Source organism: Hirundo rustica, chromosome 10, assembly GCF_015227805.2.
Source record: "Hirundo rustica isolate bHirRus1 chromosome 10, bHirRus1.pri.v3, whole genome shotgun sequence".
Lineage (NCBI taxonomy): Eukaryota > Metazoa > Chordata > Aves > Passeriformes > Hirundinidae > Hirundo > Hirundo rustica.
In genome coordinates, this window is record NC_053459.1 from 1,051,582 (window position 1) to 1,318,559 (window position 266,978).

Consider the following 266,978-nt stretch of genomic DNA (forward strand, 5'->3'; position numbering starts at 1 on the left):
AAGGACACTTTTTTCCCACCCCCCATTTCTAAGTAATAGGAGAGTATATTGTACTGTAAAACCACTACATCTGGGCAAATCAATCCCTTCCTACACCACCTGTACTAGGAGATGGTTTTCAGCCTATGACATCTCCAGGCTCTTACGGTTTTTGACAAGGACAGCCATCACAGTTTTATACATTCTGCTTGTCAAGGCAGGGCACGTGCAAGGTAGAACAATAATAAATCAGCTCAGGCAGAAGTTTTTGCCACTCCTTCTTTCCCTCTGTAATGAATTTCAGTGTAAACCTGCCATGTTGCACGTGTTGTTTTACGTATGCACACCGTCCTACCTCATATTTTTCTTTTAGCACATTGGTAAATGCTCAAGCAGAACAATATTAGAGCAAGGAATGCAATAATTGGTTTCTAAGAGATATCCCCAAATGAAAAGGATAAAGCAGCAACTCCACTTTCAGAGGCTTGGCTGTTTGAACAAAAGTTAGTATTAGCTATCTCTAAATTCTTGTTGGGGAGAGGGGAGAGTGGCCAAGTCATGCTGATGATTTTCACTTTTACACAGCACCAATTGCTCTGATTATTTTTTCCTTTACACAGCACCAAGGTAATAATTAAGAGCAGTAGCCTGACAGAATGAACCCACACACATAAAGGGAATGATTTTCAGGGGAGTGAGTGATAAAACGGCAGAATAGAAATGAAAAATTAAGTCTATTCAGCAGTAGAGGATGGCTCCCAGCAGCTGGACAGGGGGAGTAGAAAGGTGGCTGCCAAATAGAACTGAGCTCTTCTTTCCATTGTTTTGATGTAAATATACATATATGTATGTGAGTGCATATGGAAAGTATGGAAGTTAAATTTCCCGTGACAACTCCAAACCAGTGTGGGTGCTGGACACGGGGCAGGACCAGCTCCCTGTGCTCCTGTGGGATTTGCACTGTGTGCTGCCAGTGCTCCCCTGCTGCTGTCCTTTAGCAGGTGCACGGGCACTGCCCGGCCATGGGGCTCTGCCCAGCTGCAGCTCTCCTGCTGAAATGGTCAGAATTGGGTTTGAGTCAAAGAGCTGTGTCTCCTTGTTGAGACATGGGATGCCAGCTCTCTGGTAATAATACAGCTCGGTTTTGAAGTTATTTTTTATTTATTTTTTTAATTTAAATTAATTTTGAATTTTTTTCCTTGCCAGCAAGGGGAAAAAAAAAAAAAAAAAACCAACCCACTGCATCCAGTTCATGGGTATATGAAGGGTATCTTTTCCTTCCATGGATGCTTTTTGGTATCCTATTTTCAGAATAATTAGTGGTATTTTGGTAAATGGGAGGTGAGGTCTGTAAACTTCCCAAATGCACTGTGATTGTCCTTACCTGGTTTCTGTGGGTTTCCTTACAAATCAGAGCAAGGTCTGGGAAAACCAAAGAGAATTTCCAGGAAAGGGAACAGCAGTGCAAAGTCGCACCTTTTCAGCAGAGCTTCCAGAGGCAGATCCAGCTGGGGCTGTGCCCCTGAGTGTCGGATCCTGGCTCCTGCAGGAGCCCAGCTCTGTGGTGCTGCTCCAGTGTTGTGTTCCTCTGAGGAATGGTTTTTCCCCTCAGAGTCCCCCTGAAGCCTGTGCTATGAAGTTCAACCCTTCTTCCCTATCATACCTACTCCTGACCCTATTGGCTCAGGGCCAATATCTTTCCTTGGCCCAAAACTAGATGTACCCCTGTTTCTTCCTGTTCACTCTCTCCTCGCTCTCTTGGAACATCACATCAAGAATAAAGCTTGGACTGAAGCTGGGGGTGAGCCACTCTTTTGAAATCTTTATTCTGTCTCTATGAAATATATTTCCCTAAAACCCCTGAACAACTGAGATAGCGAGAGCTGGGGGGTGGCTACAGGGAAGTACGCTTCTCTCCAGCGGCGCCCTGCCTGTGCTCTTAATGACATTTAAAGTCCATGTCGCTGCCAAGACCTTCCAAATACATTGATGTGGGCAAGCTGGCAGGCTCTGGGGTTTGTACCCCTGGCACATGGGTGCCACGTGTTCTGTCACAGCCTGTGCCTCTGCAGAGGGGTTCCCCGACTGCGCTGAAATGTCACGGATCGGCCCTGCCACAGGAGTTCAGGCACAGGCCTCCACCTCCTCTCCAGTGTAGGCTCTGGTATGTTGGTATTCCCTAATAAGCCAAACATTGGCATCTAGAATTGAAGTTTTTCTTACCCCCACACTGCTGAGAGCTGGTGTAATGAGAAGGAACAGAAATGACCTCTGCAGCTTGTGCAGCCCGATGAGCTTTCACGAGGCTTTCGAATGCCATGAGTTCCACACAAATGGCTATAAATAATTGCCTAGGTTGGCCTGACCTCGGGTTGTCTGAGAAGATGATCTGATAATGGCACGAGTCACTCTGGTTCTGTTCTAAAGTTGAGATCCCGTTTTGGATTATACTTATTTGAACTCTGTAACTTAAGAAGAAAGCTTTCTGCATGTGCCAGTACTGGAAACACATTCTGAGCACAGAGGTCACTGATGTGGCAGTTGAAATCATCATGAAATAAGTCACTTGGGGCACGAGTTTAAGCAGAACTGAGAAGTTACCTCCTGTTTGACAGTGCAGTTTTCTTTCCCTGGTCTCTCAGGCCTGGTCAGAGCTGCCAAGTTTTGTATTAACTCCTCAGTTCTGCAGTGAATGGAGCAGATCCGGCTCTGCAGGACCCCAGCAGGGAGCTCTGCACACTTTGGGTCTCATCAGGCTGAGAGCAGCCTGCAGAGGGGCAAGCTGGGCACCACCTCTTTCCCTGGGGGCATTCTTACCTCCTTTCCTGTCAGTGGCAAGTGGTGTATGTTCCTCTCCAAGAATTAGTAACCCATTTTGTGCAATGTGGCTCAAGAAGGAAGAACTTATTAACAAAAACAGCCTTTATTACAACCTTGCTTAGTCATGCCTTTCTTTTTTTCCTGACAAAAACATTATGAAGAACGAAGCTGACTCAATGATCTTTAATGTCTTTTCCAGCCCTAATGATTCTGTTTTCCCAGTAATTTCTCTTTTGCAGAACACATAGTGCGAGGAGTGGTTGCATTACTTGCTGTCAGTCCACCCCAAGGTGCTCAGAACTCACAGCTCTTCACAAGACACGATCCTGATATGTAATAAAACAATTCTTTTGGTTTCGAGGTGTTACGATGTCCCCGGTCCCAAAAAGAAAGATGAGGAACTTGGTTTTGACAAAGTTGTCAAAATTTCCAAGTTGAGATATCCTAAAAAATCCTGTCAAAGGAGATGAAAAGTGCTGTTAAAACACTGGATTTAGTACCGGTTTATCAAATAAACCACTTCAAAATGGCCCAGAGCCCAGCAAATAAACAGGACTGATGCTGCCAGTGGAGGTGTTTGCTGTTATTGATGGTTGTACATGCAGCAGAAAAAGGTTTGGGAACTCCCTGGCTTGAAATAAAGACTTCCCTGAAGGTAGATGGTCTGTACAGATTAACTGTGGCCTTAGCAGGTTGTTAAATTATTTTCCTACTGGTGCCATCTGAAAGTCCTTAAACCTCCTACAAATCTGGGAGAAAGCTCCAGAGAGATCTGCATATTATTTATGTATTTTAAATTCTTCCCAAATGATTGTAAAAATAATTTAATACTACTGTTTTGAGTAAACTCCTTAGAAGCCTATGAAAACTTTAATTCTTCCATTTTGCTGCCTTTTCTGAAAGGCAGAGTTCTGCTTTTCCTTTCTTTGCTTAGCCAAGAGTAATCTGTTGAGGGACATAACTGTATTTGGGGAGCCTTGGGGCTCATTTCCTTGTGGCTGTAGTAATAACATGGATGATAAATAGTGCAGACTGATTTATCATAAGCAGAGGCACTTGGGGAGGGGGGCAGATTAATCAGATTTAATTTTTAATCATGAGGGGACTGCAAAGGCTTTATAGGTATGAAAGGGTGACAGAAGAGGACAATCACAGTGCAGATTTCAGCTCTGCATCAACTGTTTGTACGTTTTAGCTGAGATTTTTCAAAATAGTTGCAGGATTTAGTCACAGGTTCCACTGGGATGTGAGGGGCGATGAGTTTAAATACCGTGCGTTCAGAAAAAGGAAAAAATGATTGAAAATATTTTCAGTCCTTACTGAAGCGTCCCACGGTACATTGGTGTGAGGAGAAGGAAAAGACAGGTGAGATCTACTGTATGGCTGGGCAAGCTTCCAAGAGCATTAACATTTTATTTTAAGAGATGAACAAAACCCTTCAAATTGCTGTAGACTTGGCAGGTAAGGGTTGTTATGCTTCATCTTGCCTCTTGGCCAGAAAGCTCAGGGAGTGGGAGCTTGCCAGATACGGCAGTCTTCCCCACTACCTGAATTTAATTTAAACCATTCTGTGCAGCCCTGATTTTAATCCTTTCATTTTGGTTTTGAGTTACCACATATATGGCACAATGGAAATATTTTTTCAAACTTAAATTAGAAACAGATTTTAGGAGACAAAAAAAAAGTGCCTGTCTTTTATGCAGAATGAAACATCTTTAACTGTTAGATGAAGTAGAGCCATTGGACCATTTTACTTGAAAACTTTGATTATTAATAGTAAAGCGTGGCTTTCTCATTTTGTTTCCCTTTTCTTCTTCCAGTTGCACACATTTCTTCAGGGTGGACAACAAATATGCTTTTAAAATAACTAGAAATAGAAGTGGGATGTGTCAAAGGTAAAAAAAATCAGTGTGTGCATCTTCATTTTTACACTCTGCATGTAAGAGTAATGGTGAGGTGCTTAAAATTCTGCTGAGATCTTTTTGTTTGCCATAAATTATGGCAATGTTTTCATCACCTCCAAGAGTACGTATTTCCAGGATATACCATCAACTTTTGCTCTAAATGCAGTGCAGAACAGGTAGTATAAGTGGTCAATCCAAGTAAAAGTGGTGGGAAGGGGATGGGTTGCAACTAGACCTTCAGTTTTGCTGCCCAGGTTGGCCTTGTTTCTTCCACAAGAAAGAGACCAACTCAACAGGGGAAAAAAGGTAAAAAATTTTCCCATATTTTTAAATATACTCATGGTGGTTTTTGAGGCTGGAAAGTGTAGAAAATTCAGATCTTTATGGAACTGCCAAAGTACACGTGTGAGAAGCACAGGGGAAATGTTGGAGCAGCTATCAGCAATTCCCCTTCAAACGGATTGATGGATATATTGGGTGGGATTTCAGAGATCCTTGGCTATGGCTCATCCATCAAAAGCACAGCTGGAAGATGGAGGAGAGTGGTTTAAATGTGCAGATGACAGGATTCTGGTCCAGGAGTATGAGGTAGCACCCCGACCATGACTTGGCATTTCACAGAGCATGAGTACCAATGAGGCTGATTCAGTGTTAGGGACGTTTGGAGGTCTGGAAATGTCACTCAAGGCCTAAGTCACTGCAATGATGCTCATTGACTTGTTGCAAGTAATTCCTAGAATTTGATAAAAGTGGGGGGGGGGGGTTAATGCAGATTTATTAGTGAATCTGGCGTGTGTTAATGTGATTTACGCACTTTTAAATGCTTGCATGTTTGCAGTAGTACTTGGAAATAAAAAGGAATATTTCCTGTGCAGTTGTGGTCAAAGGACTGTCCTTAATTCTTTGAAGGATCACTCAGGGCCATCTCCTGAAAAAATGAGCCTGAGCATCAAGGCTGTAAGGGCATACCCTGATGCACAGCACCAGCTTCTCTGTGGTCTAGATGCCAAACTGTTGGTCTGTGGGGTTGTCTTACCAAACTGCTCGTGGTACTTGTTTCAGCACAAATACAGAAACACTTGACATAGTTTTAGAAAGATCACTTTGAGAAGCGTGCCTTTTGAGAAGTCCACATTAGGTGATCCTGAGCGCTGGTATGCAGAGAAGGTTGGGAAGTCACCCGTGGGTGTTGGCCAGGATCGCATCTGATGCGGTCACGTTTAAAGGCAAAGCAAAGTGAAGGAGGGGAAGGCACTGGTGGGGCATCACTGGTGGAGAAAGCTTATCTCCAACGTGCTGGCTGCCCTGGCAAAGTGTAAAAAGGCCAATTAGCTCAGCTTATCCTTCCCTTCCTGTTGATCCCAGTCTGGGTGTGAGCCACTCACAACTTCTTAAGGCTTTGAGCAATGAGCTGCTTTTTCTAAGGACTGACAGGAAATCATTTAATAAGCTGGGGGGAGGGAGAAGTTTCCTGTTCTGGTTAGTCCCTATGTAATTCCTAAACTAAAAAGAGAAGCCAGTTCAGTGGGCCAGACCACCAGCCCCAGTGTCCTTCCATGGGCTCCTCTGACAGTGGAGATCTACCCAAACTGATCACATGCCCATGAATCTCACCTTCCTCTCAGCCAGACCCCTAAAAGCTGTCAATTCTTTTAAAGGATGAGTAAGTTGTGTGTTTTCTGGCAGTTGCCTGTAATGGAAGTGCATTCAAGGCCGTGACTGTGGATTAGCTCTGTGCAGAGGGGCTGCATCAGAACCTCAGGGCCATTTGGAGCCTCACAGACACTCGATGACAAACTAAGCTCGAGTCAAGACTATTTTGTAGTGTACAGGAAAAAATATAATGGAGATTGATGTAACCTTGTCTTGTCTTACACCATTTAGTATCAATACTTCATTACTTTGGTCTGTGAATACAAGGCCTTTATTCCTTTTAATCCTCAGGACACCGGGGATGAATGCCAAGAAATTCACCCATGTGTGGGTGCCAGGGGCTGAGCAGGGCATGCCCGAGTTCCGTTTCAGGCCGTGAAAATATGCATAACTCCCTCGTGCTGCCTGCCAGCAGCTGGGCAGCCCTTCCAGCTACCTGCCCCGTGCTTCACTCTGGCACTGACTGCAGCAAAGTGTCTGCACCCACACACCTGAGAATGGGGCCAAATCGTCCACATCCTGCTCGGGAGGAGCATAAGGCATCTTACATTTGCTGATGATTTTGGTTCATTTATCTTCAGATTTGTTTTTCAGGTCTTATTCTCTACCAGTAAATTTGAAATACACTTCTGAATTCACTAAAGAATGCATGTGCTTGTTTAAAGTCGTGTAAAAACATCATTTTATTGATTTGAATGGGTGAATGGGAAACATAAATTTTGTCAAAAGCCCATGGAAAATTTAAAGCTTTTAATACTTTAACAATCCTGCTGAAGAGTTGCACAAAAAGTGTAGTGTATTAAAAAAAAATACTCGCTAGATAGGATTTCATATTAAAAGTGGAACTGACTAATCTTGCACTGCTAACGGAAAGAAATATAAACTCTGCCGTGATTCCAAGTGCATAAATAGTAGTATTCAATAACTGAAGACAAATCCTTTGCTAAAGACCTGGCATTTGTTTTCTGACAGAACTGTGTGTTTGTTTCTGGGGCAGACCATCCTCTGCACTGCCGAGGGACATCTCGGAAAGCACAACATTTCAAAGGGGTCCTGAGGAAGGATGTGACAGAGTCCTGCAAGATGTGACATCTGGTGGATGGCCTGATTCCAGTGACTCAGGGGCCCTGTCAGGTACAATGATGAGTTCGCTTTTATTGAGGTCTTTAACAAATTTCAGATGACTTGATTAAAATCATGAGTGTACGACTCTGTCTCTACTAGGAGTTCACTCCTTTGTGCTGCAGTGGGCAGCACAGAACATTTAGGTGCTATTTGAATTTTGCTATCTGCTTAGTTGACAGCATTGAAGGATTACAAACTTGTGTTCTTTAAAATCTGAAAGAGGAGTTTGGTAGGCCAGAGGTGTAGCATATATTGTTACAATTTGGTCTCTTTCTGCTTTCCAGGACAGGTGTGCTTATTGCTGTAGGCTTGTACATCTGCATTTCTTTTCTGTAATTACCAGTTTTTTAAAAGACCCTAAAATCATGACAGTCATCTAAAATGCATCTCAGTGCAATATATTTTACTGCCTTTTTTTTTTTTTTGCCTTTTTTTTTTTTTCTTTTTTGCATTTTTTATTTCTAACAAAACCAAGAGCCTCACTTTTTAAGTGAAATAATGGATTGCTTGCAACATAGAAATTATAGTCCTCTGTGGCTCCAAGAATGGAGACTTTCTGGAAAGCACCAGAAATTGCAAAAACAAAGAAACAATTAGTGTTTGGAAGAGTTCAGCCTGATATTCCTTAGTAAGACTGGAACTGTGAGAATATCCTTCAAGTGGTAGCTGCAGTGAGCTGGCAGTAGGAGCTGGAAAAGAGGGCACAGGGAAAGCAGCTGAAAAATCAACATTTGCCCATTGATTGAAATGTCTGACCTGAGCTTTCGTATCCAGGAAAAAGTTGTTGATTTTATCCCATGACAGTGTCAAAATACCTCCACCGCAGATTTGTATAACCTGTGTTTTTTCACCACACTTTCCTTATTTTTTCCTGAACTAAATTCTTGTTAGATATTCTCTTCTCAATATAAACCCACTGGTCTGCCTTCCCCCTTAACCTCCAAGGATTTAGTTTGCGAGGGGGAAGTGTTTAAAAATAATTCCAGATATGGCAGAAAAGACTGTATCCTTTCTATAGAGTAACTGACATCATACTTCTGAGTTCAAAAAATGGTCAACAAAAGATCAGTAAAAATATCTAAGGATTGTGAAGGGCAAACATTTTTTTTCCTCTTTCCTTTAAAGGGAAAATGTGACATTTTTAGCAGGAGTAGATTTTCAGACAGTGGAAGGCTGAGTGGCACACACTTTTAACTAAAACTATTGTGATTTTATAGCCTAAAGTACTCCCCAACCTCTTAAAAACTTCACCTCTGAGGACATGCATGGCTCTGCTGTAATACCAAGTTAATAAACTGATTAAGGGCCCTGTACATGAGTAGGGCTAAAGAGAAAAAGGGAAATCTCTCCTGTTTCCCTTGCACCTGAGTTAGTGACACACATTAGAGCTGGGGGATGTGAGGAGATGCAGCCTGAGGCTGCAGGTGGAGAACTTCTTCAGAGCAGGGAATACAGAATACGTGCCTGCAGGGCAGCCCCAGTGGCTGCTGTGGCTCTTGTGTGGCTTTTCAATGTAGAGGGCATGAAGGAGGAGCCAAACTGGGGCACCAAAGACAAAAGCTGAGGAGGAGGTGGGGTGTGAGCAGGAATTGCTTTAGCAGAGAAGGAGTTCCGTGGTTTGCTCCTGTTCCAGTACCAGGTGCTGTTGCTGAGGTGCCATTGCCACTCAGCCAGAAGCAGCAGCAGCAGTTTGGGGGTCACTTGGTGCTGTTCTGCTCAAAGTTACCTTGCACAATGTTCTCATTGAATTTTCTTATTTGAAGGAAGCACCTGAAGTGCTTGAGGAGAGGGCAGGCAGCAGAGGAGAGTTTCCTAGTGCCCAGATGTGATGTACTCCGAAATTCCAAAACAAGGGCAAGGACATGGTCAGTACTTCCTGGCCAGGCCATGATGCCCAGCAGGGTCTGAGGGTGGGAGGACAACAAATGCTTGCAGACACTCAGCTGAAAACATTCCCTTACTGCAGTGCTCCACGCCAAGAGCTGGAAATGGACCAGTAGGGTAGATTTTCCCTGACTTAGTGTTTTCCCCAAATTAGTGTTTCCCCTGCTATGTTTAAGAAATGTTGAGAGTGGCTTTGGGGACATTGAAGTGACTCATTTGAAAGCACCACTGGATTGCTTGTAAGGATGTTATTTTTAATGTGTGTACATCAGTGGACAAAGGTCTGTTGTGTTTTCTCACTCTCTCCTATCTAACAAAGCCGGAACTTCTTGCTAGGATCAATATTTTACACCTCCCCAATTTCTTGGTTTGCCTTTGAAAGACTAAATCTTGAAATAATAATTTCTTTTTTAACTCGAAATTCAAATTACTTTTTTTTCCTGGCATGTAAGATCAGACGGGGAGAATAACACATCTTTTTCCCAAATCACTGGCTATATTCACATGTGAATATATACAGCCATGCCAAATCTTTCTAAACATTACGAGCATATTTTTTCCTTCTGCTGCATGCTAACAGATTTTTCTAGATCCTTGTCCTGCTCAGGAGATAAACTACTATACTTCTGTTAAGCATTTTCTAGGCTCTTACTCCTTTTTTCACGAACTGGAAGCGCCGGGGATGCTCGGGCTCCTGCAGGAGCCCCTCGTTCACACCCCGCCCGGCGCTGGGCTCAGCCCTCTCCTCTCCCTCTCCTCTCCCTCTCCCTCTCCTCTCCCTCTCCCTCTCCCTCTCCCTCTCCCTCTCCCTCTCCTCTCCTCTCCTCTCCTCTCCTCTCCTCTCCTCTCCTCTCCTCTCCTCTCCTCTCCTCTCCTCTCCTCTCCTCTCCTCTCCTCTCCTCTCCTCTCCTCTCCTCTCCTCTCCTCTCCTCTCCTCTCCTCTCCCCTCTCCTCTCCCTCTCCTCTCCTCTCCCTCCTCTCCCTCCTCTCCTCTCCTCTCCTCTCCTCTCCTCTCCTCTCCTCTCTCCTCTCCTCTCCTCTTCCTCTCCTCTCCTCTCCTCTCCTCTCCTCTCCTCTCCTCTCCCTCTCCTCTCCTCTCCTCTCCTCTCCTCTCCTCTCCTCTCCTCTCCTCTCCTCTCCTCTCCTCTCCCTCTCCCTCTCCCTCTCCTCGTCTCTCCCTCTCCCTCTCCCTCTCCTCTCTCCCTCTCCTCGTCCTCTCCTCTCCTCTCCTCATCCTCTCCTCTCCTCTCCTCTCCTCTCCTCTCCATCCCTCTCCTCTCCTCTCCTCTCCTCTCCTCTCCTCTCCTCTCCCCGTTTCACTGATGCCCCCTTCTGCCCTCCTCGCCTCACATCACGGGAAATCCTCCTTGGGCACAGGACACCGAGCGGGGTTTGCGTGTGCCGGGGATCGCGCCCGCCTCCCCTGGCGTTGGCCCGTTCATCATCAGCCTTTTGCCTTTTCTGCGAGTCAGACATGCATCCCGTGAATGCACGAGGAATACACTGAAGGAAGGAGGTGGGAATGATTTCATCCATTAGAAATCTTTGTGTGTGCGTGTCTGTGTGCCCAAAAAGCTCTAAAAAGCACATTTGGCTTTCAGTTTTCAGTTGTGTGGTCGCCCGTGCATTTTCAGCTGGCTGAGCAGCACTTCTCTGCGGCAGCCAGTGAAGTGTCCCAGCCCCGGGATGCACTTGTGCATTCTTGCCAGAGAGGTCCCATTACAGAGCTCAGAACACCACCCAGATCCTCGTTCTTTGCTGCTGCTGCCCCTGGGGGCTCAGTTCCAGTTGGGTGCATTTCTGCAGCCCGCCCTTTGCTGGGAAAGAGAGGGAAACCAGCTCCTGTCACAACTTTAATTGGTGTGGGGATGTGACCTTGGCACCGAGCAACTTCACACCTGAAGGTCTGTCTGCCCCTACAACCCTGTGCAGGAATGGATCGCCGGCTGAAAGCCCTCCTGAAGGTGCTGATTGCAGGTGGCATACCAGGGATCCTTCTGGAAAAAACCTGCACACAGACTGGTCCTTATCCTGTCCTTATCCCCTTACCAAGGGAAGAGGCCTCTCCTTATCATGGTATTCCAGGGAGCTCCTGTTGCACAGAAAACAGAGTTCCCAAAAAGATGAATACCTCTGTAACACAGATCACAAGTGCAAAGAGTGCAGGTGCTTGGGCAATTTAAAAAAAAAAAACAAACAGAAACTCTTGTCAATTCAAAATATGGATGAGAATACATAGGCTGCTATGGCTCTTAGAGACATAGAGACAGGACACAAAATGTTTCTCAATTTTAGGGACTTTCAGGGGAAAAAAAAGATGTCTGTGGAAATGTTTCTGGATTCTATCAAATGCAATGCAAAGATTATATCATTGTTTCTCAACATCAGCTGCAGTGATACAGAACCACTGTGGAAGAAGGTTTTAGTCACTGCACTATCTTTGTTTTTACAATATTAAGTGCAGTTACCAATTGCATGGCATGGAATGATCTCTCTTCTAGGTCAAACTTTTCTTTGTGTTGCAATGACAGCTTGACATAAAATGATTTAATGACTAAAATGAAAAATGGTGCAATATTGCAATCCTTACATCATGAACAATTTGGGAATTTAAAAAGAATAACATAGAATTAATGCATTTTTCAAAAATTCATTAAAACAACCATCTCAGGTCCAGTTAACACTGATGCTTAAATTGACCTTAGGTTTTAACGAAACACCAGTGTTTTTTAAGGAAAAAAATACCAGCCTAATTGAAGTAAAGCCTTTGTATCTGAAGTTTTCTCCTGTGTCCCGATATAGCTGTCCCTGAGATGGAAACTCCTGCTTCTCCCAGTAAACAGCAGTGAGAACTGGCAGAGGCAGCTCCTTCCCACCACCCTGCGCTCATGAGATGTTGACACACAGGAGTGGCAGAGAGGAAGGTGCAAACAGACAAAAATCCCAGCTGAATGAGTGGGTTTTTAATCTTCTTGCACCTGTTTCCAGGAGGGAGTGTGACACTGATAGGGTGCAGAAAGGAATGTTACAACCTGGGCAGCAGGATGTGGGTGGAGGCTCGAGTCCCAAGGGGGGAGTGGGATGGGGGAGGAAGAAGCAAGAGCTTGCATCATATTTCAGACCTTGAATTTAGAAGAACTTGGTATATTGAAGACAATAATTTAAGAGAGTTTTTGGATATGGTGTTTACTGGGGAGGAGAGGTATTGACCTGCACAATGTGAACGCAGCAACTTTTGAAATAACTTAATTTCCAAAAGCAATTGCTGTGACACCATAGCACTGACTCTGCTGCAAGGATTTCATGCCCAGCAGAATATGATCTTATCTCCCAAGCTAATTGCCTGAGCACAGAGTGGGGATCTAAATGGTCAGAAGTAGGACATTGAGAGTAAAAACCGTCCCAAGCAGGATTTGCTGTGAGGCTGGAGAGCAGTGCAGCCTCTGCAGAGAGCTCTGCCATGGAGGTGTTGATATCCCCTTGGGGAGAGGGAGAATGCACGGAAGGGGCTGCTACTTTGTCCATCTCTAGTACCAGGTCCCTGTACAGGGGCTGAACCCAGGCCTCAGGAGAGCCTGCCTGGAGGACAAGAAGGCACCCTCATTTTCCAGCCCTTTGTTCCTCAGTGGCCTTTACCATCACAGTGATAGAATTGTGAGCAATGGTTAAAATATTCTGCTCTGCAATGTTTCTGGAGATTTGTGAACCTGCTCCTTTCCAGCACACCCCTACATCCTGTGCTGGCTATTCCCTGGCCAGTGGTGGCACCTCCAGCTGCTGGAGTGTTGCACTCAGAGTCCTTTGAAATGATGCAGAACAGAGATGGATTTCAAATGGTGGATAAAATCCCGTGTTATTGCTATAAAACCTTGGGTTTTTTCTCTTTCGGTCTCTTTTGGGTGGACTCCTAGCAAGTTTGACAGGAGCACAGGATATTTTTGATATATGGCATCAGGTCTGTTAGTTCAGAAACCCCACACAGAAGCTTGTTTTCAGAAAGAGAGAAAATAAGATTAAACAGGACAGGGAATGCTGTTATGAAGGAATGAAAATATTTTCATTACGAGAGTATTTGTATGTCAACAGCTGATAGGGAATGATGTGAGACATTCCCAGAAGGACTCGCAAAGATTTTTTCCTCATGTAATAGACCAATTAGCAGAGCCCAGATTAAATGAGCAATGTCACATTGCTTCTTGCATTAAAAAAGTGTGACATTCAGTCTCTTTATCTAGTAAATATTGCATTTTTTATCCTTGGGACTTCAGTTATACTGCTTTCAACAGCTCTATGTTCCCAAGTAATACAGGGAAAACGGTAGCTTGTCCAACATAACTTTCAGACATATCGATATATTTCTTTTATGTAGGTTATATAAATTTTAAACTATTTATTAATGAGAAGCTTTGTAAACTCCTGGAACACATACACACCACGTGAAAAGGAGGAGATATTAAACTCTGCTAACACAGAACTCGTAATATTTTTAAGCTGACTTCATCAGTTAATAAAGGAGGAAATGAGCAAATTCAGCTTCAGACTCTGGTGCCCAGCTCTCCTAGAGCAGCCCTTGAACTGACCCAAAAGAAATTATTTGATTTACAGTTGTTTTCCAGTATTAAATTGGTCAGGAGAAATTTTAGTATTTTCCTAGAGAAAACAGCTGAATATGTAGATAAAAAATTTGTGCTAATAGAAAAAAAAAAATTGATTTGCAGTGTTGCTTTGGTTTCTTAGCAGCTTTTAGATTCCACTGCAGAAGACACTGGTTTTTTGGTGACATTAATTCATTTTATGAATTAATTTTATGAATTAATGTTTGTTTGCAGTAGGTAGAAGAAATTGATATAGATTTAAAGAGCTTTAACATTTAATTGAATTTAACTTCCATATACCTTTTCTATTTCCACGTGTCTGGAAATTTGCATGAGTTAATTTTCAGTTAATGATTCTGCTCTTTCTCAGATGAGTAATTGAAGCATGTTATAATTCAGAATCAGAAGGCTCCTTTGGAAGTGATGTGATCTACATCTCCTGCCAGTTATGTGACTTTCATTGAAAAAAGGCAGAAAAAATGGAATATTATTCCATTTCAGCAAAGGACTTGCATTTCACATGACAGTCTCGTCCATCCAATTCTTCACTCTGTGTTCATCCACTGATGTGTTTTTACCTCATCTTTACCTTCTTCCTCAAATCTGTTACTTTGGCTGATTGCTCTTTCTGAATACAGAACGCAAAACCTGTTCCTCAGGTCAGAGGAACACTTGAGAGAAAAACAGTTCTCTCCATAATATTCATTATTTTATGTAATAAAATTAATTATTAATATGTAGGACTGATATTGTAACATGTAATTATTAATTATGTGGTTTAATTATTATTAATATGTAACTTATAATATATTTCAATGTTATTAATAAATATCTGTCTCCATAAGAGATATTTATTAATAACATTGCAATGTGCTCCAGAGAAGGCTCAGGATCCTGCTGTCTGTTACATTTACCTATTGTCATCCTTCCCTTAAGAACTTCCAATATTGCCTCAGGTGGGAGTTTCAGAAGGGCCCAAGTAACTGCATTTTTCATCTTCGTCCAGGTTCCAGGGGGCTTTCTTTCAGGGATATCCAAAAGGTGATTTAGGACTAAATATAAGTTGTCTTTCTAATGGTTTTTCATATTTTCTTCTGAGGTTCTTTGGTTTCTTCTCTTCTGCTGGTTCTGAGTTTGAGGATTCCAGCTGACACCATTTCCAGAAGCTGAATTCTGGTTTGTTACATCAGCAGCTCTGAAATAAGGGAGATGATGGGAACCTGCCTTCTATGTACAAAAGTCATAAAATGTGCATGCCATAAAGGAAGGTTGAATTGTGTCAGAAAACACCAGTTTTCTCCTTTTTCAACTGATTTTTAGCTGCTTAAGGTGTTTACAGCATTTGTTGCATTTTTTAACCTATTTGGAAGTGCAGATTTCGGTGCCCCTCTATGCTTCTTAGAGAGGTGTGTGTGTGCATGTAAATGTGTGCAGGATAGACCATTTCTCTTCTACTCTTCTTAAAGTGTTTTTATTTGCTATTTATAGAGAGGACTCTCTAGAGCAAAGCTGAAATAATACAAATACAAGCATTATTCCTCCCCCTCCCTCACGCTCTCAAAAAAATCCCAGAATGTGAAGGTTCTTCCCTGGAAATGAGTCCAGCCCCATGGATATTCCTTCCTGCAAGAAAAAAAGGAGCAGGTGCCAAGTTAAATGGGGTCCTGCTTTCCATCCAGAGGGATGAATGTGAGTATAAAGAAGTTAAAACAGTGCCTAATGTTGATTAGCTAATAGTCGCGTTTGAAATGCGTTCTTCCCACCCCTCGGGTCACTTGGAAGAGGAATGACTGCAGGGATTTCACTCAGGGTGGGGATCCACAGGCAAAAATGCAGTGAGTAACTTGTGCACTATGCTACCCGCTGCAAAGAAGCCTTCACCTCTTGCTGGAGTTTTTTGGCATCTAGAAGAGCTTATCTTCGAGCAACATGTAGAGTGTAAGGTGAATTGCAAAAGAGGAATGCAGACAGCTTCTCCTATCAGCACATTGTTTTGGTTAAAACTCCACTGGAGTTTTGTAAAAATGCGCTTGGGGAAAGAGAAACTGGACAAAGTCAGCCTGTCCTCTGGATTTGCTTAGTTAATCAAACAAGCTTATTGGGAAATTAGCACTTCTGGGCTTAGAAAAGAATTGTTATTTTATTTTTCAGATGCCTTCAAACACTATATCCAGCTGTTTGAATAACAATCAGGCACAAAAATAAGCTCTTGCACCTCTGGCTGTAAATGCAAAGGTGGGGGGCCAGGAGCCCGCATTGTCTGCACCGGTATGGCAGTTTACTTTGAGAAAGGAATATTTTTAGGCCTGACTTCTTGTGAGTGACTGTGGATCTTGTAGTACTCTGAATGTTGGCAAGAGCAAAATTCTCAGCAAATCACCTTTTCTATGATATTTTCTACTTTATTTTAGAGTTATTTGATAACTCCCACCAATATTGACTGTTCTTTTGTGACTTCTATAAAATCACCCTTTAAGAAGTGCCTGCTTGCAAGGCTGGATGTCCTGTACTTCCCTCTCCTGAGCACATCAGTGTTACTCTTACAGAACTCTCGATGCAAAGATCCTCCTGGAAATTTCAGATGCATTTTTCAGCAGTTGATTAAAAGGCGCTCTTGCATTTTCTAACTCACTTTTGCAGGAAATTAAGCCCCCCCCCCCCAAAGTATGAATCTGCCTTGGTGCGTTGGCTGTTTCACAGCGCCAGCACTGAGAATCACCCCTGGCCCTGTTGTTGCTCGGTCTCTTGCCCTGGAGCTCTCTCCCCAGATGATGGTGGTGGTCTCTGCCCAGAGCAGCTCTTGTGCAGACACCTGGAATTCCATGTCACCAGCCTTGCCACCATTCTATCTAATTCCCTCCTCTTCCTTGCCCTTGGAACTTCCCTCTTCTGCGATATTTCCTGGCCAGCTTTAGGAGCACAGGAGTTTCAGCGTTTGCTGCCTGTGTCCTCAGCTGGTTTTACAGCCTTTACATTCTGTGGGTTTGCATTTTATCCTTCAGCTGGTTTTACAGCCTTTACATTCTGTGGGTTTGCATTTTATCCCTGTAGGACTATATTGCGCTTCTCAGTGAACTGAAGCCCGGGAAGTACAGCTTCTAATTTCCAAATAATTTAAAGCTGTGTTAAAATCATTTTAGTGATAAACTCCTCAGCTAGGCAGCTAAAGTGTCTTGTGAGCTCACACAGGTGAGCAAAGGATTCACTCAAAGAGAGTGAATTGGGGGAGGTATGTGAGGTTTGGGGGATTTTTAAAGAATTTTAATGTAAAATAAGCACCATGGCAGAAGTCAGCCAGCTGGGGAGCAGGGGCTGCAGATCTTTGCGCTGGTTTTGTGGTGTAGACACAGACGAACACTCGTAGTGAGGGGTGCGGTGCAGAAGCAGGCTCTTTCCCCTGCCGAGCCCTGTCCCTCACCCGCGGAGGATCCCGGTGCTGCTGCACCAGGCTCCCGGAGCAGCAGAGGCCATGTGCCGCGCTCCGAGCCTTTAACGGGCAGGGAACGAGGGATGTGTGTGGGTTTGAGCCAGCCTGGAACTCCGCGTTCTCCCCGGGACAGCCTTCGGCAGGAGGGGGCGGCGGCATCTGCGAGGGTTCTGGGGAGAAGGTCGCGGCGGGAGAAGGCGGACATTTGATCCGCTGACAGAGAGGGAGGGCCGCCCTCAGCCCCGCGGCCTGGCCGAGCTCCTTTGGACAGGTACGCGGGCGATCATATCGCCGTAATACCGAGCGCTACTACGGCCGTGAACAAGACAAGATTTGCAAATTCCTTGTCAGCAAATGCCTTTAGGAAGCGTGCGGCAGGAAATAAAGAAAGGAGTCCCTGTCTCCAGCTGCACAGGCATTTCTCTGCTGCCTGAAGACCTTTCTTTTACCCTGTGCAGTTGAGAGACATTTCCTGAGTGCGAAGGCTGCTCAGGGCCCGATGCACTTGTACCAGAAAATAGAGCTCACTGCGGCACGCTGTAGGAGATATTTAATGTGCAACTGTGAAATTCGGGCAGTGGAAAAAGCTGAGGATGTAAGTAAATAATAGAAAGAAAACTCATAGATGCTGTACATTTCATCAGTGTACTATTCCAGTGTTAAATCTGCTTTAGACAAAAGTGAAACGATCAGCAATGAAGTAGCTATTTCTTAGGAGCTGATTTTTGTGTCATTTCAGACATGCAAATACATATAACTCTCTCCTATCCCATAATGTATTTTTTCCTGAAAAGATATTGTGCGCCAGATGAATGTTAATTCAGTTATTGCTCTTTATTGTAGGCAAAGTAAATATATTCAGCTTACCAAAGCACTTGAAAAAAGCAAATGTTGAATAGTGGCAAGATTTGATTAGTCATTTGCACTCTAATTATTCAGAGTTTCAGAGTTTGGTTCTGCACTTACTCTAATAACTCCCAGGAAAATCTCTTTGGTCAGATATATCCCTGTGGAAATCTATCATGCTGGATTTAGTTTCTTAGTTCTTGTTCTTTTTTTTTTTTTTCTTTCATATTTTTTTAGGAGGTTAAGTGGATTTTTCTTTTAAGGATGAGAATTAAGAGAAGTTTCACTGCATAAATTCAGGGGGAATCAATAAGGTTTCACTTCCCTTTTGTAGGGCTGTTAGCCAAAAAGGAAGATACCTCTAGTGTTTCACTCCAAGAAAAAAAAGTGTCTGTTCAGCCCTGGTTTGAGCAATCTGATAAGGAGCTGGAATTTATCATTAAAAAAGTCTTGAACTTCAGCTCTTCACAATGGACTAATCTTGGAGTGTCTCTATCAGAGACAGCTTCCTTCATGTCAGTGATCATCAGCAAATAATTTGGGGAGTTAACTGGCAAAAGAAAACTCTGAGATGAGCAATCACTTTGTTCAAACTTTCTCTGATTTCCCTACTTTTGTGTCCCTGGTTTTGTGCTTTTTCTCACATTAAAGGATCTAATTAAGTGAACCTGTTAATTACCTGGACAGCTGTGCTGGTTTTGCATTAATTGATTTTCTGTGCCTTTTAGTGTTTTAGCCAACATTAGACCCACTACAACAGCTCTCATGATTTTTTTTGTTCAGTCCATGTGAAGCTTCTCTCTGTTTAGGAGGTAAATGTGTTCAGTACAGGCAAGAGGAAGAGTACATTGTCCCTCTTGGTAATAAACTCTCCTGATGAATGCCCTGCCTGGTGGTTGTGCTGCTCCAGAAGACACCCTCTTTCCATGAACATGAAAATCCTGAGATAGCCTCTGTGTTCGTTGTCTTTCCAGGCTGTGTCAATGAAAAGTCATAATTCATGTAAAAATGCGGACAGTCTAAAAAAGAATAACTGGATCAACACAATAGTGGCAAATCCTTCTTATTTAACTACTTTGACAAGGGGAAGCTTCCTAAAATACTAAAATAAAAGACTTAGCTGTGCTATTCATGTCAAATAAATCCAGCATCCCTCCAGCAAATCTCCTTTCTTCATCATCTTGTGAATAACCTGAGTTAGAACAGCTGGATAAGGAACAACTCTGAATTGCAGATGCTGCAATGCAGATTATATTTTATTAAGCTGAAATGAGAGACACAGCAAACTCTCCCAGGGAGTTCAGGAGTTTCCACCCTCCTAGTAATTGCATACTGTACAGGAAATGGAGGTTAAAAAAAATTACAAAAGTCATTCAGGGTATCTCTAATAGCGTCAATGCCGTGAAACAAGTTTTCATCTCAGAAATCCTCTGGAAGAAAGAATCAGGAAATCTTTTTGGTAGTTCTTGTCAGGAAAAAAGCTCCTGAGCTGTAGTGCAGCCCCCCAGCCCTGTGCAGACTCTGTACTCACATCTGCATTTCACACTGAGCTCTCCAGGCCTCTCCCTGCCCAAAGTACCTGCACAGATGTGTTGCTTTCTTCTCTTGTCACCACTGCTTTCCCCTAAAGGCACCACCTCCTAAAAAGGGTGATATTTGCCACTCCTGCAAAGCAGAACTGAAAGTATTTCGTGTTGTTAATCCCACACAAAGGCAGACAAGAGCATTATCAGCGTGCAGCTTTCATCTCACCAAGGTGATGTGAGATAAAAACTCAGCACTCGGCTGGAACTGGAGCTCCAGATTGCTCTTGCCCACAGCACATCCCCCTTTCTGGGAGTACAGCTGTGCTCCAAGCTTCTCTCCAGCCACCTGGGCTCAAACTGCATCTAAAAGGAGAGCAGTGCTTTCCCTTGTCCTTCCCCTCCTTTCCTAATGAATACTATTGAAAAAAAAAATAAAAAATCCAAGTCTGTGCTGTTAGCTCTTGAGAATAAGGTTGTTTTGGCAGTTGCAAGTCATGACAGTCGCTATAAAAGGGAAGCTTTATACTCAGATTATGCTTTGTGAGGTAATTCTCTAAAAAACTTGGAGTACTGGGAGTGTTTCATCCACAGCAGTGCCAGAATGACCAGTTTCCTCTCTTGAGTAGAGAGAGAGAGGATTGTCTGTGAAGCAGAACACTTAATTTTTTGTTTTCTTCAGTGTCTGAGTCATTAACAGGTGTATGGTCGAGGACCAGGAGGTTCTGTACCATGTTCTTATTTCTTCTAACTGCCTATAATCTACTTTCAATTGGCCATTAGTTTAATGTACTTTAAAAGAGGCATTGCGTACCCCTCAAAAGGAAGGAAATATTTCCTTGCAATTTATAGAAAAGATGCTTTAAATACAGGCTTGGCTTTGTCCAAGCTCAGAAAGCTGAGGCTCTTTGAGGTCTGATATATGGGATGAACCTTATGGATTGTGCTGGAATTGCTTCATGATTCTGTAGGAAATTAAACCCTTCATTCAGCAGTTACCTGGATTTCTTTATGTGTGTCAGAACCTTCACAATCTGTCAGTGAAAAAAGGGTGTGGGGGCTTTTATGCATTTCATTTGCTCTATTTTCCAGAATAAACACAAGGTTCCATGTGTTCCATTAAAATTGCAATATTTGAGTTTAAACCATCACAAGTGCAAAAATCTTGGGGGAGAGGAAAAGAAAGCTCTAAGTTGTGTCATGGACCTCATTGCACTTCCTTTGAGGCTCCATCAGAATAGTAAATTAGTAAACTAGTTACACTGAAACCACTGTGCTCCGCAAAATATTGGGTTTAGTTCTGTTTTCGTTACGTACCAGCCAGAACTGGTGCAAGATAGAGGCTCTTAGGAAAACTGACAATGCAAAATACATCAATTAAGCAATTTAGAGTACTGGTGGGATTATATTACTATAAAAATACAGTTATATTAGCTCTTGCAAGATTGGAGACACGTTGGATGTCCAGGAAAACTTAATTTATAAAAGATGTAGGTAAATTTCAAATTGACATCCTTGAATGTCCTTAAATTGATGTGAATCTCTGACTTAGCACTCTGTCAGTAATATTAATATGCTTCAATAATGATGAGAATAATTATCAACACTTATTTGATTTCTTCTTTTCTGAAAATGTCTGGACAGTTAACAGCATTGCCATATACTTAATCTAGAGGGGAAATTGATTCTATGTTCGAGGTAACACAACTAGTCAGAAAATTTGTGTTCATTAGGTTTTAATAAAAGATCACATTTGGAGTTTGGCTGTATGATAGAAGGTGTCAAATCAGGAAATACACATGGCTATCCAAGCTAGATAAATGGGCAAGACGGAAAAACAGCAGCTCTGTGCTAATACATGCAAATCTGTGCAGACTAAAAGTGAAAAAGAAGGTGTTTGAAAGGCACCAGATTTGCTCAGTTTACATCATGGGATCTCAAGGGATAAACTTGTATAAAAGGTGACATAACAAGTGCTCAGATTTGTAATTTTATGCTTCAAGAAAATAACTGAGGTACTTCTGTTGTCACATTTGAAGCAAGATGCATAAGAAATAAAAATCCTACAATATGCACTGTATTTCCATCTTACTTTTAATGAATTAATTCTAAATTACAGGTAATTATTAGATACTAAAATGTGGTTTTACATAGTTTCTCAGAACTATGCTTTTCTTGCTGCTATTTCAGTTGTAAATATTGAACAAACACTAAAAGGGCATTAAATTCATATCACTGCTTCAGTGAAGGCTTTCTGTCAGTAAGTATCAACTGGCTCATTTAAGAACTTGGCGTTTTTATGCTTCTTTGACATGCAGCCAAAAACCAAATTCCCTGGCTCTTGTGTCCTCTTGGAGTGCTACAAAAGGCTAAGAGCACATTAAGTGGAAAAGAACTTGCAGAATGCTACAAGGACAGGCCACTGTCACATCTGACAAATCCTGCTTCCACACAATGAGTCACATCTGATGGAGAAACGGGCTGAATTCATCAAAATCTTTTCTTGCACTGATACATTTCACGTATTTAAAATCACATAAAAGTAAAACCACAAAGCTGTGGGCTGGGACCTGCTAATTCTCGTGTCAGCCAGATGTTTGCTGGCCCTGTCTGTCTGGGCTGAATGCATCAGCCTGGCGTGTGTGGAGAAGAGGAAATGGCTGACATCAGTGAAAACCTTGCCTGTAGTGGGCTGCTCTCTATCTTTCCCATCTGAGGCTGCTCATCCTTTCAGAAGAGCTGGTGGGAGCTGATGGTTTGTCCTGAGAGCAGGATCTGGAACAGGCCCAAGCTGTGTGAGGAGCAGTTGTCCTTTTCTTCCTCCTGAGCCAGCGGAAGATTACAGCCTGTGTAGACCATGACCCCAAGACCATGGCCCTTGGCTATCCCCCATCCCTCCCTGTGCAGGATGCTCCTGCTGACAGATGATTTACAGGACAGGGGGTGCTGCAGGCAGGGAGAGCAGTGATGCAGTTCCCTGCCCGGTGGGAAGAGCTCAGCGCTGCATGGAGGGGAAGGGGAATGTCCCCTCCAGCAGCCAAGGCATGCAGAGCTGTCACTGCAGACGGTTGTGGTGGTATCTGTGAGCATTGTGGATGTCACCAGATTCCAGAGTGTCCTCACCTCTGAGAGTTTCCATGTATTCCTGGGGGAGGGCTGGTTACCCTGCACAGGCTGACTGCAGGTGTGGGTGCAGGGTTATATCCAATTTCGGGGCACTCTCACCCTCAGAGGCATCCTTTCCACCGTGGGAGCTTTAGGAGCAGAGAAGGACTTTTCTACACCCAGGCAGCACAGAGAAGTTAACCTGTGTTGAATTCAGAAAGGTTGTCAGCTGTGCTAGAAGACAAGACAGATTTGGGCACAGTTTCTGAGGAAGAGCAAATGTTTGGATGGACAAGGAGATCAGAAATAATAATGAGATGGCAGCTTAGGCTGGGTGTTCAAGGCAAGGTGTGCTGCAACCAGTGATATGCACAGAGATGTGAAGATCAAGGGGAATAAGGAAGGAGAAAATTTAGAATTCTTAGCCCTCCTAGTCCAAAACCAGGAGTAGCTGAGCAAAGAGACTAACAGGGGCTTGAGGAAGACAGATGTTGGCGCAAGGATCTTGATTCACACCTTTTTCACCATCTCTGTGCTGCTCGGTTTTATCTGCTCTGTGTTGCGTTCTGCTCGGTGAAGTCTTTTTTTCTGCCTGAAAATCTTGGTCTATTTTGTGATTTTTTCTGTGAAAGATGCTCCATGCCTTGGATGGTTCTCTCTGCCCTGACTGTGCCTGCTCCAGGCTGTCCTGTCTGAGGTGGGCCCCAGCAACACGTATATTCAGGATATGAATCAGCCATGGGTGTACACTGGGGCATGGGGAGGTTTTCAGGTAAGTTTCTTACTCTTCATAAAATTCCACCTGCTGTTGTGTCTGTGGCTGCTCCATGAGCTGGTCGCTTTTATGGAACCCATTATTTCAAGGTACTGCTATTGCTTAGTGATAGCCAGACTCCCTCACTGCGTGGATAACATCAGGACATTTTTTCACTTTGCAGATCACTTCACACTTTTAAATACCTGAGTTTCACATGCCATTTTATGACAGATTATAGTGTTGTCATGTAATTCTCCACAGCTGACTGTAGTTTTTACTTCACTGAAAACTGCATATCATGAGGAAACCTCATCTCACTCTCCAATTCTCTAAGACACTAATGAACACATTGGACACCACAAGCTCCAGTGTAGATTATTGTGGAACTTCACAGTTTCCTGTGGCAAAGGACTCCTACCTTTATTAGGAAATTATTTATGAATGTGAACACCTACTATGTTTTTATCCCATTTAAACTTAAAGCACAGAGAGAGAAAAAATCATCATGATCTCTTTGGGAATATAAGTAAGGTATATGAGTAAGATGCCTATATCTGTGCTCATTTATCTTTTCAGAGAAAATCTGCATTTCTATCATTCTGGCAGTCCATTAGCCATCCCAGTCTCCTTGGTCTTGCTTGAGGTTATTTTGATAAATGTGATTTTCTGTCCCCTTGACATGATGTATTTAGTATTTAGATATTCCTGTAGTCTTCACATACAGAATTTCCGTTTTACTTTTTGATTTTAATTTTCTTTAAACAAGAATTAACTCTGTAATTAAAGCACTGCTGTGATGGATGTTCTCCTCCTACAAGCAGCAACATGGTATGGGTGTTAGTGTTCCTGCTAGGAACATTTTGACCCAGGTGCTCAGAAACAACTAAAGAATTTTTTCTGCTCTTGTGTATTTTCTGGTCAACTGCTATGTGAATTTTGGGGGGAAGGGATGTTTGAGGTTTTTTTTATAATATTATTTACAGAAAAACTTGGAAATGTAACTGGACTTTTAAGATGATGATGGACATGGGTCCTGAAAAACTGGGTCAGGTCTCGATTTTTTAAAATTTTGTTTTTATTTAGGAAAATCTTGAAATGGATTTGTCAAAATCCCAACACACTGATCTTATGTGAAACAAAATTATTAACTTTCGTGTCAAGAAGTTGCTTCTTGAAGATAAAATGGAAGGAGATCCTCGTATGAGCAGACAATTTGAACATAAACCTTTCATTAAAAATTTGTGAGATGTAATACTTTGTTAAGAATTTATTTGCTTGAGAGAGGATCAGCTGAGCCACCCCATGTGCAGGCTGGTGGCTTTGTCTGACTGTCCCAGCAGTGTCACTGAGCAGCCCCTGGGTTGATGTGTGCCTTGGGTTCATCCCATTCAGGGTGATTTGCTTTCCCCTTTGTTAAATTCATTGCTCTGTTTGAGCTATAACCTGTGCTGCCTTGATTTGTACAAATATGCTGTTCCTGAGTGAAACAGAGATTACAATTAATGTACCTCACTTGGATTTTTTTCTTCACATTTCTTTCCTAAGGTTCTGCAGTCACATTTTCCAGTTCCTGGCTGAACTGGTGCTCTGCTGGTTTGAAGTTGGCCAGGTGGCTCCTGTCCTTTTGATGGTGTTTGAGGACAAAGGTTGATTAGTTCTTCCCTCATCTACCACCTTTTGAATGTGGTCTGAAAGAAAAGTGGTTGAGTCAATGTAAAATCCTCTCTGCAAAGTGCCTCAGGTTGTGTGGACAGGAACACGTTCCTCAGGAGTGACAGAGTGCTGTGACAGACATCACCGTGACACAGAGTCTGTCCTGGTGCAAGAGTTGCTTCTCCCTTCCTAGTGAATCAATCAAGTGATGGATGTGATCAAAAGATTTGAAATTTATCAGCTTGCCTATAAATCACAGTCCTGACAAAAGCATCCTAGGAAAGAGCAGAAATTCCTCCTTCTCCCTGGTAGTTCTATTTTACATAACCCTAAAAATGTCCAGAAAGCCTTACAGTAAAACCACTCTAGAAATAAGGGTTTCTTTTACAAAAATGATTTCCAGAATTATTTTTAATCACAGGAGAATTCAAACCCATGAATGGAGCCATGATCAGCAGCAGTGCCTGTCCTGGGCACTGCACAACTCGTGTGAGTGCTCAGTTGAGTCTCTCCACACAAACTAATCCTACGTAACAACGTTTCAAAAGATTTTGGGGACGAATCCCTTTTCAGATAATTAATTCAAAGTAGTTTAAAACAAAAAATTCTTTTTCTTCACAAGTGCCATCCCATCCCCCTCCAGAAAGGCACAGTCTGACATCTGCTACTGCTGCTGCTCTGCCTGTTATTATTTGTTTTAGAGCCTCTGCCCATTCTTTTGCTTCTACAGCTGCTGCTGGTGTTTCCTCTTGGTGCTTCCTGCCTGCCTGGCCTGAATTCCATCTGACACCCTCTTGGCCCTCTGGCTTTCTGCCCAGCTGGTTAAGAGCTGGCATCCAGTTGACTGCAGCGCTTATTTCTGCAGTAGGAACATGAAATAATATTTGGGTTTCATTTTCTTTTGAGAAGCTCTTCAAGACCCTTTCATGAAGGTAATCCATTATTTTTTCATGTTGACCCTTTGATCTGCAGAGGATCTTGTACCTGTGTGAGAATTGCCAGTGCCTGTAAGGTCTGCAGGGAAACTTGGGGCCAATTTCCTGCTGCAAAAACTTTGAGGAGCTGGTTTGGGCGGGGAAGGGGGTGGCACTGGCACTTTTGTCTTTCTGTTCAGCAAGACAAGATGACTGTACAGCCTCGCCCTGTCAGCATCCCTGATATCTCTGTTTTCTGTAGACACTTCCCAGTAGAGGGGAGAAAAATACAAGGAGGAATTCAGGCTGTGCCTTCTCTCTTGTTCTTTCACCTGGGTGTCTCAGAAAGCCCAGAGAAGGAAGCAGTGGTTCATGGTGAGTCCTCCCTCCCAGTGCCCTGGGAGATGCTTCCTTCAGCCTTCAGGAGAAGAGGGAGTGCCTGCCTGTCCGGGCCCTTTCATCAACAAAGATAAGAGCTAAGAACTGGAGAAGAGGCAAGTAACTGAAATTGCAGAATCTTCTCCTTTGTCAGCTTAAATTTCTCACATTTAATGAACTTCATAACATAGTGCTGAATTTAACCATATTCAGGATGACATGCCCAAGGTATTTTGGCTTTTGAGAGCTGAAAGATGAGAACCTGGCCCCGGAAAGATGAGACATTTGAAAGAGTCCACAGCTTATATCAATAGCTTATAATATCCCCATATGGCTTATTGATATGAGGTTTTCCTGGTTTTATTAGATCAGCTAGGAAATATTCCTGTCTTCTGTACTAGCACTGGTCCCTGCCAACATCCTGATGGGTGGGGACCTGCTGACCTGATTATTTGGAAAAGACAACTTTTTTTCCTGTCCTGAAGTTACCAGCTGTATTCTATTAATGGCCAAAATAGAATTCTGATTTAATTTTATCTTTTCAGCTGTGAAATAGCACCTATGCCATGTAGATTTTTTAAATCTGGAACCAAAATAAATCCTTACTTAGCTACACTGTGAGTAGCCTGGTGCTGGCCTGTGCACAGGGTGGCTGAAGTGAAGCATTACAGCTACAATCTGATGTTCCCACTTGTCTGTCATCTAGATGTGGAGCATTTTTTTGCATTGGGTAAGTGTAAGATGCTATCCTAGGAGATATTATTGTGCAGGCTAGTAATCACTTTTTTATGGGTGAAAGTATTTCCAGAACAACACCATGTTCAGTACAGAGAATACCAGGGAAAGGTTCATCTGCAATGAGCACAGGGAGTGACATGATAATGGATGCATGGAGCTGTGCTCCACCAAGTGATGGCCAAGGACATATCTTCTAACCCAGAAAGGGGAGACTCAGGAATTACATGGAAGTACCGGTAAATTAAAAGGAAAAGTTGTTACCACCTCCCTTTCTTCTGAAGTTAGTTTGCTAGCTCTGTTGAAGGAGCTGAATGCAAGAAGAGACACAGATCTGAAATCCCAGGTTCTGTAAAGAAACACTTTCCAGGTGGAGGGATCAGCCTGTTCAGAGGCACAAGGTTTGTTTCTTGCAGCTGGCCTTGAATGATTATTTCTCAGTGTTTTGCTGTCATGCTGCCCACACCGCAGTTAAGCAGCACCTAAAACATTCTCAGGGCAAGGAAACTAATAAATGTGGAAAAACAAGTTTGAATTTATGAGACACACATTTTTAACCTGTAAAGCATTTCATCTTCATGGAATTTTGTGTCAGTACAATGTAGTGGGGAAGAGCAAGAATAATTTTTTGCCAAAAAAGCTATTTTTTAAGAGAACCAAGCTGCTGAGCACTGTCATTTCTCATATTCCTTAAATCTGTATTTGCCATACTCAGATTTCTATCAAAATATAAGACAAATACTACAAAGAAAACCTCCAGCTTTTAAAAATGTTGAGTTAAAACCTGAAAACATAGGATATGGGTAACAGGGCACTGCAGTCCTGCAGAGAGTCTGGTGGTGAACTTCCAGCAGAGCATTCCTTGGTGACTCCTGCTCTTCCATTTGGAGTGTTCTGGGCACTGCCGGCAGCTTCAGAGCTGGATGCTACACGGGAAATTCTATTCCCTCCCCCAGAAAGCAAGAACGACTACAGGAGGGGTTAATTTTGAGTTCTTAATTCATTCTTAGATGGTATCTTGGGAGTGTGCTTGACAATCTTAATTTGACACCTGTATATATATATATATATATATATATTTATTTTTATTGGAACATAGAATTACAGTGGATTTTAAGTGATTCCGTTTGGTTTGTAAAATGATATTTTGTTTACATTGGTTCTTCTGGTTTGTTTTCAAAATGTTGTTACAGTGAGTTCTTAAATATTTTAATTAGCAGCACATTAAGAAATACTGTTTTCAGGGAATTAAGTCATTTAGAACTAGTTAAGGCCCTTCTGTATCACTTTAACCTGAATCTAGGCTGCTAATCCTGTTCAATAACAAAAACACTGAATTTCCCTCCCTGGTTGCAGACTCAGGCAGATGCTCACGACTAAAGTGAATCTTGAATGTCACTCAAGGGAAGAAAATTCGAAATTTGAATTTTATATATATATTTTTTTATATATATATATATATATATATATATATAAAACATAAATTAATTCCACTGGTGTTGGTTATGTAGTCTAGCAGAATGTCTGAAATTCCTGGAGTATCTGCTTCTGTTTCATACAATATTTCTAGTGATGTCCAATAAAACACCCTCAAAATGTTCCTTCAAGCTGAAAAATGCTTTTGGTTTTCCCATACTTGTAAACATTTGAGTCCATTGATATTACTTCATGGTTTTTAATATAATGGATTAAAAAAAAAAAAAAATCCCAAAGCCAGTGGGTCTCTTCTCATTGCTTTTATTGAACATTTGTCAGATCTTTGGGGACAACACAAGTACCTTAAGGTGTAAAGTGCATCATTTACAGCAATGTCTGTACGTGTGGCCATTAAGAAACCCAAGCACATAAAACAAATATGAACATTGCCCATACAGTGGGGCTTTGGTCTGGCCACATCAGTGCTGCCTTCCCTTGGATGGGGCTGGGGTCTTCCTCCCATTTTCCCTTCTCCATGGTTCCCCCTCATTTCGTTCTCCTTGATGTCAGTGCAGGTTTTGACACTCCATCCAAACCTGTGCTGTTTTTCCTTGGGTTTTGGGGTTTTTTGCTGTGTGTGCTGAAAGCCAAGGCATTGAGCATCAGCTGCTGGTCCCTCCCAGCCCAGATCTGCACTTCTCTCGTGCCTGTCACGTTTCAGTTCTGTGCTGCTGCTGCTGCTCCCTCTGCAGTCCCAGTGCGAGCAGGATTTTCCCACTTGGATAAAAAGCACAGCATCAGAACTTCAAACAGCTCCATTATCCCCTGATGCAATTCCAGACTGCCCTGCTTATTTTTAGGCCTCTCCCCAGGATTTCGTGGGAGAGCTGCAGCCTTGCTAAATAACCTCCCCTCTCTGCTCTGCTCAGCCACAAGTGGCCTTCTCTCTGACCCTGTTGCTTCTGCCACCTGGAGCAGCCTTCCTGTGTCTTGCTGCCTTTTCTGACTCACCACCTACATTTCAAATGCCATGTGAAAGCCTAGAGTTTCAACCTTGCCTTGGAACAATCTGCAGCAGCTTAAGGAAAACAACCTCTGGCTGTTACCCAAAGAGGGTTCAATAATTATTTCTCTAACCCTCCTAAAGTAAAAAGGTTGGCCACCAAAAACAAATAGGAGGAAGACCCCACACACATTATCCATATTGGCTGGCTTTTTATCCAAGAGGTAACAGGAACAAAATAAAAGCTTGACAATTACCTCTGCTACATGGAAAATACAAAATAAAAAATGTTTATCTATGCAAATAAAACAGATTGGTACACTGATTTTTTTTTTGTGTGTGTGTGTGTGTGTGTGTTTTTCTGTAATATTCCCATCAACTCTGGTTTTTAAGAATTGTTTCAGAATATCTGTATGTTAAGCATACTTCCTTACTACAGAGTGTACTGTTCAAGTAGAAATAACTTTAAATACCCATCAAGAACAGGATAATTGGAAGAACTGATTTAAAGAAAGTTCACAATTCTGTGTTGCTGAGACTACCCCTGCTTTAAAGCCTCTGTTCTGTGCTGGTGAAACTCTCTCCAGGGCATCCCCACAGGTGATGGATGCACTTTGGTTCTTACAGGAGGTATTTTCCATCCAGTGCTCTCTGTAGCAGGGCCAGGGACAAGGCAGCAACAGACAGATTTTTTCCAGGCCTCAGCAGAGTAAAAGAAGGTTTGATTAAAATTAATGTGGCAGGCAAAAAAGCATTTGGGAACCACTTTTTACCAAAGTCCTTGCTAATGCTCTGAGGAGCAGAGCAGGGAGGAAGATCACAAAGTCATCCTCAGTGTTTGCTTCCAGCATTATTTTTACTGACTGCTCACTGTTTTTTGCGCTCTTTCTAGAGTTCTTAAGGGCCCATTTGCCTGGTAACCTCATATGTTTATCTCACTGCTGCTTGTGGCTTTGCTTGTGAATGCTCATGCCAGCCAGCCTCCAGCACCTTCTTCCTTGTGCCTGGGGAAGGCAGCACCCTGCTTCCAATTAGCAAGGCAAGGAAGTCGGCTGCAGGAGCCTCTTCCTAACGAGAAACACCTCTGGTGCTCGGTTATTTGTGTTTGGTGCCTACTGTCCCCAGTCAAGCTAAGAGATTGCTGTGCTTGGAACCAGATACACAGATCTTGTCTTCATTAGGGAAAAGGTGGTTTAGATGTCTCGCTAAAGGGATTCAAAAGACTTGGGCTTAATACAAATCAGTTGCTGTTTTTAAAAGGGGGTTGTTAACTTTGAATAGCTAAAATAGATTAAAACAGCTGCTGTCTTTGGTAAGGCCATAGCAATGGCTAAAATCAGGAAATACCCATGGTGTGGCTCAGCTAGAAACTGCCAGACTCTCTAGGCAAGTCAGGTGAGCTCTTGTTTCTGCTGCTGGAACCAGTCAGGATTTCCTTTCCACGCTCGGGCAACTGCTTTGTGTGAGCACCCAGGGGTGCCTGCCTCACCTGGCAGGGTACCTTGTTGTATAAAGCACAACAAATTGGTGAAATAGGACTCGTACCTTTGAGCAGGTTCCTTATTTCTCTACAACTCTTTGTTGCTCTTTACCCTGTGTGAGTACACAACGAGTAGGAAATTCCTTCCTGAGGGTTGACACAGCCCCTGTTTTTTCCTTAGGCCCTGAAAACTGTGTTGGACTAAAAATTTTACATGACAAGGAAAAATTGTCAACTGTAAGGGGACAGAAGAAAGTCACTGTCAATCCAAGTGATAAAATGATGTTTTCCTGGAGTAATGAAGTTTTTTCTGTTACAGACTGGGCAGCTTTGTCCAGATTACATTTCAGTAAGTGTCATTCAAAGTCTGATTCTCTTCTCTTTCAGTACTGTGAGCATTGCAACTGCTGATGTGACTTGTTCCTACACCTGTTTCTGTTATTAACCCTAATATATGCCAATCTAACCTTCTGGCTAACCTTAACGGGGATAAAAATCCTTAACATATCCTTAGTGTTTTCTTCAGATACTTCAGTTACTTCTTCTCTGAATTAGAATTACTTACATACTGCTATGGTATTTAAATACAGCATTTGCACCTCTGTGGGTAAATGCTAGTTTGGTGCTGATTATTGCATTGGAAGCTTGAGGCTAGAGTGAGGTTATTGCTTAAATAATATATTCAAGGAAGGAGGCTATTTGGCTGGTTTTATTAAAAATCCTGGGGCAATCATTTGTGCAAAATGACTGAAGGCTCATACAAATGACACCTGTATAAGCTCCAGGGAGAATGTTCATCTCAGTTCATTCTAGAAAAACCCCAGCTTGAGAGTCACTAATGAGGCAGAACTGAAGAAAAATTCCTTCCTGCATCTCTAGTAAGAGATTCAGGAATTGCTGAAGCAGCTAAGAAATATCACTCATCACTGCTCCAAAATCTAAGGAGAGTGGGGTTGGGGGGTGCAGCTAAGAGGCTCTTGGAAACTTTTGAAATTGTTCTCATGCTTTAATGGTTATATTTAACCTTCACTAAATGTTCAAGTAAGTGAATATTTTGGTTCATTAAGTGGGGTTCAGGTTGCAGTACAGACCACCACTCATTTCTGCTTTAATCTTTACACTTATGGGAAATATTCGCCAAGTTTAGACACTATTTAATCTCTTTCTTTCCAGTCTCTTGAATTAAAACCAGCAACAAAACAAAAAAAAACTTTAAAAAGTCCTACTTACATCTGATATAAACCAAATCTGTGTTAATATTGGCTTTTCATAATATCTAGGAGCTCATCACGTTCTGTTTCGTTAGCTTGGGCACTGTGGGCTGGGAATATTCCCAACGTGCTCCGGGATGGCGGTGACGGCTGGCACAGGCAGCAGGCACCTGCAAACCCATCCAGTGCTGTGTGACACCGCTCCTGGCATTCCCCTAGAGCAGAACCTGGGGTGCAGCTGCTCCCACGCCTACCTCCCAGGGCTTTCCTGGGCCGAAGGCTCTCACCAGGCTGTCCAGCCAGGATTTGGGAAAGCTGCATGTTGAGGTTTGATTCCCCAGCATTTCATTTTTCAGGTCAGCTCTTCCCGCTGGAGTACGATTTGGTGGTGTGAACTTGCGAAGTCAGCCAGATGAAAGGAGCACTGAAATCCTTTCAAACCGGCCAGACCCGCTCCAGATAACTTGCTGGTGTTTTCATCCTGCGGGAGACTGAGAGCCGTGGGGCTGTCCGTCTCACAGGCACATGACAAAGCCGTGGTTCCTGGCCTGGAGCAGCTGCAATGCGGGACTCCGGTGCTGTGATCAGGCCGCCGGCAAGGCCACAGCTCCCCGAGGGCTCTGTGCTCGTCCTGCCCTCGGAGCGCTCTCCTTGTGAGCCCGGGCCTGCGGGATGCGGCAGGCAGGGCTGCTCCAGGCGGGAGCTGGCACTGGCCCGCCACGGCCCGGGGACACTCCACGGCTCTAGACCCCAGCTGTGAGTGCCTGAGACTCACCTCAGAGCCTGATTCCAGAGTAACACGACACTCTGCAGAGTTTCCTTTCGGGAGCGGGGCTGGGATCTGCCCTCAGCGCGCACGAGGGCTGGGCTGGCTTCAGCGGGCGCCGGCAGGCCTTGGCAAAGGCCCCGTGCTGGAAACAGCGTTCTGCTCGTTCTTCTCCCGCTCTCATTCCTGCTGCGTTCCAAGGTGAAGACAGTCCGTGCGAATGGAGAGGGAAAAGAGCGGGTGAGGTTATTTTGGCCCGTGTTATTTAGGAAGTCAGGTTACATGTTACGTGATCACCTTACAATCTGTAAAAGTGCTGGAGCCAGTCCTGGTCACACCTCTGAAGGGGCTGTGCAAGTGTGAGAGCCCTAGCAGAGAGCTGGCACCCGCCCGAGTGTCCCTTTGCTGTGCCCCCGGCAGGCGCAGGGCTCTGTTAATTGTTAATTCCTGTTAATTGATGGCAGGGAGGGGAGGGGACCCTGGCCTGGGACTGCCGCCAGCGTCACATTCAGATTCGGTGTCAGCGCTGGAGGATGCGCGACACAGGGCAGGCAGGGGACACGGGGACAGCGTGGGGACAACCTCTGGGAAGCTCCTGGCAGGGACACCAGGACTTTGCTTTTATTTCCAAACATTTGCTTTCTGAGCTGTCCCTGCAGCTGGCTGATGTTTCATTCAGAAGAACAAAACCTAATACATTAAAATAACAGGGGGACAAAAAAAAAAAAAAAAAAAAAAAAAAAAAAAAAAAAAAAACAACAACAAAAAAACCCCACTTCTAATATGGCAAATTATCCCCCATACAAACTCAACATTCGGTCTCACTTCACTTTCAGTGTTTTTGCTGCACTTCTGGAGATGTCTGGGATTTCTTCCCTGTCTACGGGCAGTGCTATAACTAGAGCTCAGTGATGCTTTACATCTCTCTGTTGTTATTCACCAGAAACACAAGTTCTAAAATTCAAAGCTTCCAAGGAATAAGTGAATCCATTAAAAAAAAAAAAAAAAAGGCAAACACAAAAACAACTTTTGTGATATTTAAATAAAGTTTACATTTCTTATTTCAAATTATATTTTTATTTAGAAATCCAAAATGTTGCTTTAGATAATTCTATGGACTGAGGAAACCAACAAAGTTTAATCAAGATTTCATTTTGGGTCCAAAAGGATTTATTTAAGTTGGGGGGGGGCGGGAGGGGGAGAGAAATTAAAAAGACCTCTAAAAATAGAAATTAATTTCTAAGAGCTGAAAAAAGGTAAAAAATCCATTCTTCAGCTTCTGGTTTAGTCAGTGAACAAAACTTCTTTTGTTCTAGACATTGATTTCTGGAGCTAGTGAGGTGATAAATCTTTGTCCAGCCTCTGCTCAAATAATTAAGACATTTTCTGTTTGTTACATTTCCTGATAATATGATAGCTCCACTTTTACATAATGCTATTTCAGGACTTATAAGACTGGTGGTAATTAATTCTAATATAATTATTAGATCTCCAATTGGAGATTGTGATGAATAGCACAGAATAAAAAGGAAAGTTCTTTAGAAAGCAAGGATAGAAGGAGTACACAAAGTAGATTTTTGAGTTTTGTTTTTTCCGAGTGCTTTCATTAGTAAATTTTACTAAAATAGAAATTCAGACAGGAACTGCAGTATAAACTCTGTCTTGGCAGCAGTGGGCACTGGCTGCAGCCAGGGTCCACTGACTGACACCACCTGACCAGCCAGGGAGGTTTTGGGAGATCTCTGCTGCAGCAGCAGGGACTCGAGCTGCTGCCTGGTACAAATTTCAAGCAAATAAATTGTGTGCATGGATAAATCATAACAGCACCAGCATCATGCAGAGCCCTCAGCTCTGCCCACAGCCTTGCTAAGATCCGTGCAATCACTGAGCAGCTCATTGCCTAATAACTACTCTACCTCCCCTCACATAATGCCTGTTTTTTGCATGAATTGCTAAGTTCACAAAAGCCTCAAAACTATCTGCAGCGATCAAGTCCTGATTATAGTCTGCAGATGAATCGAGAGGTCCTGTTCCATAACCTCTGTGTGACTTTGAAATGCGCATTCCACTCCAGGCAGAGTCTAACGCAATCTGTTTCCACTGAAGGCGAGCACCACTGGAAATATGATTACAATAATTGTATTATGAACATGGCATTGTCGTGATCAAGTGAAGGGCTCCAAAATGTAACTGATAAAATTGTAACTTTGACCTCCATCTTTAGCTCAAAAACTCAATCCAGTTCAAATATCCCAGTGCATTAGGCTCGTTAGCACAAAGGCCGGCCCAGCAGTTCAATCCCTGCTCCCAGGAGCCGCTTCACAGACAATATTCGGGTAAACAAGAGCTTGTGGGAGGGGAGAAACAGGATCCAGCTTTTGATGTCGGTTTAGAACGTAAAAAACTGAATCTTCTGCTGTAACAGTTCCATCAATTCCCCGGAGCCAGAGCAACAGAGAATTCGATTTGAAATTCCAATGTAAACACGCTGGGGCAAATTCACGGTTGATGTAAATGGTTGTAACTTCCTTGGCTGTATTGATATCACTGAAACCAATGAATCTGGGGCTGTTTGCACCATATGAGGATTCATCCCCTTCGTAAATATTTATGCAAAAAATGAGAAAATTATAGTAATTTAAAAATATTTTAATGTGGTGTTCCAAATCATGCAGAACATAGTAGACCCCTTCTGCTTTGTTTTTTTATCCTCTGGCTTCATTCAGGTCCTAGTTTGAACTTCTCAGCTAAATATGGAAAGAAAAGTGTAAATTGTACCAGTCCTACCATTAGTTTCAGTTTGCAGAAGTGCCATTGATACAGACTCCTGCATTTATTTGGGGTGGAAAGTGTCTATTTAAATTGTGAGATCAATCGTCAAATTAGATGTGTGACTGCACACATCGTTCCAGTGTTTATTTTCTTTTCTGGCACACTTGTGGCTCTTTGGGTTTGAAGAATGTAACTCGATTGGAATGAACCTCAGTGATAAAATGGCCATCACATAAGATGTCTTTGTGTTGTTTTGAAATGTACTATTACAAGGCATTTTAATAAACTTTGTTTTTATTTTCCTTGATTAATAACACATTTGCTCGTGAATTTTTTGGGATGTTTGATTCATGCTCTTTCCTTTCTTTTCCTTAGAACTCCTTGGTGGCAGCAGCCTCCAGGAGGCCTTGTGGGACTATCCCATGGCGATCTGACCTGGTCCTGCCTTTGTCCACGTAATTTTAGTCGCACTAACACTTTTGACCCCTGGTGTCATTGATAAGCTCCAGAGAACCAAGTGCTGGGTCAAAAAAAGTTTTGAAAGATTTGCAGAAAACGAAATGCTTAAAGCCCTGTGATTGATATTTATTTGTTTTAATTATGAATATAGAAAATAATACTCTATCACTTTCTCTTCTCTGCCCATTCACTCTGACAGAGAAGCTGGTTTATGGACAGTAGATCCATTACATGTATTAAAACCTGCCAGTGGTGTAAGGGAGACTATTCTGGTTTTATCTTCTCTGCTCAATAGCTGATATGATTTGTACCCATTCTTCAGCTGTGTGGTTAAAAAGGAAAGATGTTGAGCATTGTGCAAGGTATTAAACAACAGCAGTTGATCAGTTCTGCTAATGTGGTTTCACTATAGGATACTGTCATCTTCTTCTGATTGGCATTTGCCTCTCAGAGAATTGTTTGGCTAATGCACTGCTTAATACTTTCATTTTCTCTCTCTCTCTCTCTCTTTTTTTTTTAACTGGCTTTTATCTTTAAACTGTTTTTTGTAAAGCAGAAAACCATGTCCCTTTGAACCATCCTCTGATGTCATAAGAGCTGGGAGCTGACATGAATTACGCTGTGAAATACTGACATTTAGAGCTAGGTACCAGCATGTGCTAAAACCCAGTAACGCATGATGCGCTCCAGAATATTTTTTTTTTACCATAGTGTTATTAGTGGCAGGCTCTTTGGTCTGAACGCCTTTGATAAGTGAAATTAGCACGCTGTTTTTCCAGCCTAAGTATGGTAAATTCTTTCCCCTTTTGGGGTAAAAAAATATAAATATTAAAGAAAACTCCAAGTGTCGCTATTTGCAAGGTTACAATGTTTGTTATTAGAACGGCGGAATACGTTCAGTCCTTTAGAGAAGACAGTGTGAGGGAGCCCTGAAGGGACAGGAAACATCTATATTTGCTGGCAGTGGGCCTGTATTAAACATATTGCTCCCAGTGCCATCCTGATGGCACGGTGGGGAGAGCCAGCTCAGCTATGCAGAATGAAAACACGCCAGCGTATCGATATTTCATAACACAGCACGCGCCGGCCGCTCCGGAGGGGAAGGGAATTAGATGAGGCTCTTTGCAGGAAGCCAGTTCTGTGGACAGCTAAAAAAACCGAGGATGTTCACTGGAATTAGGATCCTAATCTCGATCCCCTCCCAGGGGGAGCAGCCGAACGCAGGAAGCACTTTGCACAGGGCTTCCTCTGGGTCCCCCAGAGGTGTCCCACAGAGAAGCCTGGTTTTAATGCTGCATTCCTCAGCACAAATAAAGCACAGCTTTACAGCCTTACTTGTGCAAGGCTTGAAACGAGGCTCTTGTGGAACCCTCCAGCGTATGAATAGTGAGGCAAGAGGGAAAAGTTCTGTTTCCCTTACACTTTTTTTTTTTTTTTTTTTTTTAAATACAACAGGGTTATGCCTTACATGAAGACAAAGTGATTTTAAATCTTAAGTAATATCAGAAAATTATACAGTGCTTTGCATCTTCTAAAGAAGGCTGAATTTAGCACCACTTATTTCCACCTATATCCACCCTCTAACTGAGCCTTGTATAAAGAGTTTTGATTCCATCAGGCAATTTTCCTCGTTGTGTTAATGGATATATTATCCTTCCTATGAGCATATAGAAAGCTTGGAGATGCTTTTAATCTCCCCTTTTGTCTTACCCAAATAAAGAGATCCAACCAATCAAAAAACCTCCTCCTGCTCCCCCCCCCCGCCTTTTATTTTTTTAAACCTAGTCCTTAGCTCCTGCAACTAACTAAAACAAGAGAACAAGAAATCCAGTGCATTTGTAAACACTCCCAATGAAGAATAGCAGCTCTGGCAGGGCTGAGGATGGAAGTGATTGGGCTGGCTCCAGCCACTTGTGTGTGCCCCAGGACCTGCAGGGCAGAGAGAGGGAGGAGAGCTGGTTCCCTGGGGACAATCCTGCTGGTCCCATCATGCAGAGCAAGGACAACTGCTTCACCAGCCTTGGGAGCCCTGCGGAGCACTGCCGCCCCTCCAGAGCGCAGGGATGTGCACACACGGGTTCCAGCCCTGTTTTCCCTGGGAGAGCAGGGCAGCCTCATTGATGCCTAATTCGGGTTTACCTGGAAACAGAGGCCAGATAAAGCTAAATATATATATATATATATATATATATATATATATATATATGTATGTATGTATGTATGTATGTATGTATGTATATGTATATAAAATTAATATATTAAAAAATAAAAGTGGATATATTTTCTGAGGGGCCTTCAGGTCCATTAAGGGCAGACGAAGCCTCCCAGAGGTTACACCCAAGGTGGACGATGGTCATGAGTTTTTCAGAGAGTTTTAAGTTTGGTCCATTTACATCTCAGGGGTGAATGCTCCATTACAGCTTCAGGTAATGAAGTCATTTACTCCCAGTTTGCTTCCCCCAAATTCACTTTTGTTTATACTTTTCAGGGCCTGAGTTTGTGAGGTGTCCTTGGATCTCAGGCCTAGAGGGATATTTTTGTCTGACCAAAATGTGAAGACATTTAACTAGCACTTCATACAGAGTTTAGAGCTATGCACTAATGCAATATAGGATTTGAAAAATACAAAAGCTAAAATCCTAAGGCATCGTGATGATGATGTGCTCATCCCCCGCAGCAGTGCCGAGCCCCTGAGCAGCACTGAGGGGCTGTGAGGAATGCAGATGTGGCCAGCAAAGGGCAGGGGCAGCAGCAGGAGGCAGCTGGGGCTGAGCCTCAGCTGTGGTGGCACCATGGGTGGGCTGCACACCCTCTGCACCCCACGGGAGCATTGGCAAAAGTGATGCCGCTAAATCGAGCGAATAAGCAGGTAAGAAGTGATACAGGTGGAGGGATGTGTGCTGTGTAGAAATTATCATTTCAGTAGTAATTGCACAGCCATTATCAGTCATCTTTACCAACTGCTCTAGCCACAAGGAGTTCTCTCTGATAAAGATTTCTGCCGTTTGGAGGCAGAACTACAAGGTAAAGTGACACATTCAAAATTGCTCCTGAAGGAGCCCTCAGAAGGAGGATTGGTGCAGAATTCTGCTCTGGTTTCTTGCCCTGTGTTGCTGCTTTACCGTGCAGAGTGGCCCTGTCCCTTGAGCTGCACTCAGAGGGAGGACACAAGGGTGCAGGGTTTGCTCAAGAGGGTGTCCCCATCTCCATCCCCAACCTCCCTCCCACACCACTTCATCAGACTCTTGGCCCCTCTTGTTTCCTCCAGCAGATGAACTCAGGCTGCTCGAAAGAAAATGCTAATAAACTTTTATTTGGGTCGAAAATGGTGTTCTGTTAAACATACTTCATTTTCTTCAGAGTCTTTAACTTTTGCCTTTATTTTTGGAGTATTCTTTTTTGGGGGGAAAAAAAAAAAAAAAAAGTGAACAATACAAGAATTTTTTCCTCTTTTTATTTCCAAAAGAGAGAGGGAAAAAAAAAAAAAAAAGGGGGGGTGGAATAAAACACCCTAAAAATAACCAAATCCAGGCAGATATACTTTAGCTTTGAGCAGGGAAAGGCAATAGGTTTTTCCAGCTATGGACTATTAGGAGGAAGGATAGTTACTTGGTTAAGTAAAAAGAAAAAAGAAGGATGGGAACTATTAGGAGAGAAGAAGCAGTGATAGAATAAAGCAGGGAAAAGGAAGAGAATGAGAAGTGTAGCCAGGGTGGACAGAGGCACTCTGGGGGACCCAAGGGTACTTTATGTGGCTCATGAGTTGAGTTGTTGTCTTCTACTGCCCCAAGTTCCCTAACGAAGTTACTCCAATGGGAGGAAAAATTTTCATCCTCTCCAAACCACTCACAAAATTTGGAACAAGAATGACACAAAAAGAAGAGTGGAGGTGGGAAAAAAAAAAAAAAAAAAAAAAAAAAAAAAAAAAAAAAAAAAAAAAAAAAAGGAGGTTGGCAGAACTCTCAAAGGGGCCAATCACAGGTTGAACAGCAAGCCTGAATATACTGCTGATAAAAGACTCGTCAGGACAAACTCCTGAGAAAGATGTCAAAGTTAGGAAAATGAGAGGGCTGTTAAGAGCTTTGAAAGTTAGAATTTCAAGGGAAGTGGAGCTGTCCTGTAGGAGAAGCCTGTGTGTCTGCTACCCTATCTTTTTCACTGCTTTTCTCCAGAGAATTAGGAAAAAATGTGGAACTTTGTATGGGAGCTGAATTTGTGTTTAGGTGGACTTTGGGGAGTTTATAACATAATGAGAAGGATTCTTGGACAACCCCTCCAAAAGCCTGAAGCTGGCAGTGGCAACAGGGGTGCCACAGGCTCTGTGGGTGTTGGGTTGGGGGTCTCCTGAGCTTTGCAGCTCCTGCTCTGCTGGGATCAAACCTTATCTCCTAACTCCTCAGGCACTGATTGCTGCCGGAACAGCCAGAGGATTTCTGTGAAACATCCCACCATGGTTCAGCACCCCACTCACCCAGAGGTGCATTTTGGCTCAGCAGAGGCCTTTTACAGGGGACACAAGGCTGGGAGGTGCAACCTCCTGAGAGACACAAGCAAAAAGCTCATGTCAGAACCATGCCCTCTCTTGCAGTGGGTGGCTGTGCTACAGGAACACATCCCTTGTGCGTGGGGACGCATCTGGGACATCTGTGGGGAGGAAAAAGCTGTCAAGAACACTGTTCTGAATCTTCTGGATCCCGGCAGGGAGAACTGGCTGCAGCCTTGGCTCATGGAGTGGTGCCTCTAGGGACTGGAAGCTTTTTCTTTGCAGTTGGAAAACCCGTGTTGTGTAAAATTGTTTAATACTCATTATTCAATTGATTTCAAAGTGGATAATCATCACTGAGATTTAAATACACAGAGCTTGTTGTTGGAGCTACAGCTTTTCTTTGTTAATACTAACATTAAATATTTGTTCTGGATAAGGATAATCTAGTAATATGGGGAAACACCTGTGATTGAACTGCTGTGATAAGGATCTCTACTGTACACTTCTCCTGCCAATATTTTCACAAGCCTCACTATATTCAGGGGTAAATAAATTTAATTCATTTTCCACTCCTGTTGTCTCACAAATTTGAATGTATTTGATGCAAGAGGTCGTAAAGCCTAGTCCAAAACCTGTGCTAATTTGTTTAAGGAGTTCTCTTTGACAGAAGCCCCTTTTTTCCCTCCAGCACTAATTGGATGATGATGATTGGGTCGTTTGGGGAAACACCGGAGCAGAAGAAGGCAGCTGGAGACAGTGTGTGAGGAAACCCAAAACCGTGCACAGATTTAAGATTTTATGAAGCTGCAGCAATTCTCTGTCTCACTTCAGTGGAACTGTTCCTCCCTGTTTGCTCGCATGGCCCCTTCTGTGTGGCTTTCTAAAACGTGTAAGAGGGTAAATTTTTCACTTGAAAAGCGGAAAATGGAGTGATTAGTTTCTCCCTCTGACAATAATGTAGTCAAGAAAAACTGATGCTGAACACCTCTGTTATATGCATCTGAATGTCAGATATGCCTTCATTTAGTGTTATGTATTATATTTTTCAATAGGAAATATCTGATAATTTTGGCTTTTAAATGTCTTACTCATTTACTATGCATAAATTTAATTACTCCAAATAGTATTTTGCTCCAATTTTACTTTTTTTTTTTAATACCCTCTTCAGACGGAAACAGTATTGTGACATTGATATTTATTAAAATTAAACAAAAACTAAAAATCCAGCCTTTCACAGCAGCTGTCATATATCCTTGTAAGTATTTAATTGGGCTCTTGCATGCATGAAACTCTTGCACTTCAGAACATTATTCTGGGCTGTGATTTTTGTAGATAATTTCTTTTAATATTAGTTGCTGCTAAGACCTCTGTAAACCCAGACCTTGTGAAGCCAACAGCAAATTTCTACTTGATTTTGTGAATCTGAGATTTCTTTTTCTTGGCAAAAAGAGAATTTTCTCTTTCAGCCATGTAAAAAGCCAGAGGGAGCCAAGTGATGTGCCAGGGTTTAATGCAAGTGCAGGGGAGCTGTGGTCTCTTGGCGTGTGAGGGACTGGAGGAGCTGGGTGATGGAGAGAAACTCATTCTTAACATCTGCCCTTATCTGAAAACCCCTGTCATCAGAAGCTACCCACGTCAGGAGCTGTGTCAATCCTTACAAAGCAATTTCTGTTCCCACAATGAGTGACATTTCAGCACTTAGTGCTGCCCAGTCCTGGTGCCGGCATGCCTGGGCAAGAGCTGTGTGCTTCACAGAGCTCCAATCCCACTTTACAGAGAGCTGTGTGCTTCACAGAGCTCCAATCCCACTTTACAGAGCTCCAGTCCCACCTTACAGAGAGCTGTGTGCTTCACAGAGCTCCAAACCCAGCTTACAGAGAGCTGTGTGCTTCACAGAGCTCCAATCCCACCTTACAGAGAGCTGTGTGCTTCACAGAGCTCCAAACCCAGCTTACAGAGAGCTGTGTGCTTCACAGAGCTCCAATCCCACCTTACAGAGAGCTGTGTGCTTCACAGAGCTCCAATCCCACCTTACAGAGAGCTGTGTGCTTCACAGAGATCCAGACCCACCTTACAGAGCTCCAATCCCACCTCACTGAAAGCTGTGTGCTTCACAGAGCTCCAAACCCAGCTTACAGAGAGCTGTGTGCTTCACAGAGCTCCAATCCCACCTTACAGGGCTCCAAACCCATCATGCAGAGATCTGTGCCCTGCAGAGCTCCAATCCCACTGTACTGAGAGCCCCCAGATCTCAGACTCAGAGGGTTTGGGGGTACAGAGGGTCTCCAGCCTTTGCCCACCTTGAGCTGTTCCATGCTGCACTCTGAGTGTCACACAAGCAGGAATATTTGCTTGCTTCTCTTCACACAGTTTAATGCCCACTGAACACAGCTTTGTAATAATGAATCCCTGGTTTGAGTTGGAGTACAGTTGGCAGCAAAGAAATTCAGCGCTTCTGTTTTCCATATTCCTCGTCCCAGGTTGTATACATAGGTTGTATACTGAAAGGCAGCAAATACCATTTTTGGTATAATAAAGGCAACAAATAACATTTCCATAATAATTTCCTTTGCTTTTTGAAGGGCTTTTTTGACCAGGTTAAATTTATTTGAGATAAATTGAATGTTATATTGATGTTTAACCCACAGAAACTCTTGTTCTCTTTTTGTTTGTCCTAATACCGCTTTAAAGGCTGCAGTGAAATCTTTCTATAGAGTACTGAATATCAAGGAAATGTGGCACACCTTTTCTTCTGGCTTCTAGTTCTGCTTATGTTGGTTTTTTTTTTTTAAAAAAAAAGCTTATCCAGCTGGAAAACACAGCCAGTTAAAGGTGACTTTCCTTGTGTCAAATTCCTCCTTCATGTACTAAACTGGGTAATAACTACAACTCTTCTAATTGATAAGTGCAGGCTCTGGGACAAACCTTTTCCATTGTCATTATTTATTCCAGGGCTGGGGGTTCTGTGTGTAGTCCTGTTCTCAAACGAGGAACAGGCAGAGGAAACCTAATATGTAGATGAAATCTAATAATAGTGTGGAGGTTCTTCTTTTTCAGCTGCCTGAGTTGTGCTGTAAATGCAGGGGAATGCAGTGGCAGCAGGGTATCACTAATGGGCTGGCTGCCTTTTTCCTGTGCCTCTTCCCACAGAACATATATCTGGATTATCTCCTCTTTTAACCGTTGAAAAGTAATAAACTATGAAGATAGAAACTCACAGAAAAAATGTGCATCTTTTTGAGGATTTTTTTTTTCCCAGTGGGAGTAGGGGGTTAAATCCTCTTTTGGATCAGGCTGTGACCAGGTGTGCCAGAGGAAGGATGTCCCCGAGCACTCAGGTCAGCAGTGACAGCAGAGGAAGGGCACTGCATCTTCACTCTGGGGGGGAAAGTGGGAAATGAGCTCAGTCAGGGACCAACTCCTACACCGTTGTTTTCTCTAGGTGGTTTTCTGTAGACGTGGATAAAAGCTCCACAGAAAGTAAAATAAAATTAAAATCACATCTTGAGGGTGCTCCTGTTAGGGTGAGGTGTTACAAGCCACCTAAAATTGAAGCCGGCTGACAAGTAGCCGACCTTAATCGACACAAATCATTGCTTTTTAAGCAGCTGAGAGAAGAAGCCACGAGAGATGTGTTTTTGTAGAAAATAAAGATTTCAGCCACAACAAAACTAGCTGATAACAGTGAATTTAGTACACTTTGGTAGCTGCTGAAGGATCCATACCAACAAGGTTGTTTTTCTGTAAAATTGGTTGCAGACAGCCAGGAGGAAAATGTCCATGTCATGGCAGGGCTGAGCTGCCCTTCTCCCCTTGCCCCCCTTGGGCTGCCTGGCCAGGGCTCACCTTACTTTACCCTCATTATTTTTATCTTTTATTGTTTTATTATTACTTTTATTCTTTGGGAGACTTCATTCAGTTTCACTTAAACTACTGAAAAGCCTGGAATACCCGCAAACAGTTTCAGGTGTTAAACTGGGGGCCAAATACCTGCAGAGAACACTGATGTCAGAAGTTTATTGCTGCTGTACTGACATTTGCTTCAAAAAGCAGCATATTCTCAGAGACTGCTCGTAGAACCCTCATGAAATGATCCTGGAACATGTGCTGAGATTAAACGTTTTCTTTGTTTACTTTAAAAATGACAAATTTACTTATGCAAACCCCTTTTTTTTCTGTGTTGCTGTAGCACCCATTTACATAGAAAGGCTTAAAAAATCTCAACAAATTAAGTGAAGATGTGAATTTAAAACAAATTACTTTAGCAGGATTAAAATCCTGTGTAAAAATTCCTTTCAGAATTTGAGTACTCTAAACAGCTTTTAACTTAGTTGACCCAAAAGCTCTTGGTTGTGAATAAGTTGGGGGCTGAGGCCAATTAATTAATCCACTTTGAACACTAATTCAGTATAATTTCCTGAGTGTGTGTCTGTAGGCAGTTGTGAGGAATACGTGCTTCAGAGATGGAAACCAGTGAGGATTTTACTCTCCTCCAAAGGACTTTGGTGCCTATCTAGGTCTGGTAACTATTCCTCAAAATCTAAAATTTTTGCAGTGACTGTGTTGTTGGAGACCTGGGCTTGCTACCAACCTCTTGCATAGTCTCAGTATCCTCTTCATTTAATTTTCATTAAGCATTTCCCTAAGAAATGACAGTTGCTTAGAGATGTTCCTGACAGCCTTCCCAACTATTTCAGACCCTTTTTTTAGGACTTTAGAGGGATACTGTGAGCTTTGTAGTAAATCTTCAGGGGAAAATTCTGTTGGCAGAATGGAAGGCATTAGATGCTGGTTCAGTATGATCTGTGCTGACCTTACTAACACCTAGAGTACATCCTAGCAGGGTTTGGGATTGTATATGCTGCAAATTGTGCATTGTGATGCAGCAGCCTTGTGTGCACAGTTCCTTGTCCAATGAGCGATTACAGCCTTTGAAAATCTAATTTATCCTTTTCAAGTATAGAATCTAATAACATCACTGTCCAAAAAAAAAAAAAAAAAAAAAAAAAAAAAAAAAAAAAAAAAAAAAACCTCTTGATTTGATACCAAGTATTTAATGGCAAAATCACAAATTTTTTTTATTCCACTTAGCCGTTTGGCAGTGGAAGGGCCCTACTGTGTTCTTTCTTTGAAGTCTGAAAATAATCTGGCCTAGGTTTGTTATTTGGGGAAAAGAGATTTGCCTTGTGTAACAATGATTTCTCCTAATGCCATGAGACACTCCGGGTGCGTCGTGTCTTCCTGACATAAACATTTAGCTCATCTTTTGTTTTTGTACCAATGGCTGCTTACATGAGCCCCGTAGAATTTGGAAAGAAAAGTGCCTTCTAAGAAGGGATTGTCTTTTCATTAGCCCCGCTGATCTTCCAAAAGATTTTGCTTCGTGTCATGCATTATAATTATATGACAGGAGAACAGTGGAGAATGTGGCGTTAGCATTTCCCATAGGTTTCCTATCCGAGATAAGAAAGATAAACATTCTGCTTTACTCCTCCGAGAACAAAACCAGCTCTGGGCAGTTTCCTGCGCGGTGGGATGCGCGCTGCCCGCCGGAGCCGCGGCGCTCCGCGGCCGCACGATGCTGCGCGTCCCGCGGGCAGCCGGGCGCACAAAGCGAGGAAACCCCCGGGCTGCGGGTGTGTGCTGGGCTTCCTGAGCACGTCCTTATCGCCCGAGGCTCCCTCCGCGCTCCTGCGGCTCTCTCTGGGGGCCGGGGGAGCCGCTGTTTATTTTTCCAGGGCGCTCTCCGCGCTGGGGGAAGCAGGGGAGGTCTTTAATTGGATCTCTCTTTGTTCCTGGATTGCTGCGGCTCCGGCCGAACCGGGAGGACCGGGGTCTGCTTGGGGGTATGCGTGCCTTGACTCTCAATGACCCACCTCTGGTTCAGTCGTGACACCCCGGCCAGGGAAGTATTTTGCTTAGGGATGGCTTTCCTAAAGCAGGGAGAGATCTCTGGTTACAGGAGCGGCGAGCAGCAGAGGTGCTTTCAGTTCGTTCCCCTCTCTCTTGCACTTCCACGGGCTGGATTGTGCAAAAGGGGAAAGAATACCCAGGCATCACTTTCCCCAACCAGATGGAAAGCTTCTGCTGCAGTTCCCAGGAAACCTGGCCGGGTGGGAGATTCAAGAGCTTTAGAAGGGCTCGACAGGAGAGGCTGGAAATCTGCAGTAATGCTGCCGGTGTTCGTGGTTAGCGAGACGTGTCAAACACGGAGCGGTGACCTCCTCCACGGCTCCGGAGCTTTGCCGTTGCCTGCACTTTTGCTTTCCCCTTTAACTTTCTTATTTGTAACTTCTTTTTTTTTTATTCTCGGACCAAGTTTTGTAACGCACTGACATCTGCTGTGTGTTTGACTAAAGCAGCCACTAAAGAGCTGAAATAGGCCTTGCAGCCTGGGCAGAACAGGGCTTGAGAAATCAAATTGGAGAGAAAGGGGCAGGAGGGTGGGAGAACCTGGTGACTTGTTGTTGATTCAAGGAAGTAAGAGGGAACAAACCACCCCTCCCCTAAGAATCTTCTATTACAATTGTTTTATGGAGGAGATGCACAATGTAAGCTGATTTCAGTCATACAAACAGCATTTCTACTGATGGACTATAGTTATCACCATTTAGAAAAAAACTACATGAGCTCCATTTTTCCCTTTTTTTTTTTTTTTAATCTAATCTAATCTAATCTAATCTAATCTAATCTAATCTAATCTAATGGTTGTGGTGATGTGGTGGCCATCATGTGGTGGGCATATAATCCCAATAAATTACTTTTGTGCCAGTTTTCAGACACACTGAGATTGAGAGGAAGCAGTGTAGCTGAATAATGCCAGTACGTGCCCCCCAATCATCTACATTTACAAATTCTGTGAGACAGGAGCAGCCTCCACCCCTCCAGCAAGTAATTGTAGGTGCCACAGCAGGAGCTGCTGCACAGCAGCATCACTTTAAAAGCACTAAACCAACTTCTGAAAAGACTTTCTCTGTTTGATGGCAGCAAAACTTGCTGCTGATTGAAAGCTTCCCTGCAACATTTCCAGTGGAGGTGGGTTTCTGGCAGGGATGTGAAGCAGCAGAGCTGCTCCCTGGCAGTGTGGGATAACCAAAGCTCCTTTGACTCTGCCTCGCTCCAGCCCAGCTCCCATCCCCAGGTCCTGCTCCAGGCACATTTCAGATGGGCATTTCAGTGACCCAGTGCAGCACTAATCAGAAATCTTTTACTAAGACAGTTTTAAACAAGAAACCTGTGCCCAAATGAATAGTTAGGCAGTTTTGATTTCTGCCAAAGAAATTGACAGCATTTCTAATGAAAAACTGAAGCCAGGCTGGGATTTTTTGATACATTATGCAGCAGAAAAGAACAGTTTGTAAAACCACACCTTTTTTTTTTTCTTTGGAAAAAAGGTTCTTTGCTGGTTTCAGGAAAATCTAACAGTCTCTCTGAAAAGGGGGGAGCCTCCTAACAAATGCTTTTTCAAAATATATATTTACACCAGCTTCATGAATCAATGTGTTACGGGGTTATCCTCCACATGGTCCCTCCATATAGGTATTTTTAATGTAATAAGTGTCTGAGGCAAGCAAGACTCTATGCATAGACACTTGAACAAGAAAGGAGAGATGGCTTTTTTTTATTCCATTTTCTATCTCAAAAGCAGCTGTAAAATCTTGGTTTGTAAATGTATGTTTTACTAAAAAACTGGGCTTTAAATACGTCATAAACTGTCGTTTCTCCTTTTCTTCATTCCCAGCAAATGTACAAAGTAGCTGCAAGGCCATGACAGTGCTGGTTTAACACCTCACCAACAGCAAGAAGTGAAACAGAAAAGTACCTTTTCATTATGAGTTTTAAACAGTAGGGGAAATCCTGCTCCCCTCGAGATCAGGAGGGAAATTCCTTTTCAGCTTCAAAAGAACCAAAATGTAGCTCTGCATTACTCTGAAAGCCTGTTTAAAAGCCCTAGCATTCGTATGCCTCTGCAGTCATCCCACAATCAGTAAAGGGGATGCAGCCCTTTCCAGCCTTATATCGGGGTTACAGGGCAGGGGGAGCCTGCTCCTGGGCTGGTGCTCAGGAACATTTCTGCACGGCTTGTAGCATTAAATGATTGCTGCCTCTCTCTTTAGGTTGGTTTGTTTGTGTCTCCCTTGAAAATCTGTGCTGTGAAGTGCCCTTCACTCATTGTTTTTAATGCTTCTTATTGCCAAGCCCCATCGCATTTTCAAAGTGAAGTGTCTGACATCAGCAATCACAGTCGGGATTTAGAACATGAGGTCCCAGATGTGTTTAAAGATCCTGTGTATTACCTAATTCTGAGAAGCCACACGTACAAAAATGTGACATGAAATGACTGATGGAGCATCCAATAGCAAGTAAAGCTTTGTTTTATGCCTTCCAGCAATGGTGCTGTTTGTAAAATGCTTGAATTGCCCCGAAGGTGGGTGACATGCTGCTTAAACGCTGGATAATATTCCAGTCATAGCATCAACTGTAAGAAGAGTTGTAACTGTTGGTTAATTAACTTATCAGGTGAAGCTGAGCCCGCCTCTCCTGCCCGGAGTGTAAGCCATGCATCTGACCCTTGGTACACAGTGCACATCCTCGGAGCTCTCTCTGGAAGGGTGCAGGGATACACAAAGCTCTGAAAGCTGACACGTCACTCAAGGCAAAAGCCTTCTGAAAACAAAACAGCCAAACCCCTTCATTTCCTCTGCCATTGATTTAAGTCAGCTAAAATCAGAGCTTTAAAACATCCAACCGTTACACCCTGGCCATTAAAAATGAACCATGGGAGAATAATAAATTTTAATTTTTTTGAACTCTTTGTCCATATATCTGGTGGAGACTTTAACATTCATTCAGTGCAATACCTGCTTCCATATTCAGTGGGCAGCACCAGAGCTGAGCCCCACATGAAGCTATCGAACAGAACTGGCCCAATACAATATTCAGCACATGCTTTTCTGTGCAAATAACGTTCTTTCATGCTTTGTATGAAACACCTATGGCACCAGGCAGATGAAGACTGATACAGAGCTTAACTTATCCTGACAGCTATTCTCATAATGGGTCTCTCTTTTTTTAGTTGCAAAAGATAGCTACAAACTGGATGAAGCAAGGAAAACAACTTGAAATTAAATTATATGTAAGTAAACAAACTGTAATAATATGAGCAGGCTGAACTTTCATCTACATTTCAACTGGATTTGAACCAAGTCCCTTCTGAGAGTCTAAGAAAGTTTGGTGGGTTTTTTTTGTTTTGGTTTTTTTGTTTGTTTGTTTGTTTGTTTGTTTGGGTTTTTTTGTGGGTTTTTTTTTTTGTTTGTTTGTTTGTGGGGGGGTTTTTTGTTGTTTGTTTTGGTTTTTTTCTTTTTTTTTTTTTTTTGGTTGGTTGGTTGGTTGGTTTGGTTTGGTTTGGTTTGGTCTGCTCTGCATTTCCTTGCCGTTATTGTGACCAAAAGGAGAAATGCTGGAAAACTGTGAGTGACTCTGATCTGCTGTTTCTGGCCAGGTCAAAAGTAGAACAAGCTGGAAATGTCATGCAAATTCCCATGTTTGGTAGATTCCCAGTTCAGGTTTGCATACTCAGAAGGTCGGAACAAAATGGACATAAACTAAAAGACCCCAATGTGATTGTACAGACTAAAATCAACTAAAATTTTGGTGGCCAAGCTTAAACTGAAATATTCAGCTTCTTCAACATTTCTGTTCTTGCCGTGAAGGGAAATGTAGTCTTTTGGGTTTTCATTGTGCTTCCAAGCCCACTGGGTGGCTGCCAGGGACCTAAGAGGTGTCTGAGGATCATATCCACCTTCCACTGGCACCATCATCTCTATCTCCAGTGGGTGTGTGCTTTCAGGTTATGCGTTTTTGGGGGCAAGACTGTATGTGATCTGAAGGTGACTTTGACTAAAGCTTAGCTCCTTTCCTCCAGAAAGAAGAGAACTGCTTCCATCACATCACTTTTAACCTGATTCTCTAGAGATGGCACGTGGTTTGATCCAACAAAACAGATTTATTGTTAGATCAAACCTAGTTATTCATCTTGGAATCTTATAATCTTTGTGGAAGCAGTTACATTTAAAAGGAAATAAACTTGTGCTTCTAATTGTTTTAAAGTGCAGCATGTACTTGGGAGAGACACAGCTAGAGTTAGGGGGGAATAGTTTGCCAAGTGCACCACTCTGACTGGGCAGCTTGGGAAAGAGAATGGCTTTACAGGTGCAGTTCATGCCACGTACACCTCCGGAAGCCTCCAGGGGTTTAAGAGGAGGAAAGTGTTCTTTGCAGGGCGTGGCAGCCCTCCCTCACCATAACGCTGCCCTCTGGATCTGGCAGCGTGTTCTCTGGATGCTGCAGCCAGGGCTTCTGTTCAGTGAGCAGATGGGAAGAAGCTTGTGTGTACAGAGAGTTATTCACAAATTGTTTAGGTAGGTAATATATACACACATTCCAGATGTGGACAGACTATTTAAAACAAAAGCACCCTGTTCCTTCCCTTCTGTAAGTTCTGGAAGACCCTGGGACATGACTGCTTAATTTTAGCCAAGTTCAACTGCTCCTGCACTGCTCAGAGATGGAAGAGGAGCATGACTTACATGGTCATAATGTAGATTGCAAAGTCTGAGTGTACACACGGATTTTACAGCACGTGGCTGTGTCTGGCTGGCTTTCTCCCAGGGCAGCACCTCCTCTGCAGGAGCCTGCAGAGAATGGTCAGAGAGCACTGGCCGTGCCTCGCACAAACTCTCAAGGAGCTGCTAGAGACAGAACTTGAATTCTCAGTCCACAGACGCGCTGCCCAAATTCATTGGTGTGGGTGAGTCAGCACGAGCCGCTGGCTCAGACTGAAATCGGCAGAGCTGCAAACATGTGCAAGCATGTCCCCAGCTGGGCAGCTCTGCTGTGGGACTGGGAGCCTCCAACACGAGCCCCAAAACCTCCCCCAGAGAAGTGCTTCCAGTCTGGACACAGCTTAGCAAAGCCCGATCTGAGCTCGCTGCAGCCCCGAGCCTGTGGGGCAGGCTCTGCAGGCTGACACAGCTCTGCCAGTAGGACTGTCTCTCGAAAAGGGCTTTTGTCACCAAAGCTGCATCACGTGAAGAATTGCTCTTCTCCCCATCACTTACAGTCCAGTCACATTGTTATACCCTGTTGGTGGGTCTTTGTCTCCTAAATTTAGGCATGTCAACTTCTAACCTGAATGAACTTTTCAAACACTGTTCCTTCGATGCAGGAGCAGACGCTTTATGAAAATAGACTTGGGTATATTAATTAAATTCAGAGAGATTATATAAATTCATCATGGCTACAGTTTGGAACCCACATTCTCAGAGAAGTAATAGAAAACAAATTTTTGTTGATGTCTGTAGGTTGGTGGAAGAATTTTTCTGGAAGTTTCTTTTTTTCAAAAAATTGGAAATTCGCACATTTTTCTTTGCTTCAATATTTAGCTAAGCAATTTTCAAATGGTCTAAGCAAGGATGCAGAATTTTTCATTACCTAAACATGATCTGTTAAGCCATGTATCTCTGCGGCAGCAATGGGAGGTGCCTGCTTTGGCTCTAATTTTGTTGTACAATGCTATTAATTTGCAACTTCGGGGTGATCTGGACATGAGTGGACTTGTATGGTTTGGGTTTTTTATGCCTCTTCTTCCTTCCCCCTCCCCATGCTTTGTAGAAAAATAAGCATCAATTTTGAAGTGCTAGAAAGAGCAGCTTGCTTTTGAGGCTGTCAGGCTGACACAAATGATCTTTGCTTCGAGCTTCCTAAAAAGACATAATTTCTACTCTGTCTAAAAAGCAGAGGCTGCCTTGTTTGTTTTTATTTGCAGCGTTCGGCAGCGTTGCTGTAGGCCACGAGCTGCAGGATGGCAGCAACACAGGATTATCCTGCAGAGCCCTAACTGGTGAATCCATAACAGCCAACCTGAACTCTGCTGCGGGCTGCCATTTAATACCACAAGAAGCTGTTTGCATTTTATCATGTAACCGGTTGTGTGAATTCAAGAACCTTCCCTGGATCAGGCTGTGTTTTCAGATGAAAGAAAGGAACTACCAAATGGTGGGGTGAAATACAGAGTTTGTTTTCCTGTAGGCTTGTTCTCTAAGCACAAACAAATATACTGTAGTGAAGATTCGGGTTAAGGCTACAGAAGTGAAGCTGAGAAAAGGAGAGATGGGAAGCAGGAGAGGGGAAAAGGGCTGGGGCTGTCTTTTCTCGTGAGATAGATTTCTTTGAGATCAAGGCAACAGGAACAGGCTCAGAATTAAATAGGATCACGAAATACCTTCAGAGTATCAGCTGAAGGGGGAAATCTACTCTCCGGATCCTAAAACCTTTCAGTCCCGTTGGATTTGGTAGAGAATTGAGCCCATTTGTGACTCTTCCCCTCAGGCTCTGTTAGACGGGCTTTTATTCAATGTGATTTCAGTCCAGATCATAATAAAGTTGCTCTGTTCCCCATGAAGCTCACATTATGGATGTACAGCCATCACAGTCTACGGATTGCTTAGTTTTTCCTGTAAAAACAGAAATCCTTGTACAGCTGGGAGCTTGTAAAAACAAGCCCGAAGCTACCAAAATTTTTAGCTGTACAGTATAAATGAGAAACTAAGTTCTCCTCTGCAAAACATACAGGCACCTATATATGCTCAAGATTTTGACAATGAGACTCATTCATGCAGAAGAAGACACTTTCCAGGTGAATATTTCTTTGTTCTGGCGTCACACGCTGAGTAATTAAGGAGCGTTTATGAAATGTTCGGGACTGTGCTGCCGGGAATCCTGAACAGAAGGGAAAGTGGACTTGTGTGTGTTTGCGGTGTCCCTAGATGAGCGAGACGATTTGCAGGCCAAGTGAGAGGTGAGGTTTTGAAAATGCAAGCTTTTCCAAGCCAGAGTTTAAGGTCTAAAGGCAGTGACACGCACGCAGTTTATCTCACATAATGGCTGCGTTGAGGCTGCAAAGTTTTTATTCCTGGTAGTCGGTGCTGTGCCGACAAAAGCACCTCCAGTTTCGAACCCTGCCTCTAGCTGTCATTTAGAAAGGGAGCGAAACGGGCTCCGGGAAAGGACTGCGGCCACGGCCCGCTCCGGTCCGAGCTGCCTGCGGGCGCTGGGGCAGCCGCGTCCCGGGCACCTCCGCTCCCTCCGCCCGAGGGGACACGGAGCTCCCGCGCGTCCGCAACGCAGGAAAACGCCCCCGGCTCAGCCTTTTAATAGATTAAATCTGATGAATTTTCATTGAGGCCAGAATATTTTATTTCCCGAGGTACATTTCGTTAATTCTTAGGAGCGCCGTGGTGCGAGACAGAGCCGCGCATGCCGCGTTTAACAGGTACCCTACTTTTTCTGGGTTTGTTGTGGGGAAAAATACTGCACGATCTTAAAGGCCAATACTACCTGGGAAAAAAAATTAAGGAAAAAAAAAAAAAATTGAGAGAGGGAGAGGGGGGGCAAAAAAAAGGAATAAGCTAGGAATACTTGAAACTGTAGCATGGTGACTGCCTTGTCCCGGCCTCTTTGCGGGCTGCGCCGAGGGAAGGAGAGCTTCTGGGGGGGACAGAGCGGGGGCCGAGAGCGCCCGGCCCTCGCCGGAGCCCCGCACCGCCGCGGATCCCGTTCCTCAGGGAAACGGGGCTCGGAACAAGGCGCGCCTGAGGCCGCTTTTACATCCGTGCCCGTGTGGCTGCTACGTGAAGCGAACGAGTGCGGGTAAATGTCGGCGCGGCCCCGGTGCGCTGCGGGCTCGAGTCCCGAAAGGTGCGTCCTTCCGAGGCACCGGCCGTGTGTCTGTCCCGAGCCGGGGCGCGGCGGGGCAGCAGAACGGAGCAGGAGCCGCAGGACCGACAACGGGGCTGCGTCCCCTGTCGCCGTCCGGTCTCGGGGCGGGAGGAGAGAGCCCTGCCCGGTGCCTGCAGACGGGCTGCGCTGGCCGAACGGGAGCGGGGCTCTCCGAGCCGGCGCCGGACCCGCGCTCCGCGCCCGGGACGTGTTTTCTCGCCAAGAGGAAAGGAAATAAACACAGCCTTCGGGAGAAGAAGGCTGCCGCATTTTCGAACAGCCCGACCCCAGACCTTCCAGGTTCTGCTGCCTGAAGAGGGTGAGTAGAAAAGAAAACCCAAAGCACTCGCGCTACTCGAGTCTTATCAGCGCTTCCAGTTGAAGGCACGGCTTTCGTGGGAATCCTCGTCCGGGCTGCCAAGGCCAGACGTGGGGGTGGCACCGTGCCCGTGTCCCCGCGGCGGAGATCCCGCTGCCGGCCGTGCCCCGCTCCGCCCGGCGCTCCCAGCCACGAGCGGCCTCGGCGCAGCGCGGCGGGAATACCGCACCCGCGCTGCGCAGCGGGAATACCGCACCGGGGCCGCGCCAGGGGCTCTCGTGCTCTGGTCGGGACGGGAAACCCTTTTCGGCTCGGTAGCGGCGAAACCCCGGGTTGCAGCGTCTCTCGGGTCGCCTCCCTTAGCGGGGTTGCGCGGCCGGGATTGAGGCTCTGCCCGCCTCCCTGCCGGCTTCCCAGCACAGGGGCCGGGCTGTGGCCGGGGCCGCTCTGCCCTCGCGTGAAAAGCGAGAGCCCTTTTCCGAACACGGGCACGGCGCGGCGAGCCCCCTCCATCGCTAATTCCCCTACTGCTTCCCCTGCCCCGGCGAGCGGCTGCAGGACCGGGCGGGAGCGGCTCCGCCGGCTCTTTCTGCTCTCGCCTTGTCCGGGTTTGTCCGGCTGCTGCCCGGCCCCGGGAGAGGCGGCGGGCGGGGCGCGGGCTCAGCCGGGGGCACCGGCGGATCGGGCCGCTCCCCGGGGCCGGGATCCCCCTCCTTCTCCCGAAAGGGCTCCCCGCGTTCCTCTGCTCGCTGCTCGTCCCCGCTACTTGCATCGCCCTCGCGGCGGCGTTTCTGCGGGCGCCGATAAGCCCTCAGCTCTCCGCTTAACCGTACAGCGTACAGCTGCCAGGGGCGTGTTCCTGAGTTTTCAGGTAGTTGTTTCATGTCCCAAAAAGGCCCTAATTAGGAGAGGGGAAAGGGGAGAGCCCCACAGCCCCTGCCTGCCCTTGTGTCAAACTTTTAAGTAGCCGCACGCGGGGCTGCGCGCTCACCTTTGCTGCTCGGCCCGACCGCCGCTCCCAGCGCTGGGCTGAGCTTCTGCCCCGGTGTTCATCCGAAATCCCCCTCGGTGGGGCTGTCAAAAAACCCCAAACAAGACCCCGGGCTGTCAAACGCTCTTTGCGAGCGAGCGGGCCCTGCCGAGGAGCTGCGCGCCCGGCTCAGGAGTGAGAAGGGAGGAATGTGCCATTTGGCGGAGGTGATGACACACGCGGCAGCGCTGCTACACCTGCACCGGCCCTGGCCGCGGAAATGCCTGCGAGGGGGAGCGCCGGGAGCAGCATGGGTGGCCAGCAGCAAGAAGCTCGCCCCGGCCCTGGGGAGCCCGGCAGCGCCGGCCCCGACGGCGGGGCACAGCTGGCTCCGGCTGCTGCTCGCCGAGCGAGCCGCGGGGGCTGCCCGGGGAGGGGAACCCTGGAGAGGGTCTCTCCTGTGGGCCTCATCCCTTCGCCGTTTCGTTTGTGCGCGTTAGGGGGGTGCTCGGGGGCGGCGTGCGCTGCTCCGCGGCTGGGTGCGGAAATAGACGGGCCTCCTTTCTGTCATCGAAATCACGCGGCCCGGGATGTGGGGCACGCGTTCCTCCGCCAAAGGGGGACAAGGAATTGGTTACATGGCTCTAGGGGAAGACGCAGAAACGTGTTCTGAGACATATAGAAATACATAATTACATATCTATATATACATCTAATAGGTCCTCGAAGACTAATTTATTTCTCGGTTAAAATACGTTTCTACGTATTCTACTGCCTTTACCCGCAATCAGTCTGTCCCGGGTAGGGGAGCAGGGATCGGTGGCCGGGCACAGGAACTAGAAATCCGCTCACGGGCCACCGAAGCCCTGGGCGCCCCGAAGGGAGAGGCCGGCTGCCCCGGGCATGCACGTTCGGGAGCTGTCAGCCCCCCCCGGGCTCACGCTTGTTTACGAAAATTGATGTCGCACTTCAAATCATCGGGACAGGGCACATGGCGAGACGGGATTCACGTGCAAGAAAGGCAGGAGCGAGTCTGAGGGCCATGGGCTGCCGGCGGGCAGAGCTGCGGGCGCCGACAAAAGCGTGCAGCTGCTCCCGGGGCCGCTTTGGGCAGCTCGACCTGTGCTCGGGGAGGCCGGGTCGTGCGGAGCCGTGCCGGCAGCAGCGGGCTCGCTGCAGCGCCGCGCCCCGGGCTCCGAGCGAGGCCGCGGCCGGCGAGCGCAGGTGATCCCGGCTCTGCGGAGCTTGGCCCGACTCTTGCGGCTGCCGATGGAGAGGCTCGGGGGATCAAACGGGGCCGGTGTGCCCCGCTCCCGGGACAGGACTGAAAGCAGTGTAAAGTGTCCCGCCGCGCCCTGCCTCAGCAGCCCCCGACACTGGTTTGTTCCAGCGCGACATCTCCTGCGCTCGGGCCAGATGACGCTGCCTGTCTGCTGCTCGGAGAGGCTCTGCCTGAAGGCAGGAAAGGGGAAGGAGAGGGGAATGTCGGTGCCACAAAACGCTGCTCCAGGAACCGTGTGAAGTAAAGCCGAAGCCCTCCAGGGGAAGGAGCAGGAAAGCTGCCCAGCGTGTCATCCGTCCCCCGTCTCACCACCCTGCCCCGGCCCTCGAGGCTCCTGTCAGCCCGGCAGCCGCGCCGGGGGCCTGCGTGTACTCTGCGGGGAGGGAGAAGGGGCGACCCGACACCTTTTGCTTTCCGTCTCCCGCAAATAAGAGCTGCAAGAATCGACTTGCAGGGAGCGGCAACGGCCTCCTTGTGCTCCCCGGGCGCGACCGGTTGGCGGGGCCCGCGGCCAAGACATATAAACGCGACCGCGTGTGCGGCTGGACGCGTGACAAGCCGCCGTGGAAGGGCGAGCGCCGCGGGCACACCCCTTCGCACCCACGGCCTCCAGCGCGACCCAGCGCCGGGCGGGAGGGGAGCGCGGCGCCGCGGGCCCCGGCGGGCTCCGGGGGGGGCGACGGAGGCTCGCCCAGCGCCCCCCGGACGCCGCCCCCCGCCTCCCCCCGCCCCCGGCGGCGCGGCCGGGCCGGGGCGGTTCCGCTCCGCTCCGCGGGGCCACGTCGGGCCGCGTGTGCGCGGGGCCGAGCGCGGCGCCGTGACTGCGCGGTGAACTCGGCCGTGCCCAGCGGCTCGGCGGCGATAGGGGAGCGGGCTCCTGACGAAAGCGGAACTCGGCCGGGCCCATACAAATCAGAAAAGAGCCCGGCCGCCGCGGCAGAGGGGAGCGGAGTCCGCGGGGGCAGGGACGCCGCCGCCGCCGCGCTGCACGGACCAGCGGCGCCGCGAGAGGCGCCTCCCGATCTCCGTCCGGGACCCGGCTTCGACTTCGGCTTGGGCTCCGGTCCCGTCCCGGCGAGCGCGGAGCGGGACGGCCGCCGGCGGCGGGCTCCGTGCGGCGGGCAGCGCTCCGCACCGCGCGGCGCTGCGCTGGGCGCCCCGGGCGGCGGGGCACCATGATGAGCAACTACCCGGACGGCGAGGAGGACGCGGTGGCGCTGCTGGCTCATGACACCGGCGGCAGCAAGGAGCCGGATCGGGGCAAGGAGGAGCTGAGCGCGGACAAGGGCCCCGAGAAGCCGGACCCGTCGCAGAAGCCCCCCTATTCCTACGTGGCCCTGATCGCCATGGCCATTCGGGAGAGCGCAGAGAAGAGGCTCACGCTGTCCGGGATCTACCAGTACATCATCAGCAAGTTCCCTTTCTACGAGAAGAACAAGAAAGGCTGGCAGAACAGCATCCGCCACAACCTCAGCCTCAACGAGTGCTTCATCAAGGTGCCCCGGGAGGGCGGCGGCGAGCGCAAGGGCAACTACTGGACCCTGGACCCCGCCTGCGAGGACATGTTCGAGAAGGGCAACTACCGCAGGAGGCGAAGGATGAAACGGCCTTTCCGGCCGCCTCCGACCCACTTCCAGCCCGGCAAGACCCTCTTCGGCCCCGACAGCTACGGCTACCTGTCCCCGCCCAAATACTTGCAGTCCACCTTCATGAACAACTCGTGGCCGCTGGCGCAGCCCCCCGCGCCCATGCCCTACACGTCCTGCCAGATGTCTGGTGGGAACGTCAGCCCCGTCAATGTGAAAGGACTCTCGGGCCCGGCGTCCTACAGCCCCTACTCGCGGGTGCAGAGCATGGCGCTGCCCAGCATGGTGAACTCCTACAACGGCATGGGCCACCACCACCACCACCCGCACGCCCACCATCCCCAGCAGCTCAGCCCGGCCAGCCCCGCGCCGCCCGCGGCCCCGGCGGCCAACGGGGCCGGCCTCCAGTTTGCCTGCGCCCGCCAGCCCGCCGAGCTGTCCATGATGCACTGTTCTTACTGGGAGCACGACAGCAAACACAGCGCCCTGCACTCCCGCATAGACATCTAGGGAGGCTCCGGCCAGCCGCCGTCACAGAAATGCACCGGCCCTGCTGCCCCTGTCCTACCCCGCCGCGTTCCCCTGCGCTCCGTGTCTCTGCTCCTCGTCTCTAGCCACGGACTTCCCTCTGTCTTGTGCCCAAACTCCCGCAGCCTTTCCCCGCGTGTAGTGTCAGTGTAGGAGCCGTCCCTCCCCAAGAAGAAGGCGGTATAAGTGTGGGGGCTCCGCTCGGGGCTGCGCCGGCAGCGGCGGCCGGGCCGCCTGTCTCCGGGCCAGCGGGGACTCACCGGGAGTTTTCTCTGCTCGTCTTGTGTGTTTGTGAGTTGTTGGCTTTGGTGGGCGGTTTTTTTGTTGTTGGTGGGGTTTTTTTGTTTGTTTGTTTGGTTGGTTGGTTGGTTGGGTTTTTGTTTGTTTGTTTGTGTTCTCTGGGGATTGTTTGCTTTGGGTTTTTTATATTTTTTTAGGTGGTTGGGGTTTTTTGTGGGGCTTTTTTTTTTTTGCGGGGGGAGCGGGGGGGAGAACATCTAATTAGAAATTGGCTGTTCAGCCCTCAAAATTATGCTCCTTTGTAATTCGGCCGTAATCTTTTCGGGCTCAGCCATGGGGAGAGTAAAGTGGAGTTTGTAAATAGCGGAGGCATTTTCACGCGTGCGGTGCGGGGCTTGCGGGGCCTAGACACGACCGTGTGCCCGCGGTGCTCGTCCTTCTCCTTCTCTTCATCCCCTCTGTCTTCCTCCTCGCTCTGCAAAGCACTGCGCTTCTTCCGAGCTGTGGCTTTTTCGTTAAAATAGTACTTAACGTGGGGACTGCTGTAACAGCAGATGTGCGATATTGCTGGTTAATAGAAACCAACAAACAAAACACGCCAGGGTCACTCGTGAAACGTTTCGGCAGCGGTAAATATATTTTTAAAAGAGAAAATGTCCTCTGAGGTCTTGAAAGTAATTTTATGCAGGTCTAAAAAAATATTTTGATGTTATTAAAAAAAAAAAAGAGACGCTTTCCTGTAAATTGGGATATTTTTCCATGTGCATATTATATTAATAATGAAAGTTTAAACTATCTTCATTTTTTTTTTTTTTTTTTGCCCTCAAACCTGGCCCAAAATGGATTTTCCGGTAGGTTCTGCTTTTGAATGCTTCCCCTTTTTCTTAAAAAGGTTTTTAATCCTTCAATTTTACATAGATTAATGGGGAAAAAAGATAGCGATTTAAAACAGGGGCCAGTTGATAGCGATTTTGTAAATGTTTGTGTAAACTGATAGATGCTGTGGCATAGTACCGTTTTGGGACCAACTTTTCTAGAATGAACTAGCACTTTCATTGTACTTTCTAGCATTGTAAAGTCTCCAATAAAATGCCTTTCCTTCTTCCCATATCGTTTTATTTTCACTCCGCTTCTCCGCGCTCGGGATCGGGAAACAGCAGCGGAAAGGGGGGCGGGCGCTGTGTGCAGGGCACTGCTCCGGGCTGCGGGCACCGCTCGGGCTGCGAGCACCGCTCCGGGCTGCGAGCACCGCTCCGGACTGAGGCTGCAGCGCTCCAGACTGCGGGCATCGCTCCGGGCTGCGGCGGCACCGCTCCGGACTGCGGACACCGCTCCGGACTGCGGGCATCGCTCCGGGCTGCGGACACCGCTCCGGACTGCGAGCATCGCTCCGGGCTGCGGGCATCGCTCCGGACTGCGAGCATCGCTCCGGGCTGTGGGCACCGCTCCGGGCTGCGGCTGCACCGCTCCGGGCTGCGAGCACCGCTCCGGGCTGCGGCATAGCTCCGGGCTGCGGCTGCACCGCTCCGGGCTGCGGCATAGCTCCGGGCTGCGGACACCGCTCCGGGCTGCGGCATAGCTCCGGGCTGCGGCTGCAGCGCTCCCCGGTGCGGCGCACAGGCTCGGCTGCGGGAACCACTCTGGGCGCCCCATCGGCTCCGCCAGGCACAGGCGGAGACCTCCGGGGGCCCGGGGCTGTCTCGGCGGTGGCCAAGGAGGTACCGGGACCGTTGCGTTGGTTCCGCGGGCGTGCGGGGCCGGGAGCGCCTCCGCTCCGGGGCGCGGGCAGCTGCCAGCGCTTGGCCCGTGTGCCCGTCCCGGGGCGCCGGCCGCAGAGTCCTCGGGGCAGTGCCTGGGGCTGTGCCGGACCCCGGCTCCGCTTTCGTTTCTTCCCCGCTTGCTCGGAGCCATAGTCCTGGAAGGAAAAGGAAGGTCCCGTGTCGCCTCGAGCCGGGCCCAGCCAGGCTGCGACGGGGCCTGAGCCTCCTGCGGGCCCAGGCCGCTGACGGAGCTGGGAGGCGAAGGCGGGTCTCTCTTTCCTCGCCGGGCCAGTGGCTGCGGCAGCGGCCTGGGCCTCGCTCCTAACCCTGCCCGGCCTCGTAGGCAGCGCTCCCTGCTCGGGGCCTGGGGGTCAGGAGAGCACGGGGCAGGCGGGGCGGCCCCCGCCCGGTGCCGGCCCGGCCCGCAGCAGGTCCCGCTCAGACTCCGGCCTGGGCTGGGCCTGCGGCTCCGCGGCAGCAGCGGGGACGCGGTGTTCGCCTCCCGGGCCGCTCGGGCAGCTCGCTGCCCCGGACGGGGCTGCCAGAGGTGAAACCCGGTAACGGGGCCGAGCGCTCCGCTCCGCAGCCAGGGCCCTGGCACTCGCCTTTGCCCGGCTGCCTGACTCTCTCCCTTTCTGTCAGGGCCTGCTCCCTGCGCGGCAGGAAGCGGCAGCCTCCAGCCCGGTCTCAGCAGTGCGAGACGGTGGGGACCGGTCCCCTCTCTGCCGCTCGGCGGGCTTGGCCAGGGCAGAGGGACTCTGGGGAACCCGCCGGGCCATCCCGGAGCCCTGCTGCGCCCCTGGCCCCGTTCCCCAGGCGGGGAGGGGCCCCGCTTCGGGCGGACAAAGACGCACAAGGGGTGCACAAAGTCGAGTCACTGAGAGGCGGAGGTGCCGCCGCCGCTCCGCGCTGTGAACGGGAGCCCATGTAACCGGGAGACCGAAGGCCGAAGCGGGGATGCCGGCGCACACGGGAAGCGGCCGGCACCCACGGGAAGCGGCCGGCACCCACGCCGTTGCCAGCGGTGGCTCTGCGGGAGCGGCGCGCTCCTCTGAGCCTCTGACCTGCCCGGGGCCCTCGCGTGGGAGCGGGCGGCGGAGGGGAGAGGTAGCAGCGCTCCCACGCACCGAGGATCGTAGCTTTGCACTGGAGGGCTCAGGGCCTCGGCTGCTTGTTCCTTACTAGATAGGAACTGCCAGTCCCGCTGCTTTCCTCCGGGGTATGTTATAGCCGAAAGGGAAAGCCCCGCCACCGGAGGTGGGCACGGGGTGAAGGAAGGGTGGGAGCACCTCCCCGGACCCCCGTACAGGCCCGCCGGCCCCTCCCTGGGCTTCTTCCTGGGCCGTGCCCTCGTTCGGCCTGAAGCGAAGGCTGAGCCCTTGTCACACTCCCGGGAACGGCTGGGGTTCGCCAGCTTTGAGTGAAGCGATACCTGACCGTGCCAGGTGCAGGGAGAAGAGGCGGCCCCCGGTGCTATTGCGGTTCCCGAGTGGTCTCCACCCAGGCCTGGCTGTGCTTGACCAGCGGCTGCTTGAGGCCATAGAGAGGGGCAAGGAGCCGCGCGTTTGGGAGAGAAGCGGGCCGGCAGGGCCATGCGACACTCTCCCTGCCAAGCCAGGGCCCTGGCCGCCAGTCTGCCGGACTCCCCGTGCCCGGCCGGGGCTCCGCTCTCCCTCGCCCCAGGCCCTCGCGCTGCTCTCGGGCGGCCGTGGCCGCCGCGCCTGTAGGATGTTTTCACGATCGGTTTCTGTATTTTACAATCAGAAACTGCGCCGAGTGTAAACTCGCAGAGAAACCGCGGGGAGAGCCCGGCCGCCGGCCCTGGCCGCGCTCGCCGGGCGCTGTCGGGCGGCGGGCCGAGGCAGGGCCGGTCCTGCCGGGGGCAGACCGGCCTCTGCCACTGCCGGCCGCGCCTCCCGTTCAGTCCCGGCGGCCTGGGGAGCGGGTGGCCATCATCTCCCCGCGGGCTGGCGCTTGCCTCGGCAGCGGGCACGGTCCCTGGGAGCCGCCCCGAGCTGCGCTGCCCGCTACCGAGCGCCCCGGCACGCAGAGAGAGAGAGTCCCGTAGGAGCTCTGCCTCCCCGAGGGCCCGCTCCCAACCCGATCCCATCCCGCTCCCAGCCCGATCCCATCCCGCTCCCAGCCCGATCCCAGCCCGCTCCCAACCCGCTCCCAGCCCGCTCCCAGCCCGATTCCAGCCCAGGTGATGTACGGGGCAGGGCCGCACCCCGGGACTGTGGTACTTGGGACGGCAGGGGCTGCGCGGGAGCAGAGTACAGATCCCTCTGCAGTCAGCTCCGTGGGCACCAGCACCACCATAGGACCAAGGGGTGCCCGCGGCGGCTCAGCATTCCCTCGCCCCGGGTCGTCACCTCCTCCGGGGCTCCGACCTGCCCCGGCCGCGCCGCCGCCCAGCCCCGTCGGCCCCTCACAAAATGAAGCGGCCGAGAGCCGCAATCTTGGCAAGCGCTGGGGTTGCGCGTTGTGTAAGGTCTTTCCCCGTTATATAAATGACGGCAGGAGGAATGCAAACGGAGCGGGACGCGCTCCCCGGACAGCACCTTGGCGCGGAGCCTCCTCCGGTCCGGGGGCCGCCGCCCTCCGCGGGACTGCTCCGGGGGCCAGGGCCGGGGAAGGGGGGCTCAGGGCTGCTGCGCCGCCGCCGCTGCCCTTTAGGAGCGGCCCCGGGTTTATGCAACGCTGGCGAGAGATGAAAGCAGAAGAGCGAGGGATGTTTTCTCCCTGCCCGGAGCGGGCGTGGAAGCAGCCTGCCTCTGTCTAGGAAGGACAGAGTTTGATCCCCGAGGCTGAGCGGACTCCCAGCGCCCCTCTGCTGTGACAGCACCAGGGGACGTTTTGCTCCCGCAGCTTTCTCTTCCTGTCCGGTGTTTTGCGCTGGCCGCAAAGGTCCATTGAAGCCCTGGCCGGGCTCGGAGGGTGACAGAGCCCTGGGCGCCAGAAGCGCTCCCCGGCGGCACGGCACGGCACCGCATGGCACGGCACGGCACCGCACGGCTCTGCACGGCACGGCACCGCATGGCATGGCACGGCACAGCACGGCACCGCATGGCACGGCACAGCACGGCACCGCACGGCACCGCACGGCACCGCATGGCACGGCACGGCACCGCATGGCACGGCACGGCTCTGCACGGCACGGCACCGCATGGCATGGCACGGCACGGCTTGGCACGGCACCGCATGGCACGGCACGGCACCGCATGGCACGGCACGGCTCTGCACGGCACGGCACCGCATGGCACGGCACGGCTCTGCACGGCACGGCACCGCATGGCACGGCACGGCACGGCACGGCTTGGCACGGCACCGCATGGCACGGCACGCCACGGCACGGCACGCCACGGCTGCCCTCTGCCTGCGGGAGCGCGGGGACAGCCGCCTGGCAGCGGGATGCTGAATGAGGGACCCCGTGGGCTCTGTCCCGGCTCCTCTCGTCGTGCCGGGACCGGGCGGGCGGCGGTGGCTGCGGGCAGGGCAGAGCCGAGCTCCGTGAGGAGACGCACACAGAGCTCTTACCTTGCGCCCTCCCTCCCGCCCCGGCCGGAGCGGCTGTTTAATACCGCCTGATTCCTGGTATTCTTGTCAGTGTTTTAAGTGGTGAAAAAGTCATTTCCAGTCCCATGGTCTGCGTTTCACCCTGAACTCATTGAAAAGAGAGTGCGGGGTCAGGACTGTTTATTATACAACCAATTAAAACAGGAAAATATGCAAAGGCTTCATTCAGCGAGATCCGGCTATTGTTAAGCCGAAAACGATATTTTTGTTTCAAAAATAAAAAAAGTACATTTGTTACTTAAAAAAATCTCCGCTCTGCGTGTGTGACGGTCGGGAGCGCGGCGAGCTCCGGCGGCCCCGGCCCGGCCCGGCCGGAGGGCGGCTGGACGGGGCAGGCTCCGGGACCCCCGTTCGCCCCGCCCTGCGGGGTCCGCTCCTGCCTGCCCGCGGCAGGGGTCGGCCAGCCTCAAACGCGGGGACCAGCTTCGTGCAGGCGGGCACGGGCAGCCGGCCTGGTGTTGCGGTCAATACGAGGCTACGAAAAAAATTATTGCGAGGGCTAAAAAGCTCGACGCTGTAGCGGGCTCGGCCAGGGCCGGGATAACCAGGCCGGAGAGCCCCGAGAAGCGCTGCGGAGCCCGGTGTTGAGCGGCGCCGGCAGCCCTGGGCACACCGCTGCGGCCGGGAGTGGCCTCAGCGGGACCGCGGTTTCCCTGCGGATGCGAAACCCACCAGAAACCCATTCCCGGGTGTGCGGGGCATCGGCGGCCCGGCGGGCTCTGCTCCGGGCAGTGTGACATCCGCCCGCAGCACAAGCCAGGAGGGAGGGCAGGGGGCTCCTCCCGGGGCCGCTCGGCGCCCGCCCCAGGTAGCCCTCGGGGATGTGCTCAGCAGCGGGCCTGGGAAGCGTTCACCAAAACAATCGCTCGGGCTGGCCTAATCCGACGAGTTTATTTTAGTCCGTGAGCTGTATTGAAAACATTCGCTCTGCTTCTTGTGGTTGTTTACAGTATGTCGGTCTCAACATCACAGCCGCCCTTCTGGAAAAGTCTTACGGGGTTCAGGCAAAGGGAAACCAACACAGAAGTGACTCGGAAAGCACGATGGCAAACGATTAATCAAACCAGAGACAGGAAGGCGGAGGTAATCAATGAGTTTTCACTTATAGTTTACTTGGATGGACATCTTTTTTCCTTTTTCTTTCCGTAAGTTTAGAAACCGCATGGGGTTTTATTGGCCAAACAAGCAGCTGCAAATTTTGGTGGGCTGGTGGGAATTCGTTCAAAATCAGCTTCATGTTTCCTGAAGAAGAATTCGGCTTTCGACAAAACCTCGTGCTCGTTCCCGCCCCAGGCACACGGCGCCGGAGAGCGGGCAGGGCTGCGCCCCACGGGACCCCGCCTGCCCCCGCCGCGGGCACCTGCCCGCTGTCCCGGGAAGAGGCGGGCGAGGACCGCAGATCAGGAGCGCATTGGCAGAGGAGGGAGAGCCTTGCTCTCCCTCAAGCTGCACAGTGAGCAAATACCCTGGGAAATGTCTTCAGGTGCGATTTTAAAGTGAAACACCGGCTCTCTCTGCTCTGCCTTTGAGAGGGGGTTTTCGAGCTGTATAAGGCCTTTTCCCGTTATAAAATCACGGCAGGAGGAACGCCAGCCCTGCCCTGCCGTGCCGGAGGTGCCAAACTCGGTTTTCCCCGAGGCCGCATGAGGGTGTGGGCACACAGGTGGCTCCTGACACTGGCAGAAGCTCCTGGCTTTCCAGCTGGTCCCTGTAAACCCTACGGGTTTGCTGGCAGATTCATTGTTCGCCTACTTTCGTTTAATTTCTTTCTCTCTCCAAAAGGAACTTTTCCCCACCCCACGTGAATACCAAATTCGGAGCAATCACGAAAATAGCGGGGCGGGATTTCACCTTTCTCGTTCACAGTGGCCATTTTCGATGACATGAGGCAGCACGGGGTGAATGCGGGGTGAACGGAGTGCCCCACGGAGTGGCCCTCGAGGGACGTGTCACTGACAACCGATGGTAATCCGGCGTTCGGCTGAGGCAGGGCCGTCTGAAGAAAAACCGCGGGGCTTCGGTAAATGGGCTATGGGAGAGCAGGAGGTTTGTGATTTGTGAGCTGTCGGGGTAGTCTCCACTTCTTCGGGCAAGCAGAGCTTGCCAAGGTGCGGGTTTGCAGGCACGCTGCCGGCCCCGCCCAGAGAACAGTTACTGACCTGTTGTTTAAGATATGTCGCCCGTTTCTTCGTGTGGGATTTTTTTTTTTTTTTTTTTTTGGTGTTTTGTTTTGTTTTGTTTTGATCGATAACTGTGATTCTTTTCACTACTATCGTTTTGTTCCTCGAAAACCCAAACAATCAATAAAGTAAGTGGCGAAGCTGAGCACAACACGAGGCGTAATGTTCTAAGTTATCAAAAGGGGAAAGAAACAAAAAGTCACTCGCTGCTGATCTCTCTCTCTCTCTTTTTTTTTTTTTTTTTTTCCCGGGTGTTACTTTTAACGAGACGTTCAGAAAGAAAGTTATATCAGGCATATGTTGACCTGCGCTTTCTCTGCTCCTGGCTTTGGAGGTGATATCAGCCACCACGTCTGAGGCACCTGGTACGTGGCTTCTGACTGCTCCCCGCGCTCGGGTACGAGTGCTTCTGGCGGCACGAAGGCTGCTCCACATCCAGCCCCTCATTCAACCCCGCATCCAGCCCTGCATCCAGCCCTACATCCAACCCCGCATCCAGCCCCACATCCAACCCCGCATCCAGCCCCACATCCAGCCCCACATCCAACCCCGCATCCAGCCCCACATCCAACCCCCCATCCAACCCCGCATCCAACCCCGCATCCAGCCCCGCATCCAGCCCCACATCCAACCCCGCATCCAGCCCTGCATCCAGCCCTACATCCAACCCCGCATCCAACCCTGCATCCAACCCCGCATCCAGCCCCGCATCCAGCCCCGCATCCAGCCCTGCATCCAACCCCTCATCCAACCCCACACCCAACCCAGCATCCAGCCCCACATCCAACCCCCCATCCAACCCCGCATCCAACCCCGCATCCAGCCCCGCATCCAGCCCCACATCCAACCCCCCATCCAACCCCGCATCCAGCCCCGCATCCAGCCCTACATCCAACCCCGCATCCAACCCCGCATCCAACCCCGCATCCAGCCCCGCATCCAGCCCCACATCCAACCCCCCATCCAACCCCGCATCCAACCCCGCATCCAGCCCCACATCCAACCCCCCATCCAACCCCGCATCCAACCCCGCATCCAGCCCCGCATCCAGCCCTACATCCAACCCCGCATCCAGCCCCACATCCAACCCCCCATCCAACCCCGCATCCAGGCCCGCCGAGGAGCTGCTGGCAGCCCCAGCGGAGAAGAGCCGGTAACGGCTCGCACAGCCCAGACAATGAAGCCCCGAGAAATGTTCACCCTCCTCTGGCTGCCTGGCTACTAAAACCCGCCCTGGGCTCGGGGTGAGGCCGGGGCGGGTTTCGGGGGGAAGCAGGTTGCAGGAGCCTGAGGTTTGGGCAGCCGGAGTTGTGCCTCGGCGCGTTTTGGCCGAGGTTTCGGTGCCCGCCGGGCGCTGCCCGGAGCCGCTGCCAGCCCCTTCTGCCTTCAGAGCAGCCGCAGGCGGGGCAGGACGGACTCGCAGCCGGCGGCCGGGAACGGCCCCGCGATCCCCGCTATGATACCAGCGGGAGAGGGGCTCCCGAGGCGCTGCAATCCACGTCCTCGTTAGATCCACCCGTGCATCTGATGTTCCCGGAGACCGGCCACCCTTCCCGGGCAGCCAGGGCAGGGGCGAGGGCAGGGACATGGGAAGGGGCTGCCTCTCAGATCCCGGCCTTACAAGTTGCTTTTCTGCTTCCTATGAAGCCTCCGAGATACGGGGACGTTTTCAAAAAACGAGAAACAGGAGATTTTAGAAGTTAGTAGTAAGGTTTTTAAAAATACACATCAGTGATGACATCTCCTGTAGTGCAGCCTCCTGCCCGGCCTGTTGTAGCTCCAGTCCCAGGGAACAGTCCTCTTTACCTACTCTTTCCCCAAAATCAACGAGTTTGCTTTGGAAGCCTCTTCGTTCGCCTTTTTTTGATAAACCACAATTCAGTTCAGCCCAGAGCATCCAGTGGTGTCTGGGACAGTCACCAGTTGCCTTGGAACAGAAATAGGAACCACTTGTTTAAACATCTTAAGGTCCCAAAATCTTTAAGAGCCATCACAGAAGGGTTTGGTTCGGTTTTTATTTTTTCCCCTTTCCCGATGCGAGAAGGGAGTGAGGGGATTATAGGGAAGAATGTCTGCCCTGGCTGCTGCAAGAAGATTTTGGTTTGCCTTTTTTTTTTTTTTTTCCCTGTCTTTCTTTCTTTCTTTCATCAGTTTTTCCATTCCTTGAGGAAGATTTTTCAGTATCTGAACCAAAGTGCATGAATCCAACTTTTTTTTTTCCTTCCCCCCCCTTTTTTTTTTTCCTTCCCTGTTGTTTTATTTTATCTCGGCTCTTTTTCATGTTTTCATTTAAAAAGTGACAGATTTGGTAGAACTCTCAAGTGTTTCCTATTAGAGGCGGGGAGTTCAGCAGTGCGCCTTTCTGATGTTGCACATGACACATTTCGGGGTCTGAGACAGGGGCACGCCCCGAGCAGCTGCAGTTGGGTCGGTGCGGGGCAGTGTCCGAGCAGTGTCCGAGCAGTGTCCGAGCAGTGTCCGGGCAGTGTCCGGGCAGTGTCCGAGCAGTGTCCGGGCAGTGTCCGAGCAGTGTCCGAGCGGTGTCCGAGCAGTGTCCGAGCTGTGTCCGAGCAGTGTCCGGGCAGTGTCCGGGCAGTGTCCGAGCAGTGTCCGGGCAGTGTCCGAGCAGTGTCCGGGCAGTGTCCGAGCGGTGTCCGAGCAGTGTCCGAGCAGTGTCCGAGCAGTGTCCGAGCGGTGTCCGAGCGGTGTCCGAGCGGTGTCCGAGCAGTGTCCGAGCAGTGTCCGGGCAGTGTCCGAGCAGTGTCCGGGCAGTGTCCGACCGGTGTCTGACCGGTGTCCGAGCGGTGTCCGAGCAGTGTCCGAGCGGTGTCCGAGCGGTGTCCGAGCTGTGTCCGAGCAGTGTCCGGGCAGTGTCCGAGCAGTGTCCGAGCAGTGTCCGGGCAGTGTCCGAGCAGTGTCCGAGCAGTGTCCGAGCGGTGTCCGGGCAGTGTCCGAGCAGTGTCCGAGCAGTGTCCGAGCGGTGTCCGGGCAGTGTCCGAGCGGTGTCCGAGCGGTGTCCGGGCAGTGTCCGAGCGGTGTCCGAGCAGTGTCCGAGCGGTGTCCGGGCAGTGTCCGAGCGGTGTCCGAGCGGTGTCCGAGCGGTGTCCGAGCAGTGTCCGAGCAGTGTCCGAGCAGTGTCCGGGCAGTGTCCGAGCAGTGTCCGAGCGGTGTCCGAGCGGTGTCCGAGCAGTGTCCGAGCGGTGTCCGAGCGGTGTCCGGGCAGTGTCCGAGCAGTGTCCGAGCAGTGTCCGAGCGGTGTCCGAGCGGTGTCCGAGCGGTGTCCGGGCAGTGTCCGAGCAGTGTCCGAGCGGTGTCCGGGCAGTGTCCGAGCAGTGTCCGAGCAGTGTCCGAGCGGTGTCCGAGCAGTGTCCGAGCGGTGTCCGAGCGGTGTCCGGGCAGTGTCCGAGCGGTGTCCGAGCGGTGTCCGGGCAGTGTCCGAGCGGTGTCCGGGCAGTGTCCGAGCCCGGCCCGGCGCTGCCCTCTGCCGGCCCCGCACCGCCGGGAGCGGCTCCGTGTCCCGCTGCCTGCGGGGACTCCGCGCATCCCCCCAGAGCCAGAAAACGCCCGGCGGAGCCCCGGGGGCGGGAGGTGTTCCCCGGCCCGCGGGACGTTCCCGCGGTGGGGAATTCCTGCTCTAGAAACGCGACCTGCGCGCTTCTGCTTTTGCCGGCTCCGTTCCCGTCGCGGATTCTTTGGCTGCTGCTCTCTCTCTCGCCCTCGTTCCTGACAGCAGGCTTTTACCATTGCGCCGGTGTTCCATGTTTTTAACCACCGATCTCTCCTTTAAGGAAAATTTCCTTCATGTAACAAATCGTTCTGAGTTCTTGTGTTTTGGAGTGTGGCCCCTACGAATTTTAATAAAGTGTTGTGGAAAGCAGCACTTGGTTGGCAGAACTAGAAGGCGTCAAGTAATCTTCATAGCCAAATGTTCCTGTAAATACACGCAGGATACAATCCTTCTTTGGCAACTGAGGCTTTACAAATACAGAAAATGTGTGTGTGCACACTGACATTTTTGGTAGTAAACCTTAATTTTATATTAGTCAGACCCCCCAAAAATCACTGTGTAGTCCACAGACCTTGAGCAAAAAGACATTTGTAATTGCAAAATCTGAAAAAAGAAAAATAGAAAAGGGTATGGACTAAGGAAATATCCCTTTCCGTACATTATTCGCATCTGTTAATGCATGGACACAGCATTTTTGCTAGCTTATAGCAGCAGTTTGTAATTTATGCAACAAAATCACCAAGTTCTGTAACCCCCAGTATCATAGAGTTTAAGACGTTCACAATTTATTAGATCCTACATGAATTCTAATATTCTTTATATGATCAACGATTGGCCTTTATTTGAAAAAGGAACTGACTTTTTATAAATTGTTAGGAGAAACAGGGTTCAGTGAAGAAACTCGAGTGTGGTGGAGAAATGATGCTGCAGTTAGAAGGAAGTCCTGGAATCCCTGTGCTGCTGTGAGCTCCTTGGCTGGGACCTGGCAGTGTCCCTGCCCTATTTCTGCTCTGCCCGGGGGCTGGGCAGGGGGATCTGTGCGGGGCACTGGGACTGCAAGGGTTATTTTTTTCTCTAATCTTTCAGCCTCTGAGCTGACAAAGACTAGAGTGCAGCTGAATTTTGGATTCACTGAGCACCCACAGCTTAAGCCAGTGGGGTGGGAAGATGAAGTGCTGGCTATTTCTGGGAGGAGGGTGCTCTCCTTGCGTTGGGAATTCCAGGAGTGGGAAATTTTTTTGTGGTTCATCTTTGTAGCTATGATTATATTTATTTACTGCTCAAGCAAGATTGTTTCTGCAACACCACAGCACGCAAAAGAGCTCCTGAGACCCCCCAGAACAAATACTTCTGTGATGTTTGCAGACTGTTGGCTATTGCAGACCGATGGATGCCCTGCTCCCAGAGAACTTGCCAGGACTGATGCTCCCCTGGTGCAAATCAGCACAGCAAAAATGAACTCAGTGCACCCTCATGGTGTTAGTATGGATTTCAAGTGACATAGTCAGTTAATAGCACTTTGTCCTGTGCCTCACACCACTGTAGCACAGAACACCTGTCATGGTTTAACATTTGTGCTTTTTCCCAGAGAACTGAGTGAGAGGGATTGTGTTCTGGTGGTCACTCAGTATTTTCTGGCTGGGAGTCAGAAATGAAACTCATCCACTCAAAAAGTCCAGGTGTGGCAGGAGCAGGGTGCAAAATGTAAACCTCTGAGCTCTGCTTTGTTCTCTGACTCCTTGAAGGAGGGTACCTGTAGATTCGGCACCAGTGGATCTGACACAACGTGAGAACTCTTTTTCTGTATCACATTATAATTGAAATGTGAAATGAGCTCCATGTGGCAGCAGCCAAAGGAAAGAAAAAGGGAAAGAAAAAAAAGAAAAAAGGAAGCACTCTCCAAAAGTTTCAGTTATCCCTTGAAGCTATATTACAACATCTACTGTTCTAATTGAATCAGTGTGAGAACTTTTCCCCTTCATTTAAATCATTCCTGGTCTCTGTCCACTTTTCCCTGGAGATGCACACATTTGATACAAAGATGTGCCAGGGACACCCTCACCTAGGGCAGGATTTAATGTTCAGTTTACTGAGTTAGACGCTGAGAAGGAAATGCCAATTCTTACATGCCTTTGCCAGAATCCATTATGATGCTCCCCCTCTTCTCTCCCCTTCTTTATAGGCTTAGCACCAGGGTGAGGCGCAGGAGTTCTGTCTGAGTAAAGGCTTCTAGGTCTGCTCTGAGGATGCAAAGGATTGATCCAAACAGAGGAGTTTATTGGGATGAATCAGAACCCTGCAATACAGCGGTAGCACCTGTGGCAGGTGTTAACAAGGCTGATGATGGTGGTGAAGAAGCATGATGGTCTCGATGCTGCTCCAACCCTACCACCCTGCTCAGCCCTAACCAGGAGCTGCACGGGAGGGCTCCTTTCTCACCCGTGAAAGCACAGCCCAGTCAGCGTTGTGAGCTCTCACTTGTTACATTTAAAGAGTATTTTTAGCAGTGTGGAGAAAATCTCTGCACCTTTCCAAGTATCAATGCTATTACATAGGCCAAAATCACTCGACAGCTCAGAAAGCAAAAGCACTGGCTGCCCAAACCCAGGTCAGCTCCATAAGTGTTCACATGTGTGAAGCAATACGTGATCCACAAAAACATATGGCTCTTGTATCAAATACATGGAATCAGCTTGAATTATGAAGATTTTGAAAAGGTCCTCAGTTTAAATGTACACGGCTCTCTGAAATGTCCAGCTAAGTTTAATGCAACAATTAAAACCAGATAGATTGTCAGGATTCATAGAGCAGGGGTAGAGTTAATTCAGTATGAAAGAAATGAATGACTGGGAAGAAGACAGAAGAGCAGAAGCAGCAGGAAAAGAGCAAGAATGAGTGGAGGGATGAAATGTTAATACGGGGGGTTAGGGAGAGTGAGGAATGGAAGGGGGGAAAGAAAGAAGTGAAATTAAGGAGAAAAAAATGAAGGGATATATGAGATAGGAAAGAGAGGGAGAGCAGCAAGAAAAATAATGATGCTTTGTAGTGTAATCTGTCATCTTTCACTTTAGAAGAACTAAGCCTGGAAACATAAAGGTTACTACTTATGTATCGAAAGTATGTGGGAGGGGTTTGGGGTTTTTTCATGATTATATTTAGATGTGTGTGTGCGTGTCTATGTAATTAGATACATAAAATGACACAGAAATTTCAGTCTTCCTGGGGCTCTCCCACTGTTCCCCCTACTCTCAGTTTTCCCACCCTGCCATATGTCCAGCAGCAGTAATGTCCTTTTCCATGCCACGCTGTGAGCCAGGGCTTTCTACTTCAGTTTGCTGTTTGTTTCTGTCCTGCCCTGTAAGAGCTGGAAATGGGGGTTCTGGCTCCCCTGTCCTGCAGCCCCTAACTTCAGATTTGTTCACTGAGGTATGACAGTTGTTTGCAATTGCTGTTTCCTCCTGTTGATACTCATGGCAATATTTTCATTTTGTACTGATCGATCCAAAATATATCAAACGTTTTATTGTTGAATTAGTTATTAATTGAATTAGTGTCATTGGTTTTGCCTTATCTGATCCTGCAAGCTGCTAGTAAAATAGCATAGCTTTTCATGCTTTTTAGGACTAAAGAGTCATTGAGTGATATTAAAATTATCTATTTGATATTCTCCCCAAGGTATGAGGAAGGTCAGACTCCTTTAGTTCTCTCCCACACAATGGAGATCTTCCTCTTCTCCATAGGTATTCTCAGGTCCTCCCATGTTTGTGTTTATCCCTTGTCCCTCCAGAGAGGGCCCCTTTCTGAGGAGTCCAAGGATTTTGCTCAGAGATGGATACTTTATTTCGTGGTGCTGTTGGAAGTGGCATTTCAGCATTTTGTCAGTGACCTGTATGCTTCATTCCCATCACAGCTGGAATTGTTCACCTCTCCAGAGTAGAAAGTGTTCTAGCTCAAGCATGGATCCCAGGTTCATTAACAGTGGTTAATCTGTAATTTTGCTAAAACCAAAAAGGCTTCTGGCCATTGCTGGACCAATTCTGGATGCATTTTCTGCTGTTTTGTACAAAAATCTGAGCGAAATTTTGCCATTCTCCCCTATCATTACCCTGTTTCATTTCTCACCATTCTAATAATGCTGTTATGAAGACAAGAAACAGAAACATGGATGTTTTACACTTAACAATGTCTTATTGTCTTACTGCTTTACTGCTTTTGGAAAAGGGAATGGAAGAGGAAAAACCTCACATAAGGCCATAAACAAAACAGGAGGAAGTGAGTTCACTATCCACGGGAATGCAGAGCTCTCCTGTGAGGGAGATTTTTGTTTCAGTCGAGGGGAAATGCACCACCATTCTGGTACTGAGCAGTTCTTTTCAGGAGGCTGCAATGCTGAAAAGAGCTTGTCAGGAAACTCCACATGTGTGTGCCTTGGGAGTGTTTCTGAAGAACATGAGGCCTCTAGAGTCTGAGGCAGAATCAGAACTGCATTGGAGAACCGGGGATTAAATGGTTAAAAGCTCCTTAAAAATTCTACAACCTTAGTGATCTTTGTAAGAACAGCAAAAACCCAGACAACTTAATGTCTGAAGTTTGATAAAGCACAAATATAACTGAGCACCCTCATTTTCTTCCCTTCCTCCAGAAGATGGCAAAAGTTAGCTGGACTTAACACAGGCAGAGGGCAGCAAACATTGCAGGGCTGTGTGCCCCCGTTTCAGGTCACCCGTGGTTTGGTGCTGCAGCTGGAGGGGTTGATCCTGACCTGAGATCAGTGCTTTGTTTGAGCAGTCAGGCACGGCAGCTCCAGCCCTGCTGAGATGCAGCTCCGGGCAGCAGCAGAGGCTGCTCAGCTGCAGCTCCCCAGGAGCCAGGCAAGTCCCAGCTCTGGCTGCACCTTTCCCTTCTTCGGGGTGTGGGGATTGTGATGTCTCCGTGGAGATCGCAGCCAGAAATGCAGCTGTCAGAAGTTTAAATTTTATACACCAAGTATGGAGACATGAATTGCAGTATGTGTTGTGCTTGTGGTATGACAGAGATTCTGCTGAAGAAAAATCCCTTGAGATTCCCTCCTTGAGTACCAAAGAGATTAGTTCCTGCTAATACAGCAGATATTTTGACTAGGACGCTGTGGAGAACTTGCATTTGCCTAGGAACCTTGACTGAAAAAAAAGAAACAATATATAACAAGTGTATAGAAAGGAACATCAGATTAAACACAGATTCGGCAACTAGGAATTTTTCCTTTCCATCTCAGCAAGGTACTCAGGAAAAAGGAAAAAATATTATTAACAAAATCAAAAGAGATACAAAATAAGCTTTTATTTCTCCTGCAGTTAATTTTGTTCCTATATTTAGCTGCTCTGGTAGTTTATAATTTCAGTATTAGGAAAATATGAGCATATTTGGGTAAAGTAATACACTGAAGTCAGGAGGCTTCCTGCCAGCAGAAAAGGAGAACTGAGGACTGCTTGTTTAAAGGATGGTCCTGAGGTGCTTCAGCTTAACCTAATGTGTACCCCATGGTGAAGTTCTAATTTGATTCCAAGCAAATTTGTCCTCCCAACTTTTTGGCCTAAGGGCTTTGACAGCTGCTGTAGCTGCTGGATTGATGCTCAGAGAGGATTTGTGCCCATGGCCTTGGAAGGGAAAGCAGCAATGGCCAGTTTGGAGGACGTTCGACAAAAGCCAGCAATTCTTCTCTTAAATTCTCTCTAAGAGGAGGCAGGCTGTGTCCCTAAATCACAGAAAGCTCCAACTCTCTTCTTGGAAGGGCAGGGCAGGACCAGAGGTAGGGCAAGGACATGGAGCTCCCGCCTGTGCTGCCTTTACATCGAGCTTTGGGTTTGGACAAGATGCTCCCATTTGAATGCACATTTTCTCCTTTGGACAGTGTTCAACAGACCAATCACATTGCTTGATCCACAGTAAAGTAGTGGTTGTGTCTTCTGTTACGAGAAAATGTTCATGTCACAGTTCACTTCTGCAAGGTCATATCCTTATTCTTCAAGCGGACTGGGAAATTTTAACGAAGTGATTCCCTGGGTTTCCACTCCCTGAGAAAATACAAGTATATCAGAACAAAACCTTGATTTTTTTTTCTCATTTTGAAGTCTCTTTATATGCCAAAATATTCAATTTCCCATCCAGAAGCAGGAAAAAAATCACGTTACCTCAAAGTTTTTGGCCAAGCTGAGTTTTCTGGGTAAATTCAACTGTGCAGAAGGAATATTGCCAACTGGCTGTTTTTAGCAGCATGAGAAACAATACCAGCCACGGGGAAGGACCCTGTGTCAGTCCCCCTGGAATGACTCAGCGATGCTCCCTGTCAGGAGCAGGCTCTGATGGGGTGGGAGAGCCCCACGGTGCCAGGCTGTGAGCTCCAGCCCCGGCTGCGTCAGTGATGCTGCAGCAGAGGAAGCAGGCACACAATAGCTACGGCTTCCTCCCGCAGCAGGGGCTTTACCTGCCTGCCCACTCCCCTCTGCTGGGTCACCTTCCTGTAATCCCCTTGCTCCTGCAGCTCTCTCTGGGCGAGAGCGAGCCGTGATCAAAATCCCCCAGGAACGGGACCGCTCTGTGCTCTGCTGCAAGCTCTGGAGAAGCTGCTGCAGCCTCAGTGGCTCTGCTGCTGCCAGATGAAAGGAGGGAAGTATTCAGATCTAATAAATCAACAGATGTTAAAGCAATTTCTGCCTTCCCTCTTCTATTGCACATCAACGGGAAAGTGCTAAAGTGCTTTTTTGTACCGTTTAGCATCTGACATTTCAGCACATCTTGTGAGTGTGCATTAGGAGAATGGAATGTTACTATATTTGTACTTGGAGATTTGGAATGAGAATAAAATCTGGAGAGATGCAGTGTGCACATGGAATGTTTTCCAGAGGGGTTGAGGCTGAGGAAACCCAGCACAGTGAAGCTTCAGCTGTCTTGAAACTTCAGGCTGCAAATGCACGGAGCCAGAGATTTGAAACAAAATTGAAAACTGTAGAAACTTGCGGCTGTTTCTCCAAACCCTACCTAACTGTGGGATCACAGATGCCATTGTAAAATGCTGAAATAGTGTGTATGACTTTTGCAGTTACTCTGAAAATATCTTGTTCCTTCCTCCTGTCTCCTCAGCTATGTGTGATGTCCCTCTGGCTGGTGGCTTCAGAAGTGCTAGTTTTAGGGAAATCAGGCTTTTACTGCTGAGACCTGGCAGGGCCCTGAGACAGCCTTGTCTTGCCACTGCACATCAGCACAGACTCTCCCCACGCTCTTTCAGCAGTTTGCTCTTAGATCCCTCCTTGCCATGCAGTGAGCTCCCTGGAGTCAACACAAGCCTTCAGACAGTACAGGTGTGTGTCTCTCGTGTGTCAGGGCCCTGAGAGCACCAAGAGGCTCCAATCAGCCAAAACAGCCTCCCCTGGTCCCTCCAGCCCAGCAGCCTCCTCCTGCTCACCCCGGAGCCTTCAGTCTTGGCCTGAGCTACATGACAGCCCCAGCCACGGTGATAGCTGTGTCAGGTGTGGACCCCAGCTCACAGACTGACGCTGTGGCCTGGTCCCAGCCCTGCCCTGTCACTGTGGATCTGCCTGGGACACCTGGAGGGCACTGGCATGTTGCTGGAGCACTGAGGAACCAGCAGCCTCAGCTGCATTTTGACATGGGTCTTGGGAGATGGCCCTTATGCTTAACTCACCCCAAGAGAAATTGAGTTCTGTCCAGAGGTGAAGAAATACCTCTGCAAAAGGTGCAGAAGCTCCTTCCTAGTAGATTTGTGTAGGGAGAGTATTTGTGCCCTAGAAAGCAGAGATGAATTGCGGAAGAAAAAACAGTACAATATTTCTTCCCCTCCTCTCCTGTACTTCTCAATCAACTTGTTTGGATGGTACCTTTCTTTTCAAGGTTCATGTCTCTGCTCCAGCTCCTCTCATTTTTAAGAGTAACATCAGCTTCCAGGTTTCCTTTGCCTGCTCAGCCCCTGTGCTGTGCTGACAGGGCTCTGTTTCCAGCACAGGTTGCTGGGGCTGCCTTTGCATGTAGCAGGCTTCCAAGGTTGAACTGCTTCCCTCTTTCCGCAAGACCCTGAGACTTTTTAATTGGTGAAGCTAGAATGAGCATCTTAAATAAGCCCACACCTTCCAGGGGTTTTCCACTGCAATTCAGTCACTTCTCAGGCCAGGCTACAGGAGGACGTGTCCCTGTCCTGAGGTCCAGTCCCATCCCAATGCCCCTGTCCCTGAGATGCAAACTGGGGCAGTGCTGCACGAGGGCTGTGGCCAGTCTGGCCTCCCCAGGTGGAGAGTTAGCTTTAAGGCAGCTGGAAGAGCAGAGCCCTCTGTCCCCATCCCAGTGTGACAGAGCTGTGCCATGCTGGTGTGACTGAGCTGTGCCATCCCAGTGTGACTGAACTGTGCCCATCCCGATGTGACTGAGCTGTGCCATCCTTGTGTCACCGAGCTGTGCCATCCCGGTGTGACCAAACTGTCCCCATCCCAGTGTGGCAGAGCTGTGCCATCCCGGTGTGACCGAGCTGTGCCATCCTGCTGTGACCGAGCTGTGCCATCCCGGTGTGACCGAGCTGTGCCATCCCGCTGTGACCGAGCTGTGCCATCCCGGTGTGACCGAGCCCATCCCGCTGTGACCGAGCTGTGCCATCCCGGTGTGACCGAGCTGTGCCATCCCAGTGTGACCGAGCCCATCCCGGTGTGACCGAGCCCATCCCGGTGTGACCGAGCTGTGCCATCCCAGTGTGACCGAGCTGTGCCATCCCGCTGTGACCGAGCTGTGCCATCCCGGTGTGACCGAGCTGTGCCATCCCGCTGTGACCGAGCCCATCCCGGTGTGACCGAGCTGTGCCATCCCGGTGTGACCGAGCTGTGCCATCCCAGTGTGACCGAGCCCATCCCGGTGTGACCGAGCCCATCCCGGTGTGACCGAGCTGTGCCATCCCAGTGTGACCGAGCCCATCCCGGTGTGACCGAGCCCATCCCGGTGTGACCGAGCTGTGCCATCCCGGTGTGACCGAGCTGTGCCATCCCGGTGTGACCGAGCCCATCCCGGTGTGACCGAGCTGTGTCCATCCCGGTGTGACCGAGCTGTGCCATCCCGGTGTGACCAAGCTGTGCCATCCCGGTGTGACCGAGCCCATCCCGGTGTGACCGAGCCCATCCCGCTGTGACCGAGCTGTGCTATCCCGGTGTGACCGAGCTGTGCCATCCCGCTGTGACCGAGCCCATCCCGGTGTGACCGAGCTGTGCCATCCCGGTGTGACCGAGCTGTGTCCATCCCGGTGTGACCGAGCCCATCCCGGTGTGACCGAGCTGTGCCGTCCCGGTGTGGACCGAGCTGTGCCATCCCGGTGTGACCGAGCCCATCCCGCTGTGACCGAGCCCATCCCGGTGTGACCGAGCTGTGCCATCCCGGTGTGACCGAGCCCATCCCGGTGTGACCGAGCTGTGCCATCCCGGTGTGACCGAGCCCATCCCGGTGTGACCGAGCTGTGCCATCCCGGTGTGACCGAGCCCATCCCGGTGTGACTGAGCTGTGCCATCCCGGTGTGACCGAGCCCATCCCGGTGTCACCGAGCTGTGCCATCCCGGTGTGACCGAGCCCATCCCGGTGTGACTGAGCTGTGCCATCCCGCTGTGACCGAGCTGTGTCCATCCCGGTGTGACCGAGCCCATCCCGGTGTGACCGAGCTGTGCCATCCCGGTGTGACCGAGCCCATCCCGGTGTGACCGAGCTGTGCCATCCCGGTGTGACCGAGCTGTGCCATCCCGGTGTGACCGAGCCCATCCCGCTGTGACCGAGCCCATCCCGGTGTGACCGAGCTGTGCCATCCCGGTGTGACCGAGCCCATCCCGGTGTGACCGAGCTGTGCCATCCCGGTGTGACCGAGCTGTGCCATCCCGGTGTGACCGAGCCCATCCCGCTGTGACCGAGCTGTGCCATCCCGGTGTGACCGAGCTGTGCCATCCCGGTGTGACTGAGCCCATCCCGGTGTGACCGAGCTGTGCCATCCCGGTGTGACCGAGCTGTGCCATCCCGGTGTGACCGAGCCCATCCCGCTGTGACCGAGCTGTGCCATCCCGGTGTGACCGAGCTGTGCCATCCCGGTGTGACTGAGCCCATCCCAGTGTGACCGAGCTGTGCCATCCCGGTGTGACCGAGCCCATCCCGGTGTGACCGAGCTGTGCCATCCCGGTGTGACCAAGCCCATCCCGGTGTGACCGAGCTGTGCCATCCCGGTGTGACCGAGCCCATCCCGGTGTGACCGAGCTGTGCCATCCCGGTGTGACCGAGCCCATCCCGGTGTGACTGAGCTGTGCCATCCCGCTGTGACCGAGCTGTGTCCATCCCGGTGTGACCGAGCCCATCCCGGTGTCACCGAGCTGTGCCATCCCGGTGTGACCGAGCCCATCCCGGTGTGACTGAGCTGTGCCATCCCGCTGTGACCGAGCTGTGTCCATCCCGGTGTGACCGAGCCCATCCCGGTGTGACCGAGCTGTGCCATCCCGGTGTGACCGAGCCCATCCCGGTGTGACCGAGCTGTGCCATCCCGGTGTGACCGAGCCCATCCCGGTGTGACCGAGCCCATCCCGCTGTGACCGAGCCCATCCCGGTGTGACCGAGCTGTGCCATCCCGGTGTGACCGAGCCCATCCCGGTGTGACCGAGCCCATCCCGGTGTGACCGAGCTGTGCCATCCCGGTGTGACCGAGCCCATCCCGGTGTGACCGAGCTGTGCCATCCCGGTGTGACCGAGCTGTGCCATCCCGGTGTGACCGAGCCCATCCCGCTGTGACCGAGCTGTGCCATCCCGGTGTGACCGAGCTGTGCCATCCCGGTGTGACCGAGCTGTGCCATCCCGGTGTGACCGAGCCCATCCCGCTGTGACCGAGCTGTGCCATCCCGGTGTGACCGAGCTGTGCCATCCCGGTGTGACCGAGCCCTTCTGGTGTCACCGAGCCGCCAGTCCCGGCTGCCGCCGCCAGGTGTCGCCGTGGGGCGCGGCGGGGTCCCCTGAGGCCGGTGCAGGCGCTGGCGCTGGGCTGGGGGAGCGGGAGGAGCCCCAGGGGCCCGCAGGAGCCCGGGGAAGCCCCGAGGAGCCCGGAGGAGCCCCAGGGGCCCGCAGGAGCCCGGGGAAGCCCCGAGGAGCCCGGAGGAGCCCCAGGGGCCCGCAGGAGCCCGGGGAAGCCCCGAGGAGCCCGGAGGAGCCCCAGGGGCCCGCAGGAGCCCGGGGAAGCCCCGAGGAGCCCGGAGGAGCCCCAGGGGCCCGCAGGAGCCCGGGGAAGCCCCGAGGAGCCCAGAGCCGGAGGGGCCCGGAGGAGCCCGGTCCAGGCGCACGGGCTGCACCGCCTGCCGGGCCGATGCCCCCGTGCCCGTCCCTGCCCGCCGCAGCCGGCTGCAGCCGTGGCTTTGCCGGCACGGGAGTCACAAACAACGCGGCCAGGATTGCGGTACCGGCACATCTGTGTTTGTAAAGCCTCGGCCGTGCAGAGGCCCTGACTCTGCTGGAGCGCCTGAACGACAAAAACATCCCGGATCCGAACACTCAGTGAGCTCGGCAGGCGTGAGGAGGCCTCAGCAATGGACAGGTGCGCGGTCAGTGGTCACTGCAGGTGTGCGGTCAATCTGCATTACCTGCACACCCACTGCCACCTGTGCACACCCACTGCCACTGTCACCTGTGCACAGCCACTGTGACCTGTGCACACCCACTGCCACCTGTGCACACCCACTGTCACTGTCACCTGTGCACAGCCGCTGTGACCTGTGCACACCCACTGCGACCTGTACACACCCACTGCCACTGTCACCTGTGCACACCCACTGCCACCTGTGCACACCCACTGCCACTGTCACCTATGCACACCCACTGTGACCTGTGCTCACCCACCATCAGCTGTGCACACCCACTGCCTGGGCTGTGGGTCAAGTCTCGAGGGTGCTGTTGCCAGCTGCAGTGGAGCTGAACTTTCATCTCCAACTCCTGTTGAGGAGAAATCGAGTGCTGAAGTGCAGCCCTGGAGAGTTCCTGCTCCTGGGTGTATCATTCCCACGGCTGAGGTCCTTAGGGCTGCTGGCACGTTCTCCACGGGGACTTAAAAAGGATCATTTACAAATACCCGATTGAATGTTTACTACCCTTGCCCTAGGTGGAATCCATCCAGCTAATAAACACACATACAATCCTTTTTGGAGGAGTCTCAGCTCAATTGAAATCCTTTGGGAATTTGTTCCATAGGTTAATTATGTGCTGTGTAGAAAAGGATTTTATAATTTAAAATATTGCCTTTCAAACTGCATTGAAGTCATGTCATTCTTATATTATTAAACGAGAGTAACCAGTCAGCCCAGAGCTGACAGCAGGACTTAAACAATACGTGTTAGTGTCAAAATGTGTGAAGTGTAAACAGGACTTGGGTTACTGTCTACTCTTATTAATGTCCAGGCTTTCTCTAGACTCACTTTAAATTTTGCTGTGAGAAGGTAATTCTTGAGTTTTCTACCCTTCCCATTTCCTTCCATATCCTTGTGTTCAAACATCAGGACAGGAAAGAGCCAAGCTCCTATCTCCTGTATTGAATGCTTCTATCGAGCCTTCTTTGACTCACTTGTTCTCTCTCCTGGGAAATCCCGGTCTTTCAGCCATCATTTGAGATTTCCCAGGCCCTGTGTCATCAGCATGTTGTGAAGGTAAAGAAGCTGACAGCTCCAGGGCTGGTGTTTTACCTTGAAGCAGGCAGGGCTGTAATCTCCCTCCCTTCCACTTAACACCGCTCACGGTATTTTTCCACAAGCTAAGGAGTAGTTGTTGTAATAACAATGTAATTACAGCTGTACAGTGCTCACATACCTGAGGTTCCTACAGAGATTTCTGTTTCTCTTTCCTGTACCTCAAGCATCCAGGCACCCTGCTGCCTTCATTGACCACGCTCATTCCCATGATGGCTCTGCAAAGCTGTTTGCAGACATGCCCAGGTAGGTTTTGCACCAGCACCATCAGCTGTGAGCAGCAATGTCTGAAAACAGCCGTGCCTTAGTGCCTTACTGAAGTACAATGATCTCTTAAAATGCCCAGACTGGGCTGGCCTTTATTTTATCCCAGTAATTGAAATTTGGCTTCAAGTGTGTCTAATGCAGCCAGAAAATAGAGGCAATCACAATCCCTCAGCAGTCATTCATTCAGCCATTGTCCAACAATGTCTTCAGTGATTTATTTGATGCCTGTTGTTTGGCTGTGGAGGAGATGGGGGGAGCAGAGGGGTGACAGCAGCACTGATGAAAGGGCAGGTTCAACTAAGAAGCAGCTAAAAATTTTGTAGAGCGCATGGGAGATGAGTGTATGTTGGAGATTGGAATATAGATTTCTCAAAGGACTAGGAGGGGATGGCAAAATGTGTGTGTTTTAAATAAGCTAGCATCCAGATTTTGATACCCTTATTTAGGGTTATCCTAATAGGCCAACTCTCAGACTTTATTGAAGCTCGCCCTTGTAATGCCTAGATTTTCTTCCTCTTTGGATTTTGTCCAGGGAAAGCAGGGAGCAGCTATCAGTGGGTTTCCAGTAGTGCTCTGAATAGCCAAGACATATGAAAATAAGACAGCATTACTCATTTTAAGAAGTGGCAAAATCTGGCCTGTAGATATCACCGCTATTTTCCCACTTATCCTGAGTATTGGTCATATGCCAACAGAAAAAGCTGCCAACTAAAACGTTTTAAGAAGGGAAACACTGTTTGAAGCCTGACAGCAAATGTTTTCCTTCCCCTGAAGTATGTGCTGAACACATATAAAGAAGGAAGACTCAGGGTTGTCTACTGACGTTTAACATTTTGTAATCATATGGATGAATTTGTTAACATTTTCACACTTTGTTCTTTAATAGATGAACACTGTAACTAATGGGGTTTAGTTAGAAACAGTACTTAAACATTGAAAACAAGAGACAGTGTAATGCAGTTGGAAAAATCCATTAAAAAGGCAGTAGTATAGCATTAAAATGCCAACATCATGAGTTCTTTGTCAGTTTAAAATTCCTTTGCTGTTCTGCCACTTTCTTTGTTTCTTTATGCCCCTGTTTTTCCTTGTAACTGAAAACATCAGATGACCACAAGGGATGAATGTGCAGCGGTGCTGCCTCCCAGGACGTGGAGCTGCAGCCTCTAAGCCCAGTGTTACAGCAGCCAGGATCCACGTGGCCGATTGTTTTGCAGACACAGTGGTGGCGCATTTATGTATTTCTGAACTTGTTTTTCAGGCTCTGGCTGCCTGCGTGGAGCTTGCCGCTTAACAACAGAAATAAAGCACTTGTCAGGCAGCAGCAGTGCGTCAGTGCAAAATGGAATTCGCAAGACTAAAGTTTACAGGAGGCAACAACAAAATCTACTGTGCCATTCTGTGAGGCAACAAAGGTAATTTGTTATGCAACATAATGAGGACTTGTGTGTGACAGGCAGTGGTGGCTCTTGGTTACAGGGCATTGACATCAACAAGCACATGCAGAGCTCACATATAAGAGAATTGCTATACATAGCACAGAATTCACAAGCTGGGTTGGTATTACAGGGGGTTTTTCCATCTTAAAATTTGCAGAATAAACAAACACTTTGAGACTGGTCCTGCAGTCCTTTATGTTATGGGCAGGACCTTCCTCATTTCTTTTTGGGTTGGTCTGTGTCTCTGACTTGACCATCACCCTGGGGGCCACGAGGGCAGGGTCACAAGTGTCATGCATTTCATGTGGCTCTGACACATTTGGCAAGCCTGCCAGCCCACACAATGACAGGGGAAGGGCAAGTGCAGGGGGAGAAATTAGACACAGTCACAATGCTGTTTGTTGCTGCCCAGAAGTCTGTGGTGTCTGATCCCACGTGCTCCACTGCTGCTGTCAGCACATGCACTCCTACAAAGCAGTTATCCTTTCTGGTGGGAGCCAGTGGTCCTGCACCTGTTTTGCAGATAAACTGCAGTGTGCAGGCTGTGTACAGAGCTGGGAATGGAGCCCTGGCCTAGAGAGCAGCAGGGCTCATCTGCTTTGCCATATCACCTTTCAAAGGGAATCTACCTGCTGGTGTGATGGGGCCTCTTCTTTATGATGACTTAGGCTGCTCTCTGCCTCCAGAGCTGGAGCCAGACCCAAAGATCCTGTTTGCTGACATTCCAGTACAGTCTCACAACAGCTTGTGTAACGCACTCTCGGGTATGTGTTCTTCTGGCCCACGCTGAATGTTTCCCTTGTCATCCTGCTGAGAGTCTGCAAGCAATCTCTTCCTGCAAGCTGCAAGGGAGAGAGTGGGCTGGAGCTTCACTGATGAATTGATGCAGGAGAAATAAGAGATCAAGACAGTACCACACGGCCTGCAGAGGACTAAACTGAAGTTGTGTCGGTAACCTTTGTCCTGGCAATCTGCAGCGTTGGCTCTGTTTCTTCAGCGTATGTGTAACGCTGTACCTTGTGCATGATACTTTGCAATAGTCACAGTTAAGCAAACGGCGTAGTTCCAAGAGTGCTGTGCTAATCTGGAGTAAATGCTTGCTTTTTGCTTCAAAAGCCTGGTTGGCTAGACCATGTCAGGGGAAGGTGCTCCTGCAGAAAAGTCAAAGACCCCCCCATTGCCTGGTGTGCTGTGCCTTAAGCATCATTGCCAGTGGCAGGATGTTGGAGTTCTTCTGACTGTGCCAGTGACTCAACAAGGGCTTGATCAGTTTACTTCTGCTCAAACAAGAGCCCAGCTTCTTAGCACGGCCGCAGTACAAATAAGGGCAAGCCACTGAGTTAAGCACTACCTTGGTCAAGTTACTTTACCTCTCTGTGACTTGAGGTGTACAGGAAAATCATCACTATGAACTTGCACTCTGGTGCCTGGGGTTTTAACCAAACACACTGAAACAGCTGAAGAAAAACAGTGAAACTAGCACTGCTTTAGTGGTTTATAGTGTAACGTTGGACATGACACACAGGTCAAGGTATTCAAACTAGGATGAGATTGAGAAAAATTGTTGCTTTTTGTGCTGGAGAGGCACCTGTACTGTGCCAGGCGCCTGCCATTCGGCAGCGGCCTCCTCACATTAAGAGGCAGATGGGTTTGCCTGGCACTGTTTTCTTCTGCATTTTTTTTTTCACAGCCTCTTGAACAATAGGGTTCTAGTCCTGACTGAAATATTTTAGGAGCCACTGTGACAGAAATACTTCATTGTGATGCTGGTTATTTTAATTTAAGACATGTCAATTTAATTACCAACCAAAGTAATTAAATTAAGTCTAATCAAATTAACATTGCATCATAAGAAGCACTAAGATTCCATACTGTGAGGATAAGAAGCAAACAAACCAACGCTTTCACGCAGAAGATGCTATCTGACATTTGCATAGATACTGTGCACGTAATTAAAGCCATCCTTAACGTGTAACGCTCTTATTGCAGCCCTTGCTATTTTGTAGCAGTTGGTAGATCTTATAATGAACGAGTATAAAAATATCCCAGGGACTCTAGAAAGCATTGCAGTGACTGCAGAAAATGATCCTCTTAAAGTAAACTCCACAAGCACCCTTGTTTTTTCCCAGGGAAACACCTTGTTAGCATCCGTCAGGATGAATGCCATCGTGCCTCAAGAAAAGGCTGATGCCGGCAGAGTGAAGGCTGGCAGGTGAGCGGCCGGCTGGAGCTGTGCCAGGAGAGGGCAGAGGGTACGGAGCGTTCTCCGCAGAGCCCCTGCTGCTCGGCTGGGCACAGGTGGTGGGGAGGTGAGCGCCCACTCCAGCCAGCTCAGTCCGTGGGGAGGTGAGAGCCCACAGCAGCCAGCCCCGTCCCGTGGGGATGTGCCACGGCAGCCAGCCCCGGTCCTGTCCGTGGGGATGTGCCACGGCAGCCAGCCGCGGTCCTGTCCGTGGGGATGTGCCACGGCAGCCAGCCGCGGTCCTGTCCGTGGGGATGTGCCAAGGCAGCCAGCCCCGGTCCTGTCCGTGGGGATGTGCCACGGCAGCCAGCCCCGCTCCTGTCCGTGGGGATGTGCCACTCCAGCCAGCCCCGGTCCTGTCCGTGGGGATGTGCCACGGCAGCCAGCCCCGGTCCTGTCCGTGGGGATGTGCCACGGCAGCCAGCCCCGGTCCTGTCCGTGGGGATGTGCCACGGCAGCCAGCCGCGGTCCTGTCCGTGGGGATGTGCCACGGCAGCCAGCCGCGGTCCTGTCCGTGGGGATGTGCCACGGCAGCCAGCCCCGGTGCTGTCCGTGGGGATGTGCCACGGCAGCCAGCCGCGGTCCTGTCCGTGGGGATGTGCCACGGCAGCCAGCCCCGGTCCTGTCCGTGGGGATGTGCCACGGCAGCCAGCCGCGGTCCTGTCCGTGGGGATGTGCCACGGCAGCCAGCCGCGGTCCTGTCCGTGGGGATGTGCCACGGCAGCCAGCCCCGGTGAGCGGCTCCCGGAGGGTTCGCGCTTGGCTGCGCGGTGGAATTGTGCAGCGGCAGCGATCCCGAGGCAGACGTGCCGCGGGCTTGTCTTTCCGCCTGAGTGCAGCTACTTGCAAATGTCCTGCTGCTTCTTCCTCTGCAGCTCTGCTTTCAGGACCATTTCAAGGTCGAGGCTGTCAGCAGCGCTGTGAGTTCAGCGCTGCCTCTTAGACAGCAAGGCCCGTGGCACAGGGTGATTATTTCTGGTACGCTCGTGCAGTACCTGGTGCGCTAAAATGTTGTTTTCCCCACAACTTGCTCCTCCTCCCTAGCAGCAGCACAGCTCATGTATCTTTAGTGCATGTCAGCCCTGATGCCTGTCCCCCAGCCATCAGGCACAGCAAGATGAAGGAACAGCTCAGTGAAGTTTAGCTGAAGAAAGTATCGCGCACAGAACTTCCGCCATTGCCAGCAGCAGATTACCAAAATGAGAATGAGTACGACTGTTCAAACTGTTCAAAAAATGAGTTAAGAGGGATTTTCAATGTAAGCGTTTGGACTGAGATCTGGTATGGCAGCAGATGGATGTGTGGAATCGTGTGTTTTAGGACTCTACTTGTGCTTTCAAGGTACTATATTAGGGTCAAGCTCATCTGGGTTGGGATGGTGGAATTTGCTCCTTGGAAGGAAGCCTGCTGCCTGATTTCTCCCTGTGTGGATGTTTTTTTTTTTTTTTTTTGCAAATGGTGTGTCTGTGTTACTTTAAAGTCAGTGTTGTGCCAAACAGGACCTATAGAAAAGCCTTTTCAAAAGTCAGGAATTTGACCATCACAGGATCTGGCTGTAACCATTAAGAGAAGTGAAAATTAACAGATATTCCTTTATTCTGCTTGCAGCAGATGCTTCAACAGGTGACTGTCAGAGACAGGATGGGTGTGGCTGTCAGGGACTGACGGGTGACCAACCAACTTTACTTGACCAAATGGATAGTTTATATACTGTAATCTAATGCCAGGTTCAAAGCAGGTGTGTTTGAGGTATTTGCCAAGAGGTTTGGTAAGTGCTGTGAGTAAGATGAAACTTTGAATTAACTGTTTTGAAAGTCATAACAGGTCAAGTATCTAATGAAAAATGAAAGAATGAAATTAGTGGGAACAGGAGAGTTCCCACCAGAGCAACAAGAGTTCCCTGAGAGCAGCAGGCAGCCCCTGCAGGGGCAGCTCGTGTGCTCTCTTCTCACAGCTGCTTGTGTCTTCTTCTCTTCTCCCGAGAGTGTGGCTTGGCTTAACTTTCACTCTGTTTGTTGTCAGTACAGGCTAATTTGAATATGGTCTGAGTGAAGACAGTTACAATCTCAGGATCTGCCCGCAGGAGAGTTTCAGCTGTGTTTTCAGAAGTGGTCATGCAAACAGTTCTCTCCTGGCAGTCAGTTACCTCCTAGCCCAGCCTTTCTTATTTCTTAGCTACAGAGCGTGAAATACCCAGAAATCTGCTGCATTCATACCGTGCAAAGCTCACTTACTGAAAGGGCAATGTTTCAGAGTGGTGTACAAGTTTTCCCCTGTATTTCCTTACCCAGGACTTGTGCTTGCCCCAGGCAGCCCCGGGGAGCGGTGGCAGCTCTGCCCCTCAGCCCGAGCCCTCTGTCCCTTTGCTGGCCTGGGTCAGCTCTCTTTGCTCTTCCTACTACCTGAGCATTGCTGCTGGGTGAGAATGGGCACTTTGGGGCTGCTTTTCCTCTTCCCACAGCAAAAGCAAAATGCTGGGCACCCCCATTCCCACAGCTACCCCGTGCCAGGGCAGCCAGAGCTCCTGGTGCTATTGCAAGGTGTCAGTCTTAGCATTTTGTGTGTATTTGTGAGGAGGGTCTTGGGGTTTTCTTGTGAGTCTCCAAATCTTTAAAGTTATGTTAAGAAAAGAAAATGTCAACTGTAAAAAACTCAACACCCTCCCAGCTTTAGTCATTACTAAAAATAAAAAGTAAAGAATTTAAATTAATAACATATAATAAAATATAATTTTTGCCCTAATGGTTGCACAAAAAAAATTCAGAAATTAGATGCAGCTGTAACCTAATACTCTAGGTAGAAATTAACTGATAATTAATAAGAAAAAATCATATTCTAAAAGTATTTTCATGATTTTAAATGCTAAGTTTTGTCAATATAATCTCTTTAATGACTAAATTCAAGATGGTGATACTGCTTTCTCCTTGAATAACATTATAACAATATGTAAAATGTGTTTAATACTGTTAGTTCATTAGAATTGGGCAAGCATAGACAAGCAGAAAATGCAGAACATCACAAAGCCAGTTCCTTGTGGACTTCACAGGACCATCAGGACATTCTCACTACTTATCAGAAAATGTGTAAATAGCTCCTGGCTCCCTTGCTTGCTCAGATAGGGAGGCAAGATCTTTTCCATAAGCCTTCTTCCAGGAAATTCACCCTTCTCAAGGTGTGTGGTGAGAAATGATAGCAAAAGAAAAAGCAAGAAGGATAAAAGGCAACACTAGATAATGACAAGAATACAAAGGGATCCTGGGAAGCAGTGAGGGAGGGGTGTGGGTTGTCAGGATCTGAAGAATGCTGAATGCACTGATAAGGTGAGATGAAACCTTGGCCTGTAAGTTAGGCCAAGGAGTTAAGAAGTCTGTAAGTTAGGCCAGGCAGACAAGGTGTCTGCAGGCTGAAAAATCCAACTGTGGCAGTGGACATACAAAACAAGGTTCTTTCAATGCAAGGGCAAGAAACTGAGCAAGTGGGATTTGTCTCTGCAGTCAGTACCTCAGTACCTATTTTTACCCATGACTAGGTGCCACAGCTGTGCTCAGTGCATGGGGAACAGACTTTCTTGGACAGCATCATCTGCACAGGGATGGCTGGTGGAGGGTAGAAAAAGTGAAGTATTAGCTGTGCTCTGTGGGAAGAAATTGGAAATCTGGATCAAGGAACTATCTCAGGAACACTCCGTGAGGAATTAGAGCCAGCAGTGCCTTGCTGCTCTTCGCTCTCTGAAATTTGACACACTAACTCCTTTGACATAGATGGTCATACCAGAATATCCAAAGGAAGCAGAGTCCTTTCAAAGCAGGGTTTAACCTACACATGCCGTAAAAGCTACTGATAAAGTGCTGGCAAAAGTCAGTTGTGGAGAGCTATGCTGCCAAATCTGTCAATTCTGAGGCAGATATAAGCTCAAAAGCACCAAGAGTCACTGAGAGTTAGTGGTGCAAAACGTATCCTAAGATCCCGACTATTTTTCCTAGTTGCTCTTTCTCAGCTGCTCAGGTTTTCATCACATCTGCCATTAATTCATACAATTGTTAGGATAGATGCCTAGCTAGATGCCTCAATTTAGATTATTAAACTACTGCTTTCAGATACAGAGGTAAGTACTGTACCTTCTGTCTTGAAAAAAATCAACTGAACGTATCCTTTTTCCTTGAGGAAGGCAGTTGTTAAGGAGTCACAAGTACATGGGGAAAGAAGCCAGCCTCTGTGTTTTAGCCTGGATGAGTTCACTTATCCCACGTGTCCAGAGAGAAGGAAGCTGGCAGTGGTGGGAGGCAGGGGCGATGCAGAGAGCACCACGAATGGACAAGGGAAGGGGGTGTCTTCCTGTGGTGTGGGTTTATACCAGGTAAAATTGTGACTGAACTCTGCCTCTCCGGTTTCTGTGACTCCAGGTGGAAGCTGCGGGCACAGAGTGTCCCAAGCACCCCTCCACAGGTGAGGGTGATGTTGCAATGTGCTGATGTAACTGGACAAGCACAAATAGTTGTACAAGGGGAGGGAACCAGCACCCTGCAAGAAAGGACAAGGAACTGCTGCTGCCTGGGTTTTGTTCTGCGGTGGTGGGGAGGGACAGCTCTGCTCATTCCCAGAGCACAGGGGCAGGGAGGAGGTCCGGCACTGAGGATCCCCAAAGCACACGCATGTGCATAGAGAGGAGCCTGGAGGAGGAAATTCCAGGTGGAGGGCCCTTTAGGTTCCTTTGTTCTGTGGCATTGGTTTTTGTACCCTGCTCAGAACCTTATTTGTGGCTAGCAGAGTAGCTGTAGGAGAGGGTCTGGAGTTGCTATTGTTCATATTGCAAGATATTGCCCATACCCTGCATTAAAAGAATGTCAGGCTTCAAAAATATAATGTTGCAAGGGTTTTAGCATATATTCCAACTTTGCAGGTTTGAACATTCTCATTAAACCTTTCTTGCAAGTACTAAAATTTACAAGAGATCATTAATTCAAGTTCGTCTGCTGCTGAACACCACGCTTGCTGCTTATGGCAGGCAATAAAACAGGAATACGAGGTTCAGCTTGCCCTGTGGGATGTTCCAGGCCTCCTAGTAGGGCATTTTTTTTTGGATTCAGGCTTTTCTCAGAGACCGTTCTTGCCTTTGGTTCAGCAGTTGAGGCCACTCTTTCTGTGGGGTCTGCTCACATGTTGCCTCATGTCTGCTGGCAGATGCCCTGGCCTTCCCACCAAATCCTAGCTGCAGCCTGCAGGAGCAGAGCTTTGTGCTTTACCACCTGACACGTTGCCAGGCGTGGTGACCGGGTTTGCGTGTCTGTCACCACTACACCTGAAGTTACAGCTTTTGATTTTTCAGAACGCCGGCCCAAGCAGCGGCCTAAACCTCGGGGAAGGCTGGCACAAGGTGCTGCTGAAGTGCAGGGGAGAGTGGAGGCCTTTTTTTGGCTGGAGGTCAGCCAAAACCACACAGACATCTGTGTGGGCTGTGGGCAGCTGGTTCTGCTGCGCATCAGTGCTGGGCTGGCTCCGGCCGGGCCGAGCTGGTGTTGGTGTTCCTGGTGTGGCAGGGCGTGCCCCTGGGATGCCCTGTGCCAGCCTGAGGGGCCGAGCTGGTGTTGGTGTTCCTGGTGTGGCAGGGCGTGCCCCTGGGATGCCCTGTGCCAGCCTGAGGGGCCGAGCTGGTGTTGGTGTTCCTGGTGTGGCAGGGCGTGCCCCTGGGATGCCCTGTGCCAGCCTGAGGGGCCGAGCTGGTGTTGGTGTTCCCTGGTGTGGCAGGGCGTGCCCGTGGGATGCCCTGTGCCAGCCTGAGGGGCCGAGCTGGTGTTGGTGTGTTGGTGTTCCCTGGTGTGGCAGGGCGTGCCCGTGGGATGCCCTGTGCCAGCCTGAGGGGCCAAGCTGGTGTTGGTGTTCCTGGTGTGGCAGGGTCGTGCCCGTGGGATGCCCTGTGCCAGCCTGAGGGGCCGAGCTGGTGTTGGTGTGTTGGTGTTCCCTGGTGTGGCAGGGTGTGCCCCTGGGATGCCCTGTGCCAGCCTGAGGGGCCGAGCTGGTGTTGGTGTTCCTGGTGTGGCAGGGCTGTGCCCGTGGGATGCCCTGTGCCAGCCTGAGGGGCCAAGCTGGTGTTGGTGTTCCCTGGTGTGGCAGGGCGTGCCCGTGGGATGCCCTGTGCCAGCCTGAGGGGCCGGCAGGGCCGAGCTGGTGTTGGTGTTCCCTGGTGTGGCAGGGCGTGCCCCTGGGATGCCCTGTGCCAGCCTGAGGGGCCGGCAGGGCTCTGCACAGGAGTTTCTGTGGTAGGTGGAGGCCTGTGGCATGTGTGATGTCTGTGAGGAAGGCAGGCCCCGTGGGTGGCTGAGGGCCGTGCTGCCAGCTGCTCGGGAGCAGGTGAGGGGTGGCAAGGCAGCAGTGCCCTGGGTGTGCTGTGGCAGACACGGGCCCTGCATCCCCCCACCTTACCTGGTGCTTTCCAGGCAGCTCCTCTGAGGGAATGGAGGCTGGCTTCAAACAAACCAGCAGATTTTATTGCAGTAATTGCCTTTCCTTGGCGAAGGAGATAAAGGAACAGCTGGGTAACACTAGGCATGACTCAATATTTCATTACCAAGTGCAAAGTCATGCCTGAAAAGATTATGCTTGTAAACTGAGGGGGCTGGCTGTTGGTCTGCCCGGGGTAAAGGTACAGCGTGGTGGCGGGCTGCCGGGCTGTGTGTGGCAGCGGCAGGCTGTGCATGGCAGTGGCAGTGGCGGTGGTAGCGGTGGTGGCAGTGGGTGGCAGAGGCGGGTGGCAGTGGCGGTGGCGGTGGCAAGTGGCAGGTGGCAGTGGCAGTGGTAGTGGTGGTGGTAGTGGTGGTGGCAATGGCAGTTGGTGGTGGCAGGTGGCAGAGGCGGTGGCAGAGGCAGTGGCAGTGGCAGTAGCGATGGCGGTGGCAGAGGTGGTGGTGGTGGCAGAGGTGGGGTGGCAGTAGCAGGTGGCGGTGGTAGTGGTGGTGGCAGTAGCAGGTGGCGGTGGCAGTAGCAGGTGGCAGAGGTGGTGGCAGTGGTTGTGGCAGTGGCAGTGGCGGTGGTTGTGGCAGTGGCGGTGGCAGTGGCGGTGGCAGTGGTTGTGGCAGGTGGCAGTGGCGGTGGCAGTGGCAGTGGTGGTGGCAGTGGTTGTGGCAGTGGTGGTGGCAGTGGCGGTGGCAGGTGGCAGTGGCGGTGGCAGGTGGCAGTGGCGGTGACAGGTGGCAGTGGCGGTGGCAGTGGCAGTGGTGGTGGCAGTGGTTGTGGCAGTGGCGGTGGCAGTGGCAGTGGCGGTGGCAGTGGTTGTGGCAGGTGGCAGTGGCGGTGGCAGTGGCGGTGGCAGTGGTTGTGGCAGTGGCGGTGGTGGTGGCAGTGGTGGTGGCAGTGGTTGTGGCAGGTGGCAGTGGCGGTGGCAGTGGCGGTGGCAGTGGTTGTGGCAGTGGCGGTGGCAGTGGCAGGTGGCAGTGGCGGTGACAGGTGGCAGTGGCGGTGGCAGTGGTTGTGGCAGTGGCGGTGGCAGTGGCAGTGGCGGTGGCAGTGGTTGTGGCAGTGGCGGTGGCAGAGGCGGTGGCAGTGGCAGTGACAGGTGGCAGTGGCAGGTGACGGTGGTGGTGGCAGTGGTGGTGGCGGTGGTGGTGGCAGTGGCAGTGGTTGTGGCAGTGGTGGTGGCAGTGGCGGTGGCAGAGGCGGTGGCAGTGGCAGTGGCAGGTGGCAGTGGCAGGTGACGGTGGTGGTGGCAGTGGCAGTGGTGGTGGCGGTGGTGGTGGCAGTGGCGGTGGCGGCGGCGCCGCTGGACAGCGTGCCCCGGGAAGTGCCAGTGCCCGGGAAGAAGAGGAACAGCGCTGCCCGGGCAGCAGCGGCGGGGAGGCGCCGTGTGAGCCCCGCTGTGCCGGGCCAGGCAGCGCCAAGCCCGCCGCGGGTGTCCCAGCGCCGGGCTCGGGGCCGGCCCGGGGCACAGGAGGAGGAAGAGGCGGCGGCCGGCCCGGGGCGGGGCGGGGCAGCTGGTGGCCGGGGACGCCCTGTCGGTGCGAGGCTGCGGGAGGCACGGCCGGGTAGGACCGCGGCTCGCGTTATTGCTTTTGCTTCTTTTCTGACCTGCCCCGACCCCTTCCCGGGAGCGGGAGCCCCGGCTGAGCGCTCCCGGCTGTGCCCGGGCCGGAGCGGGCTGTCCCCGCTGCCGGCACCCTTGGCCCGGAGCTCTGCCGGGCACCCTTGGCTGCGGGGCGAGGCGAGGCGAGGCGAGGCGAGCCGAGTCCCCCCCGCTCCTGCTCACCCGCTGCCGCTCCCGGCCCGCTCCCGGTGCGGGGACTCGGGCGCGTCCCCTCCCCCTCGCTGCTGGCGCTTTTCGTGCTCTGAAAAACTCCCCAGTCCCACTGTAGTGGCGGCTTCTCGATCCTAGGTGAATCCCCACTCCCTAGGATGCTTCTGGGGTCCCTTTCCCATTTCGGGGGGGAGGAGATGAGAAGAGGGGTTAGGATTGAATACGATCAGGTGCTACTGCATCAAAAAGAAACCAGAGAGAAAAAAGAAGCAGAAGAAAGAAAAGAAAATAAAATCAAACCCACCAAGGAGATGTGACTACAGTGGCTAATTTACCAAAAAGCAAAGGGAACAGGGCCTCCAGTTCGGAAACTTTCAAACCTCAGCGAGGTCTGGCAGCTGCTGGGAGTGGGGAAGTGTGGCTGGCAGCGTGTCTGAGGCTGACACCTCCTGCCCGCCGGCATGTGTCAGACCGTTTAGGGTGCTAATGGCAAGAATTCACCAATTAAACAACATTCCCTCTCTTTTTTTCCTGAAATGTTTTCCACGTGTGCTGTCCTAAAGGGTAACCTCAATTTTTTTTTAATGATGTAAAGCGTTGATGTTGTCTGTATTCCTCAGCAAGGTGCTTTCCTTAGCTGTGATTCATCACCCTGTTTTTCTGTTCCAATTAAGCTGCTCATTTGGAGCACTGAGACAATCAGTGTCTCACCCTATGAGCTGGGCTCAGCATGATCAGTGAGTTTGTCCTTCGGAGTGGTTCTTGGTAGACCGGAGGTGTTTTCAGTTTCAGGCTATTGTGTTTTACTGGCAGCCGTGACACGAGAGAGGTCAGTGATCTGGTAAAGCTCGAGCAGATCGGGAGGGGTCTGATAAGAGTGGAACCTTGATTGCAAATGCTTGTGTGCTTCTGGGTTGCTTCTGGGAGACTTCTCATCCCGTCAGAGCTCAGACAGTGCTAAGGTACCGAGTTTTGCTCTTAGGGCCGTCCACCGCCCTCAGATCAGAGTCTCTATTAAAGGCTCACATGCAGTGTTCCAGTTAGAGTTTTTGTACATTAAACATGAGGATCAGTGAGTTAATCTTTGATGTTGTCAGAGCATTTCCTGGGAGCTCAGTCCCTTTTGGCAATGGGTGGTCAGATACTGGAGCTGAGATGTTTGAGGAGGGGAAGAATTCCCTTGCAGTTCCCAGGCGTGGAAGGAGTCTGGCAGTGATGGGCTATGGCTGCTGTTGTTGGAGTCTCCAGTGTCCTGCTCATTCCACTTTTATGAGTGGCAGCTTCAAGAGTGCCCAGAAATGGTGAGGAACAGACACAATCACCAAATAGATTATTTTGCAGAAAAAAATAAAGTGAAGCACTTTACTTTTGTTGACACTTGCAATAGACTTTAAAAAATCATGAATACTTTTTGTTTGACAGCTTTGACTCTGCTGCAGCCTGGCTTCCCTGGCCAGGCTGCATCTCCCCAGTGGTGTCATCACCTCCCCTCTAAATGATCTCACACCTCATGGGAGATGTGCTCTGGCAACTGAACCGTAGCTCCTGTGAGGCACCACTTCAAAAACAAGGTTTTGTTGAAAACAAAAACATAGTAGGCCTCTGTGTTTTTAGAAATTAAATTCTAGACAGAGTGAGGGCCTTTAATGGAAAGTTTTTTTGTTGGTTCCCCCCCCCCCCCCCCCCCCCCCCCCAGGAGAAAGACACAATTTTCAATAGAAAAACATAATGAAGGGCGGGTTTTTTACTAGCCCTGGGCATCAGTTCGTAAGATCCACTATTAATGGAGGGATGAGGAATGAATGTAGTCAGTCTTGTCCATTTCCTGCCTTGACATGAGTGAAACACTGACTACCACGTCGTCCTGGTGGGGCACTCTCTTCCCTAGGGTAGGTGGAAATGTAAATCTTTCTGCTTTGCCCCAAAAGTCTGCATGGTGCAGGTGGATATTGCAGTCCTTTCCCACCTTGGTGGATTTCATGCTTGTTTGCGTAGCAGTTGCTCGGTTCCTAGGCTAACAGAGCAGTGGCAGTCATGTTTATTTCTCACACTTTTGAGGCATATATCAGAGTTTTTTGGCTGTGAAAGTTTTGCAGGGATGCTGTGTGCTGCACCAAGTGTTGTTTCCAAGGAAAAATGCCGTGTGTGGGTTCTAAACTTGATAACCATGGGCATCCTCTTCTAAATAGTGGATTTTATTTCTTCCTTGTATAGTGTTTCTCTAACTTGACAATGAATTTTAGCCAAATATTTCTGTCCTATCCTTCAGGAATCACATTAAAGTCTGTCAAACAGCATGGGTGGGAACCTTCCTCTGCAACATCTGGGTATGAGCAGTACTGGGGAAACAGGATCCTGGCAGAAATGGGCCTTGTCTCTGAACCATTGTGGGTTTTCTAATGAGATCAGTTTGCCACCTGCATCTCTCTGTGGTGTGACTTCATTTTAGAGATTTTGTAAGCATATAAACAACCTTCTGACCTTCCTCCCTTCCATCTTTTGCTTTATTCTCCATTTCCTTCTCTTCCTCTCCATCCTCTCTCACGGTGTGCCGTGTCCTTGCAGACATCCCTTATTGCTGGTTTGAGGTGAGCATTGTTTCACAGCTACTTCCGACAAGGAGGAAAGAGCTGACACGTGAGACAAAGAGCCCTCAGGCTTTAACAGCACCCCCTGAACAGCACAATCAGCCAAGCTTTGGTAGCCCCCTGGTTCTCATCGCTGACTCCTGAGCGTTTGTGGTGGCTCAGAACCCTGAGTTCACTCATCTCATCTGCTTCTCCGGGGCATGAGCTGAGTGGACTCATTGAAGAGTTGTGAGCAGTGAGGCCAAAATTCCCCACTGAGTCTGTCATCCAGGAACTCACAGGGTAATGCTGGACTGTTAGATTTCTTACTACTTTTCATGGAAGTCGCTCAGATGTAAGGAATTCATGTTGAAGGCCTGAATATTTGGGATTATACTTTGTATTTATTGTCAACAGTCAAAACAACATTGGAACTGAAACTTCTGTGGGAAGGTTGAGAACTATTAATTATTTTCAGTCTACTTGGCATAACATAAATGATTATTAACATAACCAGTCTTACAGGTGATGATAAATTCAACAAACATTACTTCTATTTTTTTAAGAGATTGGTTTTCATTATTATTAATCTTTCACATAGATGCCATATTCCAGCTGACACAACTTCCTTTTAGAGCTGACTTAAACCTTGTAATTTGCCAGGAAGTTAAGATATTTATTTAAAATAATTTCCTCTCTTAATATAGCAACCAGGGTTTTCCTTTTATCTGGTAGGAAGCAAAACCTAGTGGAATTATCTCAGTTCTGCAGTTACCTAACGTTAAATTGTGTTTTATCAATCCATCTTAAGAGGAAGAACATGTCTGTTAAATCTTTGTCTTCTCCTTCAATTAAGCACTTCACTAATAGGCCAGGAGGAAAATAGTTTTCAGTTTTTCCTGTTTATTTACCTTCAATTTTGAGTGTAGCACCCTGAATAGCAGAGGCTGGGCTGAGGATGGCTGTAAGGCTGGTGGAGGGCACATGCACATTTTGGACCAGCTTGTGTTACCTGCAGCCTGCTGTGTCAGCTTACAGCTCTGACATGGTACTGCAATGCACATAAAGCATTGAACTGTGGGCAGCTGAGGTTCTGTGGCTCTGATTACATCTGTCCTGGGGAATATATGTTACTTTCTTGTTGAACATAGCATCCAGGCTGAAGTGAAAGCCCAGCTGAGTAATATTGCTGGTTTTACTTCCTCCATTGCATGTGTTCAGGTCATTTCCAAGCATGCCTTCCCCTGCCGTGCAGTACAAAACCACACTGACTACAGCAGTGTCCTGTGGGTTCAATGGCCTTTGGAAACGGAGCAATGAAACATAAATTCATGAGAAAGTAACATAACAATGCAAACACCTCTTATATGGACTGAAATATATGTGTGAGAAAAGTTAGCCTTCCAATAGTCTAATAGAGAACTTGTGTGGGTGTAGGAAAGAAAAAAAATGCCATGCTCCCCCAGCGGTGTTTTGTTTTTTGGTTTTTTTGGGTTTTGTTTGTTTGTTTGTTTGTTTTTGTTGTTTGTTTTGTTTTGTTTATTAATAGTTAGTATATTTATCTTTGCCCCCAATGAGCAAGTGTTGAGGGTGTACTTGTAGTTACAGGAAATTAATCTGGTTTTGGTTGTTACCCACTTGGTCTGGCACATCAGATGAGTGAGGGTCACTTCCTATGGCTGGAAGTACTCAGGCTGTTTTGCACTGAGAGCATTGCTCTTTTAGTAAAAATACACCCTTCAGTACCCCACCCTGACAGCTCTTTTATCACTGGCTTACTGAACTTCCCCTAGTCTAAACAAAGCTTTGGTGCTACTATTTGTGTTAGTTGTTTTCATTTGAGACACTTCTTTTAAATTATTTTTTTAGTTTCTCTGAAATCTGCCCCATGTCTTTCTTCGAATACAGATGGTTTTGTGGTGCTTGATGTCATTCAATCACAGTATCACAGAATGGTCTGGAATGAAAGGGACCTTATAGAACCTTAGAGATCATCTAGTTCCAACCCCCAAGCCATGGGCAGGGACAACTTCCACTAGACCAGGTTGTTCAAAAAATAAAATAAAACAAAATAAAATAAAACTTAGTAAAAAAGCTATAATGAAAAAAACCTGTTTATCCTAAGCTGAACTTAAACACAGCTCTAGTGCTCAGAGCAGAGTGCAGGGCATACCCTACAAGCACCTATATCATCTCCACCTGTCCCTAAGTCTTTTGGCTTCAATTAGACAGATAGAAATGTGTAGCAATGTAAATAATTGCTTATATCCCTCTTTTCTACATGCCTCCACAATTATAATGGTGCAGACATGTAAATATCAAAAAGAAATGTCTATTTCCTGTCTTGACTTTTAACTCAAGTAACATTTCAATGGCAAAGAAATGTCTATCCTGACATTCATCTTTTGTGATGTGGTCCAGTGAGTAACTGTAAACTGTATTTAAACATAGCAATTACAGACAACAAAGGGCTGGCTGAGGGAAGCTGGACTTCTCCATGCACATCACAGGGCTCTTTCAGAAGGCAGCAGTGTTCTCCCAACTCTGGTTCCTAAAACTGAGATTCAGATGAGTTTCCTTTGTCCTAAAACTCAGCTCTCAGTGATGGCAGCTTCCTCAGACGGGCTCAAACCATCCTTGATGCTGTAGGGAATTTTCTTAGGAATGACCAAGTGACTTCCTAAATTCCCCACTCAGGTTTTTTACTTACATTCTTCTTTTCAGATTTTTCAGCTGCCTATTTTACTTATTCTGTTTTTGGGGGGTGAGATGGGAACATGGAAATCCCATTTTTCATGTTCCCCAGCTGCGCAGACAGTGTGTTATAGTTCCACCTGTGCTGGCAGGGATTTCCTGTTTTAGAAGATTAATTAGAGTTGAGCAATTCTGAGTTCCTCTAAAAGAAACGATTTTCCTTTCCTATGTGGAAGGGAGATTGCAGTCTTCTGTGGCTGTAAACTTGTTTAGACACACCAATGTAGCAATTGGTACCAGTTAGAGACAGTGCCTGGTTTCAATTCTGTTCTGTGACATCAGTGTAAATCTGAGTAGCTGCTGTTGCTCCCTTTACCTCTTTTAGAGGTGGTTGTTCTTGCAGGAAGAGATTTTTTTGTCCAGCCAGAAGTTTGTCTTTGGCTCTTTCTTCTCTCTCAATCAGAAGGCACTATCTGTATTTATTATATTTCCAAAAATGATTGCCCTGGTTGCCTTCAAAACCTTAATTCTTCAAGCAGAAGTGGTTTCTAACATGCCTTCCCAGTTTGGATGACCCTAAGAAGTCACGTGCAAACAGTTTTCATTTGTTTTCTGCCTTTTTTTGCCTCTTTTTTTCCTTTTTTTTTGTTCCCCGTGTTGCCGTGGTTAAATGGCCAGCAGTTCTGCCTCACCCACTCAGCTTATCCTGGTCTAGTTCCAAAGCCAGAGGGTGAGGAAATGGCCTTTTTCCTCGGGAGCTTTGCTTTGACAGTTTTTCAGTCACATACCACCTTCACTTGCTTGTTTCTTACCTTGCTGTGAAGTGTATTTGAACATCACTTGCTAAAAGGAGGGCTAGAGTCTGGCTTCACACTCGCTTTGCTTCTTTGGGGGAGGCAAGATGGGAAATCCACAGCTGGCAATTCCCAGATTCCCAGAGTGGCAGATCTTGGGGTGTTCCATCTCTGAGTCCAACCCACGCTGACAAGTGAGAGCAGAGTCACGGAGCAGGATGTGCTAAGAGGGGTGACAAGGGACAAGGAGGGACAAGAGGAGGAGGAAGGAGAAAGGAGACAGCGTATCATCCAAAATGAATAGGAGAACATGGGGAAACAGGAAGGAGTTCATGAGGGACATTGAGATTTCAGGTCTTGTTTCTAATTTAGGCATGAGCTATAAAAACATATGTATTCATGTATTTCTCATATGACTTGCTTTGAAGGCTACTAAGACTCTCCATGAATAAAACTCTTTGTTCCTCTCTCTGACCTGTCACACTTAATTTTTTCAAACAGTTATGATTTAGCAGCAACTGTAAGAAGATATTTGAACTGGTCTCATGATTTCGCCCTGGCACCCAGAACTGACACAAGAGTCAGAGGTTAATAAGAGCTGTGAGAAATGAACAATTTGTGCTGCATGTGCCATGGATGCAGAACCCACTCGAGATGGCAGGGCAGCAGAATGAGGGGTTGTCTCAGCAGACTTCAACAGACCTCATCAAACCCAGATGTGGCATTATTGACTTGAGACTAAGAAAGAAAACAATTCTTAATAAACACTTGGGAAATGGTATTCAAGAGATTTAATTTTTCTCCCCCTTGTGTTTTATGTCAAGGTGGAATTTTGGCCACAAACCAGACTTTTATGGGTTTTTTCCACTGTGTACTTCATCTCATGCAGTTTTAAGGAATTAGACTAAAATATGTCAGCTTAACTAGAAAACTTTTTTTTTTTTTTTAATTTGATGTAACAAAAATTATTTGGTAATGATTTCAAAATTCATGCTGACAAAAATTGGAAAAATATTTCAACAAATGACAGGCCTCTGCAAAATACCTTTGCGAAGGTCAAACTCAGCCGGTTTGGAGAAAAAAACGTGGACAGAAATTGAGCTAAGGCTCTTTAATAAATTTCCCTTTAATATTATTAACTGGACATCAGCTAGGGAAAAAAAAAAGAAAGAAAAAGATGAATTGATAACCTTGGAAAATAATTTTTACCTAGATGGAAAGACCGTTAACAGATGGGATGAATTGGAAAAGGGGAAAACGTACAGAAGTTGCCATATGCTGGGGCAGACTGGTTTGGAAGGGTGTTGGACTCAGCAGGATTTCTGTATGTGCAAGGTTACAGGTGAGGCATGTGGGGTCAGCCCCTGCAGTACCAAACACAGTGTGATTTTCTGGGCATTCCAATGGCAGCTTGGTGCTTAAGAGGCTGCGGGAGGCCAGCAGGGTCTCTGAGCTGGTGACAGACCTGCCATGTGTGGGAGATCAGGCCAGCAGGGTCTCTCTGAGCTGGTGACAAACCTGCCACGTGTGGGAGATCAGGCCAGCAGGGTCTCTGAGCTGGTGACAAACCTGCCACGTGTGGGAGATCAGGCCAGCAGGGTCTCTGAGCTGGTGACAGACCTGCCACGTGTGGGAGATCAGGCCAGCAGGGTCTCTGAGCTGGTGACAGACCTGCCACATGTGGGAGATCAGGCCAGCAGGGTCTCTGAGCTGGTGACAGACCTGCCATGTGTGGGAGATCAGGCCTGCAGGGTCACAGCTGGTGACAAACCTGCCACATGTGGGAGATCAGGCCAGCAGGGTCACAGCTGGTGACAAACCTGCCACATGTGGGAGATCAGGCCAGCAGGGTCTCTCTGAGCTGGTGACAAACCTGCCACATGTGGGAGATCAGGCCAGCAGGGTCACAGCTGGTGACAGACCTGCCACGTGTGGGAGATCAGGCCTGCAGGGTCACAGCTGGTGACAAACCTGCCACGTGTGGGAGATCAGGCCAGCAGGGTCTCTGAGCTGGTGACAGACCTGCCACGTGTGGGAGATCAGGCCTGCAGGGTCACAGCTGGTGACAAACCTGCCACATGTGGGAGATCAGGCCAGCAGGGTCTCTCTGAGCTGGTGACAAACCTGCCACGTGTGGGAGATCAGGCCAGCAGGGTCTCTCTGAGCTGGTGACAGACCTGCCACGTGTGGGAGATCAGGCCTGCAGGGTCACAGCTGGTGACAAACCTGCCACGTGTGGGAGATCAGGCCAGCAGGGTCTCTGAGCTGGTGACAGACCTGCCACGTGTGGGAGATCAGGCCAGCAGGGTCTCTGAGCTGGTGACAGACCTGCCACGTGTGGGAGATCAGGCCAGCAGGGTCTCTGAGCTGGTGACAGACCTGCCACGTGTGGGAGATCAGGCCAGCAGGGTCACAGCTGGTGACAGACCTGCCACATGTGGGAGATCAGGCCAGCAGGGTCTCTCTGAGCTGGTGACAAACCTGCCACATGTGGGAGATCAGGCCAGCAGGGTCTCTGAGCTGGTGACAAACCTGCCACGTGTGGGAGATCAGGCCAGCAGGGTCTCTCTGAGCTGGTGACAAACCTGCCATGTGTGGGAGATCAGGCCAGCAGGGTCTCTGAGCTGGTGACAGACCTGCCACGTGTGGGAGATCAGGCCAGCAGGGTCTCTGAGCTGGTGACAAACCTGCCACGTGTGGGAGATCAGGCCAGCAGGGTCTCTGAGCTGGTGACAGACCTGCCACGTGTGGGAGATCAGGCCAGCAGGGTCTCTGAGCTGGTGACAGACCTGCCACGTGTGGGAGATCAGGCCAGCAGGGTCACAGCTGGTGACAAACCTGCCACGTGTGGGAGATCAGGCCAGCAGGGTCTCTGAGCTGGTGACAGACCTGCCACGTGTGGGAGATCAGGCCAGCAGGGTCTCTCTGAGCTGGTGACAGACCTGCCACGTGTGGGAGATCAGGCCAGCAGGGTCACAGCTGGTGACAAACCTGCCACATGTGGGAGATCAGGCCTGCAGGGTCTCTCTGAGCTGGTGACAGACCTGCCACGTGTGGGAGATCAGGCCTGCAGGGTCTCTCTGAGCTGGTGACAAACCTGCCACGTTCACAGCAGCCCTGAGCAGCCTCGAGCGGCCCCGGTGCGTTGGGGTGCCAGTGCCGGTGAGGGCAAAGCCCGTCGCTGGTGTGCAGAGCAGCTGTTTGCTGCACAGTGGCACTGCAGTGTCTCCTGTGACAGCACATCCCATCGGGCCCAAGGGCAGGGCACAGCCCCTTTTGGGCAAAGCCAGGGTGGAGCAGTGGTGGGGCAGCTGAGGTTTCTGCAGGCGGTGCTAGGCGTGCGCTGGGTAGGTGTGTTTGAGAGGTAAGAGTTTCCTGACCAGGCCTGAGTTAGTCACTCAGCACAGAAGGATTTATTTAATCCCAGACAAGATGTGTAGCGCAGGACGTGGGTTTGCTCTCTTAAACTACGCTGTAGAAAGACTTGGAGGTACATGTGAACAGGGTGTGGAACAGCCAGTGTTGGGCTCCTGCAGAGTTCCCCAGGGAAGGGACAGCCCCTGCAAAACCCGTTACCTGCTGCAGGGACAAACACAAGCTGCTTTTGTTGAGACTCCCTGCGTTATCACCCTAATTCAGTGTTTACACAGTGCAACAGCCCCGCTTCTATCAGATACTAATTAGGGTCTGTTCACATTTTTTCATCTTCTGAGGGAGGCTATTACCTGAACTTTAACAACTTGAAATAATCAGTTTTTTAATAGAGTTCAAATGGCCAAGCCACTATAGGACTGCAACTGTTCCCCCAGCTGTTGTTGTGGGGGAAGGAGAGAAAACAGCAAAACAAAATCATGCTATTTTTCAAGGCATATTTTATGGATAATTTAGCTGAGCATCATCAGTTCTTAGGTTTGAAAATGATTAAGCCACAAAGTGTAATGGCATGTTCTTTGATAGAAAACCTGACATGCTGTAACAGGATCTTGTTTTTCATATCTGTGTGAATTTCTTTTTACATATATCTGTGATAATGGTAGTTTAAGATGTGACTAAGATTAGAAGAGATGAAGTATGCCTTTCTCTTTATTCATATATGAATACTTTATTCAGACTTCTTCTCAGAGGAATATTTAGCATAAGACTCAAGATTTAAAGGTTAAATAAACATCTTTAAGTTAAATTATCAAAGGAAAAGACTAATGTTTAGCGATAGTCTTTTAAGAGGTTATTTTGGATCTACTGTATGGAGCAATTAGCTTAGGATGGTTTGGAAGTTTACAGAATTTCAAGAATTGAGACTTTTTTCACTGGGATGTGGAGATTTCTTTTCCTGTATTGTGACTGCTCCAGGTATTTGCTCTGTTGTTAATGGTGCTTGAGAACAAAGGTGCTGGAGAGCTGATACTTGATACTTTTTTTTTTTTTTTTTCTGTTTTGAAACACCTGTCTAGTCCTCTCTGTAACTGAGTAACTGTAACTGAAAATTGTACTCGACAAAAGGAATTCTAAATATAGCTTAATGACACGGTAAGGATGTACTTGAAGTTTCAGTTTCAATGATGTGTTGGTGTCCATTGTGTGGGGGCACTAGAAGGGCTAGAGGGGATCTGTGTGGATGCTCTCCTGTAATGACCTTACATCGCAGCTCTGCTTTAGCAGCTCTCTGCGGTGTGAGGTCTGCATGGATCGCTGCAGCTCAGACAGGTTTGCCGAAGTGCTCTGCTCCAAGCTCTGTGAGTGAGCGCACAGCAATAAGGACACAGAGCTGTGTGCAGTCAGGTATGTAAACATTTCCATATGCCAGATGTGTACAGGCTGTCACTACCATGCAGGCTTTGCCTTCCTGCTGGATAGGTGTGCTCCCAGCTCCCTGCTGGGGTATGGGATATCTGCAGGGAGGGCTGGGGGGCTGCTGCTGCCAGACACTGCTTCGTAATCACAAGCTTATGCTGTGTGACGGGCTGAGGTCTGGCATTTCATGCACGTATTGAGAGCTAGAAAGCCAAACTGCTGTGAAGTTGCAGGAGGTATGGATTATATACCCCTGTAGGTGTGTGCAATGTGCACACCAACCAGCCCCTCAGGAAAGCCCCACCTGCCTCTGTGTGTCCTGCTTTATCCCACGTGCTGCTGCTATGGGGGCTGTGGTGGGTGCCTGCCTGTTCCCCTGTCCTTTTCCCTCTTCCCCTGTCCCTGTGGAGAGGCATCCAGGCAGGAGCTGGCCAGCACAGTTCTGCTTTGCTGATGGTGGGTGGGTGGAGGGGAAAAAGGACAGAGCAAATGCATTTCCTTTGCTGTCATCACATTCCTCTCTGAACCAGGGATTTATACCTGAGCTTTAGTGCCCTCAGTGCCCTGGCTGAAAAACAAACAGCTTTTTAGGTGAGCTTTTCAGATCTTGAGAAGCCTAGACACCACTGGTCTTTCTGAGTGTCCACTTGGCCCTACCATTTTTAGAAATCTGGAAATCAGTAGTTTTATTAGTCTTTCATCAAAAAAAGGTTTTTTCACAGCATAAAGAAGAATTAAGGCTGCAGCGAGTTACCCTTTCTAAGGAAAGCAGCAGTGGCTGGCCAAAGCTTTCTCCAAAGGTGTTTGCAGATGGTTTGGTCTTTCCAAGAGTTCTGTGTGGGACCTAAAAGCAACAGGGAGTAGCATTTGGAAACCCTTCTTCAAATCACTCCTTACTGAGCACTGGCATTCCTGTGATAGCTGTAATGCAATCATTAATCATCTCCTGAACAATCTTCTAAGCAGGACAGGTTCCTTCTGGCAGGGGTTTTGCTTTGTACCTATCCTGATCAGCCCAGACAGAAGAATCAGTCTGTATCAGTTCCTGAGATGTGCCCAACAGTTACCATGTAATTGTGACCTGATTTTGCCATAGTGGGTGTGATTTCAGTTCCCCTGTGCTTTCTGGTCTTTGAGCAGTCGCTGGTGCTGGTGTTGTAGTTGTCAGGCAGGTGGGGGCCCTTGCTGCTGGGAGCTGTGCTCTTCCCATTACTTCTCTTCCATATGTGGGAGATCAGGCACAGAAGGCTGCTGCTGTTAGCGGGGTCAGAGAAGGCTTGGAGGAGGTTGTTCACTGGTATTTCTGCTTTCCATTTATTGCCCTAACAGGAGCAATCTTACCAATTGGAGTGACTTAGATCCTTGTGTCTTAGTAGTGTTTAGTGCTGCTGGTGTCACATCCTCAGCTGGGCTGCAAGTTCAATTGGCAGGAAAACAGTTATGGAAGGGAAACAATCCAGCTCAATCCACAGCTCTCAGCCCTGTGCAGTTAGCAGACATTAAAGGAAGTAATTTATACTTGGAAAAAGTGATATAAAATGCATGAGGTTACCTTCTTACTTATCAGCTCTGCTCAAACTTATTGCCCAGGCATTTTTCAGAGTGGAATTTGGTGTTGTTCCCTGGGAGTTCCTTGGATACTTGACCCTAGGTCAGTCTCTCCTACAGAAAACCCTCGTGAAAGTACCAATGCCAGTGGAAAATCCCAGAAATTTCCTTAAGCAGTTCTCCCTTGGGACTAATGATTCTCAGTCTCATGGAAATGATTCAAGAGCCCATCTTCATCCTAGTGATGTGATTAACCATGTCCCCTTTTGGTCAGTTGGCGCAGAACTGCCTTTGCCCCTGCTGTGGAGTGTCCCAGACAGTAAAGCAGAAGTAATTACTGGAATATGCTGTGCAAGCAGTGGGCATGCCTAAAGTGACACTAAATCCCAAGGAAATTTCCTCTATCAGATTGAGAAGAACTGTGGCTCCCCTTGGAAAAAGGTGTGAAAACACCTATTCTCAAAATTGGGGTGGGGAACGCAGTTGGACAATGCATGATGGGAAGACAAGGCTCATATAAAACATCCTTGGTGGGAGGAGAAAACCCCCAACTTGCTTCCATTGGAATTTGTCATCTGTTCTTAGGAGTATTGCCAGAACTGCATTACTCCTGAGACATCAGCCTTCCCCATGGCATGGGCTGTGAGGCCAGTCAGAGGCGTTCGGAGAAGGCCAGCTCTGAGCAAGCTAAGTTTTCAAGAGGTTTGAAATCTGCCTTGGAGATGGGGCAAGAGGAAGATTCCAGCCAACATTTGGTGGGAAGTGCTTCATTAATAATAAGTTTTAGGTGCAGAAGAACTGAGGGAGATGCTTTTCCATTATCACAGGGGGGAAGCAGTATCAGTTAAGGCAAGGCTTGCAGCAGAAACATTTACTGGAAGTGTTTACATGTTACTTAATACCTTGACATGCATTATTCAACTTGTGTAATATCAGCTGGGGTGGAGCAGGGAGGAATGGCTTTGGCAGGAGAATTTGTTTGCTCCCCATGGAATATTTTCCTGGTCGTAGCTACCTTCTTTGGCAATGAGATACATTCCAGGAATAGAAAAAGTGTTCTTAGCCACATTTTTATGAGCTGCTGGAATGTGCTCTCTTATGAAGGTGACCTAACCTTGTCCAGACAGCTGCTCCTTCTCTGAGCACTGCCATCCTGTCAGTCTTTCTCCAGAGTGGAGCAGACTTGCAACAAAAGCGCCCTGTGAGCCTTCTCCAAGCAGGGGAGCATCACAGTGAACGGTGGAGCCATTGAAAGGGATGCACTTCTCGTTCTGGAGACAAACCCCACTTTTCCCTCACAAAGGGAGGCAGCAAGGGCACTCTCCTGAGCAAGCCACTTAAGCTGCAGTTCTCCTGATGTGCCCAAAGCACTTTCTGAGCTGCAGCCAAGTGAGCTGTGTTGAGGAAAAGGCAGGGAGAGTTCTGGTCACCGGAGCAGGGCTGCAGTCACACAGTGAAGGAGAGGAGAAGGAGAAATAGATTGGGACATGTGAAGTTCAGCTGGCATCTCTGCTTCCCTCATCCACACAGACAGCAATTTCATGATTCACCTGCTGGATGATTTTGTTTTGCTGACAAAGCTTTGATAAACAAAGACTTGGCATCATTTGCATAGTTGTTTAATCTAAAGGCGTATGAGTCATACAAATGAAACTTTCGAGTTGTTGTGATAGAGTACCAGGCAGAGTGGGTTAAACACACAGTTTTTGATTCGGTTGATCAGTACCTGGAAAACTTGTAAAGAGTGATTCAGCACAAAGTCTGGAGTTTCCAAAATAGTAAGGCAGGCTTAATTTCTAGTTTTGAAAGGCATAATAATATACTTGTACTCTTACACTGCAACAATTTTTAATTTTTTTTTTGTGATGGCACCTTGCCACACTTAGTAATTTTAGCTCTTGTAGACTGAAAATTAGGATGATGCATCTGTAGCTCAAAGAAACTGTCTAAAATATAATTCCTAGAAATAACATGGGTTTTCCTGATTCAGGATGACTGGATTGTCAGAGCAGCACTTCAAAAAATGTGCTGGTAATTTAGAAGTATTCCAGGAATCTCTCCTGCATCTGTTGTGCAGTGCCCGATAGTAACACTGCTCTGAAATGTGTCACTGTGCTGCTTTTTGCTGCTTTGGATGGGACACATGGCTCTGGATTATCAGAAGTTTAGTAAAACTGTGAGAGGAAATTATTTCTGTCTGATGCAGCAGGGAACTAAACATTCTTGCTTCTCACCAATTTCAGTGTGTGCTTCTGTCACTGTTTGCACTGACTTAGTGTAGGACAGTTTTATAGAAAAATAAACACTGAAATTAGTTGTACATGAACTAGTATTAGACTTGAAACATAGTTAATAAGATATCTGTAAATGCCTTTTGAAAGCCTATCTGCTATATATATGTATTCTTGGTAGTCCTTTTAAAAATAGAAACTCATCAATAGCATTAAAATTACAACACAGTCACCAGAGGGAAGAAGATAGAATCTGAGATTTTAGATAGAGATTCAAAGTAATAGTCCATTTGTAGTTAGAATTCGTATTTTTGAGGAATGATGATGCATGTAGTATTTGTCATTTTTCTAGTGCTTATAGATTTTTTAAATTTCACAACAGCTTTTTTAGTTTGCCCTGCTTTGTAGGTTTAGTGGTGATAAGCAATGAAATTATTGTTTTGATCATGTTTTCCATGAGCTAGTGAAATGTTAACACAGTACCTGTGTCTTATGGTAGCAGCAATATATCACATTTGCTTTTCTCTCTTTCTTTGGTTTGCACAACACGTGAAACCTCATGCGAGGTAAAGAAGGATTTGGGTTGGAGCAAGGTTCTCATGGTTTGCAAAGTGACATGGCCAAATTCTGAGGCGATGCCCCTGTGCACTGCAGGTCAGTAAATGTGTTTGACCCAAAGGAGAGCTACATCAGTGTACTTGGAGGGATGAAGACTGTTTTCTCTTGTGGCAGCTCTGACAAAACCAAGTCTTGCTAACTGTGACTTACACCATTGTGGCTGGACAATGATCTCTAAGAAACTTGACAAAACATCAGTTGAAAGTCTCCTCAAGGTGAAATTCTGAAATATTTTGTGTTTTATATCCACAGTCATTAAAAAGTGTGACAGCCTCAGTAGCATTCCTGATCATTACTGGTTTTCACAGTTGTCACCTCTGCTCTGTTATCAGAATTGCCTTAACAAAAAGGCCAGCTAGAAAATAAATATGCAAAGAGGCTGAGAGAGAGACAGATTTCCTGTAATGAATCTCTTTCTAGTCTTTCCCTCTGGCTGAGAATAGTAATATGCCATTAACCCAAGGGATGTAGAACATGCTGTGCTGTGCTTGGAAGGGTGTCAGAAACTCCTCCTGTAAGGATGAGAAGATATTTTATTGCTTTTCCAATTGTTGGTTAGCCTAATCATAGTAAGCATTTCAGCAAAAGGGAACTCCTTAGGAAGGCTGATGTTTGATTTTGGTAATTAGCAGATTGCAAAGAGGGGCTGGTAACACAGGTGTATCGAGGCAGGTAGAGCAGCTGTTACGCTTGAAGCTCTTTCTCACACGTTACAACCTGCTGGACACTGAAGCCTATTTTTAGTAAAAGTATAAATAAGCTGGCTGTGCCCTACTTTTTGTCAAAATGTGTCATGGGATCTTTGTATTTGATTAGGAAAGTCGGTAGAAATAACACAAGGGAACTTGGTGCCTCATCTAAAAACTGACATTTCTAACAATCCAGTTATGTTAATAAAATGTTAATACTGGTTTATGAGTTCAGGCCCATAATGTAGGCAGAGGAAATGAGGGATGGTGGGAGACTTGTCTGTGTGGGATGTGAGGTTACATGTGGACAGAAGTCCTGTTCTAGTAGGCATTGGCCTCTTGGATGAAAGAATTTGTTTTGTATTGATGGAACTATTTTTACAAAGTGTGTGTCAGGAAGCTGGAAAAATGAGAGACTACATGGAGTTATTTGTATAGAGAGGGAGAATGTAGCAGGACAGTCAGTTGGCCACTTCAGGATGCTGTTGATTGTTGTAAAGGCCTTACTCTTCTAATTCTGAGTATTTTTTTTTCAAATCTTCACTTGCTGATAGGTGAAGATTTAAAAAAAACATACAAATGGAGCCCCACAGACCTCATGAAAAAGCTGTCTTATAAAGTGTGACCATACCCAGAAACCAGAACAGACTCAGAAAAAGATCCATTGGCTATGGCATGAAATTAGTGACAATAAGTATTTTCAGTCAGTTTGTCTACAGATCAGTGCTATTAAAAATTTGCTGCTTTATTACAATTATTACAATTACAGATATTAGAATTTGCATAAAGTGATCAAAATGCCACCATTTAAAAGTGCCTGCCTAGGAGCTCCTGCCCATGGGGTTTCTGTGTTTTGGAAGCAATAGCACCATGTGCTTTCTGGCTGTGGATTTCCACCGTGGGTGGAGAATTCATGTCCCAGCCCTTCCTGGCACAGCTGCTGCCTCAGTGCAGAGGGACCCCAGCCAGGACCCAGGTTTGGAGAGCCCCAGGGAAGCAGCTGTGCACAGCCCGTGCTCCAGAAGGAGACCCTTGGTGGGGTCAGGCTTCCGTCCAGCTCGGACCTGCTGCTGCTCACCAGCTCACACAGCTCGTCTGAGTGGGGAAAAGCAGAAAGAGCTGAGCCCACCAGTTCACAGCAGGGCTGTGTCTGCCCTGATGGGTGCATCGGCTGATGTGCTGCTGATCCTGGTGCAGCACAGCAGCCTGGGAGGTCAGCGAGGTTCAGGAAGAGGCCCTGTATTTCGAGTGGCTGTGTATCGTTTAAGTTAGGCTTAAAATTTTAAAATGGGAGGCCTCAGACACAGAATTCAGTAGGGGGGAACAGAACAGTGAAGTGCCAGGATGGTGCCTGGGCTGCTGCAGCTGGCAGAGGGTTTACCTCTCTAATTCCTGTAACTCTAGGTTCTCAGAGAACTTTTCTACTGAGTTTAACTCATGTTATATCACTTGCTTTAGCAAAGCACTGTTAAAAGCTGCTTGTTCTCCCTGCAAGCTTTGCTTCATTAGCCAAACTCAGCATCTGTTTTGTCTGACATTGGTACTGAACATCACTCGGGCTGGCTGCTGCTGCTGCATCACCTGCAGCAGAGTCAGCGTGAGACACAGAGGGAAGCTTTTATAGACAAGCAGGCTGGAGCACAGGCACGGGGACCAAAGCACTGCCCGGAGCACCTCTGGGGAGTGTCCTGCTCGTGGCACTGGGGTGGTGTGTCACACTGTGTCCTTCTCCGTGCCAGTAGCTTTCCTGATGCACCCTGCGAAGCCAAGGTGCCAGTGGCCAGGATGGCACAGGCTGGGCTGTCTAACACCTGCAGAGATGGGGCAGGTCCAGGAGGCCAACTTTTATTTATCAGCTGGGGCTGGGACAGGACCGTGCTACCCATGTACCTTATGCTCTTGGACATATCATTTCTATGTGCTGCAGTACGGTAACTTAGGACATGAAATCATGTATTGGGAATCTCTTAGTGTTTTCTCTACAGGAGATTAAATACAGACTGACGGTTAAACCTGATTCTTGGGATTTGTTGTACTAAACGTGTGGTTTCAAATAGTCACAACTAGTATTATTTACTTGTTTATTAATGCTTCTTAAATTTCAGTGGCTGATGATTCCATCTTCCAAATGGTAATAACCTGCTACTTTAGGCAACAGGGGACGTATTTTTTCTAGTCTAGATGAACGAGGGCTTCAAAGGGGAGATGAAAGTTTTGCTAACAGATAAGCTATTTTTTGAATGTTATAAAGTAACCTGGCTTTCCTCTAGTGACTGCTGAGGAGAGTGACATGTTATTTGTCATAGACAAGATGTTCTAAAGCCTTTTATTTGAAAAGCAGTAGGCAGCAAGCTGACAAAGGGATGACCATGCAGTGTAAAGTGACCATTATTCTCTCTACTATTGCTCACACAGTTTTGAATATAACCCTTTTTTTTTTTTTTTTTTTGAGAGAAGAAATACAGATGAGAGATTCTCGTGTCATTCTGTATTCACCAGAAAACATTCCTGTGCATTAACTGCCCAAAGCTCATTTAGTTTGTAGATGTTGCCATTGTAGCACAGTATCAGACAGTAGCAAGCTGCTATAAGTGTTTAAATTTTTGAATTAATTCTTTCTAAGCATCTCCTGCCCAGTATTTTGCTGTGTTCTGGATTATCGTCCTTTAGATTTAATAACTTAAATTTTTTTCAAAGCTGCTTTTTCTGCTTTAGGCCAAACACCCTTAACATGGCATTTCTACTTGCCTTTTTTAAATGTCTGCTGCCACAGTTCTGTGGTGTTTGCAAATACAGAGACAACTCAGTTCCTTTCTTCTGATCACTGCAGTGACACAGGATTCAAAGAGTATAAACCCAAAAAAACTGAAAATGACACATTTTCAAGCAACCAAGAATGTTCCCTAGGTGTACAGCTGTTTCACATGCAAAGACATGACTCAGATGCAGCCTTTTAGACAAAACCCTTTCCTTATACTGAGAACACATGTAACAATAGCCTGGGGGGCAGAATAATAGAACAGTTGTTGTTTTGTGAAGGGGGGTGGGAAGGGAATCTAAGATAAGGAAATTGAAAATTCAAATGATATTTGAAGTCTGGTGGGGGTTTATTTTGCATGCCACATAGGATATAAAAAGGTTTCTTTAAGATGTTTCAAGGCAAATTCCTTATCGATATCTCACATAGTGTCTGCAAGAACTCCATGTGTGACAAGAACATGAATATCATGCAAGCTGATCAACCATGACCTGAAATATGTTCATAACTACTGACTGAGATCTCCTTATTCCCCCTGCTAAATACTGAGACTGTATCTGGAGGCATAAGACAGAAAATGGATAGGAATTTTGAAATCAGGGATTACAGCCCTGGAGAAAAACTTGGTGTGGTCAGGTTTCATTGAAGTCTATTCACAGAAATTGTCTGTACAAGACAATTTTAAAATGCCTGGGGTTTTATGTGTGATAGGCACTTCAAGGCATCATTATTCAATTGAAAAGATGCAGTACAGTAAACTGGGCTGCAAGCCTCTGGATTGTAGCCCTCTGCTCAGTCCAGTAAGTCTCTCACATCATACTTGGCTTATACTTTGCAAAGACTGCGCTGGATCCTGTAGAACAGCCACCTAATGTTGCAAGATCCACAGTAAATAGCTCTCTTTATAAAAACGTTATCAAGCCTTTTCCAGTCACAAACCCATTTGTCATCAGTGAGGCCAACTACTGAGCCAAGGTTTCAGTATCTAAGCCAAGCCTGTCTGGAATATTTAATGTCAAAACCACAAGTATCAGAATGATTTGAAAAGCTGCATATCTGGGACTTTTTACACTACTGGATTTCATTAATACCTTATTTCTTCAGAAATATAGTTCAATTGCAATGTAAACTTTAGACAGAAGAAACTAGTGGCTCAAGATGCTGAACTAAACTTTGTTATGTAGAACATGATCCATTTGTATGAGCTGCACATTTGCCTGATAAACCAGTTTCATTTGAACTCTACCAGCCTCTTTTTTTCTTTTTCCAGGAAGAAGGGAAGTCAAGTGAAGTTTCTACACTCTGTGGTGTGAAATAGCAGCATGATGTTCAGGAGCTGATGCCTGTGGTATTGAGCAGACTTAAGGAACTGGTTAAAAGCAGGAAGGGGTGCTGTTAATTGATACACGACAGACAGGCTGTGAAGGCAACTGACACACGGTAGGCAAGATTTCTCATTAACTTCTGCCCTTCCGCTGAGATTTGCCTAGAGGTAGTATTGCATGATCACCATTCATGCAAAAATCCCATTTACTGAACTAATAGGGGAGATCATTGTCCTTCCCAGAGATTTCCAGTTAATCCGTGTTGTGGTTGGTTGCGTGGTTTGGAAAAAGCAACAAAGCATTTCCTAGCTATTTTCTAATCCAAATTTAATGGAGTTTTAGTGCCTTGAGAATCGGCAAAGGAAGTTGAGGTAGTAAATCCATCCATCCATTTTCAAAACTGGAATAACTGGAAAAATGAACAGACTAAAATAGACAAGCTTAATGATACAGCATGATTATTAGCATAGGGATGTTAAAATATGCATAATATGATCGTACTCTTTGTGGACAAGGATGTGCTACGCCTCGCCCTGTGTTCATTAAAGGCGGCAGGAATGTTGCTGCTGATTTCAGTGGGTGGGGGCGGGCCCGCTGCGCGCAGAAGTTGTTTCATTACCGGTTACATTCTACCTTGCCTTCCTTTGATTGCTTCTTTCAAGCCTTAGAAAAAGTCTCGTTTATAGGTACTAGTTTCCATGCAACTATCCTGACAGCTCAGCGCCAAGACTCTCGAAATGAGGATGTATCGGGGAATTCCTTGGCAAGGCAATAAGCTGCCACAGCGAGCTCTTCCCTGCTGATTTTCAAAAGGCGCTTCGGGAAAGGCGCTTCTAGGCTGCACCTTTCCAGCGTGCTCACGGGCGGCTGTCCCTGCCCGCACCCCGGGACCGTCCGGGGCTGGGGTCGCGGCTCTGCGGGGCGCTGCGAGTGCGAGTGCGAGCCGCGCCCGGGGAGCGCCCGAGCGGGGGGGGCGGAACTGCGCCTTTGTCCGCAGTTCTGTAAAGTGGAACCGCGAGTCCGTCCGCGCCCCCGGAGCACCAACGGGGGGGGTCTCGCCACGGACTCCGCGGCCCGGCCCGCGACGGGGCGGGGGAAGGGCGACCCCCGCTCTCCTCGCCGCCGGCCCGCAGCGCCGGCCGGAGGCGCGGCCAGCCCCGGCCCTCCCGGGGAAGGGGAGCGCCCGCAGGGGCGGGACGCGCCGCGCCATTGGCCGCCGCCCGCGGTTTGATAGCGAAAGCCCGGCCCGGGTTGGCGGCGGCGGCCCGAGGGCGAAGCCATCGCCTTGGTAACCCCGGCGGAGCGCAGCGCCGGTGCCGGTGGCGGCCGAGGGAGCGCTCCCCGCTGGCGCCAGCGCCGCCGCGCTGGCTGGGGCGGCGCGGACGCGGCGGCGGCCGCTGCCCGGGCAGGTGGGTGTGCGGGGCGTGCGGGGCTGGCCGCGCCCGGGCCGCGCTCCGAGCGGGACGAGACGGACCGGTGGCACCCGCTCGGTGTCGGCGCGGCTGCGGCGGGGCTCCCCTCGGCCTCCAGCTCGCTGCCGGCGGTGCCTCCCCGGCCCGAGCTCCGAGCCGCGCAGGAAGAGGGCACCGCTCCGCTTGCGACACCGCGGTTGCTCAACCGCGCGGGGGAAGGTTTCGGCGGGACGCGGCCGTTTGGCGGCGGAAAGGGGCCCAGGGCGGCCGGCGGGGCAGGGCAGGGCCGGGCTGGGCTCGGTGCGGCGGGAGGGCGGGCGCCTTTGTGCGCGAACTGCCGGGAACGGCCCCGCAACAAGTGCCCGGTGCAGCCCGGTGCAGCCCGGTGCAGCCCGGTGCAGCCCGGTGCAGCCCCGGGCCCTCCCGCTGCTCGGGGCTCGGCGGCGCTCGGGACGGGCCCGACGGTCCCTGGGTGAGCGGCGCCTGCTCCCCCCGAGCGTTCGTCGGACAAGCTTTGCGCTTTGCCTGGTGTTTTTTTTTCTCTTTTTTTTTTTTTTCCCCCCCCTCTTTTTTTCTTCTCTTCCTCGGCTGAGAACTGTCGGTGGTTGTTCTGTGAATTTTAAGTGGCGTTTCTATTACTCGATACTCCCTGTTGTTTTCAGCTGGGTTTCTGAGCGTTGTTTTCCTTCGGAACCGCAGGAATTTGTATGGCCAGGCAGTATTTGGGAAATGTGTTTGCAGTCAGCTGCTCTCTGCGCGCAGTGCAGGGCGGCGCACGGAGCGATGGTTTTGGCACTGTTGTCATCGGATGCTCTCCTGACACACAACCAGACTTCCACAGACGAGGAGCTGCTTCTGTGTAAGGGGGAAATAAATCTTCATTAGTCCCAAAGAGTTCCTGAAAGAGAAACGGAAACCTTTCATGCCAGACTCGCTGGTTTGTCTAGCTCCAACACATGTGTGCTTAGGCTCATGCTGGACGCTTTCCAAAATCCGGAAAGCTGAGTTTTTATTGGGGTGTAGGGAAGTTTTTTGTTCGGTTTGGGTTTGATGTTTGGTTTTTTTTCCCGCTTATACTGTCTTTTCTTGCTAGATACAGTGACAAATTTTGTTCGTTTGGAATTGACAAGTGTAGCCATAACTGTAAATATTAGGTACTAAGCCCCTGCTGCCATTGTTGTGTTGCTATTGAACTTCATGCAGGCTTAGGAAGTTCCTGAAGCTGTAAACCACAGCAACATACAATTTATGTTTTCAGGACCATAGTTCAGGGTTTGAAGTGAGATGAATGCGTGAAGGATGTGGGAGAAATTTGATTGGCATGTGTTTTGCAGTATTAGCTAGAGACTCCCAGGCTGTATGCCTTCAAAGATTAATTAAGAGGTGAAATAAAACTTTAGAGCATGCTTGCTTTTAGGAAAATTGCATATAAGGGAATATTTGATGTGTTATTGCCTTGGAAGCATGCTTGAATGGGGTTTTTAACATTGATTGAATGTTTTGGGTGTTTGGTTTTTGGTGTTTTTCGTGTGTGTGTGGTTTTGGTTTTTTTTTTTCTTTAAACAAAAGAGGCCTCCTCCATATGTGGTCTTAAAATAATTTTTTTGTTTGTCTATTTAAGTATCTATTTTTCTTGAGTAAAAATCACTTCCGTTCAGCCAGGTTTCACTTCCTCGGAATATCTGATGTCATGAATTCACTGGTTCTCCAATTGTCTATGGACTTTTGGCAGAACTCCAAATTCTAGTGTAGGAAAGCCTTCTTAAAAAAATATTAATAAAAAAATATTTCTTTGACTTTTGTGATGTAGTGAAGAGAGAACATACCCTATTCCACTACTCCTTTCCCTTTAAAGTTTGCATATGTCTGTTATATGCTCTATTTGCAAATAATTTAAACCCCAAATCCAATAAAAATCCAAGCTGTTAGAATGCTGTATGTACGAGGAGGATGCAGAGGAAGGAATGTTGTTATTTAGGAGTTGTGTGGAAATGGAAGCTGGTGTTTTGGCTGTTCAGCTTGAAAGCTGCTGTTGTGTTTCAGTGACCAAGGCACACAGGCCAAGCAGTGACCTGTTGTGAATCTTTAGACCTGTTCTACGGATCTAAAGATGCACGTGGACACGTTGCCCTCGGTTCTTTAAAGGTTACTCTCAGTTAACTTACCTGAAAAGAAATGCAGGGTTTGTTGGGCTGCAGAATGTGATGCTGTGTTTATCCAAAGGCCACGGCGCTGCTTTGCTTTAGCTGGACTTTCTGACTTGCCACTCCTGGGAGCAGCAGACCTCTAAGATAGGAAGTTTGTCCTTTTCCCAACTGGCAGTTTCTGTGGAAGCAGTGCAGGACAGAAAATCTGAAATAAGTATCATTCACACAGTTGCATAGAAAAGCTTGCTTGTTTGGAATTTTTGTTTATTTTTTTAGGGAATGTGTTTTCCTCAAACCAATACTCTTGGGCTGACACACACAGTGTTAACACACTACATCTCAAATTGTTTGCCTTGAAAAATGAGGACTTTGAATCATGGAGGGCAGAAATTCAGTACTAATGCCTCAGTACATGAAACAATTTCTTCTGTGGCAGTGCTGCCTGTCCTTCGAGTCGCTCATGTGTGAAAGTGTCAGTGTGTTTTGTTTTGATAATTAAATCAGATGTGGGGGCAAAGATCGTCTTGTGTTAGAAATTTAACTTTTTCTGTTTGCAATTTATTTTAGTGGTAACTAGTAAGCAAAGGTTTGCTTTGGGTTGGCAAGGTGTGTACTTACAATCCCGAATTAACAGCAGGGTAACCTTTGAAATAATCACAATTCGGGGAACCTTCAAGGTGAAGGTTACATGGATCTGGACAATGCCTGAAATATCGGGTACTTTATAAGCAACATCGACCAATCTGTGTTAGTCTATCAAATTTACATGGGTAAATCTTTTTATCTCAGCCTTCGGTGGAAAGAAATTCAGGAATGCGGCTTCATTTACATACATTAGGAGCTGCAGAGGAGGCCCTCATGTGCAAATGCTTGTGGATATGTAGGTACCAACATAATTGAATTTACATACTGCCTTCAGAAGATTAAAGAAACAAAGAGTGACACCGGGGTGTCAAAACCGGCTTCCTTTGAGCAGTGGGACTGGGGCAGTTCTGCTTCCCCACTGATAATTTGTGTGTGTGCGTTGTTACTCTGTTTGATTTTGGCTTCTTTTAGGCAGCCAAAGTTTAATTTTGGCCTTCTGCGGGGCAGTGTCTTTCACAAACTGGTTGTACACAAACAGAGGATCCAGGCTGTCCTCGCCTACCTTTGCTACTTCTCTCTTTTGGCTTTTGGCCAAATTTTTCTCCATTCATTAAAAAGGGAGAAGGGCAGTTGTATCAATTTCTTACCTTAGGTGCTCTTGACTTAAAGTTGTGAATTAGTTGAACTCGGGAGTAATTTTTTGTCTTTGGAGCTACATCTACATATATAGAAGTATGCTTAGTATTTACTTTTAAAGGAGCATAAGATATATAACTTCCTCCTGACACAAAATATGTAAATTTGCTACTCATAGCTTACTTTTGTTTTTTTCAAGCTTGTTAAACGTGTGCATTTTTCATAAGTAGTGTTGCATTACATTTTTGCTATGAAACTGAGTTGTAAAGGGTGCTTTTCTGTTTCTAGAGTGTCTTGCTTTTGTTTGCAAAAGCAGTTACTCTGACTTTTTAGAATAGCTTTGTGAATTCATCATAATAGCAGCATCAAAATATCTTAAAGGAACTCCATCAGAGGTATTGATGTCTAGTTTTATGCTTGTGTAGCTCAGCTTCATATGCTGGTGTAAAGCTGAACAGTTTTACTTCCCATATTAAATTGATAAAAAATCTTTTAGTACTTCACTTCACTACTGGCTGTATAAATACAATTTTGTTCCTGTTTTCCAGAAGCTGTGATAATTGGGAGTAAAGTGTGTTGGGAGTTTAATCATTGTGTTGGTACGTGACGTTATGTTTTGTCTTTGCACGAATTTACGTGTAAGGGGAGGAACAGTGGCAGCGCTGTTATTTCTAATTTCTTTTAATGAGAGACAAGTAATCAGTGTGTTCTCATTGCTGTCTTTTTGGGTTCACTTTTAGGGGCTACAAAAGGTGTAGGTTGATTTTAGATTTCTTTTCACAGTGCTTTTCTGGGGCTTTTCCCCCCTTGTTGTATGCAAAGCAGAAAGCAGAGGTATTAATTTGGAACTGATGGCCAATTTTAAGTGTTGTGTAGTCCATTAGAGACTTGCCCTGCTTGCTCTCACTTTAGGTCATCCCTGTCCTCTCCTTGCCCCCAGGCACCATATATCCACTGGATTAAAAAACCCCAAAAAACCAACTCTGTGAGAGAATTCAGAGATGAATTGGGGGATGTAAGTTTGGAGCTGGCATCAGCTGGCAGAATGTGGGCACGAGCTCGTGTGGCTGGCAGAGGTAGATAAAGAGTTTTGTGGAAGTCACATGAGGCTCCGTGGTGAAAGTTGTCTGTTAAAAAGAATTTCTAAAAATATTGCTGTGCCTTTAGTGTTATGGCACAGTGTTGCTATGAAGTCATTGTTAATTCTTGGTGTTCCTGCAAGTCCTTTTTGTGCACAGAAGGTATCAGGGCGATTAAATAATTTAAAAATAAGCACTAGAACAGCCAGTTGTTTCTGGGAGCTGTTACATGGACTGTGCAGTAGCTGGTGGTCTGTACCATTAACCTGACACTGTAAGAGGCTCAGAGTCCTGCTGGCAGGTGGTTTTGTGACAGATTTAATATGGAAGACCTGTGCTTGTGTGCAGCTACAAAGTACCAGGGGCAGTTTTAAAATCAGAGTAGGTAGGTTTGGAGAACATTGTACAAAATCTCTAGATAATAGAATAACTGGTAACATATTTTACTGCTTGAGGTTCTTATGGGAGCTAAAAATTGAGCCTTTTTTATCTTTGGTAAATATTGTGCTTGAGAGACACATTTTGATATTGTTACATCATTTTATTTTTTAACAAGCAAAGATAACATATTGAAATGTGCTGCTATTTTTGGTTAGCAATTTGATATTTATGAGTATAGAATGCTTCACAACAGAAGTCTACGTGATTGAAAAAAACTGATTACATTTGTGTCACTACAAATAGCAGCCAAAGAACACTGCTTTTGAGTCCTGCAGGAGGATGGTTTTCAGCCAGTGGTGTGAGCATTGCTGTTTAGTCCTGCAGAAGACTGCAGGCTGGTCTGTAGTTTGTGTGTACAAACCATTGGGACAGACACAGCTGCAGGGGACAACCAGGTAAAGGCCAGTGTTGCCAGCAGAAACTCAAAAAGCTAAGTACAAAGTTGACCCGGTAGAAAGAAGCACATAAAATGTTATTTGAAAATTGCCCTGGGCACTGAATTCCCTTCCTGCTTGCCTTTATGTCTCAGATTCCTTTTCTGGTTTTGGAGAATACTTTGGTCCTTTTGCCTGTACTTCTTTCCACTTCATCTACCTTTCAGTATTCGCAGGTTTTTTTTACTTTTTTTTTTCCTTTGTACAATGTGGCACTAAGTTTGCTACTCTTGAGTTAGTCCTTCTCTCCAGATCCCCCATTATTTTCCTCCCAACCCCCAAAGAATTTAAGCATGTTAACCATACGTGACAATGTTATTTACTCTCCGCTGGTGTTGGGACGTTTTTTGTGTTCAGGATTTTTGTGGGTTTTTTGTTTTTTGGTTTTTTTTCCAGTTCTCTTTTTGACTTAAATAGGTGTTGCTGAGGAAGGCAAGGCCTTTGGGATTTTCACACCACCACACGCATTGTGTATCGGGGTTTGAAAATCACACGGGCTTGGAGTATTTCTATTTCTGACCTTTAGTGCTGAGCAATTCACTTTGTTTCTGATACAGGGAAAGAATTTCTGAATTTACTGTTTGGTTATCTGTGTGCCCTGCTAAGGATGCAGTTCAAGACATAAGATATTTAAGGAGGATTGTCTCTGTCCTAACCAGGGATCCTCTAAACGAAGAAATGTCGGTGCTTGGTGTAAAGACAGCAGTGAAGGAGAGACAGTGCATGTGTGTGTGCTGTCCCTATGGGCACGGGCAATGGCAGCATCAGAATGTGAGCAGACACAGCAGAGTGTTAACCCTGTTACTAATTCATGGGGATGGACAAGACTGAATCCTGCAAAACAAGTCCAAACCTAGTAGGAAGTAAAATATGAGATGTAGAATCCTAAAATGATTTGGGTGGGAAGGTTAAAGATCACCCAGTTGCACTCCCCTGCCATGGGCAGGGACACCCTCCACTATCCCAGGCTGCTCCAAGCTCCGTCCAGCCTGGCTTTGGCCACTGCCAGGGATGGGGCAGCCACAGCTTGCTTTACAATTTTACAGTAGTGTAGCTTTCCAACAACCTGAAAGGAGGCTACAGCCAGGTGAAGCTCAGCCTCTTCCCAAGCACCAAGGAATAGGATGAGAGGAGACTCTCTCACCTGCGCTAGGGGAGGCTTAGCTCGGATATTAGGAAGAATTTCTTCACCAGAAGCGTTATCTAGCATTGAAGTGGGCTGCCAGGGAAATGATGCACTCACCATACATCACCTGGATGTATTTAAAAGATGTGCAGATGTGGCACTCAGGGCATGGTTTAGTACTGGGTTAAAGGTTAAACTTACTGTTAAGGGTCTTTTCCAACCTATGATTCTGTCTTATGCCAGGTTTAAGTGAAATTGAGGCATTGTGGGTTGATCCACAGTAGCAGGAGGTGAAGAGCACTTGTGTACTTCTGCTGAACTGTTTTAAATTATTTACGTGTAGTAATGACTGAGGTGTGTGTGTGTCTGTGGAAGAGCTGTCTTGTTTTTCTTGTCATGGGAGGAATCTGTGATGAATGCTGACTGGAAAGTGAGTAGTAGTTTCTGAACCCTCTGGAGTGAAGAAAAACATTAATCTGGCAGATTGTCAGCAGCAAATGGTACATTAATTTTTGGCACAAAACTTACTAGCAAAAAAAGACTTTCCTTTCTGTTGTTAATAATAAAAATGAGGAGGGACTGATTATCTGTCCTCCATAGCTAGTATTGTTCTGCTTCTTTTTAGTATCTGTGTAAGACAGATGCCATGCTTTTGACAAAAATCCTTTAATATTTTATTGAAAATAAAAAACCACTTTATAATATTCTGATAATCTGCATCTGATTACATATCTAACTTTAAATATTTTTATTATGTTTATAAGCTTTTACAAGCTGTGTGCAAACAGTTGCAAGATTTCCCATGTGTTTTAAGACAGTGATATTGCTCTTCAGATGTGTAGAATACTGGGAGTCTTCATGCTAGGCCAGTTTTACTTCCCTAGCACTTCAGAGGTTCTTTTTTACATCTGCTACTAGTGGTAGTAATGTTGGGAGATAATTTTTTTTTAATGAAAATGTTTATTTACACTTGAATTAGGTGACCTCTAACTATGTTGAAAATTTTAGTAAGCTCAGAATAATGACCTAACTCTATTTTTATCTGAGTAACAATAACAACAGCAACATTTTGTTTACTGGATTGTTGCTTTAACTGTTAGGATACTATTTTTTCTATACAGCGTCATTCTGTAGAAATTAGTCCTGTTAACATAAATACATAACAATTGTTTATTTGCCTTCTGCAGTCTGTTTTGATAACTGGGAGCTTCTGTTTCCTCTGGGTGCTGTAAATAAATCTGGCGCATGAAGACTTGCAGTGAGAGGGAAGAGCAGAAAAGTTCTGCATAAAAGGGAGAGATCAATAAAAGCAAGTTTGGCAAGAATGTGAGGATGTAACCCAAAAAGTTGGAAGGAACGTTAAGACCACAATCTTGTCTTTCGCTCACAATTTCTTGTAATGAGTAGTCAATGGAGACCTGCAGCAGCTCTGTATCCTTCAAAGCTGAATGCATATATTGGCTGGTGTCCTAATTTCTGTCACTGTAAATACTCTGTATTACAATTCACTTTATAGTCAACTTGCTGGGCGCCACAAAATGACAAAAGTCCTTATCCGTTTCTATGTTTTGAAAATAAACAACTTCTCTCTGTGTATTATTTCCTGTACTCCATTTTGTTGAACTTAAAAAGCTTCAACATTAATTTACTCGGGTGAGAAACGCTGTGAGTAAAGCCCTGGCTGGGGATTTGTAATAATTAGATTCTGTTTCCAAGTGTGTCACAGGCTCTGTGTGAGTTCAGAGACATTGGGTTATCCCGGTGTGGTTTGATCCGTGCATCCAGGGTGAGGCAGTTCTCTTTCTCTGGTGTGTTTGAGTGGTGAATATGAGTTAATGTCCTTGAGCAAACAGAATGGATGTGATGCTCAGGGACAGGGTTGGTGATGGGCTCGTCAGTGCTGCAGGAACAGCTGGACTCGATCGTCTGAGAGGCCTCTTCCAACCTTCATGATTCCATTCCTCTGCTGCTTTAGGATAAATGCAAACACTTAATTGGAAAATACTTTATAGCAGCTCTGGCAGTTGAAATCGATGACAAATAAGTTTTATGTGCTTTATATTAGCTTGGAGAAAAGGTAAATGTGTTTTTAAGTGCCCCCATTAAAAAAAGGTCCATTTAAGTGACCACATGTAACTGTTCCAGCTGATGCACAGGTTCGCTTTGATGGCGGTCGGTGAAAATGGTTTTGCTGAAAGAAAATCTCCTTTATTGCATTTAAAAAATTAAAGGAGAAATCGTTCTTAAGAAGTAGGTAGAAGCAGACTGTAGTGCAGCAGCTAAAGTATTTTTAAAGCATTGTATCATAAGATTAAAAAGTTAGTCTTTAGTGTATTCTTGTCATGGGAATAGAAATTTGAATGATTAACCCCTTTCTATTTAGAGCTGTTTTCTCTGAGTTATTTCTGTTCTAGGTAAATTTTATGAGAAGGCAGAGCAATTCTTGCCTTAGTCTATCTCTGCAGTTCATTGTTTTAGTATCCTTAGTTACTTTTAGTTTAGTATCCTTAAGTTACTTTTCTTTTTAATGTGAATTTCACACACCACGGCTGAATTTTCAGATTTATTTGTAGTTTGATAACATGTAACTTTCATTGTGTACAACTACAGGATTTATAGAGGCCTTCTGCATTTGGTGGCTCCTTTTCTCTCCCCATCACTACTTGCCAGTGTTTAAAATCCTGGTATATCACTGCTTAGAGGTGAAATCCTCAGGAGGATGAGAGATGCAGGCTCTGTGCTGTGCTGATAAAGCTTGAAAGAACTGGACAATATATACCAATTTCTGTGAAAGTTTTCCACTCTCTTGATGCCCTAAGTTGCTTCTTCATGGTTGATTTAACTGGGACTTGTTGGCCAGGAAAGTAGCACGCTACTCTTTGGGTGGTTTTTAGCTCTATATGTGCAGTAATGAAGGATTTCCACCTAAGTAGTACAATTTTCTTGGACAAGAGGTAGTGGTTAGGTCCCTTATATGAGAAGGGTTCTTCAGAGATGACAGCACACCTGAAACCTTTGGCCCAGACATCTCCATTTTGGTGATTAACAGACCAGTTAAGCTCCAAAAAGATTTATTGGGGTGTGATGGCAAATGAAATGGCTTGTTGTTAAACTTTCTGCTGTTCTGTGATGTACTTTTTTCTTGCAAAGTGCTGGTGAGAAGTAAAATAGGATTTTAGAGGGGCTTTGTTCTCTTTCTCACTTATCTTGGAAGAGAATTTGAAAGGAGTTTAGGAAAATGGTTTTTGAGCTTTTCCTTGGAAAATCATTCTTCTGCTATCAAGTATGGTGTTGAGAAATTTCTATCTTGGTCAAGCCATCGTTGTTTGTGTGAAAATTGTGAAAAAGCCTTTGCTTTCAGTTGCAAGGGTCACTTTTTTGGCGTCTGATTTTGTCATATTTTAATAATTGCTTTCTTAAATACATATGCTGCTGCTGCTGTGGCAGCTCTTCTGTGTGCCCAGGTTTGCATCCCTTGTGTCCTACTGCTCCTGCAGTTTGGGGCTGGCAACAGGCTGGGGTGCAGAATGCAGTGAAGCTGTCAGAAGAAAGTCAGCTCTGGGAAAAGAAGGAGCTCACGTTCTTTTGCCAGGAAGAGGGTGGGTTTTAGATGGCTGGTGCCAGAAAGTGGTGTAAATACTGGTGCCATAACTGAGTGACAGCAGGAGCATAAATACGTAATGTATCTGCTGCCTCTTCTCCATCCTTGCACACCTTCCATCTGGAAATGTCAGAGAATGTCATTTCTTGGGGCTCCAGTGCTGCTCAGGCTCTGCTCCTTCTCACAGCATGGAAGGGATTTTCTCTCTGAAGGGCTCCTCACACCACAAAACACTTCTGCTTCTCTCAGAAATAAGCCCGTGGAGCAGATAGCTGGTGAATGGACTGAAACTTTTCGTTAACAAAGGAAGGCAGAGAATGCTGTGTAGTCTAAATTACTGAGCTGGGGAAAATAGAAGGGTTTGAGTTGGTCAGTTTGTTTTTACAGCAAGTATTCTGTAATTTTAGTTGCTATGTCCAGAGGCAGTGTAAAACGTGAATACTATTCAAATCTGACTTTTGGATCCAAATTCTGTTTTAAACAGTTCATTTGACAACAGCAGGATTGTCTTTTGTATTTGTTTGGGGTTTTTTTTGTGGTATGTTTTTGTTTTGGTGGGTTTAGGGTTTTGTTTGTCAAGTACTCCCTTGCTTCTAGCCTGGGATTAATTCAGATTTGGAATTCTTAAATTGTGTAGAATAATAATTTGTCATGCAGAAATGATGTTTCATATCTTAAATATTTTTTTCTATGAGGACTCGCTACCTGAAAGAGGAGGGAGTGGGGAGCAAGAGCAGATTAAAATGCACACTTGTATTATCTAGAAGAGCTAAATAGATTTGGTTTGGAGTGTTGGATATAGTTGGAGGTAAACTGCATTTATTAGATGCTTGTATTTTTCCTTCTTCAGCACAGGAACTATTATTAGTGATTACTTCTAGTTTCAGGTTGTACTTACTGTATACATGTTATTAGTGATGGAATGCTGTTAGTATATATTATGTAGTAATATTTGGAATTAAACAGCAAGCTGGACTGCAGAAGCATGTCTGTAAAATACACTTAGGTATTTCCGTGTTGGTCACTGTCTTGCAATCCACACTTGGGAGTTTATATTAATCATAAAGAACAAAGCCTTTCAAGTGATACCTGGAGCAGGGTGAGCAGTACCTTCAGAAAATGGCTCATAATAATTAATTACTGAAAAATTGTTCAGTCTTGCTTTTTAACTCTGGGTTCTCATTTGTATAAATTCAAATGTGAGCGCAACAAAAAGCAGAATTTGAGAACTAAGTAGAAGTAAATTTGCATAGTTTCACCGTATTAGGCATTTCACAGGATGTAATTGGGAAGTGAAACATGGAGACATGAAAGTAGTGAAGAAAATAGACTACGCAGGTCACAACAAAGAAATCACAAGTAGTGCCACTAATAACATTTCAGGTAACTCAGTAATCATGGTGGGATCTTCACAGAAACAGGATGAAGACTCAATTTCTCTGTTTAAAGTGCAGGAAGACTCAATTTCTCTGTTTAAAGTGCAGGTGAATATTTATTCATGTAATAACTTTTGGGTGGAACCAGTTGGAGTTTTTCAGTGTTTTTATATCTATGGCACCCTAGTGAGTAGAAATGCATCAGCAGTAAGGGCAATGTTCAGGAGTTCCTGAATTCAGAGGAGATGCTTTGTCAGTCCTTATACACCTTGAGCCTTTCAGAGTTTAAGGCAATCAAAGAGAAATCATGAAAAAGGACATCATAAACTTTAGAATGGCTGAAAATGTCTCATTAAATGAATATAAGATTTATTTATTAAAATGATGGTGCGGGGGGTAATTTTGTTCGAGGGCAAGTCCTTGTGTTCTGCCCAAACTCTAGATTCAGGAGCAGCTTAAAAACCAAAATTATGGGATATAATTGTGTTGTGATAGAAGATCAAAGAAACAGGAATTGCTGTGATGCTGGCAATTAAAGCCCCTGCCCTTTCCCCCACGATTGCTGTCCTCAAACACTGCTCTAGGTGTAATGAAAATCTACGCAGAATCAAGTATTTTATTATTGCTTGCAGCCTGTTTTAGGTTGTGGAAAGCTGAATTTGGGTGGTAGGGCTGCTGAGGGTGTGCAGGGATGGCAGACAGGCCGGCTGGGGGCTCACTGGCTCCTGCAGGCATCTCTGGAGGGGTCACAAGGGCTTGTGCTGGGTTTGTTTGCACCTGCCTGAACTGCTGCTCCGTGGTTAGGCTGGCTCAGCTCAAGTCTTTGCGCCTCACACTTGGTGTGTAGGTGAGGATTTCTGGGAAGAGGAGCACTGCTCTGTGACCATGGCTTCCAGCTCTTCACTGCCATCAGCCGCAGGGAGTGAACCAGAGTTAGAAAAGCTGCAATGTTGGCGTGGGGATGAAAGTGATCTGTGGGCCCTGGGAGGAATTCCATCTTCATATGGGTGAGCCTGTTCAGTCTGAGCTATTGCGTTCTTTGTCCCAGCTCTGGAGCTGCTGGGTGATCACTTGTGCCCTGTGCTGGGTCAGAACTGGACACGAGCTGGGAAGCGTCGCTTGCTTTACTCTGCGTGTGGAGCGATAGAAAGCAAATCTTAGCACTTGTTTGTGAGTCACCTGCAATCATAAAATTGCCGCTGTTTTTATAAACAGTCACACTCAGCTTTGAACTTTGTGCTTTTTGAACCGTAGAGTACCAGACAGAGTGCGTCCCCCAGGCCAGAGCCTCTCCTCGGCTGTTTTCTGTGCCCTTGTCATTAGGAGTGGTGAGCGCTGGCAGCCAGCCCTGAGCGCTCAGGGCACTGCAGGGTCTCCCTGAGCTGAGGCTTTGCCAGTCTCCAGCCCAGCACAGTGCCCGCAGGTCAGGGCATGACTGGCTGCCTGGCAGAGTGGGAGAGGAGAATTTGCTGTCTAGGAGCCTCTTTTTGTTAAGCTTCCTTAACAGTGATGTGTTCCCCTTCCGCTTTGCCCACAGGCATTTCTTTTGAAGGTGACAGAGCAGGAAAAAAAAAAATTGAAACGTAGTGGGGAAATAAAAATGGATTATTTTTGTTTAGCTTTCCATTTGTTGATCCTAAATAGTGCAGGTGATAACTTCCCATCTGGAACTATCTGTTCCTTGGTGCTTTAATGGAAGGTCCTTCATTTTTCAGTGCCAGTAAGTGCCGACAGTCTTTCGCTCTTAAGTTTGACTTTGTTGTGAGGGAAAAAAAGTTTATTTGCCTCACAACCCCAATCAGATTGAGTTCTCAGATACAATTAGTAGGGGGGTTATTGGGTTACTGAACCTTGGGCACCATCGCTGTGAAGGAGGGTCATACCCTACCCCCCTCCCAGATAAATTCAAATGCCTAACTGACACCCTGTTAAAAAAGTCACTATATTCGAAATAAAGACTTGATGGAAACTTGCAAGATCTTTTTGATACTGTCTTGCAGTTCTAAACTGAAAGGGAGCTCAGCAGCGTGTGTAACCAAGTCAAAAAATGATTCATTGTAAAGCGTATTAGTTTGTGCCTGTGTGAGTACAAACGTGTTTTAACCAAGCCTTTGGGCACTGCAGGGAATTTCAGAGGTGAGGCAGCGCTCTGGGAAGAGTGACCAGGGCTTCCTCACCCTGTGATTCATTGTGGTGGGAGATGGGGCTCCTGCCCTCAGTCACCCACTGGATAAATGTAATTATCCAATAAATGTCATTGAGTTGGTGATGAAGATGTAACTGAACCTAGCTTCCAATCTTGTTTTGAACCGTTATCTGTTTAACTTAGCAGTTTCCAGCATCATTCTTTAAGTGGTCTCTGTTTTGCCCATCTTCAGGAAAAAGAAAGAATGTAAATGACTTAGCATTCTGACAGAGATGTCTGCTTTGAACTCTTTTGGTGTTCTGCAATTTCTGTCTTTGCCTTTTTTTTTTTCTTTTTCTGTGGCTGTTCTTGTGGCTGTTCTGCAATGGGAATTTGCAGCTCTATGCCTGTTCAGTTTTGGTTAAAAGATTTTGTGCAAGATAGGTAGGTTTTGCATTTCGGAGAAGTCTGAGGCTTTTTAAGGGATATTACTGGTTTCTGACCAAGCACCGACACCTGGGAAAGTAGAACACAGAGAAGAGTGCTGTCCTGTGTGTAACAGTGTGCTGTCCATTGTCAGTAAGGTATTGTGTCTCTTGATGTTACTGCAGAAATAAATGCCACCTTTAAAAGGTCAGAACTGGTCTGTGCTGCTGAAGAGACACTGGGCACTGCATTGTGAGGACAGTGCTTGTGCAGAGCTCTGCTCCCTGGGTCACCTGGCACACAACACTAGGTAATATATCAGAAATACTTCTTTCACATCTAGGCTTTAAACTGCATTTTCAGCCTGTGCACTCAGATGTGCAGAGTGTAGAAGCTGGAAGCTGCTGTCATTTAGGCAGATGTGCATTGCTGTGAACTTCTCTTTTGCTCTCTGTTTTAGTTCCTGGATTTGAGTTGTGATGGCTTAATTACTGGCAATGAATGTTCTTGAAGAATTTTGTGCCTGTTATTGTTGGAACTTAAGACTGAGGAAGACTGAGTTGCTTTATATGTTTCTGTGGTTTTTGAAGTTGAAGATATTTGGTGTATTTACTGATGCTTTGTACGTTTTTTTTTGTCTCCAGCTTGGTAAAATGGTGAGTTTCTTCATTGCTACAGCAGCTAATTCAGTTTGATGTTCACTTACCCAATCTTCAAAGCATGAAATGCTCAACACAGCTTTGAGGTGACCCATGCTGTGAACCAAAAGCTCTGAAATGCCCCAGCTTTGTGCTTCTGTGTTTATCGCTGTCCTAAACATCTGCTAGTGCTCTCCTGATGTCTGCCTCAATGTTTTCTTCCAGAGTAAGAGGTTTAATTTCAGAGAAGATACCCAAGAAACTGCTATATTTTGTCCTTCAACCCATTCAGAGTTCCTTATCCTGAAGTTAACCTGGAGCATCCTCTCTAACAAATGGATGTTTTTGTGTATTCTGGAAGAATTGACAGAGCAGTAGCCTGTCTGATGGGCCTAGAAATTGTTATAGAGCAGAAGACAATAGGACCACAATTAGCCCAGTAATTTCTATGTGGCATCTTACATTGCTTATGAGTAATTTTTTTTTTTCCTATTCTATTTTTCCTTTTCTCTGTCTTTGTGAGTGGTCTATTTCCTTGGCTGTAATTGTTTCTCTTGAACATTATGCTACACAGGAGTTTTAGGCAAAAATTTCTTGTAGCTCTTCCCCCTTTCTTTCCTTGGGATATATTTTTTTTTTGGTCATACATTCATAAGTGTTTCTTTGGACATAGAGAATATAGGTGGAGAGCTGTAAAAAGTTTCACCATATTGTCACAGGCATTTTGATTGCCATCAGTTTTATGATTGCTGAATTGCTTCATAAGATTGTTAATGTTTTAGAAAAACAAGTTACAATTTACATAAAATCAGTACCTATGTAATGAGGGTGTAATTAAAGGATTCATGAAAATGATTATTTTGCCAAATGCAATTACTCGTGTGGAAGCTGTGAGCTGGAATGGAAAAGGATTTCTGTTGGGTCCTGGGTGGGTACTGTCAGAAGAATTCATATGGGTGTGGGCCCAAGGTGGTTTGTTGGTGTTTTTGGCTGAGTTCACACACAACTGACCCAGAAGAGAGACTCTGGTTGTAATGTCCAGCTGCCAGTTCTGTTTTCCCCATGTTCCTCAGAGGTGCATGTGAGGCAGTTCCTTCAAGTCTTTCTGATCTTTATGCAGTTCCCAAAGATGATGCTGACATGTTTCTTACGTAGTTGGAGTCCTCAGTGGCTGCTCACGATTGGTGAAAGGCCAGCAGAGTTTGTACCCTGGCTGCTGGGTGTAAACAGCCTTTGGAAAATTCTCCACTCGTGGTGTGGAGGTGGAAAGTGTCCTGGCTGCCTGTGGTGTGCCCTCATCGATACCACCTCTTTTAATCCCTGCTCTGTTGCTCTGAAAAATGGGAAAGGTTGCTTGGTCAGAAAAATAAGGCTGCACACCCTCATCCTCTAATGAAGAGTTTGTTTCTCATACTTGAATACAGCAATGGGTGCTTTGTTTGTGTGCTTTAGAAATGGTTGAAGTATTGAGGGCTGGTTGATCCCCCACAGTTGGTGGCAGAGGACCATCCTGTTGTCAGTGTGATGTCTGAGCTGCAGAGACAGAAAAAGCTGGGAGAAAAGAGGGGAAACAGGACAGGGGGCTGGGTGAACACAGGAACTGTGACCAGAGCTATTCACAATGCAGTGGTTTGTTCAAGCTGTACAATTTATAGACCCTGGGTAATTTCTGGACACCCACCATCTGATTTGTCATCGTGTGTCTAGTTAGCCATTGACCTCTAGAAGTTTGAGATCTCCAGCTTGTAGTCAAAGAGTACACTGCTCCTGCCACGAGATGTGGTTCAGTCACACACTGTGCCCCTTGTCTGAGGGCCACAGGTCAAGCAGGATTTCTTCCTTGGGTGGAAGTTCTGTTGTCATGCCTGTTAGCTATAGTAGGATGCATTTCACACCCCTCCTGAGATCCTCCCTGCTGGCCAGTAGCTTTTGATTCGGATTTTTCTGATTCCTCAAGCACAAACATCAGCATGGCTTTAAAACATGAATTTGGCCTTGGTTCTGTGAGATTCATGCTGTTTTCTCCTTGCAATTTCCAAATCACATCACACCGTCTTCATTTTTCTCTAGTCTTTCTTTTTTTTCTTGTGTATGTTCCCTGCTGTAGGCTCCTAGACATTAATTTTGAGAAGTTTCTGTACTAGCTCATGCCTCTGTATATAAAGCAAATAACTCAATGTGTGTGGATTGGCTTCTTGCACACCAGGTGAAAACCCATTTTGGGACACTTTTATGCACCAAAAAGTTGTGCATGGAGCAGTAACTTAACATTTTTTGTGGCTTAAGTATGTGGGGCAGTAAGTATTTATCCCTCAAAGCCGCTGAGGAGTCTGAGTTGCTTCAGAGGGCTTTCCATGCCAAGTCCCAGAGACATTCTGCTCAGTGTGGGACAGGGCAGTGGGAGCCCTCCCTGCCTCCCTCCTGATCGCTGTGCTGTGTAGAGTTCTCACGAGCACAGTGGGATCTGCTCGGTGTGGTTTAGAAAGAGAATTGTTTATGGGAAGTGCAGTGTAGTTACATGTCTTGTGCTTTGTGGCTTGGCCTACAAACCTGGAGATAACATCGGTGCAAACAGTTCTGCTTTGTGCTCGGGGTGGTTTATGGGGGGTATTGAAGCAGTTCTTGTTTATTATTCTCTTTATTGAGAGCTTGATTTGCAGGGTAGAGCCAAGGAGCATGATGTATTGGCTCTGTGAAGATGTTTGGCCCTGTACTTTTGCAGGGGGTTCTAAACCTTTCACGTGTTGAACTGTGAATAGGGGTATGAGATCGCTTGTGTCATCAACTCAGCCTCTGCATAGTAGAACTACAGATGGTATTGCATTCTTAAAAAAACCCAAAACCATGAAAATCCCCCCAAACAAACAAAAAACCTCCACCAAAATTAGCTTACAGCCCAGAGGAAAAATAGAATGTACTTAAGATAATGAAGGCAACTCTGTCTCCCTTTTTTTTTTTGGCTATAAGTGCAATGGACATCTGGTGTTCTGATTCAAATTGAGTGTACAAAACCCTGAAAATATTTGTAGCAGCTAAGAATGCTTTTGACTAATTAATGATCGTAAGACTTACTAGAATAAATGGCATATTCAAATTATTACTTCCTTTTTATCCTTTCTGGTAGCAGGGTGTTTGTGAATTTGACATTCATTTAATTGTTAGATTCATCACAATGTGTAATGGGAATATGGTGCTGTAGTATTTGAAGGCAGTAAAAAATACTGTGAGTATTTAGGTATTTCTGCACAGAAAGTTGGTGCAGCTTTTAAACCAAGTACAAATTGCTGATTTTCTCATTTGGTCAATTACATTACGTTGTGTTTTGCTTTTTTTAGATCACATTGAGGTCATCTTGTGGAATCTTCTGAAAAAAGAAGAGTAATAGGAAGAAAATGTTTAATTAAAGTATCTTCACTACACAGCCAAACTGAAACAGGAAAGGTTCATTGGAGTAAGTATTACAGGGCTGGGCTTTTTTGAGGTTGTTTTCTATAATCTTTTGCTTGTAAAGTCAGCATGGTTACTAGACCTTTATTGTATTTAACTTTGTTATTGTTATATTAAAAATATAAATGGGCGACTCCACTCATTTCAGTAGATCAGCTGGTAATGGATTCATGGATTCTCACTGAACCATCTTCCCTCTTGGAAGTAGTTGTAGTTTGTGAAATTGAGACGGGTTTCAGGTTTTCCTCTTTGCTGCTGTGTATGCTGGCTATGGTTTTGAGCAGGGAATTGTCTGGTGTAGATGTCATTACATATAAGGCCGTATTTGCTGGAAGAAGTTAAACCACTGCTTGTATTTTCCAGGGAATTTGAAAATAGGCTTTTTTTTTTTTTTTTTTTTTTTTTTTTTTTTTTGGTCTGTAACTCTCCAGTCATGGTTTTTCTGAGTGACTTTAATATAATTATATAATTGTTGTCACTATTATTTGTCCTGTATTGTTGTTGCATCCATCAAACTTGCTTAGGTTTTCAGTTTATGAATGTCAGATACATCTTGCCTTCACTGTTTGTAGTTCACTTCCAGCATTTTGAATTCTGGGCTGACACATGTGTGTCTCATTTCTGATGAAAGAGGCCTCTCTACCTAGTGCAGGGACTGTGAATTGCACTTTTGGCTACCAGATAAATAGGCATTTATATCCTGATAGAGTGTAATTCTTAATTTCTGTATATGTCATGTGCTTGAGATGAGAAATGTAATCCCTTTTCTGCCGCTTTGCATTGGATTGTCAGATGTTTAAACATATTCTCCTTAGAAACTGGGAAAAACCTGCCTATGTCTCACACATTTTACTCATTCTGTGTGATTGTGCAAATGTAACTTTGCAGGAGTCACTGAAAATACTCCTGAATGCCTGATATGGCCATTAGAACTGAGAGGGGTGAGAAGTCATTTTAGTTTAGAAGAAGTGTGTTTTAGCATACTGCTTTATTACCAAGAGGAAATGACTCCTCTTAGTTTCTTCTTTAAACATGGATATGTAGAGGGTGTCATGGTTTGGGTGGAAAAATGTCTGTGGAACCTAATCAGGCAAGAAAAGCTTTTCATTCTTGGTGTCTTTAATAAAGTGTTTTTAACTGGTAGAGTAACATGTTTGGATTGATTGATTTCCTGCCTTAAAAAAAACCCTATAAATTTTTCAATTCAGTGTGGATTTAAAGAAGTTAGATGTGTGTTAGTTCCCTTTCTCTAAGCACTTAAAAGAAATAATATAATTTTTAGTCAGCACGTTTAAATTTGCATCAGTTCCTGATCTAGGCCAAATGTCAAGTGACTGGTAAATACTCATGTGCAACATTCTTGTGACACCTGATTCTGAATTCTGACCCCTGAAGTTTTCAGGACCTGTGTTATGTGGAGTTATTTGTCTTTTACTGCCTTATTAGATTACACAGGAGAAATACAGGCAGCTGTTCTCAATGTCTCAGTACAAATCAACCAAGCAACCTATTTGCTGCCAGCACACTCAGTTTGACAAATTAATTCTTGACTCTAGTAATCAAGTTACTTAAACAGACAAACAATAAAGTGACAACTGAACTCCCTGAACAAATAAAATTAAGAATGTCCACTGGAGGCAGCTTTAGTCATTTTAAATCATTGTATTTAGGCTTATGCCAGACACAAAACTTGCTCAGGTGTTCAGTAGTCAGTGAACTTGTGTTTCTTCCCTCCCCGCCCCCCCCCCTTTTTTTTTTAAGACACTCAGAAAATTCCATTGTTACAATTTAAAATTAATTCAGTTTTTTGCTTTTTTGGGAAATGTTTTGCAACCCGTTCGTTTGTTTTTAGTTGGACATTTGTGTGTAGTTAGTACTTTAACTCAAACATTCGAATTTTTAAATTAAAGTACTAAGAGCATTAAAATAAAGTCTGAGCAGCATCTCTGTTCACAGTTAGAAAGTCAGGTGGAGTTCTTGTGACGTCTTGGAAGCAGATGCTGAATCTCACAGCTGGGGGAAAGTAACCCCAGGAGCAGTCAGGTCCTGCTGAAGAGATGCTGAAGGCTCCAAGGGTTGCTGCATTTCTGGGACACTGTGGAGTCTCCATCCATGGAGACCTGCAGAATTAGGTGTACAGACTCCTAAGCAATGTGCTTTAACTTCAGTGTTGGAGCTGAGCTTGGGATGAACTACTCCCAGAGGTCCCTTTCAGGCTAAATTGTTCATAATTTCTACATAATTATAAGTATTTTTGGTTGTTGTGATGAATGTCCTGGGCTACTTTTGGCTTTATTACCCTCAACTTCATGACAAAAGGTTTTTTTAGGATTGTGTTTTTCTATCAAATGGGGTTGTATTTCAACTTGTCTTTATAAATAAATTTCATTAAAAAGGTGTGTAAAATACATCTAAATATTTACATTAGAGTTGAGTTGTTGGATTTCCTTCAGTGCTTGGTCAGTCCTTGACCAGTCCTGTCCATGTAACAAATGGCTGTGAGCAGCGACCTCTGCATCTGTGTGATGGGGGCATTGAAGCTGGTGTTGGAAGAAAAATAACTGCAAAAATCCAGACCAGATTATGTAAGAAACAGACCCTATCAGGAAGAATGCCTGGCCTGATGAAGCATGTAAAATTTGTATTTTTTTTCCCATTAAAGGGCATCTTACTGCTTTGTAGCATCATCTCTGTATGAGACTTAAGCACAACCCGCTCCTGTGCTTTGGTCTGTGTGCCCTCCTTGTAGGTGAAAATTTTGTTCCTCATTGGTATTCAACTGGTTTTAATCATTTCACTGGTTCACTTCCCTCTGTAGATGCACACAGTCTGTCTGCTGGGGAATAATCCCCTTTCCTAGAGGTTTTGCCCAAAACACCAGAAATAATTAAAAGGTGAATCTTTTAGTCCCTATGTGAAGAGCTATCTACTTAGAGAAAACCTCAGTTTCTGTTTTTAACTTTTTTATAGTAGAATGTAATCTAGATGTAACACCTTAATAGTCAGCTGCTGGTGAGACTTGATGGTCTAGCTCCATTTGTACAATTCCAAAGGAGAGGAAATATTAGCTTATTAGGATATATTAGTTTATTTATTTAAAGTCATGTAAGTGGAATGTTTCCTTTGTGTTTACAATAGAATAAAAAACTGAGTGGTAGAACAGGCAAGGAAATCCCTGAGAACAGAACTAATTGTTGTTTATTATTTCCTACTTTTATTATCAGCCTGTCAAGAAGTCAGCCACAATTCTTGTTTAGCAATGGGAGGACAGGGCCCCTACAGTTTACTTAGTACAATAAATCAATAAGAGCACGGATTATTAACACATCTTTTCAGATTTATGACAGAGACATTGCGTGGCAGTTCTAATAATAGCTTGGGCTGTTAGAAAGCCAGGCCTTTAGGGTGTAGTTTTGTCTGCATTTTTTGAAATGATCTTAAGAGCTGTCAAGTGGCCAGGAAGCCCTGGGGCTGTGAGAAACTGTCACTGTGCCACTCCTCTTGCTCCTCTCTCTCTTCACCCTCACTGCATTGGCACAGGCACTGGTGCAGCTTTATGGGAACACCTGACTCGCCTGGCTTCAGAGGACAACTTTATTCTGGTTCAGCTCCTTCTCCTCCTTCCCCATTCAGTCTGAGTGTCTGATCCTCCTCCTTCCCTTGTGCCTCCTCCATTCACCTGTTTTGTTAAGCTTGATTTTGTTTGTTTGTTTAAAATATCCAAGTGTGTGTGCCATCATTGCAATGTTTGGTCTGTTTCTGGAACTCAGCATACCCTAACATTTCATGCGGGCCTCCTGATGCCATTAGGGTTGTTTTTTGTTTGTTTGTTTGTTTTTACATGGTCTTTCCATAATTGCCCCCGAATGCCTTCAAATAAAGATCTGCTCTTGTTGCATTTTATTAAGTGGTTTGTTCTGGTTTCACCTATGTTTCTGTAGATTGTTGGTTTGCCCCGAAGTTGTACCCTCCTCCCTGTTTCCCTATATGTCCATACCACACCTTTTATTCCAGTATTCTCCCTGTCTGTCGCCTAAACCCTGCCTACCCTCCCTGTCCATCACTGTAAACCCTTCCCTTTTCCCCAGAATGTTCTATGTACATCAAACCTCACTCGATGCCCTACTGGATTTAGCAATACCATGCCTCCTACCCTGCAGTGCTGTTGGTGCCCCGATCACTGTTCTCCTCCCATAACTCTCCCCAGTTATAATTCATTGGTTATCTGTTTGTATCCGCCCCTCACTGCCCCTCAGTTTATAATCCCGAGCACTCCCTGGGTTTGGGGCTCTTCCTCTCCAGATCCCCTCTGCCACGAACTTTGTGGACTGTCTCCTAGAAGAAGAGTCTTCTTCCATCCTTTGTCCTCATCCTTGCAGAAACCCCTGGGTGACAGGAGTCTCACCAGGCTCAGAGTTCTCTAAGGTGCTGCCACAGAGGCTCTGTTCCCCACTCCTTGTGGATTCCCTGGGGTGATGGGCTAGCCCTAGCTGCCCCGGAAACAAAATGGGTTTCAACAGCTCTTATATTACTTCCTTACTAAAATGATCTCAAGTTTCATTTCCAGGTTGGAAAAAAGGCGACACTCCCTCTAGTTCATGAAGCATCAACAGTGCTGTGCAGGGTCCTAAAAAGGAAGTTACCTGGGTTGTGAAATCACCAGATCTTTTCCCAAGTCTTCAGTTTCACCTTTCTGTCCTGGAGAGGGCTATAGAAATACATTGCCCCCTGTGTCAGGTCTCACTCTGTCTGCTGCTGTGGAGAATTTTCCAAAATATCTAAGAGAGCTGTTTAGAAATGCTTTTGAAGGTGATTCTGCCAGATTTTTTCTCTCAGCCCAGTTGATATAGAATACTGAATAACTGGCCTGGGCTTTTTTCCTTTGAGCTTTTCTCCTTTTTCTCTCGCTGACTCTGTTGGTCAAGGTGTCAAGTGAACTGTTACTCATATGACAGTGCTTTTCTAATCTGCTGTTTTCTTCCATTCCTTTATATTCCTTCTTTCTCAACCGTGCAGAACTGCATTTCAGCCATCTGAAAGGGAATGTTTTCTCATAGTGTTCCCAGCTTCAGTCTGATCAAGCTCTTGGATGCTTCTAAAGACAATCTCACACAGAAATATTGGAATGTGAAAGTTTTTCTTCTCCCTGCAACTCACTTTACTTGCACAATTCAAAAAGATGGCCTGAAACTCTTTATTTATATTTTAATGTATCTATGCAGTGATTTCAAGGTAGAGCAGAGGATGGCTGTGAATTAGCTGTAAGACGCTTTGTAACTGGTTTGTGTTCCAGAATTACTTGAATTGTCATGCCTGTGAATTGTTGGAAGTATATCAGAGGCCTGGGAGTTAAGTTTTATTCACTTGTTCAGTTCATCATGGATATTCTTCAGAGGAAGCAGCAGCTATGTGTATTTGCGTGCGTATAAAGTTACAGGAAGTAAGATTTTCCTTCTGTCCTCACTCTTCAAGCCAAATCTCTAAGTTCTTCTGAGTCTGGAATACCATTTTAGTAACGTTGTTCTCTACATGTAGACTTATTTTCCAGGAAAAAAAAAATCTGAAGGTAATCTCATTCACAGCCAGTTTTAAACTGTACTTTCATTGAATTGTAGAGTAACTTTTGTGAAAAGGAATTACTAGAGATAATCTAACCTAACCATCTGTTCAAATGAAGTTACTTAGATTAAATTTTAATTTGTCACCAGTTAACACGTCTGCATTTTTTTCATATCTCTGAGTCCTGTGTAAGTCAATTGCAAATTCAGATGCTCAGCATTTCTTGAAAACTGGGCCACTTTTATTTAAAGGCATTAAGTGTGAGTACAAACTGCATTCATTGTGGGTTTAAAATCCTGACTTCAGTTTTTAAAACTTGGTGCATAATGCTGTGGGTACACTAGAGGAATAAAGCTACAGGAGATGAACAGGCAAAATAATCAAGGATCTGGGATAAAAAAACCCTAATGAAATTATCTTAGTTTGTGGAAAAATAGCCGTATTTCATGAAGAGAATGAGAGAATCTGAACTTGATGGCTGCGAGACCACTCTTAGTACCAATGTTAGCGCTGTGAAGGAAGAAGCCCTTTGAAAAAGGCCTTTCATGTTTTCTATACGTAGATATTTTTAGAAAACTAAATGGTGATATTTTTATTCTCATTTCTGGAGGAACCCTGACTAAATGGACATTTAATTTTCCATTCCATAGGGCCAGCTCATGTGGCAGTTGAACTAAACTGCTGGGAAATATTTATAGTACCACATGATCTTTAAAAATAACTTTCCAGTCTACTTTGTGGATGTCTTGAATTCTTAAAATCTTTGCTATTGTAGATAGATACCCTTGACATTTGTACAGCGGAAAGATCTCTGCTTGCTGATTTAGGCATTTGTATTTATCATCGAACTGACTGTATTTTATTTTTAGGTTTGGAAGGAAATTCACCTGTGCAGCTGGAGAGGGCCGGAACCTTAAGTGGGTTCACTCTTTTGGGCTAAATGAGAATTTTCATGGCACAGTCTGCAGGGGTTTCCGTGGTCAGCAATGGCACACAGACCACCCTGAGTTACCACTGCATGGGGTTCTGGTTTTAAAAGGATCATTATTGGTCCTGTGTGAGCGGGGAGAGGAGAACAGAAAGCACAGTTCGTAGTAGCTCATGCACGGTTGGGACAGGTGATGCTTGCTCCTGTCACATGAAACCTTTAACCCAAACCTCGGCTGCAGTTCGCTCTCTACAGCTCCCTGAAAGGTGGTCGTAGTCAGGTGGGGCTTGGGCTCTTTCTCCAGGCAACAGCTGACAGGAGAGGACACAGCCCTAAGCTGTGCCAAGGGAAATTAGGTTGGATGTCAGGAAAAACTTTTTTAATGAAAGAGTGATAAAGAACTGGACTGGTCTCCCCAGGAGGGTAGTGGAGTCACCATCCCTGGATGTTTAAAGAAAGACTGGATGTGGCGCTCGGTGTCACGGTTTAGTTGAAGTGTTAGGGCATGGGTTGGACTCGATGATCCTAAAGGTCTCTTCCAGCCCTGTGATTCCTCGTTAGCCCCAGTGTCACCCTGTGCCTGGTGTGTAGGGTGAGGGCCGTGTTCCCGCTGCACTCTCCTCCCCACACGGGGCCCGCTGCTCGCAGGGCGAGCCCGCTCCGGGCCCATGGAAAACTGGAGATGGTTGTTCCCGGTGTTTTCCATTGTGTGGCTGCGGCGGGGTGGGAGGGGACAGCCACGGAGGGGAAAAGCTGAACAACGCTGCTCGGCCTGTGGGGAGGGGTGAAGGGAACGGGAGCCATGAGGGGAGGGAACGGGAGCGATGAGATGAAACGGGAGCCATGAGGGGAGGGAACGGGAGCCATGAGATGAAACGGGAGCCATGAGGGGAGGGAACGGGAGCCATGAGATGAAAAGGGAGAGATGAGGGGATGGAACGGGAGTGATGAGATGGAACGGGAGCGATGAGATGGAACGGGAGCGATGAGGGGATGGAACTGATGAGGGAGGAGATGGGACGGGGGCAATGAGGGGCAGAAACAGGACTGATGAGGGGAGAGGGTGGAGCTGCTGCCCAGGGTGCCCCCGTCACAGCTTGTGGCAGCGCTGGGCAGCTCTCTCACTGCCCTGGGCTGCAGAACCGCTCCCAGGAATTCGGTACAGACTGAGGAGCAGAAGAGGATGTGTTTCTACAGAGCTGTGAATGGGCCCTGATCTAATGCATGTATTTGTCTTTAGTGTCTTCAGAAGAAATAAGACTTTTTTCAACTTTTTAAAAAGCCTTTTTCTAAAGGCCTTCTAAATTTCATAGGACGTAAGTCCTCCTGCATAATTAGACTTTTTCCTTCTCTTTCTGTTAGGTTCTTTTCCCTTGTTTCTTCTCAAATATTTCATTTATAGATTGCTCATCTGTTTATAGTACTAGATGTTTATGTGGTTAGAAAAACGATTACAATGATAGTATTGTGTAAGTGCTTAGTGTTTCTCCTGCTTAGACTATTTGATGTGCTGCTGCTGTTTCCTAGAAAATGACTGTGGTCAGATTGTCATCTTGTCTGTTCTGGACAGTAAGATACTGTTTAAACACTGTTCTTGTGTGTCTGGATGGGGTGGCTCTTTTCACTACTGCAAGACTTTTGGGTTTTTTTAGCCCCTTGACTGCCACATGACAGAGCAAGCAGTAGATAAAGAGCTGTATTGATCACAGTGATGATTGTCTTGGATGTGGTGCTCAACCGTTGTAACAACTTATTACATGAAGCAAGAATCCGGATAAGCAGAGTGCCCTTCGTTTTTGCATATTCAAAACAAGTTAGCTTCTGATATTTGTCCTCTATGTAAATATTCATGGGTTTAGTGAAAAAAAGAATAAATCCAGCTTTATATTTAACTTGAAGGGCTGTAGATATTTATGTGCCCTTAAAATGCACCTGTGTTTAGAAGAGGTGTTGTAAAAAAAAAAAAACTTACTTAAGCTAATTAACTTTTTAACATCTAAATGATCCTCCCCTCCAACTTTTTGCTATCTGTTTGGGATGATAGCATACTGATTTCATCCTGAGGGAACTGACCACATTTCAGGGATGGGTGACATCATTTCAGATGTAAGATAGCTTTTCCAAAGACTTGGTGCTCAGGAGGATAAATGCTGTGAGAGATAACAGGACATCAAAATTTTCCTCCAACACTGCATTATATGTATATTTATAATTGCCATCTTCTTTGCAGTTATTTTTACCTGTGTTTTATTTGTATTCTTCTGGATTATATTTCAAGATAAAACATTGAGCATTGCCTTGGTTTTTATGTTGGTGTTCTTTAAACAACAGAAAAACCTCTCGGAGGATGAGTGATAGGGGATTTGTGGTGAGTTCAGAAGTAAAGGATTTAATGACACAGTGTGAGTTTTCATAACTGCTGCATTCTTCAAAACGTTGCTTTTAGAAGAACTTATCTGACGCAGATAAATGCTGAGTGTTGGTGACAATTCAAGTGGATTTGGTACTTTTTAATGTCTAAGTCCTTTGCTGATATGATAAATTCTTTTCAAAGGAGAGTCCGTTGCATTGTTACTCCATGTCTCATTTTTTGCAGTGCTTCAGCCAGGCTCTCTGTGAGCATGTTCTTGGGCAGCTCTTAATTTCAGGAAAACCTTACGAACTCCCTCCCATGCTTACCCTTTGTATTTCCTTGGTTGGCACTGTTTGATGTCAGATATTTGCACCTCCTGGATTTAACTGTGCATGTGCAATTTAACTACGAAGCACAGGTAAAATGGATTTCACCAGCTCTGGCCGCAGTGGTGGGAAACCTTTGCAGCTGGATGGTCCTGGGCTCTCAGCAATGTCCTGAAGGACTCACGATGGATTTGAGCTTGGCACAAGATAATCTTGCCTGCCTTCAGGAAAATGGGTGGGTGGTTTAGAAAGAGAACACAGCCCCAGTGTGCAAACACAGCTTCTGAAATCCTACTGATCTCTAGTCTAGAGAATAAGTCTGGAACTCCTGGGGATGTTCTGAAAGCTTTGGTTTTGTTAACTGGTACTGTGCAATGTTCCAGTGGTCCTGCTATTGACCAACACTTGCTGGAAGTGTTGCCTACCCGTGGTTTGTTTTTTTTTTTCCCTCTCCCAGACTAGTTTTGTACCTTCTCTACATAACCCAGGACATATGATTTTAGTTCTGTTTTGGTTAGGGGGGAGACATGAGTGAGCTGCAATTCTCCAATTCTCCCAAAAAGACATACTTACTTTTGACTATGTCTGTCCTTAAACCATTTTAGAAATAAACAAAGAAGCAGCCTGCTTCTGGTAGCCGGTTTTTTCCTTAGTTTGTTTTTTCCTTTTTTCCTTTCCAAGTGGTCTTGTTGGTTAAACGATGAGATGTACTTTGGTTGGGAGGTGAGGGTAAGCTGTAAGGTCTCCTGGCTTCTGGAATGAGGTTATTAGCACCAGAGCAAATTCTTTTGTCTGTCTAGAGATGGCAAGTCCTTTGAAAACCACAACAGCAACGCCCAATTGAGAAATCCTGTTTTAGGGCTTCTTCTTTGTGTACATTATACAAATAAATACCACGATGAGTGATAAATTTCCTTCTTCTGCAGATGTTCTACTCATCTGTGTTCCATTTCATTCCATTAGTACAAGCAGCTCTGCAGAATTGCTAAATACAAATTGATTAGGAGGGCAAGTGTGTGGGCACGCAGGCATACATATGAATTTTTGCAGGGTAAAATTTAGAGAAAAATTACACTTTACATGGGAATGTTTGAATGCTGTCTGTCAGTACTACCTGTGCCTTAGAAAAGCATTTTGTCTTGGGTTTTACTCCTGTGAAATTCAAAGTCATTGATTAGACACTTGAGGAGCCAAGGTTAAGTGCTGGTTTAATTACTTCCTTCTTTTGTAAGTGAGGTTGTTGTTACTGTGACAGTGGGCAGGAACAGCTATGAGGTTAACAGCCTGAAATAGCTTTTTATTATTATTTGAATTGTTGTTTTTTCCCTTTAGCTGGAAGTTGTTTAAAATGTCTCTGGTGCTGGCGCTCCCAATCCAGATGGCTTTTTGCCTTTGTTTCAGTTCCTAGATGTGAGATTGTTAGTCAGTCACCAGTGCCACCACACATGGCCCGGCTGGGGCCGTGACTCATCCCCAGAGCTGCTGTGGGTTGGCAATCTTGTGTTTCTCAGGATAAAAGCTGCTTCTCTCCCGGCCCCTGTGATGTCAGCTCTGGGGGCAGAAACAGTGCTGGCTGCAAAACACACTGACTTGCTTCCTTGAGGAAGGAAATATTAAGTAAGTGCCTGAAAGCAAGAATAGCTCCTCAGCATGCTCAGACTGGCGAAATGGCTGCTCTTCCCTTTTTAATTGAAAATGCAAATGGAATTTTAAAAGATTCTGGTGTCTGTGCTGGAAATCTGTAATTATAAACAAGTATCTTTCAGGAACTTATAAGTCTGTGTTGTGGTGTTTGGGCTCCAGGATATGGAACAGCATTTTTAAGTCTTGTTTCTTTGAACATTTTAAACTCTTGTTGATGCACTAAAGTGATTTCAACAACTGCAATGGTGAAAAATGTCTGAAAGAGGATGAAAATAAAAAAGATAGGCTGAATTAAAGCAGGAATTAACTATATACAAAATAAATACATAAAACAGATTTCCTTGCTGTACCTGTCCAAGTAACACTTTGTAATGGAAATACCTCTTTATTTTACCCTCGTGACCACAGAAAATAACTGCAAATATGTGCATCCAAATATGAAAAATGTATAGTACTATTATTTTTCACTGACTGCTAATTTCAGTTAGAAAAGAATTGCAGCCAGCATTTTATGAGTACAAGCAACTGGATGGAGGAAAACAAATAGTATCCCATTAAAATAGTAGATTGTGGAAAAAATCCTGATTGGTCATGAGGAATTATGCATTTTGTCTGGGTTTGTTTTCTGGGTAGATGCTGTGTTATTCCAATAACATAGTCTGTGCTGGGTGTAATGGTGGCGTAACATTTAATTTCTTTCCTTCAGACAGCTTAGAGCTCACACACCATGCTAAACTTCACACATCCAATGATGAATGGATTTGTAAACTGTGGTAGTTCATATAAAATACCTTCATATCTGATTTGTTATTTTTTCCACACTTCCACCTCCAATTATTTTTGCTTCAATTCAATCTGCTCAGTGTAATGGACTTTTTGGGAGACATTATGTGGATATAATGGTGGTAAAATTATTATTTGATAGTGATGATGGTAGGAGCTCCCTAATTATTGCTTCTATCGAGAAAAAAATGTTTTTCCTTATGTACTTACGCTTTCTGAAATTTAAAGGAGTTTTATTTGGCATTAATGAAAACTATGCTATATTTTTATCTAGTACAAACAAAATATGAAGTGATCCATGCATTAGTGTGGTTACAAGGTATCTTGGCAGCTTTTCCTGGTCCTCACAGCTTTGCTAAGGCCAGATGGAAAAGTGTTGGAATGATTTGGGTCATGTTATCCAGTGTATATATGCAGCAGTTACAGGTGGGATGGAGAGTGATGTCAAATACCTGAGGCAGCTTTGAACTGGCAAGTTGATTTTTGAGCTGCTAGTGTCATCCATTATCCGTTGTGGGGAAGGACTAATTGAAATATTGGAAAGCTGCAAGTGGAGCTAAACATTCTGACATTTTCTGTTACAAAGGGTGATTTCCCACAACTCGTGCTGTCCAGCAAGAATTCAAAAGATGAAGGGGTAATTTGTCTATTAAAGTGCTTTATAATAGTGTTTTCCAATGCTTCCCATCCCTTTGGCAGCTGAAGACCATTGTCTGGATGAGGAGGAAGGTAAATGATTCAGTGAGCCATGGCTGAATGGAAAACTCAGCATTAGAGAGTGGTAATCAAAAAAGAGGACTTGGACGGTCAGAAAAACTGGTGGTAGCAGTAGGAGTAAATAAAAATGTGCTGAAATACAGAGGACAGGCAGTCAGAAAGGCAGAGGAGTGAGCTGGAGGAGATCATGGGCAAGGTTTCCTCCTACCCTGAGTGGATGCAGTTCCCACAGAGGGTGGAGTTCAGTGATCGTTCTCTTAAGGGTGAAAACAAATTGAGATAATTGTCTTTAGGGGAAAATGGCACTTTCTGGTAGAGTTGAAGAAAATTTTTCCTGCTGTTAACACAGACTTTCAAGTTGAATGTCACTGGCACATTCACGAACAACTAACAGGAAATTTGCAAAAAGTAAAATAATTAAACCGATCATGACTTTTCATATGAAATATTGCCATTCTTTATCCAAGAAGTTTATTTTGGTTGTGTTTTACATAGTTGAAGTTTTAGAGAGAACTTGAAATGAATTTCTAACTTTGTTTCAGCTAACCTCTAATCAGGTTTTTTTTTTCTTATTACTTAGTTTTAATGATATAAACATCTCAACAATCGTGCTTTGCCAGGCAAATGTTTTTATTATATTAAATAACATTAACGAGTAAAACTATGCTTATGTGTTTGCAGTATTGGCATTTGAGACCTCAGAGTTGTAAGCTGAGCTGTAGAAAGCAGGCTTATGTAAACCTTCCAAAGACTTTAAAATGTGTGTCTAATTATAGAAGGTTAAGTATACTGAATTTTGGGTTTTTTTTTTTCCCCTAAGGCCATGTGGTTATGATATTATTGAGATTCCATAATGCCTCCTGCCGTGACAGACAGCCTTGACATCTGGGCAGTGGATTCACAGATTGGTGCTGATGGCTCAATATCTGTGGACTTCCTGTTGCCCACTGGAATCTACATCAATCTGGATGTCCCTCGAGATGCCACCATATCTCAGATTAAACAGGTAAAACCAAATGGGCAGTTAACTGGTGTTTGGAATGAGGGCTGGTTCTGATTTTGATGTGCCCTCTGGCAAATCAAGTCACGAATTTTAGCAGGCATAGAAATGAGGTACTGAAGGCACGTGCCCAGCAGATTGACAGATAAAGAAGTGTGTGCAGGGGAGGGTTAGCACGGGGTTTGGACACATGGCAAGGTTTGGGAAGTGCCTTCTTGCTGATAGTTACCTTTCAGAAGAGATTATTCTGATAGTTCTATGTTAATGCTGTATTGTTACTCTGAACCTTCTTCTAGCACGTTGGTGATGCATTGTTTGCTGATCTAACATTTCTCTGATTAGATTTTTAGTGCAGAAGTCACAGATTGGGCTCCTGCTTCTGTTGACTGGCACAAAAGATAATTGCTTTAAAAACTGTGTCTGGCACTTCTCAAAGGTTTTGTACAAATTGGAGCATCACTTAAAATGTGACAGAATATCCAAATGAAGGGAAGGGGAGAACTTAAGGAAATGAACACAGATACTAAAAACCAATCTACTGACCTTTGATCAGATAATGGCCTTGTGAGGACATTGGGAAAAGTTACTGAGGAATTAGGCAATGAATTAATGACACCACAGACTAACCTACTCCTAATATAATCAGTGATTTCAAGTGATAAAGAATTTAAGACAAATGTGTAAGTGACGGCAATAAGGGGTTTGAACTGAGCTGTCTGGTTTTCTTGCTGCTTGTGGCACATGGAAACTTGACATCCCATAAACGTGTACTCTTGAGATTTAGCTGTTTTCCAAAGGAATGCTGATGCTAACTACAGAGGTCTGTCCTGGAAATCATTCAAGATAGAGACTCAAAGTGAGACAAAGTAAACGCATAATGATATATAGCGATAAAATTAACCAAGTTAGCAAACATGTTTCTTTTCTATTTTTTTGGGAACATAAATGGAAATGAATGTTACCTTCAGTGCCTTAAGATATGTCCCTGTTTTCTGGGGTTTGTTTTGTTTTGTTGCTTCCCCAACCCTCATTTATTTCTTTGTTTTCATTGCAGCTGTTATGGAAGCAGGCACATTCCTACCCACTCTTTCATCTCCTCATGGAGATTGACTCTTACATGTTCTCATGTGTGAATCAGACTGCTGTACATGAAGAATTAGAGGATGAAACACGGAGACTTTGTGATGTTAGGCCATTTCTTCCTGTCCTCAAACTAGTGACACGGAGCTGTGATCCAGGAGAAAAGTTGGATTCTAAAATAGGTGTCCTTATAGGCAAAGGTAATTCCATTTATTTTTTTTTTAAATGAGGTTAAACTTTGTTGTGTATGAGGGTCTTAATTGGGCAGGTAGGACTGGATTTTTTAAAAATATATATTAAAAATTCAATATTTCTCTTTGTCAAATGAATACTGATATAGTTGGAAAGAACTTAAGTACTCAAGATGAAACACATGAAAGTTTTTTAAAGCTACTTTCTTTATTGCATTTCAGCGTTGTATCAATCAGGAACAAATTTTATTTTGCAAACAAGGAGAAAATATACATTATTGTTATTACTAAGTGAATAACAGCATAATCCTTGAGCAGTGTTATAAATAACCTACCAGCAAACTGGATACTCAGAAGGAACTGGAAATTGTTATGATTTTATTATATATGGTGTCTGACTTGGTTAACAATAATTCTTGTTTTTGCTCTCAATTGTGACACTGATTTTCATCAAACAATAAAACGCTATTTTTAAAGGTATCACAGTAACTTATTCTTGATGTTATTTCAGAATTTTCAGCTTTTAAATCTATTCTGCTTGGTTATACAATCAAGATTGACAGGGTCATATGAGGTCATACCTCTTGTTTTAAAACAATGAGCCATTGTTAGGTCTCTTATAAAGACTGCAGATTTTGTTTAGATTTCTGCAGTACACTGTGTCTGCCTGTTTGTTAGAGCTGACAACGGGAGCAGTTGGTCAGTTTAACCATTCAGACAGATCCTGACAAATTTGGAGAGATTCACATTCTGTGACCAAATATTTGGTTTATCAGAGCTGTGTGAGACCCTATGCAGCCCCTGTTCAGTACCTTAGCAGGGAAAAAAATGTGTTCTTGTCTGAGCTTCTAAACTTAGTGCTTTGTTCTCAGAAGCTGCTGGGTGCTTTGTGTGATTTGGACAATGTCCTTCGAAGTTCACAAGTAAAGATAAAGACACTTGCAGGCCCTACACATCCTGAAGTACCAAAAAGTCACAGCTTTCCATTGTATTATCGGAATGTGGGATGGTTTGGGTTGAAAGGGATCTTTTAAAGGTCATCTTGTTCCACCTCCCTGCTATGGGCAGGGACAAGTTCAACTGGACCAGGTTGCTCAGATCCCTGTCCAATCTGACCTTGACCACGTCCAGGACTGGGCATCCACCACCTCTCTGGGCAACTGGTGCCAGTGCCTCACCACCTTCCTTGTAAAAAAATTCTTCTTTACATGTAATCTAAATCTGCCCTCTTTTAATTTAAAAACTCCCCAGACCTTGCTTTTCTCCAGGCTCTCTCAGCCCGTCCCTTTGCAGAGCTGCTCCAGCCCTCTGAGCCTCTTTGTGGCCTCCTCTGGAGTCTCTCCAGGAGGTCCCTGTCCTCCTTATGCTGGGGGCCCCAGAGGTGTGTGCAGCACTGCAGGTGGGGTCTCACCAGAGCAGAAGAGAGGACAGAATTCCCTCCCCTGCCTACCTGCCCTCACTGCTTGCGATGCAGCCCAGGTCTTTATGATGCTTTTTAAAATTTGCTCTTGTGAGGAGATACTTAAAACTTTCCAAACTAGCTTGAACCCAGGGTAAGGTTGGATTTTCCACTTCATAGTGCCTAAGAGATACATTTTAAAATAAACACTCATGCCAGGTTGCTTGGGAATTGTGCAGATAACTTTGTAAGTCCACTGATGTCCAGGACAATGTAGAATCCAACTCAACTCTGAGCACCCATTTTGGATGGGATGTCTGAAGAAAACCAGCTGTGTCACCTTAACTTAAAGCTAAGAATGGTTTCAATGGGATGGGCAGTATTTCTACAGCTGTGTATCCTTTTGCTTCCTTGAATTCTTTCAGGTCTCCATGAGTTTGATGCCTTACAAGATCCTGAAGTGAATGACTTCCGAGCTAAAATGAGGAGAATCAGCGAGGAAAAGATTCAGTCACTTGTGGGTCTCTCCTGGATGGACTGGTTGAAGCACACTTACCCACCAGAGCAGGAGCCTGTTATCCCAGAGAGCTTCCAAGATAAGCTCTATAGTGGAAACCTTGTAGTGGCTGTTCATTTTGATAACTGCCAGGTAGGAATGGTTGTTCATCACGAGCTATTCTTGATCCAGGTCTGAATTGGCATGGATTGCTCAGGGATATAAATGAAATGGAGTACCTCCATTACGGTGTTTGTTTAAAAATGCAGTCTTTCACCAGGATCCTTTGACTCTTGAAAGAGAGGATGTGAGCCCATGGTTGAGAATTGAACTTCTAAAGTCTAATTACAGTTCAACTTCTAAAGGCAAAATGTACAATTTGTACCTTCTATATTACTTCACATTTGTTTAAATGTAAAACATGATTCAAAGTTGTCAGGACTTTTTTTGGCCAACCGTTCCTGTGTTGTTTCACTTACATTCAGTTTTAAGCTCAGTTCATCAGAGATTACTGATAATTGAGATTCACCATATTCAACACATTTGTCTCTGTGTGTGACTTATTGAACATCTTTGGGGTTGATCTACTAATTAGATTCAGATTTTTTTTTTTTTTTTTTTAAGAAGAATTAGTATTCCCTTTACTAGTAATGCACATAGAAAACTTATATACTGAGACTTAGAGTTAGCTTTTTGTTAAGGCTGGCAAAATCATAGTTTATTTTTAAAATAAACCCCCTTTAGTTTCTACTAGGAAAACCTGAAATGTTTTAGCATGAGTTTTTATGATGTTGAAGTTACTATGACTCTGCATGAGTCCAGTATTCCCATTACCATTTTTTGAAATGGGATGATCATTGGAAACCTTAAAAATGATCAGCATTGGAAGCCTTAAAAATTCTGCAAGTGTGCAAATATGTCAGGCTAGATTTGGTGTCCATTTTGACCCAGGTGCAAGAGGCTGATTTTCTAATGATTCAGGTGATTTTAGTTACAAATGCGTATTATTTCTAGCACTATCCTTTTAAACTTCAAAGGTTTAAAATGGTATGCACATCCACCCCTGGAAACGTTAAATGTAGAGGTGAAAGCTAAATTTGGTCAGCAGTGACCCCAGCTGATGTTGGATGCTGAGGTGTTTTATGACAAAACCTTTTCCAGTCCTCTTCAGTTCAACAGAGAGCTTGTAGTTGTCCAGGAGTGAGATTATCCTTGATTAAATACTGCATCTATATGCATATGCTGACAGCACAAAAGCAGTGCAAAAGTTCTTGCTGGTGCAGAATGTATTTGCCTGCCACTACAATAGCTTAGGCTGCTGACATTTCAAATGTTTCAAATGCTTCTGCTGCCAGCTCTGACCTTCAGGGCTATTACCAGTTCAAATCTGAGCTGCTTTTTAAAGCAGTAAAGTCTGTTCCAGACTTTATTACTTGCACTGAGCACTGGAGTCATCCCAGGAGAATTAAAGAGGAAGGTGTGGGGACTGTTCTGTCAATTATTGCAGCTGCAAGATTGAAAGAAGGAAATATTGAAGTAGCTTTTGTCTGGAAGGTGTGGGTGAGCTGTAAGGTCTCCGTGGTTGTCCCTGGAGCAGGAGAGACTGCTTCCCATCTCTGTGACATGTCTGTTAAGATATCTGGGGAGCAAGGCAGCTTCCTGGGAAGACAAAGTATTATTCCCTGTCTACATCTAGCAGTTATGGCAGGAGAAAAAAGCCTTCACACTGTGGCAGCTTTCTGGAAGGGAGAAGCTGTTGTGAGCCACGCAGAAACTGACAAAACACAGAATTAATTTAGTGTGGCTCTGCAGAGTTACCTTGTTCCATTGAGGCAGCTTGGCTTCTTATCAGTCTGTATAAATAATGCAAAAGTCAAAAGAACTAAGCAGACATCACTTCACATTTGTCAATAACTGGGTTTGGGGTGCTCACATCTTCAGAACTGAGTGTGTAAATAAAAAATAATAAAACTTAAAAAAAATAAAACAAACCCCAGGACCTCTTGAATCAGCCTTTGCAAATAAACCTGTATAAAGCATAATGTGGTAGGTGAAGAGAGATGAAAGATTTCACAGAAGATCTTGTACTTTAGGAACTTGAAATTAATTTAAACCTTCTTTTTAATTTACAAAAGAGAGTAACTTCCTACCTTTATCTTTTTAGAACACATTAAAATTAGAGATACTTTGGAAATAGGTTGATAGCCTCTAAGGGTTTTAATTAAAAACTTTATTAAAAAACGCAGTCTTTCCACATTGTGCTCAGAATGCTTACAGGTGTTGGCTGCCACTCCTCTTTTCTGCTGTCCTCCCAATGTGGTTGTGGTTTTCTACAAAAATCACATTCAATTTCTTCTGCTTTTTTACTTGAAGCTTTTTCTTCTGAGTTCAGCAATAGCTAGAAAGAGGATGACTTGCTAGTGGGCAGAAAGATGAAAAATTAACACATCTAGTACTGCTAAATACATTGAAATGCATCATGATTTATTGTCTCCCTCATTCAACATTCCAAAATACAACCTTCTAGATTAATACATTGCTCTAGAAGTCTTTAAATTACTGCTAAATCAAATAAAGGCCTGTTGTTTAAAAGTCCTTCTGATGATATCAAAGTTTGGGAATTAACATCTTACAGCACTTAGGGTGTCTTATTATTTTGATTGCCCTAAATATACAGCTTTAGCTGTTAAAATAGTCTGGATTTAACAGTTATTATTTCTACCTGTTTTATTATGTGTGCTACAATTTTAGCCTTGTGTGTCTGCCTATGACAAGTTTGATGTTCAATATTCCTGTTTGTGTTTTGTTAGGATGTATTTAGTTTCCAGGTGTCTCCTAACATGAATCCCATCAAGCTGAATGAGCTGGCGATCCGAAAACGTTTGACTATCCATGGAAAAGAAGATGAGGAAGTTGATCCTGCTGATTATGTGCTGCAAGTTAGTGGAAGGCTGGAATATGTCTTTGGTGATCACCCATTAATTCAGTTCCAGGTACACAGAGTTTTTTGGAACCTGATGTAACAATTCTCTGCTTGGAGGAGGCACCTTTGGCCAAGGTGCTTCCTCCCATCCCATTACTGAACAGTAACACCTCCCTCGTGTCTGCAGCCCTCTGCAGTTGTAAAACACATGAGCACCATTCCCCTTGTATCTCTGTAATGAATTCTTGGTTTCTTTGGTTTGGAAGTTGCTGTAGAAATAATCTGCTGGCTGCTAACAGCTGTTTTCCCTGGGCTTTCAGTATATCCGCAACTGTGTGATGAGCAGGACCCTTCCCCAGCTGACCCTGGTGGAGTGCTGCACCATAAAGAAGATGTGTGAGCAGGAGATGATTGCCATAGAAGCTGCCATAAACCGAAAATCCTCCAACCTTCCCCTTCCTCTGCCACCAAAAAAAACAAGAGCAACAACTGTGAGTTCCTGGGGAGAATGTCTGATACCCAAAGGGGTCAGTGACTCGTGGGATATAAATCCCAGGGCCTGGGGTTTGTGCTGTGACTGCTGTGTTCCAGTGTAGGTCACCTGGGTCGACTCAGAGCCTCCTGTTGTTTGGGAGATTTACCTCAGAAACAGAAATGTGCACGGGTCTTTGCTCTGTTACACACTCTGCAGTTATTCAGAATGAACAATAAATTTTGAATTGTCAGGATGTAGTACATGATGTATGTTCTCACCCCCAGCTCTCTTCCAGCTGAGTTTTTACTTTGGCTCCTCTTGTAGCTAGGATAACAAATTTATCTTTGAAGGTTTCAGATTTATGTTTTTAATTGCATTTTTTTGGGTTTTATTTGATATTTTTGCTTAGAATGCTTAGCTTACAAAATAGGTCTCAATGTTACGGGGGTGAAGATGAACTTGTATCTTTGTTTCTCTTCTCAGAGTGTGTGGGATATTTCCAACCCTTTCAAGATTATTCTATTAAAGGGTAATAAACTAAACACAGAAGAAAATGCCAAAGTAAGTAACTGTCTGGTACCAGAAGACATTCTGTTCATCATTTTAATGATTTTCAATGCTAAGTGAACTCAAAATCATACAGATTACAGCATTTTTATTTATTCCAAATGGCATTGGTAGCATTGGTCAAAATCTGGCTTTATTTTTTAAATACTCCTTTATTGCCTGAAGCTGGATATGTGCATTGGAACATTGCAATAATTGTGGCAGTGTGACATAAGTGTTCATTGGTATTTGATTTTTTAAAACACGGTTTTAAAACCATGTGTGCTGACAGTGGTGAAGTGAGCTCAGTTAAAATAGATTGTCATAAACACCTGATGTGAGTAAATTAAATATTAAATGTTTTAAAGTGCAACATGGTATTTTTGTAGTCCTGAATATGTCTAAACTTGGACTGTGTGCTTCTCTGCAATCTGTCTTTTATTTTCTACACATGAGGAACGCAAAGAAAGAAAGCTGGAGTATCATTTCCTGTAAAAATATACATGACTGGGCTACTGACTGCTGTGCAGACCACAAGTTGTTAACATGTGGGAATTTATTGCACACTACTTTAATGCCTTACAAAACACTTGATTGTGAAGCAGAACAACATTAAACTCCTTTATTTGGTTTAGAAATCAGTAAATTGTGTAGCCACTCCTGTAGATAAGGAAAATACCCAGTTAACCATTGGTATTTGCTGTTCTCATGCTTTATTCAGGATACTTGATTCATTTTTTTCATTCAAAACTGTTGCAACCTCCTTGTAAATTAGCAATCCTGCATTTTAGTCAACACCAGAAAGAAGTTCTACATTACCGATAAATGAGCTATAGTTACATTTTAATACCTGAGACACTGATTGTGGAAATGGATGGCTTCAAAACCAGATGTTTCCTTCTTCTTTGTCTAAAACAATATTCATCTGGTTCAATATCTTCTTAACTCTGTTCTTAATGTCTGTTCTGACTCTTAAGTTTTTAAAAGTGCTGGTGGATTCTGGAAACAACATAGCTATCAGGAGTTTCTAAGGTGGTTTTTTCAAGCTAAGAAAAGTGACTTTTGGTTAATTTCAGTATGCTTTTAGGGGAAACAAAACCAAAGTATTTTCTAAGCTTGAAAAGAAACAGGAAAGGAAACAGCTCTTTTTGTATGGGCACCTGTGGGCATCATCTAAATGTTATTTAGTATTTTGAATGTTTTTTAGTCTTGAAAAATTGAAAGTCCTATGGGTAACCTAGAACAAGAATGAATGCAGTGACCCTGAAAACTTGTTCGTGTTTTCCTGCCTTGCCTGTCTACACTGTAACAAAATTGTCACTATTGAGAATGTGTTTGTTTTCCAGTCCTGATTCCAGGGCTGTTTAATTCACTGCCATTGTTCCTTTAGCCCCACTGTGCTGTGAATAAGCCAATATTCATCCATTTCTGCTGAAACCACCACCAAGGTTCAAAAATGCAGTGTTATAGTGGGGAACAAAACATTTGTCAGCTGGGTAGCACTGCCCCAGTGTCAGTTGGATTGGGGGCATCCAGCTAGGGCACGAGTGACCTCACCCAGCAGTCCAACGCCCCATTCTCCAAATACACATGACATTGGAAACTGCTTTTCTTTTGTCTTGGTTGCTGGCCACCCCATCAGTACACGTAAAAGGGGCACGTCAGAATGAAAAGAAAAAAAAATGGGATCCAATCCCATACATTAACAGGATAAGAAGTCATAGAATTAGAGAGGTGAATTATTTTTTTACCCAAAACCACAATCAAATTCAATATCTCTCCCTTTCCTCGCAGTGCTCAGCAATAATAAGATAGTTTAAAGGAAATGTGGGAAAGGTTGATTCAGGAGCAGAGGAAACCAGAAACATCAGATCACTTTTACACATTTAACATTGAGAACTTCTTTTTGGTGCTGACCAAAAGATTATGTTTGTGGGTTTTTCTCTCTCTGTGTCTCTCACACTGGTATTTTGGAAGGCCACCTGAAAGAAGTTGGCACATTTCACTTTGCAGTTTTCTGTGTATAGATGTTATTGAACAGAAAAGTAGAAATGAAACAAAGAAATTAAGAAAGAACAGAAAAACATCATAGCGTTGGCCTGTAATGAGTTTAATTTCAGTGCCAGTAACTCCAGCTCCTTTGTCTAGTTGTCTTTCTCCTTTCCTGATTCTTATTTTCATTGTTAAAGCTACCTGGTTTTGTTGGTTTCTGGGTACTAAAGACAAAACCCTGGAAATCAGGTACATTGTCATTATTATTACAGGTGACTCCTAGTGTTAGGGTCAGCAGTGTTCTCTCTCTACATTTTTAGGAATGGTTGAAATAAAAAATGAATTTTTTCTTAAGCTGAAAAAAACCCCAAACATTTCTCTTTTATAAGCACAGATTGGCTCTACCTGGAGATTTTATTTTATATTCAGAAAATTAGTGTTAACTTCATCATTCTGCTTAGTTGTTTGATGAAATTCATATGTAAGTATGTTCTTTATTATTATTATTCTGTGCAAAATTCTGTAGATTCTGCGACAAGCTTAAAATCCCATTTCTTTTTGGCAGGTTCATGTTAGGGCTGGTCTTTTCCATGGCACAGAGCTCCTTTGTAAAACAGTTGTAAGCACAGAAATATCTGGGAGAAGTGACCACGTTTGGAATGAAGTGCTGGAGTTTGAAATCAATGTCTGTGATCTGCCAAGGATGGCAAGGCTCTGCTTTGCTGTTTATGCTGTCATGGATAAGATGAAAACAAAAAAGTCCACCAAGGCCATGAATCCTTCCAAATATCAAACTATTAGGAAAGCAGGAAAAGTGGTAATTATTTAATTTGTTTTTCTTGAGTGACCTCCTAGTTATATCAAAATGAGCATCCAGAAATCTTCCCTTGTCCTCACTTTAGTGCTCAAGAATGCAAAAAAAAAAAAAAAAAGGTTATTAAAAAGAGTGTATGTACTTAGAATTGCACATCTTGGTATGAAAACTTTTGATAATTCTCCATGAGTAATTGCTTTTCTGAAAGGTATCACCATTTGAAAAAACCCCAAGCCACCCTCACAATTCGATGTATATTGCAGTGTTTTCTTTGTAGTAACATTTGCTGCATCTTCGTTTCCATGTTAACAGTTCTTTCCTTTGGCAGCATTATCCTGTAGCCTGGGTAAATACCATGGTGTTTGATTATAAAGGACACTTGAGGAATGGAGAACTGGTACTGCACAGCTGGTCATCATTTCCTGGTAAACCTCAGCTTTTCAGATTTGGCTTAAAGTGTGGGAGAGAGTGGGATCCAATAGCAGAATATTTACTGTATGCATGTTCAGTTCTCTTGTAATAATTTCTTTATTACTTGTAATTTTGATGTGGACAAATATACATTTTAATCTCTTTCCTGAAAGTATTGTTCAGCAGGAAAGAGGAAGAGCAAGAGCCTGCTTGGAAGTAGTGTTCTAAAAGTTTCATCTGTTATGGAAGGAAAACCATATAAAATAGATGCAAGTTTATATCTGCTGTTACTTGCTTTTAAGGTACAGTTTAGGTTTCATTTGGTCCCTGTGCCGTGCACCCCAAATTGAACAGATCAGTGATAAGTGATAATGTTTGCATCAGCGAAAATTGTGAGTTAGAATTTTGTCTTGTTCCCTGATATTGAGATCAGTTAGTGGGAGTGTCTGGAGCCTCTGTGTCACTCTTGATCCCATTCTGAGGAACCCTGTCCCAGCCTGGCTGGCCTGAAGCTGTGCTCTCCATCTGATCCAGAGGGTGTGTCCTGCTTTGCAGAAGCTGCACACCTCACTGGGATTTGTTTCAGTGTAGGGAGAGCTCAGCTTCCCTGGACTGTTACATTTACTTGAGGAAATCAGTTTCTCATGGGGTGATAATCCAGCATTTGGGAATGTAGGAGGTGGTTTCTGCTGGAAATACAGAACATTGCACTAAAAGTGCTGTGCAGCAAAACGTGCTCTGTCCATTTTATAGGGAAGTGATTTCTTACTGCATACCTGGCCTGTAATATTAACTGTTCTGCCTATGTTTCAGATGAACTTGAAGAAATGTTGAATCCCATGGGAACCGTCCAGACCAACCCTTACACTGAAAATGCAACAGCTTTGCACGTTAGGTTTCAGGAATATTCAAAACAGCCTATTAATTACCCTCCCTTTGATAAGGTAAGGGATGATCTAAAGAGCAGTCATGAATGCTTATGTGAAAATAGCTGTTTCTTCTTTCCTTTCAACACTGCCTTTCCCAGTGAATTCCCCTTTTCCTGCCTTACAGTCACCATACTGCAGTTTGTTAAACTTGTACCGCGTGAGTGGCAGTGCTCGACTTCGGGGTCTATTTTGAAAATGTACACTTTTAAAATGGTCTGTACATGGTCTTTTGAAGGTCAGAAGCAAATCATTTCCCATATGAATGATCTTACAAAAAGCTAAATTTATCTGCTGTTCTGGAAACCTTCTAACTGTGCTTGCCTGTGATCTATAAAGATCTCTTCTTTCATGGTACAAATGTGTGTTGCCCACTCTTTGGGGCACTGCCCTATGAGCTCAAGTCATTTAAAGGATAAATGGACTCTTAAATACTGTGAGCAAAGGGATTTCTGAAGGTCTGCTCTTGGACTAAATCCACTGAAGTGGCCCTGCAGTTTTCTAGATATGAAGAGAATAATCCCTCTAGAAAGGAAGTGTATATTTGGAATACGCATGGTTATTTCTGTAGTGTGAAGGATAGATGGAAAGTTGTTCAAAAAAAGGTGAGACCTGGACACAAGTAATGAGAAAGTCTTAAAACAGACTGCTGATGACACATTATAAAAGTCAGGCTTAACTCATACACACATTAGTCTGAATTTTGGTTTGGGGAAAGTCAATAACAACGTAGAGAAATTACCTTTCTTGGTTTTTTGTTGTTTGTTTTCTGAGGTTTTTTTTTTTTGTTTCGTTGGGGTTTTTTGGGAGGATTTTGCACCTTTTTGGGGGCATGAACAAAAAGACTGAAATTACCAAGTGCTATCATCTTGTTCAAAGGCAGATTTGGGACTTAAGGTTCATAAAAATGAAATCAAGTAACAAGATAAGGTTTCTTTTGTTTCAGTTTGGATTGATAGTGTTTCCCCCTCCTTGTCAGAACAGTTTTCTTTTATTCGAACAGCGTTGAAAGTGCAGTAAGAGCTAAACCAGTACTGACCAATTGCTGCCTTATTTATGACCAGTTAACACTTCATAGTGGACATATTTTATCCAGTTTTGGTATTGCTTTATTTGTAATGCTTTAAGGTTTTTTGCTCATTACACTTATATGTATTTTATTTCTAAAGAAAAAAATAGGTCAACACATTACACACAGGCTAAGTAAAAGTGTGTCTCTTTAGTAATCACATATTTGTTCTCTCTCTGGTGTTTCTTTTCTCTGTCCCTGCAATACCAAGTTCCCAGGAATTTAAAACCCTGGGCTGAATGCAGCCAATAGATTTTACTGGGTGAGACAGAGTGTAGTGACATTAAGGTAGGGTCTAACGGTCTCCATCCCTTGAAACGTTCATCTTCATTCAACTCAGTCTCCTGAAGATTCTCTTGGTGAAGGTTCTGTTGAACGAGGAGTGACTGAGAATTGCAGCTGCTGGAATTACATCAGCTGAGGATCTGTCTCTCACAATGCTCCAGCTGGGACTTGCTTACTCTATGGCTGCTTCTCATTTTCCCAGTGTTGTTGCTTGTTTCTGCCAAGAAAACAAAGAATGAGATGCCAGATTTTTGTTTTGAGAAACATAATGTGCAAAAGTAGATGAATCTTTTCGATCATATCATCAACCTGCTTGCACAGTGAGGAGCTGTTTGGGGCTGAGGGAGTGAAAGTGCCTGGACCAGGGGTAAGAAACTTGTCTGAGCCATGTGTGGGGCTTGTCCATGGCCAGTGCTGCAGGCACATCATGGGGCTCGGGCTTCACTCGAACAAAGCTGGACTTGCAAAGACTTGGAAAGTTTATTTGCAAACAGAGTAGCTCTGCAAAGCATGGGGAGGCAAGAATCAAACAGAGAATTAGGACACTGGGGTTGTTTATGCATGTTTTCACACACAGTATGTAAATAAGCTTTGTAGCCAAGTAGCAGATGTAGTACATGATATTAATGAGAGTTTCATACACAGAAAAGAAATAAAACAAGTTAGGATGCCTTTCTAAGGATTTTAGCTGCTGGGTGTTTATGCTCTAATTATTGCAATCTTTTGTTTTTCTCTTGTGTTGTGTTCACAAGTGTTGCTGAACCTGGGGGTGCAGTTTTGTTCCTAGGTGAGGGGAAGAGCAGAGCTCTCAGGAAAAGGAGATGCTGGAGTTCCTTAGACTTTTTTCTTTATCGAGATTTTATTTTGATTTGTTCCTTGAAGCAGCAGCATCTGACAGCTGTAGATCACATAACCTGGCCAGCTCAGCATTGTAACACCTGGCTTGGTTGCAGTAGTGTGCACATCACAGAACTGCATTTACTTCTAGACTTAATTCCCCACTATGGCTTATTGCGTGAACTTCAAAAGCCAAGTAAAATTTTCAAAATGACGGAAGATCCAAGACCTAGAAAAATACATGGACACACTGATTGAGATCATATGGGCAGTCTGAGAGTGTGGTGAAAGGACTGGGCTTGTGGATTTTTAGTGGGGTTGAGGGCTAGAAGCATGGATCCGTGGGCATGGAAACTGCACAAGTAGAGGTGAGAAAGCAAAGGATAACTTAAGAGTTGAGGAATTGGTTTGCTGTGGTGACTAATAAGGAGGAAATGCAGAAACAGAAAGCAAGATGTCATCAGGAAGGCTGTTTAATTTAGCCCAGGAGTGATGAAAAAGGAAATAATTGAGGTCATCATGAGCACTGCTGTTCCTGATCTCCCTAGTCCTGCAGGTGAGAAAAGGGACACTGCACACAAGTCCGTGTTATACCCCTGGATATACAAAACTGCCTAAAGATAGCAACATTTCTTATCTGCTTCATTTCTGTAATGCTTATTCTAGCAATGCAGTCAGACTGGGGGTTAAATCTAATGTATTTAAAACCAATTTCTTGCAGATACTTGAAAAGGCAGCTGAGATTGCTAGAAACAGTGACAATGCTGCAATGGCGGTGAGCATTATCTAAATACTATTTTTAAATTAATTTTCTGGTTTTTTTCGGTTCTTCTGCATCAGTCTAGAAATAAATAAGTCAGCTCCTCAAATAGCAATTCTGCTGGCTCTGTTTTCTTATATAATTCACTTTGATGAACTGCTTTCAAAATCAGATATATATCTGGTTTTTCCAATATATTTTGGACTTGTCTATATTTTGTCAAAAAGCTTTACATACTCTGGGTTTGGAAGACAGCTAAGATTAACATTAGATCTGGAAACAATTTAGGACTAGAAGACCAGAATAAGTGTCTGTCTACTTGGCAACTGTATTTCCTTTTGATTGTTGCAAAAGTTTTTTTTTTGTTTCTAATGAAAAGAAATAATTATTCATTTATCTAAATTTGTTCATTTGAAAAACAGAAGAAGAAAGTATATGCATTCTAAATGAGAGTGTTCCATATTGGAGTTGGAAAACAGAAATATTGCCATCTAGTGTCCTTAACTCTAAAGTTGAGTTATTTTTTCAGAAAGTTCTGCGCACTGGATTTGGAATCTGTTACTGACAGTGGCTACAGTAAGGAATCTGGAAGAAAGGCAGAGTGGTCATTTCCCTGTGTTTCATGAGTTTTTATCTGATGTTCTTTCTGCTCTAGCGTTGCTGGTATTTGAGCTACCATACCAGAATCTTACTGAATTTATCACAACATTCTACATCTCTCATTTCCTAGGGTCGAGGTGGTAAGAAGTTTTATGTTGTGCTAAAAGATATAATGGAAAGAGATCCTTTATCTCAGCTTTGTGAAAATGAAATGGATCTCATTTGGACTTTGCGATATGACTGTCGTGAAAATTTCCCACAATCGTTGCCAAAACTGCTGCTCTCTTTAAAGTGGAACAAACTTGAAGATGTTGCTCAGGTAAGGTAAAGGACAATGATGGTGGGGGAAAAAAGCTTCAGTTAAATCATCAGTAAATAGGATTTCTTTCCCAAGTGTAGCCGGTTTGATATGGTGATGTGTGCAAGCTGGAGTTCAGTGTCTGACTTCTGCAGCCTGGACCTGTAAAGAAGAGCTTATTCTCTCAAAAAAAAAACCAAAACCATAAACCAAAACGCATTTCAGAGGTCCTCTGAATGATGAGAAAAGCACAATGGATATTTATGCATACTGATGTTAAAACCTTGGGCTCAAACTTTATGTTAAAAGCAAGAATTTCACAGATTCATCCCTGCAGCCCCATGCTCCTGCTCAGCCAGCCCGAGCTGGGCTGTGTCCAGCTGAGTTGGGAGCATCTCCACCAGTGGAGACTTCACAGGCTCTGGGCAAAGAGCTTGACCACCCTCACAGCAGAAATGTTTTTTATAAGGCTGTTCTACAAAAAGCTTGTAAATCAAGATGTGAAATAGAACTTCTTGTGAAAATTGTTGAGCTGCTCAAATACTATAAAATACACATCTCAAACGGGGTAATTAAACTTCACTGAGGAAGGCAAATGGTTTTTCTAAGAGATATGAGATCCACCAGTGCTACAAAACACATCATTCTTATCGTGTCTCTTTGACCAAATAGAGTTTAAAAAGTTGCTTTAAAGTAACTTTTAAGGACGTGAGGCTGGTGCTGTGATACAAGGTGCATTTTCAGTAAAACTGTTTCATATGTTTGCTGTACAGATGTTCAAGGTTATTTCACTACGCTGTAAAAAAGTTGGTGTAGCTGCCTTCTGCTGCTGTATTTACCCCCCAAAAAATCCAACTCTTGGGATAGTTTTGGGAATAGGTTGAACTTTAATACAGGAAGAATTATATAAGCTCATAGTAAGACCATCCCTGCTTGATAGACTGATTTTAAAAGTAATAAAATAACAGGTTTCTGGATTGGTATTGGATTGTTTTGGTCAGATTGTGTACAGAGAAGTTTGAGCCAAACTAAAAAAATCTGGCAAAGTTATCAAGTGCAGCACTCCTTCCAAGGGGTGGAGCCAGGCATTGTTCTGGTCTTCCTGACAGAATTCACATATAAATGATGCTCAGCTCCTTGCAAACCGCTACACTGAGATAATATTTATGTCTTTCCCTGAGTCCCATTTTTAAATTTTTCACTACCTTTTCTGATTTTTTTTTTTAACTTAGAGCTAAAAAGCATTTGCTGTAAAGGGTAATGACTGATGGTATAAAATTCTATTGCACCTTAATATTCTGGCTTTAACCTGTTACAAGCTACGTGTTCTTGGAAGAAAAGGCAGCCACTCCATGAAAAGCCATCTTCTGTCTATCCATCATGTGATTTTTGTGATTATTCAGTCAGAAATTTACTTTGCGCCAGCAGAGAGTTAATTTTCTGCTACATCCTTCCTACCAGATAGGTGTATATGTTCTGTGAACTTCTAAAAATAAATGGAATTTCATCCCAGCTCCTTGTCTGTGCCATGAACACCACAGTAACAAAATGAAGCACCTACATGTTCCTTGCTCACTTGTGGTCTTTCATGTGCAAGAATCCTTAGTAGTTCCATTACTTCTGAATTTATTGTTGATTATTAAAAGTTTCCTGGAAATCAAAAGTGTAGAAATACAAGCAGGCACTTGTTTGCTCCTTAAAATATGTGAAGGAAAAGGCATTCTGGGTGTTGGGGCTTTGAAATATGGCCCTTGGTGGCAGTTTTGAAAAGTTATTTGGAGTATGGATATTAGCTGACAGCTCAAAGCCCTTTACATTTGGAAACATTAAATATTTTATATGCATAAACCTTTTTATTTACACAGGTGGCTGAAAATATGTTGTTGTCTTGTTACTGTGTACTTTCTGGAAGGAATATAGTATTTATGTTTGCTTATCTATAGAAAATAGTGCAGTTTATATCATACTATTGGTTTTGACAGTGTGGAGAGTCTCTGAAAAATGAGATCTCACCTTAAACATGCTGAATAGTTCTGTAGTACATAGACATGTCTACTAATGATTTACTTTTTCAGGTAAAGCAAGATAGCCTCATGAATTTTAGGAATTCCAAAATTACCAGGATTCATAATTTACTTCCCATTAAAATTAAATATTTGCTGTACTAGCTGTAGTTGTCTGCTACAATGTGCATACTGTTGTACCAAAAGTTGTTTTAATGCCCATTTTTAGATGTATTTCAGTAAAAGTTTTGACACGCAAGGAGTTTAAAAAACCCCAAACACAATACAACAAAACCCAAGGAAGCAATCAAACATCAGCTGTTTATAAGAAAAAGCAATCAAACACCCACTGTTTGTAAGCAAATGGATTTAAAAACTATATTCCTGTTTTTATTAATGCAGCTTAAAAATAGTAGGACTCTTTTAGAAATGGACTCTCGTATGTGATTTTAGACTGTCTTTAATCTGTTCGTTCAGTGGTCCATGAAGTGATGTCCAGTGGATTCAAGCAGCTTTCCTGAATTATTTACCATTATTTCCCAAGCCCTCGATTAGCAGGATTTTAGTAGAACGGTTGCACAGAAGAAATTGCCCTTTCTGCTGCCATAACCTCCCTGCTCAGCAGAATAGCAGGGCAGAAGAACTTCTTAGGAGAGTTCAGAGGCAGTATTTCTTCTCAAAGCAGAGTTAAAACAAACCAAAACAATTAAAATAATTTTTTTAAAAATCCACTTGCTTTCACTGAAGTGACACCATCATTACTGGAAGTAGAGAAAGGACAAATGAAATACTTGAAATAACTGGGATAAAAATACTGTCCTGTGCTTAATTGTATTGTCTCATATAGTCTTGTTAGGGAAGAAATTGTGGTTATTTGTTGATAGAAGAAAATATTGATACACCGAGGCCAAATTCGAGTTTTCTCTGAAACATTGCATTGTTCATTCTCACTGTAACCACTATGCAATGATTTCAGCAAAGGGAGGAGCTCTGTATTTTCAAATCATCTTCCCAGTAAATGTGGACCATGATTTTCACTGCCTGATATATGAGGCATCTGGGGCCACTTGAGCTCATCATTTCTGACTATTTCAGGTTCCCCATTTCAATCACTCAGTATTAACAAAATGTCTCTATATTTTTGCTGGTTCTGCACCTGGTTTACGGTAGATTGTGTAGAAATTCTGATAGTTTTCTTTTGGATTCCATGACTGTCTGACAAGCAGAGCTGCTGTTTGCATTTGCAGTGTGTGCTTTGTGCATTAAATATATGATCAGGGTTAGTATTTCCTGCAAAATTTCAGTGCCAGTGTTCCTGCTATGGAAATGTTGGTGGCTGCAGTCCTTGACATCAGGACTGGCATCGTTGACCCTGACTGGGTCAGTAGATTTTGGAGTGTATTTTTGAGTGCGTTTTTCTGTGGGAATGTGACATCCATGTTTAAAACACCTTTTGCTTTACTTTACATCATTACAAATTGTGCTTGTGTCCATACCTCTATTTGCCCATGGAAAGAGTTTAGCTGATCCTTTCCTGTACTTCTGGAGCTGTAGCACAGCCCTGGCTTTGTACTGTGATTCATGCCCATTTCTTGCCTTCTGGATTTCACAAAAATGGTGACTCAATTCAGAATCTGCTGCCAAGGTGTATAAATGGTGTTATGAACGTGCCTCTTAAATGTGGGCTGAGAATGTGAACTCAGATTTGTCATACTGGAACTGGAAGCAGGATTGATGTGTGACAGAGCAGAAATAGTTTTTTCACTGCTCTAAAGTCATTATGAAATCCAGAGAAAAACAAGATCTTATTAATTATTTAGATTTTATATGTTGCTATTGAAATATAAAATAACCTTTGTTATCTAATTTCTAGAGAAGGGTATTATTATCATGACTTATTCCTACAGAAAGAAACATCTTGTGCTGTTGATACACTGCATTTATACTAATATGCACTTATATTAATGTGCATTAAAGTGTTTATTTGTGTTTATAGTGCACTGTTTCAGTGATACATCTCTATACATATTGCTCTCAGCAGATAGCTGTGAGCTTCAAAAAAATGCAATAACATCAGTTTATTTTGTGAGACCTCTAAATGTTGTTCTTTTTTCTTTTTGGTAGTCCAAAGTTATGCATCACTGTATTCTGTAATTTTTTTCCAGCACATTATTGTCATCAGTCTAGGGATTCTTTATTTGTTTTAATATCTAACCTAACTTTTTTTTTTTTTTTTTTTCCCAATTTAAGCTCATTACTATCCACAGTGAATGTTCAAAAAGGCTCCATCAGTTGAGGTGGACAAATACTTTTGGTAAAAAAAGCTTTCTCTCAACAAAAACGCTTTTCTTTTCCTTAGCAGAAAACTTTCACTGTTACCAAAAGGGTTGTATATTTATGAGAGCACTTAAAAAACATCTTATTTTATTGAATGTCTGTTTTTAAACCTTACGTACCTGGCGTTACCTAATTTTTGTTTACTGTGCATTGCGTCTGCATGTGAAGAAACAGGTTTTTCAGACTAAAAATAATCTGCATCATTTAGAAGCATGAGAAACTTAATGAGAAGTGGGCCCAGTTACCCCAAATTATTTCTCTCCTTTCTACTCCCCCATCCTCCCCCAGGGCAGCTGGTCACTATCTTCTGTTCATTTGGGTGCCTTTCTGAGCAGTGAGACCCACCTGTGTCCTTACTTGTCACCTTTTTCTTGGAACAGCTTCAGGCCCTCCTGCAGATCTGGCCCAAGCTGCTGCCCAGGGAGGCTTTGGAGCTGCTGGATTTCAATTACCCCGACCAGTACGTCAGGGAATATGCAGTGGGGTGTTTGAGGCAGATGAGGTAGGTGAGCGTTCCTGGGCTGCCAGGCTTTATTCCTTGTACTCACAGGAGAAAACAGCCACAAGGAGAAAGAGCTGAACATGCTGCCTGCCGTGCATAGGTGGCCAAATAAAGCAGTGTGATTTCTGATAGGCTCACTGGCAGCTAAATAAAACCACGCGATTCTGACACCTTGTAGGAAATGATGATTATTTTCTATGTTGCAAGGAGAACACCAGTGCACCTTTGTCCCAGAGAGGACTGGGTGTTCATCCCTTGAGAGTGAGAAACTCTGAGAAATGTTTTAATAACAAAGGGAGAAATATTGCTGGAGTCAATAACACCTGGCACCCAGCCACCTCCACTCTGGCATTTAATAGGAATGTGAAGTGCAGTATGTAATAAATAATGAGAGAATTACTGATTTGGTTTTGATTCACAGGAGCCTTCATTCTCTGCAGTTCTTCCCTTATTGCATTTCATTTGCTCTCCACTGTAACCTAGGGCAGGACTTGTGTAACATTATCATTACTGCACATTTCCTGTCCTTGAATTCTGAATTCTCTGTGGTGAATAGTTTAGTGATTAATTTTTAATGGTCAAGGATACACTCTTGGGGTAAAAAAAAAAAAATATTATTTTGACTTCTTTCAAATCCAAACAAGGAATTTGGCTGCTGGGCTATCCTGAGAATGCATCTGGAATTATTTCCACCTGGAAGTTGCACTAAGTTGTGTGTTGTTCTTCTCTGTGTGATGGAAAAATTGGGAGACACTGTTGGTATTGAACCAAATGCTCTCACTGTTGGATTTGTCATAGCACCTGAATTTCTGGAGTATCAGTAGTCTAGCTACTCTCTTACTAACTGCTTTTAATGTACCTCATTTCAGTGATGAAGAGCTCTCTCAGTATCTTCTCCAACTTGTGCAAGTCCTGAAGTATGAGCCTTTTCTGGATTGTGCACTCTCCAGGTTTCTCCTGGAAAGAGCACTCGGCAATAGGAGAATAGGACAGATGTTGTTCTGGCACCTGAGGTAGGAGATTTTCCTTTCATCTTTCTGAAACTTGAGCCTGATTGGATTTTCAAATATGATTTCTTGAGGATTTTTCTAAATGAGCCACTATCACAGTGCCCCACAAGTCCTCTTTAGTTCTTTGTGTTTGGCATCTGTAGATCAGAACTCTCATTAAAATTAAATTAGAGTGGTCTGTAATCTACCCTTGGATGAAAGCATTCCACACTGCATTCAGGTCTGTCTACCTGATGAGTTAGGTTTGTAAATACCCCTAGTGTTTGTTTTGGCTGTGGGTGCAGTAAAAGCACAGTATTTGTACCTCACAGTTGGGAAAAATTATTATTGTCGCAAGTCTAACAGAAAATAAAAGCTGTTCTGTGTGTTCTTGCTACTTTTGATGAGCAGTTTCGTGAATGGCAGAAGCCTTGCAGAATGGACTGGAATAGGTTGGATAGGTTGATTCTGTCTTTAGAACACAATATTTATTTTCTAGCTAAAAAGAGCAAGTTTTACATAAAAATGTTTTGAAGGATAGTTAGCTCTGATACAAAGTTCAGTGGTTTGTTTCAAAGTGTTCTCCTTCGGGCAAATTAGGCTTTTCCTTTACAAAGGTTGGAGAATGTGTGGTTTAGAGTCAGCCCTTCAGTGACTTCTCAGTGCTGCTCTGAATAGAAGAGGGTCCTAAAGCAGGTATTCAGTCACCACCTCTTGGCATGAACACTGCTGCCCGCAGAGCAGTCCTGGGCCTTGAAACAACCAAACTGGCCTGTCCTCATCATCTCCAGCACACAGGGGTTCTGGCATTTCCTAAGAAATCTGGCTTTCTGTTTCAGCTCTATGACCATGAGATGTTTTAATGTTTGATGCGACCATGAGATGTTTTAATGTTTGATGTGACCGTGAGGTGTTTTAATGTTTGTTCTGGGGTTTTTGAAGGACTGGAGTGATGCAGTTGTAGCAATGCTGTAGCCTGATGAGCAGCTTTTCCCCTTGCAGGTCGGAGGTTCACATCCCCGCTGTGTCGGTGCAGTTTGGTTTGATACTGGAGGCTTATTGCAGGGGGAGCGTGGCTCATATGAAGGTGCTGGCTAAACAGGTAGGGTCTTCCCTTTCCTGTCATCCTGACCTGTCCCAGCCTGCAACTCCATCCTTATTCCATTGCTCCTGGGAGGGGATATTGGCTGCCTTGACAAAGATGGGCAGTGCGGAGGAGAAGGAGGCATGAGTGACACGGAGTTAAAAGGGCTGGGTGATGGAGCAGCCTCCATGGCACAGAGCGTAGCCAGGACTGTGAGGCCTCAGGGAGCTGGTTTTACAGTTTTCTAGGACCTGTGAGACACCTTCAGCACTGTCTGTGTGTTCTAGACACTACAGAGACACTCTGGATTAGCTAGAGAAGGGCTTCTGTGCATTGCAAGTTTTTCTCCCTGTAAGGGTAGCTTGTTTTAAATTTTACCTATACTGCTCCAGGACTACTTCCTGCAGCTTTGGCTTTTGTTAAAAGGAGTTTCAAATCACCCAAATACTCATTTTAGTGTTACTATAGGCCTGTCATTTGCACACACAAAGAGAGAACAAAGTAGAGATATATTTGCTTTTAAATACCCTAATAAGTATGAGAGGTTTGCTTTTGAAAGCACCAATAATTGTATCAGCAGATCATTAAGAGACACTCACAAATCATGTTTGAAGTCTCTAATGCGGTTTTAGTGAGTTAATTTAGATTGTGATCTTAAAAATATTTGAAAAATGGTCTCTCTTTGGAGTTAAACTATTTACTGTATTAGGCCACAGAGAGTGACTCAGTGGATGAGTAACTGATGGTGGTGTTTGTCCGCATTGAAACTGTGCGTTGGAGCACGCGGAGCAGGGGGGTTCTGTTGTGCTCTTTATTGCTGCAGCTCACAGGACGTGGAAAAGACCATCTCTTCCATGTGTGCTCGTTAGCATTGTCAAAATCATGAAAAGAGTAGGTGGTGAAATGCTTTAAGCAATAGACCTAAGGTCAGTAAAGTTTTTGTGCACTTTACAGGAAGCAAATGTCAGTACAATCAAAGAAGGGGCAAAAAAATTCCCAACTGTGCAAACACGGAAGAAATTCAAAGTAGAAATACTTCAAAAAGTTCCTGTTTGTACAACACAGGTTCCATTTTGTTCCCTTGTCACTGATGTTTGTACAGGTCCTAGAATAGTGGAAAAGCAGAGAGCTTTTGGTTTTGACAGATGGCTGACCTGGCAGCTCTCCACTGCCCAGTTTTATAATCAAACTCCATACAATTTCCACAGCATCCTGCCTGGCAGGGTTCAGGCTGTGGGAGGGGTGAGTTTTGACTCAGCACCTTGTAAGTCAGGCTGAAGCTTCCTTGTATAGAAAAGAGCTTTCATAATTGTTATATTGCTGTTGTTTGTTAGAGAATCTGTGTATTGCTCAGCACCTTACTGATGCAGACATAGCTGTTTGTTCGAAGAACTATTTGGTCAAAAAGTTGCTTAGACGTACGAGTTGTATTTGCTGTATGCACTATCTAGGTTTGTCAAAGGGCTTTGCTCTGTCAGCGTTACACATTTACATCACCGGTTTCCTTAGAGATTTTGGAACAGTAAAAAACTTTGCAAAACAGAAGGGGAAAAAGGAGTTAAACCCACCTGTATTATTGCAAATAATTGCCTTGACTTTTTACACATCTCCTTAGTTGAGATGCTGTGATTTCAAGCACGTTAGCCAATTAAAGCTGTTATGTTCTGCCCGACTTGAGCAGGATTTTAATGACACACATTTAAGACTTTGCACTGTGAAAGTTGTCTGCAAGTGGTCACATGGCCGTGCCTTGTTGGATGCAACTTAATGTGAACAATGAAGTGTCTGCATCCACAGCTCATCTCGAGTACTGGCTCAGTTTGTTAGAGTATGAAATCATCAGTGTTTCTGTTACTTCAGAATGCCTAGGGGCACCTTTGTTATGTGCTTTGTTGAAACAGGAAACTAAAAATTGTACTTTGAAGAAGGAGTTTGTGTTAATGTGTCATACATTAAAATGACTCGTTCATTTTTTTTGGAAATGTTAAGTCGTGCTTTTAAAAGTGACTCAAAGCTTAGGAGCTTTCATCTCATTAGTGTCTCTGTTAATTACAAAAATGATATTTCTGAAACATCAGCAACTTAATTTCAGCCCATTATTTCCAGTTTTAAAAAGCTGTAGAATTATTTAGTATTTGATTTTGTTGTGAAATGGGATTTCGCATTGTTACATCTCAAATCAGAGCAATAACTCTAAATAATAAAAAATCTCTTTCAGGTGGAAGCCCTCAATAAAATGAAGACTTTAAATAGTCTAATTAAGCTGAATGCCATGAAGCAAAGCAAAGCAAAAGGCAAAGATGCAATGCATACGTGTTTGAAACAAAATGCTTACAGAGAAGCACTTTCTGACCTCCAGTCTCCTCTGAATCCTTCTGTTATCCTCTCAGAACTGCAGTAAGTAAATAATGAGCACAATTTCACTGTAGCTTTGCATGAAACAGTAGAGCAGGAACACACTTGAGTCTGAACTTCTCTGCATTGTTCAGCCTGTGCTGCCACAGGGAACTTCAATAGGGACAGAAGCACTGCTGGGCATCTTCTGAAGCTAAGATATCAGTTAAATTAGAAGATTTTTGTGATCCACCATGAAACTTAATACTGTCTTAGTCATCAGAACTTTTCACTTAAATATAAAGTCTAAAAATTGATGGGAAAGGATATAAAGAAAACAATTTTCTCTGAAAATGAGGGTGCTTGATTCAAGCAGTAGAGACACATTCAGCAGTCAGTATCAAATACACTGCACATGTAACAAATGTGTTCAGAGCTTGGTGAGTGCTCATGGCATAGCAGCAGAACGAAAGCTGAGAGAGCATTTAAGTACTCCCAGACTGGAAGTCTACATGTTCTCTTATGTTCTGAACATCTGAATGTTTAGATCTTTTCAGGTGAATTATTCCTATTTGACAAAAACTTCTGTTGTGTTTTCCTCTAGTGTTGAGAAGTGTAGATATATGGATTCTAAAATGAAGCCTCTCTGGATAGTGTACAACAACAAAATGTTTGGAGGAGATCTTGTAGGGATCATCTTTAAAAATGGTGATGGTAAGCAATGCTAAGAAACTTTCAATTTTTTCTTTTCCTTCTTCATTGGCATGTTTGCACTTGAGGTGTATTATGCTATATTGTCATAATGTAAACATGGATTACTCTGACATCAGTAAACAAATGAAGCATCTTCTGAGTTTCAAAGCACAGACACTGCCAGTCAGGACCATGTAATTGTGATGAATAGCACTTTAACTCTTAGGCTGGGTATTTTTAGATCCCTTTTTCTGAAGGCCTTGGAAATTTGAGGAAGTTTGTGAGGAATTGAAGCAGTGGTGTCCCTTTTGTTGCAGATCTCCGACAGGACATGTTGACGCTCCAGATTCTGCGCTTGATGGACATTCTGTGGAAAGAGGCTGGCCTGGATCTCCGGTAAGGATCTCCCAAGGGCTGCTTTGTTTGGATGGAGGGTCTGCTTTTAGAAATAAAGCTTTCCTGTTTTAGGCACCTTCCCCACTGTCCTCTTTCTAGACATCTGTCAGGGTGCCCAGACATTGCAGCTGTCACGGCCAAGGTGAGCAGGCTGTGGGAGGCGTTACCTCACTCCTCCTGCTGTGAGCAGAGCTCTCATTGCTACTCACACCAGCACTTACAGCTCTGGGAGCATCTGCAACTCTGAGGTCACTTTCTCTTCTTGGTAAAACACTGTTTGGATGCCACAATGCATTTTTCTGACCAGAAATGTCTCTGTATCTTCCAAAGTCTCTTGCAAAGCAGCTTTCTTTCTTCGGTATGCTCGATAAGGTAAACATGACTGCTTTGAACAAATACTGGAATATTCCTAAGAGCAACAGTATCAGTCATTTCTCAGTGTTATCGCACAACCCTCTAGTACATGGGAAACTTTTCCACCCGAATTTATGAACCGGTTTTAGGTAATATACTTCACAAATTCTAGTTTGACTTTAGGAGAGTAGTCCTAAAGAAGGTACAGGGTATCACATTATTAGAAACCATTTTTAGCTATAAACTAAATTTTGTATGCCTGTGTAAGAGCTGAAATTTTCTGTGTTTAAATGTTGTTTAGAAGTCTAGAAGTACTTCTATTTAAATATTGTCTGAAATACTTAATTTAGATTCTCGGAGCTCTTTTGAAATTTTTTATGGTTCAAGTATAGTAGTGGGAACTACATACGACATAATATCAGCACAGGTAAGTAAAATTATCAACTTCTTACTTAGAATGCTTAAGGAAAGGTGTGAATATGAAATACTAATTGTTTCTGGAAAGGTACATTTGTGATGAGATTGTTGAACGTGTGTGAAGTTGAACACTGACTTGAGGAAGCCTTAGGTCATTTCTGTCATTATAAATTGACTGTGAGAGCGATCCAGCATTTGGGGCAAGGACAGCCTCTGGCAGCTGTGGAATCCCAGATGAGACATTCCTCAGTAGCTGCCTTCCCAGAAGCTGTTTGTGGTTCCAGCGTGGGCCACACACCATCCCTAGCAAACAGGAACAGTGATTAGAGTCATCAAATATGCTTTTCCTGACTAAGGCATTTTTTTAAAACGCGACAAAGGAAAACCAAAATGTAGCTCTGATGTCCAAGATTTTTCTTAAAACTCTGTGAGGAAAAAAAGTAGAAAGGGGAAGCTCCTAGTGAGAATTGAAGTTCTATATTTGGCCTCTTCAATTTGTTTGTTTAACTGGGAGCATCTTCCTTCCATTCATCCTGTCATAGTTACCATTATGAAATAAAATCCTGGGATTGAGGCAGGGTTACAGTTCAGTGTCTGTCAAAGGGATTAATCAGACACTTGGCAAGAGAAGGCTCTGAAATGACCTTCCATAGGAAGAGAATTGGACAGAACAGCACTCAGAACACCCAGAGCAGGAGGGCACAGCCATGAGGGTGAGGCTTTGGCATCTCCGTGTTCTTGGCCTGCATGTCTCTCAAAAAGAGACAACTCCAGAATCTATGAGCCAGCAGTGTGGAGTGAGTTCTTTGCCATGTTTATGAGTCAGAACTCAGTGGTTACTTTTTGCTTGGGTGAGAGGCATGGTCTCAGCTGAAAAAGTAGCGTCAAAGAGCTGCTTTCCTGAAAAATGCAGTGTCATGTGCCCATACCAGTGAGTGCTGTCTTTGCTTCTTGCCCTGTATCATCCTTAGTTTCCCTGAAGTTATTTCCATTTGTGGATGCACAATGGATTTTGCACTTCTCATTTTTCCACTGCAGAGAGTCTGGTAATTCCATCCAAGTAGAAGCAGGGCTTCTCACTTGTGCCAGCAGTTTCAGAGCAGCTCTTGGTGCTGCCTCTCCCCATCAGTTGTGTTTTGCCACAAGCAGATTGTCCAGCTTCCACGGGGCCATGGATCAAATGGCAGCCAATGCACTACTGAGCTGGGGGCAGCATCAGTTCCCTTCTAATTGCAATCCACACTCAGTTCTCTAGCAGTGATTGAAAATGAAACCTTAGCTCAGTCTGTGTCTAAAGCAAGCACGATATTCCTGGTGGGATTTCTCAGCCCTAGAGAGGAACACCAAATCCATATTGATTTTGAGAGCTGAAGGAGGAGAAATGTTTGTTTGTTTAATTGCCAGCTGATTTGTCTCGTGGGTTACAAACAGGACAGGGGGTGTATCAGAGGGGGGACACTTGTGTGCAGGAGGATGGCACCATGTGCTCCTGTAGGTCCTTCATCCTGGGCCCTCCCTGCGTGCACTCAGCTGAGGAGAGCCTGGGGTGTAGGATGGATCTGCTTCCCAGAACAGAACCAACACCCAGACAAACACTGACACTCACAGGAGCCTGCCTCGGGTCAGTTCACCTCAAACATCATCCAAGTAGCAGAGAGAAATGAACAAAGCAAATAGTATGGTTTTTAGTTAATCCCCACACCTTCATTTCTAAGACAAACTTGTACCTGAACACTGAGCAGGAAATAGATGGCATATTACAAATACATGTCACAGCAGAGGAGCACAACCTCTCTCTTCCCAAGGATGCCACGGGGTCTGTGGTGCTGCACATCTCGGGAAAATCCTTGCATCAGAAAGTGTTTGGGCTGCTTTACCTCTGTTACAGCATCAAAGTTGTGTTAATGGAGAAATGAGTAAAGTAACAGCAACAGAAAATCATGAATTTGAGGAGTTTGATCGATGCCAAGTCACTTTTGCTGCAGTAAATAGTTATAAAAGTATTTACTACTTGGTTACTTTTTGACCAGATACAGGACATTCTCCAAAACACTTTTGTTTCAGTGCCTGTCTACAGTAGGTTTTCATCTCCCTTACTTGTGTGAGATCTGAGGTTAATGGCTGTGTATGAGTGAAATCAGAGTTCACATACATTCTTAAATATGTATTTGTTACAACTCTTAAGCATGTCATAATTGTTGAAGTATTGGACCTGAAGTTACTGAGAATGTGTTGATTATTCACCAGTATTTTGTGTGTATTTGGAAGGGCACTGCTTTGATGAATTAAACACTTGAAATAAAGAGCAGTTTTAAATGAGTGAAGAGAATTTTCTGTCCTAGCCAGGATTTCAGTATTGATCTGTCCATGGCTTTTGCTGGCTTTAAAAAGCTGGGAGCATATCCTGCTGACAGATGCTGCAGTCAGAAAGACCAGGATGAGATGGAAAGGGCCCAGAGGATTTGTCCCTAACTTGACTCCTGTCAAACTGTCTCTCTGACAAGGATGTTTTTTCCTGCAGTTGTAAGCACACAGCCCTCCAGGGGCTGGAGGCTTTCATCATTGCCTGCTTTTGAAGGGGAAGTTGTTGGCCGTGTGCCCGGTTCAGCCGCGAGCAGGGTGGGTTGCAGTGCCATGGAAGGAGGCCAGCGTGCACTTTAACCTGGCCGGCTTTGGCTCCCAGTTGTGGTGTGGTGATAAGGATGGGCAGAGCTTCCCTGTGCCCAGGGGCAGTCCCAGCCACCCTCCTGCTCCTGGAGAGTCCTGCTCCGGGGACAGGGCTGGCACTGGGCAGTGCTCAGCATTGAAATGGGAAGAACGTTCCAAGCCTGCACTTCTGCTGCTGTTTTGAAGTTGAGTGCTCTTGAAATACCCTGTTGAATCTGGTTTTCAGTGCACTTTCTTGTCAGTAGGGAAGAATCCTAGCCTATATCGTTACTGCTTCTGATGCGTTAGGATTTTAGCTTTTATATTTTTCAGATCCTGTACTGCTTTAGGGTACAACTCTAAACTCCATATAGAGTGCTAGTTACTGTCTTCACATTTTGATCAGACAAAACAATCCCTTTAGACCTGAAACTCAAGGACACCCTACAGCTTCAGGCCCTGAAAAGTATTAAAAAAAGTGAACTGGTGGGGGGGGGAACAAACTGGGGGTGAATGACTTCATTGCCTGAAGCTGTAATTGGAGCATTCACCCCTGAGGTGCAAATTAATCAAACTTATAATTGTCTGAAAAACTCCTGGCCATCATCCACCTTGGGTGTGGCCTCCGGGAGGCTCTGATTGCCCAAGGTGTATCTGTTGAAGGCCTTTAATAAATATCCACTTTATTCTCTTAATCTGGTCTGGCCTCTGTTCTAGGGAGCCACTCCAAGGCATCACTACCTGCACCACTTCGGTTGTGTTATACCTTTGGTGGAGAAACTGCTCAGTTCCCTGATAGCTATAAGGCAAAAAAATTGTGTTTAATTTTGTAAGGAATTTTATTTCTTTTTCGTTCATGGCTTTGGATTATGGGCTGGGTCAGTTAAGAGATGTGGTTATGCTTCGTAGCAATCAAACTTAGTATCTTACATTAAACTTAATATATTAAAGTTTACATATATATATATAAAAATATATCATTTTATATATAAATACTATTGACAGCTTCACCAGCAGTATTTTTTCTTTATATATATCCATGTGTGTATGTATGTATGTCTGAAGGCACACACATCAATTTTAGTATGTCCTACGGTTGCTTTATACAGCTCTGTAAGTCAGTGAGTGCTGGTCTAAACCTTGTGTGCTGCAGTGTAGATTTTTGTTGGTATTCATTCTCTTATCCATGCACCATGACCACAATTGAGGTGATATCCTTGGCCTGAGCTGCCTGGCACAAGAGCAGACACCTTAATTTGTGATGCATTGCCTTTGAAAAGTTTGCTGTGAGTTTCCATTGTACGTGCTGAGCTCCCATCCCATGGGGTGTTGCTGTTCTGTTTAGCTTTCTAAGCACCTGGAGGGAGGAAATGTATTGGAAAAAAACCCACTTACCTATTTATATACATCTCTCCTTGATTTCCATCTTTAACTGTGTCTCATTGTAGTGACATGGTAAGAGGCATTTTCACTGGTCACAGTGTGTGAATGCACAGGTGTGTTCTGAGATACCAAGCCAGTTAGGAGATGTATTCCTGTTTTCCATTGGGTTTATATGCTTCAGTTTAGTAAGAGCTGGAAAACGTTCTTTATGTTAATATTTAGAAGGATTTCTAGCATCTTCCTTTGAAGTAGGAAGAAGGTGGAAAAGGATAAGATCCTCTTTTGTATTTCCAGCAATAGTTTATGGGGAATGAACTGGAGCAGGTCAGGGTCTGTCCGGGCAGGAACTCACAAATGCGGGCACAGGGCTCCCTCTGTGGCTCATCTGGGGAAGTTACAAGAAAAATGGATTCGAGTAAAAAGGTAAAATTAGGCTTTTAAAAATGTCTCTCTTTTTTGCATCTATGTACATAATAGGAATAATAAACTTTTTAAATTTCTGGTCTTTTACCTTTACAAGCAATTCCTGTATATTACCCTTTGAGAGTTTACTGTTCACGTGGGTATTCAGCCATGTACACTAAAGAAATATCTTGCTGTTTGAGGTTCTGACACGGTTCTGTTCACTTGCAGGATATTGCCCTATGGCTGTTTAGCGACTGGAGATCACTCTGGCCTCATTGAGGCTGTTTCTAGTTCGGAAACCATTGCTGACATTCAGTTAAACAGCAGCAACGTTGCTGCAGCTGCTGCCTTCAACAAGGACGCGCTCTTGAACTGGCTGAAGGAATACAATTTAGGGTAATTTCTACAGTTATTCTCTCCGCTATAGTATAAGCTACAAGATTTCTCTGAAGTTCCACTTTCAGTGTTGAGGAAGGTGTGGTTTCTTGCTAAATGTTTTTCTAGCGTGTGAAATTCTGCCTGAGATTCATGGTACCCTTGGCCCTGGCTTTTGCAGCATTTTGGCTGCGTGCTGTTGAGTGAGTTATATTAAATTTAGCAGCACAAACAAACCCAAGAAAACTGCGTGGGTCTCAAGCCTTGGGGTTGCCTTCCATGTTGCTTGTTCTCCATAGCTATACAGTATTTTTTTCTCAAGTAATTCTGGTTTTACAGCATCCTAATGGACAAGCAAAAATCCTCTCTGAGGTCAAGGCATGACATGAATTCCAGCAGTGTGCATTAAAACAATTTTCTCTGTGGTTCCAGAGAGGACTTGGATCGAGCCATTGAAGAATTTACTCTCTCTTGTGCTGGCTACTGTGTAGCTACGTATGTGCTGGGAATCGGTGACAGACACAGTGACAATATCATGGTCAGGAAAAACGGGCAGGTAAAAATCCATTCTGTAGGCAGAATGCCTTTGGTGTGCAAGAGTTCTCTTGAGAACTTGTGATTTCTTTAGTGCCTTGGTGAAAGGAAAGCCACCCATGGTTAGAACTGATGTCTGTGGTTCACTAAGGCTTGGAGAGAGCTTCAAGGAAAGGGAATGTAATACTGGGGGAAGGACAGAGCAAAGCCTGGTCCATCAGCAATTCTGTATGGAGAGAGGCTGTTCTGTAGAGCTTTTACAGAACATCCAAGAGGCCTTTTAATGGTTCAGATTCAGACCGCCCCTAAAAGTCCATGAATTGCATTTTAGAGCCGTGTGGTTTCCCTGAAGTGAGTCTGTGCCACTCAGCCCTGCAGAAATGCTCAGGGTGGAACCCAGCACCAGCACAATGCTGTGCACTCACAATCGGGGGGAGCTCCTAAACATGTGTTTTCTTAAGTGTTACTCTGTAATGTAACTTGTCTGATTTAATTGAAATTATCCTGCCTAGAAACCCAGTAAGTGTTGTAAAACTGAGCGTTTTACAGACATTTGCAGTATTCTTTAAAGTTTGTACCTCCTGGAAGAAAGCTGCAGTGCCCTTATCCTCGATTCTGACATGGGGAACTGCCACAGGTTAATTTGGCTCTGCTACCTTTGCCTCTGTCCTTGTGTGGGAAGGCCTTGGATGTGATGATGTTGAACCTCGTGGCCTCATCCTTGGGCTCATTTTTGTCTGATACTGCCACCAGGATGTTTCATGGCAGCAACAACTTAAACCTGAGCGAATCTTTTGCTGCAGTGGTCACACATGAGTGCATGGATGTTACTACTGACGTTCGATCTTGAAGTGTTTTAAAACCAAATACTCCCAAAGGGTTGGAACCACAGGTTTTGGAGAGTCACATTAGGAGTTAACTGTTCTTGATACCAGCATCCTGTAGAGGTATTAGAAAAGTGACACATTTTGCTGGAGAAATTAGTTTTCACTTTGTTTGTCTGTTTGTTTTTTTAGCTCTTTCACATAGATTTTGGGCATATTCTTGGGAACTTTAAGTCCAAGTTTGGAATTAAAAGGGAACGGGTACCTTTCATACTCACCTATGATTTCATTCATGTTATTCAACAAGGAAAAACAGGGAACACTGAAAAATTTGGCAGGTGAGTGTTATTTTGTTCTGTTTCTAATTGAGATTATAATTTCCAGCATGCCAGAACCTACCCGGGGTTGGTTTGCTCATTTACACCTGTGTGGAAGTGTGCCAACATGCATTTACAGGACTGCCTGCTGCTCTCCCTGAGCTGGAATGTCACAGATTACTTCAGAACCAGAAGCTGCAGCTCTGCAGTTGCTTTTGATCTCCCACAGCAGGAGGTGGCAGGTTCTGCTGGGCTCAGCTCTGGCTTCAGCAGCTCAGGGCTCTGCTGTTCAAGCAGGATGCAGCACTGCCCTTAGGAGCAGGCTCCCTTCTGCCCTCCCTGTCCATCAGGGCATGTTTATTGTGCTGCCCCTTGCTTGGATGCTTGGCCCTGAGGAGTCACATGTTCATGATCCACTGGCAGCTGCGTCAGTTTTGACCACAGAATGAATTAGAAAAGACGATTAGAGGGACTGCAGTAGAGCTTTGGCTTTTCCACTGTAGCCTACCATATAGGATCATCAGGGCATTTCAGCCAATAAATTCTCAGAGAGGTGGGACCATGACCTCTGGCACTTTTGTTCTTTCTGAGGAGCAGCTGGTGGTGTTGCGTACTGAGGGCTTGCTGGGCAGACGCTGGACGTGTTTGTGAGCATGCACGAGGGGTTCTGCAGGCGTCTCTGTCCTCTCTGTGCTGTGTTCCAGAGTCTGTATTTGTGAGAGCAGGTGACAGATTCTGGTTGCAGGGATTTCCACGTGTGTAACTCTCCCTTTGTGCTCCTTGTGTGTCGCACAGGTTCCGGCAGTACTGTGAGGAAGCCTACCTGATCCTGCGCAAGCACGGCAACCTATTTATTACCCTCTTTGCACTGATGCTGACTGCAGGGCTGCCAGAGCTCACCTCTGTCAAGGACATCCAGTATCTCAAGGTAAAGTAAGAGCTACAGCTCAGCAGGACTCAGCATTTTTCCAGGACGTGATTTTTTGATTCCAAGATTCATACATTTCCGTTTTCCATTTCTGTCGAGATTTCCACACGGTCCTTGAAGTTTTCTTTTTTGGCTCTACGGAACAAGGTCTGTAGTCAGGCCTGGTGCTCATAGGATGAGTTCAGGATCCCACATCTGTGCATCTTAAGTGGACTCATCTCAGGGGTATTTTACATCCTGGCTCATGGACAAAACACAGACCTGGAAATGTGAAAATGATTTGCTTCATTCCTTTTCAGTTTTATCTTTAAACCCAGGAAGATGTATTATTTAAACCAACTGATGGATTGCTCAATGAGTAGTAAGTGAAAAAGTGTCAAAGGAGAACAAAAACACACTGTGGCTTGTGTTGAAAGGTGAGGGAGGTTTTTTAACTATGCTCTTTAAAATTCCTGACAGTCCTTGTTTCCCTCTTGCCTTAGGACTCCCTCGCCTTAGGGAAGAGTGAGGAAGAAGCACTAAAACAGTTCAAGCAAAAGTTTGATGAAGCTCTGCGGGAAAGTTGGACTACTAAAGTGAACTGGATGGCTCACACTGTCAGAAAAGATTACAGGTCCTAGGAGACTCTGGCATTTGCACTAAGCTGAAGGTTACCTTGATGAGCGTTTGAAGGGTTTCTGTCGTACGGACCAACAGAACTTCAGGAGGCGCTGGGACAGCGCTCTGAGGCACAGCGTGGTTCTTGGGGAGCCCCACACAGGGCCAGCAGATGGACCCTGATCCTGATGGGTCCCTTCCAACTCAGCACATTCTGTGATTCTATCAACTGATCCAAAACAAGAGAGGAAATGACACTGAAAACAAGTGGACTGAAATAATTCCTGAGTCTTTTGCACTCTGCTTCTGAATGCTTGATTCCAAGACTGTCTCTACAGTTAGTGAACATCCTGGATAATCAATTCCTGCTGACTTTGCACGCTGAGAGCTACTAGGCATTTTTAAAAATTCTTTGGTACTTTATGGAGGTGTAAATATTTGTTTTTATACGTTAGGGTAATGTGCTCTAACATATCCTTGTAAGGTTTGAAGACCTCTGACAGAACTGTTCTTTGTTCAAAGTTAGGACTTGAAGAGTAATTTTTTTTTTTTTAATATATCCTAATCTGGCTAAAAAATGAGCATATTGTGTATATTTTTCATATGACCTCTGCCCTACTGTCACAGATGCATTAATTCTACTGTAAATAGCAGCCATGGTATCACTGTACTGCAGGGAGCTGCTTCATGTCTGTGCTGCTGCTGAAGGAAGAAAGAGAATTAAGGGTGTTTCGAGGGTGGGGGAGACCTCTGACAGATGTGATGCAGCATGTTCAGGGTTGCACAATTTTGTTCCTCTGACTTAACACACAAAAGAAGCCCTTCAGAATGAGGAAGGTTAGGCCAATTCCAAACGTGCCTGAGAATCCCTCGTTGGTTACAGTCTCCCACTCAGCCTCTGGGGCTTTGCCTTCTGCTCCCAGAGAGGCACAATTTGGTTTGGTTCCGGCAAGAAGCGCCTTCCAGCCTTACACTGAAATTCCTATCTCAGATCAGTCCTTCCCTGCAAAATGTACTGCCCTATGTAAGGGATGTTTTCATTAAATATACTGCACAAAGTGATTTTTAGAGCATACATGCCAAAAACCACAACTGGTTGGAGAAGCAAGAGTTTGTGGGAAAAGATCATTCCGCAGAACACCAATGCAGTCACTGATCTTCTCTCTGTATTTATTAAAAGCTTGCAGTAATGTTGCTTTACCAAGATATATATGTTGAAGATGGTTGCTGAAGAAACTGGATTTGTTTTAATTTATTTAGCAAGGTACCAGGCTTTTAGGTGCTTAAACGGAGAGCAAATTTGTTATGTGCAATAGGGAACTGCTGGTTAAAAGATGTAACAAACTGTTCCTGAACATCAGCAAGAGAGGTTTAACTACTGCTTGTTCTCCAAGGAACACTGGTAGCTCTTGATTCTAGTGGATGTTTGAAAGAGAATTAAACATATATATTTACTTTTTGACTAAACACTTGTTCTGCATAGAAATGTTGGATGATGTAGGAATTTAATTAAAGTTGGTTTTACTTTGTTGAGAGTGGTTTGGGTTTTTTTGGTTTTTGGGGTTTTTTTTTTGGTTTGGGGATTCCTTGTTTATTTTACAGGTTAAGAACTTACCTGGAGTCAGGGTGGCTTTGTGTGTGGGGAATTGATTCTCTTGTCCTCATCCTATGGGCTTATCTGTCTGAAAAGACTTCTGCCTCCAGAATATTCTAAAAGTAACAAGTGGTTGGTTTTGTTGGGTTTAGTGTTAGTTTTTTTATATACAAAATAGTAGCATTTATTATTATAACATATATTAACAGTGTGCCATGTCATTTATTATTATTATTATTATTATTATTATTATTATTATTATTATTATTATTATTTCTATAGCAGATGGCGAGAAAATTAAAAAGAGACTACGTTGCAGGTGACAGCTCTGAAAAAGTAATCTCATCCTCAGGTAATTCACAGGACGTGAGTTTGCATAAGGAGCCATTCCTGGACATGTTCCATTTTTCTGTGAGACAGAGCACTTGGATCTCTCTGGTCTTGTTGAGGGAAGACATCGGCTTTTCCAGAACTTTGAGATGAAGTTGGCGGGCGCACCCCGGCTGCCTGGAGCTGGTGTGCGTGGGCTCTGACAGGAGGGGGCACAGTGACATCTGCATTTCCTTTATTTCCCTAGCTCCAAGGGCAGCTGGGTTCCATGTCCCAGCCCAGCCTTCCTGTGGGACTGGAAACGGGTGGCTCAAGGCTGTGCCTCAGGCTCCCCTGCACCTCTGCAGGTGAGAGCTGCAAGGCTGTGCCTCAGGCTCCCCTGCACCTCTGCAGGTGAGAGCTGCAAGGCTGTGCCTCAGAGCTGTGCCTCAGGCTCCGCTGCACCTCTGCAGGTGAGAGCTGCAAGGCTGTGCCTCAGAGCTGTGCCCCAGGCTCCCCTGCACCTCTGCAGGTGAGAGCTGCAAGGCTGTGCCTCAGAGCTGTGCCTCAGGCTCCCCTGCACCTCTGCAGGTGAGAGCTGCAAGGCTGTGCCTCAGAGCTGTGCCTCAGGCTCCCCTGCACCTCTGCAGGTGAGAGCTGCAAGGCTGTGCCTCAGAGCTGTGCCTCAGGCTCCCCTGCAGCACTGCAGGTGAGAGCTGCAAGGCTGTGCCTCAGAGCTGTGCCCCAGGCTCCCCTGCACCACTGCAGGTGAGAGCTGCAAGGCTGTGCCTCAGTCTCCCCTGCACCACTGCAGGTGAGAGCTGTGACCTCCAGGTGCAGGAACACCTTCCCTGCCTCCAGCACCACCGGGGGTACTTTCCCCACGCCCTGGGGAAAGAGCTTTTGTGCTGGTTGAGGGGATTTGGGATGCGACTTTAATGCAGGTTACAAAAGTACTTGAGATGGTGAGAAAATCCCATCGCCTCTGTTCCTTGAGGAATATTTAGGGGTGATTAGGAAATGCCACTTCTGCTCAGTGTTTGTGTTGGTTAATAGCCCTTCAATGACTCTGTTTTGTTTGGTTGTCTTTACCTTCTCTATGTTTACTCTTGGCAATTAATTAACAAGAATGGGGAAAGAAAGTTAGAGCCGAGTTAAATGGTCTGGTTCTGTGTTTGGCAGCAAAGACAATGAAGCATTTTCCTCCTGTGAATTGATCTTCAAATGGCTGAGAAGATTCCCCTCTCCCAGGAATGCTCCCCAGGCTGACCTCTCAGGGCTGAACCTGGCAGGAGGCAGCATTTACCAGGGGACCAAAGCTGATTTTGTGATGATACTTTCACGTTAAGTTTTGAGCCGAGTCCTGGTTTGCTGAATTGGGTTAGTAAATAGGTCATCACTTTCCTTAGTTTTCATCGTACTTGCTACAGCCTGTGGCATACCGAAGTCCATTCAGAAAACAAACAAACAGATAAATGGACTGCTTCATGAAATGTCAAATGAGAGAAAGTGTCCTCCGCTGTTTGTCATCCAAGAGAAAACGCGATTTTGGCACATCAGTCCATTGATTATTTCTGTATTTTCCTCCCAATATCCAGCTCTAATACTAAATTGGTAAGTTAATTTGGGCTGATTTAGAACATTTTAGTTTAGCCTAGTTTCTGAATTCAGAAGTCATCAAATGGTTAGATTATAGTAAGAGAATTTAAAACTTTTGTGTTGAACCTTCAGGTCACATAGTCTCATGTTCATTACCTTTCTTGGTATATGTCCACTGGAAAAATGACTTCCTTCTCAAGGCCTTCATTGTTATCTGGCAGAGGGGAAAGCTGCCTGGGCTGCTTTAAAAACCACAGCTGAAATTTGGTACATGCAGTGTGTAAAATATCTTTATTTGTTCTGGTTTATTACTGATTGTGATTACTTGATGGGTTTGCTTTCTACCTTGAATAATTTATTTTGTGGCAAACAGTGACAGCTGCTGCTTTTACACTCCTGCTTGTCGTGTGTTGGATTTCCAGGGAAGGAGCTCCCATGGATTTGCCCTTCAGCTGTGGAGCTGCTTCCTTTCCCTCTCATGCTTGTATTGGTTGTTTTGGCAGTGGGGTTGTCAAGTCACTCCCATTCCAGCAAATGCCTTGGACAGAGCTCATTCCTGTATTTAATATAAAAGAGTCCAATATTCCTCTGTAATCTCCCAGAGCTATTGAAATCAGATGATTAAATAGTAGAGGCTCTTAATAATTGATATGTCAGGCTACATCATAGCTTTTTTCTGTAGGATGGTTTCAAGCCTAAATCTTTTAAACGTGTGATCAGTATTTCTATTATTATTCTTTCACAATATAGTGTATTAGTGTAATTATGTGCCTGAGCCTGCTTTAAAATCTGAGCCTGAAGTCCTTTGCTGAGATACAGTGATTTTCCAAATGACTTGTTGGGCCTGGCACTCCAAGAGCTGAGGGAGCGGAGCTGTCGTGGTGCACAAGTGTCAGTAGGTGCTGCCATATGAGGGGACAGCGCCTGGGGCTGTTGGGTCTCACTGTTTGCACGGGGCTCTGGGGATTTTGGGGGGACAAAAGGGCCTCTCTGTGGTGTGGCTGAGGAGAGGAAAGCCAGGCTGAGCTCAAGGTGTGGTTCTATTGTCTGACCTCAATGCCACACACATCACCCTGTGGTAGGAACAGACAGCACCGAGCAGATCTCTGCAGCAGATTTTGGTAGCTGCTGCAGGAAAGGTGCAGTAATTTACCAGCTGCTGAGAAATCAAGTACAAAACTGTTGGTGCTGCCTCAGTGCATAGCAAAAATGTAGTTACTCTCCCCAAACACGACTTCATGCCTGATGGAGGTGTTCCTGCCAGGAGCACTGAGTCACGCTGCCCATGCTGCCAGCTGTCCTGCAGACAGCACAGCAGCATTCATGGGGACAGGAGAGAGCTGCTCTCGCCAGGGAGCTGGGTTTGCTCTCTGCTGCTGCTTCGGGGCCTTTCCAGCCTAATAACTCATGTGAGGAGCTTGTTGTGCCCCTTAGCAAGCCACACAGGAAATACTACCAGGCAGGTGCTGAGAGAACTTTCCTTGTTCTGTCCCCTCTGGAACACTTGGATAAAGGCTCAGTCGTCACCCATTTGAACTGATTTCACTGTATGGGACAGTAGGATTTAAAATAATGCTGTTGTGATGAGCTAGTCCTTCATCCTTTCAGTCTGTCACCTTGTTCTTCCCCAGGTGATTGTCTGGAGAAGTTCCTCTGGATTGCTTGATGAAGAAGTTCCTCTGGATTGCTTGATGAAGAGGAATGGAGTTGAATTTATATTTCTTAACGTAGTGGTAAAATAAGTTTTCTTGGGAAAGCTGTGAAGGGTCCCAGTTTAGGGATAGCAGTCTCAGAGAAATGTGAAAGGTTAATTCTGGTTTGCCAGGCCCTGGTTGGCTTTTAAAAATGTACAGAAGCGGCCATCAAGCACCAAATGTGGAAACGTGGGTTTGGAGGGATTAAGGCCCTTGTAGCATAAGGGTGTTCATAAAATCTAATTTTGGGCTTTAGAAGTCTGCATTTGGGCAGGAAGTCTGGGCACTTGCAGTGTGCAGAACCAGTGGAGCCTGGACAGAAGGGAGGAACAGGCAGCAGTTGATTTCAGTTTATAAATCCTGCCTAAAGCTTTCTCCTACATGAAATTCCTAATGGGCTTTGCCCTGGGAGCTTTCAGCAGCTCAGTCTGGTTTCTGAACCTGTCTCTGATACCTCTTGCACGAGGAGCATTGAGTGTCTGACTTTCCACAAAGGGAGCTGAGCACTACTCTTCAAGATACTCTGGAGCACAGCAATGTTATATGTGTGGCTCTGAATTCCTCCTGTTGAAACTCTTTTCCTGGGATGGTGGAAACAGAACATGAGACTAAATGCCATAGCTCAGTCCAAGTATTCACTAGAGATAGAAGAAAAAAAAAAATAAATCTGGATTCCAGTCACCTTACCAAATATTCATGTGAACAAAAATGGAACAGCTCCAAAAGAAGTGGGAAGGACAGAGGGACTTTTTCCCTATGGACTTGTTACTTTTGAATTTAGGAAGAGGAGAGATGGAACAAAGGTCCAAACATCCCAGCCTGTGTTCTTCTGCTTGGCTAAATAAAAGAACCCTTAATGTTAATGGCTGTGGGAGACTAAGTGTGTTTAACCTGTTCCCTACCCAAGAGCAAGGAATTAATCCTGCACCTAGGTTTGTGCCCACTGGCATGGGAGGAAAAGGTGCATGGGATGAAAAGGTGCAAGACTTGGGATAATCTGTTCCTGAGGCTACTTCCATCCTTCTCCTGTACTTGGGAACTCCACAGGGGTGAAGTTTTCTGTATGCCTGGACCTCAATGCCACCCGTGGCTGCCCCAGAGCCCTGGCCTGGTGTCTGCAGCTGTACTACACTGTTTGAGGAACTGCTTAAAAATACAGGTCTGGGTTTAAGAACTCGAAGAAGGCTTAAATACTTTGTGAGTTGTGATTGTTGTTGCTCCTTTTAAGGCAAGGTTCAGGATCACAGGTGAGATGCTGAAAGCCTGTGAAAGTTTGGAAGTTCTGGGAGGGAACTGGGATGTAAGCTGCAATCCTTGTGGCCAGGACCGCTTTTAGAAGCCCCTTTTCCCCATAAAGTTGCATCTCTGAGGTAGTTAATTTAAAAATAAAACGTTTAATATTCCAGACCACAAACCACACTGAAGCAAACAGAGACATCACAAGTGGCTCTGCATGTAATAGTTACATTAGCTTTTGCAGCTCAATAGAATAATCTTTGTTTCCTTGAGGGGAAAAGGAAAGCTCTGGAGAATGTTTCCGAAACAATTCCCTGTCCTTCACAGCTAAGAAATGTTTAGGTTACAGCTTTGTTCGCCGGGTTGATGCCGGTTAAATGAGCGCAGCTGCCGCGTACAGGCTGAGCTCGGAGCGGCCGCGGCGGCCGAGGCTGCGCGGAGCCGGCGCCAGGCCGGGAGCCATCATCCCGATGGATCCAGCTTTGGGTTTGGGGTGCGCTCCGGGCTCGGATGGCCCCCAAATCTTCCGTCCCCCCCAGCAGGGCGGTCAGCAGGGCAGGGCTGCGGTGTCGTAGTGGTCGAGCAGGCTGTGGGCGATGAAGCCGCGCTGCGAGTGCAGGGTCCCGCAGGGCCGGCACAGCAGGATCTCGCAGCTCGGACACATCTTCCCTGAGGGCTGCGGGGCTCCGAGCCGCCGCAGGGAACACGGCTCCTCCTTCGGCCCCCGGGAGCCCTTCCTGTGCGGACACCGGCGCTTGTCCTCGGCCAGCTGGCTCCTTCCCTGCGGGCTGGGACAGGCACAGAGAGAGAGAGGTGAGGAGCTGGGACAGGCACAGAGAGAGAGAGGTGAGGAGCTGGGACAGGCACAGAGAGGTGAGGAGCTGGGACAGGCACAGAGAGAGAGAGGTGAGGAGCTGGGACAGGCACAGAGAGAGAGAGGTGAGGAGCTGGGACAGGCACAGAGAGGTGAGGAGCTGGGACAGGCACAGAGAGAGAGAGGTGAGGAGCTGGGACAGGCACAGAGAGAGAGAGGTGAGGAGCTGGGACAGGCACAGAGAGGTGAGGAGCTGGGACAGGCACAGAGAGAGAGAGGTGAGGAGCTGGGACAGGCACAGAGAGAGAGAGGTGAGGAGCTGGGACAGGCACAGAGAGGTGAGGAGCTGGGACAGGCACAGAGAGAGAGAGGTGAGGAGCTGGGACAGGCACAGAGAGAGAGAGGTGAGGAGCTGGGACAGGCACAGAGAGAGAGAGGTGAGGAGCTGGGACAGGCACAGAGAGGTGAGGAGGTGGAACAGGCACAGAGAGGTGATAAACTGGAAGAGCCACAGAGAGGTGACAAGCTCAGCCTGTTCACTCCTGTATGGATGAGGGCAGCAACTCATGAGTGAGTTATGAATCCTTCCAGGGGCTGTACCTGTGACACCTTAGGAGTGGGTACCATGTGTAGCCACCTGAAAAAAATGGATGGACAGCAAAAAGGAGAGTCTGGCTCTGGTTCTGTGGTGGCAGTGACCAACCATTTGTTTTAGAGCACAGAATTATTAAAGTGTTTTCATCATTTAAACAAAACCATAAAAGAGTGGCATCAGCTAATGGGGTAGGAGTTTCAGCATGCGACTCTCCTGTGCATGACTGTGGCACGAGCCTCATGTGTTTGCATGAAGACAAACTCCACAGAGCTCTGTGTGTCTGGCCCAGTGCTCCCCTACATCAGCATAAAGGTTCTTGTCCCTCTTGTGTGCACTCATGCACACTGATGCTGGCCAGGAGCGCCCTGTATTGCACTGGCCTTGACCAGAGACAGGAGAGCGGAGAGAAAAGCTCTCCTGATCAAATTATACACGCTGCTGTCTTCCCTACACAACCCCCTACAGAGCTCCTGAACGAGGGCTGACTGCAGCGATGATCTGGCTTGGCCACACCACTGTGAGAGCTCTGTAAGCCCTGATGGCTCCGGTGCACTGAAAACCGCTGCCCTGCAGTGTGTCTGTAGAAACAGATCCAGGGCAGTCTGAAGGCTGACTCTCTCTCCTTTAACTTGGGAGTACCATGGGACGTTACTAGATTATTGTCGCTTCTTAAAAATTTTTTCTTTCAGCTCAAACTGGGGAAAATTCATATTTATCGCTTACAAATAAGGATCAACTCTCAGAAAACATAATTTTACTGTTTCAACTGTATTTCTCTGCCACTTGAATGCACTCTTCAGTGAAATTATGAACAACAGAGAACATTTGCAGCAGTAATTCACTTCTTGGATGTTTGACTATGTTTCTAGTCCAGTTCCTCAGCAGTGCAGCAAGAAAAATCCCAAACCCAAGCCCTTGGTATTAGTTGTGCTGCAATTAGATCAGTCTGAGGGAAAAATCTGGCTTTGAGGTTCATTTCTTGCTAGTTTATTTTAATCTTCTGTGGAGCCTGTAACCAGCTGCTGTGGCTATCAAGCCTAATGCAGTTAGCTGAGTAATTGTGGAGACTTGCGTGCACTTCCTGCTAAGACAGTAATTTCATGGTAATTACCAAAGACAGACTCCTTTTAGGAGATCTGTAGGGAAAACAGCTCTTGGATGAGAAAAGACACTTTTTGGAAGCCCCTCCTGATCTTAGCATACCCTCAGTTTACTTCATGTAAAGGAAGAATAATACCGGGGAGAAAGACCTAAGAAGAGAATTTCACATCCCATAAGAAAAATTACAATAACTCAAAGTAATACATTCACAAGGCAGTAAGCTCAAAATCACTTTTACCTCTGCTTTGGTTAAAAAAAAAAATACGAATAGTTATTATTTGGGGTTTTTTTTTTTGTTAATTTCCCTTTTTCTCCTTCTACCTGAGAGGCGTAAGTGTAAAGGCACTATTGCAGGGACACAAGCATTAATTATGAATTTTAAGAAATTTAGTACCACTACCTTTGCTGACCAGTGATTTTTGCTGCTGCCCATGTATTGACATTTTCCATTGCACCCCGGAATTACAGCTCTGGTGCAACAAAAAAGCTGCAGAGAAGTTACTGCTGGAAACAGCGGGGTTGTCCCAGGGGCAGGGCTGGTGTGTACCTGCAGAAACAGAGACGCTGCCCCTGCTTCCTCTTGCTGGAAGCATAGGGAAATGCATATAAGAGAAACACACAGACATGCAAGACTTGGAGAAGTTAATTTCATCTCTAGGGCTGCCAGTGACTTAATAGCTTTTAGCTCAAGTTGTTTAATTAGCCTTTGTTTCCTCGTTTGTGAAACATTTAATCCAACAGAGGTAACGAGGTATCTGTGGCTCTTCCAAAGCTGCTCTGGAAATACAAAACTTCTTGTTTGAAAATGTCTTTAAAATATAATCTTGGATGTACTTACATTTTATTCTTGGGAGACCCAGAAAAGAGGCTCAGTTGAGAAAATCTCTTCTTGAACAGCCGCTCTCGCTTTTTCCGGCCGTGCTTCCCATCTCCTGTGCTTTCTTCTGCGAGTTCCTTCTTTCCTTTGTGCCAGCTCATTTTATCTGTCATAACAACAGCACCTGTTTAGCTGGAAAGAGCAGTCTGAGTCTGAAAACCTCTGCTTTGCTGGGTTGTACCTGGTGAAATCTGGATCTGCTGCTCTACAAACCCGAGAGGGTCGGGGTCACGCAGGAGTTCAGCGGAGATCACTGAGCAGCCACTTGCCATCAGATGAGGCAAATACCTGCTCTGAAAAATCCTGCAGGCACAAAGGGACTCTGGACAGTCTTGCTCTATTCCAGCTGATTATGGAAAGTAGGCTCGAACGTTACACATAACGAATATTTCCCTCTGTGTGCTCTGTTTCGTGATTGAGATTGAGGAGTTCCTTAAACCGGGAGCAGAGGCGGCTTTGACACAAGTGAAGAGCCAGGAGCCAGGGAAACGGCTTTGTGCAGGGAACAGGAGCCGTGAAATAAATGTGAGACGGAACAAACACTGCTAGGCAGAAACCAGACCCCTGGAAAGATGAAGAACCAACTGGGGATTTTAGTTAAGGCTTGGGAATTGTTTCCTTTTTCTTTTGATAAAGCAGTCGATTAGGCTGCATTTCCGTGTTGCAATGCTTTGTCTCCAAGAATTATCCCTTTGGCCTCTCTGATCGAATTAGTCCCTGTGCTCCACATTTAATATTTGGTAATTGCATTAACTTTTGGTTGCTTGACTTGCAGGGTCATGTTCCCCCCCTCCTCTGTTGCCTTGCTCCTGCCTGCTACAAATATTTTCCACAAATCTTTAAAGTAAACCGCATGAAGTTTGTAGGCTTAAAAACAAAACCGGCCACCATTTTTAACCTTTTTTCTTTTACTCTTCTCCTCCTCCCCCCTCAGCCCCTCCCAGAGTTTTAAGCAGAACTCCCTGTAGCATAGGGACACACAGGCAGGAGGGACAGAGCCTCACTGTGCAAATGCTTGGGAGGATCACACCTGCAAAGTTTTCAAAATTACTCATTAATACACATTGACAAGGAACTGTAAATACCTTGAAAGAGCACAGAGCATCACATTTTGCTACTCAGGCTTGGTAATGAGCCACCCAGGGTTTTAAGTGAACCCTGGAATTATTTAATTTGGACCTGGATCTCTCGCAGAAATGGCAGAAAAGACAATTCACGAAAGGAATTACAAACACTTCCCTGACCTGTAAAAGGAAACCATCACTAAAGCACTAATGTGCTGTGAAGGAATGAACAGAGGCTGTGAGCGAAAGAGAAGTACACGCTCCACAATTACACACTGGAGGTTTTAATTTGTGGCAAAATAATCTGCGAACTCGAGGCCCATTTCAGGCCGGCAGCGGTGCCGGGGTGGAGCTGTGCAGAGCAGAGCAGCTGTGGCTCATAGAGGCAGCAGCTGGGCAGGCAGGAAAGGAGCTGCCTCGCTTCTGAGAACTCAGCTGCAGAGGCTGGGCCATTCACTGCCAAATCCACTTGTCTGCAAAGCCAGGAAAAGAACGCGAGCCATTGAAAAGAAACATGTAAAACCCGGTGACAAGGGATTAAAGATACTTAGAATAGATATTTTATTAATCCTTTGAGATAACAGTATTTGAAAAATTGTATTTTGGACATGTATAGTGTTTAATTTCTCTTTTAAAGATTAACTTGTCTGAGTTTCCAGTGCCATAAGTTCTGATGATTTAGGGGGGAATTGCTCCTATACTTTGTTTATATGCATTGCCAGATCAGAAGATTTGAAAAAGCAGAATTTGAATAATTGATTTATTTGCCTTGCTTTTCTTTTCCGCTTAAATCTTGTGAAACTTAATTACCATTGCTTTCTATAAACCAATTAACTGCTCTCACCTCTCTTATTTAGCACTAATAGTGTTTTGTTTTGTGAGCCAAAGTAACCAACAGCAGTGTTACTGTGGCTGGCCCTGAGAATTACTCTATTATATGAGCAGTTCATAAGCCTACAGGCTACATGATGACTCCTCTGAAGGGGGATCCTACTTGCAGAGCTGTGAGAAAATACTCAGGTTTCCCCCAGGTGAGGATCATGTAACAGCAGCACATAACAGTTTCTAGTGTTTCTCAATTTTCTAATTATAAGCAGGCTTTAGCACCTGCAAGACTCCAGCTGCCAGAATTGATTTCCACTGATGATGGCTGTTGGTGGCTCATTCTTGCACATCCTCAGCAGTGTATTAGGGGCTCTGAAACTGCATTCTTAGACAAAATTTTGCTTCAGGACAAAATAAAAATGATGGATGAGGTAAAACCCCATCAGTTTACAAAGCAGACTGATGGTTTCCCATACCCAAGAGGGGCAGGCTGAAGATGCAGGAAGTTGTTTGCCAGAAGTGGAGCATTTCCACAACCATCCCTCCAAGTGCACCAGCCCTGACCCTGCTGTTATTATTGTACCCAACAGAATAAGAGGGAAAATCTTTATGGGAGTGCGAACAGAGCAAAAGGTGCCAGACAGGAAAGGAGGTCTGGTGACAGGAAATCATCTGAATAGCAACTGGGGACAATTTTTCTGTGGTCCCAGGATGCAGATTTTCTGACTCACTTCTGTGACTTAAATGAAATTTAAGCCGTTTGAACCAATTCTGGTCGTATCATTTTTGTGACCACAGGGTGTCTCTGTATCTCTTCTAACACCAAAGGCTGTGGTGGCCTTTAACAGTAGAGTGCAAGCTCCAGAGAATGTAGGGCTAAAGAAAATGTCCCCAGGTTAGCTGTGGAATTTCCTCAGGATCATGAGCCTTCTTGGATTGGAGTGGTGATGCCTTCATTGGCTGGCAGGAAAGCCTTTTGTTACCAGCTACAGTGCAATGATAATTGTTTAATTTGGTTTTGAGGATTCTCTGGTACCACTCTGGAGGAAGCTGTGGCCACATGATGTGGGGCACTGGTGTTCCTTCAGCTCATTCTGTGCTCACAAGGTCTGAGTTCTTTTCCCTGCAGTAGAACGCTTCTGCTAATTTCTGATTTCTCATTTTCCTGACTGCCATCTCACCTTTATGCTTGTGTGGATATTTTCTGTTCCCCTTCAATCAGGATAAAGCTGGCATGGGGTCAGCACAGACACTGGCCAGTTTGTATAATAAAATAATTTGCTCTGGATAGTTTGTATAATAAAACATTTCAATATGTTGGGTTTGGAGTCTTCCAGGCGTTTGGTTTTGGTGTTTGGATTTTTTTTTTTTTTTTTTTTTTTTTTTTTTTTTTTTTTTTTTTTTTGGTGCGTGTGTGTGTGTGTGTGTGTTTTGTTGTTTTTGTTTTGAGTCTTTTGAGCTTTCGTGTAGCATCAGCACTTGTTCCACCCTGCATGTAATTATAGTAATGACTGTAAGTGAGACCACAGAAAGGGCAGAAAGGTCTGCTGGAAGGTCTCTCTGTCCCAGAAGCTCCTGGCCTCACATCCAGGCACAAATTGTCACTTTCTCAATGCTCAGATGTGGCTTGGGTTTGAAGATGAAGATGAGGATGTCCCTGGTGGTGCCTGGGCTCGGTGCAAGCCTGAGTGTGGCTGCTGCTGTAGGGGCATCACATAAATAATCATATATAATATATAATACAAATGCATCTTTGTCTAGGTTATCTGAAAAGAAAACTCTCCTCAGGAGGGAAGAGTTACAGAGGAATTCCAGATGAGAAGTGCTAGCTAATCTGTGGGTGGATAAAGCTGGAAGGTAGTTGGGAGTCTGGTCGTTGTTATCAGGAAGTACCAGCCTGTTGAAACTCCATCTTTACACAGAGAAAATATAGTTTGAAGTGTTTTCTACTTCCATCAGGAAAAGTTTCTTAGGGCCAGGCTCTTATGAGTGTGATCTGTGAGCAAAAACCGAGGCTCAAAGTGCTGCCCGAAGTGACATTTATTCATTCACACAGATAATTGGGAAGAGTTAGAGAGAGACAGAAACACCCTCCATGGCCAGGAGGCACAAGGAGCCTTTAATGCAGTGAGCAAGCTCTCAGGCAGCAGAGGAGAAGGGTGAGATGTTCCTGTGAGTGTCACTGAGGAGTTCCATAGCTCCCCAAGGAGCTGGATCCCCTCAGGGCTGACAGCCCATGGCTTACATCCGAATCAGGCTGTGATAACATCTGAGCCCGGATTTGGGCAATAGCTGAGTGTCCTGAGCTCTGGGCTGTGGGTGCTGTCATGTTCCCTGGCTGCATTCTGGATGAAAATACTCAGCTGGTTGGTAACAAGTTGATGAATTGGGCTTGATGCCTTGCTCACCCCCAGTAACTGTGGTGCTTTGCCTGTTGCTTTGCGGAACAATTCACCTTTTCTTAGATTTCCACATCAGAGAGCACAGATTTGATCTGATGGCACTGTTGCACTTCATTCCCAACAGGCACCCAAGATTTGGGGTCTAGAAACTTAGCAAAGCTCCTTGCCTTACCCCAAGACCTGGTTTGAATGTCTGGTGTCGGCTGCCACTGACACCCACAGAAAATTAGTGAAGGCAGCGACGGGTGAAGTGCCTTTTCACAAGTGAACAAGTTATCATTGGGACAGCGCTGTTAAATGCCTCTCCTTGAAAAATCATGCAGACTTTCTTATTTATTCACCCTTTTTTAATGCATATGAAGGCCTTGGTTTGAGTACAGAGGGGAACGTGCTGTTTCAGAGTGAGTTTTGTTCTGCACAGAGGGATGGGGCATGCAGGAGAAGTGCCGATGTTCATGGAGGGTGAGGCTGGATGCCGGGATTGAGGTTGAGTGTGAGGCGACATCCACGCCAGAAGCAAGGGCTGTACTTCAGCTGAGACACAACCTTTCCAGAAACAGTGCTTCATCTGGTGGTTTGTCTCTGGACTTGCTCTGTGGGTTTTCCACGAGTCCTCACCCACGACAGCAGGGATTGAACGGCAGCACATTCTATCATTCTCTTCCTTTTTCATTGTTTTTCTTTCTAGCGAGGAGAGGCGGAAAGGGCGCGGTTAGAGAAGCACACAGCGGCGTTCCCCTCACCCCCCGGCCGCCGGCCGCAGCCAGCCCGCTCCGGTGAGCGCAGCCGGCGCTGCCCCCGCTCGCCGCGGGAGGAGCCGGGGCTGCCCTGGCTCCGTCACTGCGGGACCGCTCCCGGCAGGAGGGTGTGGAGGGGGCACCTCCGAGCCTCCTACCCTGTGATGCGAGGCGCAGGCATGCTCAGTAGCCGATGCCTACCCCTCCTCTCCCAACAACCGTGCCTGCAACAGTAGGAGCCGGCTGGCAGCGGGCGCGGAGCCGAAAGCCATCTTTGCTGGGGAGGGAGGCAGCGCTCGCCCCTCGCCATGTGAGTACCGGGAGCGCCGCAGGGACCCGGGCACCCTTTGCTCCCTCCCGCAGCGAGGGTCACTCAGGCGCCGGGGGATGGATGGCCAGGGGCCGGGGGATGGATGGACACGGCCGGGGGGATGGATCCGGGGGATGGATGGACACGGCCGGGGGGATGGATGGACACGGCCCGGGGGATGGATGGACACGGCCCGGGGATGGATCCGGGGGATGGATCCGGGGGATGGATGGACACGGCCCGGGGATGGATGGACACGGCCGGGGGATGGATCCGGGGGATGGATGGACACGGCCCGGGGTTGGATCCGGGGGATGGATGGACACGGCCCGGGGATGGATGGACACGGCCGGGGGATGGATCCGGGGGATGGATGCACACGGCCCGGGGATGGATGGACACGGCCGGGGGATGGATCCGGGGGATGGATCCGGGGGATGGATGGACACGGCCCCAGGGCGGGGGGCTCGGCAGGTGCCGCGCTCGGAGCTGCGGCAGCACCGCCCGTCTGAGCCGCCGCTGCTGCCGGGCACCTGGCGCACGGAGGGGCTCTGGCTGTGTTTATCCAGCAGCCCGGGGGTTAGTGACACGTTTCTAGTCGGATTCATGCTGAAAAGGGAAGGCTGGGCCAAGATCCTCAACAGGTTCGAGTCAGGGTTGTTCAATAGCATGAGTCACTCGGCGCTGCTGCTCCTCTGCGAACGGGTCCTGTTTGTTTTCAGTGCTTCAGGAAATGTTCTCTCTCAGACGCTTGCTGTCTGATCGGTCCAGCCTCACCTTCTCCACTGCCAATGGCTTCCTGTCAGCAGTGCTTGATAGTAATCTGTTCCTTCTTGTTCCCATCTCTGAAAATACCTGTTCCAAGTTTTTACGTGGAGCGTTAATGGAAGCATTAACGTTCTGTGTGAGGCGGGGATGAAACCTCCGAAGTCTGTTCTGAAACCAGAAATGTGCTGAGGTAAATAGGAATTGATCAGACCCCTCTTCGTTCATAAAAGGATTCGGGCAGCTGAATGCATCATTTTACTATTGCCTCCATTCCTTGCTCGTTCCCAGGGACCCTTAGGGGAGAGCCCAAGAGGATGTCTCAAACAAGCAGTCATTTGTGCTAGTGCCGGGTGATCCTGGAAGAACTGGAGCTCGGTTGATTCAGACAACATGGGGAGTGCAGACTGTTTTGGAAATCTGTGATTAAATTACTTTTAAAATATTTCCAATAACCAACTGTTCTTCAGGAGGCATTTTCAAAATAGAGTCTACAGTCAGATATTCTGAAATGCTGGTTTTTGTCTTTAATGCTGTTTCCTATATAATATCTCAGACAAGAAGCTTTTGTTCATGTTGTCCAAAATATTTCCAAAGCAAGGAACTCCTTGTAAGTAAAAAAAAAAACCCCAAACAAAACCCACAAAAACCACAAACAAACAAAAAATCCAACAGCAACAAAAAAACCAACCAAACAAAAAACAAAACAACAAAAAACCAAAAAACCCCAACTTTCTAATAGAAGATTCCTTATGCAAACACTGAAGCCTGCAGTTAAAGCCAGTTCATTGCAGGCTTCTGTTGCCTAGCTGTGTTTCTATTGAGCCAGATGATGACATCAAACTCTTCTATTTGTATGTGAGCTGTTCTTCAATGATTAATATATGAGTTTGCTGCTGCAGTTTTATACAATCTGAGCTGTTCTGACACTAAGCAATAATCAGATAATGTTTAACATAACCTGTGAGTGTTTCAGTCTCGGTGTATGCAGGTTTTCAGGACAGCATTTGTAAATGAAGTAGAAAGGGTGATCCTGATATACCTTGGTCATACTTCTTCTGTAGGGGCTTTACGTCAGACTTTTGACAAAAATTAGAGGAGAACAGGAAAGCAGATTTTGTCTAATTTGGCCAAAAGGACTTTCAGTTTGATAATGGAAAGAAAACCAAGACCAACAAGCAGCTTGTCATTGGCAGTGTCACTTGGCTTCTGTGTCACTGCCAGATACTGTAATGAAACCTTTTCTTTGAACACCTCCATCAATGTCATGTCCCAGTAACTGCGAGTTACTGACGAACAGCAGAGGTGACCGTGGGTTAGCTACTGCCTTGCAGCAGCAGCTGTGGCTGACTGGCGATCAGAGCCAGCTGCTGGTGAGCACCAAATACCCTCTGGAGTCCCCTCTCCTGCTGTTCCAGCTGTGGGAGCATCGGGCTCCTCCTGTGCCCGTCCAGACCTGCAGTGACACGCTCAGGGCGCTGTGACTTCACTGCTGGGATAAAGATCTCCTGCCCCGGCCAGGTGCCAGCCCCACCCTCCCCAGCTGCTGTCCCCTGCAGCAGCTTGCAGGCTTTGCTCAGGAAGGGTGCAGTGGGTGTGCCCAGGTATTCCCAGAAGGCTTTCCAGCTTAGGAAAAGGAGGACACTTGGGGAGTGTCTGAACCCGGGGAGAGTTTTTTGTATCTCACCACTCCCAGTGGGTTTTGTCCTCCCAGTAAGATGTCCAGTTGCTCAGTTTGTAGTGTCTTGGGGTGAGGAGCTCTGCAGTTGGACCATACAGTGTGTGGAAGCAGCTTCATCTTGGTTTGGAGCTGACAGGGAGCAGGTTCTGCCTGATCTCACTCTCGTATGGGAAACCAGAGAACAGTGTTCTTTATTCCCCATGTTTTCCGTGATCCATGATTGTGTATCACCCCAGCAGGCCTGCATGACTCAGATGGGAATCTGTCCCTGTGGCCCCTCACAGTGAGCACAACACAGGGCAGGTGAGATCCATTCAGTGACAGACAACTTTCACCTGTACAGAGATGAGGAAGCTGTAACATGAAAAGGTTGAATGAAAGGAGAAGGACATAAAAGGGATTTAAAGCAAGAACAGAGAAAGGTTGGGCCTGACAGTACAGCTGGGAGAATCGTTCTGGGTGTGAGGAAGAGCACACAAACTCACTTGGAGGACAAAATGGCGCTCAGAGTTGAGGTGCTTCTGGACTTCCTCCTTGCTGGAAAACAAGCCAACAGCAGCAGGTGAAATTATGCATTTGCTTCGTTTACAATGGTCACAACTCAATGGGTAATTCTATACAATGGCAGCTGAAGGCATCGTGTCATCTGTTGTTTACAGCCAGGTCAGTGACCAGACAGCAGGGTGCCTCTGATTACATTAATCGAGTACAAATGGGACAACTTCTGTGAGACAACCAGCAAAGCAAAGCACCTGCCTCTCTCCAGGGCAAAATTCTATCTCATTCCTTGGGTAGCAGTTAGAACTTCCTAAAAAAAAAAAAAAAGAAAAAAATCTTGTGCCTGTTTTAGAGCAGCAAGGAGGGGACAGGTGGGATTAAAATGGTTTCAGCAGTAGCAATGAGTCTGTTCTGGTTGAATGTCTGTTCAGTTTCTCAGAGAAGAATGTCATGACTATTGCCTCCTGTTGTTTGTAGAGCAGTACTTAGCCCTGCTTTTATGGGCGTAATTTTATAAAACTTGCCAAAATCCCCCTGTCCTTCTCTCATACTGATCAGCCGAGACAAATGATTCCGTATAATCCTCTTCACAGTCCTGATCCACTGCTCTCAGGGAGTTCAGTGCCTTAAAAGGTGCATACAGGCACTGCATGTCCTAGGAAAGTCCAACAGGCATGAAATGGAGGGATACACGTTCTAAGTGCTGCAGCTGTTCTATGCTGTAAGTGTCTGTGTTCCCTCAGAGATATATTCCACGAGAGCTCTGTAAATCCGCCGTGCAGGAAGATGTGAGTCCCCTGGAGCTCTCAGAGTTTTATACCTGGTGGCCAGCTGCCTCGGACCCAGACAGGCCAAAGTCAGGGTGACACTTGCAGGCATTCTCCCTCCTCCCTGCAGCCTGACAGAGGGGCTGATGGCTTGAGACTGGTTTGCACAACCGTGGCTGGGAGGGGTGGGCTGGGGCTCGTAGTGAAAATAACCTGGCTGTTCTCAGGGCAGCAGGGCTGTGTGCATCAGAAAAGGATGTTGAGGAGTGGAAAGCACCCCATTTTCAGCACAGTTCTGTCCTGACTCGTGTGCTGGGTCTGAGGCTCACAGCTCTTAGTAAGAGCCTTGAAGTAAGGGTGTAAGAATAGGAGCTGCTGCCTGGAGACATCACCAGAGGGATTCACGTGTTTTATTCATTGTTTCCGTCCCCCAACTTGCTCTCTTGTGGCATCATGCACACGCAGATCAACTGCATGCACTGCGATAGAAATAAATGCTTTCAGCTCACAGGAAGTGTTATTCCTGATACATCCAACTTGCTATTTGAAGTAAGGGTGGCCCAAGTGGGTCATAAATCTCTTGGATATTTGTGTGATGAGTGTTTGAGAATGTAGAGATCAAATTGTGTGGTATCTCAGCCAAGGAAGTAATCTAAGAAAGGGAGCTACTGGGAATGATATGTGACAAGTACAGGCAAAGATTATGTGTCCTAATAAGCATTCTTCCAAACAGGCTAATGTGAAGCAGATGAAACCCAAACACACATAGTTCGGTGGTTCCTTTCCTTGTGACTTAGCTCTCCTTTGTTCTACTGTGCATCAGCCACAGCTTGTTCCCCTTGACTCCTAGGCATTTTTCACAGATAGCTCCAGCTGTGGAGTGACTCACAGGACACTGAGAATGGCTGCAGCAGAAGATGAATTGGTCTGGCAGAGGAACACTTCTCCTTTTTTAGGAGCTATTTCCATAATTGATGTCTTCCTGAAGAATCAGTGATCAGGCTGTGGAGCACCAGGCAAAGCCATGTTTGTGTGCACATGTGTACAGAATGTTCCTGGGTGGGGGGATGAACAGGGGGGGCTGAAGGGAGGAGAAATGGACTCAATGTTCTCCCTCTCCTTGACTGCCACTGGGCTTTCCACCAAGTAACCATGTCCAGGGAAAAAGGGTGGAAGGCGGGAAAAAGGGTGGAAGTCAGGAAAAAGCAGAGAGCGACAGTCCAACAAACTATCAGCTCTGTGCATTCGAGTCATTAAACAGAAGACAAAGAAATCAGAAACCCTGAAAACCAATGTGCTCCTCTGCCACCACCTGTGGGATGCAGAACCCATGGAAGCTGCTCCCTGACAGCCTTAGCCAAATGTTTACAGTTCCAGCAGGAGCAGCACAGACAGGAGTAAGTTCAGATTGACCAAACGGTTTGTTTTAAGCAATTACAACTCAGAGGCAGACTATTCTCTCTCCTACGTCATTCAGCACTCTCTGCTGTCATTATTCATAGCCATTACCTGCAATTAACCGGCCTGGGTTTCTTTAATGATGCAATTCCTTTTTTCCCCCTCCTGTGTCTGTCTGATTGAGCACTCTAAACCCTTTTCCATTATTCACTGAAGAGCCATCAAATGATTGCAAGGTGGGGTTTTTTAACTGCTCAGCTATGACAACCTTATGTTTTTTTCAGTGTAAATTAGTAAGTAACTCATTGAAATAGAGCTGTCTGTACCTATGCAAGTGTTTTCTTGGTTGCAGTTATATTGCTGCCTCTGTACTGGGTGATATATTTAAAATGGAAGTTTGTGAACAAATGATCTGAATTATGGGATCCAGCCCCTTGATCTTTTCAGATGAAAATTTTAATAGGAAAAAGAAAAGCATTTATATTTCAGAATAAATGAGAGAAAAAAATTAATTTATCAAGTGTTTTAACTTACACCTGGACTCAGCATCACAGCTTCAGAAGAGTTCTCTTCTGGAAAGTAGAGATTCTTCTATGATCACCTTTTAGAAGATAAACCCCATAATGTTTCAGGAGTTGTGTTTTGTATAGTTTTGGGGGTTTTTTAAGTACATTCTCATCTATTGCAGTGCACTTTCAGCATAAACCAGTAGATGTAGTGTAATGGTTTCCAATATATGGTTACTGCATATTTGGAAGCACCAGAGAGCTGAAAGTTTGGGTTTGTGAGGAGTCTGTGTTGTGATCTTCACTGGAGGTTTCATTGTTTTGAAACCTCTCAAGAACTGCAACAGCCTTTGCAAGTATCTGGAGACAGAAGCAGAACTGCTGGGTGGTGGGAACACCCTGGAGGCTGTGATGGGACCTGCCTCATCCAATGATCTCCGTGGGCTGGAGTCTGAGCAGGCAAAAAAAGTGTCCATAGAATTTCCAAAACTCCTGACATGATCTGGAAAGGGTTGAAGAGAGGAAACACACAGTTGATAAGTGTTATATTGAACTCTTAGTGCATAAGACTGGAGAGGTGCTGGTTTTCTTTTAAGATGATTACACTAGATCCAGATGGGAATTTATATATTGAAATTTTAAATTTTTAAATGGTAATTGGAATTTGATAAGTGAACAGTATTAAAAATGCAGCCTTTGTAGCAAAAGTGTTTTTTTCTTATTTCCTATTCTGGAAAATGTGTTGTTAGAAAATTATCAAAAGACTTCGTTGCATTTTAGGGAATGAAGTTGCAAAAATCGGTTTGAAATAACTTCTTGAAGGACTGCTGTGCCAGTGTTCAGGAGAGATGTTTTGAAAACTGTTTTGGGAGATAATAAAAGCTCTGACTGGATGGTGTCCTGAGCAAGCCCATCTAATGGGCTCTGCTTTGAACAGATGGTTGCACTAGATGATCTCCAGAGGTTGCTTCCAACCTCAGTGCTTTTCTGATTCTGTTTGAAAAGGTCATTCAAAACTGAATATGTTTGAGTTAATTAAACTAACATTTAGCTGTTTCCCAAACATTCAAGATCTCAACGTTTCATCCACGATAACTTTGATTTTCAACCCATTGGCAGTGGATGTCACAGAAATACCTCTGATAGAATGGGAAAACATATGGTACTCATGAAGGGAGGGAATGTAGGAGCTTGGAAAAATGCAGATCACTGGAATGCATTATTAGATTTGGCTTGAATGCAAAAGTTCGTGTTCTTCCCACAGAGAACAAAACCCAGATTCTCTGCAAGTGAGCTTTCTCATCTTTCATCTCCAGTGCAGTCTTCTCCAGCTTGGTGTCAGCTTGAAGCTCCCTACACCGTGTCTCAAAAGACCTTGAGAGTCTGGACAAAGCCACTGTGCTGTTCCCCTGTAACTGCTGCCCCAGTAGAGCAGAGTGTTCAGTTTGATAAAACCATGTGTGCTTACAGCGAGTGAGAGTGCGCAGATCCGTAGCAGAGGAGAAGGAAATCTCTTGTGCGCAGCTCACGGGAGGAGTCGCTCACAGCAGGCAGGAGGGGAGTGCTGGCCAGGGCAGGAGGTGACGCCTTGGGGTGGCTCCCTGGAGCAGAGGCTGGACACAGTTAGAGAATCAAGTGGGTGTGTATTAAAGGCCTTCAACAGATACACCTTGGGCAGTCAGAGCCTCCCAGAGGCCACAGCCAAGGTGGATGATGGTCAGGAGTTTTTCAGACAATTGTAAGTTTGGTTCATTTACATCCCAGGGGTTAATGCTCCAATTACAGTTTTAGGTAATGAAGTAATTTATCCCCAGTTTGCTCCCCCCAATTCACTTTTTTTTATGCTTTTCAGGGCCTGAGGCTGTGAGGTATCCTTGAGTTCTCAGGCCTGGAAGGATTGTTTTGTCCCAGCAAAATGTGAAGAGAGCTTACTAACGCTCTGTATGAAGTTCAGCATTACACACTCACACAGTACAGAATCTGAAAAATATAAAAGCTAAAAACTTAAGGCATCAGCAGAAGCTGGATGGATCCCTAGCCCAGCACCTTCCCTGCCTCTCCAGACCTCCTTTCTCATGCTAGATTTTGTGTACCTCTGGAGGAGAGGTGAGCAGGGAATTTCCCATGCAAACTGCATTTCTTGCTGGAATCTGAAGCTCCACAATCAGTGATCCACCCAAAGCAGTCAGCTGTGCTGGAGCCTATGTAAGAACAAGTGTGCATCCATGAAGGAAAGGTCTTGGGAACTGGCTGCCTGGGCTTCTCAGCATCTCCCCTGCACACAAAGGAACTCAGGGGTGCTGGCTCTGGGAGCTGAGGGTGGTGTAATGTACTTGTTGCTTTTTCAGACCCTGAGATCCCAGATCATGTGATCTCTCAGCATTTTAGAAACATAAGGATCCCAAGAAAGCTTTTCTAGAAACTATGAAAATCATTGATTATGCCTAAACCCACTTGTTATCTACTTCAGGAGGTTAATGGTTAGAAATTTCATTTGTTCATTTGAATTCACATACACAAACAGCTTCTCTTTATCGTGCTGGTGGCTGGCCCTGTGCAGGGCCTTAATTACAGTGTGCTGTAGTAAGGCAAGAGGCACTGCTGCTGGAAAGCATAAACCTGCTCCTCTGCCCCCACAGCTGGTGGCACAGACTAATGCATGGGCTAGTGTTTTGTACATTATTTTGGAGTTTAGAGGGGGATGCTAAGCCTGTACATTCCTTATTGCTGTCAGTGCTCCTGAACAACACTAAAAGAAGAGACAAATATCTCTGATCCCCTGTCTCCCCCTCACTTTTTCAGGCTGACTTTTGGGAAAGCTTTCTGAACTGCAGCTGGGTTTGCTGATAGCTCTGACAGGGAATGGTTCCCCCTTTTATTTCCCTTACACATCTCCAGCACAATCCACTTCCAGTGTGTGCACCACCTGCACCCAGCACCTGTGGTGACAGTTCAGGCGGGGAAAGGGGAAGCGAAACAAAGGAACAAAGAGCTTTAATCAATTGCAGCAAAAACATCCCAAGTGCTCTGAGTGACAGCACAGCCCTTCCAGAAGGATTTGGGCACCGGGTTGTTTCCTGCACTCAGAAGGTGACTGGGGTTTGATGATGACTTCTATCCCACTGGCTCACCTGAGGATTTGAAGGCAGAATTCGCTGAGCTGGTGTCAGAGCTGTGGTTGGGAGCCTTTCTGCTGATTGGCATTTGGGGACAGCTCACTTAGGAGTGGGTACAGCCAGGATGAATCAGCAGATATCTTCCTGGAAGCAGCTGACAGCCTGGATATCCCAAGCGCTTAGCAGAGATCCCACCAGGCTATAAAAGTCTGCTTGTGAAATGTTTGACTTCTTCTTTCCAGCAGGGAGCTGTACAGTCATTCTCTGACAGCTGAGATGCTGTCTCCCACACACATGTGAAGATCACACAATGACATTTTTCAGTAACTTTGTTTACTAGATGATAAAAATACAAAAATATTTCAAGTCACTTAACACCTTGATGCTTTTTTCTTCGCATTGAACATTTTAGGGAGACAGAGGGGAGGGAATGGAAAGGCAGAATATGTCCCACACGTCATGGCATGCTGACAGCAATCACATTTTTCACGTCAGTCTCCATTGCTCCACGTACACGAAGCGACAAGAGTGGTCTCTTGTATTCCATCTTTGTGACTGATATGTGGCGTCAGCAGCAGCAATGTTCAAGCAAAGACCTTTCCATCAGCATGTTCATTGCCCTTGCAGTGACAATCAGTTTTATGCACTTGACTCGAGGGGAGAATGAGCAGATTTGATTAAGTTCTGTGCAGACCGAGATGTCTTAGCAGCAGAATGATCTCCTAAGAGAAATCAGAGCTGACAGGTGCTTTTCTTGTTTAACCCTCACCTGGCAAGGTGCACTATGCACTATGCAAGCTGGTATTTTTCTTGTTTCTGGCTCCCAGAGAGCTGCTTGCTCAAGAGCTCCTTTACCAGCACAGCCTTGGAAATCAAGCCTGCTCAGTCCTGATCTGCCTCTCCAGCCCTTCCTGTTCCATGAGCAGCCTGGATGGTGAAACTTGTGCAGAAAGAAGGCACTTGGAGTAAAACATAACAATTAGAGTCAAGCACTCAATATTCGGGCAGAAGGAAGAACAACTCTGAGTGTTTGTGTCTAAGAATCAAGAGAGGGCCTGCACCTTGGAGAAGGAAACCAGGAACACAGAGAGCAGAGTTCCTCTCTGGAACAGCCTCGTTCCTGTGTGCTGGCAGTGGACGGGAGCACCAGGATTCCTCAGTAACTCACTGCAGCCCTGGAGGAAGTCGTGTGTCAAGTGAAAGAAATCCAGAAATCATACATTTGGTAGCACTGAGTGGTTGCAAGTACTGAAGTCCCTTAGGAGGTGAAGTGCTATACAGCAAAGGGGAAAGGGGTCCAGAAGGTCCTATCTGTGCATGAAGTTAAATCCCAAATCCTCAGAGGCAAAATGGCCTCAGCTCAGGCTCAGCTCAGAGCTAAATCCTTTTGTACAAGCTGCTTTTGCTCTGAGGGGCTGCAGTACATTGCATAATGTGAAGGGAAATGTTAAAAAAGTAGCCAAGAGTAGCTCAGAAGGTAACTCCCAATGAATTAAGCGTTACTTGCCTTGCTGAGTGAACGTGAAAAATCCCCAAATATTGCAAAATATTAAATATCTAACAAAACCTAAACAGTGACTAGCTAAATGTTCATTTAACTTAGAACTTCAATCTTTTTTTTTGTACTTTGGTGCTGGTCTCTGGGTCTAGTACTTCTTCTCTATTTACAGCAAAGGCAGCTGTTTCCTCAAAGTGGAGCAGAGTATTTGTGCTTCAGTGTTTGGGTACATGTAACCATTTGTAAAACCCTTCTAGTGGAGAGGAGTTTTCTCAATGGCTTATGTCTATTTCTGTTGTCTTTCTTTTGCTTTGACTCTGATTGTGCAGGTTGCTGATGGGATTTTGCATGTAAGTGACGAAGGAGTAGCAACAGAAACACATCCAACAGGCTGTCAGTGATGACAGGAGACAGGATTGAAGTAATTCCTTTGTATTGGCAGATAAACAAAGGAATCCCTCTGCTCTGAGCTACAATTCCCTTTAATTTGGTCAAAGTAGAATAATCTGCATTTATTCTTCTTGGCTGTCTCTTTGAGAGAATAAACTAGGCAAACTCTGCTCATTCTTTCATAACAGAACAGACTGGATGTGGGCTGGGGTCAGAAGAAAATTAATTTAGAACATGTGAGGAATTGAGGTGAGGGCCTTGACTCTTTCTTGCAGAACTTTTGAATTTCTGAAAAACCTTGGCATTTTCTGTTCTGCCAAGATCAAACCTGGTAAATCCTTTTTTTGGGAGCAGCACAGAAAACTGAGAATTGTCATGATGGACAAGGCTTCTTTTACTTTAACCTCACATCTCAAATGAGAGCACCATATGTGCCTCAGCATTTGCATGAGGCACGTGAGATATGCTGTGACCCCTCAGCAGGTCTAGCAGCACAATTCTCTCTCAGAATGGAGACTTGACATTTTAAGCAAAGATTTATCTCTCTCCAAACTTCTTTAATGAGCACCAAGGACTCTAGATATTCTTGCTATGTACATGCAGAGGTCATGTGGAGCCATCCTTTCCCATCACAGAGCTTTCCAGCAAAGCCTGTGTTTGCACTGAACACGCACAGTGAGGAGAAACAGGATTTCTGCCCTGCTGGAGATGCAGCAACAAGACAAATCTCCGTATGCAGGAGCTTTACCTGGGAAATCCCTTTGCTTCTGCTGCTGCCCCATGTCTGTCCATCAGCCCTGCAGCAGGGCTGAGTCAGGGATCACGGGCTTTGGGGATAGAAGAGATTGCTGCTGCTTCTTTTTCACTGCAGCTCAGACAGACCGAGTGAGGAGGACACTCAGTTGGGATGTCCAACCCCTGTGACAGCAGACATCAGTCTACCTCTCCGGTGTAGAGAATGAGATTACTGCTTTCTCTGTCCTTCTGTCCGCAAATCAGAACAAAGGGAAGAAGGAGGAAAAAAAAAAGAAAAAGAAAAAGACTCAAAGATTTTGGTTACCTTCAGTTATCAAACCATTGCCCAAGTAATGGGGGCTTCTTTGGAACTGAGAACTCCTTATAGGTACTGCCATAACCAAAGCAGGGTTCTTATTGAGAAGCCTTTACTTTTCCTTAAAGCCTTAACTTTATTTTAATTGTGGTGTATTTTTTATTTCTAAATATCTATGTAATTAATTTTTTTTTACATAGATTTTACATAGAAATTGCTCTTGGGTGTGTCCAGATAAATGCTCAGGGTGGTAGCTCAGAAATCAAAAAGACAAGTTGACCTTACAAGGATGAGAAGAGAAGATAACACTCCACAAGAAGTGTGAGATTTTAGGTGAGAAGATATTCAGCACAGGAACAAACACCTCTGCCCAGAAGCATGCAGATGTGTTTTTCAAATTGCTGCTGTTTATAATGACAGTTGCTTTGTGCAAATGTATATAAAGAAAGCTCAGTTCAGAAGTTTCCATGATATTGTGCAAAAGCTATTTTACATATGAGCATTATGATTTCCAGCATATTCTGTTTGACAATTCAGTGTTTTGTCCTGTCTTTAGAAATAAAGCCCTGAGTGGCTGGTATTTTTTTCTATGTGTGTGCATTAGATGGCTTGTTTTGGGATAGGCAATTGTTTTTTTTGTTACTCAGAATACCTAAAACTGAGAAGTTGCTTGATGAATTTAAATGCTTGAATTCAACATCTTGTTTTTGGGGTGTCATCTCCAGTCCACTGGGGTGGCTCTTGTCCCAGTTTGGGGATCTGGATTTGTACTCTGCTTTACCCAGGGTGTGCTGCTGGTGCTCACCCTGTCCATGTGGCGGTATCATTTGTAGCAAGTTTAATGGCATCAAACCAGGAACAATTATTTTGTGTCTACAGCATCAGAGAAATTGAGAGTTTATTTCACAGAAGGACAGTGGGTGGCCACTGGCTGCAGAGGAACTGCCCTGTCCATAAAAGGAGAAAATCATGGGCTGTATAATCCCGTACTAGGAAGAAGAGGATGCATCCAGCATCTTTCTCTTTCCTTCTTGTCCCCAGTCTGTACTATACATGTAAGTAAAGCAAATTGATTCTTGCAACACTGGCAAGCTCAGCACTGCACAGATTTCTACAATACAAACATTGACAGATGAACCAAAGAAGAACTAACATCTCCTTGGAAAGCCAAGGCAAATGTAGCCATATAGACTATATTTTATGGGTTATTTTCCTTCAGAATAACAACTGTTGATCTATGAATATCTTTTCTCTCCTGTAACTATTTTTTCTCACAAAAGCTTCTGTGAAGTGAATTTGCTCCAACAGTGTATATACAATGTGTGTCTTTTAGATTTTTCATCAGAGGCCACATCTTATGTCATCAGGAATAAACTTGCCTGGCTTGGTTCTAATTTGAATTTTGATTTCTTAAATGTTCACAAATTAACAAAAAACAAACAAACAAACAAAAAAAGGGCGGGAAAAAAAGCACATCATGCTGTGAGATCTGAATGGAATAGAGCCTGCGGACTGAGGAAAATATCTTCTGACTAGAAAAGATCTTTGAAGACAGAAAATAAATTCCCTATGGAAAGATCAAAGCATACTAAGGTAATGGATTATGACAAGGTGAAAAAACACCTGGAGAAAATAGTTAGATCAAACATAAAAGACGGGAGTAAGAGGGAGTAGAGTTTTTTGTTGGAGATAAAGGGTAATGTAGGGGTTTTAGTATTTATTCTCTTTCTGTGGGAGGGAGAGATTAGGAGAAAAAGCAAAGCAGGCTTAAGCTTAAAAATGAACAAAAATAGTTTTATTAACACACACTAAAAGAACGGAAAAAAAAAGTTGAGAAAAAGAAAACTTAAACTAAAATTGAATGACACTTTAAAACACCCTTCTCTCCCTTTACAAACTATTAACTTTCTTATTAAACAACATAGAAAAACACAACTTGTGATTTTCAGTCAGTTTCACTATTTAAACATAATCACTCATTATTTTAGGAGAAGAGTCTCTCTAGGGTGTTTTATGGAGACGTTTGCTACAAGACAAAATAGTCCAGTGCTCCCAATGTCACACATCTGCTGCAACCCAGAGTTTTTGCAGACTGTGATGTCGTATCAGCAAGGCCTCTCAGTGTATCTGGGGTACTATTTACGAATACTTCTTCTATTCTAAAATCATCTTCGTCTCAAAGGCTGAGTCCTCCTTTTAACCCAGGAGCGGGGACTCAGTTAAATTCTCTGAGTTAAGTTCTCAGTTAAATCTCAATCACATCAGTCCTCAGTTTTGATCAGAATTAGCATTCTCCCCAACAACACTAAGATGCTAGAAAGAACAGTCCATTTCTCCACAGTTTACCCAGAGAAGTTCAGTTAAAAATGTCCACTTTTTCAATCCTATTCCAATATTATCTTATATTAGTTCTTTCACTTCTAATCCACTAACTTCATGTGGTGTCTGTTCTACGTACCCTCTGTTTTCTTTCTTCTTTTTCTCAAGGAAGAGTTGTGCTTTAAAAGCTCCATGTTGTTAGGAAAGGGTTAAATCCATCTAGGCCTGCAGGGGCCATGTGCAGGCCCCAGGCTGAAGGGCTGAAGGAAATGCAGAGCTGTGCTGATGGAGGAAGCTGGTGGATGTCCTTTTTCCCACCCCTCGGTCTCAGAGCTGCCACAACGCTGTAGAAGGGCTCCACCCAGGCTGTTCCCATGCGGGCAGCAGCCCCCGGAGGCCCGGCTGGGCCCAGCCCGGCCGCCCACACGGGCAGCAGGGCCCGACCCGGGCCTGCCCGGCACCTGCGGCGTTACCTCATGGCTGATTCTAAAGTGAGAGAGGCAGATCTGCTGCAGATTGGAGTTTTAAGTGTCCTTTCCAAAGTCGCATTGGCATCCTTATTGGTCAAACTAGCTGCCAATATCTTGGCCAGCTTTCTGACAGATCCCTGTCCTTCCCCCCAAAAACCACTCCACAGTCCTGGCAGGGAAAAACATCTCACATTTCTCTATAACCAGAAAACAAAACTGTGCCAACCCATGATAGGTAGTTAGATGGCTGGCTAAGTACTTGAGATCATATGTTGTAGCTAAAAAGTTATTAGTGGGAATAGGGACTTTTTCCCTGTCTGGTGCAGCTTCCACTTCTGTGGTGTCAAGGAATCCTTGGAGCTGCCGTCCTAAATTCCTGCTCTATTGCAGTGCTCTGTGCTGGTGACTGCAGCCTGATGCACCCTGCACTGCAAACAGATCCTGTCAGACTGACAAGACACTGACAGAATTGTAATAACTCCTCTTAAAGTCACTTTAATAGTCTGAGCAGGTCCTGCTGGGGTCAAAAATTTATGGAGCTTATCACAGCAAAAAAGGCAGAAACCCACCTGGTGAACTAGGAAGTGTTCATGGGTGAAGAGCTCTGGAAAAAATCTTTAGTTCAGGTTATTGTTACCAAAGATCATCTGCACTGATGGAGGTGTCCATGGGCATTGTTCACTCCTGCAGAGTTCATGTGTCACTGCCACACAGAAACAGGAGCTGAAGCTGAGCAGCAGAGACAGATCCTCATGGATCGCCCTCTCAGAGCCACTTCAGTGGGCATCAGGCCTTTGAAGTGCCTCCAGAAGCTGAGATCAGGGGACTTTGTCCAAGGCTGTGGTGGGCTCCTGTGGCTGAGCAGAAGCTGCACCTCACTTCTGTTTAATCCCATCCTTCCCTGAGCCTCACCATGAGGCACAAATCCCAGGGGTTGTGCCAGTGCTTCACCTCAGCAAGGAGCTTCACCTGCTCTAAATATACAGAGTACTGGATCTGCTGAGAGACACTCAGCCACACAGAGCCATCTGGAGGTGTTGCTCACCCCTCTGGTTTATAGCTCCAAAGGTTTGAGCAGTTGCATCTCCACAAACCTGCTGGTTGTTTCCTTTATTGACAGTCCTGTCTAAACAACATTGGCTGCTTCTCAGCAACACCTGCTTGCCCTCTGTCTTGCATCACTTTCTCATTTGCCTTTTCAGTTTTTAAGAAACAACCTGCCTCTCTTGCTTTTTTGTCTCCAGATGTTTATTTTGATAAAGGCAGCAGATTTATATAGTGACCGTAAGGAAGGAAAGTCAATTTATGTGTGTCAGCTGTCTGTCAATGATCTGATGGAGAGCTGAACAACACTGGGGTGCACTTCATCAGCACATCCCATTTAGTGCTTTGCTCGTGACCATATGCTGTGGGAGGGGTGTTGTTACCCGATGAGGACAGAGGGAGATTAAGGCCCTGGAAAATCCTGGTCTCCCGGCCCTCGCTCCTCATTGGGACTGCCTGTGCTTTGTGGGTGTTCCTCTGCTCATCTGAGAAGTGGCTAAACTGATGTAGGATTTGTTGCTTCCAGGTCACAGGCAGCTTCAAATGAAAAAAAAATGAACTAAATTAAAAATAAAATTCTAAGCTTTTCTTTTGGTTAGACAGTTTTTTTTAATATAGCAATTTTCCCATGTTTCAAAGCAAGAGCAACTGCAAGAACAATCTCTTATCTATCCCCATGATGAGAAGGAATTACATAAAGAAATATCATACATAAAAGATCTCAGTGGGTGCATGGTCCAGAAGGAATAGAGCAACATGAGCGCAAAATTCAGCTATTAATAGCAAAGCACTGCTACCTTCTATTCTCTTAAGATCTTGTTTAGTTTGGCAAAGTATAAACAAAATCCGAGAAATTATGGGAAGTAGATGCAGCAAGACTTGGTTGGATGCAACAAATGGTTTTGATGAGAGATGTTATTACTCTGGAAGTGAGAGGATAAGAGACCTTGAGCTGAGTATTTGATATTCAGAATTCCTGATAGTAGGATGCCAACAGAATTTCAAACGAGTAATTGTGCAGGAGTAATTGGACAGGTGCCACAGACTGACTGAGGCAGTATGTCAAGAACTGTTACAGTATGAGGCCTTTGCCAGCTCTCAGTATGAGGCCATGCTGTTCCCACCTTTTCTAGGATGTTCTGTTAGAGTCCTTTCCGTGTCATGAGAAAATTGTGCACTTTGTTACGTCTGACACCACTTTGGGGTTTTTGGCTGTGTTTTTGGGCTTTTTTTTTCATTTTGCATAACCACGCTATCTTACTTCAGCAGCTAAGTTTAGATACCAGTCCTAAAGTTTCAGTTTTCCACCCTTATTTTCCCATGGTGCATTTGTAGAAAGCAGAAATCACAGTGGCAGCCTTTGGCTCACCCTGTTCCAGGGTGAACAGGCCCAGAGGAACTGGTTGAAGGGAGTGCTGCTCCCAAAGATGCAGTGACTCCTTCTCCTCCATCTCTCCCTGTTTCACACAGCTCTGAGTGGATTTCTCTTGGGTATTGTCACTTTGACCACCAGTCATTTCCATGGCAGCGTGGAGGGCTGACAGCGCACACCACGCTGCTGCAGGAGGGCTCCACTGTGGGACAATGCAAGTGGTCACCTTGACTTCTTCTCTTTTCATGGTGGGGAGCAAACATATGGATTAGTAAGCAACAGACCCTCAGTTTTCATTTGAGAAAGGAAAGAGAGTGACTCATTCTGAAGCCATCCGCTCCAAGGGAGGAAGATCTGAATTATTAACAGCGTATCTAAACATGACGGGTGCTGACACCTTCATCTCTTATTTTTACTGTCGTGGATTTTCTTCACATGCAGTGAGAGAATTTGCACTACAGGAACTGTTAATGGTTTCATGCTTCCTACCCATTTTCAGCTGACTAATTTATGGAAAGCCATTACTAGGTGAGTCATTGCTTTCACAGGATTAGTGTGGCTGAGATGGAGCTTTGGGTGTTCCTTTATTTTCGATATTTGCTTGAAAGGAACGTCAGAGCCACATTAAAACTGTTATCATTTGGTATAATAGGAGACCTCAGAGTCTCTGCTCTACTTGATCATGTACAAATACTTCGGAGATGCTCCCTATTCCTACAAGCTAAACAAACAAGAGAGACTTATCTACATTCTAGATACTCTGAGTCAGGGTGGCTCATTGTTCAGAATTTGTGCCTAATTGGGTTGGAATTAAGTAATTCCAAAGATTACAAACAAAGCAATACTGGGAATCCCACTGTAAATCTCACTATAAAGAGCTAATTGCAGAAGCACATTTAGTCTCTGGTTGATCTTGTTGAGAAGTGGACTTTCACAAGTTAAAAAGTGTAATGTACAAGCCTGAGGGTGAGGCTTCTCCCCTCCTAATAAATGAATTGTGGGTTGAAATCCATTTGGGCTGTCTGTATCATGAATGTAACAGGAGAAAATGTAATGTGTGAAATACTCGAGCACTGAATGAGGGGCAGATTTCATAGCCAAAACTCTTTGTAATAAATAATTCAGAAATATTTGTTCAATTTAGACAACAAACTCAGGTGGTAATAGAACAAATTTAAAAGAAATCCCAAACTGATTTTTTAAAGCTAATTTACTCATCTGTAAACCTCTAAACTTGTTGCAAAATGCACATGTTACTTACACCCAATTACAAACTCTTAAAGAAATTACAAAGCTCTTCATAACAGTGCTTGAAAATTGGTATTTTTGCTGGATAAATTCTGAGGCAGATCTTTAGCTGCTACAAAGAAAAGTGACTCTGAAGCCCCAACTTTTCTTTCATTGTAGTTGAAGATCTCTTGTGTATGAGCTTCTTTTTTCCCTGAGGGATTTTAAAATTCTTAAAAGTTTTTAAAAACCAAAAGAAACATGTACAATAGTGACTGCTGTGCATAAGGTTGACAATAAGTGATCAGTGGCTTGTTAATGCTGTTACAGAAACTAAACATCGATCCTGTTAATCAATTGGTGTCAGTACATGTTTTCATGTGTACCCCCAAGGGTGTGATTTTGAAAGAGTTGTTATTTCAAAATTAAACCGTTAAAACCAATCATCAAAATGATCACAAGAGCATGTACTTGCCTACATATCAACAATAAACATCCTTTGGCTGCTGTTTTACTGTGTGAGTCTGTGGTGGAAATGGAATTCCATTGGCATTGAGTTCTGTAAGAAGATTCAAAGTACTTGCAGTATTTAGAATTGAATTGTTCCACTGTGCTTTTCCAGTAGGATTTTTCTTAATGGAAGTGTGTTTGGACTACATATTCAGTGGCCATACGTCTGGATTTTCAGGCAAGAATTTTCAATTTTCTTCTGAACGGAAATCAATATGAACATTTGTGATGGATTCTTTTATTTGTACTTTCAAAACACCCCACATTTTTCATGTTGGTGTTTCATTCAGGGAAGCTGAGTGACTGAATGCAGAGGAAAAGCAAAGCAACATTCTTTGGAAGCTGAAGGATTGCCTGCTCATGTCTTGTACCACTTCTACATAAAATGAGCAGTATCCTCCCCTGGAGAGCCACTGACGTGACTGAGGTGTAAAACTGAGTAACAAAAGCAACAGCAGAGGCTAAAAAGAGATGCATGCAAGGCTTTTAAATGGTTCTGGCTTTGGCCAGCCTTTCAAAAGAAATACAGTTTGTGTCATTGCCCTTTTACCACCCTGCTAAAATTGATGGAGTGGCAAAGACCTCATAGATGCAAATTCCTCAAAGCTGTGGAAAATCAGTAGGCAGGTGGAGGTGAGGCCCCAGTTACTGCTGCCAGCTTAGGAGAAGTGAGCAGGAGAGAACAGGAGCCTGTCCCTCCTGTGCGCAGCTGTGGTGGGACCTCACCACACCAACGGTGCTGATGCTCCCTGGAGGGGAAAGGCTGGAGCAGAGCTGGTGGATGTGACAGTGAACGGGAAGTATTGCAAGTTAGCAACTCTGGCAGGATGGTACCAGAGGTAAGCTAAAGGTGTCTTTGTGACTGGGGAGGGATGTAGCAATTTTGGATATTAAGCCAGGCTTTATTGGTTTAGTTCCTCATGGAACAGTTCATAATATAGCCTGCAAAGGTTGCTTTTTGCTGACAATTATATCATCATAAAGCAGGGAATGAATGGAGTAGTTCTGAATAGCGCTGACGCTTTAGACCAGTAGGAGGGATAAGGCTCAGTATCAATAACAACTCCTAGGGGACCCTACCCACAAAAAAGAGCAGAAATTGATACAAAGTGAAGAAGTATGATAATATACTGTGAGAGTTTGTTCTATAAATAAATGAGCCAGTGGACCGACTATTTGTCCTGCTTTGATGCATTTAATTTCCAAGCAAACTAACGTACAAATGATAATCACATGAAAATCTCTCCTTTTGGATGCTGACTGTTGTCTCCAGTTGCACCAGAGAACAGCTGAAGTGGTAAGATGGAGCTGTACCCCACTGTTAAAAGCCCCTTGGACATTGCCTGATGCACTTTGGAGCTGTGACAGTAATATTTTACTATAATTGCTTTCTTAAGGAGATGACAGGGTGCTGAAGTTGCTGTCACTTTTTCCGTGTGAGTTAAACCAAAGATGTGTGATTCAGACCTACTCACTGACAGAATGCTCTGAATTTACATGATTAAAAAGTTCTTCAGATTAAAAGCAATTCATCAAGGCATTTCTCACCAGGAAAATATCTGTGTCAGATTAGCTCCTTTTCCTCTACGATGGTAGGATCTTACTGAATTCAAGCAAAATCTCTGAACTACCTGCACAAACCATCAGGTGGGGAGTTACATAATGTCTGTAATTAATCCCAGATGTAAAATTCTGCATGTTCAAGATTGAAGGCTGAGTTGAAGTTCTTTCAAAACAGAACAAACCAACCAGAAAACAAACAAACAAAGAAACAAACAAACAAACAAAATAACAACACAGAAAACACAAAACAAACAAAAAACAAACCCAACCCCCAAAACAGCAACAAAAAAACCTAGTACAAAGTGGTACCACAAACTCCTGAAAAAGAATCTTTTTCAGAAAGCCAGGCCCTTTAAATCTATTGAATCCCATGAACTGTTAGTCAAAATCTTAATTAAAAAATGTTTAGCAAAAGGTGTTAGAAGGTTCTTTACGATTCTGGTGCTGTTCAGGAAGGCTGTATATGGAAGTAAACTGCAGATTGTTTGGAAAGTTGCTATAAAAGGTGATTATGGGGCATCATCAATATATCAAAATATCAACAACCACTTCCAGACTGTTCTTTTATCCTAGTTTGAGGCTCCTGGAGGTATTGCTATTAATCCACAGAGGCAGAGGGGTGCATTACATCTGATGGCTGCGGGGATGCATGGGAATGCAACAGAATTATTGCAACTAGTAAGAACTTGCATCTGTTTTTAAAAAGCTGTGATGCTGTGCAACCACTTAGATGCTCTGATATTTATGAGGTCCTGATTCCTCAGGAAACTGACTGGACAGAAACTGGGAATTTGGTACATCTTTATCCAGAGAAGGTTACAGCAGGATGCAAGGGAGGAGTAAGAAACTGGAACAGTTGCTCCATTGATAAGAAAAGTTGGATCAATATTTTTTCATGGTGTTTGCTCCCCTGTGTGAGCACAGAGTAAAACATAATTTGCTTTAACCCTGCTTGGTTGGATGATGATGGTGAGACTGGGGAAGTGAATGCTGTTGTATTCACTCCTAAAGGGTGTGAGAATCTGTTAGTGTTTAGTGACTAAACAAAGAGTATATGAGCAGAATAAAACCCCTCTAAAATCAGCAACAGTCCAGAAGGTGAGATTGCTACAAAATTGGGTTTTTTATCTGCAAGTTACAGATTACATTTCATTTACTTGAATAACCTGGATGTAGTAGTGTGAAGAGATTAGCATAATCAACAAATATATATTTTATCTGAATTTAATTTAGCATCTATTGATAAAAATCAAATTAATTCAGCTAGAAATTGATTTTTTTTCCAAATGAACTGCAGCTTGGATCACAGACTAAGGCCAAAATGCCATTAAATCCTGATTTATTGTGTTGTGTAGACAGATTATTTCAGTTTAGATTTTTAAGCCACTACAAGTTTTTTGAATTACAGCAGGGAATAGTGTGTTGATGTTCAAGTTTTTAAAATTGAAATTTAGCCTTCATTTAACCATTTAAATTAATAACCCACTAATCCTGGATCATTATGGTTTTGTTTGCTAGACTGGAGAGTAATCCAATGTCCAACATCTCCCTGAGTTCTGATGGTTACTGGTTTTGAGATACACATGCACATACATTCATGCTTATGTATTTATGGCATTACTTCAGGTTCTTAAATAGCATAACAAACTCTTGTGCTAGTAATTTCTATGATTTTTGAAGTGAATCAGTACTTCACAGTTTATTATTTAACTTTTCATTTCAGAATTGCCCATGAGAAGTCTGATAATTTTTTTTTAATCATTTGAAAGTAATCTCTGATGACTTCTATTCAGTGGATTACTCACAAGCTGTTGGTTGTTTTTATTTAAAATCTCATTAAAAATGGAAATATCTATCTGTTCATTTAGGCTGGACTAGTTCTGTTATTTTTTTCCTCCACTTGAATGCTAGAATCTGACTTCAAAATCTATTTTCCCAATAACACTGTAGTTTTCTTTCTGATAATACTTGCCTCAGTTAAATAATTTAAATATTCACAGGCAGCAGGTCACAGACTGCAAACATCAAGATTTTTATATTATTAAATTATTTCTAACCAGTTCTAATTAAGTCTAGGGAATTGAATCAACCCAGTTATAAAGAGAGGAGGCACAGAACAGGTGAAAATGTACTTTGCCAGTGATTTCATATACATTTCTCCAGAATAGGCGTGCTTTCTACCAAGGTACAACTTTATCCGGAGAAGCTTCTAGCAAGGAAAATTACTTCTATTCTTTTCTGTACTGAATTTCTCGATGGATATTCAGCATCTCTAGGGCTTCATGGATAAAATAAAGAGCTTGATTTTAAGGTTTTCATGCAGGCACCAAGATTTCCACATATCCACCAGTGACAGTTCTTTCTTTCCTGGATGCTGTGGTCTCTCAGCTGGTTAATGATTGCAGGGCCTGTGCTGCAGGGGCATTTTGGGCACCCTCAGTGGGGACCCTAGCCCGAAGCACTGCAAAGCATCCTTGCAAGGGTTAATGTCTCTGGTGCCTCAGGAGCTTGGGTGGGTTCAAAGTGCTCAATGGGCCTCAAAATGTCCAATACAAATACTGCTGGGGAAGGGAGCAGACCAGGCTGGGGCAGGTCTGAAGTACTACTCAGTCATCCCTGGAGATAAGGGAGTGCTCGAGATGACCTCTTGAGTCCCCTTTCATATAAATTTTCTCTTTTCCGTTGTTGTCTTAGTGGGGGGGGGGGGGGGTAAGGAAAAAAAAAAAAAAAAAAAAGAGAAATTAAAACCTCATTTAGAAGGAAATTTTCTGCCAGAAACACTCCCAGATATGTCAAAATCCATTGCTTACATTGAGAACTGACGGACCTTGCATGGTTAGTTCCCAAAATTTTTACAATCAGTCCAAAGCTTAATGATTTCCGATTGCCATCTAAATAAAATCTAGTTTTATTAACTTTAAGATGCCTTATTGGTATGAAATGCTTTCTGCCATGTGCCAACTGTGCATCTAGCGTGGAGCAGTCTCCTGCCTCTCCCAGCCTAGACCATCTGTCTGCGAGAGTTTAGGGCGTGGCACACACGTGGATCCTTTTAAAGCATGACTCGTTTGCTGAGTTTCGCTGCGTGCAGTGACCGTGTTGGCTTGCTGGAAGCCCTGGGCAGTGCACTGACAGGTCACTGAGCCCCATCTGCACTGGGCATGCCAGCCACAGGAGAGTGAATCACGCTCTGCAAACCCCCTGTTGCTCAGGAGCTGTTGGTGATGAGAGACTCGGGGATGTCATGGTGAGGAAGAGAAGGGCAGGGGGGCAGAGTGCTCCTGGCTGCCTGCAAGTGATGTCTTAGGATTTCAGGTTTTATATTGTTCAAATCCGGTGCTGCATTAGTGCATAACTCCAAACTCCATACAGAGTGTTAGTCACTGTCTTCACACTTTGGTCAGGCACAACAATTCCTCTGGGCCTGGAACTCAAGGACACCCTACAGTCTCAGGCCCTGAAAAGTAAAAACAAATGTGAATTGGGGGGAGCAAACTGGGGGTAAATGACTTCATCACCTGAAGCTGTAATTGGAGCATTCACCCCGGAGATGCAAATTAACCAAACTCTGGTTAATAGCAATAGTCTGAAAAACTCGTGACCATCATCCACCTTGGCTGTGGCCTCTGGGAGGCTCTGACTGCCCAAGGTGTATCTGTTGAAGGCCTTTAATAAATACCCACTTTATTCTCTAACTCTGTCCAGCCTCTGTTCTATGGAGCCACCCCAAGGCATCACAAGGGATTTGTGAGTGAGGCTATTATTTAACCAACTCACTGGGAAGAAGTTTGTGTTTCCTCATGGATACGAGATCCATGAATTTCCACATTCTGCCGCTCTCTGTTGTCTGTGGTATCTAGGAAAGTTAGTCATGTGTGTGGGCCTTTATTGTGTGCATTTATTTATTTATCACCGCTTCCCTTTTAAAACATCTCTTGGTTCCCTAGGGAACTGCCTTCAGCCCTGCACATTCCTTCCTCTCTTTGGCTGTCGCCAGGTGTGCCAGCTGATCCTTGGGGTGGCTCCCTGGAGCAGAGGCTGGACACAGTTAGAGAATCAAGTGGGTGTTTATTGAAGGCCTTCAACAGATACACCTTGGGCAGTCAGAGCCTCCCAGAGGCCACACCCAAGGTGGATGATGGCCACGAGTTTTTCAGACAATTATGAGTTTGGTTCATTTACATCTCCAGGGTGATGCTCCAATTACAGCTTCAGGCAATGAAGTCATTCACCCCCAGTTTGCTTCCCCCAATTCACTTTTGTTTATACTTTTCAGGGCCTGAAGCTGTAGGGTGTCCTTGAGTTCCAGGCCCAGAGGAATTGTTGTGCCTGACCAAAGTGTGAAGACAGTGACTAACACTCTGTATGGAGTTTGGAGTTATGCACTAAATGCAGCACAAGATTTGAACAATATAAGAGCTGAAATCTTAAGGCATCATTTCCCCAGGGCTCCCAGTAGTGCTGGGAGAGCCGGGAGCCTGGAGCCCCACCACAGCACTGCCCCAGAGTGATGGCTCCCCTGCACAAGGACACAAAGGCCAAAAAAGGAACAGTAACAAAAAAGGAATTGCTCTATCAGTGCATTGAATCTTGCTGTAGTAGGCTGAATTTGTTGTGGACAGGTGGATGTAATTCCCAATATTTAGTTGGGATGGCAGTAGAAAGTTATTTATTTTTATGGACATAAAATGCATGAATAACATTTACTTTTAAAGTATGTATCTCTATCATAATTGTAGTAGCAGGAGTTAATACTTTGCCCTTCAAGGGATGTAACAGATGGAAAATTTAGAGAGTTTGAAAAGTAGCTTTGAGGGCAGCAAATGATAACTATGGGAATGCTTCAGTCATCTGAATTCTGCCTTATTTATATAAGCAGGAGTTTATGGTTGATTATAAATGAGTTGTTTTGTCCCAAGTATGATTGTCACCAGTTCTTCTTGTCACTTGAATAACATACGGACAATTCAGATTTTTATTAAGTCTTTTAAAGCATAAATTTAAACTCAAATGTTCCTTCTCAGTCCCAAGGATTTTTTATTTCTGAAGAAGGACATGAGAAATAAGTGGTTACTTTTGAAGTCTTGTAAAAGAAATTAATTTCCAAGTTTCAGATGAATGGAAAGCAAAGCAGAAATACTCCTTCAGCAGACAGGGAGGAGTCTGTTTCCATTTACCCAGAGGACCCCAAGGGCTGCTTATAATGATGCAACGCACTGGAGATTTTCACGCATGAAAATGTTTAGGCATTTTCACAAATGGCAAAAGGCAGTGTCTCGAATGTAGCAAATCTGAAAGATACAACCAGAGTAAACTGGTATTTACTGAATTAGTAGATGTTTATAGATTAATTGGGGGGAAGAAAAGCAAAATTGAAGTTCAATTTGTGGACTGTAGCATTTTGCAGGTGTGCAGGTGTTCACAGCATTGATCCACAGAGCGTGGCTGTGAGCTCCAGAAATCACACTGGGGTTCATTTAAACATAATCTCTGTGTATAGCAGAGATGATCATTAAAAAATCAGTTTGAAGGAAAGATAGATGATAAAATAAACGTGGGAGCTTACCCTAAGGAAGAACCACAACGCTCTAGGGGATCCCATGAGGACAGGGAGTTCAGGAGAAGGGGCTGTAATGTTATAGACCAATCTTACTTTACACTTCTTAATTTTCAATATAGTTCATAATTTTTTGTTTGGAGATATTTAATGAATTTACATTAGTTTACCAAACAACTTTTTTGGCAAAATAATCTAAAAAAAAACTTTTAAAAAAATCTTTTTTAAACGGTCTTTAAAACTCTGGCTTTGTTTTATTCAAAATATGCTGTGGGTTTGGACTTTTTTTAAAATTCTGTGAGAATTTGAAATGAGAAGTTTTCTTTTATTGCTTTAATGTGTTTTTTTGGTTAAATGGCATCCAGTTCTAGGAATGGATGGATGTTGAAACTGGGAAGAAGGGACATTGTGAGCGAATCATAACACTGTGGGAAGGTGGAGCCCCTGTGACAGGACAGTTGTAAATGATAGCTGTGCTTCATGGAGGCTCTTCAGGAACTGAATGTGACATTTTGGGAGAAATAAGGGTGAAAGTTTGGCTCTCTGTACAGATCCCTTTGCTGTTCTCTGACATTTGCACAGACTGCTATTTAGGTGGGATAAAATATTCACTGCAGTTTTCTTGCCCAAGTAGTTAGACAAGATTTAAACTTAACAAGCCTCCTGATAATTAAGCTTTAATATTAGTAGAGATAGTAATTACCCTACGAAGTTTAGCTATGATGAAACCGCCACTGAATCGCAGTGGCAAATACATAGGCTACAAAATCTCCTCGCTGCTGATGGAAATGTGACTGTCTTTTGGCTGTTTTGTTGTTTCTGGGACTTTAAAAACAAACAAACAAACAATCAAAAACATGTTGAGTTGATTTATTTCTAAAATGCATCAGCGGTGCTGGGCAGTGATGTATAGGAAAATGGGAGGCCTCAAAGCCCCCTAGGTTTTAATCTGAGTCTCTTAAAAGGCAGGCAGAAAAACCATCCTTCACACTTAAGTAAATACTCCTTAAGAGCAAGGAAAGCTTCTCTCCTTTGAGAGCCTTCCTTGTTTCTCTGTGCCAGACAGAGACCTGCCCACAGCCAGAACGAAGGACAGCAGTGGGTCCTGCAGCAGCACATGAGGCAGCGAGCAGGGCAGGCTGAGTCAAACCATGCCCTGCTCTCTCTCCCCCTCCCTGCCCAGCTGCTGCCTGTTTCTCCAGAGGGTAAATCCCACAGCACTGGAAGCCCGCACAGAGAGCTGGAAGCAGGGGATGCTCTCACTCCTCTGCACCAGAAGCACAGGTGATGTCCAGCCGTGAGGTGAAGCATCAGCAGCCGTTCACAAATAAGACTTTGCTTAGAGCTGGCCATCTCCACTGAACCATGTCCTTAGGGATTGCTCTGGAGCTTCTCCTTCCAGGTCTGTGACTCTGGAATGTCGGGCAGACCAGGGTGTTTAACATCGCTGGGCTTCCTCAAATCTACTCTAGCTTTAGAGTGCCGAATTTCTGAAACATTTCTCTAGCAACATGTATGCTATTTATGTCTTTGCCCTATAGTTTGTTATCAAGGCAGATTGCATTTCTTAACTTCCAGTAAGAAATGGCAGCAATGATGGTGACTCATTTATTGTTTTATTCTTGCTTTGTTTCAGATGTATCCCACCAAGGCTCTGAGTAAAGCTTTGTTCTCTTAGGCTTCCTCTCTCTCACAGCCTGCTGTACTTTGGTGATTTATGCTTTCATCCAGCGTTGTGTGTTTGCAATCAGTTTTTTCTTTCCTTAATTTCACATCAGTAACTTAGGGCAAGAAAAAGAAAGGCTTTGTGTTGTCCAGGATTTGACTTCTCTGCTGAATCTCTTCTTTGTTTTGGTTTGTTGGGCTTTTGTCACTGTAGCTGCGGGGGGTTGTGTCTTCTTACGCCCAGTAAAAGCACTTTCCTATCTATAAACTAAAATTCCTCTAATAAGGTTTTCCAGGGAGAAAAGTGCACCTCTTCCTGTGATGGCCAGGCTTTGTGTTATTTTTTCAGGTGCATAACCTCACTGTGCAGGACAGGGCTGAAGGTACTGAAGGTACTGAAGTACCAAAGGCTGGTGCCAATGCACCTTACAAAACAGAGCGCTCAGGGATTTAAGGACCACATCAGCTCAAATGAGCCACATTAACATAACTGATGGGGCTATTGGAGCAGAAAGAACTTTTATAAAAGAAAATTCTGGTTTTTTTTGTAACACTGTGTTCATTTACATACATTAGATTTCAACTATGTTGAACTGGCTTCAAATAGTAACCATTTTGAGAGAAAATTAGATCACGGACACGATATTAGTGCCAGTTTTATTGCCTTTAGCCCACATCATAACCCAGATAACTGAAGATTAACAAACTGAAAAGCATCAAAGTAATTAAAAAGGGAAAAAAAAGAAGTTTACCTTTTTTTCAGCTAGTGAAGGCAAATTATTACAGGAGCCTGAAGCCTGCCAGTTCTGAAATCTTGTAAGAATTAATAGAAGGTGCAATCAATACTACCTAGGAACGAGAGATAACACTTCCTTCTGAAAACTGACTTCAGTGCAATACAGTGTTCTGGTATTTTTCTGTGTAGACATTGCACTGAAGATAGATTTTAGTTATTAACTATTATGAACATATAACATAAATTATTTTCCATATGTTTTACTAAACTAATTTCTATCTGAAAGCAGCCTGATGCAAATTAACCAAATTATTCATTTAAACAAGCCAATTGTAGAAAACAATAAATTACATGTCTCTTTTTGCAGTATGTTAATATCTGTGTAAATATTGAGAGAGGTTTTTTATTATTGCTTACACCTGTATTTGTTTTCATTCCCTAATGAAATAAAAATCTCATTTAGTATAAAGATTACAATTAGTTTTGTATCAGCAAATGAGAATTAACCCTTTTCTTTAAAAAACCACATAGCATGGGACTGAAATTGGCTGAAGTCACAGGTCAGCCTGTGACAATTCCCTCAAAAGAAGATTTACTTTAGAGCTGGTTTGGGTATTCTTCAGTGCCCTGCATGTAAGTACATGAATTTGCAGATGTGAAGATGAGCATGGCCTCACGCTCCCCATCAGTAACCTGCATTAATTCTGTACTGCTGTACAATGTGGACACAGATTGAGATCCACCTTATTATTGTATCCAGCAGTAAAATGTCCAGAAATGGAAATGTTTCTAAATTAATATGACATCATAGATGTTAAAAATGATGATGTGAAAAATAAAAATATTCCTCCATTCTTGGTAGGAAAGGAAACTCAAGAACCTCACAGTCATAACACAGATAGTAAATAGTGTTTATGAAAAAATTTTCAAGATGCAGGTATGTAAATCCAAGGGCTTAAAATTATGAAAGTTCTTAAAAATATCCCTGTAGATCAAATTTTCCTCTAATCCTTGAAGTCAGTAAGCAACATTTGTTGAGCTTGCATGGAAGATATTGGAGAAGAGAAATCAGTTGGTCATTACTAAATTAACAAATGTTGATCAAATTAAAGATGATGTCTTAGGGTTCCTCTCCTTTTCCTCTGTGTGCATATTTAGCACAGCAGATGGTTAATGCAGTCATAGTAAACTAGTGGGAATATTTAATTAAATATGTTCCCAGGACATTAAATGCAGAGTATTATCCTTTGGCTGGTGATCGGAGTAAATATTTGGTAATAAGGGAGAGTCCTTGTAGAATATTGTTGGTAATACATGAAAAGCACATTTGAGAAAAGAGCTGTGCTCAAAGCAGAACTTTATTCACAGGATGAACACATCTCAAATGCTAATTCCTTTTATATGTGAGGTTTTGTTCTACCACCGATTCACTATTACTCATTCCACCGTTATTACGAATAGCACGAGGAATAATTTGAAATCTGATACTCCTGGAATGGAATTAGTCTAAGTTTGTCTGTAGCCATTTACTTGTCAATAGTCACATTTCTACTGAATACTGAAGGGCTCGGATAGAATAAAAGCACAATGAAGAGCAATAGCTGTTCGAGCAGAGATGCTTCCCTTGTAAGTGAAGGAAGTCTGTTTGCTCTTGTTGGGAGTTAATTCTACTCCCTCTGAGAGGTCTCAGAGGGCTGAAAACACCTTTCTGTAGTCTGGAAATCCCTCCAGCCAGAGTATGCAAATGTCCACTAGCCCAGCAGTGATACTGCTCCGTCAATCAGCTAATTATCTCCTCAGCCTAACCACTTTTATGGTATCATGGCTTTCTTTACTCCCATCGAGCAGCTTTTGTTTGTTCCCCTGCAGAAGTGAGATTAGTAGAATGAAACCAAGGATAAACCCAGCCTATTAAAACAGGCTGGTTAATAACTGGAAGGGGGAAGGTGAGATAGAAATCTGAACTAGGTACAATTAGTGGGCAGCTGAACTGAAAAGCAAATTATCCTTCTGAGAGCATGTCAGAAGTGGGAGGTCATGGTCTCTAGCCAGGGTTGTGTTTTGGAGAGTCCTCTCACCCTGCAGGCAGAGAATGTTGTTACCTACTTGTAAGAAGAATCAGAGCCTGAAGAACACTTAATTTTATGGGGGTGCCAGAGGTTTCTCTGCACCTCCCCTGACAGAATTAGTGTGTGGTTTTCAAAGAGTAACAGGACCTACCATTCAATGCCATCCCATTTCACCGTGGGAAACCCAAAAGATTTGGTAGGAGGTGCTGGGATGGATAATTAACATCTCCTTCCTGGACACAAAGAGAAACATGATTGTCCACCCACAACTGTGGTTGGCTCATGTTGATGTGAAGTTTGTACAGTTAAGGACTTGAGTCTGGAAGGCTCAGAATCTTAAGGAGTTTAAACATCTATTTCTTCGAGAGGTGACACGTGAACAGACGAGTACAGAATTTTAGTCTGCTCTATTTTTCAGACTGGATTTTGCTAGGATTGTGTCAATCCTCACATAGCCACGCTGATTAGTAAGAAAGCTTTTTTAGCTAGTCCTGGCTAAACTGACCTCGTGCAGAAATAAAATCCCACGTGGTAGCATCTGATTAACACAAAGCTGGAAACCTGCAAATTCCTCCAGAACGAAGACTCAAAGTATTGTCAGTGAAAGCCCCTCTCTGCAAACTAACAGTGGGAAAATTGGTTTAGCTGTTACTGCAAAGGAATAAAGAAAGCAAGTCCAAAACTAGCAGCAACCCCCCAGGGCTATAGAGCTCCTTTATTTCCTTAGAGATCCTCGTGCCTCAATGCTTTCCAGTGCATCTCAATTCACAGATTAATGTTCTCTGCATTAGGGATGATGTGAGATGGGTTTGTTTCTGCAGCTACTCCTTGGACCAGAATCTTCACTGACAAGCATAGACACTAAAGTAGTGTATAAATTTCCATTTGTAGCTAATTTTAATAATTGTTTTAGAGTTAAATCCCAAGAGTATAAAGCTATGGAAGTGTTCTGATATATTTTACAGTTAACAGTGTATTTTTCAAATGCCTTTGAAACCACAGACTGTCAGACTCTACTTCCACAACGAAGCCCAAATGGGTGGGTGCCTTTTGAAGGGGTCCACATGGAAAAATTATCTTAAATAAACGTAAGTTACAACAGTAAATATGTACTACGCAAATATGATATCTGAACAGAAAAAACAAAAACAAACAGCAAAAAAACAAAAAAACCAAAAAAAAACCCAAAAACCAAAACAACAACAAAAAACCCAACAAACACAAAAAAACCAACAACAAAAAAACCACCAACAAACACAAAAAAACCCAACAAAAAAAATACAACAACCCCACCCCCCAAACTAAAAGGGAAGAGAGGTAGTGCAGTTTTGTTTTATTTGAACAACAGGGAAAGAGTTTGAGGAAAGAGGACTGACTGGGGCTCCTCAAGAATTGTCTGCTTCGTTTCATTTTTGGTAGGGATCATTAATCAGATCTGCTGCACGGATGCACATTCACCACCCCTCCTCTGAGCTTTGCCAGCTGACACCCCCTAAAGCTGTCTGACGTGCTTCTCACTTTCCAGGTGCTACCACCTTTAGCTGTGTTTTCTCACTGTTTGAGTCTGAGCGGTAGAAAATAACTCCTGCTGTTAGAAACAGGTTGAGAGCTTTGCCTTGGGTCAGAGCTGGAGAGGAGCAGGAGGAAGACAATGAAGAGGGCTGGGCTGCTCTGCCACAGGCTTTCTGTGCCATGGAGAATTCCCTTCATCTCCTTGTACCTGTTTCCAGCCATATGTAGGGATAACAGCTTTTCCTTAGCTTAGTGCAGTGTTGTTAGGATAAAGACTTTGGAGGGATTTGGTCCTGTAGTTGGAGGCTTTAAAAAGCACTTTGGATGGATAAAAGAAGATGCTGAAAGCAGCCTTGGAGGTCCTCATGCAAGCTGTGCCAAGGCACAGTGGTGGCCTGGCATCCTCCTGGTATTTGCATCGTGCGACTCCCTTCCCTAGACTGACTAAGTGAAAAAATTCTGCTGTGTAGCTCACACATATGAACAAAAATGAGTGTGTGTCAGATGATTTCCCAAAATATTAGATACACAATCATCCTTAGTGTTTTTTTCAGCCAGAGCTGAAATGCAAAACAGAAACACTGGCTACCTCCAATTCTCTTTTAATTAAGAGCTGCAGCTGCCTTTGACTGTCAGATCTAAATAGCAAGTTGCTTCCAAAACATCTCAGCGAGATGACAAATCTCTTAGTCATGAATTTGACCTAACAGTTTCAGGCCCAACTGGAAGAACAGAGGATGTCTGAGTCAGCTGAGACCATTTTGCTGAATCACCCAGAATGTCCCTGGATGTTTCTTCCAAGGTGGCTGCAAACACAGAGCCTGCACTGCTTTCGGTCTGTTGGGTTGCTCGTGTGCTGACTGATCCAGACCTGGCTTGTGCTCTGCTGTCACAGAGTGGTTGCCATTTAAGAGTATTTGCTAGGGATTCATACCCTTTTCCACCAACAAGAACAGAATTTTGTTCCTCTTTCAAAATTAATCCGACTTCTTCTTGGGAATGGCAGTTCTCAGCACCAATGGTAATTTTTCTCCTTTTCCTAAAAATAGCTACACAAGTCTGATGGCTAGTGATGGAACTTTTATATGGATTTTGCATTCTTTTGTAGCTCCTCAAAAGCATGCCAGATCATGAGAAATTGTACTTTAAAGTTGTGATGCTTCATGTATTCCAAAAGGAAACTTCTACGACATAGAGCTAATATTTTTGCATAAATTTCTTTGAATAATGCTTCTGAGAAATTATAAGCTGATATGACATGGTACAGAGGCAATAATAGAAGAATTATGTAAATGCAGGAAGAATTATGTAAATGTAGGCTGGACTTTAATTCTAGAATTTTTGCTCTATGATATCACAGAGAATCTGTGCTTTCAAGTGACGCAGGCCTTCACTCCCCTCCTTTACCAGAAAGCTTAGATTAGATTTCAGGTAATTAATTTCAGGTATGTTAATTACGAGCTTGCTGTGCCTTACTGTAAAGATTGCCATCTCTCTTTGGTGGTTGCAGGAACTCCTGCTGCATGGTCAGGACAACTGTAAAAACACCTGTTCTTCCCATCATTTCCTCCCTTGTGCAGGGAGCAGAGAAGCCCCAGAAAATGCAATCGAAACCGAATTAGATGGCAGCAAGAATGCTGGGAGAGAACAACCGTGAAAGTGTTTAGGCATTTAGGTATACATCTACTGTATGTCAAGTCATTTTAAGGACAGCTTGGGAGGTGCAAAGAAAAGATGAGAATTACTAGGCAGAAAAGATACATGGCAGAGCTCCAAACATTGGGGTTATCTCATAGCTCTGACCAAGAACTTCATTGAATTTATAAGCTCTGCTTACAGCAAAACATGTGGCAGGAAAAAACTCCTCTCACATACTCCTCTTCTGTAGGCTCTGGCATTCCAACTCAAGAGAGCAGCTCTCTTGACATTTGTAGTAGTGACACCGTGTTTCCACAGAAAAAATCCTGCTTGTGTTCGTTGGGAAAATGCCTATTTACTTCCTTAACAGCAAAGAAGTTTTACAATTTCAGTTTTATCTCTGTTGTTGTACTGGGATTTCCCTTTGAGGCTGTTGATGCCTCCAGGGAGATCTTGTTTTGCGTTGTGTGATGTACATTGTAGTCAGATTTTGATCCTTTGTAACTCAAAATAAATCCTGTTGGGATGCTGCCTCATGGCCATTGGTGGAGTGATTGCCTTGCAGGTGGCAGCAGCATCTGTTTTTTATGTTTTTAGTGGTGGCTGTGATGTCCTCAAAGGATAAGCAAGGGGTGCATGGCTCAGTTTCTTCTCTTTCAGCTCAAGCTTGCTAATGACATCCTCATCCCCAGTTAAAAAGTGAAGTGTAAGCTACAGCAGTGCTGCAGGTCTGCAAACAGCTGCTCCATCTCTGGGAGTTTCTGAGGGTCAGTGCTATCCGCAGGGACCTCAGCCCCCAGGCAATACTGTCAAACTGAATTCTGCAGTTTAAGATACCTTTGGGGAGCTAACTTTAGTGCCCCTGGGCATTTTGACAGCATATTAATGAGGCCATAATTCCAGCAGCATTAATCAGACCCCAGGATGTAGAAGGGAATGATTCACAGAGAAACACTGTGTTCTCTCAGTCTGTCACTGTGGGGTGGCATTGGTAATGCATGAGTGGGATTTGTGATATTTTTCAGTTCACATGCTCAGGGATTTCCTCTGCAGCTGCAGGAAGGGTTTTATTTCCCTGAGGGAAGGAGTGAGAGGGGTCCCTTGAAAGGAGAGGGGAGGTTTCTCAGGTTAGAATATGGCTGTGAAGGATGACTGGCTGAGGTTCAGGGACCCTGCTCAGGCTGGTGGGGTGATTTGTCTACACAAACTCATTCTCTGAGACAGACCAGAGCTGTTGCTGGATTTTCAGGACATTTTGTTTTGTCCTTTGTTATAGAGCAAACTGGAGAAAGCCAGTGCTGAAGCTTAAGAGCTTCTCTGCAGAAGATTGGGGCTCTGTATACAGCAGTGCTGCAAATACTCCTCCAGGGGCTGTGGATATGATGAAGCTGCTCTGGTGGGACATTTGGTGACCAGGACTGGGGAGGGTCAGCATGCCAGAGATGACTGACCCCACGGGAGTGCAATTCTGACTCCCACTTCCCCCTCTGTTTCTTTTTCCTTTCCTTCTGTTTGTGATGGATGTGATCACCTTCTGTGTCTGTTTGTTTCCTTCTGTTTGTCTTTGGTTGGTGAAGTCCAAGCACGAGGAGCAGGGCAGTGCTTTACTCTGCACACTGAGAGGGAGCACAAGGACACAGCCCATCTTTTACTGCATTATCCCAAAGCACCCAGAGCAGAGGGGGCTCCCCAGGTGGGACATAAGCGCTGCCCTGCTAGCCAGGCCTGGTGCTGGTGCTGCCTTGGGAAGGCTGACCTGGAACAGAGACTGGGCAGAGCCAGAGAATAAAGCAGGTATTTATTGAAAGGTGTTTAGGATACAACTTGGGCAGGGCAAGAGCCTGACCAGGGCTACACCCAAGGTGGACCCAAAATGGTCACAAAAAATGGACCCAAAATGGTCACAAAATGGACCACAGGTCACGAGGTCTCCACTTTCATAAGTTTTGGTCCATTTGCATATTGGGGTTTAATTGTCCAGTTACAGCTCCAGGTTATGCAGTCCCATCCTTCTTGTTCCTCCCTCCAGCCACCCTTGTTTGTGCTTTTGGGCCTGAAAGTTGTCCTTGGTGTCCAGCAGGAAAAGGATTTGTTTTGTGTCCCTGCTCTGTGCAGAGCTGAGTGACCCCGAATTTGAGGTCAGAACTGCACCCCTGCGCAGCACAGAATCTAGAAAACATCAAAGATAAAACTTAAGGCATCATGATCAGTTTGGCCATTGGCCAGCTTTAGGGTAGATAATCTGAATTGTTTGCCATTTAAAAAAGCAGCAAGGGAGGTGGTAGAGTTTGATAAAGTCCCATCAGGAAATAGTGTAAAAACTGATTGTGGTATGAGAAGGAATGGAACAGTAGGGTTGTGATCCAGGAATGGAAAACATGGGTTGAAACAATGGAAAAGTTCTTTGAAGAAGAAGGTACTTTGAAACTTCAAAAGTTCTTTGAAGAGATAGGTACTTTTTACTTTTCCAGAAAAGGGGCAGTGAATAAGTAAAGATGGTTTTTGTCACTTAGGTTCTCTGGTTTTGCTCTAGGTCTGTTCCAGCTTCTGCCCAGGGTCCCAGCGGTGCTGCAGGGGCTGCAGGGCCCCCTCCTGCCACCAATGTGTCCAGCAACAAGCGGCTGCAGCAGACACAGGCCCAGGTGGACGAGGTAAGTGGCTCCAGGACATCTGCTTGGCTTCCTCCCTTGTGCAGCTCCTGCCCATTTGAAGGCAGTGGGTCTAGGAAATGAGATCTATCAAAGGAGGCAGAGTGTTACCCTGGTTTTTCTGAGCCTTTTGATTTTCTTAAATGGAGTCAGATCTTTTAGTTACTGTAGAATATTAGAGCAGTTTTCTACCTTTCCCACAGATGTAACATAAACAAATCCTTTGTTTTTCATTCTCTGTCCTTTGTTTGCATATTTCTAACCTGAAAACAATTGTAACTGACAATTGGTCTGGCCACTGAGGCTGAGGGGTGGAAACCCCCAAAAGCCAATCTTCTGCTAGACCCAGAAATGTATAAAAAGTAAAAAATAAACAAAGGGGCTCTCTTCTCTCTGCTCTCTCAGCTGGGAGCTGGTTCAGAAGGACCTCTGCCTTGCGAAATCTCTTGTCTGTGTGTGACTGCTTTGTGTGTCTCGGTGACAGCAGAGAGTACAAGAGAGATCCTGAATATAAACAGCCCTGTACCAGGAACAATTTTGCAGATTAAATGTGGGCATTGGTGCCAGTTCAGGAATTTCTCCCAGTCAGTCTGGTTAGGAGGAAATGTCATAGTGGAAGCAGCTCTTGTAGTGTGCTCCTGCTCTCCTAAAGGTTAGATGCTAATTTCACAGACTGTTGAGACAGACCATCAGCTTCTCATAGATAGACTAAAACCATCAGAATTGAGGCACTGAGGGTGGTGTTCATTAGCTAAAGCTCTATTGATTAATCATCACAATTTATTCTGGAAAAAAAGCCACCCACACATGATGTCATAACAGCATCTTTAACAAATCACCACTCCTTTTCTTGATCTTGGAGGACCATGTACCCGGTCCAGCTTGGATCCTTAAATTCTTGTCTTGGCTGTAATGCCAGTGTCCATCCAACTGCACTGGGAATGGGAATAGTGAGCACACCACTGCTCTCGGGTGCAGTCCCTGAGCGTACCAGGACAGTAGCAGCTGTAGCATCCTTACACACCTGTTGTGTGCATTTGTGTGCTGGGTATTAAGGAAAGAATATTGTTAAACCCCTCCAAAGACTGAAGTAACTCATCTCTTACTGACTATGGTGAAGCTCACAGAGCTTGTGTGATTTTTAAATGCCAATTTGATAAAATACACATTAGAAAATATGTACGTACATGCATAACAGCCTCTATTTTCAAAAGCTTCGAGCATGCTTTAAAGGTAGTAGAGAAGACCTCAAAATATTCAACTCAAATCCATTTCTTAAGATGAGTTAAATACATCTGTCAAAATGGGCTTTGTCTTTTTGAGAAGCTTTTCTTTGTTGAAAATCTGGAACAGTGTCTTTCTGGCCTCCCCATTGTTGGTGCTTAGATGTGTTCACAATATCCTCTGGTTGTAGAAATATCTAAACTAGGTTATCTTTATTTCTTCTTCCAGTGGAAAAAAGGATTTTAGCTTTTGTCTTTGGTCAAAATAATGAAATAAACTTCTTGTACTGAAAATGTTACATCATGGTGGTCCTGTAATTGTTTATGTGAATGACAGCAAAATTAACTGCCCCTAAAATATGATAAAAATTGTCTTTTATTATCTTAAAATGAGTGATGCCTGGGCTCTGATACATAGGACTCTTCAAGTAGATCCTTAAAGATGGATCCTTATCCTCAGTGAGGATAGTGAACCCCTGCTTTGTGTTTAAGATACTCTGTATTCTGACTCTTTTCATTTAGACCCATGAAAATCTGTCTTTTTGTGGAGATGACAACATAATTTTGGCTGTTACTCTTGCCCAGTATGAGGGGACAATAAGTAGTTCTTGGATTTGAGGATTATGTGGGTGAAATTCAGGATTCTTGGGGGGTTTTGCCTTACATTTGAGAGAGAGGCTGCAGTTGATATGGAATCACAGAATGAACTAGGTTGGAAAAGACCCTTAAGATCATCCAGTCCAACCTATGACCTAACACCCTGTGGTGGTTTCAGGCAGATTTTGGGAGAAACCCTCCCACGGGGCCCCCCTCCCCTCCTCCAACCAGTTCGGGAAAAAAGATTTCCTCAGAGAGAAGTGGAAAAAACCTGTTTATTAAACAGGCAAAGCACTCCCAGCACAATACCCGATGACAAGAGCTTCGTGCCGCTTACGGAGGGATAACAAACTTAAAGAAAGTCTCCTCTTGAGGGTCGTCACTGTGCTCCACCGCTCCGTCTCTGCTGACGTTGGGAGAAAAGGAGATGTGCAGGGCTGGTCTTGGTGGGGTGGGTCCCCGGTGGAGGCCCCCGGTGCTTCCCCAGGTCCTTAGTCCGGAGAGGTTGGAACAGTTCCGAGGAGAGGGCAAAAAAAGCAAAAAGGAAGGAAAAAAAGGACAAAAAAGAAAAGAAAAAAAAGCAAAAAGCTTCAGCTATTCTACAGCTTCTAACTACTCTAGCACTAAACTAACTAACTGCCGGGGAAAAAACAACAGAGCTTCTTTCGTCTTGCCGTGTTCCAACTCCCACGCTTCAAGGTCACTCCGATGAGCAGAGTTTTCCTGGGGAAAAACAAACCGCGCTTGCCCTCCCCCCCTGCACCCAACAGACGATTGGGGATACACAGTCACCCCAGGACACACCCCCTCATCAACCAAACCATGGCACTGAGTGCCACGTCCAGGCATTTTTAAACACCTCCAGGGACAGTGACTCCACCTCTCCCTGGGCAGACAATTCCAGTGCCCAGTCACCCTTTCAGTGAAGAATTTTTCATGGGTTTGGAATTGATAGCACATGGTCAGCAGGTCCTTTTTAACAGGGAAATCACAACACAAGAATAGCCAAGGGAGGCACTTCCAGCACTCTGAGGTCGCTGGGGTGACCCTGGCCTGTGACGTTAAGGGATCCAGTGTGGTGATGCCATGGTGATTTTTCACTTTTCCTTTTTATATAACTTTTATGTATTCTCAATACCCTTGACATGCATATTTATAATTTTTTAAACTTTATATTTTAACATAGTCTGGTACTTTGCTAGGCCAGAAGACCAAACATGTCAAAAGTCTTACAGCAGTTGGGGGACTGGAAAGGTTTATGAAGTCTTGAGATACCAAGGCCCTCTCTAAAACATATCCTGTAAAATAAAACTAGGCCCATCTAGGAGGAACACTTTAGAATAGGGAGATGTCACACCATTTATTTAAGCCTCTCATTGAGGCATCTTTGTTAGATAAACTAATTTGCAAGGTTTATAAATATATATACATGATCTACTGTGTGTGTGCATTTTGGCATATGCCACCTTGACAAACTGTTGTACCCTAGAACAGAGGCCAGACCAGATTAAGAGAATCAAGTGAGTGTTTATTAAAGGCCTTCAACAGATACACCTTGGGCAGTCAGAGCCTCCCAGAGGCCACACCCAAGGTGGACGATGGTCAGGGGTTTTTCAGACAATTATAAGTTTAGTCCATTTACATCTCAGGGATGAATGTTCCAATTCCAGCTTCAGGTAATGAAGTCATTCACCCCCAGTTTGCTCCCCCCAATTCACTTTTGTTTTTACTTTTCAGGGCCTGAGACAGTGAGGTGTCCTTGAGTTTCAGGCCTAGAGAGGAACTGTCTGAATAAAACCGGAGAACAGTAACTGACAGGCTGTGGAGCTTTAGAGTAAAGCAGTACAGAACTTGAACAATATAAAAGCTAAAATCCTAAGGCATCACTAGCATAAAGATACTTATTAAATAACCAAGTAAAACCCCTTTCATCTCTTAACCGTGTCTGGCTTTGGCCGAGCCTCGCTGAGCCGTTTTTCCCGATTTCTCGCGGCTCTTTCCGTCCGCTGCCGTCACCTGCAGGTGGCAGCAGAGGCGCGGGCAGCGCTGGGAACCGGCTCCGCACCAGCGCCGATCCTCCCAACGCCGCACCACCGCGCCGATCCTCCCAACGCCGCCCCGGCGCGCCGATCCTCCCAACGCCGCACCACCGCGCCGATCCTCCCAACGCCGCCCCGGCGCGCCGATCCTCCCAACGCCGCCCCGGCGCGCCGATCCTCCCAACACCGCACCACCGCGCCGATCCTCCCAACGCCGCTCCAGAGCGCCGATCCTCCCAACGCCGCCCCAGAGTGCCGATCCTCCCAACGCCGCCCCGGCGCGCCGATCCTCCCAACACCGCACCACCGCGCCGATCCTCCCAACGCCGCTCCAGAGCGCCGATCCTCCCAACGCCGCCCCAGAGTGCCGATCCTCCCAACGCCGCCCCGGCGCGCCGATCCTCCCAACGCCGCACCACCGCGCCGATCCTCCCAACGCCGCCCCGGCGCGCCGATCCTCCCAACGCCGCACCACCGCGCCGATCCTCCCAACGCCGCCCCGGCGCGCCGATCCTCCCAACGCCGCCCCGGCGCGCCGATCCTCCCAACACCGCCCCGGCGCGCCGATCCTCCCAACGCCGCTCCAGAGCGCCGATCCTCCCAACGCCGCCCCGGCGCGCCGATCCTCCCAACACCGCACCACCGCGCCGATCCTCCCAACGCCGCTCCAGAGCGCCGATCCTCCCAACGCCGCCCCAGAGTGCCGATCCTCCCAACGCCGCCCCGGCGCGCCGATCCTCCCAACGCCGCACCACCGCGCCGATCCTCCCAACGCCGCACCACCGCGCCGATCCTCCTAACGCCGCTCCAGAGCGCCGATCCTCCCAATGCCGCCCCGGCGCGCCGATCCTCCCAACGCCGCACAAGCGCGCCGATCCTCCCAACGCCGCACAAGCGCGCCGATCCTCCCAACGCCGCACCACCGCGCCGATCCTCCTAACGCCGCACCACCGCGCCGATCCTCCCAACGCCGCCCCGGCGCGCCGATCCTCCCAACGCCGCCCCGGCGCGCCGATCCTCCCAACGCCGCCCCGGCGCGCCGATCCTCCCAACGCCGCACCAGAGCGCCGATCCTCCCAACGCCGCACCAGAGCGCCGATCCTCCCAACGCCACACCAGTCCTCCCAATGCCACACCAGTGCGCCGATCCTCCCAACGCCACACCAGCGCGCCGATCCTCCCAACGCCACACCAGTGCCCGCGGAGCGCTGCAGCCACTCCTCTACCTCCAGCAGGAATCCCACCTGATTCCTCTAGACATGGTAGAGCTTATGTCCTAAGGGAGAGCCCAACCTTTATTTATTTGACAAAAAATGAAATCTCACCTGGACAAGTGTTCACTGCAGCCAGGTTAGATTCAGTAAGTAGTTCTGGTGAAACAAACGAAACAAAAACACAAACGGACAACAACAACAACAACAAAAATCCCACAAATCTAAGAGAATAGTTAGGAAATAGTGTTTTGTTTCAGAATTTTCAAATAGTTTTACATTTTCACTACAAATCATTGTACCAAGATAAAAGTCAACTAAATACTAGCTGAGAAATCAATAATTTTAAAAACTATTATTATTTTATATGAAGCCAAGTGCTTGGAAGGTTTTGGTTTGGAAAGGCAAGTAAGAAAATTTGGGTTGACCAAAATATTTCATTTTGGTTTAGTAGACAAGTGAAACAAATCTTTTGAGACCTTCTGGCAGTCCTGTTAAAGATTCTTTCACTACCAATTTCATCTCACTGTACTTGAATAATGTGTTCTTTAAATAATTCTAGATTTTTGCAGGTAATAGTTAAATTCTATTAAATATGTATGACATGGAATTCCTTATTATAGAGTGTGAGAATTAACAGACCATCATCCTTATTCACTGCTAGAAAAATTGGACACAACTTTACTGAGATTGTGACACTGACATTTGCATTCTGGTGAATTTCTAGATTTCCATTTAGTTATTGGCTTGCTAGAAGAGGATTTTCGTCTTACCTAACACATAAAATGCATGTGTGAACAGCCCTTGCCTATCGTATACTGGCTGTGCAATAAGGTGGCATGAGCTCTCTGCCACTCCTTGGGCTGAATTTGCTCAGGTAAAATGTTCTCCTCTAGTTTCAAGCAGGACTTCAAATCATGGCTGAGAAGTCATCTTCCCCAAAGATCTGCAGAATGATTTTTTTTTTTTTTTTTTTTTTTTTTTTTTTTTTTTTTTTTTTTTGTGAGGAAATGCATACAGTTCCCTTTAGACTGGCCTCTATCTGGCTGGTTTCTCTGCTTCAGGTAAGGAAGGTATTAACTGTACAAGGAAAATAATAGCTTGTCCTTAGTGATGTCAAGTTGTGGTATAGAGATCTTCATCTCATTTTTGTATCCGTATAAAAGAAGTCAAAAACTTTAATGAAACTAACAGTGGTATTTCATGATGTCTCTTTATTTTCTGCCTGAAAGGGCATCCAGCACAGTGTAGCTCACTGAGTGTGGTTCCACAGGCTGGGATTTTGAGGCACTGCCCATCACACACCATAATGGGAAAAGGCTGGGTTTAGGATGAGGCGTGACATTCCAGGGTGTGAACAGATGGGTGTCCCTCAGCTTTCCTGTGGGAGGAGACTCAGGTGGGTCTGTGCCCTCGCAGGTGGTGGACATCATGAGAATGAACGTGGACAAGGTGCTGGAAAGGGACCAGAAGCTGTCGGAGCTTGACAACCGGGCAGATGCATTGCAAGCAGGTGCCTCACAGTTTGAGACCAGTGCAGCCAAACTGAAGAGGAAATACTGGTGGAAAAATTGCAAGGTAAGGAATATAAATCCGTGTTGGGAATTGCTTCATGGCAGGAATTGCTTTCACTTGCATTTAGTGGGACTTTGCCTGCAAAATGGCACCTCTGAGTCATCTCTTCTTGTCAAGGTGAGAAAAAGGTGCTTTGACCTCGAGGCTCCAGAAGTCAAACAACTTTGATCTTTACCAGAACTCATAAGTTCTGCAGTATATAAAATGTAGATACAACTTTTGATGCTTCCCCAGTGCCTTCAAATAGGGATGGGAAATAATTCCATGTCAATTCTCTGTGTGGAGCACAAAAACTGATCAGGTGCAGTGAATTCTAAGAGTGGGAGAAAAGAAGCTTTTTCCTTGAGGGGGATCATTGATTTGATTTTCCTTCAGGATGGCAAACCATAAAAAGTACCCAAAACTGGATTCCACAGACTTCTGTGAGAAGGGAAGAAATTAAAGTCTCTTATAAAGAAGGGCTGGGTAGGATAGAGCAGGACTTTCATCAACCAGCTGCCTTCCCTGCCATCTTCAAAGTCTAATCCTTTCCCAAGGGAAGAGAGAAACTCTCCTTTGCTTTTTCAGACCTTCTCCAGTATTTGTGGATTTTGGACCCAGAAACTGCATCTCCTCTTACTCTCCTCAGACTCATGTCTTTGCTTCTTCCTACTCATGCACCACCACCATGAACACTGTGCCAAAAGTTCAGCTTCATTTCCGTTTCCAGTACCAACTTTGCAGCTGACTACTTGTGCCCACCTAAACAAAACCAGCTGTTCCCAAAGGAGAATCCCACATGTATCCCTTGCTAGCCTGCTGTCTGCTTTGTCCCTTCAATCCACAGTGCTATGACATGTAAAGCAAGTCAAAATATTCTGGGTAAACTACATGTAAAAACACTCCAGAAATAAAATGATCTAGGTTAGAAATTTAGCTGAGCAGGTCCTCTGGGCCTCCTTAGCTGTTGCCTAACTGATATACCTAGAAGTGCAGGAAGCAGGGCTTTTGGGAGTTACAAGCACAAATTTTGAATTAGGTTCACCCATGTGACTGCAGTCACCACAGTAATCTGCGCTGCATTGCTTCTTCAAACCTACCCTCATTCTCCTTTCCTCATTGTCCCTTCCTGCTTTCTCCTGACAAACAATCTCCCTGTCCTTCCTCTGGCTCACAAAATCTGGAAAGAGAGGGAGGAAATGAAAAAAAAACCAAACAAACAACCTCCTGCAAGCCAATGGTTGGGTCTGTTCTCATGTCAGGAGGAACAAAGGCCTTGATTTGATATGCCCATGTTTGTTGTTTTACAGTTTTTCTAATCTCTGGAGTAATAATGGCAACTGGGCTGCAGCATCCCTGGAGGGCTTGTTAGCTTTCAGTGACTCTCAGGTGGGGCCTCTGAGCCAGCTCAGAGCTGGTGTGGGCTGTGCACAGCTGCATCTGCTCCACCTGTTCCTGGGGGAGCAGGCTCCTGCTTTGCAGTGAGCTGTTCCCAAGAGAACATGCTGGAAACTCTTCTGGCTGACACGGGCTTCCTATCCCAAGAGCACCAGCACACGGAGCAGCACAAACAGGGCTGGGCTTCAGCCATCTCCAGCTGCCTCTTCACTGATTCCAGGTGTTACTATATTCTATTAGCCTTCTCTGAATGTTTACATTCCTAGTGGAGTCTTCTCACTCTTGTAACATAAACAAGTGGTTGTTTTTCACATTCCTCTCTGATGAGGGACAATTGATTGACTTCTAGGATAGCCAGTGTGATGGAGAGGTGGTAACTTTGTTCTCCAATCCCTGGTCATTGTCCAGAATCTGTATAAGTGAGGTCATCTAAATAAAGTTTTCTTCTTCTGTTCTGGACAACTGTAGGGGTTTTAGTATTTATTCTCTTTCTGTGGGAGGGAGAGATTAGGAGAAAAAAACCAAAGCAGGCTTAAGCTTAAAAATGAACAAAAAATAGTTTTATTAACACACACTAAAAGAATGAAAAAAAAAAAGCTGAGAAAAAGAAAACTTAAACTAAAACAAAATGACACTTTAAAACACCTTTCTCTCCCTTTACAAACTATTAACTTTCTTATTAAACAACATAGAAAAACACAACTTGTGATTTTCAGTCAGTTTCACTATTTAAACATAATCACTCATTATTTTAGGAGAAGAGTCTCTCTAGGGTGTTTTATGGAGATGTTTGCTACAAGACAAAATAGTCCAGTGCTCCCAATGTTACACATCTGCTGCAACCCAGAGTTTTTGCAGACTGTGATGTTCTATCAGCAAATCTTCTCAGTGTATCTGGGGTACTATTTGCGAATACTTCCTCTAGTCTAAAATCATCTTTGCCTCAAAGGCTGAGTCCTCCTTTTAACCCAGGAGCAGGGGCTTTAAAGTTCTCAATTAAATCTCAATCACATCAGTCCTCAATTTTGATCAGAATTAGCATTCTCCCCAACAACACTAAGATGCTACAAAGAACAGGTTTTTTCTCCATAGTTGACCTTAGAGAAGTCCAGTTACAAACGTCCACTTCTTCAATCCTATTCCAATATTATCAGTTCTTTCACTTCTAATCCACTAACTTCATGTGGTGTCTGTTCTATGTACCCTCTGTTTTCTTTCTTCTTTCTCTTAAGGAAGAGTTGTGCTTTAAAACTCCATGTTGTTAGGAAAGGATTAAATCTGCCCGGGCTTGCAAGGGCCATATGCAGGCCTCGGGCTGCAAGAGCTGCAAGAAAAAAATGCCAAGCTGTGCTGATGGAGGAAGCTGGTAGATGTCCCTTTTTTCCCACCCCTCGGTCTCACCCAGGGCGGCTCGGCTCAGAGTTGTTATGGAGCTGCAGGTTTGCTTTCTCCGCTGCCGGCAGTGATTAAGCTGGGCCATGGCTTGGCCCCTTCTGCCTTGGTCCGAGCACATGGCCAGCACTGCCGAGCTGCAGCCGATTCCTTCCCTGCCGGCAGCAGGGGAAAGGGCTCAGCCGGCCCAGGCTCTCCCTGTGCGGGCAGCGGCCCTCAGAGGCCCGGCTGAGCCCGGCCCAGTCACGCAGAGGGGCAGCAGGGCCCTGCCTGGGGCCGCCCACCGCCTCCGATGTTACCTCATTGCTGATTTCCAAAGCGAGAGAGGGACGGATCCGCAGCAGGTTAGTTTTAAATGTCCTTTCCAAAGTCACATCGACATTTCCCATTGGCCAACTCAGCTGCCAATATCCCAGCCAGCTTTTTGCTAGGTCCCTGTCCTCCCCCCGAAAACCACTCTATGGTCAGGGCAGGGAAAAACATCTCACATTTCTCCATAACCAGAAAACAAAACCGTGACAAGCCATGGTAACAACTTAAGAGTGATTATAATTTCTCTTTGTGTCTTCTAGCGACATCCAGGAATGTGGGGAAAAGGGATGAGGTGACTCTGGTATAAGGTGGTACGTGGCCACATGTGAACCCAGACACTGGAATTATTTTACTTTGGGAATTGAGTTTTTCTTTACTGCCGGGAATGGTTGAGTTTGGCCACTGCATCTTTAGCTGATGGGCAAGAACTGGCCAACTTTGACAACATTGTTGAATTTAAAATCAACATTAAATCTGGGGCCTTAACAAGTCTGGCACAGCGAGTGTTTGCAAGAGTTAAAATTATGAGGAATGAGTCATTAAGTAAAAGCAAACAAATTGAGGGGTTTATGTCTTTCATGTGAAAACCTGACTTTCTCTTTTTCTTTCTTATAACTTTCTTTTTATAGATGATGATCATCCTTGGTGTAGTATGCGCAGTCATTCTCATTATAATTATAAGTGAGTAATTCATTTTCTTTTATTTATGATCTCAATAGCTTGTGACTTAAGAGTGGCTGATACATTGAAAACCAAAGCAATGAAAAAATGGATATAAAATATTTAAACTGATTAATTTGTGAGATTTCCCTTCTAGTGTTATGCTTTTATAGTGAGAATTACTGCAAACTCCCTGGACATATATTGGCAGAATTTGTTGACATTTAATGTTTTTTACATTAGCATGTTACATAACTTTCCCTAGGATTAAAAGCTCTCACTTTTTATGTTTCAAATAAATTTTTGTGCAGTCTCAGAGATCTTCCTTTCATTATTATGAGAGCCACAGTCCTGGTGTTTTCTACTAAGAACAGTAATTCTTGAAATACCTCATGCCTATAAAAAGAGGGTGAAGGCACACAGGCAAACAGGCATTTGATGATTTTTTTTAAAAGTGTGTAGTTACCTGGTTTCTACCATATCACCTAGAATTTCAGATGTCAGTGTTTCTGAAGATCCTTCTGCACCTCAAATGCCCAAATGTTGTAAAAAGACAGCCCAAAGTTTCTCTTATTTTTTTTTTTTTTTTTTTTTTTTTTCTCAAAAGATCATCTCATTCCACACAGTTGTTGCAGGGAAGTTAGCTATGAATGAACAATAGCAGTCGTGCTGGTAGGGACTCGGGGACCTTGTAATGACAGGAACTGAACATTTGGTTTATGTAACCCTGCATTAGCAACAGCTGTTAGGTGACATAACTGTAATATGGCATTAACTCCTGAAAGGGAGATTTCTTCAGATACACAATGCAGGTAGTAACCCAGAAGAGATTCACCAGAAGGCCAGACTGTGCATGTGAGTTAATTCCCAGCTCTCAAGTTACATGCCTGGCATTCAGCATGTTTCCATTTTCCTCTGTTGCTCCTGTAAAGAAGGCTTACAGGCTCACCTGTAAACATGACTAAATGGAATGAGATAAATGTGACAGTTTATTAGCCTTATGAATGCTGGCACCAGAGTGACCCAGAATAATTCCAGGGTTTCGTAACACTGATACAGCAAGAATGGGAAATGGTTAAATATTAATTAACTATATTAACTGCGTACTCAAGAGGAAGATTGGCCCTTGTTCTGCAGTCTAGTGCAGCGACCAAAGAAGATGTGCAGCCACTGAACTAATTGCTGGGTATATATTCCTCACTGAGCATTCTGTGAGTCTTAACAAGAAAGTTAAAAGTGGACAAAATAGCTCATAACTCCTTCATAGAAGTGTAGGCTGAAACAAATATAAGAACATTGTTTCACTCATGGTTTAAAATGTTGAATGCCTGTCCTGGTAAGTTAAAAAGAAAGAAAGAAAGAAAAAAAAAAAAAAAGAGGGAGAAAAAAAAAAAAAAAAAAGCAGGTTTGACATGGGTTAGGTTGAGGGTTGAGCTTAGTGTATTTAATCATAAACCTGAGTGTCACATTGTTCAACCCATGCCTTGGCTCACCACAGTGAGATCTAGTACCAAGTCAGTGAGATTTGAGTGTATTTGTTGTCAGATTATTTTTTCAGTCTATTTGATTCTTCTACGATAAGTGCCTAAAGACTGCAGCATCAGGAAGGACTTTGTGTATTTAACTCAATGCTGTATTTATTTACAGTAGCTCTCAAGTATATGTTTAAATCCTGTAGACATCAAGCATCCAAGTGCTGTTAGACAAGGCCTGCGTGACTTTTCCAGTCTGTGACTGGGGTGGGTACAAGCTCATCCCCTGCACAAGGGGTGGCTGTAGATGCAGACAAACTGAGCCATTCCTCACAGCAACAAGCTGCCATGGGTTCTGGAATGGCCCAAGCTGCCTGCTGGAGGGAGCAATACAACACACCACATGGCTTTGCAGGTGCTGCTGGGGCTGGGGACAGGAGCTGACATCACTGTCAGTGCTTTTGAGCCACAGTCCCCCCTGCTTTCTACTCCAGTTTTCCCTCCAAAGACACAGGAGGAGCATCCCCGTGTCTGCTAGAGAGGAACACTGTGTGCCAGACACGCTCCTTCAGCTAAGATGTGCTGAAGACGTTTGCAATCCTCTGACATCACATGCTTCTGTAAGATAAAGTCCAGCAGTAACTCTTTAATAACTCTTGGGTTTTGTCTTTTTTTTTTAATCTTTCTTTCCTTCTGCTTCATTTCCCAGTTTATTTCTCCACTTGAAAAAGCAAAGAAGGAAGACTTGGCACAACTTTGTTCATATCAGCCGACGATATCAGTGTTCCTTTGTTGAACTCCGCTTTTTAATTCCCGGTGTCTTGGGATTTTTGCTTGTAATAACCCATAAGCATTCAGTGTGGTGTATTTTGGAATTCTGTTGTTTCCACAAGAAACTGTACCAGCTAAATACTGCCAAGTAGTTCCATACACTGTCTAATCACTGTGTCTTAAAATGTGTACGCACTGACCTTCAGAAACTGTAGTATGTCAAAAAGCATCCTAAAACATCTCAGAATCAGAGAATGCAGCTGTGGGGAAGCTCCTATCTAAAAGGACACTTCAGGTGGATTGGACCCAAATCTAAGGTTGCAGCAAAGATTAGGACCAAAATTCTCAATCTGAGCTCCTAAAGTTGGATGGCAAAATCCATTGTCAGATATATCCGTTACTCCCATTGAAGAGAGTGATACCTATAAGTATTTATGTAAGATAGCATACTTCAAATTAGCCAACCAAACACTGACATTTTTGAGATTAGATGTAGAATCCAAGTCTAAAAACATTGTCCGCAGAAAATAAATAAGACTGGTTTATCATCTTTTATGGATTTAAATTTTTCCTTATGGAAAGCACCTCATGGTGTTCTGAACAACCAAGATGGCCTCAATAGGAATGCCAGAAAGAAAAAACCCTGTATTACAGCCAAAAAGCATTAGCTAGCACAGTCCTGAAAAAGCCCAGTGAAATGCAGAAGTGGTAATACAAGCGTCACAAATGACTCAGGTACATTCCCTTGCTGAGAACTCGAGGCACCATATGTCAGGTTTCATGGGACATCTCTTGAATGCGAATGCCCAATAATTCAGCCCTGACTTAGAGCCCATGAGCAATCTTGGTGATGTCTGTGGCTGCCCAGCTCTGTTGGAGGAAGCTGCCTCTGCAGCAGTTTGCAGAAATGGTCCCTGCTGCCAGGATCATTCAAAAATCAGGAAGAAGGTAAGGGGGAACAGTGGGGAGAGCCTAAGAAAGGGAAGGGTGCCTAGCAAAGCTTTCCTGGGGAAGAGGAAGGAACAGAAACACTGTTCAAAGTGGTGTTAATAGGCTTTAAAATATATATATTTACATTTGTGCATGTGGGTAGTTCATAAAATATAGTGTCATCTTTGTAAAGTGCTCAGCTGAGATACCTATTATACTCAATTAATTGAAACTAACATTTGATGTAATTAAAAGAAATTATATATTGTGGCTTGAGAGAAAGTTCTTGTATGCTCTTGTGAATTTCTTGTTTCCTTCTTTTTAAAACAGTGAATAGTTTAATCATCCTTAACCAAACTAAAAATTAATTAATCAAATTTTTAGCCAGGAAATTCAGAAAAAGGTCTTTTTAGGATAACTCCTTCAGAATTTCAAAAAAGAATTCACAGAATTGAAAAAATAATTATTTGGTGAGTTGGGATTTTTGTCTGCAGTTTAATTAGGGAATAGAAACAGTGACCATAGTAGTGTAAATATTCCCACTGTGGAGTGTCTCTCTTGACATAGTTTTAGATTTTTAAAAAATGGAGGGCCTGACCAGTTTGTTGTTGTGAATCTATATATAAATTATGCTGAAGTAGAATTTTGCAGAGAGACTAAGTAATGGTCAATTGAAAGGTTCCAGTGGCATTTCCCCCTAAATATTTATGCCTTTACAGTCACATGTACTGCTTCATATAATTAAGTCATAAGTGGCCCCAGTCTTAATGAAGCTGAATATTCAAAGTTGCTAATGTGATAATGGATGTCCTGGTATGCCCTGATCACTTCAGTCCTTCAGCTGGGTGATAACAAACAATTCTGAAATCCTCATGAGCTGGACAAAAATTGTAGCAGAAATGAAAGGCCTGACTCCGTGAGGTGACACAGCAGTGTAGAAATGGGCTTTCACTGGCAGGGGAATGAGCCATCCAACTTCAGGAGCCTTTTAAAACTGCTAAGATACCTGGATAGCCGATATGAAGGGATCACCTGCTAGAAGTGACACCCTGCCACCCACACCCGTGTTGAGCATGCTGTCCTCACGGGGCTTCTCTACTGAACAGAGCGAGGAGATGAAGATACCACCTCCCTTTGCTGGAGGTGGTGCAATCAGGAGGGTGAAATGCTGACACTGAGCCTTAATGCAGATGTTCCTTCTCTTCTGGGAGGCTGAACTGATACTCAGCTGATAGGACTGCAAATATACATTAAAGAGTTTGAATCCTCTAGCTACAAACACACGAAGCTCCCAAATGAAACTGGAGAGGGAGTGCTACAAGGATGCAAAGCTCACATCCTCCCAGCTAATGTAGTTCAAGCAACTCACTCACTAAACCAAGTGGGACATTTAGGTGCGAGTGGAGAATAAAACTTTTCCTTGTGGAATGTGCACCCATTCTCTCTCAAAACTGTAACGAATGGGGATGACTGCTAAATATAAGTGAGAATTTCCAAGGAGGAGTTAAGAAACCTGCCTTCTACTGGGTTTTAGAATGTTTCTGAAAAGACTATTTCCTCCTGCGTGGTAATGAAAAATGGTAAATTAACATGTTTAACTTTTCAAAGTTGTTTGCCCGCGGTGTGCTCGTGTATGCTCAATGTTTGCTACTACCTGTGCTGTGGTGGTTGGTTGTAATTGGTGAGATAAACCATGTAACCTGTCTAATTCAGCCCAGGAAGCATGAAGAAGTGTGTCTTTCCCTGCACAGACCCAGAGCTCAGCTGCTCTCGCAGAGGGTTAAACCTTCAGCAAGGAGAATATGGTAATACAGGACTGTTCAAGGTCGTAGATTGTGCAACAGCATCACATATGTACAGGCTGGCGCAGAACACAATCTATATAAACACAGTAGGAGATCTTATTTGTGTTGAAGGCAGGATTGATTGCTTTCCACTTTGAAATGTCCATGCAGTTACAACTGCCTGCCTGTAAATTTTCCATGAAAAATGAAATCATTCTTGTTCAGTCACCATCGATGAAAATTTCAGCTCCTGCTTTGCACCACGGACTATTGCCTCAGCTCTTGCCTTGAGCTGGTAAAGCACCACAAAAGGGCTTCCTTTTAGTGATTCCCTGGCAAACCCTCGGGGGACCCCAAGGCCATGGCTTTCTCACTGCTACCTTGGGGACCAAACTGAAGCCTCTTCTGGCTTGAAGCAATGCTTTTGATAGCTTTATCCAGAATTAGACATTGTTTGGGACCTGCATATTCCATCCTTACAAGAAGCTCCTCCTCTGCTTTCTGGAGCACAGTTGTACATCCCAGAGGCTGTACAGCAGGAGATGCCCTTCACACACAGCACGGCTGGAAGGAAGGTGTTAACAGCTGGTCAGCTGCTGCTTGGCTTCTCAATGATCTTGTCAGTGATCCTACATCAGCTTCTGAGCTTGAGCAAGTGTTGCTTGCACCCACTATCAACAGGCTACTGAGGTTCTGCTTGGGCATTACACTTTCTCTCAAATTTAGTTAACTTGCAGTGACACAGATGTGGCTTTAAACCCAAAACCAGTGTTGCACAGAACTTGGCAGGAAAACTTAGTGTGGAAGCCCTAATGAGGTACTTGGCCTGATTTTCACTTTGACAGCATTACATAACAGCACAGTCAATCCAACAGAGTCGAACCTAATCCAATACTATTAGAAGGAGGATGGGAGAATCTGATAAAGATTCTGAATGTAACCTAGGGTCTGTAAGACAAGGGGTGATTTAGAAATGTAGTCAATTGGATTTCTAAAGCTGGCACTTTGATTCAGTTGGAACCTGCGTGATGTTAGTCTCAGGAACAGTTTAGGCAAGTAAGATATCTGGCTTTTTTCTTTTTATATAGTGATATATAAACACTCAGTGATGGAAGAGCAGGACGTTATTGACTGTGCAAGGAATGAATTAGAACAGCCTCAATCTGCTGTGCTTTTGTCTGAGTAGCAAGACCTTTTAAAGTTCTGTTTCTGTCACTGCTCCTCTGACAGGGCTTCACCTTACTTTAATTTTATGAGCAGCTGGACTACTTCTGGTCTAAATACAATAGATTTTAGCTCTTAACAGCAAGTTCTTGACTTGGCATTGACATTTAACCTGGGGAGCACTTGGGTATGATCCAGGACTTACATCTCAGCCCTGCTTCTCCTGCCCTTTAAACAGGAAGAGGGCTGAAGCAGCAGCCATATAAGGCACTGGGCTCCCTCCCAATGTACACAGTGAGTATTAGGGAAAGGCCTCAAAGTCTCTTTGATCTGGATTTGCATCCTGACCTGAACTTTAGACCTGTAACAGATCATAACCTTTGGGCCCTCTATCTCATCAGAAGACTGAGATGCTCTTCCAGCCAGCTCTTCCTCACCTGATTTAGGTCCCTGTTGCTAGACAAGATATATTTGAGCCAGAGAAAGCACAAACACCCTCAAATTAGCTTCCTTAAAAGCAGAATTAAAAGGCTAAAGAAAGTAGTTTGAAAACAAAAGAATAGTAGCTAGACAAATTATTGGCTGAACGTCTCTCAAATGGCAATGTTATTGTCAGGAGGGATACTAGATTGGGATGTATGAAACAACCAAACCAGAACCTCACACCAGTTGTTCTTTCTCCATCTGATCTACTTCAAAAATACTTCAGGAAAGGAGTTTGGTTTTGTCTTCAGTTAATTTCCCTTTCTCAGCTGATTAATCTGGGCCTCAATTGATGTGCTCAGTAGTTTTTCTTCTCCATTGAGAACCGTAAGACTCTCTGCCTTTAAACACATGAATAAAAAGAGATCTGAGCCACCCAAGGAGTTCACCTTCCTTCCTGGCGCACTGACATTTAAAAGCTACATCTTAGAATAAAGCAGAGGAACTGTGGCAGTCTGGTTACATGCAGTTTTGGTGGAGTAAACACTTGATTATTCAACAATGAGTCACTCCCGCAGTAACCTCATTCTGTCATGAGTGTATCACATCTGCTAACTCTCCAAAGCAAAACCCAGAACCTGCACCGCTTCAAAACATGAATTCAGCCTCATGGTCTGTACGTAACACTCTATTCAACCAAAGAAGCCATGTGCTATAAGCTTCAAAGGGCAAAGTAGTTGTTCTCAAAGAGAAAATATCATAGAGAACAACAAAGACAATTATGGAAAAAACCTTCTCCATTCTTTAGCTCTTCTCATAGTGTCTGGCTTTTCCGTTATTCTTCACGTCTCTTTCTGTTCTCTTAGAAATCCATTGTGGTTTTGGAGTGCAGTGTATTTGGAACACAGAATTGTGGGGCTGTTCTGCCCTCTGGGTTGACTCCCTGCCTTCTGCCACACTGCCACCATTGCCCTCAGCCAGAGCTCAGCACAACCTCCTCCCCCCAACATCCAGCTCTCCTCAAACCTCCACTCCCTGGTCGACACCACCTGAGGCAGAACAAGAGACAACAGACAACACCTGGGTCTGGTTCGAAATTGTGTGATACAAAAGAAGGCTAAACGGCAGCATTTTTGCCACACTACCTTAAATTGTTACATTGGAATTTTAATTAAATTGATTTAACAATTCTTGTTACAGTAATTTCATTAATTTTGTAGGAACGAGAGGAAATAGCAAATAAGGATATTGTGGTAATCACAATATCATCATTTGGGAAGTGATCCAAGTGAAATATTGCTAACATTCAGTAAACCCCTTTTTATAAGTGGCTCTACCAAAGAGCACCCTTTTAATACTACAATTAAGCAGTGCTTGTCTATTGTATTCAAATACTTCAACTGAACTATGGCAGCTGGTGGAGTTTTTTCTGGACAATGCAGGAGATAGGTGCAGGAAGGATGGTGCAGCATTCTTTGCAGGGAGCACCATTTGGGGTACTCTAGCCCAAGCCATGGAGCTGCTGGCAGCTGCAGCAGTGGTCAGGGACTGCAGTCAAATCAGGATTTCAGAGTGCTTGGGGCAGTAAAGATCCAGCCTCAATGTCCACTTTGTCCTAGAGCAGTTTGGGCTCAGTGATGGAATTTTTTGACACAGCTACTCTTGATCCAGCCCAGTACCTGTGCTTGTCCACCTTTAAATGGTCTAAGGTGAGGATAAAAAATCCCTTTGTTGAATCCATTACACTCCTGTAATATATATGTGAACACATGGTGGTGGTCTGAGCTTTTTGTGAGGAAAATTTTAAAAGAATTAAATCAATTTTTCCCCCTGATACATTGCAGGTTTGTTTAAAGTATAGTTAAATAATGGCAGATGCAATTATTTTCTTTGTAAGACCAAGGATTGAGATAGTGCATATAATGGGCCTACAAATTCATAGCTGCACAATGCATAAGTTTTTTCAGAACTTTAGCTATTAATATTTACAGTGTTGATCTGAAAGTTTGTTAAAATTCCTTTATTAATAAAAGTAGTCTTGGCTGGAACCAAAATTCCAGTGATCAGTGTGACTACCATGCCACTAGCAAGCTACTAAATAATCCAAGTTCATCCTTTCATGAAACCCAATGTGAAAAATATTCTGATTAAAAGTAGAAATGTATGGTAAAGACTATGGGTATAAAGTTTAACCATTACTTATTTACATATTATTTAAGCAATTAGCAGCTATAAAAACAGTCAAATAATTAGTTTCCAAAGCTTAACTATAGATGAAAGAATATTATTTTCTCATTAGAAAAGCTAACTTCAATCTATGTTCCATCTACTTTTTCCCCAGACAATAAAATGCTAATATTGCTATGACACACTCACAGGTCTGCACAATAAAATGTTACAGATAGCTCACTATTTGTCATGAAAAACATCATTATTTTTGTAAATGAAACATCCTCTCTCTCCCAACCATATACATGGTAAAATATTACATTAGGTTTATCAGCATCACTGAAAGATTAGAAATTAGCACCTCCTACTCAAGAGTGGGACTTAAAAACATGCTTTGTCTGTTGCAAAAATACATTCTGAGGGGGAAGCACCAACCGTGTACAGGTTAAAGTTTTATTTGATAACTCCTTTTTTCCTTCTCCTTTCCAAAGAAGCGCTTATATATGTAGACAGGCATTTGCCATTTGGGTGAGACATTCTCCTTCCAAGTATGAAAGAGGTGAAACGTCTACTGTGAACAACCTTCAGTTTGTTTTGCAGGATAAAAAGTCCTCTAAGTGGCAATATATGAACTCTTATTATAAACTTGTTATGCTCATTACAGGAAATGAGTTCATAGCCAGCTAATTAGTATTTTCCTTAATGACTTATGTTTGAGTCTTAACACAGAGAAGCAGCCTCTGGAGGTGTTTGTGTAATCAGTTCAGCACTGTGCTATCTCACGCTCGCCAGCCTGGAGTGAGGAGCAAGGCATGCCCTGGTGTGGAAGGGACTTCAACGTGTGCCACTTCAACGTGTGCCTAAGCATACAGGGAATTTCTGTTTTCTGTTTAACACAACAAAAAAACCCTCATTTGTGCTTGCTAAATCCAGACCTGGCATGCAATCTGTGCCATGTTCTAATTCGGAAGAGGAAAAACCTTTCCTTTGAATGATAAAACAATTAGGGAGAAAAGGACTGCTGGGGTTGCCCGCTCCGATGTCCTGCTCCAAGCAGGGCTGCCTTTGAGCTTGGAGCAGCTTGCAAGGGTTTTGTCTTGGTGGGGTTTGAAAATCTCCAAGGCCCATGGCTTCACAACAAATTGTGTCACTGGGTATGTTCAATGCCCTACCAAGGCTGATGCAAGTGCAGGAAAGACCTTTGTAAATGCACGTGGTTTACGGTTTTGCCTTTTTGTTCCATTGTGCAGTGAGTAAAATTCAGAGCTCGTGGAATTAAGTGCAACCCCCCTTTTTTCAAAGAACTTCCTCTGACATCAAGAAATTTTCTTTCCTTCTTGTTGCCATTGGTCTAAGGCAGATGTGATCATGCTGAGGATATCAGTGCATTCTCTCCCCTCTGTGTGTGTGTGTGTGTGTGTGTGTGAAGCCTGCTTCTCTGGCACTGAAACTGGAATAGGCATAGAATCAGATTCAGGACATCTGCTGAAGTCTTGCTCTTTATTATCTGAGATCAGTGACAACATTTTGAGTGGCTATTAAGTTACTAGACTGGCACCAAAGAAAAAAAAAAGATTTACTGAGATTACTCTTTCTCCTTCCTCACAAGTATCCTTGGCAATGCCACACCTGGTTCAAATGCTGATGGAATGGCAGTGCAAAATAAAAACCTTTCTTCTACCTCTTTCCTTGTAATTCTTCAAGCTTTACTTCCTGTAAAGGGAATAATCAGAAATAAGTTTTCAGTTGCCCATTTAAAAGCCCAAACTCCAGACCAAATCCCTAATTGCATTGTTTTAAAGGCCACACAGTGGTGTTAAGCTCTGTAGTAACGCACTCAGAAAGGACCTGAAAGTCTGTGCTGAGAACAGCATCTCTCACCTCATAGACTCAGCTGTACTGAGCAAGGAGCTGTGATTTGTGCCTCTACAAAAAACAATCCATTTGCACCTTATTGGAATGATCTGGAGAGGAAAAAAAAAAATAATGTTGTGGAGACCAGGACATTTCTTAAAGTGCTTTACCTGGAGGTCAGTGGAATTTCATTTATAAATGATAAAATGCATGTATTTTGATGCTGAAATTGTGGTGACTTATAAAGTTTGATATTACTGTACTTTTCTGTGAACAGTGATTTTTTTGAAGTGGCGAACATATTTTCCAAGAATATCGTAGACATTTGTAACATGTATGTTTGTGCCAATAAATCTTGTTTTAAGAAGTTTGAGTTTGTATCATTCTGTTCCCAATACACAGGGGTTTAAGGACACTTAAGCAGCTTCAGCTTTCATTCCCTCTCCAGTTAAGTACTAGAGACTTCTAGAAATGAAGATTTTCTAATTCACACTGAGTTTTTACATGTTCAGTGTAATATAAAAGAAAAAAAAAAAAAAAAAAAAAGGAGTTCTGTTGTATAAACAGTAATGACCCCTGTACAAAAATATAAAAATATTAACAAGTCGTGAATAGGAGCGGATGAGAAAACGGTTCTATTGCATTTGACCATTTTCTTAATGGCAACATGGGTTTTCTTTTTAATAGGGCATGGTGAACTCGGGGAACTCAATGCTATGAAATACTGATAGTTCACCAATTTGGTGAATGTTGGGCAGATTTTTAGATGAAGAAAGAAGGATTTTCAGCTAGGGGAATACTGACTCTCTTGCAGGGTCCTCTCCTGCCTTAACTTGAAGCAGCTGGTGCTGGCCACTTGTGTGATGGATTAATGGGGCATGGTAACTGTTGCCATGGTTATTCCTAATGAGCAATTAAGCTCTCTGAAGGGACAAGGGTTGAGAGCTGCTTTTCTCCCCTTCCTAGCGCCTACACCTAAATTTTAAATTGCATAAGCATCACAGTTACTCCCAGGTAGCTCCACACCTTCAATGCATTGTGGGCATTATTCAACAAATTCTCTAATTTTGTTGCAAATTATCTTAGAACACATAAAAGGCACATTATTGTCTCTCTCCTCACCCCAAACCCAGGTGATGTCAAGATGCCCTTTTAAAAGAAGGTTCTTTATTAGCAAAACTATAGATTTGTCCTTGGTAACTCAGTGCACCTGGCAATCAATTGGGGACACTTTTGAATCTAAAAGGAGAAAAAGCAATCACTGATTTCATACATTGCACGCTCTGGTCTAAGTGAAGCAGCAACTAAGGATGAAGTGAGAAACTGAATTGTGTTGACTGGTCCATGTGAACATGATATTAAAGAACACAGGAAACTGATCAAAGCCAAAGTGAGGCTCATTAAGGGAGCATAATGGGCTGATGTTCCACTAGCACTCTTACAGCAAGGTTGTGTAATTATCTGTTTTACTGAAAAAAAAAATCCCAATTTCTGACTTTTGAGCTTACCTAGAATTCTAGCAATGATAAAACCAAATGAAAATGAAGTTATGTTTAAAATAATGGAGATATTTAGATAGATATGAAAGAATCAGATTATATGAAAAATCTTTCATGCTGGTCAGATAAATTTGCACCATTCATGGCAATTCAGGGAGCTGAAAGAAGATCTGCTTCCTAGGGATTATTAAATTATGTGAGGTGACAAACTCGTGGGACATGCACATATTTTGGAAAGTCAATACCAGACTGTTCAAAGACAAAACAATCCAAAGTGACTGCCTTTACACTTTGCTTTGTAAGCTGAAGTACCTGAAGGTTAGAGAATGAAAAAGTGCTTGTAACTGTTCCTGACAGTTTTAAAATTTTAAAGAAATGTCTCACATGACTAAAGATGGTTGAAACTGCAATCTGAGAAGAAAAGTTGGTGAACCGATCAAGTTCCAAATGAAAGAGAGCAAGGCAGTGGTAACTACTGTAGAGCCAAGGCAGCTTTTTTTGCTTTCCCAGGAGTTTCTAACCTAGGGGAACAAAACCTTGTAACACCTCCTGTGGTTGGGCAGCTCTCATCAAAAGCTCTTGCCATGCCCTGGTAACCACAAACAGTACATTTTCTAGGGGAATTTCCTGGCACCGAGTTATTATACTTTTAAGGCCGTTTTTAGAATGATTCTGCAGAAGTAACACCCTTGTCTTCTTCCTTATCATCTGCACAGTGCAATTAGAATTTAACAGCTGTTGGCTGACTGCCTTACCAAGGCAAGTAAAGCCTGGTGTTTCTACATCCTGTTGGCCATAACACAGATTTACTCTGTAGAATGTAGTCAGTGGGTTTTTCTAGCACTTACCTAATGACCGGCAGAAAACGTACAATACAACATCAAGCTATTTACACCTTTCCCTGGCTCAGCCTAGAAAACACCTGCTCCCCAGTGCAGCGATAGCAGGAGCTGGAAAGGCTCCCCAATACCATCCAGTGCATGCTCCTGGTGTATAACCTGTAGTAATCTGCACTGAAAGAGCTGCCTAACTCAGGGGTGTTGCCAAGCACCACACAGCCCTGCACCAATCCAGGTTTTGTCAAACTTCCTTTCTAATGATCCAAGAAAGGTACAGAAGAGAGAAAACCAAAAATTCTCACCAGTCTGAGTTAAATGACCAAGGAGACAAGGAGGAAATCCTTTTCTCAGATCAGGCTGTCCAGTGAGTCAGTTCAGTTTTGAATAGGATGCAGAGAGGAAGCATCTGAAACTGTCATGCCCCAAGGAACACTGGGGTTAATAGTGATTGAGGATCTGGGAATATAAACCAGTAATTACAACGCACACATTGCCCTGGCAATGATACTTTAATCTCCTTTTAATGCCTCACTCTGAAGACACCTACAAGTCTCAGTGACAAAGTTCAATCGTTTTATCACCAGTAACTGTCTGGATTGGTTTTGCCATCTTTTTACCTGCTTATCAGTTGCCATTTCATAACCACACACGCTCTTGGCATGCTTCAGTCCTCTAGAAAGCTCTGAGCTCCATTTCTGAGCTGGCTCAAAACCTCTCTTTATTGTTCTGCTTACTATCTGGGTACAGTGTATAGTTCTTAGTCTTTTTTTTGCTGTTTTCTTCGGTTTGACTGCCCATGTCCTCCTGAGGCACCCTGACAGTCCATCCACACACACTTTCCAGTTCCATCTCTTCTGACCATTGCACTTCTCAGTTCTCTGCTCCGAGTAAAGGTTTGCCAAATGTGGACGTGGTGGTACAGATGTTTTGGTGTCTGTACTGAAGAAATCTGAAATATCTTACTACCATACTGGAATTTCTCACAACTGCCTTTAGCCTCCAACCCCCATGCAGTCATCCAGATCATCCTGTTATACCTGCTGGGTTTTTTAATCTCTTTTTCTTTCCTCTATAGTTTAGGACTAACAAAATTATCATTGTTGAATCAATAGTAAGCAATATCCTCAACAATGAATTTGATCCAAATTCTCCTGCCTCTATCACCAAAACAAATTCTATTGATTCATCCAGTGCCCAGCCAGATGGCAGCCAGGTGACCTGAGACACTGCCTATCAATTACCTAGCACTTTCATTTCAGTCTTTTGTTTTACTCAAAAGTCTCACCGTTTGCGTGAATTTTTCTCCCTCCCAGAAGTTTTTATACCAAAAGTAAAACTTGCCTACTGTACTCACCAGCTGAGGCATTTCTTGACTACTCAGGCATCTCTGTTCTCTTTGAATGCCTGTTGAAAATACTATTATTTTGGGATGCCTATGGTTGGCAGCTAGATGGGAAAAACCACAGTCTTTGTTAAGAAGAAGGCATCTTTGGATAGCTGTAAGCACAATTATCCTCAAGACCTGTCTTTAACACAAAGAGCCAGCCCACATCTTCCTCTGCAGCTGAGCCTAGAATTCGAAACTGTATGCAGTGAGAAAGGCAAGCGTGGCTGTATAAGCGTGGTGCTGTGCCCATTTTGGGCTTCCCTTGCCTATACATAGATTTATCAGCTCTCATGTAGGGTATTGAAGTGTCTTCTGATGCCATTAAAACAAAGTATCCCTGTGTCTGGACTTGATTAAAAATGGCCTTTGGGTAGATCATTAATACACAGTTAAATGCAGTTTGAATACTTCTTCAGCCTTGTACAACACGTCATGGTGTGAGCCTGGAAAAGAGAGGAAGCAAAAAACACATAATCATTAGAAAGGACCTCTTCATCATATAATCTGACTGCTCCTATTTCGCACAGACATGAGGGATGAGTCAAAATTCAATCCACTCAAACTAGCAGCTTCTATTCCTGATTGTTTTCCCGTTGCAGCCCACAGCACAATCTCTGGAAGGATTCTGTACGGATATGCAGAACCATCTCTGCACCTTAAACTACCCTAACAAGGTTGGGCACCACTATATATCTGCAATGCCAGAAAGCAGGTTGTTTTTTAAACTTTCTTTTCCCACAGATAAATAAGTAAATATTTAAGAAGAAATGTTGTCTTGATTTTAAAACTGCTTTAATGGAGAAAAACTCCAAAGAACAAAAGCCCCATCCATGTTTTTTGGTTTCAGTGTCCAGCAGTGCAGCCACCTGCCTGCTGCAGCTCCCTGAAGTGGCTCTGCTGAAATGTCAGGAGGCATCCAGAGAGCAGAGCCACAACCCCATGGTGCCCAGCCTGGGAATGTCAAACAGGGGCAGTCGGTGCAGGCAGCACTGCACTATGACAGCAGGGGCACTGTCAGTCACCGCTCACTGCTCTTGTGAATTTATTTCACAAATGATGCAAACATAGGCTAAAAGGGCCAGATTCAATCTCAAATGCAAAATAAATTTGGTCACACCTTGTCTGTATGGGATTAAACTGCATTGTTCACCCCCTGTGTTAGCCATCCTGCTGTAACGGGAATTAATTCAGAACCCTTTTTTCATCTCTTACACATCAGTTTCTTTAGCTGAGGCTTTGAATTTCTCAAGTGTTTTCAAAAATAACTGCATTTTTTTGTGGGTTTGTCACTGTCTCATTCTTCCTCTCTGCTTCATCCCACCTGTTCTCTGTTTCATGGTGCTGAACGAAATACTGTTCTCCCTCTTGTCTACAATAGCTATTACTTCTCAAGTAAGTTCATTAACTCTTAAATTCCCCACTTTCTTTATGGAAAAAAGTGATCAGATGATTTGTGTCTAGGCACAAAAGTTGCACACTTTGCCTAAGCCATCTTTGCATTATCCTGGTACTTCCAGGCCTGCTTGCTACACATTGACATTCTCTGTTTTGGCATTGCTCAGGTTGACTGATCATGTTGTCTTGGTTGTCATTAATAGAATCTTTCAAGTCTTGTTTAAAAACAAGTATAAAATACAAATACACCTTGGTCTTCAAATGAAAGGCTGCGAGTTTCTTATGTGTTTTAGCTTGTTCTGTGCTCTTTCAAGCATCAGAAAACTTTGCACCAAGATGGAGAAGTACCTGTTGATGCCTTCATGGAACATCTCCAAAGTCACGAGCTTGCTGAAAGTGAAGCATGTTGCCTGCAGCTGTACAAAGGCTCCCTGTGTCATGTGCTGCATGGGAATGACCTCACCAGCTGAATGGAGCTACTGAACCAGTTATGGATGCACTCTGACAGTCACAGAACAAACATGACTCACGTAAGAACATTCCCTACCTTCCTTTTTAATAACTGGTTTCTCCAAAGGCAGTAAAGTAGAACTGAAGAGAGAACAAAGAGTGCTTCAGTGAACTCAGCACTGTGTTCTCACACACCCCTTGCTGTGCTGCAGAAGCACGTTTGAAACAAGAGCTCCACAACAATTCCATCTTCTCTGGTGGTGTCCCAGCTCTCACACTGTAATCACCTCCAGCAGCAGATATGGACATGCCAATACTAACAACAACAATACCATTAGCAAGGATTTAATGGTTCTGTGTCCTGGATTTAAAACCAAAAAGCTCTAAAAATACTTAATGTTGGTGTGCTGCAGAGACTAGCATCCATGATTTTAATAATGATGGTGTTGAGATGAGAACAGAGTTCTGAAAATAAGGAGATTTGTGTTTAGTTTGACCACCAAAGCTTGGTTGTCTAACTTCACATACAAGACTGTTCAACTTTCACACTCACATTTTTTAACAATGAGCTAAGAAATTAATTCCTGGTATGCTTTTGCTTTTCCACCTTGCAATAAATCAATTATCACTATGATAAAAATTTTTGACAAAGTAGACAAAAGAAATTACAAAAATCAGGGTAAACTTTGAAAATTAGAACTTTATTTGTAAAACATTTTTGGTATTATAAAAGCTTAATTTCACCAATGCCACTGACAACAAAGAAAGATATCTGGATTATATAAGGGGAACCGAGGCTTTGTTTCAGAGGAAGCTATTAAAGTATGCAAATAGCAATGTAATTTTTAAATGTGGAATACACAAGTCCTCATACTAGGTCTTCTCCTCTCGTTTCACTTTGATTGTAGTGGACTGATACTACAGGATTGCCGTGGCATCCCGAATTGCAAACAATGGAATGCATTCACATCAGCAGCAGTGGCTGTGCTCCGACAGGCTCAGTGCAATTTTCAAGTATATTTTGTTAATAATCCCCCTATACAATTCATTGTCCTGTAATCCAATGTGTGTCTGGGAGAAACTTCATTCAAATAATTTGGCTTCTGTAACTGACATTTGACATTAACTCAGTGTGAATTGCAAGATTCTCCATCTCATGGTTTGAGGTGTGGAGTAAGGGGGTCATGATGTGGGAAGTGCCATGTCTCTGGTCTTGGGCAGTGGTTTGTGTTTCTGAGGGACCTGAGTCCAGGTTCTAATGATCAAGTTTGTAGTGAGGTAATAGCTTATAGATAGGGACATAATATGTTTTAATTGCATTTTAGAACTTGAGGAGATGTTTTCTCAGCAGTAAGTCAGCGTACGACAAGAAAAGTTGATTCATTGGTTATTGGGTTCCTGTGAAGTCTAAATTGTCATTTTAAAAACATTCCTTTTTTTGGTTTGCTTTCTGGAATGCCACGAAGTGTAGGACAGCACCCTCTCTGACTTGGTGAAAACACAGCTGAAGTAGATTAGCCCAGTCTTTAAATACGAGCTGTTAGGTTTAGTCAAAACAGCTGCTGCTTTTAACCCTCATCTTAACGTGAGTTAGTGACTTTGGATAGGGAATCCTAGCTAGGGCTATAGGGAAACCAACACACTGAAGGTGTAAAGTCTTTCTGCAGGGGAAAATTCTCCTCTTTCTAGCAGTTCTGTGAGTGGGGGAACACATAAGGAAACACTTCAGCAAACTTTAGGGCACTATGAGTTAGCGGGGCAGCAGCTGCAAGGACTGCAGTGGTGCCCAGCCTGCTCACGCTGCTGTGTGCTCCCCAGCTGGAGCAAGGCTCTGGCAGGACAGGCTCAATGATTCAGCTCTCCTTGGTTCCTTGGGTGGGCTTTCCATCCACTGAGCTCTGTACCTGTCTAGGGAGTGCCACTACTTCAAACCTGGCTTGAATATGCCTTCACAGTGCAGAGGACTTGGCTGCCCCAAGCCTTCCTTGCACTGTATTCACTTAAAAAAGACCAAGAATGCTATCACTGCACAGGAGAGGAATCAGTCTCTTAACTAAGCACTACTTTCTTCGGTGTTAAATGAAAGCAGCAAAAGCTACCAGCATTGTTACCAACAACAGCTGGTTGGTAATGCACAGTAGGAGAGCAGGACTGGAGAAAAAACAAAATGATAATTGTAAATTACCCATATCAATAAAAGGAATGAAAGGTGGCTGGATGTTTCTTAGACTAGAAAGAAAGACAATGCCCACTTGGTTCTCTATCCAGACCCAAAGAAACCATGAGCCCTACAGCATTTTTATAAATGCCTATGGAAGGCATATCTCACAGCTCAGCTTTTTTGGCAAGGTAAGATTTCTTTCATCTTTCTGTTTTTGTTCTAGTGACTCTGTTTTTCTCAAATATCATTTGTCCTGCAGCACAGCCTGTCCTCTAAGGAACAACAATTAGCTAATATAATTTAGGATTACTAATTCCTGCTTTCTTTTTGTGTCTTTAACTATTCTCCTTTAAGAAATGTAAGGGTTTGCTTTATTTTTTTTCTTTCTTTGTTTGTTTTTTATTTTGTTTTGGTTTAGTTTTTTGTTTGATTGGCTTTTTTTTTTTTTTCCCTATTCACTGGCTTAAACTACTTGTTTAAATTTTTTTTTTTTTTTTATTGTGAAGTTACACAACAGAAGCATTGAATTCCAGAGTTCTCCTACTGCTAATGAAGTATGACATGTTAAAGTGGATAGAATATGTCTCATTATGGTAATGAGTATTATATTTTAGTGGGTTTCTGTGTAAAAAAGGCTCATGTGATCATTTTGATTTTGTCTGCTTGTTTGCTTCTCCCTATTCACATGATAATTTTAAATTTATTGGCTATTGACAGATAGAAAGAAATCTCAAGGATATTCCAGCCACATAATTTTCAAGAAATATTACACCTAGGAAATGAGGTAGTTGAGGATTTTTTCCCCTAGAGCTGCACTTAGTAAAGGACTGTAGTTAAGCTCATACCAATTAAATACCAGCTAATCCACAAAGATGGGAAAGATTTCTGCCCTCTTTGGTTTAGTTACTCTCTTGAGCACATTGCCAAAGCTGTTTATATCAAAGGGATTTATCCCAACACACTTAGTAACAATCCTTCACCCCCTGGTTCTATGTTTCAATGACAGTGTGCCAAGTGAGCTGTCCTTTCTTTTTTCCTTTTAATTGATTAGAATTAAACCAAAAGAATTTCTGATTGCTTATCAGAAACTTCTATTTATTTCTAGCATCTGTAAAACTTTGTTTACTGAAATCTCTTGAACTGACTCAGTACCAAGGGCTTTCTGCAATGCCTGATTATTAAAACCCCTGCTTTTGTTTTCAGTAGTGTGGCCAGGTACGTCAGGTTTCTTCCTGAACCAACTCAGCCAGTCGCTAAATACCTGCTCCTGAAAACAAACCCGAGCTTCCGCTGACTTCAGTAGCACAATGAGCAGCTCAAAACAGCTCAAGTGTGAACTCAAGCCGGAAAATTAATTGACACAGAGGAGTAATGGGAAACTCAATCTGAAAATGAAGTGTTTTTAATTAAGAGACACTCTCCAGAATTATACTGAAAGACTCTTTCCCATTTAAAATTTGGCTCTTCCTTCCTCAACAAGTACAAATCACTGGTCTATAATTAGCACTGTTAGTGGAAGGAGTGGCTGAGTGTCTGGCTGAAGTTAGGCCTGTGACTGTGACAGGGAGGGCAGTTGGTATGCTGGAACAGATTCTAGCTAGTTTGCCACTTAGCACTCAATTTCTTACAAATGTTTCTGTTATAATCTATACATGTTATCATATTTGTTAGAAATGAAAACCAAGGAAGAAGGGTGCCTTGATTCCCAGTAGCTGAGAACAGCAGTGTGACTCCCTTGCACAGTGATTGTCATTTTACCTGTGAATAAGTCAAACTCCAATCCCATGCCAAGACTTAATCCAACATTTTATGTAATGATTATTTAATAAAAATTGCATAAATGCTCACTGGTGGGGAAGTCAGTACCCAGATGTTGTCTCTCTACCCTTATTCTGTTTTTAAAAGAAGTTATGTCTCTTACTGTGTCTCTGTAAAAGACTGGTAACACTTCACTCTGCAGCAGTGAGCCCAAAAGCAGATCATAAACACAACAGAGGGCAGTAAACTAACTCTGGTCAACAAATACAGAGTTTAAATCAATACAAAGAGTATGATTAGGAACCAGTGGGGAGGTAAGGGTTGGAATGCACTGTGGTACAGTGCCAGCACTGTGTCATAGGCCTGGATGCTCAGGTGTCTGTTGAGGAATTTGGGTGTCTCAAGAACACCTGCTAAATATGGACACATTTAATCCAGAAAGGAGTGTGCCTCAGGTATCAAAAGTTGTGGAAGTATTTTCCACAGTCTCATTGGCTTTAAAATAGCTTTTCAATGCCCTGCCCATGCCATTCCTGGACTTGGGAATGTACTTTCTCACCAAGGAATCAGATTGAGCAGCTCACAGACAGGAAACAAACTCAAGGAGCTTTTTGAGAGATTAACAAATTGAACTGGCTCGCTGAGGGGCCAAGAAAATAACCAAGTGGGAAAAGAGCAGTCAAGGCCACATAGCCATGAATACTTGGTGGCAGTGGTGCCAACCCCACAATGAAAGTGAAATGTTAGATCAGCTCAGAAACGCTGTGAAAGCTGTCTGGCATAAATGTCTGGATGGTTTTGAATGGTAAAGCCCAACCTGATGTAATCACTTTCTTTTAGGGCAGAAGAGGATGTGTAAATCCAAGAGAGTAGGCAGGAATGAAGATGCACTTTCCTGCTTGGTATCTCTTATTAGCTCTCTTATGCTAATCTAATGACATGCAAATTTCATTTGAAGAGCCTAACTCTGTAATTTGATGTTCCTCTTGGTCTTGGATCCTTGCTCCAGCTGTTCTCTGATCCTGTTTTGGTTTGGCTTTTGTGCACCCACAGCTGTGAAGTAATCCAACCAAAAACTTCACTCATGGGATATTTTCAGTCAAATTGGTTTCCTAACCTGACTAACAATGCAGTTGCATAATCACTGGTTTTTAACTCAGTGGAGGTGGAGTAGGAGTGGTAGGACTGTTCCTTTTGGTGGATGTATAAGGACTTTGATCACCTTAGGCAGACTGTGAAATCATAAACTATCACTCTCCGAGTTACACAGGAAGTTTTAAACCCCTTTTCAGTACCATGAATTCAATCTCAAGCTATCTTCATTCGGCCTTCTGTGAGGCTGACTGCAGAAAATGAGTTGCTAATACACACTAAACAGCAGGATCTCAGACCTGGAGTGCTCTGAGCTGCTTGCTTCTAAAATCATGCTCATGAGCTTGGGGACAAGCATCGGGAGGTACAGTGGGGAGATACACCCCTTCCATTTGTATTCTAAAAGAACAATTCAGGGCTCCTTCATGTGTTACTTTTCAAGATATTTGGACCCCAATATTATACTGCATTTGCCAACAGCAACTGAATTTAATAAGAATACTTAGAAAACAGTAAGAATAGGGACAGAATGAATAACTACATTCCATAGGAGTTGTTAGCAAAGGCTTTCTGTCTGGTGACAGACACTTGTGCAAAAAACTTTTGAACTGCAGTACATTTCAGAACTTGCTGCTTGAGTTGAAGTTCTTTATTGTGTTTTTTTTACACTCCTTTATATTTTAATAAAAGTATTTTCAAAACTGTATGATATTGCTGTCTATTTGTTGCAGTTTGTTCCTACACTTTCCAATGCTTTTAGAAAAACCTGTCCATATATTTACTGGTAGCAAGGAAAGTGGGTTTTTTCCTTTCCTCCTCCTTTGTCTGTACAGAGAGTAAGAGTGACGACTTTTGCTCATTAGCAAAAAAAGCCTTTCCGGATCTTTGCAAGAATCAATGACTGTCAGCGTCACTGTAAATGGTGAGTAATTAGACCTAGGAAATGAAGAATTAGACGTGGGCTCCAGCTGTAAATTATTGATTTTTTTTTTTTTTTTAATAATAATAAACAGTCAGTGCTGTGGAGTATCTTGGAACAGGTGATGTCTACAAGTGGATAGGGAAGCATAGTTGTTCAAAACAGGATCCTTAGCAAATCCAAGCAAGCAGTGCTCAGGTAGTTTTTCAGGTGGTCTCAAATTATTATTTATCCATATTGAAAGACAATTTTTTTTCCCCTTTAAAAATGTAGATACTGTCAATACATCGCTGCTTATCAGAACTGACTGAATTGCCTCGGTTAACTAAAATTCTACTTTTTATGCATGCTGGGAAAAGGTTCGGCATTTGCATGTGTGGCTAAAAATCTACTGACAGAAGTGTGAGAAGCAGCGGGATTCCATTAAAAAACCCCACAAAGAGCAGCATTTTCCTGGCGAGGCCGCACGAGGGAGCCGGGCAGCGCTGGAAGCTGTGCCCCAGCTCGCCAAGGCTGAGCCACCTTGGGGCAGTGCCAGTGCGGGACCTGGTGTGCGAGGCACGCACACAAAGGGCTCGCTGAGTAGAGGAATGATTTGTTCTCGCCATGCTCCACATGTGAACACACACACACACAAAATAAACAAAGCTGGGAAAAAAAAAAACAAAAAACAAAAAAAACAAACAACCCAACCATTTTAATGCTTTTCGCACAAGCTTTGTGTTCTTTCAAACGGTTTGTGTGTGCATATATGTATTTTACTCCTGCTGCTATAAAAACTCTTATGTTATAGCTACTTACCAGACAAAGCTACCTTAAAAACAAACATGTAGAATCCAT

At 45.0% G+C, this 266,978-nt stretch overlaps 3 protein-coding genes across 7 annotated transcripts; all 3 read left to right on the forward strand.

Moving 5' to 3' along the window:
* Window positions 1-54,803: 54,803 nt before the first annotated feature.
* On the forward strand, window positions 54,804-184,059 carry PIK3CB (phosphatidylinositol-4,5-bisphosphate 3-kinase catalytic subunit beta). 4 transcript variants are annotated; one of them, XM_058421856.1, is made up of 25 exons: window positions 54,804-54,989; window positions 115,475-115,640; window positions 134,887-135,002; window positions 148,129-148,314; window positions 149,363-149,588; window positions 151,404-151,627; window positions 154,285-154,467; window positions 154,718-154,888; window positions 155,356-155,433; window positions 157,976-158,227; window positions 158,553-158,649; window positions 159,449-159,579; window positions 162,474-162,527; window positions 163,243-163,431; window positions 168,131-168,252; window positions 169,122-169,265; window positions 170,244-170,343; window positions 172,544-172,722; window positions 173,264-173,373; window positions 173,670-173,748; window positions 179,182-179,349; window positions 179,761-179,884; window positions 180,879-181,024; window positions 181,799-181,931; window positions 182,414-184,059. In XM_058421856.1, the coding sequence occupies exons 4-25, from the start codon at window positions 148,162-148,164 to the stop codon at window positions 182,549-182,551; spliced, it is 3,201 nt and encodes a 1,066-aa protein (XP_058277839.1). In that variant the 5' UTR covers window positions 54,804-54,989; window positions 115,475-115,640; window positions 134,887-135,002; window positions 148,129-148,161; the 3' UTR covers window positions 182,552-184,059. The 4 variants fall into 4 exon arrangements, with proteins under 4 accessions (XP_058277839.1, XP_039930845.1, XP_039930843.1 ...); XM_040074911.2 differs by lacking the exon at window positions 54,804-54,989 and adding an exon at window positions 84,944-85,020 and having other exon boundaries at window positions 115,471-115,640; XM_040074909.1 differs by lacking the exon at window positions 54,804-54,989 and adding an exon at window positions 95,197-95,301 and having other exon boundaries at window positions 115,471-115,640.
* On the forward strand, window positions 58,362-66,951 carry FOXL2 (forkhead box L2). Its single transcript, XM_040074913.2, has 3 exons — window positions 58,362-59,646; window positions 65,882-66,014; window positions 66,798-66,951. Exon 1 carries the CDS (start codon window positions 58,417-58,419, stop codon window positions 59,335-59,337), a length of 921 nt encoding a protein of 306 aa, XP_039930847.1. The 5' UTR covers window positions 58,362-58,416; the 3' UTR covers window positions 59,338-59,646; window positions 65,882-66,014; window positions 66,798-66,951.
* Window positions 184,060-197,454: 13,395 nt separating the features above from the next.
* On the forward strand, window positions 197,455-255,005 carry VAMP2 (vesicle associated membrane protein 2). 2 transcript variants are annotated; one of them, XR_005702422.1, is made up of 6 exons: window positions 197,461-197,685; window positions 233,571-233,688; window positions 240,175-240,333; window positions 243,672-243,722; window positions 244,041-244,092; window positions 246,253-255,005. XR_005702422.1 is itself a non-coding variant. In XM_040074411.2 (5 exons), coding segments are annotated over exons 1-5 (348 nt in total). In that variant the 5' UTR covers window positions 197,455-197,683; the 3' UTR covers window positions 246,270-255,005. The 2 variants fall into 2 exon arrangements, 1 of the variants encoding a protein (XP_039930345.1); XM_040074411.2 differs by lacking the exon at window positions 243,672-243,722 and having other exon boundaries at window positions 197,455-197,685.
* The last annotated feature ends 11,973 nt before the right edge of the window (window positions 255,006-266,978 follow it).

Coding starts and splice junctions, on each gene's coding strand:
- FOXL2 (XM_040074913.2), top strand. CDS start 58,417: ATGATGAGCAACTACCCGGACGGCGAGGAGGACGCGGTGGCGCTGCTG.
- PIK3CB (XM_058421856.1), top strand. CDS start 148,162: ATGCCTCCTGCCGTGACAGACAGCCTTGACATCTGGGCAGTGGATTCA. Junction 162,528..163,242: donor GTGACAATGCTGCAATGGCG/GTGAGCATTATC, acceptor CTCATTTCCTAG/GGTCGAGGTGGTAAGAAGTT. Junction 163,432..168,130: donor AACTTGAAGATGTTGCTCAG/GTAAGGTAAAGG, acceptor TTCTTGGAACAG/CTTCAGGCCCTCCTGCAGAT.
- VAMP2 (XM_040074411.2), top strand. Junction 233,689..240,174: donor CACAGGCCCAGGTGGACGAG/GTAAGTGGCTCC, acceptor GTGCCCTCGCAG/GTGGTGGACATCATGAGAAT. Junction 240,334..244,040: donor ACTGGTGGAAAAATTGCAAG/GTAAGGAATATA, acceptor TTCTTTTTATAG/ATGATGATCATCCTTGGTGT.